Here is a 288,358-nt window from a genome sequence, read left to right as displayed (position 1 = left end):
CAACACAGAACTTGAGCAGATGAACGCCGGTCCTGACAAGATGGAGCACAGGGATATTCAAGGGCATCAAAACTAAGCAGTGCTTGAGACATGATCAAATATCATGATAAAATATAAAATGCCATTCACCTGACTGGCAAAATGCAACATTATTTCTAATGCCCAAAAATAGTGACTCCGCCAAAGATTTAGTCCCATAAATAGCACCACCTATGCTTGGGAAATTGAGTCCCAAGTCAGTTAATACATTTTATGCTTAAGCATGTTGTATCCATTTGAGTACACAAGATACACAAATAGTAAAGATGTCTCACCCCTATTAAATAGATAAGGGGTATAAGATGTCAATTTGCCAAAACCCCTCTGGGTCAATGGACAATTTATGGGAATTATCTTGGATAGGACCAGTATTTAATAGTGGGTTGAGCTTTATAGAGACCATGGAACAGCAGAATAGCAGGGGGTAGAAGAAAGGAATAAGGGGGAAGAGGTTGGAATTACTAAGGGGGAGGATCATAGGAAACCTCAAAATTGGAGTTGGTCCTAGAGACTCAGTGGATTAACAAAATACTTACTTGCGTAAGATAGCAGGAATTAATGTCTTGCATGGATTTATGTCATTTTGCATCAATTGAGAAATGTGCTCCTCAGAATTCTTGGGGGCATCACAACCCTGAAGAAGACCTTAATCAGAGGAAAATAAAACTTTCACACTCCTTATCTATAAACTGCTCCAATATTTACTGCTACAATTGCTTTCTCCCCATCAGACATTGATAGTACTGATTCACGTGCCTTGTCTCTTTAATGCACTATTCTATGTCCTGTTCTGTATAAATATGTGATTCTTCAGATTTTGTGTTATACTGAGCCTGATGACGAGATCTGAGTAGTTTTGAAAGCTGATATTTATTGCCATCTTTACAGTTAGCCATTAAAAGGTATCAACCCCTGAGGCCTGGGACTAGCATCTTACATAATCCGAAGATCCCAATCCTATTTCTAAGTCTTTTTTTGTGCTACTCCACTTCTCTTGAATGCACTAACCCAGAAAATCCAATTAATCCCCAGTTTCCTAGCTTTATGTGTGTGCACTACTAATAGGTACATCATCCCCAATGCAGTGTATCCTGAATGCAGCAGCCTCCACCCTGTGCCAGTCATTACAGTGGTTACCCATCCACCACAGAATACAATATAATTTTATCACACTCACCCACAAAGCTTTCTTAAAGGGAATGTGTTAACCCCCTGGGCAATATCAGACCTCTACTATGGGCATTCAGGTGATAGAGAAGTAAATCTATACTTACCTGTATGGCCCATAGCAGAGGTCTGATTGCAGAGAAATTTGGTTTTATAAAGTCTGTTTTCCAGAGGCTTGGCATCCAAAGGACACTAAGAAAACCCCTCTTATCTGCTTGCTGTTCCCCTAAATCGCCGCCTCTGTGCTAAATGACCATATTTCACCCCCCCTCTCCCCCGTAACTCTAACTCAGATAGTTTAGATAAATAGGATGATGTGTGGCTGGGAAATCAACTTTCCAGCAGATCAATCATTCTTGCTTTTAGTGAGATCCAGACAGAGACAGCAGGACACATTTCAGCATAGAACTCTGTTGTGTACTGCTTATATTGTGCTCCATGCATGAGTACGCCTTTGAAACCCAAATTTTTTCTGTTCCTACCATGCTACATTAAGCAAGCCACATCTGATTTTGTAATTCTTTTGCGCTGAAATTCAGCTGTATCCAGGGCTCCACAGTAAAAAAATCATTTTTTTTTCTGTTACTACCGTGATACATACAGCAGGTCACATCTTTGCTTGAATTTTTTTGGTGCATATATTCTACTGTATGCAGAGCTTGTCCACAGTAAAAAAAAATCTAATTTCTTCTGTTACTAACGTGATACAGCCGGCAACATCTCAGCTTGTAATTTTCTGGTGGTGACATTCAGCTCTATGCAGAGCTCATTCACAGTAAAAAAAATCAATTTTTTTCTGTTACGAACGTTAAACAGCATGCCACATATCAGCTTGAAATATTTTTGCACATATATTCTGCTGTATACAGGTGTCATCCACAGTAAAAAAAAAATCTAATTTCTTCTGTTACTAAAGTGATACAGCAGGCCACACCTCAGCTTGAAATTTTCTGGTGTATATATTCTACTGTATCTAGGCCTCTTCCACAGTAAAAAATCTAATTTCTTCTGTTACTAAAGTGATACAGTAGGCCACATCTCAGCTTGTAATTTTCTGGTACAATATCCTGCTGTATGCAGGCTGCGTCCACAGTAAAAAAATCTAATTTCTTCTGTTACTAAAGTGATACAGTAGGCCACATCGCAGCTTGACAATTTTTAGTGCATAAATTCTACTGTATACAGGTCTTGTCCACAGTAGAAAAAATCTAATCTCTTCTGTTGCTAACGTGATACAACAAGCCACATCTCAGCTTGTAATTTTTTGGCAGTGAATTTCAGCTGTATCCAGAGCACATCAACAGTTAAAAAAATCTAATTTCTTCTGTTACTAACGTGATACAGCAGGCCACATCTCAGCTTGTAAATTTTTGGGGGCATATATTCTACTGTATACAGGTCTCATTCACAGTAAAAAATCTAATTTCTTCTGTTACTAACGTGATACAGTTGGCAACATCTCAGCTTGTAATTTTTTGGGGCATATATTCTGCTTTGTACATGCGTCGTCCACAGTAAAAAATCTAACTTCTTCTGTTATAAAAGTGATATAACAGGCCACTTCTCAGCTTAAAATTTTCTGAGGGTGAAATTCAGCTGTATCCAGAGCTCATTCCCAGTTAAAAAAATCTAATTTCTTCTGTTACTAACTTGATACAGCAGACTACATCGCAGCTTGTAATTTTCTGGTGCAATATTCTGCTGTATACAGGCCTCATCCACAGTAAAAATAATCTAATTTCTTCTGTTACTAATGTGATACAGCAGGCCACATCTCAGCTTGTAATTTTTTGCCGCATATTTTCTACTGTATACAGGCCTCTTCCACAGTAAAAAGTCTAATTTCTTCTTTTACTAATGTGATACAGCTGGCCACATCTCAGCTTGTAATTTTTTGGTGCATATTTGCTGCTTACAGGCCTTGTCCACAGTAAAAAATCTAGTTTCTTCTGTTACTAAAGTCGTATAGCAGGCCACTTCTCAGCTTGTAATTTTCTGGGGTGAAATTCAGCTGTATCCAGAGCTCATTCACAGTTAAAAAAATCTAATTTCTTCTGTTTCTAACTTGCTACAGCAGACTACATCACAGCTTGTAATTTTCTGGTGCAATATTCTGCTGTATACAGGCCTTGTTCACAGTAAAAATAATCTAATTTATTCTGTTACTGACGTGATACAGCAGGCCATATCTCAGCTTGTAATCTTTTGCTGCATATATTCTGCTGTATACATGCCTCGTTCACAGCAAAAAATTGAATTTCTTCTTTTACTAATGTGACACAGCTGGCCACATCTTAGCTTATGATTTTTTGGCTCATACAGTATATTCTACTGTATTCAGACCTCATCCACAGTAAAAAATCTAATTTCTTCTGTTACTAATGTGATACAGCAGGCCACATCTCAGCTTGAAATGTTTTGATGTATATATTCTACTGTATACAGGCCTCTTCCACAGTAAAAAATCTAATTTCTTCTCTTACTAACGTGATACAGCAGGCCACATCTTATCACAAGTATGATAATTATAAACCAATGAGCCAATTCTTTATGAAGGTCATGAGAACACTACAAGAAAACAGAACAAACTAAAGTATTGCTAAATAAGGATTATCTGACTGAAAAACAAGTCTTCTTAAAGGCAATGATTGAAGCTGAACCATTATTTTAACAGGGTGGAAGTGTGTGAATGTAATGAGGGCCTCTTGTGGAGAAGTCCATCCATGCACCCTACTGGGTTCTGTGGCACCTGTGCGTAGCAGGGCGCCACATACACAGGTTTCTTCCACAGTAAAAAATCTAGTTTATTCTGTTACTAATGTGATACAGAAGGCCACATCTCTGCTTGTAATTTTCTGGCGGTGAGATTCAGCTGTATACAGAGCTCATCTACAGTTAAGAAATCTAATTTCTTCTCTTACTAATGTGATACAGCAGGCCACATCTTAGCAACCACGATGAGCACTGCAGCCTTAGCCACAACTATGGATGTGGCCAGCAGTGGTCGCGGGTCTGCAGCTCGCATTGGCAGCAATGATTGCCTAGCCAGGGAATTTTTTGACACTGCAAAGGATGAGCCAACTCACGTTATCTGCCTGCTTTGCAAAAAAATACTCAGTAGAGGGAAACATTGCAATAATTTTACTACAACATGCATGAACCGTCACATGCATGATCAACATGCATTACTCTGGAAATCTCACTGCGATAAAATGCGGACCAGAGGCCCTCACCAACCATTGGCTGCCCCATCAACTGCATCTGCTATTTCTTCCTCCTCCATCACTGGGCCAAGTGTTCTCACACAGGTCTCTGACCATAGAACCTTCACTTGTTTACCCGCTCCAGTCAGGCTGAGTGAGAACCCGTCAGCTGTAAAGGAAGTGGACATGCCTGCTGTTTTTGCTTCAACGAGCACACCACATCTTTCTCAATCCATCGTAACATCTCCACCTGCACCTCACTCATGATCCAGAAGTTTGTCGTGTTCACCCTAATCCGCCCTCTCTCATCACTTCAGCCAACCCTTGGTCCCGCAGTTGTGGTCACATAAAAGATTGTTTCCTCCTACGCATAACAGAGCTAAGAGGTTGAGCTCTACCATCTCTAATCTGTTGACCACGAAATGCTGTCTTTCCAGCATGATGGATACAGATGGTTTCCAAAAGCTGATGGCCATCGAGTCTCCCAGTACCAGTTGCCCAGTCCCCATTATTTCTCTAAGAAAGCTGTGCCTCCGCTACCCCAGCACGTCGCAGACAACATCACCCGTACCTTGACTAAATCTATGTATGCCAGGGTATATTTCACCACAGACACCTGGACAAGTAAGCATGGCCAGGGGCATTACATTTCACTGACTGGGCACTGGGTGACTGTGGTGGCTGAGGGGCAGGCGGTGAAGGGGCTGCTCTCCAAATCTTGGACAAACCTCTGTATCTAACAGTTGCTCCAATGCTTCTACCTCCTCCCCCTCCTCTAGGTCCTCCACCTGTGCCCTCAACCTCTGCCTTAATGAGACACGCAGTCCAACAGTGCAGAGCGAATCCCCATCACCTCCGTACTGCGCAGCTGCCTCACCGCAATCAGGCAGTATTAAAATTCATAAGCTTTGGAGATTGCAATCATACAGCTGAAGAGTTGTAGACAGCTATCCAGGTTGAGTTTAATAAATGGCTGTCTGCTGAACCTAGAGCCAGGGAAGGCCATGTGCGATAACTGTGTGAATCTGGTGGCAGCCCTACACCGGGGCAAGCTCACACATGTGCTTTGCATGGCTTAGGTTCTCAACCTGGTGGTACAGCAATTTCTCCACCACTACGCTGGCCTGGATCTGCTGCTGCAGAAAGCACGGAAGATGTGTGCTCACTCCCGCTGTTCACACCCCTGAGGTCATTGACTCGCATCGATACAGAGGTCTTTGTCCATGCCAGTTAACCGGTTGATATACGATGTGCCGACACTGTGGAATTCCACTCTGCATCTGTTGCAGCGACTGTGGCAGCAGCAATGAGCCCTGACGCAATATCTCAATTCATATAGCCTGGGCCAACGCATTTCGGACATGGTGCAAAGGACCTCTGTTCCTTTCTGCACAATTTTGCAATGGCTACTAAGATGGTTAACGCTGACGATGTCGTCATCAGCATCACTATTCCGGTCATCTACATGCTGGAGCAGACTTTGAATAGTCCGCAGGAGGAGGTTGTGATCCCAGAGGAAGAGGAGGAAGCAGAGGAGGATGAGGAAGAGATAAAAACAATGTCTCTAAGTTTCAGACTGTCATCACACAGGCGAGTGCCAAGGGAGGGTGGATTACAGCGATCGAGGGGGCTGGTGATACAAAACAAACTGTTAGTGAAGGTGCAGAAGCTGAAGAACAAATGGAGGAAGAAGAGTTGATGTGCAAGTAATAGTCAGGAGATGAAGAGAATAATTATGCCCTCTCTGTTATTCGTGGTTGGCGTGAGGGGACGGAGGAAACAAGCATCAGTGTTAACCAGCCACCAACACACCATGGGCTTGGACCTCATGGAAGAGCTCGACACATGAGTGCCTTCTTGCTGCACTATCTGCAACATTATCCCCTTATAGTTAGGATTCAAAATAGTGCTGACTACTGGATTGCCACTCTGTTAGATCCATGTTACAAGAGTACATTTTGTCAGATGCTTCCAGCCCTGGAAAGGGACCCTTGCATGCTGGAGTATCAAAATATGCGTTTACATAATCTTAACAGAGGTTTTCCCCAAGACAGCAGTGAGGCAAACAGTGTGCATCGCAGCTCTAGACTTCTAACCTCAGAAAGGTCAATTCGTCAACGCAAAAATATTATTAGCAGCGTAAGTGGCAGAAGCAGTTTCTGTGAATCCTTTCACACATTTTTTAGACCAGCTCGTGCACCAGCACACCAGAGTACAAGTCTGACATGTGGTGAATGACTGGAGAGGATGGTGTTGGAGTATCTTGAGCTTAATATCAATACTATCATGGAGGGTTTTGGTCTTCAAAAATGGAAGAGTGGCCTGAGCTCGTCTGTCACGCCTTGGACCTTTTATCATGCTTGGCCGTCAGCATTCTTTCAGAACATGTTTTAGCGTTGCTGGTGGTGTCCTGACAGATAAGCGCAGCCTGCTGTCCCCGGAAAGTGTAGACCACCTAATTTTCATCAAGATGAACAAGTCATGGATCTCCAATGACTTTTGCACCCCAATCGCAGACTGCAGACTAGGCGATGGTGTAATTGATCTCGTGTAATGACAGTCTGTGATATCTTTGTCGTGGATTATGTGCCTGCTGCTGCTGATATTCTCAATAATTTTTTGAAATGTGGAGACTCCTGGTTGGGTCTCCATCTAGTGGGTTTGCTCTAGTGGAAGTGTGTCAGTCCACATTATACTAGTTCTAATCTGGTGAAATTGATGCCACTTTAGTGATGTCTGCTCCTGATTTTTGGAAATGTGGAGACTCATGCTTGGGTCCCCAACTGCTGGGCTGGCTGTACTGGAAGGGGTGTCAGTAGCCCATTATACTAGTTATGCTCTTGTGAAATTGATGCCACTTTGGTGGTGTCTGCACCTAATTATTTTAAATGTGGAGTCTCCTGATTGGATCTCCATCTGCTGGGTTGGCACTAGTGGAGGAGGTGTTTGTCCCCATTATACTATTTCTACTTTAGGGAAATAAATGCCACTTTGGTGGTGTCAATCCCTAATTTTTGGAAATGTGGAGACTCCTGATTGAGTCTCATTCTGCTGGGTTGGAAGTAGTGGAAAAGGTGCCGGTCCCCATTATACTATTTCTACTCTAGTGAAATTGATGCCACTTTGGTGTTTTCTGCCTCTATTTTTTGGAAATGTGGAGACTTGTGGATGGATCTCCTTCATGTGTGTTGCTTGTAGCAGTAGGCTTCCCAGACCGGCAGGCCTCCACTTACTTTCAATCAACTACCTGTGTTACTATCCTTAAAGAGGTTGTCCAGTACTATTGATAATGCCCCAATGTATTTTTATGGTGAAAAGAATTTTCTTTGTAAATACCTTGCGCTGCTGTTCTTGCCTGTGAGCTGCGCTATCACTGGCGCTCACAGGCATCACGTGACCCCCGGCTGCAGCCGGCTCTGACATGCGCTGATGTCACGTCAAGTTCCGGATGCAGTCGGGGGTGACTCACTTCTGTGTTCCACGATGGATGCTGGGCCGTGGGCGGGGTTACCCCGCCTCACACCCAGCATCCCTCTCTTCATTCATCGGGTGTGACGCACCCCACCCACAACCCAGCAGCCACCGCGGGGACCGCGTCACGTGATGCCTGTGGGCAGCCAGCTATAGTGCCTCTCACAGGCAGAAACAGCAGCACAAGGTATTTACAAAGACACTTCTTTTCACCATAAAAATACATTGGGGCATTATCAATAGAACTGGAGAACCCCTTTAAATTTTTGTACCAATAGTACTTTATGAAACTTATGTGTGTGCCACCTGAGTGTGGCTGAGCAGAAAAGCAGTTTGAGCTGTTGCATGTGGTATGAGGGCTCCCAGAACAGCAGGCCTAAATCGATTCCTCTCCCACCTTGTCTTAATTTGAAATTACATTCAAAGCTGTAAATGCTGGCCCAGACCCTGATATCTCATACATGGCCCATGGCTGACTGCTGCTGTGCCATTATAAAATTTGCACTGTGGGTCAATTGATGCCACTTTTCTTGGTGTCTGCTCCTAATTTGATCTGTTATGGCATCTTTTGGGCCCCTTTGAAGGTGTTGTGTATGCGTTTGGTTTTGCTTCCCATTGAATGCAATGGGATTCGGATATGTTCGACGAACTGTTAGACGAATTGTTCGGAGAACATTAGGAAGTTTGCCGATCTGAAACAAATCGAACCTTGAGAGGTTATGCTCATCTCTATTCATTAGACCAATATCATTATTATTGCTCGATGAAAATGTAGTGCCCACTGCCGGGTACTGCAGAACCACTTCTGTTCAATAAAATAAGTGCTGGTGCGCACTACCCATCTGCGGCCACAACAGATTGTTCACCTTCATCTGCACTCACAACAGCTGATTGGTGGAGATGCCGGGTGTCGGCATGGATAGGTCATCAATATCAGATCCGACAACCGGCACCCTCAACTACTTGATATTGTTAATGTATCTACAGGATAGTCATAACAATGGAGTAACCCTTTAATCTCAAGTCAAACACCAATAAACATGCTCATACAAATATGTAAAGTGTGCTGGTGGGGTGAAGATTGACAATAGGTAGGGTAGAAGGAAGATTCACGCATATCGATGCTACCATAAGTTCATGAGGGGTTAATATAAAATATTTATGTAATAATTATTAAATATAGAATAAAAATGTAAAATGTAGAATACAAATGTTGCAGAAAAACAAATAAAACAATAAACATCTGTGTATCGGGGCGGAGCAGATACAAAACCCACAGCCAAAATATCTGTGCATAGGCAAAACAATTGTCTTCATATCTACATGATATGACTGCATGAACTGGACAACATCAGCAACTGAATAAAGCTGTCAGGTGTAGGGTTGAGCGGACCCATGAATGTTCTGGTCCGTTGGGTTCGGTTTAGGTACCAGAGTCATATCCGAACTTGATCACGATCCCGAACCCCATTCAAATTAATAGAGGGCCCGAACATCTGGCAATTCCCATGCTGTCCTCTGTGTGACAGTGTGTATAACAGAGGCTCTGACTTGCGGTAACCTTATTGATGTTATCGCCGGTCACAGTACTGCGTTCCCATGCTGTCACACAGAGGACAGTGAGTGAACTAGCAGATGTGACCGATGGTGACAAGGTTACCGCTGGTCAGGCGCAAGCAGATGACTTCTACTGTTATCAGTGTCAACTGCTCTCACTTCTAGCAGCGGGAGCAGGCGACTCTGATGAGAGTAGTGCTCAACGGACACCTGTGCATAGCGGGCAATATCCACAGGCGCCGGAGACCAAGAAGATGGATATGGATTATTTTGTGGGATCATTTTGTTAATAAATTGGTGAACGAGGGCTAGTGTGAGTGTGGGGGAGTTTTTATTCAATTAAAGTTTTTTTCTGTGTGTTTTTTTTTCAAATAAAGATTTTTTTTTGCTGTATCTCCTTCTTTTTTACTTACTGGGTTAGTAATCGGGGTGTCTGACTACACCTCTCCATTACTAACCACATAATAATTACCCCAAATGCCACCAGACCAAGGCAATTGAGGAGAGCTGAAGCTAAGAGACAGAATTGAAAAATACTAATAAATAAATAAATAAACAAATGAAAAAATGACTTGAGGTCCCCCTATTTTTAATAACCAGCCAGACGAAAGCAGATAGCTGTGAGCTGGTCTTGTTATTCTGGGAAGGGGCCAATATCCATGGAGCTCCCCAACATATTAATATCAATAAGCTGTCTGCTTTGCCTTTGCTGGTTATTAAAAATGGGAGGGACCCTAAAAAATGATGTGAGGTTCCCCTATTTTTAATAACCAGCTAAGGCAAAAAAGACAGCTTTGAGCTGATATTAATAGGCTGAGAAGAGGAAGAGCCATGGACATTGCCCCTTTCCCAGCCTAATAAGACCAGCCCTCAGCCACCCCAGAAAAACTTTATTGTAGAAAATGCTGATGGACCCGGAAGTCTTACATTTGTCCTACAGATAAATGACCATTCTTTTTGAGAAATGTCTTCTACTCAGGTGGAATCGACCTGTAAATATGCAATTGAACAATGCTGGTCATACATTTTTTTCTTCTTTTGAGCACTATATGACATCCAACTTGTAACAAAGCCATCCTTCATGTTTGTAACTTAACTCAGTTTTCTGAGGTGTAAGCATTATATATATATTAATGGCTTTTATAAAAGGATTTGCTAAGGTAGAAAACCTTGTGTAGATCGGTGACAAGGTTAATCATGCATGCTATATCAGGGGAACATAGGGAATCATGATCGTCACTGCATTGAGGAACGTTCATGACATTTGGTATGATCAGTCCCTGGAGGCTAGAAGAGCTGTTCAGCTGGAACCAAGAACGATCAACCCACGGCTGACTTTAGCTTCTTATACTTATAATTTCTTAAATTTTAGTAAAGTGCTACATCGGAAAATGGGGAATTAGGTTTGTCTAGAAGTAGAAGAAAAAGTCAAAAAAGGCAAATGGTTGGAGCACTGTACAAAAAACAACATCATGCAATGCTATACTCATCTTTAGGGTCTCTACAGCAGATGACCGGCAGGAACAACACCTTTGTTGAGTTTGACTGTCCAAGACATTGTAGTTGGGTCACAGTTACGTGTCACTCAATCACAGCAGCATATTTTGAAACCCAATGCAAACCTTAAAAAAGATACTTGTTGCACTGCAAGGCACCAGTTTTAGAGGCTGTCCTTTCACAAGAAAACCATAGAAAAGCATATCTTTGCTACCTCCATCCCCTACTACACGTTACCATTGCTCTTGGTGCACATGCCAGTCTAATATGTGCAGGATTGTTTCCCAATCTCTTGTGCTGTAACGTGTTATACACTGTTTTTCAATTGATGGTCTCGCTTCACTTTGTTGCCAGCATTATAGGTGCTAGAACTTCCTTTCACATGCTATATTGCTCTTACTATTGTGAAATCAGTGTTTAAATGGATATGCAAATGAGGCTGAAGTGCTTTCAGTGTGTTGAAGCTCTTTCCAAGCCTCTTTGTGTATGTGTATCTATACGCTGTGTGACTTCAAGTAAAGGCGCTGTCAGTCAAGCCACAAAGCTCATCAGCCTCATACGCACACCCAATGAAATGCTGATTTATTAGTAATGGAGGATTGAACTGGCCATGTAAAAGTATTGCTGGCTTTGTCTTTGAAAGTGAATGGTGTCATGCCTTATTTCTCCTGTGGTGACAATGAGAAGAAATTCCTTCATACCAGCTGCCACATCTCAGATGATTGGTGAAGGTCTCAGTTGCAGGATTCCTTTGGATCAACTGTCTAAAGTGAACAGTCCATTGATGCTTTAATGCCTCAATAAAGATTAGTCTAAAGTCGAGGCGAAAATGACAATTTCACAGACTTTCCCATCTACGTAAGGGAGATAAGGGACAGTCAATGTGAAGTCATGCACATAATCCTTTTGTTCATCAGGTAGATAAGAGGCTACCAGAGGTGTCCCTCATTCATAAGATGGAAGTCAGCCAAAGCTGCTGATCTTGGTGGGATCTTTCATCGATGTGATGTGTATGAGGTCTCAAGACTCATCGTGTCAAGGAAGAGACAGATCGGGAAAATGGAATTTCAGTGTCCGATCCTTTTGTTTTCAGGGGACGCCAGAGGTATCGAACATCAACTTTCTCACCTCACCCTGTTGAAAATGCATAAACATTTGACCAAGCTAATCACTCATGTCTATGAGGCCGTCAGGAGAGAGCTATCTGACAAATGTTCAACTCACAGCTATCTCATTGGTATGCCCAGTTTTACTCCATGTTTCCCATGGAGAACACATGTGTATGAGTTCCTTAATTTACATAAGACTACACAATGCATTGAGCAATGGATGATGATTGCTATTCATGAGTACTTCCAGTACAATCAATGTCGCTGTAGGAGTGGTGAAGGCGATGGTCTGCTCCCTCACACTCTAAAGGGTTAAATGTGTATCTCTGAAGGTAGAACCCTCAGGGGCTGCAGTTTAGTCAGGGTAGGGTTAATTGTAATGGCCAGCCAAGTTGAGGGAGGGGGGAACTGAGAGTTAGCTTCAAGTTCAGGAGTAGATACTAAGTAAGTCAAGAGTGGTGACAAGCAGCAGGCTCAGGTCAAGGGCTGCTAGGGACAACGTGGGCCTAGAATGGATTACCAGAGAACCCCTCTGCACGAGTTCCCTTTGCTTGCTTGGGAACCTCGAAATAGAGGTCAGGACCTTTGGGAACATTCTGTCTGTGAAGCTGCAGGAGAAATTGTAATCAAACTCTCAGAGGGGGAGTGAGATAGAATCTGAATATACTGGTAATGGTGGAGAAGAATCCCTAGGGCTAGAGAAGTTTGCAAGAGTAATGCTCTACCCATACCAAGAACCAGGGCTGAAGTTGTGTCTTGTACAAGTGGGAAAGATGACTACCAGTTGGGCCTTATCCTTTATATCTGCTTGTAAATACTGTAAATACTGCCAGTCACCAAGTATAAGTTTACTTGTTTTTATGAATCTCATGTCCCCTGGATTGATTGCTGCCCTGGTTCCAAAAAAGGAATTCCTGGAGTCAGTAGAGGCCTGTGGGCCAGAAGTAAGTGGAAAGCACCACATACACAGCAGCACACCGGGAAGGGGACACAATTTCTCTGTGGGGTGCCAGAGCAAGCAGAAGCGACATCACGCCCACGACTACCTTGCTCTGGCACCTTAAATGGTCACAGTATGAGGTACATGAGTTGGAGTTATTAGCATCTTTTGTGATATTATCCTTGACCAAGAGTCAATTCCTCTTTTATCAGTGATGCCAAATCAGATTTACACTGTATAAAAAGAGGAACAAAGATTAAAGGGACTAAGATAACATCAAATATCAGCCCTGTGTATATTTGGATTTTATTAAACTGATTAACTATGATCACTACTAATGTAACGATAGTACTATAATGTGGGCTCATAGTTCCAGGAACTTTGTTGTTATAGAGTGCCTATCACAAATCTGCGTTGCCCATTTTTTTTCTTAAAGAGTCTGATGAATTTTCTATTTTTCTAAATATCAAGTATTTAAAAAAGCGTTCAAAAACGTCCCCAATGCCACCCAAAAGGGTCCAACCTTCTAGCAAAAGTCTGGCTAGAATTTTCAGATTGTGGGATCCTGGCAAGCAGAGGGTTAATGAACAAACCATCATAGCTGCTCTCGTAGTAAGAGAGGGCTGCAAAAAAGATTCAACGTAACCAACTGTAGGATCTTGAGTCCAGTGGGCGGAGTGACTGGATAATTGATGGCCTTCCCTATATGACCCTGAGTAGGACTGCTATCTGGACTCCAGTGTCCAAAGGGAGTGTGGATTTATATTGATAAATTCCAAGATATATTGAATATTTTTTCAAGAAAAGCACAGATAAGTTTTCTACAAAAGGCCGCTGGTAGCCACCACTAAAGAGAACTCTCTTCATATATACAGTAAATACATGATTCCCATTCACTGTCATTAATACATTTGTGTGCAGATATGCTTCCCTATTTGATGACAGCATAAGAATGAGGGAGAGGGGTTGAGCTTGAGGATTTATGGTTTTCAAGGATTATTTAGTATTTTCATGTAAAAAGATGTTTACATACATACAGGACGCTTAGAGAAAGCATGTGAGGCCTGCTTCCCTGCCCACTCATGGAGGAAACCTGTGAGTCTTTTCTCAATGCCCACTTACGAAAAGCCTTTGAATCCTCCTTCAGCAACCATTCATGGAGAAAGCCTGTAAGTTCTATTTCCCGTCTACTCATGAAGAAAGCCAGTGAGTTCTGCTTCCCGCCCACTTGTGGATAAAACCTGTGATTTCTGCTTCCCACTCACTGGTGTAGAAAGCCAGTGAGTCCTGCTTCCCACCCACTTGTCCTGCTTCCCACCCACTTGTGGAGAAAGCCAGTGAGTCCTGCTTCCCACCCACTTGTGGAGAAAGCCAGTGAGTTCTGCTTCCCACCCACTTGTGGAGAAAGCATTTGAGTCTTGCTTCCTTCCTAATTGTGGAAAAAGCCTGTGAGTCCTGCTTCCCACCCACTTGTAGAGAAATCCTGTGAGTTCTGCTTCCCACCCACCTGTGGAAAAAGCCTGTGATTTCTGCTTCCTGCCCACTTGTGGAGAAATCCTGTGAGTTCTGCTTCCCACCCACTTGTGGAGAAAGTCTGTGAGTCCTGCTTCCTGCCCACTTGTGGAGAAAGCCTGTGAGTCCTGCTTCCCGCCCACTTGTGGAGAAAGTCTGTGAGTCCAACTTCCTGCCCACTTGTGGAGAAAGTCTGTGAGTCCTGCTATCTGCCCACTTGTGGAGAAAGCCTGTGAGTCCTGCTTCCCACCCACTTGTGGGGAAAGTCTGTGAGTCCTACTTCCTGCCCACTTGTGGAGAAAGCCTGTGACTTCTCCTTTCCGCCCACTTGTGGAGAAAACCTGTGAGTCCTGCTTCCCGCCCACTTGTGCAGAAAGCCTGTGAGTCCTGCTTTCTGCCCACTTGTGGAGAAAGTCTGTGAGTCCTGCTTCCTGCCCACTTGTGGAGAAAGCCTGGGAGTCCTGCTTCCCACCCATTTGTGGAGAAAGCCTATGAGTTCTGCTTCCCGCCCACTTGTGGAGAAAGCCTGTGAGTTCTACTTTCCACCCACTTGTGGAGAAAGCCTGTGAGTCCTGCTTCCCGCCCACTTGTGGAGTAAGCTTGTGAGTCCTGCTTCCTGCCCACTTGTGGAGAAAGCCTGTGACTTCTCCTTTCCGCCCACTTGTGGAGAAAGCTTGTGTGTCCTGCTTCCCGCCCACTTCTGGAGAAAGCCTGTGAGTCCTGCTTCCTGCCCACTTGTGGAGAAAGTCTGTGAGTTCTGCTTCCCGCCCACTTGTGGAGAAAGCCTGTGAGTTCTGCTTCCCGCCCACTTCTGGAGAAAGCCTGTAAGTCCTATTTCCCTGCCCACTCGTCGAGAAAGATTATGAGTCCTGTTTCCCCACAGAAGTTATAGCTCTTTTCTATAGGCAGTCCGGCGATGAAGAACTCATTTTTTTTGTGAGTGGGTGGGAACTTTTGACTCACAGGCTTTGTCTAAGAGTCCGGACAGCTTTATCTGTGGAAATACTGAGTAGAATCCGAAAAAACAACAGATCCCCGAAATCACCCTTTTCCTCTATCATACTGTACATGCCCTCAGATAGGGTAACGTGGAAGACCAGACAGATCCACTTTAGGATTGATTATAAAAAGTTGCCAGACATGGTGTAAATTAGTAAGTGACAGATCTTGTATCAGGCATCCCACAGTAACTCGAGACATTCTTTTAAAGTTTCAGTATTTCCTTTCCTTCCTCTGTAACTTCCTTCTTATGTTTCAATATGGTTAGTTTTATTTCTGAGAGTGTTCCGTGCCTGATATTATGATTCTTATCTTGCCTGATTTTTTGCTTTTTTTCACAATGCAAATTGATGACCACAAGTTCCTCATCTTCTCAGTTCCTTCAGATAAAGACTAGATGCTAACTTTCCATTGTGTGGACTTTCTATTACCTCAGTGGTGCAACTTGATCTTATTTTTTTGAATAAGACCTAAGACTGTCCCCTCCACACAATGGGCACCTCTACTTATATCTTCCACACGGTAGGCAATTGTACCTGTACTTTCCACATGATGGGCAGCTGTTCCAGTACCCTATACATGATAGGCAGCTGTATTGGTAACCTCCATATAATGGGCAGCGATACATGTAGCCTACACATGGTGGGCAGCTATTCCTGCAGTCTCCACATGATGGGAACCTGTACCCCTACCCTCCAAATGATGGGCACCTGTACCTGTAGTGATAGATAGCTGTACCTATACACTCCACACGATGGGCATCTGTACCTGTACCCTCTACGTCATGGTCAACTGTACCTTTACTTTCACATGATAGTGAGCTACATCTGTAGCCTGCACATGATGGGCACCTATACCTGTCGCCTCCACATGATGGGCAACTATGCCTGTACTTTCCACATGATGGCCACTTGTACCTGTAGCCTCCACATGATGGTCAGCCGTACCTGTCGCCTCCACATGATGGGCAGCTGTACCTGTAGGCTAAAGTTTCCAGATGTTGGTCAGCTGTGCCTGTAGCCTCCACATGATTGCCATCTATACCTTCATCTTTCAAATGATGGACAGCTGTAACTGTACTCTCCACGTAATAGGCATCTGTACCTGTACTCTACACATTGTATGCCGCTCTATATACAGCATGTGCGGCTAAAATGGCGCATCTTTAGCAGGTTGTGTGGGGATTTGTTTCTGGTACTGTAGAAAAAACAATGGTCCAGAATTTGGGCAACTATGGTTGACAATACAAAAGGGCATTAATGCTGCATTGCAACAAAAATACAGATATTTGGTATTGCTGCGTTCAGAATCTTCCGATCTATCAAAATATAAAAACAATTAATCTGATCGGTAAACGGCGTAAAGAGAAAAATATCAAAATGCCAGAAATAAGTTTATTTGATCACCGCAACATTGCAATAAAATACAATAACGGGCTATCAAAACATCATGTCCACAACAAAATGGTATCAATAAAAACGTCAGCTCAGGGATCAGAAAATGAGCCCTCACCCGGCCCCAGATCCAGAAAAATGAAGAGATAATGGATCTCGGAAAATGGTGTCAATTTTTTGGTTCTTTACAAACTTTGGATTTTTTTCAACACTTAAATAAAAAAGAACCTATACATGTTTGGTGTCTGCGAACTCGTAATGACCTGGAGAATCTTTTTTTTTTTAAATTTCACCGCACTTGGAATTTTTTTCCTGTTTTCCAGTACACTAAAGGGTAAAATCAATGGTGTCGTTCAAAAGTACACTCGTCCTGCAAAAACCGAGCCCTCACATGGCCATATTGACGAAAAAATAAAAAAGTTATGGCTCTGGGAAGAAGGGGAGCAAAAAATGAAAATGTAAAAAAAAAAGTAAATCGCAAGGTTGTGAAGGGGTTAAATCTCCTCTCTTAATTGTGTTCTCTGCAGGTGATAGTTTTCATGTGGATGTTCAGACTTTCAATTGTTAAAGCTAGTCAGGGAAATTCCAGATGGGGGTTTCCTCTCCACTGTTTCTGTAATTTACCCCGCACCTATATTCTGTTGTTTACTAGGTAATAGGTGGCATATTGTCTAACAGTACTTACTTTATACTTTGCTTTGTAATTCATGTTTATTTCTACTCACTTTGGGTTCTTTCCTTTTTCAGCACACTTTTCCTTTTGAAGGTAATTTACACTCTGCTCTGCCCTTTGGTTCTTTAGGAGGAACGTGAAGCAACTCAACGGTCTTTTAGGCAGTTTAGGTCTGAGTTGCCATCTTCTAGACTGTGGTTAGGGCTATCTCTGCTCACGCAGGAATGACTAGGGACTGTGTAGTTGGGATGTCTAGTCTGTACAGGAACCAGAAGGGACAGTTACCATCTTTTAGTATATTACCTATTATCCCAAGTGAGTTGCTACACAAGCAGAACAGCATCTGTAGCTGTTCTATATAGGGTGTATGAGACATACGATATGAGACATCTGTTAGAATAAGACCTGCTTAGGAGCCAGGCGTGATGAGGAATGAAAATTTCCATTGTGTTACCTGTCATCATCTGATTCTCCTAAAGTAGAAAGCGATAGGTGCTGAGAAGTGCTCATTGTTATGAAGTTTATGTTGTTACAATTACTAAGAAGTTGTGAATTGTTTGCCGAGTGTACACACCAGCATTGATGATCAGTTTTAAAGGGACTGACAACTTTTTCCAAGGGAAATGATGGAAATTGCTGTTGAAAACCCTAAGACACTAGTTCGGTCCCTGCTTGGCTGTGTTCTCTGGCATTGCCTACTGGGGTAACAGGACATCCACAGAAGAAGAGAGAGAAATTGTTGCGAAAGGTAATAGTGATACTCGATTGGGCATTGAGTCCCTGCCCCACATGATTCGCAGCTGTTAGGCAGCGAATAAGCATGCTGGGATTGCCTGTCATACACAGTAATGCTGTAGCCATGTTGGCTACTGTCATTACTGTAATTGGCCAGTAGAATCGCATCATTGGGTCTTATATAAAACTCGGTGATGTGATGCGATGTTCGGCACACTGTCCTCTGGAAGTAGTTCAGGGAGAGATTATCTAGCAGGGAGAGTTTAGAAGAGGACAGGAATATAGGCAGTGATTAATTGCTAAGGCAGAACTTGTATACCGCTGCTGCACCATTAAAACAAAAGTCCTTTTCAGGGCTACACACTGTCCTTTCTCTAGTAAAATCGCTGCTACCTGCAGTCAGTGTAGGGATTGCTGGTGGAGGAGGGAAAGTTTTGGATTAGGAGCATATAAGCAGGGTTTATTGCCTCACAGTGCTTCTTTAGGTATACTGCTGCTACAACCTAAAAACAAAAGTCCTATTAAGTGCTAAACATTTTATTTTCCCTATTAATACCGGAAAATTTGCAGACATATAGTAACATAGTATTTAAGGTTGAAGGAAGACTAAGTCCATCTAGTTCAACCCATAGCCTAACATGTTGATCCAGAGGAAGGCAAAAAAATCCATGTGGCAAACACTAAGCTCCACATTGGGGAAAAAAATTCCTTCCCGACTCCATACGACAATCAGACTAGTTCCCTGGATCAACGCCCTATCAAGGAATCTAGTATATATAACCTGTAATATTATACTTTTCAAGAAAGGCATCCAATGCCCTTCTTAAATATTAGTGGTGAATCACTCATTACAACATCATGCGGCAGAGAGTTCCATAGTCTCACTGCTTTTACAGTAAAGAATCCCCGTCTGTGATTATGATTAAACCTTCTTTCCTCCAGACGTAGAAGATGCCCCCTTGTCCCCGTCTCAGGCCTCAGAGTAAAAAGATCAGTAGAAAGGTCTTTGTACTGTCCCCTCATATACTTGTACAGAGTAATAAGATCACCCCTAAGCCTTTGTTTTTCCAAAGTAAATAACCCCAAGTATAATAACCTGTCTTGGTATTGCAGACCCCCCAGTCCTCTAATAACCTTGGTCGCTCTTCTCTGCACCCGCTCTAGTTCAGCTATGTCTTTCTTATACACTGGAGACCATAACTGTACACATTATTCTTGTCGCAGAGTGCATCTTCTTACAGTCACCACTGTACTTACAAGAGCTTCAATCAGCAAGATATCTTGAGTAAACAGTATTTACTTCATACTGGTTAAACATGAGATACAATTCAGTGTCACACAGTCCGTGTGCTGCTGACATAACACATTCAGGAAAGAAAGAAAAAAAACACAGGACGTAAGAACAACCAACAATTGAGAGCTTTCCTCCCCCACATTACAGCAAGCATATAACTATACACACTATCGCCATCTGCTGTCTGGTTAGTATAAAGTCCTCCTTTCACTTATAATAAGTCCTAATCTGTTGCATATGCCAACAATTCTAAGTGTGGTCGCACTAGTGACTTGTATAGAGGTAAAATTATGTTCTCCTCATGAGCATCTATGCCTCTTTTAATGCATCCAATTATTTTATTTGCCTTTACAGCAGCTGCCTGACACTGGCCACCAAACGTGAGCTTGTCCACCAATACACCCAGGTCTTTTTCAGTGATTGTTTTGCCCAGTGTTTTACAATTAATCATATAATTATAGATTTTATTTCCTCTGCCCAAACATATTATATGCTTAATATAAAATTTACAAGGGGTGCGGTAAGAGATGAGGAAGTGCTGATGGTGCTCCAAGAGGCCGTGGGACAGGTGTAACTCTGCCTCGCTCCAAATTTTTAGGGGGTCATCATGTGCCCCTCACTAATAATCTTTAGATGGTAATAAGGTGGACCTCAATTATAATTTTTAGATGGTCATTATATGGCTCTCATTCTTAATTTTTAGAGAATAAACAGGCAGCCCTCGCTTAAAAGTTTTAGAGGGTCATCATGTGGCTCTTGCTCATAATTTTTAGAGGGTAATCAGGTGACCCTCATTCATAATTTTTAGATGGTAAACAGGCAGCCTTTGCTCTAAATTTTTAGAGGGTCATAATATGGCCTTCGCTCTTAATATTTCCAGGGTGTGTATGTTGCCCTCCTTCATAATTTTTACAGGATGTGTATGAGGCCTACCTCTACAATTCCCTTACATTTATATATATATTTACAGTACAGACCAAAAGTTTGGACACACCTCATTTAAAGATTTTTCTGTATTTTCATGACTATGAAAATTGTACATTCACACTGAAGTCATCAAAACTATGAATTAACACATGTGGAATTATATACTTAACAAAAAAGTGTGAAACAACTGAAAATATGTCTTATATTCTAGGTTCTTCAAAGTAGCCACCTTTTGCTTTGATGACTGCTTTGCACACTCTTGGCATTCTCTTGATGAGCTTCAAGAGGTAGTCACCGGAAATGGTTTTCACTTCACAGGTGTGCCCTGTCAGGTTTAATAAGTGGGATTTCTTGCCTTATAAATGGGGTTGGGACCATCAGTTGTGTTGTGCAGAAGTCTGGTGGATACACAGCTGATAGTCCTACTAAATAGACTGTTAGCTGCTTTTTTCATGCCATAATACAAATTCTAAGTAAAGAAAAACAAGTGGCCATCATTACTTTAAGAAATGAAGGTCAGTCAGTCTGAAAAATTGGGCAAAATTTGAAAGTGTCCCCAAGTGCAGTTGCAAAAACCATCAAGCGCTTCGAAGAAACTGGCTCACATGAGGACCGCCCCAGGAAAGGAAGACCGAGAGTCACCTCTGCTTCTGAGGATAAGTTTATCCTAGTCACCAGCCTCAGAAATCGCAGGTTAACAGCAGCTCAGATTAGAGACCAGGTCAATGCCACACAGAGTTCTAGCAGCAGACACATCTCTTCAACAACTGTTAAGAGGAGACTTTGTGCAGCAGGCCTTCATTGTAAAATAGCTGGTAGGAAACCACTGCTAAGGACAGGCAACAAGCAGAAGAGACTTGTTTGGGCTAAAGAACACAAAGAATGGACATTAGACCAGTGGAAATCTGTGCTTTGGTCTGATCAGTCCAAATTTGAGATCTTTGGTTCCAACCACCGTGTCTTTGTGCGATGCAGAAAAGGTGAACGGATGGACTCTACATGCCTGGTTCCCACCTTGAAGCATGGAGGAGGAGGTGTGATGGTGTGTGGGTGCTTTGCTGGTGACACTGTTGGGGATTTATTCAAAATTGAAGGCATACTGAACCAGCATGGCTACCACAGCATCTTGCAGCAGCATGCTATTCCATCCGGTTTGCGCTTAGTTGGACCATTGTTTATTTTTCAACAGGACAATGACCCCAAACACAATACGGAAAAATCTTTAAATGAGAAGTTGTGTCCAAACTTTTGGTCTGTACTGTATATCCACTAGGGGTGAATGTAGAAGATCCTGAGTTGGACCTCCAAGAGAGCCACTCCAGACAGGTTTTCCTTCTGAGGTCACCTAAAGGGCACTCCAAGGAGCGCAATTATATACAATAAAAGTTTTTGGGCTGCACACAGTCCTCAGCCACGAAGTTCATTATGTAGGCATAAAGAATTAATAGGAAAAAGTACAAATTGAGTAGCATGCATGAAAATAAACAATTATGCAGTACATCACAATTTAATATACAATACCCCAGGGGTAACTATCTACACTCTCTGAAATTTTGCTACTTTACTCAGTGTACCTAGCAGGAGGTTTACCTCTTGTGCTGCGTACTGATCTGCGTAGTGCTGTGGTTGGTGGAGTGTCAGTGTCTGTATCCTCAGTTACTCTATCAGTTCTACGTGTAAGCATGTTGTAAAACTGCCTTAACCTCTCTCTTGGACTGGCAAGTCTACCATTGGCTGGGCCCTCTTGCTCTGCTCCTGCCTGGGATCCTTCATCCGGGGATACTTCTTGAGCTGGCTCTTCTGCAGCACTTACAGGTACAACTTGCTGTGGAGGGTTTTCTAGCTGTTCATAGAATTGGAGTACTGGAATGATTACTGCATCTCCTATCTGAGGCCAATCAGCTGGGAAGTCTCCAAGGTCAGTGTGTATCACCGCTTCTTTAGGTTCTACCGGGATTGTGAGAGGCACTTTTTCTTGGGGTTTCAGTAATTCTGGACACAACTTTAAGTGGTCCCTGGACACTGTAGCAGATGTTTTTCCTCCATCATGACTGATTATGCATGTCTTTTTGTTGTCAAATCTTGACGGTAACACAGCGTAGTGGTCTTTTTCCCACTGGTCATCAAGTTTGTGGTTACGTCTTTTCCTTTTTAGTACTGTTTCACCAGGTGTGAAAGGTTCTGCTGGTGCGTTTTTGTTGCAGTGCATTTCCTGCTTTTCTCTCACCCGAGTAAGACTGTCCTTGACACAAGCTTGTACCCTTCTGTACTGCTCTTGTCTGGTCTTGTCCCAGTCCTCAGTGGTCATATCAGCTTCAGGTTCAACAACACCAAGCTCCAGATCCATGGGCAGCTTTCCTGGTCTTGCCCGCATGAGATATGCCGGAGTGCAATTGGTGGAACTGACTGGTTTATGATTGTACAGATCCACTAGGTCTGGTAGTAGGTCTGGCGACTGGTTTCTCTCCTCAAGTGGTATGGTCTTTAGCAGGTCGATGATGATGTTGTTCATCTTTTCGCCGAGACCGCTTGTTTGTGGGTGGTAAGGTGTAGTTCTTATCTTTTTACACCCGTAGAGATGGCAGAACTCCTTGAACAACTCAGCCTCAAAGGCTGGGCCTTGGTCCGTCAGCACCTGCTCAGGGTAGCCATGGGGTCTGCAGAAATATGCTTGGAACATTTTTGCTGATGTCTCTGCCGTCAGGTCTTTGACGGGGGCGACCACCAGGAAACGTGAGTAGTGATCTACCATGGTCAGAGCATAGGAGTACCCTGACCTGCTGGGGGAGAGCTTGACATGGTCCAGGGCCACGATTTCCAGGGGCCGAGTCGTCTTGATGGGCTGCAGGGGTGCCTTCTGGCTGCTGAAGTCTTTCCTTCTTAGGCCGCAGGGTCCACAGTCCTGGCACCTCCTCTCAATGGAGCTGCGCATTCCTACCCAGTAGAATCGACACTTAAGCAGGGTCTCTAGCTTTTTCCAGCCAAAGTGCCCCGCCTGATCGTGGTAAGCTTCTAATACCATCTGGATGTCTGTCTTTGGGACTACTATCTGCCATACCATCTCATGAGTTCTTGGATTGACGTACCTCCGGCACTGCTTCTCACGGTAGATAAACAGCCGGCTTCTCTCGTTCCACAGCTGCTTCGCTTGGAGAGACGCATCTTTCTCCAGGGAGGCACCTTCTTGGGTTATCAGCTGTTTGATGCGGCTGACAACCGGGTCACTGTCCTGGGTCTCTTTCCAGCTGTGGTGAGGCAGGGGGTTTAACGTCTTTCCACGCTGCTTCCTGGAGGCTCGTTGCTCGTGGATCATCCCATTCCGGTGAAAGGCAGGTAGCGCTATCCCCTCCAGGTCATCCACTTCTTCTTCTGTGTCTGACTGGTGAGGCATCCTAGACAGGGCATCGACGTTGGCGTTCTTGCGGCCCGCCCGGTATTTAATTGTAAATTGGTAGTTTGACAGCCGAGCCATCCATCGTTGTTCCAGTGCCCCCAACTTAGCTGTTTCAAGATGGGTCAAGGGGTTGTTATCAGTAAAGGCAGTGAACTTGCTGGAGGCCCCTCCAGCCTCCAGCAGGGCCGCCATCAGGGCATGACTGCCCTGACTCCAGTATGGGGCCCGGCCGGTAGGGGCCCCCTCGGAGCCCCCCCTCTTGTGCGTCTCTCTCCTCATGGGGCCCCGGCCCCATGCTAAGCGCCGGGTCCGGGACATCTCAGCGCTGCGCTGCTCTGCTGCGGCAGGGCCTTTATGATTCCCCTGACTTCCGGTCATGTGACCGCGCCATCACATGACCGGAAGTCAGGAGAACCTGGTGTCAGCGATTTGGACGAGCGCCAGGATTCTGCAGGGATCGCATGGGGGTAAGTATAACAAGTTTTATTTATTTTTTTAAATACAATTAACTAGGAGTGGGGGTAAATGGGAGATGCACATGGGGGGAGAGGGGAATGGGAGATGCACATGGGGGGGGAATGGGAGATGCACATGGGGGGGAATGGGAGATGCACATTGGGGGGGGATGGGAGATGCACATGGGGGGGGAAATGGGGGATGCACATGGGGGGGAATGGGAGATGCACAAGGGGGGGGAATGGGGGATGCACATGGGGGGGAAATGGGAGATGCACATGGGGGGATGGGGGATGCACATGGGGGGGAATGGGGGATGCACATGGGGGGGAATGGGGGATGCACATGGGGGGGAATGGGGGATGCACATGGGGGGAATGGGAGATGCACATGGGGGGAATGGGGGATGCACATTGGGGGGAATGGGGGATGCACATGGGGGGGATGGGAGATGCACGTGGGGGGGAATGGGAGATGCACATGGGGGGGAATGGGAGATGCACATGGGGGGAGGGGGATGAGAGAGGTGCACATGGGGGGGGAATGGGAGATGCACATGGGGGGAGGGGGATGAGAGAGGTGCACATGTGGGGGAGGGGGATGAGAGAGGTGCACATGTGGGGGAGGGGGATGAGAGAGGCGCACATGTGGGGGAGGGGGATGAGAGATGCACATGGGGTGGGATGAGAGAGGGGCACATGTGGGGGAGGGGGATGAGAGATGTGCACATGGGGGGGATGAGAGCTGCACATGGGGGAATTGGGAGAAAATGAGCTGCACATGGGGGAATTGGGAGTAGGGGGATAATGAGCTGCACATAATGAATGTGGGGTGGGGGAGAGTAAATGATGATGGGGTGGGGAGAGCACGGACATGATATAATGAATTGGGGCAGGGGGTGCATGTAAATAATGAATGCGGGGAGCAGGAAGTATAGAGTAGGGGGCGTTGCGGATGCAGGAGTGTAACTGGTAACAAATTGGTGGAAAGAGTAGAGGTTCTAATTAAATTATATATTAAGTGCCTATTTACAGTTAATGGGGGCACCGTGGTGGATTACAATTTATATTTGGAATGGTGGGTTGCATAATAACTATATATTAATGGTGGGTGCACGTCTGTATTCAGCTGCGTAATGTAGAAGTTGGGGAATGTGCTCTAGATAACTGTGTTATTTTATGCAGAGACGAGTCCTGGCTGGAAGACGTGATGGCGGTCTGTGCTGGATGAAGGAGAAAAGCGTAGCTGAAGGACTTCACCTAGAGACGTCACCAGTGAGTCAGTGTATTACATGTACACTTACACTATATACTATTTACCGGGCTCCTGTGTATAATGTCACTGGTGATCACTGTATTACCTGTACACTGACACTATATACAGAGCTCCTGTGTATAATGTCACTGGTGATCACTGAATTACCTGTACACTGACACTATATACAGAGCTCCTGTGTATAATGTCACTGGTGATCACTAGATTACCTGGACACTTAAATTATACATACCATGTATAGAGCTCCCGTGTATAATGACACTTATGGTAATATTAGTAATGTGGTGGTAATATTAGTAATGTGGTGGCAATATGTGGTCTGGTCATGGTGTGGCAGTTTTTCTTCCTTCTGTGTGGTATTATTCGGTCACTATGTTGTGGTAATATGTGGTCTGGTCATGGTGTGGCGGTATTCCCTGTATGTGGTATTATTGGTCATTTAAAAAAAAAAATGTATATGATACATTCCCTTAAAGAAAACGAAATTAAAATATATCTAAAAAGAGTATTGGATATTTTAAGAAAATTTTAATAGGTTATAGTAGGGCCCGGCCAGAAGAGTCTACCTTATCGTGGTGGCGGCTTTAAAAATCTTTTGGCCAAAACAAAAGCTGCTGGCTATGTATGTGGCGCCGTCACATGGCCGAACGTCAGGAGAACCTGGTGGCAGCGACGTGGACGAGCGCTAGGATTCTGCAGGGATCGCATGGGGGTAAGTATAACAAGTTTTATTTTTTTTAAATACAATTAATTAACTAGGAGTGGGGGGAATCAGAGATGCACGGGGGGGATGAGATGCACATGGGGGGATGAGATGCACATGGGGGGATGAGAGATGCACATGGGGGGGATGAGAGATGCACATGGGGGGGATGAGAGATGCACATGGGGGGGATGAGAGATGCACATGGGGGGGTGAGAGATGCACATGGGGGGGTGAGAGATGCACATGGGGGGGTGAGAGATGCCCCTGAGGGGGTGAGAGATGCACATGGGGGGGGTGAGAGATGCACATGGGGGGGTGAGAGATGCACATGGGGGGGGGGAAACGCATGGGGGGGTGAGAGATGCACATGGGGGGGTGAGAGATGCACATGGGGGGGTGAGAGATGCACATGGGGGGGTTATGTTTACATAACTTTGTTGCCTTATGAAGGGCAGGGGGGGGCCCAAAAATTTCTTGCACAGGGGCCCACTACAGTCTGTGTCCGCCCCTGAGCGCTTGAACCGTTCAGTGATGGCCCAGACCAAGGCCAGGAATTCCAACTTGAAGCTGCTATAGTTCTCTGGGTTCCTCTCAGTCGGACGGAGCTTCCTGTTTGCGTATGCGATGACTTTCTCTTGCCCATCCTGCTTCTGACTTAAGAGAGCACCCAGGCCTTCGTTGCTGGCATCCGTATACAGCAGGAACAGTTGGCTGTAGTCAGGGTAGGCTAGGATCTCATCACCTGTCAGGATCTCCTTCATCTCCTGAAACGACTCTGCTTGCTCCTTACCCCAGTGAAATGGAGGGTTTTTGCCTTTGGGGGACTGCCCTACCAGGAGGTCTTGCAGAGGAGCTGCTTTCTTTGTGTAGTCCTTTATGAACCTCCGGTAGTATCCTACTAGTCCCAAGAACTGACGCACCTCCTTGAGGTTCTTCGGCTCCGGCCACTTCTGGATGGCTGTGACATTCTCCGGGTATGGTGCTACGCTTTCCCGACTGACAATGTGTCCCAGGTACTGTACCTTCTTCTTGAGCAGGTGGCACTTTGAGGGCTTCAACTTCATCCTGTACCGGGACAGTGACTCAAATACCTCTGCCAGGTGTTTCAAGTGGTCCTCGTACGTTCTGGAGTACACAATTACGTCATCCAGGTAAAGTAACACAGTCTCGAAGTTGCGGTGTCCCAGGCAGCACTCCATCAATCTCTGGAACATTCTGGGGGCATTGCAGAGTCCAAACGGCATGCTGTTGAACTCACAGAGTCCCATCGGGGTGGTGAAGGCCGTCTTCTCTCGATCCTCCTCAGCCACAGCTACTTGCCTGTACCCACTAGTGAGGTCAAGGGTGGAAAAGTAATTTGCAGACTTCAAGGCAGCTAGGGACTCCTTTATGCGTGGTAAAGGTATGCATCTTTATGTGTAATGCGATTTACTTGACGGTAATGTACACACATTCTCATGCTCCCGTCCTTTTTCCTAACCAGCACTAGGGGAGCCACCCAGGGACTACAACTATCCCTTATCACTCCCGCTTTCCTCATGTCATGTTGCATTTCTTTTGCCTTCTGGTAGTGAGCTGGGGGTATAGGCCTATAACGTTCTTTGATTGGGGAATGGTCGCCTGTGGGGATATGTTGTTGAACCCCCTTAACCCTCCCGAAATCTAGTGGATGTTTACTGAACACCTGCGAGTACTCTTGAACCACCCGGTGTACACCCTGTTTTTGATGGGCAGGAGTGGTGTCTGTCCCAACATGGAGCTGTTGACACCAATCCTCCACCTGGGTTGCAGGGTCATTATCCTCTACTTCATCTGGTGAGGTTAAGGACTCCGCCTCATGGATGCAGTTATTATTGACAGCATGTAATTTGGCAACAGTGGCATAACGTGGCAGTTTGACCTCATCTTCCCCTAAGTTGAGAAGATGGACGGGCACCCTCCCATTGCGTACATCTACCACACTCCAGGCGGTTAAGAGCATGGGTCTATGTTCGGAGCAAAGGGGTTCTACTACCGCCTGGTAGCTCTGTCCTCTAAGACCTATGGCAGCTCTACACCAGATGAGCATTTCACTCATTGGGGGGATGACAATGGGTATGGGGTCTGTTACCCTCACGTTACCGATTTCACCGTCTGTTAGCCTTACTTGCTGTTGATACATCAGGACTCGGATCTCCTTTTGCAGCGCCCTTCTCTGTCCTGGTTTGGCAGTGTCGGCGATCTGTTGGAGTAAGAACACAACCTCTCCCAAACAGTTACCAACAATGTTAGTGCCAAGTACCATATATGGGTTGCTGTCATCAGGGTTAGTCTCCACTACAATTAGTCCCTGGTCCTTCAGCTCCACTCTCCCCACCTTTACAGTCACATTCTTAACCCCAAGTAAGTTAAGGGGGAGTCCATTTGAAGCATAGACAGACAAATTTGGAGCTGGCGGACGTAGATCGTCCATGGACCAGAACCTCTTGTAGAGGACTTCATGCATGATGGTTACCTGAGGTCCTGTGTCCAGCAGGGCATGCGTCGGGATCCCGTCCAGTACAATGGACAGGAAAGGTCTTCCTCCGACAAACCTGTTGTACCAGTCTGATGGGCCTGGTGAGTCTACTCCTGGGTGTCGGCCCTCGGACCCAGGGTTTTGTCGTTTAAAGGACACTTCTGGGCGAGGTGTCCGGTCTTGCGGCAGCGGTAGCAGGTAGGGTCCCTCGGTGGACGACGCTGGTCACTGGTCATCGGCGAGGGCAGTGTTGGCCTCCTCCTACTGCGCATCCAGGGGACATCCTCAGGGCTATCGGCTAGCAGGATCTTCCCTCCTTCCTCGGGCTCTGTCCGCAGCTGCAGAGCACTCAGCACGGTGGTCAGAGTTTTGCTCAATTGACACACCTCAGAGCACAGACTGTCCATTTCTTTAGGGGACGTTGCTGGGACTTTAACTTCAGCAGCCACTGGGGATAAGGTGGGTGTAGCAGGCACTGGAGTAGCCCCTCCCTGGTAACGTTGGATGGCATTTGTTTCCAGGGGCTGCAGTACTTTTATAGCCATTTCCTTAAGATTGTCAAAGGTGGCATCCGGATGATCCAGGGACCACCAACGCACAGTCCTGCTCTACTCTGGAGACTTCAATCCCCGGACAAACTGTTCCTTCAGCATTTTGTTCTCATTCTCAACGCTGGTTGGACTAACCTGGTTCAGAGCCCGCAGGGCCCCTTGGAGACGCCAGGCGTAGTCCCGAACATTGTCCTCTGTAGTTTTTGGAATATTGCGGACACTGACTCCTGGTCTGCGGCTGACCATGTTTCCACTTCCCGTTCCGCAGCATCGGTCAGTTGTCCTAATACAACGGCAGCACTTTGTTTGCCGGTCATAGAGTACATGTCTAAGATACCACATATCTTCCGTTTGAATCCAGACAGGGTATCTGGTTTGCCGTTGTACTGGGGGAGCCACTTTGCTCCAGGAATGTACGGTAAAGTCAAAGGAATGACGGGTGTTGCAGGCTCTGCTGGTGGAGCGGCGGCTTCGGCCTGCTCATCATCGGGCGCGGGTTGAACTTCAGGGACATTGACCGGCAGGTCGGTGTTCTGCTGCTCGTTGGACATCTTAGCGCCCCCCTAGTTAACTGTGGCCTGCCTTCTGGTTTTTCTTCCGGTAGGCCGCAGCTCCGCAGGTGACGGTTATCTTCAGGACCTTGCGTCGCTTGCGTCCTACGTCAGAGCATTCAGCGATGCTCCGTACAGGACCTGGCGCTTCCTGATTTGGCGTCGAGGTGTGGGGCGTGTCCGGGACTTTACGCTCTTTTGCAGGTGCGCCCCTTATTTTCCCGCGGTTACGCCCTTCTTCTCGCTCAGTGGCCCAACAATGGCGGCAACCTTCACCACAACTTTACGTACACAGTTCAGAATAAAGGCGCACAGTACCCGGTGGCAACGGGCAAAACACGGCGTCGTTGCAGCGGGCACGCTATCCTGTTCGTGACGCCAAGAAGGAGATGACTAGCCCAGAGGGATGGGGATGACTCGGTACCCGGGCCTTTAGCCGGGCCTTTAGGGATGTCGTGGTGGTCGGCTTCCAGGCCCGTACCCTGGGCCGCTCCTTTAAAAGGGGTTGATAGATGTTAAGTTTTATTAAAGAGTTCGTGACGCCACCTGTGGCTTCTGGTGAGGATCACCAGCGCTGCGCAGTCCACTGAGGCCGATGATAAGGCAGCTAGATGGTATGGCTCCCCACAGGTGGAGCTAGGCCTCAGGACAGTGTATGAACGGGGAAAGCAGGACGAAGAGACCCCGCTGGGTTAGAGCAAGAACAGGGACAGACACGATAGTCACTTCAGTACCTTTTACTGATGGAAATTCAGGCACTCCCCAGAGCACTGTAGGGTGAAGGGTGTATGTCCGGATCCTCCACAATGAGCGGGTTTTGGGCATCCTGTTTTTTGACTCTGCGTAGTAAGTTTCTGACCTGCCTGGAGCTAGGCCTAACTTTTGTCTCTGTCCTGCGCTGGCTGACCTTGTGGTAGGGCCTTCTCTTGGAGTGCACGCTCCCGACTTACGGGGCCTATGTGTCTCCTGGCTCTGTTACGTATCAGCACTTTAGCGATCCTGGGACTTATAGTTCTCCAGGGATTCTGGTTTATCTTACTGGGTCATGGAGATCCCGGTAAGCTTCGGACCCGGTGTCCGGTAACTGCTTCTTCGTGGTGAGCTAGTTAAGCTCCTCTGCCCCCTATGAACTAACTCTCTCTACTCGCCTTCGGCCTACTCGGGCCCTCAATAGGCTACTCACACTAACGGCAGCTTGCCGTGCTTCACCGATCTTATGGCGCCGGCACACCTAAAGCTCACCTCACTGAGCTACAAGTGAGTCTCGATCTGGATAAACTCCACTGCAGGATAGCAATTGCAGGAGCTGGAACAGGCTTTTGTCCTCTGAGGTAACTCTTCTCAGACTGCACTGGACTCACTGCTAAACCAGACTAGACTGACTGCTGCCTGGCTCCACCTTCCCTTTTATATCCCTAATGGGCTCCCTCTGGTGGTCTGAGGTGGAAGGTGGAGATGTGTGAATGGTTATGGGGGCCTCTTGTGGAGGAATCCTTCAATACACCCTTCTAGGATTTGTGATACCAAGCACAGCTGGGCTTCACACTAAGGCTAACTAACCCCGACCCCAGATACCAGTTGCCAAGGGGAAGGACTCCCCTTGCTGGTCTGGAGCCAGTAAAGTGTTGCATGTTCAGTATACCTGACTAGGGAATCCCTGCTTGCTTCCAGGCATGGCATTACCTCTTTTCAGGGAGGCAATGCCACTGTAGCAACCGGGCCCCCTGGGGTGCCACATTTCACCGATTACTATACTGTAACTATAGTGTCTTCAGCAGCGACTCCGGCAGTGCCAGCCACAGTACTCCTTGATGCCAAACAGTGATAATTTTTCAATAAGACATATCTCAATAAATTTCTGTTATGATCTGCAACATGAACTAAGGAAAGATAGGGGAAGGCTGTCCCTACAATAAGACTAAGCTGAATCCCTACAATGTAGCGGGCTGCCTGTACCTTGCGAACAGACCCTCCTTAGTCCTCGGCTAGTCTGAACGGAGACCTATAGCATTAGGGAAGGGGTTCCTAAAAGAACTAAGGACTGGGACAAAAATGGGACACCTCCTAAACAGATAAGTAGTTGCAGAACACAAAAATACAAACTGACAAAAAGGTACTAAAGGTCCCAGAAGAACCAAGCGAGCTGCCAGATAGGCACAGAAGCACCTGGCTAGAGAAGCAGTCAAAAACTGAAGTCCAGCACAGCCAAAAGGGCGGAGCTGGAATATAAAGGCAAATGGTCACATCACCGCAAAACACAGAAAGGAAAGAAAAACAAGCAGGAGGGTTCTAACAGTACCCCCTCTTTTATGAGGATCCTCCGGATCCTCCAGACCCAGGCCTTTCCGGAAACCTCCTGTGGAAAGCTCTGACAAGTCTAGGGGCAGAGACATCATCATTACCCAGGAGTTATCTTCGGGACCGAAACCCTTCCATGCGACGAGATACTGCAATCTCCCTCTATGCCATCTAGAATTCAGGATACGAGAAATTTCATATTCGCCGTCTTCCACCACAGGAGGAACTGTGACAGTCGCATCCCTATCAGATACATCAGCCTTTTTCAACAAGGAAACAGGAAACACAGGATTAATCTTCTAGGAAGTAGGGACATCCAACCTAACAGCTGATGGGTTAACCACCTGAAGCATCTTAAATGGCCCCACAAACTTAGGACCCAATTTTTTAGAGGGAATCCTCAACCGCAGGTTCTTTGAGGACAACCAAAGCATGTCACCTACAGTAAACAAAACCTCCTTACGTTTTCTGTCAAAATACTTTTTGGACTTCTTGTTAGCCTCTTGAAGGTTGCAATGTACATTAGTCCAAACTCTCTCCAAATCACCCGAAAAATTCTCCTCCAGCACCGCCGACCCCAATTTGGAGACCGAACCAAAAGACGGATGTCTCCCAGTACAGCAAAAAAAGGAGAACACCCAGCAGAGAAGAATGTATGGTTGTTAAGAGCAAATTCTGTGAGAGGCAGAAACTCAGACAACACCTCTTGATTGTCCGCCACAAAACAACGCAAAAACTGTTCAACATCCTGGTTCTTTCTTTCAGTCTGTCCATTAGACTCAGGATGATACCCAGACGAAAATGACAAATGGACTCCCAACCTGTCACAAAAAGCACGCCAAAAGCGAGCCACAAACTGAGGTCCTCTATCAGAAACAATATCCGTGGGAATGCCATGGAGCTTGACAATCTCCTTAACAAACGCCTTAGCGAGTGTCTTGGCGCAGGGCAACTTAATGAATGGAACCAAACGACACATCTTACTAAAACGGTCCACGACCACCCAGATGACAGTGAAACCCTCGGACACAGGAAGATCAGTAATTAAATCCATTGTGAGATGCGTCCAAGGCGCACTAGGAACCTTCAGAGGGCAAAGCAACCCCGCAGCAGGGGTATGTGAAGTCTTTGACCTAGCACACACCGTACATTGATGCACCCACTTGATGCTTCCTTCTGCCATCCAGGCCACCAAAACCTGGGACTGATAAGTCTCTTAGTCTCAGAAATTCCTGGATGACCTGCCAACCGAGACTCATGACACTCCGCAAACAAATCTCTCCTAAAGGTTCTAGGTACAAACAACCTCCCATGGGGAGTGCTAGATGGGGCATCATCTTGAGCTTTCAGAATCCTATCTTCCAAAACGGAGTCCAATGCCGCCACCACAACTCCTTTCTGTAAAATGCTCTCCTTCTCCTCGGCACCAACCGTAGGAGAAAAGCTGCGAGATAAAGTATCGGCTTTAACATTCTTAGTACCAGGGATATAAGTAACAGAAAAAGGAAACCGAGAAAAAAAAAGTGCCCACCTAGCTTGACGGGCATTCAAGCGCTTGGCAGCATCCAGATAGATCAAATTCTTATGATCTGTGAAAACCTGAATAGGAAATCTAGCACCTTCCAAAAAATGACGCCAATGTTCAAACACGAGTTTAATAGCCAGCAACTCCCGATTTCCAACATCATAATTCAGTTCGGTTTCCGAAATTTTTTTCGAAGAAAAAGCACAAGGATGTACTCCATCCCTGTTCTCCTGAGACAAAACTGCACCGACCCCCACTGATGAAGCATCGACCTCGACCAAAAAAGGCTTGGTCTCATCAGGCTGCCTAAGGATAGGGGCAGAACTGAACATCTCCTTGAGATACACAAATGCTTCAATGGCCTCAGTAGTCCACTGGTCCTTATTCGCATCTTTCCTGGTGAGATCGGTCAGAGGCTTAACAATTATAGAAAAATTCTTAATGAATTTCCAGTAATAATTGGCGAAACCCAAAAATCTCTGTATAGATTTCAAACCAATAGGCCTAGGCCATTCCTGCACAGCCTGAACCTTCACAGGGTCCATCTCAAAGCCCTCGCTGTAGACAATGTAGTCCAAAAAACAAATTCTCTGCACAGCGAACTCACATTTCTCCAGCTTAGCAAAAAGTGAATTATCACTAAATAACTGCAAAACTTCACGTACACTCTGCCAATAGGACTCTAGATCTGGTGAAAAAATCAAAATGTCATCCAAATACACAACCACATTCTTACCAATCAAAGGTCTCAGGATGTCATTAATAAGGTTCTGAAAAAATGCAGGTGCATTGGTAAGACCAAAAGGCATCACCAGATTCTCAAAATGACCTATTGGAGTGTTAAAAGCAGTTTTCCATTCATCACCCTCCTTCATTCGTAACAAATTGTATGCCCCCCCGGAGATCAATTTTAGAGACCCACTTGGCCGCCACCAACTGGTTAAACAAGTCAGGAATTAACGGCAATGGGTAGGAATTGCATACGGTAATCTTATTAATTTCACGAAAATCCAGACATGGACGTAAACCCCTGTCCTTTTTTTAACAAAGAAAAATCCAAGAGCCACAGGCGACTTAGAAGGGCTAATGTGACCAGCAGCCAGGTTAGTCTGTATGTACTCCTCCAAGGCCTTTCTTTCAGGGATAGTCAGATTAAATAAGTGACTCTTGGGAAGAGTAGCTCCAGGAACAAACTCAATGGCGCAATCATAGTCCCTATGAGGAGGTAAAACTTGCGACTCCTCCTTTGAAAAAACCTTCCAAAAATCCTGAATAGGTACTGGAAATTCCCCCTTTTCCACAGCCGCAATGCGACCATTACAACATTTATCAAAGCACTTCGGACTCCAAGACTTAATCACATTAGTATATCAGTCCAGTAAAGGATTGTGCAATTTTAACCAAGGCAAACCTAAAACGACCAGAGAGGGTAAATTATCTAATACAACCAAGTCCAAAATTTCTTGGTGAATTCCATTGCTAGTGAGTGGAAATGCAGCAACCTTGTGAGTAATACATTTCAAGGGAGTGTTATCAATTGCAACCACAGAAATAGGTGATGACAAAGTTTGGATTCCAATTTAAGGTTTTCCAAAAAACCCTTATCAATCATATTAAGTGTTGAACCACAATCCACAAATACCTGAAATTCAATCAAATCTTCCTGCAGAGTAGTGCTCCCTGAAAGAAACACTCCTGCAGAGCATAAACACGCAGTACGGGTGGAACTGACCTTTTTTTTTTCTTTACTTAAACGAAGCTCACAGTTCTTAATAAAATAGTCAGCTTTACCACAATATAGACACAATCCCTCGGCAAACCTCCGGTCTCTTTCCTGAGAGCGGAGTGACATCGCCCCAACCTCCATCAGTTCTTCGCCGTCCAAGCAGATTTTCTGGGGACTAGGACCTGACGTTACAGGAGTTTTAACATCCTTCACCCTGGACCTCAGTCTCCTGTCCACACGTATAGCTAATTGCATGGCATCCTGCAAGGTCTCAGGTGCAGGGAATGCAATTAGCAGATCCTTAACCCTTTCACTTAGACCAGCAAGAAATAAACATTTAACTTCTGAGGACCACCTTCTGAAGTGTGTGCAATAATTTTCAACATCACCTGACCCCTGATTCAAACGCCTGAGCTCTGTCTCAGCAGATAAGATGCGATCAGGATCGTCATATAATAGCCCCATAGCAGAAAAATACTCTTCTACCGACCTAAAAAACGGATCATTAGGTTGTAGTGAAAAGGCCCACCCCTGTGGTTCCTTGCGCAAAAGGGACATAATAAAACCAATGCGCTGTGATTCATTCCCAGAGGACCTTGGTCTCAAACGAAAATATAACAAACAAGCATTTTTAAACAAAAAAAATCTTACTGTTTACCATAAAAAACATCAGGCAGTCCTACCTTCGGTTCCACAAAATGTGCTCCAGAACAGCTACTCACGTGTTGCTGGAGCTCGGCCACCTCCAGAGATAATCCCTGCAGGCATTGAGCCAAATCTTGGACGGAAACCATACTGATCCCTGGATTTCTTTCCTTTTAGTTTTTTTGGGCTGGACTTACTGTTATGATCTGCAACATGAACTAAGGAAAGATAGGGGAAGGCTGTCCCTACAATAAGACTAAGCTGAATCCCTATGATGTAGCGGGCTGCCTGTTCCTAGTGAACAGATCCGCCTTAGTCCTCGGCTAGTCTGAATGGAGACCTATAGCATTAGGGAAGGGGTCCCTAAAAGAACTAAGGACAAAAATGGGACACCTCCTAAACAGAGAATTAGTTGCAGAACACAAAAATACAAACTGACAAAAAGGTACTAAAGGTCCCAGAAGGACCAAGCGAGCTGCCAGATAGGCACAGAAGCACCTGGCTAGAGAAACAGCAAAAACTGAAGTCCAGCACAGCCAAAAGGGCGGAGCTGGAATATAAAGGCAAATGGTCACATGACCGCTAAACACAGGAAGGAAAGAAAAACAAACAGGAGGGTTCTAACAATTTCCAAATGAAACAAATAGCCCCTTGAGACTCATATGGCCGACACAGACATCACATTCATAGTACCAGAGAAGTGAAATGACGATATCACAGTTTATCTTCCCCCAAACAGGTGCCGTCAGCCAAATCGTAAGAAAAGCAGGTTTGCCAAAAAAAGGGAACTAGAAGATAAACCATCTAAGAATAGCGGCAACGATAAATAGAATCAAACATTGACATTGAGAGACAGGAACAGAAATCAAACTTCTGTTAGCATGGGGATTGTCAGAATTATATTAGTCATACTTGTATTCCTAAAAAGTAAATTCCAAGAAAACTCATGTTGTGACACTCGCAGACCTGCCCTAGGAAGATGGGGGTTTTACTCGGAGCCGGGTCAGATGTTTTGTGGGTTGCAGCCATGGCCTGGACCCGTTCCGTGCCCAGGGCCGTCACATTAAAAAAAGAGATGTAGAGGGCTATCAGGGTTGAGTGGTTGCTATCGACTACGCCACCTGTGGTACCTGGTGAAGACCACAAGCGCTGCTGCAGTCCTCTGAGGCAGGATGTTGTGGCAGCCGACGTTGATACTACTCCCCACAGGCGGAGCAGGGCCTCAGGGCAGAGAGAAGGATGGAGGGAGTCGTACTGAAGGAGGTCTGGTGCTGCGCGGTGCGGTGTAGTGCAGAAATAAAGAGTCCAGAGGCCAAAGGGGTAGACTTCCAGAGTATTTTTACTCACGGTAAAGACGTGCAGCTGCAAGGCTTCTCCCTGCTCCTCACAGAGTTCTGCGGTCACCAGGAACGGGGGTCCGACAACCTTCGGGTAATTCCAGTGGTTAAATCAGGGCCCCGCACCAGAGTGTTCCTAGACTTCAGACTGCTTCCACTCCTGTCTGTGTGTGTGTAGATAGGCCGGGTCTCCCTCTGGACTACGCTCAGAATAAGGGTACGGGTGGCGACTCCACTTCTTCCGTTACCCGGTGGGGTCCTCTGGGCCTGCCGGGCTTCCCTGACTAGGACGTACAGTCATGGCCAAAAGTTTTGAGAATGACACCAAAATTATATTTTCACATGATCTGCTGGCCTCTGGTTTTTATTAGTGTTTGTCTGATGTTTATATCACATACAGAAATATAATTGCAATCATATTAAGAGTACCAATAGGTTATATTGACAGTTAGAATGAGTTAATGCAGCTAGTCAATATTTGCAGTGTTGCCCTTTCTTCTTCAAGACCTCTGTAATTCTCCCTGGCATGCTCTCAATCAACTTTTGGACCAAATCCTGACTGATAGCAGTCCATTCTTGCATAATCAATGCTTGCATTTTGCCAGAATTTGTTGGTTTTTGTTTGTCCACCCGTCTCTTGATGATTGACCACAAGTTCTCAATGGGAGTAAGATCTGAGGAATTTCCAGGCCATGGACCCAAAATCTCTATGTTTTGTTCCATGAGCCATTTAGTTATCACCTTTGCTTTATGGCAAGGTGCTCCATCATGCTGGAAAAGGCATTGTTGGGCGCCAAACTGGTCTTGGACGGTTGGGAGAAGTTGCTCTTGGAGGACATTCTGGTACCATTCTTTATTCATGGCTGAGTTTTTAGGCAAGACTGTGAGTGAGCCGATTCCCTTGGCTGAGAAGCAATCCCACACATGAATGGTTTCAGGATGCTTTACAGTTGGCATGAGACAAGACTGGTGGTAGCGCTCACCTCTTCTTCTCCGAATAAGCTGTTTTCCACATGTCCCAAACAATCGAAAAGGGGATTCATCAGAGAAAATGATTTTGCCCCAGTCCTCAGCAGTCCACTCCCTGTACCTTTTGCAGAATATCAGTCGGTCCCTGATGTTTTTTCTGGAGAGAAGTGGCTTCTTTGCTGCCCTCCTTGAAACCAGCCCTTGCTCAAAGAGTCTCTGCCTCACAGTGCGTGCAGAAGCACTCACACCAGCCTGCTGCCATTCCTGAGCAAGCTCGGCACTGCTGGTAGTCCGATCCCGCAGCTGAAACAGTTTTAAGATACGGTCCTGGCGCTTGCTGGTCTTTCTTGGGCACCCTGGAGCCTTTTTGACAACAATGGAAGCTCTCTCCTTGAAGTTCTTGATGATGCGATAGATTGTTGACTGAGGTGCAATCTTTGTAGCTGCGATACTCTTCCCTGTTAGGCCATTTTTGTGCAGTGCAATGATGGCTGCACGTGTTTCTTTAGAGATAACCATGATTAACTGAAGAGAAACAATGATACCAAGAACCAGCCTCCTTTTAAAGTGTCCAGTGATGTCATTCTTACTTAATCATGACTGATTGCTTGCCAGCCCTGTCCTCATCAACACCCACACCTGTGTTAATGGATCAATCACTAAAACGATGTTAGCTGCTCCTTTTAAGGCAGGACTGCAATGATGTTGAAATGTGTTTTGGGGGTTAAAGTTCATTTTCTGGGCAAATATTGACTTTGCAAGTACAGTAATTGCTGTTAAGCTGATCACTCTTTGACATTCAGGAGTATATGCAAATTGCCATTACAAAAAATGAAGCAGTAAACTTTGGAAAAATTACTATTTGTCTCATTCTCAATACTTTTGGCCATGACTGTAGAGTAGCAAAGTCAGGTGACAGGGGCCGGTACCCCTCTTGCAGCCCATCAGGTCCCCCCTGGTTGTCCCAGGCCCACTCTCCAGCCGCCGGCCAGGTGACTGTAGGTGCCGTCAGCGGTGACAGCAGGGTCTGCTGCAGGTCCTCAAGAAGGGCAGACCAATCCGGGTTGGGGTCGGTGGATACCCCAGCAGACTCAGGTCCTTCCGAGTCGGGAGTCGGGAGGCAGTGGAGGTCCCCGCCGATAGCGGAGGCTTCAAGCTCCGGGGCAAAGACCTGCTCCCAGGTGACCGCGCCGGACAGCAGGTACTCAGTCATAAGATCCAGGAGGGGCTCAGCAGCCGGGACAGGGGTATCACACTCACCCGCTCCTGGGCTGCATGCGACCTCTGTTGCTGTCTCCTCCAGAGCTGCTGCTCCTTGGCGGCGGGTCCGGATGCGCAGCAGCATTTCCTCCCGGCACGCAGAAGATGCCGCTTGCTGGGCCTCAGCCACTCTCCGAGAAAGGTCCGGGGTTTCCTGGCGGAGAAACTCTATATCTCCCGATGTCAGAGACACACCACCATCCTCACCGATGGGAGAAGAACCTGGGCCGGGTTCGGAAGGCTTCGACTGACTCGCTTCAGCAGCGTCCATGTCCGCTCCTGAGGGTAGCAAGTCTCCAACTGTAATGGCCGCACCTTGTTGTTTTTCCATTCCCTCCTCTTTTTGGGGCGGTTCCAGGGCGGTGGGCTGACAGGCACGCCTTCGTACATCCCATCCGTTTTGACGGGCATTACCCCGCGGATAGTCTCTGATGGAAGGGGCGGTCTGCTCTTTTGGCGCCATGGGGGAGCCTGGCCCACGATAGGAGGTGTTAGGAGACTGTCCTTTCAGTGCATTATGGCGTCCGTTCTTCTTGGGCGGGCGCCATCTTGAGAGGAAACAGCAGTCTAATGTGTAAGGCGCACAGTAAATGGTAGCAATGGGCAATTTCCTTCCGTTGCTGCGGGCACACAATCCTGCCGACAACGCCAAGTATGTGACGCTCGCAGCCCTGCCCTGGGAAGATGGGGGTTTTACTCGGAGCCGGGTCAGATGTTTGGTAGGTTGCAGCCGTGGCCTGGACCCGTTCCATGCCCAGGGCCATCACATTAAAAAAGAGATGTAAAGGGCTATCAGGGTTGGGGGTTGCTATCAACTACGCCACCTGTGGTACCTGATGAAGACCACCAGCGCTGCTGCAGTCCTCTGAGGCGGGATGTTGTGGTAACCGACGTTGATACTACTCCCCACAGGCGGAGCAGGGCCTCAGGGCAGAGAGAAGGATGGAGGGAGTCGTAGTGAAGGAGGTCTGGTGCTGCGCGGTGCGGTGTAGTGCAGAAATAAAGAGTCCAGAGGCCAAAGGGGTAGACTTCCAGAGTTTTTTTACTCACGGTAAAGACGTGCAGCTGCAAGGCTTCTCCCTGCTCCTCACAGAGTTCTGCGGTCACCAGGAACGGGGGTCCGACAACCTTCGGGTAATTCCAGTGCTTAAATCAGGGCCCCGCACCAGAGTGTTCCTAGACTTCAGACTGCTTCCACTCCTGTCTGTGTGTGTGTAGATAGGCCGGGTCTCCCTCTGGACTACGCTCAGAATAAGGGTACGGGTGGCGACTTCGCTTCTTCCGTTACCCGGTGGGGTCCTCTGGGCCTGCCGGGCTTCCCTGACTAGGACGTAGAGTAGCAAAGTCAGGTGACAGGGGCCGGTACCCTTCTTGCAGCCGGAATCCCTCTGACTAAGCCAGAAAGTGAGGACAGGTGGCGTATACCGCTCCGTCTGCATCCCCCTGGGATCCTTTTGCGATGGAGCTACACTCCTAAGCTCCAGGCCTTCTTGGGTATGGACGTTGACCGGGTTGAGACATCAGTTAACTCCAACCCGCCCCTCGACTCAAGGCCAGAGTACGAGGACCGTGTCTCCATCCACTGCAGGTTCACCCAGAAGCCACGGTCAGGGATGAAGATCACAATCAAAAGACCATGAGCCCAAGATGGCTGTTTATTAAATATGAAATATTAAGTGTAAACTAAATGTGCGTCCTCCACCCTCACCCTCTACATGGTTCCCCCTATCTTTTGCTTCCCCAGTCTCCCATTTTCCTGGGAGGGGCAGCACACTAGTGCCTATTAGCCACCTCTGGTGGGAGAAGTGTGGTGTTGGATGTGGAGGTGGGGTCCTGACTATTGCACTGTTCTTACCTCGAAGGAGGGATACCACACCCCATTGAAGAGGTGCAGCATCCATGTGGCGACCGAAACCTCAGGGGCGCCACATTATTACTAGGATTTGATGTTGCTTGCTGATCAATGGATGTAACCTCTGGAGCTCCAAGCGATAAAATAATCTCAGTTACCTGTTGCTGTCACTAAAGGAGTATTTCTGTATTCAGATCAGTGAGAGCCGCATATAGACATTGATTATTAAATGTTCTCATCCACAAATTATGGAAAGTGACCTAAAAAAGTGGCCTCGAGGGTTCTACTGCTTAAGTAAGTCACAGCTTTATTACACCCCAGCCTCCTCTAACTTTGTGCCAAAAAACATCAGCCATGGGTTCTTCTAAGCAGCTGCCTAACACTCTGAAAATGGTGAAGGCCCACAAAGCAGGAGAAGGTTATAAGAAGATAGCAATGAGTTTTCAATTTGCGCTTTCCTCAGTTCGAAATGTAATTAAGAAATGGCAGTTACCAGAAACAGTGGAGGTCAAGATAAGTTCTGGAAGATCAAGCAAAATTTCAGTGAGAGCTGCTTGTAGGATTGCTAGAGAGGCAAATCAGAAACCCCCACTTGACTGCAAAAGACCTTTCAGAAAGATTTAGCAGACTCTGCAGTTTTGTTACATTGTTCTACTATTCAGAGACACGTGCACATATAGCCTTCATGGAAGATTAATCAGAAGAAAACCTCTCCGCGTACTCACCATAAAATTTTGTATCAGAAGTATGCAAAAGAGCATCTAAACAAGCCTGATGAATTTTGGAAACAAGTCCTGTGGACCGGTGAGGTTACAATAGAACTCTTTGGCCACAATGATCAAAGGTATTTGTGGAGAAAAAAGGGCTCAGAATTTCAGGAACAGAACATTTCGCCAACCATTAAGCATGGGGTTGGATCAATCATGCTTTAGGGTTGTGTTGCAGCCATTGGCACAGCGAACATTTCACGGGTAAAGGGAAGAATGGAGTCAATGAAATTTCAAGAAATTCTTGATACAAACATAACACCATCTGTAAAAAAGCTGAAGTTGAATAGAGGATGGCTTCTATAAATGGATAATGATCATAAACCCACATCAAAATACACAATAGGCACAAAAGGCACAAGCTGAATATTTTACAGCGGCCCTCACAGTCCCCTGATCTGAACATCATTGAAAATCTGTGGATAAATCTCAGGAAGAATGGATGAAAATCATTCAAAAAAGAATTGGAAGACTCTTGGCTGGCTACTGAAAGTGTAAGCAAACTGTGATGCTTTCAAAAGGGGGTGATACTAGGTACTAACCATACAGGATGCCCAAACTTTTGCATCAGCCCATTTTCCTTTTTGTAATTTGTAAAATGCAAAAAATGGCAATATATATTTTATTACTATAATACAGCCCCCTATATGCAAGATTATAACTACTATAATACTGTCCCTTATGTACAAGAATATAACTACTATAATACTGCCCCTTATGTACAAGAATATAACTACTATAATACTGCCCCTTATATGCAAGAATATAACTACTATAATACTGCCCCTTATGTACAAAAATATAATTACTATAATACTGCTCCTATGTATAAGAATAACTACTATAATACTGCCCCCTATATGCAAGAATATAACTAATATAATACTACTACTATGTAGAAGAATATAAGTACTATAATACTGACCCTATGTACAAGAATATAACAATTAAAATACTGCTCCTATGTACAAGAATATAACTACTATAATACTGACCCTATGTACAAGAATATAACAATTAAAATACTGCTCCTATGTACAAGAATATAACTATTATAATACTGCCCTTATGTGCAAGAATATAAAAACTATAATACTGTCCCCTTTGTACAAGAATATAACTACTATAATACTTCTCCTATGTACAAGAATATAGCTACTATAATACTGCCCCCTAGGTACAATAATATAACTACTATAATACTGCACCCTATGTACAAGAATATAACTACTATAATACTACCCCCTGTACAAGATTATAACTACTATAATACTGCTCCTATGTACAAGAATATAACTACTATAATACTGCCTCTATGTACAAGTATATAACTACTATAATAATGCCCCTATGTACAAGAATAAACTACTATAATACTGTCCTCTACGTACAAGAATATAACTACTATAATAATACCCCTATGTGCAAGAACATAACTTCTATAATACTGCCCCCTATGTACAAGAATATAACTACTATAATACTGCCCCCTATGTACAAGAAAATAACTACTATAATAATGCCCCTATGTACAAGAATATAACTACTATAATACTGTCCTTTATGTACAAGAATATAACTACTATAATAATGCCCCTATGTACAAGAATATAACTACTATAAAACTGCTCCATATGTACAAGAATATAACTACTATAATACTGCTCCTATGTACAAGAATATAACTACTATATTACTGCCCCTATGTACAAGAATATAACTACTATAATACTGCCCCCTATGTACAAGCATATAACTACTATAATACTGCTCCTATGTTCAAGAATATTACTACTATAATACTGCTCCTATGTACAAGAATATAACTACTATAATAATACCCCTATGTACAAGAATATAACTACTTTAATACTACTCCCTATGTACAAGAATATAACTACTATAATACTGCCCCCTATTTACAAGAATATAACTACTATAATAATGCTCCTATGTACAAGAATATAACTGCTATAATACTGCCCCTATGTACAAGAATATAGCTACTATAATACTGCCTATATGTGCGAGAATAAGTGCTATAATACTGCTCCTATGTACAAGAATATAACTTCTATAATACTGCCTTTATCTACAAGAATATAACAACTATAATACTGCCCCTATGTACAAGAATATAACTACTATAATACTGCCCCCTATGTACAAGAATATAACTACTATAATACTGCCCCTATATACAAGAATATAATTACTATAATACTGCTCATATGTACAAGAATATAACTACTATAATACTGCTCCTATATACCAGAATATAACTACTATAATACTGCTCCTATGTACAAGAATATAATTACTATAATACTACCCCTATGTACAAGAATATAACTGCTATAATACTGCTTCTATGTACAAGAATATAGCTACTATAATACTGCTCCTATGTACAAGCATATAACTAATATAATACTGCCCCTCTGTACAAGAATATAATTACTATAATACTGCTTCTATGTACAAAAATATAGCTACTATAAAACTGCCCCTATATAGAAGAATATAACTACTATTATACTGCTCCTATGTACAAGAATATAACTGCTATAATACTGCTCATATGTACAAGAATATAACTACTTTAATACTGCCCCTATATACAAGAATATAACTACTATAATACTGCTCATATGTACAAGAATATAACTACTATAATACTCCCCTTATAAACAAGAATATAGCTACTATAATACTGCTCCTATGTACAAGAAAATAATTACTATAATACTGCCCCTATGTACAAGAATATAACTACTATAATACTGCTTCCATTGTGACAGTGTCACTGGTTTTATATGTGAGGGGAGGTATGTGTCACTCAGGATGCTCTCCTGTGTGAACTAAGACCTACTTTTTTTTTCTGCCAGTGTGTTATATGCTGGTAGATTAACTCTGTTAAAGGGTGTGCAGTTTTATGGGAATGGCAAAGAGGGCGGGACGCCATTCCCCCTACCTCCCCTCAAGGTGTGGCTGAGCAATGTGTAAAAGCTCAGTCCTGTTTTTTTTTCTCTGGAGTGTGGTCTGGAGAGGGAAGTCTCCAGACAGTATTGTGGAAGCTGCAGAGCTTGTTACTTGGACTGTGCAGTTTATGCTACCGAGAGCGGGCGGAACCCGCTCATCTATGGACTGAGCTAGACTTTGTTTATTGTTTTTTTTCTCCTGCGAAACCCTGCTGGTTTTATGCCAGATAATAAACCAGCAGGAACGTAACCTGAGAACGTGTGTCCTGAGTCTGCCTCCGGGAGAGCCGAGCGAGTCGTCTTGCCACAGTTGGTGTGAGAGTGCGTGCAGGATTCCAGGAACACGTGTACCTGCCACAAAGACCGGTGGATGTCCTGGGTGAAGGCTGCCAGCCTGCCAGAGAAGTCCAGCAGCATGGAGGAGCTCGTTAAACACCTGGTCCAGGCCCAGCAGAGCATGCAGCAGCAACACCTACAGGCTCAGCAGAGTATGCAGCAGGCCCAGCAGAGCATGCAGCAGGCCCAGCAGAGCATACAGCAGCAGCACCAGGAGACGACCAAATTGTTGCTTCAGCAAATCCAGTTGCAGCAAAAGTCGCAGCAGCAGCACCAGCAGGAGGCGCAACAGCAGATACAGCTTTTGGCGGACGCCATCCAGAGCAGGGCGGCCGCCCCACCCTCAGGACCGACTGAGGATTCTCACGTCAGGAAGGCGGTAAGGCGGGCCATGCAGAAGATGACCCCTGGGGATGATGTAGAAGCATTTCTGACTGTTTTTGAGAGGGTGGCTGATCGGGAGAGACTTCCACCAGCACAGTGGGCAGAGGTTCTGGCGCCATATTTATCGGGTGAACCACAGAAGGCGTATTTTGACTTGGCGCTGCAAGATGCTAAGGAGTATCCCAAACTAAAGACAGAGATCTTAGCACGTCTGGGAGTAAATATGGCGGTGAGAGCCCAACGAGTTCATCACTGGGCGTATGCTAGCGACAAACCTCCTCGCTCGTAGATGTTTGACCTACTGCATCTGGTTCAGAAGTGGCTACAACCGGAGTCCTCCACTCCGGCCCAGATGGTTGAGCGGGTGGTGATTGACAGATTCATGCATTCCCTTCCCAAGCCAGTACAGACCTGGGCTGCCCAGCGTGATCCCCAGAACGCAGATGACTTCATCGGCCTGGTAGAGAGGTACCAGGTAGTCGAGAGATCTCTTGGGAAACCGGATGCAGTCACTTCTCCCTACTGGGATACCCAAAGGGTGGCGGGTTCACCATGGAAGGGGTCTAGAGCCACCACTGGGGGGCTTCCCACTCCCACTGAAGGTGCCGTTAGAACAGTTGGTAAAGTTATAGTTTGCTGGCGGTGTCACAACCCTGGACATGTAGCCGCCAGGAGTCAAATATCCCCTGAGCCCATGGACTGCAGCCTAGGCAGACGGGTCTCCTATTATGCCTATCCAGCCTGTAGCGTGGACTGTCGACCCGGTGAGGGGCCGCAGGCGTGTGCAGTGTCCATTAATGGAGTAAAAGTGCTTGGGCTGTTGGATTCCGGGAGTCTGGTGACCTTGATCAGAGCATCCCTTCCCCACCAGTTGATTCCTTCCAAAACCCTGGGCATTCGGTGCATCCATGGTGACGCCAAGGACTATCCCGAGGCCACAGTAACAGTGGGGACAGATTGTGGTGCTCAGTCCCATGAAGTCTGGGTAGTAAAGGACCTGATACATCCCGTCATATTGGGCCGTGATTTTTCCTTATTCTGGGACTTGTGGGGGAAGGGAACTGGACTAAGTAGCATGGGGAAAAGCCAGGTCCTTGAAGAAGAACCCCCGACGAAGTCGCAGATGGAGGAGTTCCCACTGTGCGTCCTTGTCGGTGACGAGGGTGAGATAGTGACCGAGGAGGCCGACCTCCCTGCGTTAGATATGTCCAGAGAGAACTTTGGGACTGCTCAAGTTCGAGACCTGACCTTAAAAGGGGCGTTCTACCAGGTTACTGTATGTAATGGGGTTGCCCAAGAGCCGGGGGCCGACACCAGATTCCCCCACTTTGCAGTGCAGGGGGAGTTGCTATATCGGGTGGCCAAACTGAGAGGCGGTGAGATAGTGGAACGGCTGTTAGTGCCGAGGCCATACAGACGGCGGGTGCTAGATATGGCCCATTCACATGTTCTGGGGGGACACCTAGGGGTCGAGAAAACTCAGGAGAGGATATTGAGAAGGTTTTATTGGCCAGGGTGTTATCGAGAAATTCAAAACTATTGTAGGTCCTGCCCCACCTGCCAAATAACCGCTCCCTCCTCCCACTTCCGTAGCACCTTAGTCCCACTACCTGTGATAGAGGTTCCCTTTGAGAGGATTGCCATGGACCTCGTGGGCCCCTTAGTTAAATCAGCTCGGGGCCACCAATATATCCTGGTCGTCATGGACTACGCGACTCGGTATCCGGAAGCGGTTCCCCTAAGGAACATGTGTAGTAAAAGTATAGCCCGAGAGCTGGTCCATATTTTCGCTCGCACAGGTCTACCAAAAGAGATTCTGACAGACCAAGGAACCCCCTTCATGAGCAAGGTGATGAAGGAGCTTTGCAGAGTCCTTCAGATAATTCAGCTTCGGACCTCGGTTTATCATCCACAGACGGACGGCCTAGTAGAACGCTTCAACAAGACCTTAAAGGTGATGCTCAAGAAGGTCGTTGAAAAGGATGGGCGAGACTGGGACTACCTGCTCCCATTTCTGCTTTTCTCGGTCAGAGAGGTTCCTCAAGCCTCCACTGGCTTCTCTCCATTTGAGCTCCTATATGGGCGGCATCCAAGAGGTCTCCTAGACATCGCCAAGGAAACTTAGGAGGCTGAAGTCACGCCACACTGGAGTATCATCGAACATGTCGCCCAGTTACAGGAGAGAATGTCAAAGGTGATGCCCATCGTGAAGGAACATCTCCTCCAGGCGCAGGAAGCCCAGGCGAGGGTCTATAACCGGTCGGCGAGACTAAGACAGTTCCAGCCCGGGGACCGTGTTTTGGTGCTGATCCCTACCGTCGAGAGCAAGTTCCTCGCCAAATGGCAAGGTACATACGAGGTGGTGAAGAAAGTCAGCGAGGTTAATTTTAAAGTCCACCAGCCTGGCCGAAGAAAGCCGCATCAAATATATCATATAAATTTGCTCAAGCCGTGGCGGGACCGTGAACCTGTGGAAACTCCTTGCATGGGAGCCGCATCAGAAGGCAAGGTAGAGGAGGTCACTATTGCAGAGACTCTATCACCGGCCCAGAAGCAACAGTGTCGAGAATTACTACAGCGGAATCGGGAGCTGTTCTCAGAGTTGCCGGGGCATACCCAGGTGGTAGAGCATGATGTGCTGACAGAGCCACACGTACGAGTGAATCTGAAGCCGTATCGGATTCCGTAAGCACGCCGGGAGGTGATCTCGGCCGAGGTGAAGAGGATGTTAGACCTCGGAGTAATAGAGGAGTCAAAGAGTGGGTGGTCGAGCCCAATCGTCCTCGTGCCAAAACCCAATGGAGAATGGAGATTTTGTAATGACTACCGCCGGCTGAATGAGGTATCCAAGTGTGACGCGTACCCGATGCCCCGCGTCGACGAACTCATCGAGAGGCTTGGACCGGCGCGGTACATCACCACTCTCGACCTGACAAAAGGCTACTGGCAGATCCCCATGTCCCAGATGGCTAAGGAGAAGACGGCTTTCTCAACACCTGATGGGTGTTTTCAATACACGCGGATGCCGTTCGGACTACAGGGGGCCCCAGCCACTTTCCAGAGGGCTATGGATCGGATCCTAGCCCCACATAAGAAGTATGCCACAGCCTACCTCGACGACATTGTGGTATTTAGCCCAGACTGGGCTAGTCACTTACCTAAACTACAAGCCGTTCTGGCTATGTTGTTGGGAGAGGCGAAATAAAGCCGCAAATCAAGAAAGTGGAGGCAATTCAAACCTGGCCGCAACCACTCTCGAAGAAGCAGGTGAGAGCATTCCTAGGAATGGTGGGATACTACCGGCGGTTTATCCCGAATTTTGCCATGATTGCCGCACCACTAACGGATCTTCTAAAAGGCACCAAATCAACCATGGTGAAATGGACCGAAGAAACAGAGACCTCGTTTCAACAGTTGAAGCTAACACTGTGCAAGCAGCCGGTCCTGGTCGCGCCTGACTTCAAGAAAGAATTTGTGGTCCAGACGGATGCTTCAGAGGTTGGTCTAGGGGCTGTACTCTCCCAAGAGATAAATGGGGAAGAACATCCCATTCTCTATCTAAGCCGAAAGCTGTCCTCCTGCGAGAAGAACTACGCCTTAGTAGAGAAAGAGTGTTTAGCCATAAAATGGGCCGTGGATACACTGAAATATTACCTACTAGGCCGGAAGTTTAGATTAGTATCAGACCATGCCCCGTTGAGATGGTTGAGGGAGAAGAGGGGTAAAAATGCCAGGGTAACTAGATGGTTCCTAGGGCTTCAAGAGTTTAACTTTCACGTGGAGCATAGGCCCGGGAAGTTACATGGGAATGCAGATGCCCTCTCTAGGATTCCCTGCCTGGTGTCAGAAGGTGCCCAAACCCCCGGCTTTGGGCAGAGGGGGGGAATATGTGACAGTGTCACTGGTTTTATATGTGAGGGGAGGTATGTGTCACTCAGGATGCTCTCCTGTGTGAACTAAGACCTACTTTATTTTTCTGCTGGCGTGTTATATGCTGGTAGATTTACTCTGTTAAAGGGTGTGCGGTTTTATGGGAATGGCAAAGAGGGCGGGACGCCATTCCCCCTACCTCCCCTCAGGGTGTGGCTGAGCAATGTGTAAAAGCTCAGTCCTGTTTTTTTTTCTATGGAGTGTGGTCTGGAGAGGGAAGTCTCCAGACAGTATTGTGGAAGCTGCAGAGCTTGTTACTTGGACTGTGCAGTTTATGCTACCGAGAGCGGGCGGAACCCGCTCATCTAAGGACTGAGCTAGACTTTGTTTATTGTTTTTTTTCTCCTGCGAAACCCTGCTGGTTTTATGCCAGATAATAAACCAGCAGGAACGTAACCTAAGAACGTGTGTCCTGAGTCTGCCTCCGGGAGAGCCGAGCGAGTCGTCTTGCCACACTATGAACAAGAATATAGCTATTATAATACTGCTCCTATGTACAAGCATATAACTGCTATAATACTGCCCCAATGTACAAGAATATAACTGCTATAATACTGCTTCTATGTACAAGAATATAGCTACTATAATACTGCTTCTATGTACAAGAATTTAGCTACTATAATACTGCCCCTATATAGAAGAATATAACTACTATTATGCTGCTCCTATGTACAAGAATATAACTACTATAATACTGCCCCCTATGTACAAGAATATAACTACTATAATACTGCCCCCTATGTACAAGAATATAACTACTCTAATAATGCCCCTATGTACAGGAATATAACTACTATAATACTGCCCCTATATAGAAGAATATAACTACTATTATACTGCCCTGTAAGTGCGAGAATATAACTACTATAATACTGCCCCTATATAGAAGAATATGACTACTATTATACTGCCCTGTATGTGCGAGAATATAACTGATTCTTTTGAAAACTGTTTGTTATGTAATTCACTGTATAGGGCTTATATTGATTTGCTGTGTAAGCAGAAGGAATGGCCAGAAGTGACAACACTGAAATGTAAACTTAGACGTTGAGCAACAGATTAAGACTTGGAACTTCTGCTTTTGTATCTGGTTACATACTGTGCGCATATAATGTAATCAGAGCAAACATTTTTAGCAGTGTTACCAAGAGCAGGAGGAGGAAGCACAAAACATAAGGACCTCAATGCCTCAATGGACATTGCAATTCAGAAGATGTACAGGTAACGAGGATATGTAATGTGCTGAATTATCTGTGGACTTATTGTACCGAATACTGATTTATGTTGAGCTCTACATGGAATAACTAAGTATTTCTTGTCTTTTTTTAACATTTTTTGGAACATTTTTTGAGCATTTTTTTACATTTTTGGAATATTTCTAGCACTTTCTGAGAACGTACCGCTTGTGGATTTTTATATTTTTTCTATTTTTTTAGTTATTTTTTCAGATTTTTCCTTTTTTTAAAAAAAAAAAAATAAATAAAAGGATATCTCGTGAAGATTACACCATTTTAAAACACATGAGTCTTAAAATCACTAATATTTTGGGTGGATATTTTGTTTTACCAGATTTTAGATGACATCAGGCATCCTTTATGGTACCTTAAGCGCCTACTCAGAAGTACTTTAAATAGCTCCTTTTAATATTTAGAGCTGTGCTGATTATTCAAGCTGTTTAGAGGGGTCGAGTCTAAGATCACCTTTGATCAGCTGTCACAGCATTTTCCCTGCAGTGGCCACTACAGGACAAATTTGGTATTGCAAGTTGTTAAAGCATATAATTGACTTTGTAACCGGGCAGAAGACCATTTTTAGAGTGGTTCCCTACTTATAGAAACCACCCTGAGTTGGACCTTTTCTTGTGGTGTCCAATTAAAAACAGAACTAAAATAGAAACAATCTTCAAATATGATGTGATGAGCGAGTATGTTTTGTTAACCCTTTCGCCGAGTAGTATGTTTTGTTAACCCTTTCGCCGAGTATGCTCGGGCGAGCACCGAGTATTTACAGCTGCTCGGTGTTATGTTTGAATCTCTCTTGTGTGCATGATTTGCGATGGTTTGGCAGTTTTAATACATGTGAGGAATGTGTAAGAAGCAGACATTCATCACATGTATTAAAGCTGTCAAACAGTCGCAAATCATGCACACAGGAGAGATTCAAACATATCACCGAGCAGCTGTAAACACTCGGTGCTCGCCCGAGCATACTCGGCGAAATGGTTAACAAAACATACTCGCTCATCACTAGATGCAATATTTTTGGTTGGGTTTGGGAATTCTTTTTATTCAGTTTCCTGGTGTACAGCATTAGTGTTAGTTTATTTTAGGTGAGGCTTGATTTTATTATTTCTGAGCTTCCTGCTTGGCTGCATGTGAATCAGAAGTTTCAACATATCATGGTATCAAGTAAGTTTACAAAGCAGTTTTCTTTGCCAAGTTACCAGTCTCCACACAACCCAGCCACAACATTCTTTAAAGGATTAAATTGATTATTATTAGTGCAAAGTGATTGTTCCTCATCATGATGCCTTAAAGTACAACTGTATCTTTATATGGAGACATGTGAGAAGTTTTAATCATTGAGGTCTGGGTGCTGGGAACCCGATTGATTGCTATCGAAAGGAGCAAAAGTGCTCAGTTAGGCACTACTCTCCTTTGAGATTGAAGACATCTATATAAATTTTCTTCTGGGCTCACCTCCAGTATTGGAGAAAAGCATCACTCTACTGGCGCAGTCAGACAGTCATATAAATCTGACCGGGATCGGAATGCAGTGCACGGACTGGCCGGCAGCTCTCCCGACCCAAGCTTGTCAGCTTCATGTATTTCTATGAGGCTGTTACGCTTGGGTGAGGTGAGCCGCTGGCCAGTCCAAAAATAGCAGTCCGATCTCGGTCCTATTTATAGGGCCGTCTGACTACTCCCTACTGAGAATTGTCTCAGCACCCCATTGACCCATCAATCAAACACATTTTTTTAAACCTGTTGAAGACCAGATCCCTTTTCATTGTTCATGACCATGCAATTTTTTTTTCCCATACACGCAGTTTTCAGAACTTTTCTTGTTCGATTATTCAAATGTTATTTGCTTTTACCATCATGATGCATGATTTCAGTAGTAAATTAAAAAAATATATATATATTAGAGGAGAATGTAAACAAAGAAATATGTGCTTGTTATTAATTTTTGTTCTTTTTGTCTATTCCTTCATTGTCGAAAATATTTTTATACATTATATGAGATGTATGTATTTTGACCCTCAACGAGGCTGGGGCTGGAAAACAGCAATATGTACTATTGGAAGATTTCTTTTTTTTATTTTATTATTATTATTAATAATAATAATACTTTTTATTTTGCACATGATATACCCCATGTCATAAATCAACTTTGGAAGACATTTCACTATATATATATATATAAATATATATATATATATATATATATATATATATATATATATATACTGTACAGACCAAAAGTTTGGACACACCTTCTCATTTATAGATTTTTCTGTATTTTCATGACTATGAAAATTGTACATTCACACTGAAGGCATCAAAACTATGAATTAACACATGTGGAATTATATACTTAACAAAAAAGTGTGAAACAATAGAAAATATGTTATGTTCTAGGTTCTTCAAAGTAGCCACCTTTTGCTTTGATGACTGCTTTGCACACTCTTGGCATTCTCTTGATGAGCTTCAAGAGGTAGTCACCGGAAATGGTTTTCACTTCACAGGTGTGCCCTGTCAGGTTTAATAAGTGGGGTTTCTTGCCTTATAAATGGGGTTGGGACCATCAGTTGTGTTGTGCAAAAGTCTGGTGGATACACAGCTGATAGTCCTACTGAATAGACTGTTAGAATATGTATTATGGCAAGAAAAAAGCAGTTAAGTAAAGAAAAATGAGTGGCCATCATTACTTTAAGAAATGAAGGTCAGTCAGTGCGAAAAATTGGGCAAACTTTGAATTTGTCCCCAAGTGCTGTTGCTAAAACCATCAAGCGCTACAAAGAAACTGGCTCACATGAGGACTGCCCCAGGAAAGGAAGACCAAGAGTCACCTCTGCTTTTGAGGATAAGTTTATCCAAGTTACCAGCCTCAGAAGTCGCAGGTTAACAGCAGCTCAGATTAGAGACCAGGTCAATGCCACACAAAGTTCTAGCAGCAGACACATCTCTACAACAACTGTTAAGAGGAGATTTTGTGCAGCAGGCCTTCATGGTAAAATAGCTGCTAGGAAACCACTGCTAAGGACAGGCAACAAGCAGAAGAGACTTGTTTGGGCTAAAGAACACAAGGAATTCACATTAGACCAGTGGAAATCTGTGCTTTGGTCTGATGAGTCCAAATTTGAGATCTTTGGTTCCAACCACCGTGTCTTTGTGCGATGCAGAAAAGGTGAACGGATGGACTCTACATGCCTGGTTCCCACCGAGAAGCATGGAGGAGGAGGTGTGATGGTCTGGGGTGGGGGTGCTTTGCTTGTGACACTGTTGGGGATTTATTCAAAATTGAAGGCATACTGAACCAGTATGGCTACCACAGCATCTTGCAGCGGCATGCTATTCCATCCGGTTTGCGTTTAGTTGGACCATCATTTATTTTTCAACTGGACAATGACCCCAAACACACCTCCAGGCTGTGTAACGACTATTTGACCAAGTAGGAGAGTGATGGGGTGCTACGCCAGATGACCTGGCCTCCACAGTCACCAGACCTGAACCCAATCGAGATGGTTTGGGGTGAGCTGGACCGCAGAGTGAAGCCAAAAGGGCCATCAAGTGCTTAGCATCACTAGGAACTCCTTCAAGATTGTTGGAAGACCATTTCTGGTGACTACCTCTTGAAGCTCATCATGAGAATGCCAAGAGTGTGCAAAGCAGTCATCAAAGCAAAAGGTGGCTACTTTGAAGAACCTAGAATATAGGACATATTTTCAGTTGTTTCACACTTTTTTGTTAAGTATATACTTCCACATGTGTTAATTCATAGTTTTGATGCCTTCAGTGTGAATTTACAATTTTCATAGTCATGAAAATACAGAAAAATGTAAAATGAGAAGGTGTGTCCAAACTTTTGGTCTGTACTGTTTATATATATGTATATGTATATATATATATATATATATATATATATATATATATATATATATATATATATATTTGTTGGTTTCCCCTGTAACTTACACTGACATATTATCCCTAGTTACAGGGTTAATAGTCCGCCTCCTGCCTATATTGCATAGCTAATCTATTTCTGCCAAGACATAGCGACTACTGGACCCACACAGCTCCTGCCAATCATGTGATAGAGAGGGGTATGTATATACAATGTCTTTTTAAGGCTGAATCTACCTGGAACCCACCTGAAAAAAGCTAAAAAGAAACACTGCAAGGAAGGAACATAATGCACACTTTTAATCACTGTGAAACAGCTAAAAGAATTGACCTGACCATTCTTCTGGTGGCTTTCGCTTGGTCGCCACTGTGTCATATATGGAATTTAAGAAAAAAAAAAGCTGTTGCAAAAGACGTCAGTAAAGATGTTATAGAAAATAAACCACCGGCGTTTTCCTGAAATGTCTTCTGCATCTAAAAGATGTCGTATGCACAAACCCGTAGACGAGAGAAAGAAGAGATATTTCTGCTTCACAAACTGTAATCACAGTTCTTGATCAGAACATTAGAAAAAGTAATGTTTTGATACTTTTTTTAAACACATTGTATTGTTAGTGAGTTGGCATTTTTCCCGGTGCTTTTTCTAATAGGCTTCTCTATAAGACTTTAAAAGTAGCAGGAAGAAAGAAAGTGTAAAATGTACTAAATAAAAACAAAATCCTACCAAAAACACCATAAAAAATAAAATCTGTTCGTCTTGTATAATATATTTTTTTCATACATTTTAAAATATCAGAAAGTAAGACTGTGTAAAATCTGAATGAAGCACTTGGCTGCGTGAAATGGCCATTGCTCTTTTTTTCTGTCTGTATCTTCCACCCAGTATGTAATAAAGGAATATCTTTTTAGTTGAACACCCTGCATGGTTAGTTATATAGTAGCACCCCCTTTTAAAAGTATCAGAGCTTGTAAACACTTTTTGTAGCCAGCCAAGAGTCTTTCAATTATTGTTTGAGGGATTTTCATCATTCTTCCTTGGAGAATTATTCCAGTTCTGTGAGATTCCTAGGTTGTCTTGCTTGCACTGTTATTTTGAGGTCTTGCCACAGATTTTCAATGATATTCAGATCAGGGGACTGTGAGGGCTATTGTAAAACCTTCAATTTGCGCTTTTTGAAGTAGTCTATTGTGGATTTTGACGTGTGTTTAGGATCATTTGTAGAAGCCATCCTCTTTTCAACTTCAGCTTTTATTACAGATGGTGTTATGTTTGCATCAAGAATTTGTTGAAATTTCATTGAATTCATTCTTCCATCTACCCGTGAAATGTTCCTCGTGCAACACAACCCCAAAGAATGATTGGTCCACCCCCATGCTTAATGGTTGGCGAGATGTTCTTTTTCACAAATTCTGTGCCCTTTTTTCTCCACATATACCTTTGATCGTTGTGGCCAAAGAGCTCTATTATAACCTCATTGGTCCACAGGTCTCGTTTCCATTATACATCAGGCTTGTTTAGATCTTCTTTGGCATACTTCTGATGCTTATTTTTATGGTGATGACCCATGAGAGGTTTTCTTCTAATAACTCATCCATGAAGGCCATATTTGTGCAGGTGTCTAAATAGTAGAACAATGTACCACATGTTATGAATTGTGGTTCTGTGCTCCCACCTGGAAATGGAGCAGGTTCGGTACTATGCTACTACGGTCCAAGCGCCGCCATTGTCTTAACAATGGAGGAAGAGTTACCATGTGTGCAGGGAAACTGTTCCAATCTTGTGGAATGTCAAGTTCTGGTGATGTGGGATGTGTGAGGATGTGGGACACCGTGTCCCTCACTGATTTCTCTACCCAGGGGAAGATGGGATGCTGTTTTCCCCGGTTGCCAAGCATCGCAAGACACTGCTTTGTTTGGTAATATGTAATGTTGGGATTTTGTCCAGTCTGCTGTTGAAGCTAGTAGGGAGTGGCTGTCTGGGGATGATTGGGAGGTAATCAACACCTGATCATTAGGCGGACTATATAATCCCGCTTCCTGCTCAATCCTTTGCTGTTTATTGCAGCTCCCTATGTGCTTGTTGATGAGTGGTGCTAGCATTAGGTTTTGCTATCTTAGTAGTGTTTTTCTCATTTTTTCTTCTTGGTTTCCTGGGGTTCTTGCAGAGGTACTCACCTGGTCCTCGACTAGGGACCAGCCGCATTACCAGACGCCAGCTTTTCGGCAACAGTGGGCCTGGGAAGGGCTCTGCCGAAGTCCCCCTTCCATTTACTGGGAGCTGAGTGAGGAGAAATTTCCCAGCCCTCAAGGGCTCACATAGCTGGGCAGCTTGTGCCAAGTGCCTCTGTTACTGCGCCTTTGCTGGTTTAGTGCCAGTCTTGCTGGATAGCTAAGTGAAGCGCATGACACCATAACTCCAGAGTCTGCTAAATCTTTCTGAAGGTCTTTTGCAGTCAAGCGGGGGTTCTGATTTGCCTCTCATGCAAACCTACGAGCAACTCTTACTGAAATTTTGCTTAGTCTTTCAGACCTTATCTTGACCTCCACTGTTCCTGTTAACTGCCATTTCTTAATTACATTTCAAACTGAGGAAATGGCAACTTGAAAATGCTTTGCTATCTTCTTATAGCTTCTCCTGCTTTGTGGGCCTCCACCATTTTCAGAGTGCTAGGCAGATGCTTAAAAGAACCCATGGCTGCTGTGTTTTGGCACAAGTTTAGAGGAGTCTGGGTTTTTATGAAGCTGGGAAATTTGCACCACCAGGCCTTTCCTAACAATGATAGTGAACAAGCCATAACCCTAACAGGTGTAATGCAGCGACTTGCTGGCATTACGGTAATGGTCCAGGATGTGTTTTACCTGACCATGTACCTTCCCCCTCACGTGACTGGTCACATGACTGTGACATAGCACAGGTCCTGCGCGCACAGAATGTCTGTCTGATCACATGACTGTGACATCAGCAAGGTCCTGTCTGTGTGTGTGCACGGGATGGATATATAAACCCTGCTTGATGGGAGACAGGTGTTCGGTGTGTTGGGCGTGAGGCCTGTTCCCCAAGTGTGTGGGACACTGTGATACAGTGAAGCCTGGCAGCCTGAAAGGTCGAGGCTGGATCTTGTGTAGATGCCAGTGGCCTTGGAAGGCAACGGCTTGGTGAAGAGTCCGGAAAGGCGCAGACTGGATGTGTGTGAGTGAAACATTCCAGTAGCCTTAGACGGGACGACGGCTAGAGACCCCCACCTGGGAAAGCCTTAAAGCCACAGTGGTGGCGGATTAAATGGACTACAGCAGCTAAAACCCGGCAAAGGTAATACACTTTGTTATATGGACACTTGTATGGACATTGCTAAAGTATTAACTTGCTGAAGGCTGTAACCTGGGCCAAGTGGGCCTGTCTGCCACTTGGGCTTGTGGACATTATATGTGTGAACTGTGGTTTAAGAAGTGCAATAAACTGCAGCATTGTGAAATACCGGAAAGACATTGCTGGTGTGCATTAATTGACCCGGTGCAGCGAGTATCCCCCATTATGATGACTAGTGCTGCCTTACACAGGCTAATTAAGGTCTGAAACCTTTCCCAAAGTTATCTGAGCACACAAATCTCCAAGATTGCCCAAACTTTTGCATTGGCTCATTTTCCTTTTTGTAACTTTTAAAATAAAAAAAAAATACATATATATTTTTTTTAAATATTTTTTTTAATTGTTTATTTTATTTTTCCTAAAATACAAAGGAAATGTGTCATCTTTAACTATAGGCCTTTTAGAGATCATTTCATCCTCAACTTGCTTAACTGTTCACACAATAACAGTAATTTTGACCAGGGGTGCCCAAACTTTTACATGCCACAGTACATGGGATTTCATCTGTAGGATTTAGACCACTTACCACTGAGTGCAATCCATTTGATCTTTCAATCTTTGAAGTATTCAACAATTAAACAGGTTCCTTTGTATAACATCTGCGCCGGTTCCTGTCCATTTTGCTCCTGATTCAGTCACTAGGCGGCACTTTTATTGATATGTGATAGCATTGGTCCTGTTTAATTCCTGGGATTTTTGGTTCAGGAGCTGTGGGGTAAATGTCAGTTTTTTTGATTACTCCTTCTTGATAGCCTTGGGCAGGGCTACCTGCTATTTAAACCCCTGGTTCTCTGACTTTCACTGCCAGTCAGTTAGCTTTGCTACCTGGTTTGTGCTCCAGTCTGTTCTTCTGCTGGTTTTCTGATTCCTCCTCTTTTCTGACTTCAGCGTGAATTTGACCATCCTCTTGTCTTACGATTCTGTGTCTGATGTGACCTCTTGGTCCTGATTCTTCTTAGCAACCCTTCCTGCTTTTGGTTTGCTCCTTCGGACTGCAACTTTTCCATGGAAGCAATCAACTGGATCCCATTTTAAGACCCGATCCATGTACAGGTGTTAAAGCGTGAAGGTTGTGGTTCCTCTAGAATGTGCCAGATGGAGTGGCTTGTACCAAGCCTTCTGGCAGCCTTTTTGAGCCTGTGGCCTCTTACAGTTGTGACACTATGAAGGGACTGATCTGTTGCTTTTTTGTAAAGAAATTCATACTTTTATCCATATGTAAAAGGCATTGAAGGTGCACTTGCAGTCCACAGCTCCTCTTCATTATTTCCCATCCCTGTACTGTCCTAAGCTGTTTCATTGGCAACAGAGACAGAGGCTGTGGTCTGTGACATTATCCGTACCTGTCTCCACTGCCAATTGAGCAGCCGGGGGCATAGAAGGGACGGGAGACCTGATGAGGAGAGGTGAACTGCAAGTGCACTTTCAATGCTGTGCTGCTATCTGAGATAGCTCTATCTCTGCAGCATCAGAGGAGAGCAATCCTGCCAATTTCAGGGCAGCACTTTCAGGCTGTGTAACAAAGAGTCGGCAAGCACACACTTCTTGCCCAGGTACCGGCCACCCCTCAGACTGCAGAGGTGGCTGGTAACCTTGGAAACAAGCAGTAAAGCATAAAATTGATCAAATTGTGGTTTTGAGAACTGAGAGGATATTTAAATAAACACTTTGGAAGTTTATCCATTTAATGGAGACAATCCCTTTAATAAAGAAATGCCTAGACGTTTTGCCATCCTTGGTCATTTTTGGGGACTTTCTATGGGTGCATTACAACACAAGGTGGATGGTAGTAGGTAATGTCTATTTTAACATTTTTTTTATATATTGCACTTATTGTATTATGAGTTGCATTTCTATATTTCGTTTCAGTGACGTTGTGCTCGATGGAGCATCAGTGAATCACAACTAAACAAGACTGGATGTCAGAATGATGTTGTTCAGCCTTGAGTATTGTTGGGTTCTTACCTTCCTGGTATTACAGAAGTGGGGTAAGTATTGCATTAGCCAAGATATTATATATTACTCCATTTATAAATCCTCTCTAATGCCTTGTGACATGCGTCTCTGTGCTTTCTGTTGCAATCTTTTACAATGTCTATACATGTGAAAAATACTATATATGGGTATTTGTTCACTTGTCTGTGGTGCAGGTGTAGCACCCTGAGGATTCGGCTGCTACAGGGGTATTGCACCTAAACCCAGAGGTGTGATATTCCACTCCCGGGTAAGGATGGAGTGTGGAACTGAGCTCAGAAAGCTGCATGCACTACACACATCCCATTTCCGAGGAGCAGACCAACGGTACTCCCACTTAGAAATGTGCAGGTACGACCGAGTCTGTTCCTGGCTGGAGTGGGAGGGGGGTGGTACATCCCAGTAGTGTAGGGGCAGATAGGGGGGAGCAGCCTGGGTAAAGTTAGGAGCTCATTGGGTGCTGGTCACCTGAGCTCACACATAGAGGGAGTATATAAGGTGGGCACCATCTTAGGACAGGGTCTTTGCAGAGGAGTCTTTTGTAGAAGGCTGGTCAGTCTGTCAGTCTTTTGCAGAGAGGAGTCAGCCAGTCAGCCAGAGTGAGAGAGGAGAAGAGAGAGAGACCCAGAGGCGCAGAGGGGACCCCAAGAGCCCATAAGAGAGCTAATAGGGTGAAGGGTCGGCAACAGGGTACCGGATCCCAAGCTGGCAGAGGCTACAGCACACCTTAGCCAGGAACCGGAGGCCGTGGGCAGGATCTGCCATGGCCACCCACCACATCCACCCTGAAGGCAAACCACGTGTAGGGTCAGGGAACCCAAGGCCAAGGGTCTCCCAACAGAAGGCCCGAGGGAGCTGGACCTAGGTGGATCCCTGGTGGGGACGGCCAGAAGAAAGGACAAGAAGGAGGGCTCAGGGACACGCTCCGGACTTGCTTGGGGGTTGGCTGAATCCAGGACCTGGTGGACGCAGCACGGCACGGGTGGTCACTTAAGGCCGGAGTGACCGGAATATCTGCAGTAAGTAAACACCCTGAACTGCACAACCCGACTCTGTCTTTAATTATCATCTACGCTGCACCACCACAACCCCCATCCTCTGCACCTGACCCCCTGAGGCCATACCCCTCCCGTTGGGGGTTATACTATCTAAAGCTGCACCAACACCATCAGCCTCAGCGGACCCTGCTGCAGCGGCGGCCGTAGTGACCGCAATCCAACGGGTGGCGTAGTCGACATAACGAACTTTGTAACATCTGTAGGACTGCCACATACTCTGAGCTTGACACCCTGGGCACGGACCGGGTCACAGCCACTCGGAGACTACAACCCCCATCTGATCCGGCTCCGGGTATTCCCCTAAAGAATATGGCCCAGGGGGCGCGTCAACTTTGGCGTAGTCGGCAGGATCACGTGCCCGCAACACCCGGGTACTGCGTGCCTGAAGAAAAGAACAAGTTTACCTCAAAAAGAAGTCTCCTGCCGGTTCCGGAGGGTCCCCGCCATCGGAATCCATCACAGATCGATTCCCGCCGGTTGTCCGCCATTAACAGCTTTTTCCCGCCATCTGCAGAGTTTCCCGCCACTGGGAGACGATTCCCGCCATTTCCAAAGGTTTCCCACCTTGGAAGAGCGGACGCCATTATGGGCGTGCCAGAGGGTGGCAAGAGGCCACCTCCCATCGTGGGCCAGGACCGAAAATGGCGCCAAAAGTGGAAACCGCCCCCACCAACAGAGACTGTGATGCTAGAGGTGTCTGTCAGCGTGAAAGAACTGCCCCTGGAGCTGACAATCACCAAGTGGCCCCGGGACCGCCCTCGAAGTGGGAGGACTGAGAAGGAGAGAGCAAAGATGGGTGTCGCCTGGAGCAGTCTGGAGAGAGCGCACCTGGAGACAAGAAGCGTAGAGCTGAGTCCAGAAGAAGCTTACCCGGAGATGGAAGAAGAGCAGAGCAGCACCGGCCCGCTGGCCAGGAGCCTGCTGGAGACAACGGAAGGAGAGCAGAGCAGCACCGACCCGTTGGTCAGGAGCCTGCTAGAAGCAATGACCCCACTAGGCTTAGTGGAGGTCTTGGCACAGCTCCCCCGAGATCGGGAGTGTGCACAGACTGCGCTGGAGGGCCACGCACGGAGGATGGCCCGGGTGCAACGAGAGACGTTGGCGGAGTGGAGCCGAGAGATGGCCCAGCAGACCGAAACCCGTCAGCGGAGCACGCCACCCGAGACGAGGAGACAGACCGCCTCTGAGGATGGCGCAGGAGGACTGAAGGCCGGAGACGGCGCCGAGAAGGGAGCCGAACGAAAGGAGGCAGGTAAAGGGGACGTTTCTACCCCAAACCGGGAAACCGCGAACCTGCCCCAGCTCCCCGTCGCAGAGCCCGAAGTACCCCCTGCCGTGCCCGTAACCGCAATGTCACCGCCACAGACTAGGCCTCAACCGGAAGCCGCAGCCGCGACCCCTGTGACGTCACACGCCTCGACCCCAAGCGTGACCAAGCAGGAAGTACCACCAGCCTGGTCGCAGGGCCTAGTACCCCCGGGCGCCGCAATACCAACAGCGCCCCCTACCTCCGCGGAGCCACCGGCCTGGTCGCAGGGCCAAGTAGCCCAGGGCGCCGCCGTCCTTACGGTGCCCTTCACTTTCCAGGTGCCCCAGGCCTGGCCGCAAGGCCTGGGCAACCCGGGCGCCACCACCACTGCGCCCATAAAACCAAGAGTGCCGCATCTGGGAGAAGATCTGTTCGCCCAACATACGTGCCCGGATGGGCAGCCCTTTATATGGCCACCGGAGTTTCACCATCCCCGACTCCGGAAAGAGAGACCCCTAGACGAGCCCCTGATTCCGGTTCCAAAGCCCGTAAAAAGGATCTCGCCCCCGCTAGAGGAGGCACAGTTTGAGTGGGACCCCACCGGAGAAGACCTCATGGGGTTCACTCAGGAGACCCGGGCAGCTGCAGCGGAGCGTGCAGAGTGCTGCCGGCAGCAGCTCGAGGTCTTTGAGAGGGAGCGGAGAGAGAGGCGGGTCCGGGAACAACAAGCCCAAATAAAGAGCGCGGAGCAGAAGAGCCGGGCCAGGAGGAGTCCCCGTGCAGCTCATGGTCCCCCTTCCACCGGGACTGTGATCAAGTTTAATATGCAGCACGGGTGGGGCTTCATCCGAGATCACCGCACCCCAGGCGACGTCTTCGTGACCAGGAGAGACGTTGAGTCCCACCTACCGGAGGGACACAGAGGTCGTGACCTGTATATAGGGGACGAGGTCACCTTCACCCGGCACAAGTGTGCCAAAGGACCCTACGCCCTCCATGTGCATCGCCTGACGGAGGAGGAGCTGCGGTGTGAGGAGGAGCAAGAGGACCCGGACGGGTCTGAAGCTAAAGTTAATCACAAAGAAAGAGCAGGAGGACGTCGTCGTTGAGTACAGCGGAGTAGAAGCTGTATATAGTTGCCCGTCGGGGCACAGTGAACCGTTGCTGCTATGATAGTCCCCGTTGGGACCAGAGAATTGAACTGTTACCCGTATTTCCCTTAATCCCTCTGACCGAGGACTGAGAGCGGTCATCCCTATTCCCATTACCTGGCCGAGGACTGAGAGCGGCCATATCACCTTGTATATAGTTGCGCTTCCTAAAGCGCCCCCTACCGGTTTTATAGGAAAACCATTTTTCTAGAGAAACTGTCGCACTTTACCCGGTCACAAGTTGCACCGTGACCGGAGGAACCAGAAACAAGAGTGTTATTTATGAAAAGTTTTATAATGAAAAGTTTATTATGATGTTTTATTATGTTGTTTATGCAAAAATTGTATGTTTTGGTGTTGTTTTTATATCTTACAGCCCGAGGACGTGCTGTGATTTACCAGGGGGGAATGTAGCACCCTGAGGATTCGGCTGCTACAGGGGTATTGCACCTAAACCCAGAGGTGTGATATTCCACTCCCGGGTAAGGATGGAGTGTGGAACTGAGCTCAGAAAGCTGCATGCACTACACACATCCCATTTCCGAGGAGCAGACCAACGGTACTCCCACTTAGAAATGTGCAGGTACGACCGAGTCTGTTCCTGGCTGGAGTGGGAGGGGGGTGGTACATCCCAGTAGTGTAGGGGCAGATAGGGGGGAGCAGCCTGGGTAAAGTTAGGAGCTCATTGGGTGCTGGTCACCTGAGCTCACACATAGAGGGAGTATATAAGGTGGGCACCATCTTAGGACAGGGTCTTTGCAGAGGAGTCTTTTGTAGAAGGCTGGTCAGTCTGTCAGTCTTTTGCAGAGAGGAGTCAGCCAGTCAGCCAGAGTGAGAGAGGAGAAGAGAGAGAGACCCAGAGGCGCAGAGGGGACCCCAAGAGCCCATAAGAGAGCTAATAGGGTGAAGGGTCGGCAACAGGGTACCGGATCCCAAGCTGGCAGAGGCTACAGCACACCTTAGCCAGGAACCGGAGGCCGTGGGCAGGATCTGCCACGGCCACCCACCACATCCACCCTGAAGGCAAACCACGTGTAGGGTCAGGGAACCCAAGGCCAAGGGTCTCCCAACAGAAGGCCCGAGGGAGCTGGACCTAGGTGGATCCCTGGTGGGGACGGCCAGAAGAAAGGACAAGAAGGAGGGCTCAGGGACACGCTCCGGACTTGCTTGGGGGTTGGCTGAATCCAGGACCTGGTGGACGCAGCACGGCTCGGGTGGTCACTTAAGGCCGGAGTGACCGGAATATCTGCAGTAAGTAAACACCCTGAACTGCACAACCCGACTCTGTCTTTAATTATCATCTACGCTGCACCACCACAACCCCCATCCTCTGCACCTGACCCCCTGAGGCCATACCCCTCCCGTTGGGGGTTATACTATCTAAAGCTGCACCAACACCATCAGCCTCAGCGGACCCTGCTGCAGCGGCGGCCGTAGTGACCGCAATCCAACGGGTGGCGTAGTCGACATAACGAACTTTGTAACATCTGTAGGACTGCCACATACTCTGAGCTTGACACCCTGGACACGGACCGGGTCACAGCCACTCGGAGACTACAACCCCCATCTGATCCGGCTCCGGGTATTCCCCTAAAGAATATGGCCCAGGGGGCGCGTCACAGGACATGCATAAATACATGAAAATGCCATACACCTTATCATGGGAAAGTGTAATTTTCCTGATCTTGCATTTCCCCTTTCTCTGCCCCGGGTTGGAGTAAATGTTTGGAAAGGTTCTACAACAGTAGAGAGCATATAAGGAGGAGAGGTAGGAGAGGTAGGAGGGGTAGGAAGGAGATGGAGCTGAAGCTTCTCCATCAAAGAATGGAGGCAGTCAGCAGGGAAAGATATCTAACCACAGCACACATGAAAGAGCCTGCCCATTTAGCAAATGTGGAGAGAGAACATTTGCATTTACATAACGTAGCAAAAGGAAGAAAAAAAACAAACACATCTGCAGGTTACTAAAATGTATTTTAAGTTTTATTATTCCTGCCAAGAATCCTTGCTACTTTTCTACCATAACCTCCAATTATCAATAGAACAAAGGGCAATTATTACTGGACTCAAGAGGACCCTGCACATTTACACAGTGCCACCTATACAGATGTGGTTGTGTCTAGTACTGCAGCTAAGCTGACATACTTGACATGTCCTTGTGGATAGATTTATACGCTTTACATTTACATTTACAAGTATTTACACCCCGTAATCCCTGAACCATTAGAGTCCCTTCTACCGCTCTAGTGTTGAACCCCTTATTCCCCTAACACTTGTATTGTAATTTAAGGAAAATACGGATAGAATTCTTGTTTGTACTTTGACTATATAGTTTTTTTTTATGCTTTTTGCAAATATCAGATATGAAATGTATAATAACTTTTAAAAAATAAGATCATAACACATCAAATACATGATTGGATAGTAAAATATCAAAATTTATAAAATTAAAACCAGGATAAGGGGAAAAGGGGAAAAGGGGAGTCCGAAAAGGGGGCATACACAGGCGGTATATGAGTGGATAGCAATAGTAAATGGTAAAAGAGCTCAAATGTCCACTTAACAATTATAGCCACAACAGGGAAGAAAATCACTGGTATATATATGTGCTAATTACAGATCACCACAATTATAAGTAGGAGCCAAAAATAAAGTGCACAGTGCCATGGGAATAATAATAACAGCCCTAATTGAATATTCAGGGGATCTGTATACAACAAGATGTACTTCTGGTCAAGAATTGACAAAACATTGGCGAAACGCGCGTCGGATGCGAGGTGTGGTGCTCAGGGGGTTAGTATTGAATCTACTGAACCTACAAAGAATACTTCCATGCAAACACTTATTTAAATAGTTAATCTTTATTTGTATACAAATTAATTATAAAAACAGGTAAAAAAGATATACTGCAGAATGAAAACAGCTAGTATACAAAACCTATGTGTGTCACATGCGTAGAATAAATTCAGATTAAATACCATATAAATATGTTCACTTATATGCAGAGAGACATAAATGCACACACACATGCCCCCTTAATATATATAGGTAAATATAAATAAACCAATATAAATATGACATCAGTAGAGAAAAAGCACGTATATTACTGGAGATTGTAACTCCGCTATGCAGAAGAAGACCACTTGAACATTTTGCCGAGGTATTTTAATTTGGTAAACAAAAATGCAAATGTAAGTATAAATATATTCTAAGGCAACCGCAAGTGCTTCTTGGTAAAGCAGATAAATATATATGCACACATGTGAGAAAGTCCACACTATAGTCACCAGACATAGCCCTCTAACGTACGTTTCGCGTGTCTTGCTTCCTCAGAAAGGGCGTACGCATATATATTCAACTGATTCAATAAATCTAAACGGTCATACTGTATGACCGTTTAGATTTATTGAATCTATTGAATTGTGAGCTCATGTTTGTTCCACCATTACCTACATCCTACACATCCACCAGGAGTACATCTTGTTGTATACAGATCCCCTGAGTATTCAGTTAGGGGTGTTATTATTATTCCCATGGCACTGTGCACTTTATTTTTGGCTCCTACTTATAATTGTGGTGATCTGTAATTAGCACATATATATACCAGTGATTTTTTTCCCTTTTGTAGTTATAATTGTTATGTGGACATTTGAGCTCTTTTACCATTTACAATTGCTATCCACTCATATACCCCCTGTGTATGCCCCCTCTTCCCCCTATTCAGACTCCCCTTTTCCCCTTATCCTGGTTTTAATTTTATGACTCAATAAATTTTGATATTTTACTATCCAATCATGTATTTGATGTGTCCTTTTCTAGGTTTTTGAATTTTCGGAGACACACTAATGTTATCTATTTGCTATTCTAGCTAATTTTGTGGTTGGTAAAAATAAGATCCTGTATTATTGTATTTTTTTTCCTTTTTTATGTAACAATGTTATTATTCTAACCCTATCCTTAGCTATAATACTATCACTTTTGACATCCCTATTTTTTAGCCTATCCATTAATCAATTCATAGCCCCAGCATATTTGGTGCTCGGGGCAAAAGCCCCTGTGGATCCCACCTTCTCATACTACGCCACTGCTTCACAGGCTATGGTTAGAGAAGAGGAACCGGGCTTTACTCTTGGCTTTGTTAGGAAGAAAGCAGGAACCTTTTTGTGGGTGATCGATGGCAAGATAGGTAAACTTTAGCTTAGTACCCCATATAGTAGCGGCTCTGGCAATTCGAACATGAACATAAGCAATAACTCATATGTTTACACCCTATAAGAGGGTCCAGTTTATTATAGGAGGTACAAGGGCTTGCAGATAACTGATATGGTTGACATCTGTGAACCATGCTTACCAACATCTCTGTTGACACAATAGAGACATACAAGTCCGTCCTTTGACCACTTCTGACCACTTTAGGCCAAGAATTTATTAAATTTTGCCTGTTTTTGGAAACAGAGCATGGCAGATTTTCTCCCAAAAAAATTCAGGACGATTCACCAAAGTGCAACGAGTGTAATAGTTGTGCGTACAGATTTTGCAAAGGGAACAATTGCTCCACCTTCTCTAGTATTGTAGATAATTGATCACATATCACTTTTGTCTCTGCAGATATTGGCTGTAAAGCTCAAGGATATACCATAAGTACACCACCTGAAGTGACGGCACAAGTTGGACTCTGTGCTTTTATTCCATGTAAATTTACCAAACCCAGAGATGTATCTATAGCCGAATGTATTTGGAACAGGGGAAGCCCAAGTAGACAAGTGGCTTCCACTAAAAACCCATCAAGTCTAATTTTTTTCACTGGAGATGTCAACACAGGAGACTGTTCCTTTATTATTAATGATATTATGAAAAATTACAGTTCATCTTATCAATTCAGACTGGAAGCTGTTGTTACCACAAATAGCTACAATTATAATCCTAAATCCAATGTGAGAGTGACAGGTAAGTGCAAGAAATGGATTACTGAATATCTATTCATAAATGTATGGCTGATCCAGGGGCTGGCTGGCAAATTGTAGCCTTGGGGGGCAAGCACACAACGGTGGCCCATGAGTCACGGCTCATCAGTATCATATTTAACTATGGCTGCTTCATAAATAACGAAAACTGGTGTGTTATTGGGATTGGGATGGCACACACATTGGTTTTTGTTTCACCAGTATTTTGTGCTTTGAATGTTTTTTTTTGCACAATAGAGCATGTCACTTCTTTCAGCATTTTTTCAGCATTTTGCGTTTTTTTCTCCCATTGGAAGTAATGGGTAATTAAAAAAATACTGAAAAAATGCACCAAAAAATGCAGGCATCAGGTTTTGCAGCTTTTTTTTTGTGCCAAAACCTGATGAAATAGAATGAGATTTTTTTTTTTCACTGAACTTTATGTATATGCATAAGGAGACAAAAGAACAGTGAAAAAACGCAGCAAATTTGCAGCAAAAAAAAAAACAAGCAAAATCCTGCACAAACCTTCCTGTCAAGAGATTAAATTTGTGCTGCAGAAAAAAAACGCTGAAAAAACACCTAGTGTGAACATAGCCCAACAACGCTGGAGATGTATTAAAACACTTTTCTGTAGGTGTGCAGAGGCATCTAGGAGGGCATAAAGGGGCTGTAGGAAACCTGCTTACATGCATTTAAAGGTGATGGAAAGGGTATATAAGGTATAAAACTGGTGACAGGTTCCCTTTGTTCCTAGGAACCCTCATTCATATTTGGCCATTTTAAATGAACTATAATTAAAGAAGGTCTCTCATCCTCAAAACTCAATTTAAACTATTCAAACAGTAATAGAAGGACGTAGTCCCATATAAAGAACATCCGACCTGTGGTGTACGTAGATTTCACTTTTTTTTAAATTTCATATGCAAATGAGGCCTCCTCAGTGTACTGTGGGCCTGGCCAAGGGCTCACACACCGTTACGCCCTCTCGATCAGCATGTTGCATACCTCCTCAGTGTACTGTGGGTGTGGCCAAGGGCTCACACACCGTTCCGCCCCCTCGATTAGTATGTGTCATACCTCCTCAGTGTACTGTGGGCGTGGCCAAGGGCTCACACACCATTATGCCCTCTCGATCAGTATGTCGCATTCCTCCTCAGTGTACTGTGGGTGTGGCCAAGGGCTCACACACCGTTCCGCCCCCTCGATTAGTATGTGTCATACCTCCTCAGTGTACTGTGGGCGTGGCCAAGGGCTCACACACTGTTCCGCCCCCTCGATCAGTATGTCTCATACCTCCTCAGTGTACTGTGGGTGTGGCCAAGGGCTCACACACTGTTCCGCCTCCTCGATCAGTATGTCTCATACCTCCTCAGTGTACTGTCAGCGTGGCCAAGGGCTCACATACCATTCCGCCCCCCTCAATCAGCATGTGTCAAAGCTCCTCAGTGTACTGTCGGCATGGCCAAGGGCTCACACACCATTCCGCCTTCTCGATCAGTATGTCTCATACCTCCTTAGTGTACTGTCGTCATGGCCAAGGGCTCACACACCGTTCTGCCCCCTCGATCATTATGTGTCATACCTCCTCAGTGTACTGTCAGCGAGGCCAAGGGCTCACACATCGTTCCGCCCTCTAGATATTTATGTCTCATACCTCCTCAGTGTACTGTCAGCATGGCCAAGTGCTCACACACCGTTCCGCCCCCTCGATCAGTATGTCTCATACCTCCTCAGTGTACTGTAGGCATGGCCAAGGGCTCATATACCGTTCCGCCCCATCGATCAGTATGTCTCATACCTCCTCAGTGTACTGTAGGCGTGGCCAAGGGCTCACACACCGTTCCGCCCCCTCGATCAGTATGTCTCATACCTCCTCAGTGTACTGTCGCTGTGGCCAAGGGCTCACACACCGTTCCGCCCCCTCGAACAGTATGTCTCATACCTCCTCAGTGCACTGTGGGCGTGGCAAAGGGTTCACACACCGTTTCGCCCTCTAGATCAGTATGTCTCATAACTCCTCAGTGTACTGTCAGTGTGGCCAAGGGTTCACAGACCGTTCCGCCCCCTTGATCAGTATGTCTCATACCTTCTTAGTGTATTGTGGGCGTGGCCAAGGGCTCACACACCGTTCCGCCCCCTCGATCAGTATGTCTCATACCTCCTCAGTGTACTGTCGGCGTGGCCAAGGGCTCACACTCCGTTCCGCCACCCTCGATCAGTATGTCTCATACCTCCTCAGTGTACTGTAGGCGTGGCCAAGGGCTCACACACTGTTCAGCCTCCTCGATCAGTATGTCTCATATCTCCTCAGTGTGTTGTCAGCATGGCCAAGGGCTCACACACCGTTCTGCCCCCTCAATCAATATGTCTCATACCTTCTAAGTGTACTGTAGGCGTGGCCAAGGGCTCACACACCATTCCGCCCCCTCGATCAGTATGTCTCATACAACCTCAGTGTACTGTGGGACTGTGGGTGTGGCCAAGGGCTCACACACCGTGTCGCCCTCTAGATCAGTATGTCTCATGCCTCCTCAGTGTACTGTCGGTGTGGCCAAGGGCTCACACTCCATTCCGCCCCCTTGATCAGTATGTCTCATACCTCCTCAGTGTACTGTCAGCGTGGCCAAGGGCTCACACACTGTTCATCCTCCTCGATCAGTATGTCTCATACCTCCTCAATGTACTGTCAGCATGGCCAAGGGCTCAACACCGTTCCGCCTCCTCGATCAGTATGTCTCATACCTCCTTAGTGTACTGTAGGCATGGCCAAGTGCTCACACACCATTATGCCCCCTCGATCAGTATGTCTCATACCTCCTTAGTGTACTGTAGGCGTGGCCAAGTGCTCACACACCATTATGCCCCCTCGATCAGTATGTCGCATACCTCCTCAGTGTACTGTGGGTGTGGCCAAGGGCTCACACACCGTTCCGCCCCCTCGATTAGTATGTGTCATACCTCCTCAGTGTACTTTGGGCGTGGCCAAGGGCTCACACACCGTTATGCCCTCTCGATCAGTATGTCGCATACCTCCTCAGTGTACTGTGGGTGTGGCCAAGGGCTCACACACCGTTCCGCCCCCTCGATTAGTATGTGTCATACCTCCTCAGTGTACTGTGGGCGTGGCCAAGGGCTCACACACTGTTCCGCCCCCTCGATCAGTATGTCTCATACCTCCTCAGTGTACTGTGGGTGTGGCCAAGGGCTCACACACTGTTCCGCCCCCTCGATCAGTATGTCTCATACCTCCTCAGTGCACTGTGGGCGTGGCAAAGGGTTCACACACCGTTTCGCCCTTTAGATCAGTATGTCTCATAACTCCTCAGTGTACTGTCAGTGTGGCCAAGGGCTCACACACCGTTCCGCCCCCTTGATCAGTATGTCTCATACCTCCTTAGTGTATTGTGGGCGTGGCCAAGGGCTCACACACCGTTCCGCCCCCTCGATCAGTATGTCTCATACCTCCTCAGTGTACTGTCGGCGTGGCCAAGGGCTCACACTCCGTTCCGCCACCCTCGATCAGTATGTCTCATACCTCCTCAGTGTACTGTAGGCGTGGCCAAGGGCTCACACACTGTTCAGCCTCCTCGATCAGTATGTCTCATATCTCCTCAGTGTGTTGTCAGCATGGCCAAGGGCTCACACACCGTTCTGCCCCCTCAATCAATATGTCTCATACCTTCTAAGTGTACTGTAGGCGTGGCCAAGGGCTCACACACCATTCCGCCCCCTCGATCAGTATGTCTCATACAACCTCAGTGTGCTGTGGGACTGTGGGTGTGGCCAAGGGCTCACACACCGTGTCGCCCTCTAGATCAGTATGTCTCATGCCTCCTCAGTGTACTGTCGGTGTGGCCAAGGGCTCACACTCCATTCCGCCCCCTTGATCAGTATGTCTCATACCTCCTCAGTGTACTGTCAGCGTGGCCAAGGGCTCACACACTGTTCATCCTCCTCGATCAGTATGTCTCATACCTCCTCAATGTACTGTCAGCATGGCCAAGGGCTCAACACCGTTCCGCCTCCTCGATCAGTATGTCTCATACCTCCTTAGTGTACTGTAGGCATGGCCAAGTGCTCACACAACATTATGCCCCCTCGATCAGTATGTCTCATACCTCCTTAGTGTACTGTAGGCGTGGCCAAGTGCTCACACACCATTATGCCCCCTCGATCAGTATGTCTCATACCTCCTCAGTGTACTGTCGGCGTGGCAAAGGGCTCACAGTCCGTTCCGCCACCCTCGATCAGTATGTCTCATACCTCCTCAGTCTACTGTAGGCGTGGCCAAGGGCTCACACACTGTTCAGCCTCCTCGATCAGTATGTCTCATATCTCCTCAGTGTATTGTCAGCATGGCCAAGGGCTCACACACTGTTCTGCCCCCTCAATCAATATGTCTCATACCTTCTAAGTGTACTGTAGGCGTGGACAAGGGCTCACACACCATTCCGCCCCCTCGATCAGTATGTCTCATACAACCTCAGTGTACTGTGGGACTGTGGGTGTGGCCAAGGGCTCACACACCGTGTCGCCCTCTAGATCAGTATGTCTCATGCCTCCTCAGTGTACTGTCGGTGTGGCCAAGGGCTCACACTCCATTCCGCCCCCTTGATCAGTATGTCTCATACCTTCTCAGTGTACAGTCAGCGTGGCCAAGGGCTCACACACTGTTCATCCTCCTCGATCAGTATGTCTCATACCTCCTCAATGTACTGTCAGCATGGCCAAGGGCTCAACACCATTATGCCCCCTTGATCAGTATGTTTCATACCTCCTCAATGTACTGTGGGCATGGCCAAGGGCTCACACACAGTTCTGCCTCCTCGATCAGTATGTCTCATACCTCCTCAGTCTACTGTAGGCGTGGCCAAGGGCTCACACACTGTTCAGCCTCCTCGATCAGTATGTCTCATATCTTCTCAGTGTATTGTCAGCATGGCCAAGGGCTCACACACTGTTCTGCCCCCTCAATCAATATGTCTCATACCTTCTAAGTGTACTGTAGGCGTGGCCACGGGCTCACACACCATTCTGCCCCCTCGATCAGTATGTCTCATACAACCTCAGTGTACTGTGGGACTGTGGGTGTGGCCAAGGGCTCACACACCGTGTCGCCCTCTAGATCAGTATGTCTCACGCCTCCTCAGTGTACTGTCGGTGTGGCCAAGGGCTCACACTCCATTCCGCCCCCTTGATCAGTATGTCTCATACCTTCTCAGGGTACTGTCAGCGTGGCCAAGGGCTCACACACTGTTCATCCTCCTCGATCAGTATGTCTCATACCTCCTCAATGTACTGTCAGCATGGCCAAGGGCTCAACACCGTTCCGCCCCCTCGATCAGTATGTCTCATACCTCCTTAGTGTACTGTAGGCGTGGCCAAGTGCTCACACACCATTATGCCCCCTCGATCAGTATGTCTCATACCTCATCAGTGTCCTGTAGGCATGGCCAAGGGCTCACACATCGTTCTGCCCCCTCGATCAGTATGTCTCATACCTCCTCAGTGTACTGTAGGCGTGGCCAAGGTCTCACACACCGTTCCGCCCCCTCGGTCAGTATGTCTCATACCTCCTCAGTGTACTGTGGTCATGGCCAATGGCTCACACACCATTCTGCCTCCTTGATCAGTATGTCTCATACCTCCTCAGTGTACTGTGGGCATGGCCAAGGGCTCACACACCGTTCTGCCTCCTCGATCAGTATGTCTCATACCTCCTCAGTGTACTGAAGGAGTGGCCAAGGGCTCACACACCGTTCCGCCTCCTCGATCAGTATGTGTCATACCTCCTCAGTGTACTGTAGGCGTGGCCAAGGGCTCACACACCGTTCCGCCTCCTCGGTCAGTAAGTCTCATACCTCCCCAGTGTACTATCAGCGTGGCCAAGGGCTCACACACCGTTCCGCCTCCTCGATCAGTATGTCTCATACCTCCTCAGTGTACTGTAGTCGTGGCCAAGGGCTCACACACCGTTCCGCCTCCTCGATCAGTATGTCTCATACCTCCCCAGTGTACTGTCAGCGTGGCCAAGGGCTCACACACCGTTTTGCCCTCTAGATCAGTATGTCTCATACCTCCTCAGTGTACTCTCAGCGTGGCCAAGGGCTCACACACCGTTCCACCCCCTCGATTAGTATGTTTCATACCTCCTCAGTGTACTGTCAGCGTGGACAAGGGCTCTCACACCGTTTTGACCTCTAGATCAGTATGTCTCATACCTCCTCAGTGTACTGTAGGCGTGGCCAAGGGCTCACACACCGTTCTGCCCCCTCGATCAGTATGTCTCATACCTCCTCAGTGTTCTGTGGGTGTGGCCAAGGGCTCACATACTGTTCTGCTCTCTCGATCAGTATGTCTCATACTTCCTCAGTGTACTGTGGGCGTGGCCAAGGGCTCACACACCATTCTGCCTCCTCGATCAGTATGTCTCATACCTCCTCAGTGTACTGTGGGCGTGGCCAAGGGCTCACATACCGTTCCACCTCCTCGATCAGTATGTGTCTTACCTCCTCAGTGTACTGTGGGCGTGGCCAAGGGCTCACACACCGTTCCGGCTCCTCGATCAGTATGTCTCATACCTCCTCACTGTACTGTATTCGTGGCCAAGGGTTCACACACCGTTCCGTCCCCTCGATTAGTATGTTTCATACCTCCTCAGTGTAATGTCAGCGTGGACAAGGGCTCACACACCGTTTCGCCCTCTAGATCAGTATGTCTCATACCTTCTCAGTGTACTGTCAGCGTGGCCAAGGGCTCACACACCGTTTCGCCCTCTCGATCAGTATGTCTCATACCGCCTGAGTTGAATCCTTTTCCCTCCATGTCTGCATTGACGTGGGGCTTCGCACTATATTTGTGTCCAGCCAGGTACAGCAGGCAGGGATGGGCTGCCCCCAACCACCAGCTGCCTATTTGTACCTGGTTGGACACAACAATATAGGGAAGCCCTTTTTTTCTTAATTATTCCATGAATTTCATGAAATAATTTAAAAAAAAAATGCGTGGAGCTTCGCCCTATTTTTGTGCCCAGCCAGGTACAACTAGGCAGCTGGGAGCTGGAATCCGCAGCGCGGGGAGGCCCAAGCTTTCTGGGCCCCACCCGCTGCAAATTGCAGTCCGCAGCCGCCCCAGAAAATGGCGCGTTCATAGAAGCGCCATCTTCTGGCGCTGTACCCAACTCATCCAGGGCCCTGGTGCGGTGGCTCACTGGGTAATAAAGGGGTTAAGGCCAGCTTGGCATTATCAGCTGGCCCTAAGCCCGAAATTCATGGGGTCACGCCAATATTAGACATGACCACCATGAATTTCTAGTAAAGTATTTAAAAAAACACAACACCCAGAATAAAGTCCTTTAATTGAAATAAACACACAATTCTTTATTGTTCTAAATTAAACCATTCTTACCGTCACGCCCATTCCAGCTGAAGCCAATGTCTTCTGCAATAAAAGTAAAATAATTAAGCAACCTCATCCTTACCTTTCCATGGTTCCCACGACAGCTTCAGCTCTGCTACATCGAGATGACAGGCTGGACCGCAGCAGAACGCTGCCATCCAGCCTGTCATCCCGCGGACACTCAGAAGCGCAGGCATGCTTGCGCTCCTCAGTGTCTCGCTGTGACGGCATAAAGATGAGACAAGCTCATATCCAATGAACTCGGCGCACCTCATGCACGTCACTGACAGCGTGGGAGAATTCTCCTGCACTCAGCACTTCAGCGTGAAAATTCTCCCACGCTGTCAGTGACGTACATGAGGTCAGCTGAGTTCATTGGACATGAATGAGCTCACCTCATGCACGTCACTGACAGCGTGGGAAAATTCTCACGCTGAAGCGCTGAGTGCAGGAGAATTTTCCCACGCTGTCAGTGACGTGCATGAGGTGAGCTCATTCATGTCCAATGATCTCAGCTCACCTCATGCACGTCACTGACAGCGTGGGAAAATTCTCCTGCACTCAGCGCTACAGCGTGAGAATTCTCCCACGCTGTCAGTGACGTGCATGAGGTGAGCTCATTCATGTCCAATGAACTCAGCTGACCTCATGCACGTCACTGACAGCATGGGAGAATTCTCACGCTGTAGCGCTGAGTGCAGGAGAATTCTCCCACGCTGTCAGTGACGTGCATGAGGTGCGCCGAGTTCATTGGACATGACCTCGGCTCATCTGGATGCCGTCACAGCCAGACACTGCAGAGCGCAAGCATGCCTGCGCTTCTCAGTGTCTGCGGGATGACAGGCTGGATGGCAGCGTTCTGCTGCGGTACAGCCTGTTATCTCGATGTAGCAGAGCTGAAGCTGTCGTGGGAACCATGGAAAGGTAAGGATGAGGTTGCTTTATTATTTTTCTTTTATTGCAGGAGATCGTTGGCTTCAGCTGGAATGGGCGTGACGGTAAGTATGGTTTAATTTAGAACAATAAAGGAATGTGTCTTTATTTCAATTAAAGGACTTTATTCTGGGTGTTTGTGTTTTCTTTTATCTTTGACTATGGGGTTAGTAATGGGGGTGTCTTATAGACGCCTCTCCATTACTAACCTGGGCTTGATGTCAGCTGGCATTATAAGCTGACATCAACCCCAACCCTATTACCCCCTGCCACCGCACCAGGGCAGCGTGGAAGAGCGAGGCTAAGTGCCAGAATTGGCGCATCCTATGGATGCGCCATTTCTGGGGCGGCTGACGGCTGGTGTTTCTAGCCTGGGAGGGGGCCAATATTCATGGCTCCCTTCTTGGGCTATTAATATCAGCCCCCAGCTGTCTGCCTAGCCTTTGCTAGCTATTAAATTAGGGGGGACCCCACGTCATTTTTTTTGGGGGGGTCCTCCATTTTAATAGCTAGTAAAGGCTAGGTATTCAGCTGGGGGCTGATATTAGTAGCCTGGGAAGCTCCGTGGGTATTACCCCCTTCCCAGGCTTCAAACATCTGCCCCAGCTGTCTGCTTAACCTCCGCTAGAGACTAAAATTACGGGGAACCCCACGCCAATTTTTTTTAATAATAAATCCTTTATTTTAATACTAAATGACAAGTACAGTAACCAACACTGTCACTGTACTTATTATATATGTGACTGACATGTTTCTATCTATCTAATCTATGTGTGAAGCTCTATTCTGTCTGTTATAAATTGTCGGGTACAGATGCTGAATTGCCGGCCGGCTTTTTTAAAGAGACGGTGCATGAAAACACTATTATTTTTTTTAATAAATCCTTTGCAGTAAATGACAAGTACAGTAAGCAACACTGTCACAGTACTTCATATATATGTGACTGACATGTTTCTATCTATCTAATCTATGTGTGAAGCTCTATTCTGTCTGTTATAAATTGTCGGGTACCTCTGCTGAATTGCCGGCCGGCTTTTTTAAAGAGACGGTGCACGAAAACACTATTATATTTTTTAATAAATCCTTTACACTAAATGACAAGTACAGTAAGCAACACTGTCACTGTACTTCATATATATGTAACTGACATGTTTCTATCTATCTAATCTATGTGTGATTCTCTATTCCTTCTATTCTAAATTGTCGGGTACAGATGCTGAATTGCCGGCCGGCTTTTTTAAAGAGACGGTGCATGAAAACACTATTATTTTTTTTGATAAATCCTTTACACTAAATGACAAGTACAGTAAGCAACACTGTCACTGTGCTTCTTATATGTGTGACTGACATGTTTCTATCTATCTAATCTATGTGTGAAGCTCTATTCTTTCGGTTCTAAATTGTCGGGTACCGGTGTATGCCGCTGCTGAATTGCCGGCTTTTCATGTTTCACTGTGAGCACTGTTCCCATCGATTTGGGCAATCACTGTAATGCCACAACCACCATGGCTGTGGCATTACAGTGAGTGGCAGACAATCCCTGCATGATTGGTGCTCTAAATAGCGCCAGACATGCAGGACACGCTTTTGGTGCACGAACAGTTATCGAACATAACCTCGAACAGCCGAATTTTTTGCAAATCGTTCGGGTTCGTCGAACAACTCGAACACCACCCAAAACAGCTCGAATTTGAGATTGGCGAACAGTTCTAGTCGAACACCGCTCATCTCTAATTGACAGTTTAAGTAGAGATCTATGATAATGTAAAACTTTTCATTAACTGACTTAATAGTCTCAGATTTTTTTCTTTCCTATGCAGTAAAGGGGTTGTCAACTACTTTCACAATAATGCCCTATCCATAGGATAGGGCATCAATGTATGATCGGCCGGGGTCCTGCACGCAGCACTCCCGCCATTCAGCTGTTATTGATGATGGCGGTGGTCGCCGGACAGAAGTCCTTATCTGTGAAGCTTGGCCTTCCCTTGTAACTCCACATCCGCCTTCCATTCAATTGAATAGGAGGCGGATGTGCAGTACCCCGCAGCGGCCACTACAACTTGACGGCCGAGCCCCGCAGGTAAGGACTTCCGACCGCCGGCACTGATAACAGCTGATCGGCGGGGGTGCCGCGTGCGGGACCCTGCCGATCATACTTTGATGCCCTATCCTATGGAGTGGACAACCCCTTTAATGAAATGAGATGTTTAAATATGGGGACATATAGTTATAAAAATGTAAGTATAGATCTACTGCATCTGACCATTGTAGAATGACTCTGCAAAGCGCTAGCACTGAATAACCTGACTTATATGACATATGATGTCTGTATATACAGTATAGGATATACAGTATAAGTCATATTATCCTGTATATGCACCTGATGTCTGTGCACAGAGTGTACCACATACAGGATAATATATGATTAGATTATGATAAAGTGTGAGACAGACATCAGATTTTACACCAGCTGCATATTATCCTGTATATAACATCTGATGTCTGTGTATATCGTATATTACATACAGTATATAGGACATATGTCAGTATATATTACTAGCTATATTACTAGCTATTGAACCTGTTCTATGCCCGGGTGGCGAGCATTTTTATTGGTATATGGTCTCCTATGCATGTATGTGCTGCCCCCCTCCTATTATGTGCTGCCCCTCTCCTTTTATGTGCTGCACCCCTCCTGCTATGTGCTGCTCCCATCCTGTTATGTGCTGCCCCCATCCTGTGCCCCCATCCTGGTATTTGTGCTGCCCCCATCCTGGTATTTGTGCTGCCCCCATTCTGGTATTTGTGCTGCCCCCATTCTGGTATTTGTGCTGCCCCCACGTTGGTATTTGTGCTGCCCCCATCCTGGTATTTGTGCTCCCCAATCCTGTTCCCCCATCCTGTTATGTGCTGCCCCCATCCTATCCTGGTATGCATGGCACTCCTCATCCCTATCCTGGTTTTCACGGCACCCCTCATCCCTATCCTGGTATGCATGGTATCCCTCATCCCTATCCTGGTATGCATGGCACCCCTCATCCCTATCCTGGTATGCATGGCATCCCTCATCCACATTACTGGTATGCATGGCACCTCTTATCCCCAATCCTGGTATGCATGGCATCCCTCGCCCCTGATCCTGGTATGCTTGGCACTCCTCACCCCCAATCCTGGTATGCATGGCTCCCTCATCCCAATCCTGGTATGCATGGCACCCCTCATCGCCAATACTGGTATGCATGGTGCCCCTCATCCCTCATCCCGGTATGCATGGCTCCCTCATTACCAATCCTGGTATGCATGGCCCCTCAGCCTTATCCCTGGTATGCATGGCACTCCTCATCCCTATCCTGGCATGCTTGGTAGCCCTCATTCCTATCCTGGTATGCATGGCACCCCTCATCCCTATCCTGGTATGCATGGCACCCCTCATCCCTATCCTGGTATACATGGTACCCCTCATCCCTATCCTGGTATGCATGGCACCCCTCATCCCTATCCTTGTATGCATGGCACCCCTCATCCCTATCCTGGTATACATGGTACCACTCATCCCCAAACCGGGTATGCATGGCGCCCCTCATCCCTCATCCCGGTATACATGGTATCCTCATCCCTATCCTGGTATGCATGGCACCGCTCATCCCTATCCTGGTATGCATGGCACCCCTCATCCCTATCCTGGTATGCATGTCATCCCTCATCCCTCTCCTGGTATACATGGTATCCTCATCCCTATCCTGGTATGTATGGTACCCCTTATCCTAATATGCAAGGTACCCCTCATCCCTATCCTGGTATGCATGACACCACATCCCTCATCCTGGTATGTATGGTACGTATGGTACCCCTCTCCCCCCAATCCTGGTATGCATGGCACAACTCACCCCCCAATCCTAGTATGTGTGGTACCCCCTCACCTCCCAAAACCTGGTATGCATGGTACCCCTCACCCCCAATCCTGGTATGCATGGCACCCCTCACCCCCCAGTCCTGGTATGCATGATCCCCTCACCCCCCAATCCTGGTATGCATGGTCCCCTCACCCTCTAATCCTGGTATGCATGGTACCCCCTCATCCCTATCCTAGTATGTATGGTATCCCTCACTCACCAATCCTGGCATGCATGGGCCCACTCCCCCCAATCCTGGTATGTATGGCACCCCTCACCCCCCAATCCTGGTATGCATGGTCCCCTCACCTCCCAATCCTGGTATGCATGGTACCCTCACCCCCCAATCCAGGTATGTATGGCACCCCTCATCTCTATCACGATGCAGACATACAAAAAATAAACACATATACTCCCCTTTCTTCCTTGTGCTCCAGCGCTGTGTCCTGTCCTGCCGGAGGCCAGGGGAAGAGTGCGGCGCCGGAGTACGCGCGTGCCCATACCGTGCTGTCCAGCGCCATTTTGCTGAAGACACACGGCAAATGTGTCTTCAGTAAAATGGCACCGGATAGCGCTATGCGCTTGCGCCGATTCTGACGCCTACACTCCTGCCCCAGTCTCCGGCAAGAAGAGAAGCGCCGCAGCAACGCTCCTCTCGGTCAGTTAAGTATGTAAGTATGGCGCCGGAGATCGTGGTATGCGTTCAATGTCTACGCATACCGCGATCTCTGGCGCCATACACTCCTCTTACCTGTAAGGCTCCATGCGTTCTGTCTGGAGCCAGACTGCGCAGGCGTGTCGTGCTTGCACAGACAATAAAGGTTTTAGACAGAGGGACGCATCTCCAGTTATATTATAGACTAGATGGTGGCCCGATTCTAATGCATCGGGTATTCTAGAATATGTATGTAGTTTATTCTGTCATCCTCATTGGCGTATTTTTGCTTACGACCCATTGGAAGACAGGAAGCGTAAATCGTGATAGCGTACAGTAAAGAAGTATCTGTTCAGCGCGCTGTGACTGACAGAACGTGTTCAGTAAACGTGACTGTACTACATCACACTGTGACTGACAGAACATATTCAGTAAACGTGAGTGAACTACGTCGCGCTGTGACTGGGGGTTAAACTCCGCGCCAATATCTCTGATTGGTCGCGGCCGACCTGGCGCGACCAATCTGCGAAGCGTGGTTTAAATTGCGCACCAATATCGCTGATTGATCGCGGCCGGCAGGGCGCGACCAATCACCAAAGCGGGGTTTAAAGGGGTTGTCCACTACTTTAAATTAACCCTCCAATGCATCCCCCCGGGGCCCCTAATGAATTTCGTAAATACCTCATGTTTCCAATACTGCCTGTGCGCGGCGCTATCGCTGACCGCGCACAGGCAGCACGTGACCCCCAGCTGCAGCCGGCTCTTGCTTCCGCTTACGTCACAACTATTTGCGGCTGCAGCCAGAGGTCTCCTTTTCCGCGTTCCATGGTGAGTGACAGGTTGTGTGCAGGGTTATCCCCCATCGCGTCACACCCAGCATCCACCGCGCGCCAATTCATTGAGAGAGTGCGTGGTGGATGCCGGGTGTGACGCGATGGGGAATAACCATAAAAACGTAAAGTACATGCAGTAGTAATGGTAGAAGTTGTTGAAGTATTAGTAAAATACAGTCAGTAGTAGTGGTAGTCAAAGTAGTAGCTGTAATAGTAAAGTACATGCAGTAGTAATGGTAGAAGTTGTTGTAGTAGTAATAGTAGTAGCTGTAATAGTAAAGCACAATCAGTAGTAATTGTAGAAGTAGTAGTAGAAGTAGCAGCTGTAATAGTAAAGTGCATGCAGTGATAACAGTAGAAGTTGGATTAATATTAGTAAAGTACATGCATTAGTAGTAGTAGTAATAGTAGTAGGGTATAGTACAAGTAGTAATAGTAGTAGTAATAGTAGCAGGGTATAGTACATGCAGTAGTAGTACAGTACATGTAGTAGTAGATGTAATAGTATAGTACATGCAATAGTAGTAGTAGCATTGTACATGTATTAGTAGTAGTAGTTATAGTAGTAGTGGTACAGTACATGCAGTAGTAGTACAGTAGTAATAGTAGTAGTGGTATTGTACATGCAGTAGTAGTGATATAGTACATGTAGGAGTAGTAGTAGCTATGATAGCAGGGCTGCTATGAGGGCATTACTGCCCTTACTGTTGTATGGGGCCCAGTGAGCAGAAGAAAAGAGGGGGTCCCAGTCCCAGGGGGGGCCCCAGGGTACACTAAAACAGCGTTCTGGTGCGTCGCCATCAGCTGTGCACACCTCAGTGCAGGGAGCCTTCCTGGAGCTCACCGGAACAGCCGTGCAGCTCCAAGGCAGTCCCTCCACTTCTTTTGTGATGTGCTGGTAATGGAGCATACGTGACAACGTTATCCGGTAAACGCTGGCATGTACGCGCGCCTCTCTTCAGAAATGGAGCTGCGCCTGCAGGGAATTGTATGAGAGGATAGTATGAAAAGCTTTTTTTTTAAAATAAGATTAATTAAATGGGCTTCGGGTGGAGCAAATGATGAAGAATTGAGGGTGTGGGACGGGGGACAGTGAATGATAATGTATTGAGGTGGGGGACCACAAATAATCATGAATTGGGGACCAGGACAGCAAATGATGAAATAAGGGTGGGGGACAGCAAATGATGAATTAACAGTGGAGGACAGCAAATGATGACTTGGGTGGGGGACAGCAAAAGATGAAATGGGGGTGGGGACAGCAAAAGATGAAATGAGGGCGGGGACAGCAAATGATGAATTGAAGGTGTGGGACAGGGGACAGCAAATTATGAATTGAGGGTAGGGGACAGGGGACAGCAAATATTGGCTTGAGGGTGAGGGGTGGAGAAAGCAAATAGTGATTCATTGAGTGTGGGGTACAGCAAAGTGGCTACTTATAGTTAGTGGGGGCGCAGTGGTGGGTTACAATTTACATTTGTTATAGTGGGTTGCATAATAACTAATTATATATTAATGGTGGGTGCACATCTGTATTTAACTGCATAGTGTAGAAGTTGGGTTAAAAGTGGGGAATGTGCTCTGAAAGCAGTGCGCTACTTAACACTTTAACACGTTATGACGAGACGAGTTCTGATCTGGAAGAAGTGATGGTGGTCTGGGCTGGATGAAGAAGAAAAGGAAAGATGAAGGACTTCAACTAGAGACATCACTGGTGAGTTAGTGTATTACCTGCACACTGACACTATACACTGTATACTATATACAGAGCTCCTGTGTATAATGTCACTGGTGATCCCTGTATTATTTGTACACTGACACTATACATTATATACAGAGCTCCTGTTTATAATGTCACTGGTGTTCCGTGTATTACCTATACACTGACACTATATACAGAGCTCCTGTGTATATCACTGGTGATCCCTGTATTACCTGTAAACTATATACTATATACAGAGCTTCTGTGTATAATGTCACTGGTAATGACGGAATTACCTGTACACTATATACCGAGCTCCTATGTATAATGTCACTGGTGACCCCTGTATTACCTGTACACTGACACTATATACAGACCTCCTGTGTATAATCCCACCGGTGATCCCTGTATTACCTCTACACTATACATTATATACAGAGCTTTTGTGTATAATGTCACCAGTGATCACTGTATGACCTGTACACTTACAATATACCCTGTATACTATGTATAAAATTTCTGTGTATAATGGTACTTATGGTAATATTACTTGGAACCAAAACAAATAAAGTCCATCAGAGGATCCCTTATTTTGGCATTTTTCTTAAAATCTTTTTATTCTTCAACAATCCTTAAAAGAACATCATTCCTTTTCAAACCAGGTATGTACATACAGTGGGCACTTTATGGCAGTATAGGGGACACAGCTGTCTAGGAGCAGACTATGTGTTTCAACCGTATAGGTCTTCTGCTAGGTCTACTTTGACTTTGACTTTTTGTATGGTAATATTAGTATTGTGTTTATTTGTTAATGATCAGTATTGTGGAATTTGATAAACATGTGGAGGTAATATGTGATCTGGTCATGACTTGGCGTTATTTGTTCCTTTTATGTGGTGTTATTCTATTACTAGTTGGTGGTAATATGTGGGCTGGTCATGGTGTGGTGGTATTTTTTCTTTGTATGTGATGTTATTTGGTCACTATGTTTTGGTAATATGTGGTTTGGTCATGGTGTGGTGGTATTTGTTCCTTGTATGTCATATTATTCAGTCACTATGTGGTGGTAATATGTGGTCTGGTCATGGTGTGGCAGTATATTTCCCTTGTACATGGTATTATTCGGTCACTATGTGGTGGTAATATGTAGGTTGGTCATGGTGTGGTGGTATTTGTGCATTGTATGTGGTATTATTGTTCATTTTAAAAAATGTATGTGACACATTCCTTTAAAGAAAAATAAATAAAAATATATATAAAAAGAGCATTGGGTATTTTAAGAAATCTTTAAAAGGTTAGATAAGAGTAGGGCCCGGCCAAAGAGTCTACCTTGTTGTGGTGGCGGGTGAAAAAATTGTTTGGCCAAAACAAAAGCTGATGTCTATGTATGTGAGCTGGTGTTCAATGGGAATTGTTAATGTATGATTGCTGACGATGTAGAACAGAAGTAAAGTTTTTTCAAGTGTGGGCGGTGGGACTGTGGAAAGTTCGAGAGGTGGAGGAGGAACTGGGGTGGAGCCTGAGCGAAGTCGCAAGGGGGCCCAAAAATGTGGCTAGTAGGAGGACTTGAAATTCCTGGTGGCAGCCCTTTGTAATAGTAAAGCACATGCTGTAGTTGAAGCAGTACAGATAGACTAGAGTCATAGTAGTATTACTAATAACACTAATGTTTTTTCGTGTTGCATCACTAGAAATTTCATAGATCTTTTTTTTTTTAATCCTACTCCCCTTTTATTGTTAATACAGAGCAGGCAGGGGGAAGTCCTTTGTCTTCTGCCTATGTGTATAGTGATGCACTCATCCACATGGTTGCAGTAGTTGTCTTCATGAGGTTATTAGTAGTGATGAGCGAACGTGCTCGCCACTACTCGGTACTCGCTCGAGCATCAAGGTGCTCGACAAGCTCTGCGAGAATTTCCGGGTTGCTCGGGCGGAACTCGGGTCCCCTCCCTGCATGTTTGGTGCTATTTAGAGAGACAATGAACATGCAGGGATTGCCTGCCATGCACTGTAATTCCGTAGCCATGTTGGTTGTGGGCATTACAGTGATTGGCTGGCCGCACAGCGTCATCAGGTGTATATCAGACCTGGCGCCGCCATGCTCGTCACAGTCACTCCGGATCAGATAGTGTAGGTAGAGGTGCTGCTGCTGTGTCAGGGAGAGATTTGCTTGTGTATTAGGTAGTGTAGGGAGAAAAACCATACATTTCACATATCCATCTTAACAAACAGTCCTTCTGAGGACTAATCCATATGCAGAGTTATCAGGCAGGCAGGGTATATAGGCAGGCAGTGTATATATCAGACTGCAGTGCACATAGCACAAGAGGCTCCATTCCAGTTCTGTCAGCTGCTGCTGTTAGATATTTCTGGAAATAGGTCCAGATCTCAGGGTCCAGAAATTTTTTTTTTGCATCTTAATCCTCATTATTTGCTTAAAAAGCAATCCAGAGAACATCGTTTTTCTGCTAAAAATCCATCTATGTAAAACTGTGTTTTCTCAGTCACATGGATCACATATACGTTTTCAGAAAATACTGCCATTTCTGGCCTCCATTAAAACATCTTTTTCAGTGTGTCAGCAAAGTTTTTGACACTGGTTTGCTTTTCAAAACAGTTACCTACAGACCAGGTATTTAAAACTGTTTTCTCTGTCACAAGTATCACATATACGTTTTCAGAAAATACTGCCATTTCTAGCCTCCATTAAAAAATATTTTCAGTGTGTCAGTGAAGCAATTGACACCAGATTGCTGTTCAAAATAGTTACCTACAGGCCAGGTATTTAAAACTGTGTTTTCTTCGTCACACGGCTCACATATAAGTTGTCTGAAAGTACTGCCATTTCTGGCCTCCATTAAAAAAAATTTTCAGTGTGTCAGCAAAGTTTTTGACACTGGTTTGCTGTTCAAAACAGTTACCTACGAGCCAGGTATTTAAAACTGTGTTTTCTCTGTCACACAGCTCACATATACGTTGTCAGAAAATACTGCCATTTCTGGCCTCCATTAAAAAAAAATTTCAGTGTGTCAATGAAGCAATTGACACCAGATTGCGGTGCAAAATAGCTACCTACAGACCAGGTATATAAAACTGTGTTTTCTCTATCACACAGCTCACATATACGTTGTCAGAAAATACTGCCATTTCTGGCCTCCATTAAAAAAAAATTTCAGTGTGTCAGTGAAGCAATTGACACCAGCTTGCTGTTCAAAATAGTTACCTACAGGCCAGGTATTTAAAACTCTGTTTTCTCCATCACGCGGCTCACATATACGTTGTCAGAAAATACTGCCATTTCTGGCCTCCATTAAAAATTTCTTTCAGTGTGTCAGTGAAGCAATTCACCGCAGTTTGCTGGTCAAACTACTTACCTACAGGCCAGGTATTTAAAACTCTGTTTTCTCCATCACACAGATCACATATAAATTCACTCCAATCTCAGTCATTTGTAGCGAGCTTGGAAGATACTGTCCTCCATTTAAAATGGGCAAGGCACGTGGCAAGGGACGGGGAACTGGACGTGATGGTAATGGTGCATGCAGAGGCTGAGGACAAGGCCGTGGGTGATCCGAAATTTTGCCACAACAAGCACCAAAATCTTCTCGCCTGACCTTCCTGTCCAAATTTCTAGGTAACCGCAGCACACCACTATTGAACCCAGAGCAGTGTCAAAAGGTTGTTGGTTGGATAGCGGATAATGCTTCCAGTCACTTAGCCACCACCACCACCACCCTGTCTTCCACACGGTCAAGTCTCAGTAGCCGTGAGTCTGGACCGCATATTTCTCAACCTGATCCTCCTTCCTCCCACCATGCCGAGTACCCAGAGACAACTGTTCCCACACTTGAACACTATGAAGAGCTGTTGACTTTTCCATTTATAGATTCGGGCCTCTCGCCCGGTCCACTTGAAGCGGGGTAAGAGGAGATCGCGTGTAGCGATGCCCAAATATTTGAGCAGCCACAGTCACACGAAGGCGATGGTGGGAAAGTGTCACAAGAGGTGGACGATGATGAGACACAATTGCCAGAAAGTCAGGAGAAGGACCAGGGTGCGGAAGTGGAAGATGAGGTCGTGGACGATATAGTAACTGACCCAACCTGGCAGGAGGACATGCAGAGCGAGAACAGCAGCACACAGGGGGAGGGAGGCAGAGCACCCCAACAGGCAGGAAGAAGCAGTGTGGTGGCCGCAGACAGAAGGCAGGCAACCATTTCCCGTAACACCAACAAGAAGGAAGTTGCCAGTACAACTGTTAGGTCTTCCTGAGTCTTGTTGTTCTTTAAAAACTCTGCCGATAACCCGAAAAAGGCCATTTATACCACCTGCCTGGCCAGCATCAGCAGGGGTGGAAAAACAACCAGCCTGACCACCACCAGCATGATCAGGCACATGGCAGCAAAGCACCCAACTTTGTGGGCCGAACCCCAGGTTCCAGAAACAGTGTCTGCGGGTGGCACCATTGCTTCTTCTGCTGTTGTGCATGGAAGCCAATCCCCTGTCCATGGTGCATGCGAAGATGCCTCCTGCCCTGCACCTGTCGTTGCACACTCTCAAGTAGCTGCATCAGGAAGCACGTCTATGTCCTTGTCCCAGTGCAGCATTCAGTTGTCCATACCCCAGTCCTTGGAATGCAAGCGCAAATAAGCAGCCAACGCCCCACAGGCCACACTACTAAATTCTCACACTTCACGACTGCTTGCGCTCAAAATGTTGCCTTTTAGGCTCGTGGAGATGGAAGCATTCCGCAACCTGATGACGGCGGCCGTCCCTCGGTAATCGGTCCCCAGCTGAACTGTTTCTCCCGGTGTGCCGTCCCCTCATTACACAAGCACGTGTCCCAAAACATTAGCCGCGCTCTCATCAAAGCAGTTACCGGTAAAGTCCACCTAACCACGGACACCAGGACAAGTGCTTGTGCGCAGGGACGGTACATCTCGCTGACGGCACACTGGGTTAACATAGTGGAAGCCAGGACCCAGTCGGACCTTGGGACGGAACACGTCCTCCCGATGCCAAGGATTGCAGGCCCTAGGTCAATCAGGGTTGCCCCCACGGTCTACAGCTCCTGCACCTCATCCTCCTCAGCCTCCTTCTCCTCTTCAGCCTCCGTCTCCAGAATGACTACATCAGTCACAAGCTGGAAGCACCGCTGCACTGCCTCGGCCAAGCGGCAACAGGCTGTGCTGAAGCTAATATGCTTAGGTGAAAAACCACACAATGCTGAAGAGTTGTGGACAGCTCTGAAAGAGCAGGCAGATCTGAGGCTCACACAGCTGAACCTACAGCCAGGCATGGTCGTGTGTGACAATGGCCGGAACCTGGTGGCGGCTCTGAGGCGAGGCGAGCTCACACACATACCATGCCTGGCCCATGTGCTTAACCTTGTGGTTCGGCGGTTTCTCAAATCCTACCCGGAGCTGCCGGATCTGCTTGTTAATGTATGCTGCATGTGTGCCCATTGTAGAAAGTCAGCTACAGCTTCCGCCGCCATTGAAGTGTTTCAGCAGCGTTTGCAGCTTCCGGCTCAGAGACTGGTGTGTGATATCCCCATGCGTTGGAACTCTGCACTGCAGATGTTGGGAAGGATTTGTGAGCAGAAGAGGGCAGTTGTTGAGTACCAGCATCAACAAGGCAGTCGGTATTCAGTTCAGACTCCACACATAAGACCTCAGGAGTGGACATGGATGTCAGACATATCTACCATCCTCCAAAACTTTAAAGTCTCCACCAAGATGGTGAGCGGCGATGACGCCATAATAAGCGTCACCATCCTGCTTCTCTGTCTTCTGAAATGCTCTCTGCTCACAATGTAAAAGGATGCATTGCAGGCAGAGCACGATGAGATGGATCAAGGAACCATACAGGGTGATTACACACAGCCAAGCCTCATCTCATCCCAATGTGGATTGGGTGACAATGAGTGGGAGGAGGAGGAGGAGGAAGGAGAGGAGCTAGTTTCATGCACTATAGACGGTACTACCTGCGCAGCTGTCATACCATCTGTTCAGTGTGGATGGCCAGAGGACAGAGAGGAGGAGGAGGAGGAGAGCATGGTCAGTCATCCTCTTGGTGAGGACACGGAAGTCTTGCCTGTTAATAGTCTGGCATGCAAGGCCGAGTATATGTTACGCTGCCTTTCCCATGACCCTCGCGTTCTCAAAATTTTGGGTGACAGTCATTACTGGTTGGTGACACCTCTAGACCCACGCTACAAGGAGTACTTTATATCTCTTATTCCTGAGGTGGACAGGTCTACAAAAATGGGGCTGTACCAGAAGGCCCTTGCTGCGGAACTATTAAAAAAATTCCCATCTGAAAACGCTGGCGGCAGAGGGCACACTTCGTTGGACCACCAAGGAGTACAGGCCAGAGAGACACAATTTCAATCCAGCAGAGGCAGGGGAACACTGTCAAAGTTCTGGGAGAGTTTTCTCAGTCACTCCCATCGCACAGGCCCTGATGTGTGGGGTACTCTCACAAGGAGTACAAAGTTTTGCAAGATGCTGAGGGAGTACCTAGCCGACCGCACCAATATCCCCTGAGATTCTGCTGTGCCTTATAATTATTGGGTATCCAAGCTTGATACGTGGAATGAACTGGCTCTCTATGCCTTGGAGGTCCTGGCCTGCCCTGCCGCCAGCGTTTTAAGGCTGACTCTTATAAAAATGAACAAGGGCTGGATTGGGACCGACTTCTCAACACCAACGAATGATAGCAGCGTAACATAAACTCCAATCCAGTGTCTTTTCTTGGGAGGTGTATTCCCATGCACCTTTTCATACCCACACATGGGTATACTCTTCCTGATTTTGGCTGTTTTCTCTTGTCCTCCTTCTTCTCCTCATTCTCCACCACCATATCACCAGGGTGACCGTGGTCCATGATGCAACACCCACCTAATTTTTATAATGGGTGTTTATGATGCCCGTAAAAAATTTTTTTTATACAGTATGTTCATGTATACCCCCCAGGGGTAAATGTTTGTCAGCCCATACACTTAGTGCATGGGCATTACAAGTATAGGAGGCCCGCTCCTTTCTAATGAGAACATTTTTTTATGAGGCCCTCCTCCACGTCTCTTCCAAGGGGCATTGAAGTGCCTCCAAATTTTTGGCAGCCCTTGCATTCATTGCATAGGCCAACACTATGGGAGACTCCCTCCTTTCTAATGGGTATTTGTCGTTACTGTGGCCCTGCTCTGTGTGTCTTTAAATTCTTAGTGGTGTTTTTACTAAAATTGGTCAGCTGTTGGACTCACTGCATACCATATAACTGTATAGCATAAACTCTCCTTTCTAATGGGAACATGTCATAACTTGTTACTGTGGCCCTGATCCATGTGTCTTTAAATTCTTAGTGGTGTTTTTACTAAAATTGGTCAGCCATTGGACTCACTGCATACCCTATAACTGTATAACAGACCCTCTCCTGTCTAATGGGAGCATGTCGTACCTTGTTACTGTGGCCCTGCTCCATGTGTCTTTAAATTCTTAGTGGTGTTTTTACTAAAATTGATCAGCTGTTGGACTCACTGCATACCTTATAACTGTATAGCAGACCCTCTCCTTTCTAATGGGAACATGCCGTACCTTGCTACTGTGGCCCTGCTCCATGTGTCTTTAAATTCTTAGTGGGGTTTTTCCTAAAATTGTCAGCCGTTGGACTCACTGCATACCGTATAACTTTATAGCAGACTCTTTCCTTTCTAATGGGAACATGTCGTACTATTTACTGTGGCCCTGCTCCATGTGTCTTTAAATTCTTTGTGGGGTTTTTCACAAATTTTGGCAGCCCTTCTTTCACAGCATGTGCATTACCACTATAGGAGACCCGCTCCTTTATAATGGGAACATTTTTTTTACTGAGACGCTCCACTATGTCTCTTCAAAGGGGTATTGGGTTGCGTCCAAATTTTTGGCAGCCCTTGCAATCACTGGATACGCAATAACAGTATAGGAGACCCACTTGTTAATAATAGTAACAACAAAGCATAGCCGACTGATGGCTCTCTAACAATAGCTAGGGTCGACTGCTGGCCTTTTAAGAATAGTAAGGGCTGTCTGATGTCCCTATAAAAATAGGCTTTATGACTTTCAGAGTCCCTCCATCATAAATAAAACAGGATGAGTCTAATGATTTGTCACACACCACATTGCCAGATAAGGTTGTAAAATGTTAAAATGACACTTCCCGGTGAATGCATTTGTCTTAAAAAAAAATGTAAAAAAACCCAAAACAATAGGATCTTTTTTTAGCATAAAAAACAGTGTCACAAATATAACAACAATGTAATCACATTGTTCAGCTCATGCACCTCCTCCTCCATCTCCGAAATGACCACAAAACTTTTCCAAGCTGACAGCATTGCAGCACTGCCTTGGCCAAGCGGCAACAGGCTGTGCTGAAGATAACATGCTTAATTGACAAACTGCCCAGCGCTGCAGAGTTGATGAAATCTGTAACACAGCAGCCTGATCTGTGGCTCTCACCGCTGAACATACAGCCAGGCATGGTCATGTGTGACAATGGGCGCAACCCGGTGACGGAGAAATGACAGCCGGGGTAGATACGGTTTCCCTCTATGCCAGTCCTTTCACTGAGCTAAAGAATATGGCTGTGGTGAAATACAACTCCCACTGAGAAGCTGTTTCTGATTGAAAAACATTGTGCCCACCAGAGGATTTGATTCTGAGGGCTAACCTTTCTCTCCCGCTCAAGAGCCCAATAGCAGCTGCAAAGTTAGCGCTATCATGAACTCTCCTGAGGTAGAAGACAAGGAACACCAGAGGATTCTCTTGTGGGACCGTCCAATCCTGCCAAGAAGCAGTCCTGGCTAAGAAAAGTGTGTGGAAAGGTTCCCGGACACTCTATGGCTGCTTTTTTACTGAGGAGGAAACACACGCAAACACGGGGGAACATGCAAAGTCCTTGCAGATGTTGTCCTTGCTGGGATTTGAACCCAGGATCCCAGCGCTGCAAGTCTTCAATCCTAACCCCTAGTGCTGAGCGAGCACTAAAATGCTCGGGTGCTCGAAGCTTGGGCCGAGCTCACCGTGATACTCGGGTGCTCGACCCGAGCAACGAGCCCAATGTTAGTCTATGGGAGACCCGAGCATTTTTGCGGCGGCACCCCCGGCAGTCAGTAGAAAGCCTAAAAAGTGCCCAAAACGATAGTGACACTGCTCAAAAGACATGGGGCAGCATGGGGATCGCCCCTGGAAGCATTTCTGACCCCCAGGTCACTGCTGTCAACAACGTGGTCAGAGATATTAAGCCACTTTTACGGGCTCACAATAAAACGTTCAAAAACGAAACAGAAACGGTTTTCCTGTGAAATATGTTAAGGAATTTCCTTTCCAGGGTAAAGACTTGTGTATAAGGTAAAATAAATAAACAAAAACAAAAATACCCCTCCACACCTTGGGCTATGTTCACAAGTAGGATTTTTCATGCATTTTTGCACTTTTGTATTGCTTTCAACCGTGACAAATGCATTCACCGGTAAATGTCATTTTAATATTTTACAACCTTATCTGGCCATGTGCTGTGTGACACATGCATACAGTGCTGAAAAGACATGGGAACAGCATGGGGAAGACCCCTGGAAGCATCTCTGACTCCCAGGTCACTGCCTAAAAGTGTGCCCAGCAGAAGTGATCCTTGCCACATCAGAAGATGCAGACTTGCAACTATTCGCGTGCAAGTCCTTGTCCCAGGGCAGTGTTCAATTGTACCTCCCCCATTCCTTGCAATTCAAGCGCAAATATGCAGCCAACCACCCACCCGCAGGCTGCAATACCATACTGCTAGATTTCGCTTGAAATTGGGCCTTTTAGTTTGGAGGAGGCCGAAGCTGGCCACTACCTCATAGCTGCTTCGGCAGCGAGGTATCCATACTCAGTCCCCAGCCGCCCGGCCGCTGGGTGTCGATGCTCGATCCCCAGCCGCCAGGGAGTGGCCGGGTGTCCACACTCGGTCCCCAGCCACCTCGCGGCCAGGTGTCCACACATGGTCCCCAGCAACCTGGGGGCAGCCGGGTGCCCATAAACGGTCCCCAGCCGCCCCTATTTCTCCTGTCACCTTCCCACACACTTTTCTTAGCCTGGTCTTCTTTAGGGCAGCATTGGACGAGCCCACCAGAGAACCAGACTCCTCCGGTGGGCCCTGGCTTCTCCATCAGGGGAGTTGAGAGTGCCCAGGTGAGGAACATGATGATGATGATAGAAGTTAGCATCTGCTTTGTTTTCTTGGAATGCAAGCGCATGTATGTAGTAGCTAGGCCTGAGGCGGTCAGCGTTTTGGCGCATATCCTACCTCCTCCGAGGATTGCTGGATGTTTTCCTGCTACTATCCCAGTTCTATGACTCCCATTAAAACAAAGCTTTAGGTGATAAATGATGGATGAGGTGGTGGCAAAGGAGAAAGAGCAGGAGGAACAGGGACCATTCACATCAATATCAGGCCAGTCAACCACACATGTCTTGTAGGATATGTTTCTGTACCTGCTTTGTTTTCTTTTAATGCAAGTGTAAGGGTGCAGCCTGCCACCCACCCACCCCCAGGCTGCAATGCTATACTTCTAGCTTGCACTTGAAATGGGGCCTTTTAGTTTGGAGTAGGCCGAAGCTGGCCACTACCTGATGGCTGCTTTGGCGGCCTGGTATCCATACTCAGTCCCCAGCCGCCCGGCTGGCCGGCGGCTGGGTGTCCACACTCGGTCCCCAGCCGCCAGGAGGTGGCCGGGTGTCCATACTCGGTCCCCAGCTGCCCAGCGGCCGGGTGTCCACACATGTTCCCCAGCCACCTGGGGGCGGCCGGGTGTCCATAAACGGTCCCCAGCCGCCCCTATTTCTCCTGTCACCTTCCCACACATTTTCTTAGCCTGGCCTGCATTAGTGCAGCTTTGGACGAGCCCACCAGAGAACCAGACTCCTCCGGTGGGCCCTGACTTCTCGAACAGGGGAGTTGAGAGTGCCAAGGTGAGGAGCATGATGATGATGATAGAAGTTAGCATCTGCTTTGTTTTCTTTTAATGCAAGCGTAAGTGTGCAGCCAGCCACCCACCCCCAGGCAGCAATGCCATACTGCTAGCTTGCACTTGAATTGGGGCCTATTAGTTTGGAGGAGGCCGAAGCCGGCCACTACCTCATGGCTGCTTCACGGCCTGGTATCCATACTCAGTCCCCAGCCGCCTGGCGGCCGGGTGTTCATAAACGGTCCCCAGCCACCCCTATTTCTCCTGTCACCTTCCCACACACTTTTCTTAGCCTGGCCTGCTTTAGGGCAGCATTGGACAAGCCTACCAGAGAACAAGACTCCTCCGGTGGGCCCTGGCTTCTCCATCAGCGGAGTTGAGGGTGCCAAGGTGAGGAGCATGATGATGATGATAGAAATTAGCATCTGCTTTGTTTTCTTTTAATGCAAGCGTAAGTGTAAAGGCTGCCACCCACCCAACCCCAGGCTGCAATGCCATACTGCTAGCTTGCACTTGAAATGGGGCCTTTTAGTTTGGAGGAGGCCAAAGCTGGCCACTACCTCATGGCTGCTTTGGCGGCCTGGTATCCATACTCAGTCCCCAGCCGCCCGGCGGCCGGGTGTCCACACACGGTCCCCAGCCGCCTGGGGGCGGCCGGGTGTCCATAGATGGTCCACAGCCGCCCCTATTTCTCCTGTCACCTTCCCACACACTTTTCTTAGACTGGCCTGCTTTAGGGTAGCATTGGACGAGCCCACCAGAGAACCAGACTCCTCCGGTGGGCCCTGGCTTCTCCATCAGCGGAGTTGAGAGTGCCAAGGTGAGGAGCATGATGATGATGATAGAAATTAGCATCTGCTTTGTTTGCTTTTAATGCAAGCGTAAGTGTAAAGCCTGCCACCCACCCAACCCCAGGCTGCAATGCCATACTGCTAGCTTGCACTTGAAATGGGGCCTTTTAGTTTGGAGGAGGCCGAAGCTGGCCACTACCTCATGGCTGCTTTGGCGGCCTGGTATCCATACTCAGTCCCCAGCCGCCCGGCGGCCGGGTGTCCACACACGGTCCCCAGCCGCCTGGGGGCGGCCGGGTGTCCATAGATGGTCCACAGCCGCCCCTATTTCTCTTGTCACCTTCCCACACACTTTTCTTAGACTGGCCTGCTTTAGGGCAGCATTGGACGAGCCCACCAGAGAACCAGACTCCTCCGGTGGGCCCTGGCTTCTCCATCAGGAGAGTTGAGAGTGCCAAGGTGAGGAGCATGATGATGATAGAAGTTAGCATCTGCTTTGTTTTCTTGGAATGCAAGCGCATGTATGTAGTAGCGGCTAGGCCTGAGGTGGTCAGCGTTTTGGCGCATATCCTACCTCCTCCGAGGATTGCTGGATGTTTTCCTGCTACTATTCCAGTTCTATGACTCCCGTTAAAACAAAGCTTCAGGTGATAAATGATGGATGAGGTGGTGGCAAAGGAGAAAGAGGAGGAGGAACAGGGACCATTCACATCAATATCAGGCCAGTCAACCACACATGTCTTGTAGGATATGTTTCTGTACCCAAAGGAGCTGTTCGGCTACACAGTTATAGGGCATACAGTGAGTGCAATGCCTACCAAAACTTTAGAGGCACTCCAATGCCTATTGTAAGTGACATGGAACTCAGAGGGCTTTAACTAAACCATTTTTTCCATTTATAGAAACTGGGTCTCCTGTGCCCTGTTGGCCTAAGCAGTGAATGGAAGGCTTTCCAAAAATTCTGAGGAACTGCAATACCCCTTGAAACAGACATGGATTACAGTGTACTACAAACCTTCTACCCATTATTGGGGAGTGGGTCTCCCTTAGTGTTCACCTGTGCATTGAAAAGCAAAAGCTGACTAAAATTAGGAGGAAATGCAATGCCCGTTGGAAGAGTCGTGGAGATCGCAGTAGCTTAACAAGACGGTTTTAATGCCCCTTGGAAAACTGGTGGAGGTGACAGTAGCTTAACAAGATGGTTTGAATGCCCCTTGGAAAAGTGGTGGAGGTCACAGTAGCTTAACAAGATGGTTTTAATGACGCTCGGAAGAGATGTGGAGGCCGCAGTAGCTTAACAAGACGGTTTTAATGCCACTTGGAAGAGACGTGGAGGTCACAGTAGCTTAACAAGACGGTTTTAATGCCCCTTACAAGAGCCATACAGTACAGCATCTTAAAAGCATTATTCCCATTATTGGGGAGTGGGTCTCCCATAGTCTTTGCTTATGCCTTCCAAGCAAAAGCTGCCAAAAATTAGGATGGAGAAACTTGCAATGCCCCTTACAAGAGCCATGCAGTACAGTATATTACAAACATTATTCCCATTATTGGGGAGTGGGTCTCCCATAGTCTTTGCTTATGCCTTCCAAGCAAAAGCTGCCAAAAATTAGGACGGAGAAACTTGCAATGCCCCTTACAAGAGCCATGCAGTACAGCATATTACAAACATTATTCCCATTATTGGGGAGTGGGTCTCCCATAGTCTTTGCTTATGCCTTCCAAGCAAAAGCTGCCAAAAATTAGTAGGAAATGCAATGCCCGTTCAAAGAGTCGTGGAGTTTAGAGTTAATTAAAAACAACATTTCAATGCCCCTTGGAAGAGCTGTGGAGTTCAGAGTGGTTTAACAAGACACTTCTAATGCCCCTCGGAAGAGATGTGGAGGTTCCAGTAGCTTAGCAAGACGATTTTAATGCCCGTCAGAAGGGAAGTGGAGGTCACAGTAGCTTAACAAGATGGTTTTAATGCCCCTTGGAAAAGTGGTGGAGGTCTCAGTAGCTTAACAAGATGGTTTTAATGCCCCTTGGAAGAGACGTGGAGGTCCTAGTAGCTTAACAAGACGCTTTTAATGCCCCTTGGAAAAGTGGTGGAGGTCTCAGTAGCTTAACAAGATGGTTTTAATGCCCCTTGGAAGAGACGGTGAGGTCCCAGTAGCTTAACAAGACGATTTTAATGCCCCTTACAAGAGCCATACGGTACAGCATCTTAAAAATATTATTCCCATTATTGGGGAGTGGGTCTCCCACAGTCTTTGCTTATGCCTTCCAAGCAAAAGCTGACAAAAATAAGGACGGAGGAACTTTCAATAATGGCAACATGAACCACGGTCACCCTGGTGGTATAGTGGTGGTGGAGGCTGAGGATAAGGAGAAGAACATAAAACAGCCGAAATGGGGAAGAGTATACCCATGTGTGGGTGTGAAGCGGTGCATGGGAATACACCTACCGAAATAATACAGTGGATTTGACTTTATGTTACTCTGCTGTCATTAGTAGAGATGAGCGTTGTTCTACTCGAACTGTTCGCCAATCTCAAATTCGAGCTGTTTTGGGTGGTGTTCGAGCCGTTCGGCGAACACGAACAATTTGAGAAAAATTCGGCTGTTCGAGGTTATGTTCGATAACTGTTCGTGCACCAAAATCATAACTGGATTTTTTCTCAGTAATGATGAAAATTAATGTTAATACGCAGTTTGAGTGTACAGCGGGGTGGGGGGAGGGGCAGGGGATGGATCTCTGCAGGAACAATGAAGATCTCCATTTTTTTTTCTCTTTCCTGCATTTGCAGTGGGGAGGTGCAATCTGTCAGCCTATCAGCAGCGCACACACGGAGCGAAGTGCTTTTTTTCACACAAGCAAGGGCATGTGTCATTGGCAGTGTATGTCACATGTCCTTGCCCTATAAGACCAAGCCATTTTCCCCATCGCCACCATTTTCTCACTGCTGCAGCTGCGTGTTAGATGGCACCGCTGTTGCTGTGTGCGCTATACCTTGTTAATTTCAAGCCAATTTTCGCACAAATATACAGATAGCTTGGGAGTAGGGAATAGTTGTGATTGCAGTCCTTTTAAGGACTAGGTTACAGCATTTCCTACGACTTTTATCAGGGAGGTCTGTGCTCTTAAATAGATAGGTTGTGGGAGTAAAGACTAATTGTAATTGGAGTCCTTTTCAGGACTAGGTTACATGAGTTCCTATCAGTTTTTGCCAGGCAGGTCTGTGCCAGTGCTGTGCAAGTTTTTTTCACAGCATTTGGCTGAATCTAGCAAAGCTAATCCTTTTTGGCCTATTGCAGAGTGTGTTAGTCAGTGGAGTAGCCTATCTGTGTTGCAAGATATAACACCTGTGTATAGAATACCAATTTTTTTACTGCACCTAGTGAAGTAAAATCTTTTGGGCATAGCATCATTCTATTAGTCCATCTATACTGACCTCCATCAGGTTGCAAACTGAATATAATTTTTTTCTGCATCTAGCTCTGAAAAAATATTTGGGCTTCTAGCAGTGTGTGGGACTTGGTCTATTAGTCCATCTATACTGACCTCCATCAGGTTGCAAATTAAAAATAATTTTTTTCTTCATTTAGCTCTGAAAAAATATTTGGGCTTCTAGCAGTGTGTGGGACTTGTTCTATTAGTCCTTCTATACTGACCTCCAGCAGGTTGCAAATTGAATATAATTTTTTTCTGCATCTAGCTCTGAAAAAATAGTTGGGCTTCTAGCGGTGTGTGGGACTTGGTCTATTAGTCCATCTATACTGACCTCCATCAGGTTGCAAATTAAAAATAATTTTTTTCTGCATCTAGCTCTGAAAAAATATTTGGGCTTCTAGCAGTGTGTGGGACTTGGTCTATTAGTCCATCTATACTGACCTCCATCAGGTTGCAAATTAAAAATAATTTTTTTCTGCATCTAGCTCTGAAAAAATATTTGGGCTTCTAGCAGTGTGTGGGACTTGGTCTATTAGTCCATCTATACTGACCTCCATCAGGTTGCAAATTAAAAATAATTTTTTTCTGCATCTAGCTCGGAAAAAATATTTGGGCTTCTAGCAGTGTGTGGGACTTGGTCTATTAGTCCATCTATACTGACCTCCATCAGGTTGCAAATTAAAAATAATTTTTTTCTTCATTTAGCTCTGAAAAAATATTTGGGCTTCTAGCAGTGTGTGGGACTTGTTCTATTAGTCCTTCTATACTGACCTCCAGCAGGTTGCAAATTGAATATAATTTTTTTCTGCATCTAGCTCTGAAAAAATAGTTGGGCTTCTAGCGGTGTGTGGGACTTGGTCTATTAGTCCATCTATACTGACCTCCATCAGGTTGCAAATTAAAAATAATTTTTTTCTGCATCTAGCTCTGAAAAAATATTTGGGCTTCTAGCAGTGTGTGGGACTTGGTCTATTAGTCCATCTATACTGACCTCCATCAGGTTGCAAATTAAAAATAATTTTTTTCTGCATCTAGCTCTGAAAAAATATTTGGGCTTCTAGCGGTGTGTGGGACTTGGTCTATTAGTCCATCTATACTGACCTCCATCAGGTTGCAAATTAAAAATAATTTTTTTCTGCATCTAGCTCTGAAAAAATATTTGGGCTTCTAGCAGTGTGTGGGACTTGGTCTATTAGTCCATCTATACTGACCTCCATCAGGTTGCAAATTAAAAATAATTTTTTTCTGCATATAGCTCTGAAAAAATATTTGGGCTTCTAGCGGTGTGTGGGACTTGGTCTATTAGTCCATCTATACTGACCTCCATCAGGTTGCAAATTAAAAATAATTTTTTTTCTGCATCTAACTCTGAAAAAATATTTGGGCTTCTAGCAGTGTGTGGGACTTGGTCTATTAGTCCATCTATACTGAGCTCCATCAGGTTGCAAATTAAAAATAATTTTTTTCTTCATTTAGCTCTGAAAAAATATTTGGGCTTCTAGCAGTGTGTGGGACTTGTTCTATTAGTCCTTCTATACTGACCTCCAGCAGGTTGCAAATTGAATATAATTTTTTTCTGCATCTAGCTCTGAAAAAATAGTTGGGCTTCTAGCGGTGTGTGGGACTTGGTCTATTAGTCCATCTATACTGACCTCCATCAGGTTGCAAATTAAAAATAATTTTTATCTGCATCTACAGTACCTCTGAAAAAATATTTGGGCTTCTAGCAGTGTGTGGGACTTGGTCTATTAGTCCATCTATACTGACCTCCATCAGGTTGCAAATTAAAAATAATTTTTATCTGCATCTACAGTACCTCTGAAAAAATATTTGGGCTTCTAGCAGTGTGTGGGACTATTTGTATTAGTCCATCTATACTGACCTCCATCAGGTTGCAAATTCAAAATAATTTTTTTCTGCATCTAACCCAGCCAATAGTTTTGGCCTAATACCACAGTTTGGCCACTCAGCTCTGCTCGGTTACCATCCATTGTTTTTTTGTGCAAACAACTCCAGAGTTGTGAATTAGTTAACCACCAAAATGAGTGGAAAAAGGCCTGCTGCTGGTGGAAAGGGGAATAGGCGTGTTGGGAAGGGGAAAAAAGGTTGTGTCCGTGGGGTAGGTGTTAAAGCAACAGTAACATCTGCAGAAGAAAGACCATCTTCCAGCCAAACTAAAATGTCTACTTGTTTTAGCGGACAATGTGATAAGATCCCTTTCTTACGGCCACGCCAATCGCTACAAATTCCAGATGAGGCACAAAAACAGCAGGTGCTTCAACGGATATCAAGTGCTCCTTTAAGTGGGCTCTCCTCCACATCAACTTCAACATCACAAATACTCCAGTCCTCAAAGGTGTCACCCAAATCGCACTTGCTTCCTCACAGCTCCCAAATCTCCAGCTGCCCGTCTGAGTATGAGGTAGAACAGATGGTTGAGTCTGCAGAGCTGTTTACTCATACTATAGCCTGGGAATCAGAGGTCGACTCCAGCGCTTCTGTGAATCCAGACGAGGAAATGATCTGCACTGATGCCCAGAATCTTTATGAGTCGGATCCAGGACCAGACGCAGAAGGTTCTGACCATAATGTAGACCCTCATTCCCAAACTGTAACTCCTGTTGGTGGAGACAAAGAGGAAGACGATGATGAGACTCAAATACCTGACTGGAGCGACAACTTTAGTTTTTTGTCTGGGCAGGAACAGGTTGGCTCTGAGGACGACGGGTGTGATAACGCACAGGGTGATGATGATGAGGTCGGAGATCCCACTTACTGTCAACCCACAGTCAGCCAAGAGATGAGGTCAGCAGAGGAGGTGGAGGAAGATGCTAGTGACGACGAGGTCAGGTTGCGCCTTCCTGGACAGAGACGTAGTACTGGAAGCACGTCAACAACTGCATCCTCAAACACAACTCTGCCTCTCACCACAAGTCGTGGTGGCTCTTCAGGTCGCATGGGTGCTAAGCCTTGCATAGCCTGGGCATTTTTTCAGATCGATAAAGATGACCCAACTCGTGTTATCTGTAACATTTGTCAGCAAAAGCTAAGTAGAGGCCAAAAAATACATAGTTTGAGTACTTCATGCATGAACCGGCACATGGACATGAAGCATAAGTTGCAGTGGGAAGCTCAGTGTGCTACAATGCGGCCTAGCCGGCCGGGCCAATCACCGTCTGCCATATCTTGTGCATCCGCGGCCTCTTCATCCTCTGTGACTGGGGGGACAGCAGTCACACCTGTTTTGGGGCGCAGACCTGCCACCTCTTTACCCGCAACAGCCAGCGTGATTGGCAGGTCATCATTTTCTTTGGAGGTGGTAACACCAGCTGGTGTTGAGCGCTGTCCGACATCGATAGCACCACCTTTGGATCAAGGCAACCTAACATGTCCGCCTGCATCTTCCTCACAGACCGGCAGTTTGCCGGGGACACCCTTATCAACCCCGTCTAAGCACAATAGCCAGCCCTCGGTCCCTCAGATGTGGACAAGTAAAAGACCATTTCCTCCTAGCCATGAGAAAGCTAAGAGGTTGAATTTCACCATCTGCAAGCTCTTGGCTACAGAAATGCTGCCTTTCCACCTGGTGGACACAGAGGATTTTCGAGACCTTATGTCCGTCGCAGTGCCCCAGTACCAGATGCCCAGTCAGCACTACTTCTCAAAGAAAGGTGTGCCTGCGCTCCACCAGCATGTCGCACACAACATCACCGCTTCTTTGAGAAACTCTGTGTGTGACAGGGTGCATTTCACCGCAGACACTTGGACGAGTAGGCATGGACAGGGGCGTTACATGTCGCTGACTGGGCACTGGGTAACTATGGTGACAGCAGGACAAGGGGCTGCTGTCCAAGTCTTGCCATCCCCACGAGTTGTGCGTTAATCCTCTTTATGTCAAAGTTCCTCCACTGCTTCTGCCTCCTCAACCTCCTCTCGGTCTTCCACCTGCACCCAAAGCCTGTCTGGTCATGCCACAAGCTTTCTAACTGCGCAGAAGGGATCCTGCACACCTCCTTACTATGCTGGCAGTAGGGCTCAACGTCATCAGGCGGTTTTTACATTGAAATGTCTGGGAAATGTGAGTCACACAGCTGAGGAGTTGTGGTCAGCTCTGGAGAACCAATTTCATGAATGGTTGTCTCCACTGGACCTGAAACCAGGGAAGGCCGTGTGCGACAATGCTGCAAACCTGGGTGCGGCCCTTCGCCGGGGCAATGTCACACACGTGCCTTGTATGGCTCACGTGTTGAACCTGGTTGTCCAGCAATTTTTAGCCCACTATCCCAGACTAGATGGCCTTCTGCAGAGGGCACGGTCGCTGTGTGCTCACTTCCGCCGTTCGCATCCCGCAGCTCAGCGACTTACATCTCTACAGAAGTCGTTGGGCCTGCCACTTCACCGGCTAAAATGCGATGTGCCTACCCGGTGGAATTCAACTCTGCACATGTTGCAGCGACTGTGGCAGCACCGACAAGCCCTGGTGCAATACGTTCTGACGTATAGCCTGGGCCAACGAGATTCAGAGGTGGGGCAAATCACGCTGGAGGAGTGGTCTCAGATCAGGGACCTATGCACCCTTCTGCACAGTTTTGAAATGGCGACGAAGATGTTTAGTGCTGACGATGCCATTATCAGCATGACTATTCCGGTGACTTACATGCTGGAGCACATGTTAAACAGAATTCGGAGTCAGGTGGTGGCACAAGAGGAGGTGGAGGAAGTAGAGGAGGAGGAGTTGTATGCGGAAGGGCTAACATCTGCAAGGTCCAGACGGTCGGCAGCACCAAGGCGGCAGGCATGTGAGGGTGGGGGAGATGGTTTTACCAGGGCGCATGGTAGCAGCCAAACTAGTGAGGAAGGTGCAGGAGCCCAGGAAGAAGTGGAGGACGAACTGATGGAAGACTCATCAGATGAAGGAGACCTTGATCACATTTCTGTTGTGCGAGGTTGGGGGGAGAGGACAGAGGAAGGAAGCATGATTGTTACCTCGCCACCAACACAACAGGGACTTGGTGCTCCTGGATGCGCAACACACATGAGTGCCTTCTTGCTGCACTACCTGCAACATGACCCTCGAATTGTGAGAATTAGAAATAATCCTGACTACTGGGTTGCCACACTGTTAGATCCCCGGTACAAAAGTAAATTTGCAGAAATTATTCCTGCCATAGAAAGGGATGCACGCATGCAGGAGTATCAGCAGAGACTGTTGCAGAATCTTACATGTGCTTTTCCACAAAATACCAGTGGTGCACGTAGTGAATCTCACAGTTCCAACTTGCCAACCGTGGGACCGTCAAGTGTTCAGCACTCAAACCGTAACAGAACCACAGTATCTGCTGGTAACATCAATTTTGCGGAATCATTTCACCACTTTTTTAGCCCATCCTTTGCAAGGCCACAGGAGACAAGAAGTCTGACACATAGTCAACGCCTAGAGACGATGGTACAGGAGTATCTCCAAGTAAACATTGAAGCCACGACTGTGTCACTGGACCCTTGCTCTTTTTGGGCTTCCAATCTGGATAAATGGCCGGAGCTAGCCACTTACGCCTTGGAGATCTTGTCATGCCCCGCAGCCAGCGTTCTGTCTGAACGTGTGTTCAGCGCTGCTGGTGGTGTGCTGACAGATAAGCGCACGCGGCTCTCCACTGATAATGTAGACAGACTCACGTTCATAAAGATGAACAAATCATGGATCCGAAACGACTTTTCTACCCCTGTGTCATCCTGGGGAGAGTAAAAGCTTGATGATTGGTTAAAATCACCCTACCAACCGTTTTAAGCTTTCAAATTACTAATCATGTTTATCTGTATCTTGACTGGAAAATAATTTGGGCTTTGTAGCAGTGTGCAGCACTGATCCTATTAGGCCATCTATACTAAAGCTTCACCAGATTTAAAATTAAAAATAATTTTTAGCTGCATCTAGCCCGGAAAATAATTTTGGGGCTCCGAGATGCGCAAGGCACATAAGTGCCTTCTTGCTGCACTACCTGCAGCATGACCCTCATATTGTCAGAATTCGAAGTAATCATGACTACTGGGTTGCCACACTCTTAGATCCCCCAAACTTTTCGATCAACCTTTTCATTATAATAAAGACCAAAAAAATGGTCATTTTTGAAATTATAAGCATTAGCAGGTTGTTAGAAACTGAAATCAAACAGTTTTCAACTCAAAACTTTATTCTAGGTGATGTTACATTTTCACATAGGACCCCTTGTTCGAAAGGAGCTTCTGAACTCTCTCGTCCATTGAATTTGTCAGGTTTTGGATGGTTTCTGCTTCAATTGTTTTGCATGAGGACAGAATACCCTCCCAGAGCTGTTGCTTAGATGTGAACTGCCTCCCGCCATCATAGACACTCCTTTTAATGATGCTCCAAAGGTTCTGAATGGGGTAGAGGTCAGGGGAGCATGGGGGTCACACCATAAGTTTGTCCCCTTTTATGCCCATATCAGCCAGAGATGCAGATGTTTTATGTGCAGCATGAGATGGTGCATTATCATGCAGAAAAATGATCTTGCTGTGAAATACACGGTTCTTCTTCTTGAACCATCGCAGGAAGTGCTGTTTGAGAAAATCCACATACATTATGGAGTTCATCTTTAGCGCCTTCAGGGATCCTAAAGGGGCCGACAATCTCTCTCCCCATGATTCCAGCCCAAAACATTACTCCACCTCCTCCTTGTTGGCGCTGTAGCCGTGTTTGCGTGGGGTGTCCATCAACCAGCCATCCTCCACTCCATCCATCTGGACCATCGAGCGCTGCACGGCACTCATCCGTGAACAAAACAGTTTTGAAATCAGTCTTCATGTAATGTTTGGCCCACTGGAGCCGTTTCTGCTTGTGTGAAGTGGATAGAGGAGGTCGACAGGATGGCGCATGCACAGCTGCAAACCTCTGAAGGACCCTGCATCTTATTGTTCGGGGGACGTTGGAGGCACAAGCAGCTTCAAAAACTTGTCTGCTGCTATGACAAGGCTTTTTTGCCGCTGCTCTTTCAACCTGACGTAATTGCCTGTAGGAAAGAGTCCTCAATTTGCCCTTATCAGCACGCACACGTGTGTACTGTGAATCAGCTACATACTTCTTGATTGCCAAGACACTTCATCCTGATCATCGCACAATGTTGATTGTAGTCATGCCTTGACCTAAACACTCCACAATTTGTTGCTTCTCAGCAGCCGACACATCCTTTTTCTTTCCCATTTTGGCAGAAAATGTAGGCTGCTTAATAATGTGAGAGAGCCTTCTTAAGTAGTCTTGCCTTTCATTGGACACACCTGCCAAACTAATTAGCACAGGTGTCTGCAATTGCTTACAGTGATATAAAGAGCCCTGACACACATCACCATCAATGAGTTTAACTGACAAACAAACAAATTCTTCCCTTATCACTCCTAAACACTTTTTGTATAATAATTTGGAACGCAGTGTACATGTGCTTTTCCACAAAACACCAGTGGTTCACGTAGTGAATCTTACAGTTCCAACTTGCCAACCGTGGTCTGTATGGAGTTGTTCAATAAAGGGCCCAAAATTAAGATAACATAGATGGGAGAGGTCTCTATGAATAGGAATTCCTAAGTATTTGATACCCTGTGAGGGCCAGGCAAAGGGAAAGTTGGACTGGATGGAATCCTATATGGATTTGGGGAGGGAGACATCGAGGGCCTCAGACTTCGCTGCATTGATTTTAAAATTTTACCATGTAACAAAGTGATCTATTTCAGCCATAACAGCATGGATGGATGTATGTGATTGAGTGATATATACTAGGACATCATCAGCAAATAGAGAGCACTTGTACTCGGTGCCTCCCACCTCAATCCACCTAATATTGGGGTTATGGCGAATTGATGAGAGCAGGTGCTCCGTCACTAGGATGTATAAGAGAGGGGACAGAGGACATCACTGCCTTGTCCCATTGGTGATTGTGAAAGGTGATGAAAATGTTCTGACGCACCCCCTGGGCCTTGGGACACCCGGAGCCGGACCCTTTTTGGTGGATGCTGGTGGTTGTAGTCTTCGTGGCGGCGACACAGTTCCGTGGCTCAGGGCGGTCAAACCAGTGGCGGAACTATTTATGTGGTTTTCATGTTTAAATGTCCGACTACGCCACCCGTGGATTGCGGTCAGAGTGAACTGCCGCTACAGGGCAGACCACTGAGGCTGGTGTTGTGGGTGCAGCAGAGCGTAGCATAACTCCCCACGGGAGGAGTATAGCCTCAGGGCAGTGTATGCGGAGGATGGGGGTGATGGTGCAGGGCAGCAGCAGTAACGACACGGAGTCAGTGATGCAGTTCAGGGCCTTTACTCACAGTTCTTATTATCCAGACCACGTCTGCAGGTAACGGCTGCCCACGTCGTACTGTGCTCACCAGGTGAGGGGCTCAGACAACTCCCAGATAACTTTGGAGCACTTCACAGGACCCCCTTTGTGTGTCCTTTGTCTGGCCTTTCTTACCAACACTTCTGTCCGGCTGCCTCCGGCCTCCTCTTGGTAAACTTGGCGCCAGTTTCCCTGACCCTATGTGGTGCCTTCCTAGTGGGTGTAGCGAGGGGCTGCGCCACATAAAATGTCAGAGCCTCCGGTTTCTAGCTGAGGGTCGTTTCCTGCCTCCACTAGTTCGGGGACCGGTCTCCCCCTTTGGCCTGACCCCTCCACGCAGGTGGATTCGGGCGTGCGGTGTCGACTCGCCCGTCCGCACCCCTGGGATCCCTTCATTCCTCGTTCCTGGAGCCTTCTCCGCTCCTCTTCCTTCCTTCTCCCTCTTCCAGGCCTGGGCCTCTGTTACTAGGCCCGCCTCCGGAGCAGAGCTCATGCAGAGCCCCTGCTCCCTGCCACTTCTGCTCAGACTTCTCTGCACTGAACTAAGATGGTGCCCACCTTTTATACTCCCTTCTCAATGCACCCAGGAACTGCTTCCTCCCTGCTCCTGCACTACAGGGTTCCCCTTCCTCAGTGTTCCCTCCCCCCACTCCAGCCAGGGACAGGGACTGTCGTGCCCATCTCAGGGGCATATTGGTCGCCCTGCCCCACGGCAATGTGGTGTAATGCATGCAGGTGTCGGGTCCTGATCCACACTCCATCCTTACCTGAGAGTGAGATATCACACCTCTGGGTGAGGTGCAATACGTCTGTAGCAACCGAGCCCTCAGGGTGCTACAGTTCCATTTATCTTCAGCCTAGGTGACGTATTGCGATACAGGGCCGTGATTTTGGCTATAAAAGGGTCCCCTAGACCCCTACCCCAAGCTTTTTAAGAGAATCATATATGGCGTGCCAGGAGTCTCTATGGAATGCTTTCTCAGCATCCAACGAGAGTATCTAATTACAAATTTTTAACTGCATCTAGCCCAGGAAATACTTTGTGCCTAGTAGCAGTGTCTGCTAGTGAGCGGATTATCCCGGCTGTTAAGCAAGCTGCACCACCTGTAGTTTAGACACTTAATTTTTTCAAAGGAAATGCTTCGGGACCATGGGATACTTAGTGAAGAGCATCAGGAGGCACCCCAAGGCATAGGGGCTGGGACTGGCAGTAGGATGCCTTGCGGTGGACAGCCGAGCTCGATCCTTATAAAAGCTTTTTAACTGCAGCAGCTTTAGTGGACGCTACTGGAGCTGGAATTACCGCGGCTGCTGGCATGAGACTTGCCCTCCAATAGATCCTTGTAACTGGATTTAAAGTGTATTCATTCAAATTAGAGAGACAATTTAAATTAAAAAGCTTAGAGCTGCCTCCACCACAGGGGGGCTCGTTCGACCCACCAGCGGACAGGCACCAGTATTGGGAGAGGGGGGCTGGCCGTCAGGGTTCACCGCGGCTCTGGCACAAACCCGGCGACACGGAGGTGGCACGGGCAGGAGCGGACTGGCCGTGTCGGCTTCTCACTTTTTGGATTTTAGAAGGGCATGACATGCCTATATCTGTGTCTCCCCCTCCTTTTACTCCTCCACCTCTTTTATTTTCGCATGACTATATGTACTTGTCACTTTTCCATGTGTTAGTTATGTCTTCTGAGCAGTTTGTCAGCTTTTGGACACCTTTGAAGGTGTTTTCTATGTGTTTCTATGTGTTTTTGTTTGCCTGCCATTGGTTTTAACGGTGTTCGAAGGTGTTCGACGAACAGTTCGACGAACAGTTCGACGAACAGTTTGGCGAACACACGGGTGTTCGACGAACCGAACCGAACTCGAACACTACGGGGGTGGCTCAACACTAGTCATTAGGTGGTGATGAGAAGTCTGGCCAACTCCAGCCCTTGTTCATTTTGATAAGGGTCAGCTTGTCAGCATTGTCAGTTGACAGGCGAGTGCGCATATCAGTTATAATTCCCCCAGCGGCACTAAAAACATGCTAGCGGCAGTGCAGGCCAGGACCTTCAAGGCGTACAGAGCGAGTTTATTCCAAGAGTCCAGCTTGGATACCCAATAATTAAAAGGCACAGAGGAATCACGGAGGATGCTGGTACGGTCGGCAAGGTACTCCCTCACCATCTTTTGAAACTTTCCACTCCTTGTGAGAGTACACCGCGCCTTAGGGTCTGACCGAAGGGAGGGTCTGAGAAAACTGTCCCAGAATGTTGACAGTGTTCCCCTGCCTCTGCTGGATTGGAGTTGCATCTCTCTTGCATGTACGCCTTGGTTGGGCAACGAACTGTGACCTCTGCCGCTAGCGTGTTGAGATGGGAATTTTTTTAACATTTCTGCAGCAAGGGCCTTCTGGTACTGCCCCATTTTTGTAGACCTCTCCACCCCAGGAATAAGAGAGTGAAAGTTCTCCTTGTAGAGGGGGGCTAAAAGTGTCACCAACCAGTAATGACTATCACCCAACATTTTGACAACGCGAGGGTCACAGATAAGGCAGCGTAACATAAAGTCAGCCATGCGTGCCAGACTGGTAACAGGCAAGACTAACGTGTCCTCACCAAGATGACGACTGACCATGCTCTCCTCCTTCTCCTCCTCCTCTCCCCTGTCCTCAGGCCACCCACGCTGAACCGATGTTATGACAGTTGTACAGGTACTACCGTCTACAGCGCATGATACAAGCTCCTGTTCTTCCTCCTCCTCCTCCTCCTAGTGGGAGCGAGAATATGTGGCTGTTGGATGTGGCACATTTTCACCTTGACCACGGCCCCGTCCTCTGCACGCACCATCATCAGAACGTCCAGTTCCACGTCCCTTGCCACGTGCCTTGCCAATTGTAAAGGAAGTAAAATAGCTTATACTCGCACTATCAATGGAAAAAGGGTAACAAAAAGTAGATTAGAACCGTGGAAGAGGAAAACCACAGTTCTATTTCTCTGGCCTACACCTGACTCTTTTAAACAATCTGAACAATTAAGAAGAAACTATTACTGTTTTTCTTTACGGAAAAAATGCCAAAAGCTGAATAATAGATATTTTTTACCGTGGAATGGCAAAACCACAGTTATTGCTTACTTGCGTATACCAGACAATTTTAAATAGATATATTTGTGTCTGAACAATCAGGAGACACTATTACTGTTTTTCTTTATGGCAAAAAAAGGCCAAAAGCAGGAAAATAGAGATTTTTCACCGTGGAACTGCAAAACCACAGTTGTAATTTACTGGTGTATACCAGACTATTTTAAACAGATATATTTGTGTCTGAACAATCAGGAGACACTATTATTGTTTTCTTTACGGCAAAAAATGCCAAAAGCAGGATAATAGAGATTTTTCACCGTGGAACGGCAAAACCACAGTTATAATTTACTAGTGTATTCCAGACTCTTTTAAACAGATATATTGGTGTCTGAACAATCAGGAGACACTATTACTGTTTTTCTTTACGGAAAAAATATCAAAAGCTGGATAATTGAGTTTTTTTACCGCGGAACGGCAAAACCACAGTTATAATTTACTGGTGTATACCAGACTTTTTTAAATAGATATATTTGCCGCTGAACAGTGAGCGACACACTCAAACTGTTTTTTTAGGTAAAAATGGCCCAAAAGTGGATAATACAGAGGTTTGAACCATGGAGCTGCAAAATCACACTTCTATTTCTCTGGTCTACACCAGACTTTTTAAAAAAAATATATTTGTGTCTGAACTGTCACAGACACCCTTTTTGGGGGGTAGGGGGGGCGGGACACCAAAAGGTTAATAAGATGGGTATTTGTACAGTGTGAAGGAGGAAAAAAAAAAAAAAAAGGTTTGCTGGTATTACCACTGCGTCTCCTATACAGCCTGCCTGCCTGATATCTGGGATGGATATTAGTCCTGAGAAGGACTGTTTGTTTGATTTGTCAGCCTTTACCAACCCTACACTTACTATTTTGCAGAATATATCTCTCCCTAAATCAGCAGCGCTGTCCCTACACTGTCTGATCCCACCTGTTTGTGTCCATGATGGCGGTGCCCGGTTTTAAATACTCGAGGTGACGCTGTGGGGCCAGTCAATCAATGTAATGCCCACAACCAACATGGCTGCGGCATTACAGTGACTGGCTGGCAATCCTTGCATGTTCATTGGCTCTGTAAAGAGCGCCAAACATGCAGGGCGGAGACGCGAGCTCTCACCCGAGTAAACCGGAAATGCTCGGTGCTTGCCGAACATCCCGAGTAGCGTGATGATCGGGCGAGTACCGAGCAGTGTTGAGCATGTTCGCTCAAAGCTTCTAACCACTGATCCAATGTGCTGCCGTTCACACTCTAATATCTAACAGGCTGGAGAAACTTGCACCTACTGCCACTCTATCTTCAGCTCCTTTGTGGGAAAATGTATTTGGGCAACCACTCAGTCTACCAAATAAAATTCCTGAGAAGGAAGTTGGGGATGGCTTCGCTACTGGTACTGGGGGCAGTGCTAATGCCATGGCATCGTACCATAGTTTGCTGGAAATATTCCATTCTGGTAGAAGGCAAGCAAATTCCCACAGAAAAGTACCAGCAGTAATGTTCGGGGACCCGCGCTTGTAGAAGTTGGAGACAACACCAGGAGAAATAGTAACGGCTGGGGACCAAGTATGGACACGAGGCATGAGGCATATGGTTGTGAAAAGCATCCACCTCCATGAGCCTAAAAGGACACATTTCAAGTGAAATCAGCTTTACAGGACTTCCTGGGAGAAATGACACGCAGGATAGATAGGGTTTCCCTCTATGCCAGTCCTTTCAACGAGCTAAATACAACTGTCAGCAAAAAAAGTTGTGGACTGCCTCCGTACTGTCCCAGGCCATATTCACCTGTCCACGTGTTTGTGGTTAGGCGGTCGTTCATAGTAAGTGCACTGGGGAGGGCACGGATAATGTTGTGGGACCCGTGCTTGTGGAAGGCGGAGGCTATACCGGGAAATATAGTGGCGGCTGCGGACCGAGTATGGACACCCGGCCGCCGCCAGCATGAGGTTGTGAAAAGCTTCCACCTCCACAAGCTTAAAAGGCCATATTTCAAAAAGCTGCCCAGAAATTTGGCAGTTTAGTGTTGCGGCCTGTGGGTGGGTGGCTGGCTGCATACTTGCACTTGCATTCCAAGTAACAGAAAACTAAGCAGATGGTGGCCTCTATCATCATCATGGCCTCACCTCGGCACTATGAACTCTCCTGAAGGAGTAGCCAGGGCCTGCCGGAGGAGTCTCCGGTTCTCTGGTGGGCCCGTCCAACCCTGCCGAAAAGCAGTCCTGTCTAGGAAAAGTGTGGGGGAAGGTTCCCGGACACTCTATGGCTGCTTTTTTATTATGGATCGGCCATGCTTATGCATGTTATTTCTCAAAACGCATTACAGATCACGCCATTGTCCAACTCTGTTTTCAAGAAATTAAATGCGCAAAGAAAGATGTGTGTGTGTCAAAGCACCACCGACAAGTGCAAGTGTTGGACGGGCTGCCATTGCTTCTGCAACAAGCTGCATTACAGGACTTCCTGTGAGAAATGACATGCAGGGTAGATTGGGTTTCCCTCTATGCCAGTCCTTTCACCGAACTAAATACAACTGTCAGCAAAAAAAATTGTGGACTGGCTCCTTACCTTCCCTGGCCACATTCACCTGTCCACATGTTTGTGGTTAGGCGGTCCTTCCCAGTAAGTGCACTGGGGAGGGCACGGGTAATGTTGTGGGACCCGTGCTTGCATAAGGCGGAGGCAATACCGGGAAATATAGTGGTGGCTGGGGACCGAATATGGACACTCGGCTGCCACGGGCATGAGGTTATGAAAAGCTTCCACCTCCATGAGCCTAAAAGGCATTTCAAGAGCAAGCAGCTGTCAAAAATTTGGCAGTATAGTATTGCAGCCTGTGGGAGGGTGGGTGGCTGGCTGCATACTTGTGCTTGCATTCCATGGAATGGGGTAGGGACAACTGAATGCTGCACTGGGACAAGGATTGTTGCAAGTCTGCAATGACAGGTGCATGGTGGGAGGCATCTTCGCATGCGCCAAGGATCACTTATGATGGGCACACTTTTAGGCAGTGACCTGGGTATCAGAGATGCTTCCAGAGGTCTTCCCCATGCTGTTCCCATGACTTTTCAGCACTGTATGCATGTGTCTGATGATGTGTCACACACCACATGGCCAGATAAGGTTGTAAAATGTTTAAATGACATTTCCTGGTGAATGCATTTGTCTTGGTTGAAAGCAATGCAAAAGTGCAAAAACGCATCAAAAATGCTACGTGTGAACATAGCCTAAGGTGTGGAGGAGTATTTTTGTTTTTGGTTATTTATTTTGCTTTATATACATTGTACATGTCATGGAAAGGATGTTTCTTAACATATTTCCCTGGAAAATCCATTTTGGTTTCGTTTTTGTATGTTTTATTGTGAGTCCGTGAAAGTGGCGTAATACCTCTGACCACGTTGTTGGTAGCAGTGACCTGGGAGTCAGAAATGCTTCCAGGGGTCTTCCCCATGTTGTTCCCATGTCATTTTAGCCCTGTTCCCATCGATTTGGGCAATTTTTAGTCCCTCTGCAGACCGCCTGGGGGAGCCGCCTGAAAAATGCTCGAGTTTCCCATAGACTTACATTGGACTCGTTGCTCGGGTTGAGCACCCGAGTATTCCAATGTGCTCGACCCGAGCAACAAGTACCCGAGCATTTTAGTGATCGCTCATCACTAGTTATTAGCAGTAGAGCTGTTGCAGTAGTAATGATAGCCCAATCTTACTAGGAATGTAGTAGTCCAGGACAGACATAGCACAAAGATCCGTGGCCTCGCTGAGATCACGACTGTGATCTACTTTCCCGCCTGTGTAGATTCTCCTTCTCAGTACGGGAATAAAGCCCCCTGAGATTCGCTCCACTCAGTAGAAGTTTTTATTTGTAGTTAATTATTATCTCCGCACCCAAATCCAATGAGTTAACATTTGTTCTCCAATTCTTTTTAGATTTAACAGACAAACCTGAGATATCTGTGGGGACGTTGGTGGCCGGTAAAGAGGCCACAGCCACCTGCAGAAGTCCTGGTGTGTGCGCTGGGACTGCTCCTGACTTCACATGGCCTGGACAAGATGGAGTATCAACAAGTTATAACAATTCTTTCCCAAATCGAACCAGAATTTACTTCTCTAACTTCAAGTTCAAACCTTCAAGGAACGACAATGGGAAAACACTGGTCTGTAAAGTCGCCTTCCTCTCAAACACAGCAGTCACAGAACAGACCATCAAACTAAATGTCGAGTGTAAGTCTCTACACAATTTTACTCCAGTGTCTTCGTTGGTGTCAAAAACTTTATTGGAACTGTCTAATAAAGAGTATCACATTTATAGTGAATTATTTTGCTAAAAGTCTCTTGCAAGTCTCAGCTGAAGTCTGTGCTAGGCAAAACTACCAGATTACATAGGAAATAGCTCCCTCTACTGGTTAACATCAAGAATTGCACCAAAGGTGTCAACAATTATCCTTTAACTACTCATGGACTACCCAACTTCTTAAAAGATTAGTGGATTCCACATATTTCTCTGAAAGGTTTTTTTAGAATGTCCTTGCTTAATCAGCAGGAGTAGAGAGATGGGAGAAATAATTGTAACAGGAAGGGCCACACATTTCAAAATGTATTTTAGTGGCACTTTGTGTTCTTAAAGGCAATGTGTCAGAAAATGATCAAATAGTTGAAAAAGGTTTTATTTTAATTGCCTTCTTTAAAAAATGTTGGCAATTTTTTATTATATTACAATATGTATCAAAAATTAGATATCTCACAGGTTTCACATTGGGCACTAGGGATAGGTTAGGCTCATCCTTTCTGTGGTTTCAGGAAAATCACATGTACATTAGCAGCAATAGGCTGACTCTATCTTTTCTATTGAAGCAACTAATGAGTGTGTGCAAAGGTCATTGTGAAAGGGGGGAGGTGAGCTATGACATCACCTATTGTGAATGGTGTATTCTGTGTTATCTACTGTATATAGAGGTGTTATCATTCATTGCACAGGAGGAGGTGAGCTGTGACATCACTTTTTGTGAATGGTGGATCTTGTGTTCTCTGCTGTATATAGAGGTGTCAGTCATTGTACAGGAGGAGGAGGTGGTGAGCTGTGACATCACCTATTGTGAATGGTGGATCCTGTGTTATCTGCTGTATATAGAGGTGTTATCAGTCATTGTACAGAAGGAGGAGGTGGTGAGCTGTGACATCACCTATTGTGAATGGTGGATCCTGTGTTATCTACTGTATATAGAGGTGTTATCAGTCATTGTACAGGAGGAGGAGTAGGTGAGCTGTGACATCACCTATTGTGAATGTTGGATCCTGTGCTATCTACTGTACATAGAGATGTTATTAGTTATTGTACAGGAGGAGGAGGAAGTGAGCTGTGACATCACCTATTGTGAATGGTGGATCCTGTGTTATCTACTGTGTATAGAGGTGTTATCAGTCATTGCACAGGAGGAGGAGGAGGAGGTGAGCTGTGATATCATCTATTGTAAATGGTAGATCCTGTGTTATCTATTGTATATAGAGGTGTTATCAGTCATTGTACAGGAGGAGGAGGAGGTGAGCTGTGACATCACCTATTGTGAATGGTGAATCCTGTGTTATCTACTGTGTATAGAGGTGTTATCAGTCATTGTACAGGAGGAGTAGCAGGTGAGCTGTGACATCACCTATTGTGAATGGTGGATCCTGTGTCATCTACTGTATATAGAGGTGTTATCAGTTGTTGTACAGGAGGAAGAGGTGAGCTGTGACATCACCTATTGTGAATGGTGGATCCTGTGTCATCTAATGTATATAGAGGTGTTTTCAGTCATTGTACAGGAGGAGGAGGTGAGCTGTGACATCACCTATTGTGAATGGTGGATCCTCTGTCATCTAATGTATATAGAGGTGTTATCAGTTGTTGTACAGGAGGAAGAGGTGAGCTGTGACATCACCTATTGTGAATGGTGGATCCTGTGTCATCTAATGTATATAGAGGTGTTATCAGTCATTGTACAGGAGGAGGAGGTGAGCTGTGACATCACCTATTGTGAATGGTGGATCCTGTGTCATCTAATGTATATAGAGGTGTTATCAGTCATTGTGATCCTGCCTCTGTTGATAAAAAACCTTGTAGTCCCAGTGGCCAGACTGTGAAAAAATATATAAAAGTATAGTTTTAGAAAAAGACACACATAAAACCTGATATAATTAAATTTGATTTTATGAATTTCATTTTAAAAAATCAGATTTTTTTTTTTTTTAAAAAATGCATATTTACTTTTACTGTTTTTTTTTTACATTTTTTATGTTTTCTCCCACTAATGATAGCGATATAGTCCCATGTATAAATAAAGGTTACAAGCAGCATATGACTAAGACTATTCATTATTACAAAAGTGAACAACTTTATTGAAAAATAGATAAAAATAGATAAAAAGCTATTGTTCAAGGAATCCATGCAAAGTTACGAACCAGACAAAAAGAAAATGGTCAGGGCAGTTAAAGGTCTCAAGGCATGGCACAATACAGATGAGCATGCATGAAGAAAAGATGAAAGAAGTTTTTAAATAAAAAGAAGGTGCAATAATCAAAGGTGAATGATACTACTACTACTACCACTACTACTAATAATAATAATAAAGTACAAGTATATACCGTATATAGTGGTGCCAGTTATAATCAATAAGTATAAATGAATATAATAATGTTAGACGTCCACCATGTAACAAAATAAAGGGTGACTCCAAAGTACACAGCCAACCTGACATGGGTTTCGCACAGCGTGCTTCATCAGGGGTCACTCCAATTAAAGCAAAAAATAAATTACAAATATAAAAATGACATAAAAATGAATTGTAGGCTTTTAGCCCAGGAGAGACACATTAGAGTAGGGTCCCAACAAAGAGGTACGCCTTGTCACTGGCTATTGGGCTGTCATGAATGAGGACTTGGGCAAGTAAATACTGCTGCGCTATTTGCTGTGCTGATTTTTGAATTTTTGGGGGAATTCTAATTCCTCCTTTTGAGTCTTTGCTCACATGAATTGGCCAATTTGTGCGCTAAGTACCTTCATTTTAACATATTTTCTATAGCAGTAACTCAACCCCAATGCCACATATTCAAAGTTTGCATATTACAATGTCTTTTCTATAGCAGTAATGCAGTTCCAATTCCATATATTCAATGCTTGTATATTATAGCATTTCAGAGTGCAGCTGAATTTCTTCTTAATTTTATCAGCTTGGTCGTGTCAGCTTGCACCTGTTCACACTTGTTTGTTGTTGACGTGCCGGTCAGTCTTTTTTGATATTTGTAGTTATCATCAATAAGCAGAAAAGAATATAGTAATTCTAGATGTTAAACATGTAACAAAGTAAAGGGGGACTCCCAAGTGCCAAACCAACCTGCCACATGTTTCACACAGCATGCTTCATCAGGGGTTACTCCAACTATAAACAAAAAATAACTTACAAATATAAAAACGAAAAAAAGAGCCAAACAATTATTTGAGTACGCAGATGAGAAATAAAAAGTTGATGTCTTAAATCATATTGTTTAAAAAAAAAAAAAAAGAAGAAAACTAAAATGTGTCTGACCATGAAGGGTGGAAAATAGTTTGATCTTCAACTGGTTAAACAATATGTAATCTTCTTATAAAACATCCCCTTTACCAATGTATAACAATGTAATGAAAGGTTGAACTTGATGGACCTGAGTCTTTTTTAAAATATAATATTAACTGATATGTAAAAGAAAGTTATTTTAGCGAATCTAACAATGAATTTTATTTTCATTATTTTTCTTGCAGACCCTCCTGATGTGATCATCACCATGAAAGGTAACAATATTCTACACTAATATGCATGGTGATATCAAGAAATATAATAATATTTTTGGGGGTATCTTATCCTAAAGATGACATCCTGGTATGGTCCTCCTCTTGAACCACCATATAACTTAAGCCACTATGTAATACTATAATTAACCCTGTAGTGGTCACTTCCGGAAAATCATGATTTAACGTTTAGACACCAATGCTGACATTGATGGGGTGCCAAAAACCATGGTGGCTCCAACCTGCAGCTCAGAAATTTTCTATACTAGCTTCTTTCCCTGTTAGATGTTAGAAGAACAATCTCTCAGAATCCTTTAGGTCTATAGGGCTCTATGAACTCCATCAGAATATGCATCGGGAGGACCATGCTGATCTTCTCCACCCTTAGGCTTTCTTAAAGAAAATATTTTATAACTTTTGCTACATATAGTAGGAATTCACACTCTCAGGTAGGCATTAGGTAGGTAGCGTTCACACAGGCAATGCCGTTTAGTTCAAACATGTGCAAATTTATTGCTTTCATAAAAATTGCAAGGGATTTTAAACCAAAAACAGCCTCTTCTGGGCATTCACAGTGGTGGCCAAAAGTATTGGCAGCCCTGCAATTCTGTCAGAAAATACTCCGTTTCTTCCTGAAAATGATTGCAATCACAAATTCTTTGGTCTTATTATCTTCATTTAATTTGCTTGCAATGAAAAAACACAAAAGAGAATGAAGCAAAAAGCAAATCATTGATCATTTCACACAAAACTCCAAAAATGGGCCAGACAAAAGTATCGGCACCCTCAGCCTAATACTTGGTTGCACAACCTTTAGCCAAAATAACTGCAAACAACCGCTTCCGGTAACCATCAATGAGTTTCTTACAATGCTCTGCTGGATTTGTAGACCATTCTTCTTTGGCAAACTGCTCCAGGTCCCTGATATTTGAAGGGTGCCTTCTCCAAACTGCCATGTTGAGATCTCTCCACAGGTGTTCTATGGGATTCAGGGGGATTCAGGGGTAAGAAGTGGGGTCTTCCTGGGTATCCTACCATAAAGTCCCTTTTCATTCAGACGCCGATGGATAGTACAGGTTGACACTGTTGTACCCTCAGACTGCAGGGCAGCTTGAACTTGTTTGGATGTTAGTCGAGGTTCTTTATCCACCATCCGCACAATCTTGCGTTGAAATCTCTCGTCAATTTTTCTTTTCCGTCCACATCTAGGGAGGTTAGCCACAGTGCCATGGGCTTTAAACTTCTTGATGACACTGCGCACGGAAGACACAGGAACATTCAGGTCTTTGGAGATGGACTTGTAGCCTTGAGATCGCTCATGCTTCCTCACAATTTGGTTTCTCAAGTCCTCAGACAGTTCTTTGGTCTTCTTTCTTTTCTCCATGCTCAATGTGGTACACACAAGGACACAGGACAGAGGTTGAGTCAACTTTAATCCATGTTAACTGGCTGCAAGTGTGATTTAGTTATTGCCAACACCTGTTAGGTGACACAGGTAAGTTACAGGTGCTGTTAACTACACGAATTAGAGAAGCATCACATGATTTTTCAAACAGTGCCAATACTTTTGTCCACCCCCTTTTTTAGGTTTGGTGTGGAATTATATCCAATTTGGCTTTAGAACAATTCTTTTTGTGTTTTTTCATCGAAGAGAAATTAAATGAAGATGATAATACCAAAGAATTTGTGATTGCAATCATTTTCAGGGAGAAACTGAGTATTATCTGACAGAATTGCAGGGGTGCCAATACTTTTGGCCACCACTGTAGGTACATCAGCAAAGAAACAGCTCATTCAGTAGGCACATATATTTCAGTGTGGGCTCACCCGAACAGATTACAGTCCTTCCTCCTCGAGCAGACTTTGTTCAAATAAGAGGTGCGATCCTACCATTCTTGGAATCCCCATCAGCTTGAGATCCAGCCGCATCCAGCGCCAAAATAAATTGTTCAACTCCATGCAAAGTTCAGACTGAACAGGCTGCAACTACTACACACTTCCCTGTAGCTCCAACACACAGACTGCTCAGCTTTCCTAGCTGACCCATGTAGTTTTAAGTCAGAGAGAGACTTTGGAATGTCTCTTTCCAAGCTATAGCTCATATTTTGGCTGGTCACTCACCAGCTTCAGCAGACTCGACTCTGCTCAACATCTAGCAGACTGACACTCCCATAGTGAATACAGTCCCTGGTTCTTAGTCAACGCTAGCCAGGTGCATCTAATTAAGAAAGTCAGTGCTAAGAATTAACCCAGTCCTATAAATGTTTTACTCTCATACCTCATCTTTTCCATACTAATAGATTGACCCATGTTCTTTTCTCGAAAAATGTATCCTCATATCTTCCCAAACACTATCAGACTGAAGTTCCCTAGACCCGCGAGAAGAAATAATTATGAGGGACCACGCTTCTCTTTAAATTGTAGTCCTCATGCACTATACACAGGACATCTGTACAAAAAGTTCTAATAGGTTACTACTGAATATATATATCTTGAAAAATCAGCTCTGGTGTTCTGCTTGACTCTTGGAAACCCACTTTTATTTCAGAATCAGGGAGAGTTCTCCTGTATTCTGATGGGCCAATTTTACCGAATCCAGACATATTAAAAGATAGTGTGAAAGTTCTTCATTTGGGTTTCTCTAGCTCCTTGCCTCTAGATTGTCTAGGACTTATGTTCTAAACTTGTGTATTCAAATATGTTCTCTAAATATCTATAGGGTTACTCTTACTGTCATCATGCTGTGCTTTTATTAAAGTTGAGTTCTTTCTCACCTCTTCTCATAGCTAGGGACATCCATAAATAAGTGGCACAAAGTGTTCAACTTAAAAAAATGAAAACAAGTTATGCAAAATATAAACTGATTTTGTGATACTCTGGTGGGAGAAGTTTATGTATCTAGGTGTGGACAATCAGCGGTTGTGGTGTGAATTGCAACTTGTTGAGTCCTTGCCCTTAGAATTTGTGAGAAATTGGCATATTTAACTAAATTCATGGAAAAAAGGCATTGCTTATTGTTAGAAGTTTGTAAATGACCATCGTATTAATCAGTGTTGGACTGGTCTACTAAACGATCAATTTCTGAAGATAAATTCCTCTCTTTATGGGAAAAATGTGTTGATAATGGACCAGATTACTTATTTGAGTGGTTTCCTTCCTTTTCTTTCTGAGACTTATTAGTCGTTGTTTATCGAATGCCAAAGTGTTACCGGTAACTCAGTCCAACAGTGATACAGGCAACATTGTCTAAGACAAATATGGAATTCCAAAGTGTTACCGGTAACTCAGTCCAACAGTGATACAGGCAGCATTCTCCAAGACAAATATTTCAGAATGTGAATAGAAGGATATTGAATCTGAAACAGCCACTAAAAATTGCAGAAAAATGTTTTTCTTTTCATGGGGAGTTACTCACAGAAAACAGTCCAATAGACAGTGATCAAAAGAAATTGATACTAGTAGTGAGTCTACTTCTTTGCATCAAAATGGCTTGTTTGGCATGTTTCATCACATATTACTCCTATTTGTGACATCCATTGTTTCATTTTCTTAGGTGGTGTTAGAGATAATGCTTTTATAGTTAAAGAAGGAGAGAGTGCACAGATAAACTGCACAGTGGACAGCAACCCTATATCCAATATTACTTGGTTTGTGGAAAATGAGAAAAAAGAACCAATTCATGGACAATGGCTTATCTACAATCTTACCAATATTAGTCTTAGTGATGCCGGGAAATACTCTTGTACAGGAAAGAATAACCTTGGAAGCTCCAAAAAAAACATCGATATAACTGTTTATTGTGAGTAGACTGCAACGACCACAAGGAATAAGTCACTGTTTGGATTAATTTAATTTAAGCTTAACGGGGTTTATTATTAACCAATCCTTTGAATTAGCCATCAACATAAGATCAATGGGAGACCAACTTTCGCCACCCCCACTGATCAGCTGTGTGTAACACCATTCTTTGCTTAGATCATTCTGCTGATCCCAATCCTCGAGTAAATCACATGAACCCTCTAAACACATTTAATATTGAATATGAGAGTCTTTTTTTTACCCCTTCCATTATTAATTTAACTGTATGAATCTATAATTATGAAAAATTTATAAAATGTATTATTTTTTTCAGATGCTCCAAGAACTCCAAATATAAACTGTGCAACGACTGAAGGTATAACTATGTCTTTCCTTGTTTTATGTTGTAGTTCTACCTATGCACAGATAGAAAATGCAAATTATTGCTCTAGTTATTTTTACGTCTAGATAGTGCTGTGCATTAGTTTTATGTTGAAGATAAATTTTGTGATTGACTAATTTTGTGTTGTAGATTGCATTTGTGGTGTATGTGCGTGCTGCAGTTTTTGCATTGGAGATTATTTTTGTATTCTAAAATATGTTTGTTCAGCAGATGTTTTATTTTTGGTAATTACTGTAGTTTTATCATGCATTAAAGGAAACATTTCACAATATGATATTAAAATTTAAAAATGATCAAATGTAAACTACTTCATCAATTACTTGGTTACTTTTGAACTCCAGATTTATTTTTTTTTCGTTTTAAATTAAATTTGTATTTTAGATTGTGTATGTGTTATAGATTATTTCTGTGCTACAGATTAATTTTGTAGTTTAGATTATTTTTGTATTGTGGATTATTATTTTCACAATCAATTCTATTTGTGTTTTAGATTGCTTTACATTTTGAAGTATGTTTGTATTTTAGATCGTGCTGTAATTTTTTTTTATTATAGATTACTTTCGTGTTGTAGGTTGTTTTTATGTTATAGAAAATTGCTATATATTGAAATTGCTTTTGTCTATTTTTATGTTCTAGATTAGGTTTAGAACATTTTGTGCTGTAGTTTAATTTTTTGTATTGTAGATAATTTGTTTGCAGTAGATGATTTATTTTAGTTTCATTTATTCTATATAATTTTTTTGTATTTTAGATTATTTTTGTGCTCAAGATTAGTTTTGTATTTTAGACTATTTTTTGGCAGGGGATTAGTTTAGTGTTTTAAATGTTTTTTCGTCTTTATAATTATTTTTTTATGCAGATTAGTTGGGTGTTTTAGATTTTGTTTGTTCTGTAGATTAGTTTTGTGTTATTGGATATTTTTCTGTTGCAGGTTAGTTTAGAATTTTAGATTATGTTTGAGTTGTAGATTAATATTTTATATATCTTCATTTTGTGCTATAGATTCCCTTTTTGTTGTAGATTATTTTGTGCTTTTAGATTTTTTTTTCAGATTCAAATGAGTTTTTTTGTTTTATTTATTTTTTGGTTTTAGACATTTTTATGCTGTAAATTATTTTTGTGTTGTTATTTTTGATTGTTAGTTTTATATAATACTTAATTGTTCTGCTTTAGATTTGTTTTGTATTCATATTAATTTTGTGCTATGGGCTAGTTTTGTTATTTAGATTATTTTTGTGTTGTAAATTAGTTTTTGACAATTTTTGTGCTATAGATATATTTTGTGTTTTAGAATTGTTTTATGTTGTAGATTAGCTTTATAGTTAGATTGTTTTGTTTTGTAGATTACTTTTGTGATTTAGATTATTTTTGTGTTGTAGGTTAGTTTTTGCGTTTTAGACTATTTTTATGTCACAGATTAAATTTGTTGTAAATCAAATTTGTTCTGTAGTTTTAGGATTTGCTGTAAACTAGATTTGTAGTTTAGACAATTTTTGTGTTGTAGATTTTTGTATTCAATTAGTTTTGTGTTTAAAGATTAGTTTTGTGACTTACTTTGTTTTATGTTATAGATTATTTTTTGTGTTAAATTATTTTTGTGCTATAGATTTGTATAATATATTAGGTTTTGGTTTTGTGCTATAAATTATTTTGTGATATATATTAATTTTTGTATTTTAAATAATTTTTATGCCGAAGATTCATTTAGTGCTGTGGTTTAGTTTTAGGATTGAATTATTTTGTGTTGTAGATTATTTTGTGTTTTAGATTCTTTTTATGCTACAGATTAATTATGTGGTATATATTTTTTGTGCTGTAGAACAGTTTTGTATTTTAAAATTATATTTGATCTGTAGTTTTGTGTTTTTCAATGAATTTGTTGTTTTGGATTATTTTTGGGATGTAGTTTAGTTTTGTGTTATAGATTTTATTTAGCTATGGATTCACTATATATTCTACATTTTTGTGCTGTAGATGAGTTTTGTATTTCGATTATTTTTATGCTATAGATTAGTTTTGTGATATAGATAATTTTGTGTTGTAGATAAATTTTATGAAATTATTTTTTATGCTGCAAATTCTTTTTTGTGATATGAACTACTTTTGCATTTTATATTTTTTTGTGCTGTAGATTAGTTTTGTGTCTCAGATAATTTTTATGATCGAAATTATTTTTGTGCTTTAGGTTTTTATTTTTGCTTTGTCTGGTATATTTAGCATAATAAATATCATTTTAACAGTGGTTGTTTAGGTGTTTTATAAAAACATGTTTAGCATTGACAGCTTTAAAGACCATAAACTTTATTTACTAATATTTGGTAAATACTGAGTTATTGAAAATTGAGTTTTGGGCTTTGGTCCATGTATAGTTATTTTTTCAATGGTTAAAATGTGTTTTGCGTCTCTCAAAGTCTTGGATCTATGACACATCTTCTTGGTAGAGGTTATTTCTACTCATGTTATTTATACCCCTATGTAGCAGTATGTTGCTCATGTGAAAGCTGGTCTACTCAAAGGAGAAAATGACTAGGTAGGGATATGGTTATAGGGATTGCAGGGTTAACAGTCACCTCTAGGTCAAATGGTAAAGAGGCATAAGAAAACACCCCATAAGAAAACACGAGTATTAAAAATGGTGGTGGTGGTGGGGGAATGTTACAGTTTTTGCACTGCTTTAAGGTTACACCTCTTTTTACAGGATAAAGAAACCTATATGTACAATCAAGTGATCATAAGGTTCCTGACCTGTTGTTGTATTTCACACTTTCTCTCTATTAATCTACTATTTCCAACAGCAAAACTTATTTTAATTAGATAAAGATCAGACAAAAAGAGTAAGAAATAGCAAAAAATGTCAAAAATAACTGATTGTACATTCACTTTTCTTTATTTAATTACAGATTGCAGTATAGATGAGGAACATATGGTATACATCACGGAAGATACCACTTCAACTTTAGTCTGCACCGCAAAAAGCCTCCCGGAAGCTTCATTGTCCTGGAAGTCGCCTGGTCCAAATACTAAATATTCTGTTGCTGAAGGTCATCTCACCTTCAACAAAGCAGCTCTCAGTGATGAAGGACAGTTCACTTGTGTAGCCAGTAATAGTTATGGGATGTCTAATTCCTCCATTATCATCAAAGTGATCCGTAAGTAAAGAGAAAGAAATTCTATAATGTCATCATACCATTGACCCATTTAGACATAAATGATTCTATAAATCAGCTATTTTGTTATATTAAATGGGTCACCAATAGGGATGAACGGACCAATAGAAGTTTGGGTTCTGGTATCTGACCTGAACTTTTGAGAAAGTTTGGTTCAGATACCAGAACAGTACCCAAACTTCCACCAGCACTCGAACCCCGTTGAAAATAATGGTTTCTCTCTCTTTTCTATTGTCTCTCTGTTCTCTTTCTCTCTCTCTCTTTTCTTTCTCTCTTTGCTCTCTCTCTCTTTTCTATTGTCTCTGGCTCCACTTGAAACCTAAAAAAGTAAAACTCATTGTATTAAACACAATTATACTATAATATCAGTCAACAGGAGATTTGGACCCACTGTCTCAGCCGATGGATAAGGCATAGGTTAAAACAACAGTGAATCTTCTAATCATTACCCAAGAGGTAGTGCCAATTGACAACATCTGACACGTAGACGAGTTGAACTTTCTGATTCAACACAGAGGAGAAGAGTTATAGTCAGACATATCATGTAGAGGCACTGGTGGACACAGACAGTTGAGGGCCCCTGTTGAAGAAAAGTGTACAGGCCCTTGGCAGTCTAATAGCTCATCACAATGCATAATTCCACCTGCTTTAGAGGTATAAGTGTCCTCCTTACCTCTTGGACCCCTGTCTGGCTGCACAGGTTGCACCAAAGGTATGTCCACCCTTGTGTAGAGGCATGTGGACCAGGCAGACGGAAGACAGCACATACAATATACAAGTGGACAAAGTGAAAAACACAACCTAGGAGGTAACTGTATCCAGCTGGAAAACATATGGAGTAGGAAAGAGAGCAGCTGATTGAAGGAGAAGACAGAAGCTTTTTATAACCACTTCTGTCTTCTTTTCCATCCTATGTAGCAATCAAAGAGCTCTATGTAGTGAACAGGGTAAAGCCACTGACTCTTTTGTACTTGTTGATTATTATGATTGTGATTATATATAGATTTAAATGGCCATTTTAAGAGATGATTGAATTGATTTGATTTGAATCAAATTTATGTTTCATCTTAAGAGATTTGCTGGACCCAGCAAATTCAAACCATGTAGAATTTAGATGTAAACACTAATCAAATGAAAAAGCCCTCTGCTATTTTTCAAAAAGAAAAAGATTACATGAGCTAGTGAAGGCTCATGTGACCTCAAGTAAGGCACCATAATGACCTGAAGCTGTCACATCACATGGTATAGTACAGTCAATCAGTTGGGACTATCATATCTGACACAAAAGCCAAGGCAGGGAATGCAGCAGATATTTTTGCAGTGAATATGAAATAAGGAAATTATGTTGCAGCTCACTGATCAGTAAAAGAGATAAGGAGAGAAAGTCATATAAGACTGAATAAACATTACAGACAGTGTGTGACAGCACAGTGGTAATAAGCATCTAGAGTGATAAATAGAGATGAGCGTTGTTCTACTCGAACTGTTCGCCAATCTCAAATTCGAGCTGTTTTGGGCGGTGTTCGAGCCGTTCGGCGAACACGAACAATTTGATAAAAATTCGGCTGTTCGAGGTTATGTTCGATAACTGTTCGTGCACCAAAATCATAACTGGATTTTTTCTCAGTAATGATGAAAATTAATGTTAATACGCAGTTTGAGTGTACAGCGGGGTGGGGGGAGGGGCAGGGGATGGATCTCTGCAGGAACAATGAAGATCTCCATTTTTTTTTCTCTTTCCCACATTTGCAGTGGGGAGGTGCAATCTGTCAGCCTATCAGCAGCGCACACACGGAGCGAAGTGCTTTTTTTCACACAAGCAAGGGCATGTGTCATTGGCAGTGTATGTCACATGTCCTTGCCCTATAAGACCAAGCCATTTTCCCCGTCGCCACCATTTTCTCACTGCTGCAGCTGCGTGTTAGACGGCACCGCTGTTGCTGTGTGCGCTATACCTTGTTAATTTCAAGCCAATTTTCGCACAAATATACAGATAGCTTGGGAGTAGGGAATAGTTGTGATTGCAGTCCTTTCAAGGACTAGGTTACAGCATTTCTAACGACTTTTATCAGGGAGATCTGTGCTCTTAAATAGATAGGTTGTGGGAGTAAGGACTAATTGTAATTGGAGTCCTTTTCAGGACTAGGTTACATGAGTTCCTATCAGTTTTTGCCAGGCAGGTCTGTGCCAGTGCTGTGCAAGTTTTTTTCACAGCATTTGGCTGAATCTAGCAAAGCTAATCCTTTTTGGCCTATTGCAGAGTGTGTTAGTCAGTGGAGTAGCCTATCTGTGCTGCAAGATATACCACCTGTGTATAGAATACCAATTTTTTTACTGCACCTAGTGAAGTAAAATCTTTTGGGCATAGCATCATTCTATTAGTCCATCTATACTGACCTCCATCAGGTTGCAAATTAAAACTAATTTTTATCTGCATCTACAGTACCTCTGAAAAAATATTTGGGCTTCTAGCTGTGTGTGGGACTTGTTGTATTAGTCCATCTATACTGACCTCCATCAGGTTGCAAACTGAATATATTTTTTTCTGCATCTACCTCTGAAAAAATATTTGGGCTTCTAGCTGTGTGTGGGTCTTGTTCTATTAATCCATCTATACTGACCTCCATCAGGTTGCAAACTGAATATAATTTTTTTCTGCATCTAGCTCTGAAAAAATATTTGGCCTTCTAGCAGTGTGTCGGACTTTCTCTATTAGTCCATCTATACTGACCTCCATCAGGTTGCAAATTAAAAATAATTTTTATCTGCATGTACAGTACCTCTGAAAAAATATTTGGGCTTCTAGCTGTGTGTGGGACTTGTTGTATTAGTCCATCCAGGGGCGGACACAGACTGTAGTGGGCCCCTGTGCAAGAAATTTTTGGGGGCCCCCCCCCTGCGCTTCATAAGGCAACAAAGTTATGTAAACATAACCCCCCCATGTGCAGCTCTCATCCCCCCCATGTGCAGCTCACCCCCCCGATGCATCTCTCATCCCCCCCCCCCCCCGTGCATCTCTCATCCCCCCATGTGCATCTCCCATTCCCCCCACTCCTAGTTAATTAATTGTATTTAAGAAAAATAAAACTTGTTATACTTACCCCCATGCGATCCCTGCAGAATCCTGGCGCTCGTCCACGTCGCTGCCACCAGGCTCTCCTGACGTTCGGCCATGTGACGGTGCCACATACATAGCCAACAGCTTTTGTTTTGGCCAAAAGATTTTTAAAGCCGCCACCACGATAAGGTAGACTCTTCTGGCCGGGCCCTACTCTAACCTATTAAAATTTTCTTAAAATATCCAATACTCTTTTTAGATATATTTTTATTTAGTTTTCTTTAAGGGAATGTGTCATATACATTTTTTTTTAAATGACCAATAATACCACATACAGGGAATACCGCCACACCATCACCAGACCACATATTACCACAACATAGTGACCGAATAATACCACACAGAAGGGAGAAAAACTGCCACACCATGACCAGACCACATATTACCACCACATTACTAATATTACCACCAAATTACTAATATTACCATAAGTGTCATAATACACGGGAGCTCTATACATGGTATGTATAATGTAAGTGTCCAGGTAATCTAGTGATCACCAGTGACATTATACACAGGAGCTCTGTATATAGTGTCAGTGTACAGGTAATACAGTGATCACCAGTGACATTATACACAGGAGCTCTGTATATAGTGTACAGGTAATACAGGGATCACCAGTGACATTATACACAGGAGCTCTGTATATATTGTCAGTGTACAGGTAATACAGTGATCACCAGTGACATTATACACAGGAGCTCTGTATATAGTGTCAGTGTACAGGTAATACAGTGATCACCAGTGACATTATACACAGGAGCTCTGTATATAGTGTACAGGTAATACTGTGATCACCAGTGACATTATACACAGGAGCCCGGTACATAGTATATAGTGTAAGTGTACATGTAATGCACTGACTCACTGGTGACGTCTCTAGGTGAAGTCCTTCAGCTACGCTTTTCTCCTTCATCCAGCACAGACCGCCATCACGTCTTCCAGCCAGGACTCGTCTCTGCATAAAATAACACAGTTATCTAGAGCACATTCCCCAACTTTTACATTACGCAGCTGAATACAGACGTGCATCCACCATCAATATATGGTTAGTTATTATGCAACCTACCATTCCAAATATAAATTGTAATCCACCACGGTGCCCCCATTAACTGTAAATAGGCACTTAATATATAATTTAATTAGAACCTCTACTCTATACTTCCTGCTCCCCGCATTCATTATTTACATGCACCCCCTGCCCCAATTCATTATATCATGTCCGTGCTCTCCCCACCCCATCGTCATTTATCATTTACTCTCCCCCACCCCACATTCATTATGTGCAGCTCATTATCCCCCTACTCCTAATTCCCCCATGTGCAGCTCATTTTCTCCCAATTCCCCCATGTGCAGCTCTCACCCCCCCATGAGCAGCTCTCACCACCCCCCCATGAGTCCCTCTCTCATCCCCCTCCCCCACATGTGCCCCTCTCTCATCCCCCCCATGTGCAGCTCTCACCACCCCCCCATGTGCACATCTCTCATCCCCCTCCCCCACATGTGCCCCTCTCTCATCCCCCTCCCCCACATGTGCCCCTCTCTCATCCCCCTCCCCCACATGTGCCCCTCTCTCATCCCCCTCCCCCACATGTGCCCCTCTCTCATCCCCCCCATGTGCAGCTCTCACCACCCCCCCATGTGCACATCCCTCATCCCCCTCCCCCACATGTGCCCCTCTCTCATCCCCCTCCCCCACATGTGCCCCTCTCTCATCCCCCTCCCCCACATGTGCCACTCTCTCACCCCCCTCCCCCACATGTGCCCCTCTCTCATCCCCCCCATGTGCAGCTCTCACCACCCCCCCATGTGCCCCTCTCTCATCCCCCTCCCCCACATGTGCCCCTCTCTCATCCCCCTCCCCCACATGTGCCCCTCTCTCATCCCCCCCATGTGCATCTCTCATCCCCCTCCCCCACATGTGCACCTCTCTCATCCCCCCCATGTGCATCTCTTATCTCCCCCCATGTGCATCTCTTATCCCCCTCCCCCATGTGCATCTCTTATCCCCCTCCCCCATGTGCATCTCTTATCTCCCCCCCATGTGCATCTTTTATCTCCCCCCCCATGTGCATCTCTTATCTCCCCCATGTGCACCTCTCTCATCCCCCCCACCCCATGTGCACCTCTCTCATCCCCCCCACCCCATGTGCATCTTTTATCATCCCCCCCCCACGTGCACCTCTCTCATCCCCCTCCCCCCACGTGCACCTCTCTCATCCCCCTCCCCCCACGTGCACCTCTCTCATCCCCCTCCCCCCACATGTGCACCTCTCTCATCCCCCCCACCCCATGTGCATCTTTTATCATCTCCCCCCACCCCATGTGCATCTTTTATCATCTCCCCCCCATGTGCATCTTTTATCATCTCCCCCCACCCCATGTGCATCTTTTATCATCTCCCCCCCATGTGCATCTCTTATCTCACACACACACACACACACACACACACACACACACACACACACACACACACACACACCTCCCATTCCCCCCACTCCTAGTAAATTGTATTTTGAAAAAAACAAAACTTGTTATACTTACCCCCATGCGATCCCTGCAGAATCCTGGCGCTCGTCCAAATCGCTGACACCAGGTTCTCCTGCCTTCCGGCCATGTGACGGCGCCGTCACATGACCGGAAATCAGGGGAATCATGAAGGCGCTGCCGCAGGAGCGCAGCGCAGCGCTGAGATGTCCCGGACCCGGCGCTTAGCATGGGGCCGGGGGCCCCATGAGGAGAGAGACTCACAAGAGGGGGCCCCCAACAGGGCTCCAAGGGGGCCCCTACCGGCTGGGCCCCACACTGGAGTCAGGGCAGACATGCCCTGATGGCGGCCCTGCTGGAGGCTGGAGGGGCCCCCTCTCCCTCGGGGCCCCCGTTCAATGAACCGGCTGCACGGGCGGTAGTTCCGCCCCTGAGTCCATCTATACTGACCTCCATCAGGTTGCAAACTGAATATATTTTTTTCTGCATCTACCTCTGAAAAAATATTTAGGCTTCTAGCTGTGTGTGGGACTTGTTGTATTAGTCCATCTATACTGACCTCCATCAGGTTGCAAATTAAAAATAATTTGTATCTGCATCTACAGTACCTCTGAAAAAATATTTGGGCTTCTAGCTGTGTGTGGGACTTGTTGTATTAGTCCATCTATACTGACCTCCATCAGGTTGCAAATTAAAAATAATTTTTATCTGCATCTACAGTACCTCTGAAAAAATATTTGGGCTTCTAGCTGTGTGTGGGACTTGTTGTATTAGTCCATCTATACTGACCTCCATCAGGTTGCAAACTGAATATATTTTTTTCTGCATCTACCTCTGAAAAAATATTTGGGCTTCTAGCTGTGTGTGGGACTTGTTGTATTAGTCCATCTATACTGACCTCCATCAGGTTGCAAACTGAATATATTTTTTTCTGCATCTACCTCTGAAAAAATATTTGGGCTTCTAGCTGTGTGTGGGACTTGTTGTATTAGTCCATCTATACTGACCTCCATCAGGTTGCAAATTAAAAATAATTTGTATCTGCATCTACAGTACCTCTGAAAAAATATTTGGGCTTCTAGCTGTGTGTGGGACTTGTTGTATTAGTCCATCTATACTGACCTCCATCAGGTTGCAAATTAAAAATAATTTGTATCTGCATCTACAGTACCTCTGAAAAAATATTTGGGCTTCTAGCTGTGTGTGGGACTTGTTGTATTAGTCCATCTATACTGACCTCCATCAGGTTGCAAACTGAATATATTTTTTTCTGCATCTACCTCTGAAAAAATATGTGGGCTTCTAGCTGTGTGTGGGTCTTGTTCTATTAATCCATCTATACTGACCTCCATCACTTTGCAAACTGAATATATTTTTTTCTGCATCTACCTCTGAAAAAATATTTGGGCTTCTAGCTGTGTGTGGGACTTGTTGTATTAGTCCATCTATACTGACCTCCATCAGGTTTTAAATTAAAAATAATTTGTATCTGCATCTACAGTACCTCTGAAAAAATATTTGGGCTTCTAGCTGTGTGTGGGACTTGTTGTATTAGTCCATCTATACTGACCTCCATCAGGTTGCAAATTAAAAATAATTTGTATCTGCATCTACAGTACCTCTGAAAAAATATTTGGGCTTCTAGCTGTGTGTGGGACTTGTTGTATTAGTCCATCTATACTGACCTCCATCAGGTTGCAAACTGAATATATTTTTTTCTGCATCTACCTCTGAAAAAATATTTGGGCTTCTAGCTGTGTGTGGGACTTGTTGTATTAGTCCATCTATACTGACCTCCATCAGGTTGCAAACTGAATATATTTTTTTCTGCATCTAACTCTGAAAAAATATTTGGGCTTCTAGCTGTGTGTGGGTCTGGTTCTATTAATCCATCTATACAGACCTCCATCAGGTTGCAAACTGAATATAATTTTTTTCTGCATCTACCTCTGAAAAAATATTTGGCCTTGTAGCAGTGTGTCGGACTTTCTCTATTAGTCCATCTATACTGACCTCCATCAGGTTGCAAACTGAATATATTTTTTTCTGCATCTAACCCAGCCAATAGTTTTGGCCTAATACCACAGTTTGGCCACTCAGCTCTGCTCGGTTACCATCCATTGTTTTTTTGTGCAAACAACTCCAGAGTTGTGAATTAGTTAACCACCAAAATGAGTGGAAAAAGGCCTGCTGCTGGTGGAAAGGGGAATAGGCGTGTTGGGAAGGGGAAAAAAGGTTGTGTCCGTGGGGTAGGTGTTAAAGCAACAGTAACATCTGCAGAAGAAAGACCATCTTCCAGCCAAACTAAAATGTCTACTTCTTTTAGCGGACAATGTGATAAGATCCCTTTCTTACCTCCACGCCAATCGCTACAAATTCCAGATGAGGCACAAAAACAGCAGGTGCTTCAACGGATATCAAGTGCTCCTTTAAGTGGGCTCTCCTCCACATCAACTTCAACATCACAAATACTCCAGTCCTCAAAGGTGTCACCCAAATCGCACTTGCTTCCTCACAGCTCCCAAATCTCCAGCTGCCCGTCTGAGTATGAGGTAGAACAGATGGTTGAGTCTGCAGAGCTGTTTACTCATACTATAGCCTGGGAATCAGAGGTCGACTCCAGCGCTTCTGTGAATCCAGACGAGGAAATGATCTGCACTGATGCCCAGAATCTTTATGAGTCGGATCCAGGACCAGACGCAGAAGGTTCTGACCATAATGTAGACCCTCATTCCCAAACTGTAACTCCTGTTGGTGGAGACAATGAGGAAGACGATGATAAGACTCAAATACCTGATTGGAGCGACAACTTTAGTTTTTTGTTAGGGCAGGAACAGGTTGGCTCTGAGGACGACGGGTGTGATAACGCACAGGGTGATGATGATGAGGTTGGAGATCCCACTTACTGTCAACCCACAGTCAGCCAAGAGATGAGGTCAGCAGAGGAGGTGGAGGAAGATGCTAGTGACGACGAGGTCAGGTTGCGCCTTCCTGGACAGAGACGTAGCACTGGAAGCACGTCAACAACTGCATCCTCAAACACAACTCTGCCTCTCACCACAAGTCGTGGTGGCTCTTCAGGTCGCATGGGTGCTAAGCCTTGCATAGCCTGGGCATTTTTTCAGATCGATAAAGATGACCCAACTCGTGTTATCTGTAACATTTGTCAGCAAAAGCTAAGTAGAGGCCAAAAAATACATAGTTTGAGTACTTCATGCATGAACCGGCACATGGACATGAAGCATAAGTTGCAGTGGGAAGCTCAGTGTGCTACAATGCGGCCTAGCCGGCCGGGCCAACCACCGTCTGCCATATCTTGTGCATCCGCGGCCTCTTCATTCTCTGTGACTGGGGGGACAGCAGTCATACCTGTTTTGGGGCGCAGACCTGCCACCTCTTTACCCGCAACAGCCAGCGTGATTGGCAGGTCATCATTTTCTTTGGAGGTGGTAACAGCAGCTGGTGTTGAGCGCTGTCCGACATCGATAGCACCACCTTTGGATCAAGGCAACCTAACATGTCCGCCTGCATCTTCCTCACAGACCGGCAGTTTGCCGGGGACACCCTTATCAACCCCGTCTAAGCACAATAGCCAGCCCTCGGTCCCTCAGATGTGGACAAGTAAAAGACCATTTCCTCCTAGCCATGAGAAAGCTAAGAGGTTGAATTTCACCATCTGTAAGCTCTTGGCTACAGAAATGTTGCCTTTCCGCCTGGTGGACACAGAGGATTTTCAAGACCTTATGTCCGTCGCAGTGCCCCAGTACCAGATGCCCAGTTGGCACTACTTCTCAAAGAAAGGTGTGCCTGCGCTCCACCAGCATGTCGCACACAACATCACCGCTTCTTTGAGAAACTCTGTGTGTGACAGGATGCATTTCACCACAGACACTTGGATGAGTAGGCATGGACAGGGGTGTTACATGTCGCTGACTGGGCACTGGGTAACTATGGTGACAGCAGGACAAGGGGCTGCTGTCCAAGTCTTGCCGTCCCCACGAGTTGTGCGTCAATCCTCTTTATGTCAAAGTTCCTCCACTGCTTCTGCCTCCTCAACCTCCTCTCGGTCTTCCACCTGCACCCAAAGCCTGTCTGGTCATGCCACAAGCTTTCTAACTGCGCAGAAGGGATCCTGCACACCTCCTTACTATGCTGGCAGTAGGGCTCAACGTCATCAGGCGGTTTTTACATTGAAATGTCTGGGAAATGTGAGTCACACAGCTGAGGAGTTGTGGTCAGCTCTGAAGAACCAATTTCATGAATGGTTGTCTCCACTGGACCTGAAACCAGGGAAGGCCGTGTGCGACAATGCTGCAAACCTGGGTGCGGCCCTTCGCCGGGGCAATGTCACACACGTGCCTTGTATGGCTCACGTGTTGAACCTGGTTGTCGAGCAATTTTTAGCCCACTATCCCAGACTAGATGGTCTTCTGCAGAGGGCACGGTCGCTGTGTGCTCACTTCCGCCGTTCGCATCCCGCAGCTCAGCGACTTACATCTCTACAGAAGTCGTTGGGCCTGCCACTTCACCGGCTAAAATGCGATGTTCCTACCCGGTGGAATTCAACTCTGCACATGTTGCAGCAACCGTGGCAGCACCGACAAGCCCTGGTGCAATACGTTCTGACGTATAGCCTGGGCCAACGAGATTCAGAGGTGGGGCAAATCACGCTGGAGGAGTGGTCTCAGATCAGGGACCTATGCACCCTTCTGCACAGTTTTGAAATGGCGACGAAGATGTTTAGTGCTGACAATGCCATTATCAGCATGACTATTCCGGTGATTTACATGCTGGAGCACATGTTAAACAGAATTCGGAGTCAGGTGGTGGCACAAGAGGAGGTGGAGGAAGTAGAGGAGGAGGAGTTGTATGCGGAAGGGCTAACATCTGCAAGGTCCAGACGGTCGGCAGCACCAAGGCGGCAGGCATGTGAGGGTGGGGGAGATGGTTTTACCAGGGCGCATGGTAGCAGCCAAACTAGTGAGGAAGGTGCAGGAGCCCAGGAAGAAGTGGAGGACGAACTGATGGAAGACTCATCAGATGAGGGAGACCTTGATCACATTTCTGTTGTGCGAGGTTGGGGGGAGAGGACAGAGGAAGGAAGCATGATTGTTACCTCGCCACCAACACAACAGGGACTTGGTGCTACTGGATGCGCAACACACATGAGTGCCTTCTTGCTGCACTACCTGCAACATGACCCTCGAATTGTGAGAATTAGAAATAATCCTGACTACTGGGTTGCCACACTGTTAGATCCCCGGTACAAAAGTAAATTTGCAGAAATTATTCCTGCCATAGAAAGGGATGCACGCATGCAGGAGTATCAGCAGAGACTGTTGCAGAATCTTACATGTGCTTTTCCACAAAATACCAGTGGTGCACGTAGTGAATCTCACAGTTCCAACTTGCCAACCGTGGGACCGTCAAGTGTTCAGCACTCAAACCGTAACAGAACCACAGTATCTGCTGGTAACATCAATTTTGCGGAATCATTTCACCACTTTTTTAGCCCATCCTTTGCAAGGCCACAGGAGACAAGAAGTCTGACACATAGTCAACGCCTAGAGACAATGGTACAGGAGTATCTCCAAGTAAACATTGAAGCCACGACTGTGTCACTGGACCCTTGCTCTTTTTGGGCTTCCAATCTGGATAAATGGCCGGAGCTAGCCACTTACGCCTTGGAGATCTTGTCATGCCCCGCAGCCAGCGTTCTGTCTAAACGTGTGTTCAGCGCTGCTGGTGGTGTGCTGACAGATAAGCGCACGCGGCTCTCCACTGATAATGTAGACAGACTCACGTTCATAAAGATGAACAAATCATGGATCCGAAACGATTTTTCTACCCCTGTGTCATCCTGGGGAGAGTAAAAGCTTGATGATTGTTTAAAATCACCCTACCAACCGTTTTAAGCTTTCAAATTACTAATCATGTTTATCTGTATCTTGACTGGAAAATAATTTGGGCTTTGTAGCAGTGTGCAGCACTGATCCTATTAGGCCATCTATAATAAGCTCCACCAGATTTAAAATTAAAAATAATTTTTAGCTGCATCTAGCCCAGAAAATAATTTTGGGGCTCCGAGATGCGCAAGACACATAAGTGCCTTCTTGCTGCACTACCTGCAGCATGACCCTCATATTGTCAGAATTCGAAGTAATCATGACTACTGGGTTGCCACACTCTTAGATCCCCCAAACTTTTCGATCAACCTTTTCATTTTAATAAAGACCAAAAAAATGGTCATTTTTGAAATTATAAGCATTAGCAGGTTGTTAGAAACTGAAATCAAACAGTTTTCAACTCAAAACTTTATTCTAGGTGATGTTACATTTTCACATAGGACCCCTTGTTCGAAAGGAGCTTCTGAACTCTCTCGTCCATTGAATTTGTCAGGTTTTGGATTGTTTCTGCTTCAATTGTTTTGCATGAGGACAGAATACCCTCCCAGAGCTGTTGCTTAGATGTGAACTGCCTCCCGCCATCATAGACACTCCTTTTAATGATGCTCCAAAGGTTCTGAATGGGGTAGAGGTCAGGGGAGCATGGGGGTCACACCATAAGTTTGTCCCCTTTTATGCCCATATCAGCCAGAGATGCAGATGTTTTATGTGCAGCATGAGATGGTGCATTATCATGCAGAAAAATGATCTTGCTGTGAAATACACGGTTCTTCTTCTTGAACCATGGCAGGAAGTGCTGTTTGAGAAAATTCACATACATTATGGAGTTCATCTTTAGCGCCTTCAGGGATCCTAAAGGGGCCGACAATCTCTCTCCCCATGATTCCAGCCCAAAACATTACTCCACCTCCTCCTTGTTGGCGCTGTAGCCGTGTTTGCGTGGGGTGTCCATCAACCAGCCATCCTCCACTCCATCCATCTGGACCATCGAGCGCTGCACGGCACTCATCCGTGAACAAAACAGTTTTGAAATCAGTCTTCATGTAATGTTTGGCCCACTGGAGCCGTTTCTGCTTGTGTGAAGTGGATAGAGGAGGTCGACAGGATGGCGTATGCACAGCTGCAAACCTCTGAAGGACCCTGCATCTTGTTGTTCGGGGGACGTTGGAGGCACAAGCAGCTTCAAAAACTTGTCTGCTGCTATGACAAGGCTTTTTTGCCGCTGCTCTTTCAACCTGACGTAATTGCCTGTAGGAAAGAGTCCTCAATTTGCCCTTATCAGCACGCACACGTGTGTACTGTGAATCAGCTACATACTTCTTGATTGCCAAGACACTTCATCCTGATCATCGCACAATGTTGATTGTAGTCATGCCTTGACCTAAACACTCCACAATTTGTTGCTTCTCAGCAGCCGACACATCCTTTTTCTTTCCCATTTTGGCAGAAAATGTAGGCTGCTGAATAATGTGAGAGAGCCTTCTTAAGTAGTCTTGCCTTTCATTGGACACACCTGACAAACTAATTAGCACTGGTGTCTGCAATTGCTTACAGTGATATAAAGAGCCCTGACACACATCACCATCAATGAGTTTAACTGACAAACAAACAAATTCTTCCCTTATCACTCCTAAACACTTTTTGCATAATAATTTGGAACACAGTGTACATGTGCTTTTCCACAAAACACCAGTGGTTCACATAGTGAATCTTACAGTTCTAACTTGCCAACCGTGGTCTGTATGGAGTTGTTCAATAAAGGGCCCAAAATTAAGATAACATAGATGGGAGAGGTCTCTATGAATAGGAATTCCTAAGTATTTGATACCCTGTGAGGGCCAGGCAAAGGGAAAGTTGGACTGGATGGAATCCTATATGGATTAGGGGAGGGAGACATCGAGGGCCTCAGACTTCGCTGCATTGATTTTAAAATTTGACCATGTAACAAAGTGATCTATTTCAGCCATAACAGCATGGATGGATATATGTGATTGAGTGATATATACTAGGACATCATCAGCAAATAGAGAGCACTTGTACTCGGTGCCTCCCACCTCAATCCACCTAATATTGGGGTTATGGCGAATTGATGAGAGCAGGTGCTCCGTCACTAGGATGTATAAGAGAGGGGACAGAGAACATCCCTGCCTTGTCCCATTGGTGATTGTGAAAGGTGATGAAAATGTTCTGACGCGCCCCCTGGGCCTTGGGACACCCGGAGCCGGACCCTTTTTGGTGGATGCTGGTGGTTGTAGTCTCCGTGGCGGCAACCCGGTTCCGTGGCTCAGGGCGGTCAAACCAGTGGTGGAACTATTTATGTGGTTTTGATGTTTAAATGTCCGACTACGCCACCCGTGGATTGCGGTCAGAGTGAACCGCCGCTCCAGGGCAGACCGCTGAGGCTGGTGTTGTGGGTGCAGCAGAGCGTAGCATAACTCCCCACGGGAGGAGTATAGCCTCAGGGCAGTGTATGCGGAGGATGGGGGTGATGGTGCAGGGCAGCAGCAGTAATGACACGGAGTCAGTGATGCAGTCCAGGGCCTTTACTCACAGTTCTTATTATCCAGACCACGTCTGCAGGTAACGGCTGCCCACGTCGTACTGTGCTCACCAGGTGAGGGGCTCAGACAACTCCCAGATAACTTTGGAGCGCTTCACAGGACCCCCTTTGTGTGTCCTTTGTCTGGCCTTTCTTACCAACCCTTCTGTCCGGCTGCCTCGGGCCTCCTCTTGGTAAACTTGGCGCCAGTTTCCCTGACCCTATGTGGTGCCTTCCTAGCGGGTGTAGCGAGGGGATGCGCCACATAAAATGTCACAGCCTCCTGTTTCTAGCTGAGGGTCGTTTCCTGCCTCCACTAGTTTCGGGGACCGGTCTCCCCCTTTGGCCTGACCCCTCCACGCAGGTGGATTCTGGCGTGCGGTGGCGACTCGCCCGTCCGCACCCCTGAGATCCCTTCGTTCCTCGTTCCTGGAGCCTTCTCCGCTCCTCTTCCTTCCTTCTCCCTCTTCCAGGCCTGGGCCTCTGTTACTAGGCCCGCCTCCGGAGCAGAGCTCATGCAGAGCCCCTGCTCCCTGACACTTCTGCTCAGACTTCTCTGCACTGAACTAAGATGGTGCCCACCTTTTATACTCCCTTCTCAATGCACCCAGGAACTGCTTCCTCCCTGCTCCTGCACTACAGGGTTCCCCTTCCTCAGTGTTCCCTCCCCCCACTCCAGCCAGGAACAGGGACTGTCGTGCCCATCTCAGGGGCATATTGGTCGCCCTGCCCCACGGCAATGTGGTGTAATGCATGCAGGTGTCGGGTCCTGATCCACACTACATCCTTACCTGAGAGTGAGATATCACACCTCTGGGTGAGGTGCAATACCTCTGTAGCAACCGAGCCCTCAGGGTGCTACAGTTCCATTTATCTTCAGCCTAGGTGACGTATTGCGATACAGGACCGTGATTTTGGCTATAAAAGGGTCCCCTAGACCCCTACCCCAAGCTTTTTAAGAGAATCATATATGGCGTGCCAGGAGACTCTATGGAATGCTTTCTCAGCATCCAACGAGAGTATCTAATTACAAATTTTTAACTGCATCTAGCCCAGGAAATACTTTGTGCCTAGTAGCAGGGTCTGCTAGTCAGCGGATTATCCCGGCTGTTAAGCAAGCTACACCACCTGTAGTTTGGACACTTCATTTTTTCAAAGGAAATGCTTCGGGACCACGGGATACTCAGTGAAGAGCATCAGGAGGCACCCCAAGGCATAGGGGCTGGGACTGGCAGTAGGATGCCTTGCGGTGTACAGCCGAGCTCGATCCTTATAAAAGCTTTTTAACTGCAGCAGCTTTAGTGGACGCTACTGGAGCTGGAATTACGCGGCTGCTGGCATGAGACTTGCCCTCCAATAGATCCTTGTAAATGGATTTAAAGTGTATTCATTCAAATTAGAGAGACAATTTAAATTAAAAAGCTTAGAGCTGCCTCCACCACCGGGGGGCTCGCTCGACCCACCAGCGGACAGGCACCAGTATTGGGAGAGGGGGGCTGGCCATCAGGGTTCACCGCGGCTCTGGCACAAACCCGGCGACACGGAGGTGGCACGGGCAGGAGCGGACTGGCCGTGTCGGCTTCACACTTTTTGGATTTTAGAAGGGCATGACATGCCTATATCTGTGTCTCCCCCTCCTTTTACTCCTCCACCTCTTTTATTTTCACATGACTATATGTACTTGTCACTTTTCCATGTGTTAGTTATGTCTTCTGAGCAGTTTGTCAGCTTTTGGACACCTTTGAAGGTGTTTTCTATGTGTTTCTATGTGTTTTTGTTTGCCTGCCATTGGTTTTAACGGTGTTCGAAGGTGTTCGACGAACAGTTCGACGAACAGTTCGGCGAACACACGGGTGTTCGACGAACCGAACCGAACTCGAACACTACGGGGGTGGCTCAACACTAGTGATAAACAGCTAAAATCCATTAATCGATAGCAATATACACTGCTCAAAAAAATAAAGGGAACACTCAAATAACACATCCTAGATCTGAATGGATGAAATATTCTCATTGAATACTTTGTTCTGTACAAAGTTGAAAATGCTGACAACAAAATCACACAAAAATCATCAATGGAAATCAAATTTATTAACCACTGGAGGCCTGGATTTGGAGTCACCCCCAAAATTAAAGTGAAAAAACACACTACAGGCTGATCCAACTTTGATGTAATGTCCTTAAAACAAGTCAAAATGAGGCTCAGTATTGTGCGTGGCCTCCACGTGCCTGTATGACCTCCCTACAATGCCTGGGCATGCTCCTGATGAGGTTGCGGATGGTCTCCTGTGGGATCTCCTCCCAGACCTGGACTAAAGCATCCGCCAACTCCTGGACAATCTGTGGTGCAACGTGACGTTGGTGGATGGAGCGAGACATGATGTCCCAGATGTGCTCAATCGGATTCAGGTCTGGGGAATGGGTGGGCCAGTCCATAGCTTCAATGCCTTCATCTTGCAGGAACTGCTGACACACTCCAGCCACATGAGGTCTGGCATAGTCCTGCATTAGGAGGAACCAGGGCCAACCGCACCAGCATATGGTCTCACAAGGGGTCTCAGGATCTCATCTTGGTACCTAATGGCAGTCAGGCTACCTCTGGCGAGCACATGGAGGGCTGTGCGGCCCTCCAAAGAAATGCTACCCCACATCATTACTGACCCACTGCCAAACCGGTCATGCTGAATGTTGTTGCAGACAGCAGATCACTCTCCACGGCATCTCCAGACTCTGTCACGTCTGTCACTTGTGCTCAGTGTGAACCTGCTTTGATCTGTGAAGAGCACAGGGCGCCAGTGACGACTTTGGCAATCCTGGTGTTTTGTGGCAAATGCCAAGCATCCTGCACAGTGTTGGGCTGTGAGTACAACCCTCATCTGTGGACATCGGGTCCTCCTACCACCCTCATGGAGTAGGTTTCTAACCGTTTGTGCAGACACATGCACATTTGTGGTCTGCTGGAGGTCATTTTGCAGTGCTCTGGCAGTGCCCCTCCTGCTCCTCCTTGCACAAAGGCGGAGATAGCGGTCCTGCTGCTGGGTTGTTGCCCTCCTACGGCCCCCTCCACGTCTCCTGGTGTACTGGCCTGTCTCCTTGTAGCGCCTCCAGCCTCTGGACACTACGCTGACAGACACAGTAAACCTTCTTGCCACAGCTCGCATTGATGTGCCATCCTGGAGGAGATCCCACAGGAGACCATCCGCAACCTCATCAGGAGCATGCCCAGGCAATGTAGGGAGGTCATACAGGCATGTGGAGGCCACACATAATACTTAGCCTCATTTTGACTTGTTTTAAGGACATTACATCAAAGTTGGATCAGCCTGTAGTGTGTTTTTCCACTTTAATTTTGGGAGTGACTCCAAATCCAGGCCTCTATTGGTTAATAAATTTGGTTTCCTTTGATGATTTTTGTGTGATTTTGTTGTCAGCACATTCAGCTTTGTACAGAACAAAGTATTCAATGAGAATATTTCATTCATTCATTCAGATCTAGGATGTGTTATTTGAGTGTTCGCTTTATTTTTTTGAGTAGTGTATTATACTTTGATTATAGTTGTAACATTTTGATCATTGGATGTTTAACCCCTGCGATTATTACTGATCCCCAGAACAAACTGATCAAGATCTTTCATTCTAAGGAGCCAAACATTCAGCGATCAGATATGGACACGCTGATAACTTAGAAAAAAAAATTAATAAATAAAAAAATCCCCCCAAAATTTTTTTTTGCTAATATTAGATAATTGTAAATATAATCTTCAAAAATCTGCAGAATATTTGAATGAGAAAGGAATAATTATCTTTTTCTTAAATTTGTACACTGTGGTAAAGCGACAAGCTTGGCTGTAGGCGGAGATAGAGAGAGGACACCTTCTCTTTAAATTGAGGGTTAGTTTATTTGCGTCATAAACTACCCAGTAGTCCATAGAGAAAAAATACATCCCATTCAGCTAAAGTGGCAAAACAAAATATAAAACTTGCAGCACAGTCAGTATATCGGCCAAGGTCTGGCCACTCATGATTAAGCTCCCACGGTTCAGCACAGCATGTGTGAGCTCCTCTCTGGAACAAGTTTTCCCCAGGTGCTAAACATACCTGAGTATCCAGGCTGGCTATTTAAAGCCCAGAACACTCCCTGGATTTGGAGATAGGGTGGATGACGTCCCGCCCTGCACTTCATCATCCACTAAAAAGATTCCCTTGTAAACCTGAGCCATCAACCCTCTCTGCACTTAATGTGCAGGAGAAACTTCCATGTTTTCACATCACTGAGACTAACAGCCTTAGTGACACATATCTCCCTTCCAACACCCTGCCAGTGACTTTGTCACAAATCCAACGAAAAATGATTTCCAATACATTTATAGATGTGATTTTCAAATGGTAGGTTCTAATGTTCTTCTCTTTGTTGCTTAGTATTTTGTCCACTCCTTTTTATGGATAATGAGATAGTGATGAGATTTTAGGAAAAAAAATCAAGAGTCTTATGAGTTGCAATATGAAAACAGACTTAACAAATGAGTGGCACTGTTTCTGGAAACACTACTGTACCTAATGATTTATATTTTTTTCCCAGCTCAACGAAGAAACAACACTGAGATAATCACTGCCGTCAGCTGCGTAGTTGTCTTTGTGTTGTTGCTCATTGGAGGCGTCTTAGTTGTGTATTATTTTAGAAAGTAAGTATCTCAGAATTTATCATACTGGAGTTTTGTTTGTGTATATTTGATGACCCTCAAAGCCTGTATTTATTAAAAGAGTTCTCCATGGCTAGAAATAGAAATATCACCGCTAAAATCTATGGCCATTATGTGGTATTTTTGCGCAACTCCATGTACTGTATGTAAATTGTGATGCTGAGTCACTTCTCACTGACAATCCGTGAGTCAGAATAGTCAAGGAGTCCAAGATCAAAAGCCAGGAAGGTACGTCATAAACAGAGGGAAGATACAAAGGATAAGTCAAGCTACGGTCCGAGGTCAAAATACCAGAAAGATAGCAGATCAGAACAAAGGGGTTAAACAGATTGATGGTCAGAGCGAGTTCCAAGGTCAGGCAACGAAAGATCATCAAGCAAAACACTAGGCACATAGAAAACCAACCACACTTTGCTGAAGCAATGTCTGGCAGAGGTCTGAGGCTAGCTGCCCAGCTAAGCAGCCAAGCAATCACTTGGGACAATGAACACCTGAAGTCAGCTAGCACATCCCAGTCTTAGATTGAAAGGCTGAGCTGTCAATCAAAACACTGACAGATCAGCACGCCCCTGCACCAGATTGGACACTGAGCTGTCAATCAAAGTACTGATAGCTTCAGCACAGCCCTGTACCAGATTGGACGGCTGAGCCATCAATAACTGCATCCCAGACACACAGAGGGGTGAAATCATGACATAAATGGAGTTAAATTAATATTCCAGACTCAGGTTTTGGACAGGAGTGGGGCTGTTTTTGAAAAATGTTTTGTCATCAAAACTAGTCAGCCAACAAGTAGGGAATCAAAGCAAAATTCAGAATGGGTCCACTATGACTGAAAGCTCAAGCAAATGTCTTTTGTAAAGTTTACTTCTGCCATTCTGTTTTATTTGTTGCTAAATTTGAGTATATCTCAAAGAGGTAACTCAACCATCAGGGATCCCAACGGCACCATCATCAATTATCTTCTGTGAGTGGGAATCACTACGTATATGGTAGATGTTGATGATCGATGCAAAAGGAATAGATTATGATCCGAATATCAGTTTTTCTATTCAATGCAAGAAGACAGAAGAGAATTGTTGTCATCTACCAGCTGTCCCATTCCTTCTAATTTGTAGATCCATGCTAGAAAACGGGAAAAAAAAAATGTTGACCCCAAAAAATTGGTTCACCTGATATTATGTTCATCAGATTAATGGGCTTATATTCTCTTTAGGAAAAGGCTGCCCAAGAAATCAGAAGACAAGAAAGAGATGAATGCTGATGACTCCAGCGTAATCTATGCCAACTCTGAAGTGCACATTTATGTAAGTACACCTGATGGCTGATATTATGGAACCATATAATTAAAGAAGTTCTCAAAAGATATTAATGGAATGGCCATCAAATATTATGACAAGCACTTTAAAATGTTTAAAATTTAGATGTTGCCACTCTAAAGAGGAATGGGACACCTTTGTTCTCATGATCAGTAGAGATTGCAAAATCTTTGACAGGGTTTCTCTAAAAGCTAATAAATTCATGTTGTTTGCTGAAATATCTTTATGGTTCTTAAGAGCTAGGCAATGAATCATCTTTGTCTTGATGTTGTGCTTAACTATTTATTGATCTATCTGTTATTCCTCAAAACATCAAGTCTACATAAGATTTCTAGTATAGGACCTCTTTTACTGAACTGTCCGAATCTGCCTATTTGTAATCTGTCATATTGACAACCGCAACCTTGTCCTACAAGCTCTCCAACAAACTAGACTATGATTAATTACAGTATAAACTAAACTCATCCAATGCTCTTCATCTCATGTTTCATTTCTTTGTCTTCACCTTGGCTTCTGATTAACTTAAGCCAACTCTGAAGTGTACATTTCTGTAAGGAGAGCTGATGGCTGATAATATATTATGGAACCATTTTATTGAAGAAGTTCTCAAAAATATTTTTATGGAATGACCATCAGATATTAGGACAATCACCTTTTAATATTCTGTCAAGATATGGCCATTCTGAAGAGGAATGGGGCACCTTCATTCTGAAGATCAATAGGCAGCATCGGACTGGAGTACCCTGGGCCCACCAGAGAAAAATCATTCTTGGGTCCCACCATGCAGTTATGTAAAAATACCACACAGGAAAGATCGTATATAGTGATGAGCGAACGTGCTCGCCACTGCTCGGTACTCGCCCGAGCATCATGGTGCTCGACAAGCTCGGCGAGTATTTCCGGGTTACTCAGGCGGGATTGCGGGTCCCCTCCCTGCATGTTTGGCGCTCTTTAGAGAGCCAATGAACATGCAGGGATTGCCTGCCATGCACTGTAATGCCGTAGTCATGTTGGTTGTGAGCATTACAGTAATTGGCTGGCCGCACAGCGTCATCAGGTGTATATCAGACCTGGCGCCGCCATGCTCGTCACAGTCACTCCGGATCAGATAGTGTAGGGAGAGGTGCTGCTGCTGTGTTAGGGAGAGATTTGATCGTGTATTAGGTAGTGTAGGATTAAAAACCGTACATTACACATATCCATCTTAACAAACTGTCCTTCTGAGGACTAACTAATCCATCTGCAGAGATATCAGGCTGGCAGTGTATATAGGCAGGCAGGCAGTGTATATAGCCGACTGCAGTGCAAATAGCACAAGAGGCTCCATTCCAGTTCTGTCGGCTGCTGCTGTTATATTTCTATACAGCGGCCCAGGTCTCAGGGGCCAGGAATAATTTTATTTGCATCTTAATCCTCATTATTTGCTTAAAAAGCAATCCAGAGAACAGGGTTTTTCTGCGCCATTTGCTTGTTGGCACTGCAGAATACAGCCAGGTCCTTTCCATATTACAGCGCTAAAAAACTATCTATTTAAAACTGTGTTTTCTCCGTTACAAGGATCACATATACGTTTTCAGAAAATACTGCCATTTGTGGCCTCCATTAAATTTTTTTTTCAGTGTGTCAGCAAAGTTTTTGACACTGGTTTGCTGTTCAAAACAATTACCTACAGGCCAGGTATTTAAAACTGTGTTTTCTCTGTCACATTGATCACATATACGTTTTCAGAAAATACTGCCATTTCTGGCCTCCATTAAAAATTTTTTTTAGCGTGTCAGCAAAGCTTTTGACACTGGTTTCCTGTTCAAAATAGTTACCTACAGGCTAGGTATTTAAAACCGTGTTTTTTCTGTCACACGGATTACATATACGTTTTCAGAAAATACTGCCATTTCTGGCCTCCATTAAATTTTTTTTCAGTGTGTCAGCAAAGTTTTTGACACTGGTTTGCTGTTCAAAACAATTACCTACAGGCCAGGTATTTAAAATTGTGTTTTCTCCGTCACACGGATCACATATACGTTTTCAGAAAATACTGCCATTTCTGGCCTCCATTAAAACATTTTTTTCAGTGTGTCAGTGAAGCAATTCACACCAGTTTGCTGGTCAAACTACTTACCTACAGGCCAGCTATTTAAAACTCTGTTTTTTCCGTCACACGGATCACATATAAATTCACTCCAAACTCAGTCATTTGTAGTGAGCGTGGAAGATACTGTCCTCCATTTAAAATGGGCAAGACACGTGGCAAGGGACGGGGAACGGGACGTGATGCTAATGGTGCATGCAGAGGCCGAGGACAAGGCCGTGGGCAAGCTGAAATTGTGCCGCAACAAACACCCACATCTTCTCGCCTGACCTTCCTGTCCCAATTTCTAGGGGACCGCAGCACACCACTATTGAACCCAGAGCAGTGTCAAAAGGTTGTTGGTTGGATAGTGGATAATGCATCCAGTCACTTAACCACCACCACCACCACCACCTGGTCTTCCACACGGTCAAGTATCAGTAGCCGTGAGTCTGGGCCGCATATTCCTCACCCTGATCCTCCTTCCTCGCACCAGGCCGAGTACCCAGAGACAACTGATCCCATACTTTGACACTCTGAAGAGTTGTTCAGTTTTCCATTTATAGATTCGGGCCTCTCGCCGGGCCACTTGAAGCGGGGCAAGAGGATATCGCATGTAGGGATGCAGAAATAATTGAGCAGCCACGGTCACACGAAGGCGACGGTGGGAAAGTGTCACAAGAGGTGGACGATGATGAGACACAATTGCCAGAATGTCAGGAGGAGGACCAGGGTGCGGAAGTGGAAGACAAGGTGGTGGATGATATAGTAACTGACCAAACCTGGCAGAAGGACATGCAGAGCGAGTACAGCAGCACAAAGGGGGAGGGAGGCAGAGCACCCCAACATGCAAGAAGAAGCAGTGTGGTGGCCGCAGACAGTAGGCAAGCAACCAGCCCCATAACACCAACATGAAGGAAGTTGCCAGTACAACTGTTAGGTCTTCCCGAGTTTGGCTGTTTTTTAAAGACTCTGCCGATAACCTCAAAAAGGCCATTTGCACCACCTGCCTGGCCAGCATCGGCAGGGGTGGCAAAACGATCAGCTTTACCACCACCAGCATGATCAGGCACATGGCAGCAAAGCACCCGACTTTGTGGGCCGAACCCCAGGGTTCAGGAACAGTGTCTGGCACCATTGCTTCTTCCGCTGTTGTGCATGCAAGCCAATCCCCTGTCCATGGTGCATGCGAAGATGCCTCCTGCCCTGCACCTGTCGTTGCACACTCTCAAGTAACAGCATCAGAAAGCACGTCCATGTCCCTGTCCCAGTGCAGCGTTCAGTTGTCCATACTCCAGTCCTTGGAACACAAGCGCAAATATGCAGCCAACGCCCCACAGGCCACACTACTAAATTCTCAGATTTCACAACTGCTTGCGCTCGAAATGTTGCCTTTTAGGCTCGTGGAGTCAGAAGCATTCCGCAACCTGATGCCGGTGGCCGTCCCTTGGTACTCGGTCCCCAGCCGCCACTATTTCTCCCGGTGTGCCGTCCCCGCATTACACAAGCACGTGTCCCAAAACATTAGCCGTGATCTCAACAATGCAGTTACCGGTAAAGTCCACCTAACCATGGACACGTGGACAAGTGCTTGTGGACAGGGACTGTACATCTTGCTGGCGGCACACTGGTTTAACATAGTGGAAGCAGGGACCCTGTCGGACCTTGGGATGGAACACGTCCTCCCGACGCGAAGGATTGCAGGCCCTAGGACAATCAGGGTTGCCCCAACGGTCTACAGCTCCTGCACCTCATCCTCCTCAGCCTCCTCCTCCTCTTCAACCTCCATCTCCGAAATGACCACATCAGTCACAAGCTAGAAGCACTGCAGCACTACCTCGGCCAAGCGGCAACAGGCTGTGCTGAAGCTAATATGCTTAGGTGAAAAACCACACAATGCTGAAGAGTTGTGGACAGCTCTGAAAGAGCAGGCAGATCTGTGGCTCAAACCACTGAACCTACAGCCAGGCATGGTCGTGTGTGACAATAGCCGGAACCTGGTGGCGGCTCTGAGGCAAGGCGAGCTCACACACGTACCATGCCTGGCCCATGTGCTTAACCTCGTGGTTCAGCGCTTTCTCAAATCCTACCCGGAGCTACCGGATCTGCTTGTTTAAGTACGCCGCCTGTGTGCCCATTTTAGAAAGTCAGCTACAGCTTCCGACGCCCTTGCATTGTTTCAGCAGTGTTTGCAGCTTCCAGATCACAGACTGGTGCGTGATGTTCCCATGCATTGGAACTGTACACTGCAGATATTAGGAAGGATTTGTGAGCAGAAGAGGGTATTTGTTGAGTTTCAGCATCAACAAGGCCATCGGTATTCAGTTCAGACTCCACACATAAGACTTCAGGAGTGGACATGGATGTCAGACATATGTACCATCCTCTAAAACTTTGAGGACTCCACCAAGATGGTGAGCGGCGATGAGGCCATAATTAACATCACCATCCCGCCTCTCTGTCTTCTGAAACGCTCTCTGCTCACAATGAAAGAGGATGCATTGCAGGCGGAGCACGATGGGATGGAGCAAGGAACCATACAGGGTGATTACACACAGCCAAGCCTAATCTCATCCCAACATGGATTGGGTGATGATGAGGAGGAGGAGGAAGAACAGGATCTAGTTTCATGCACTGCAGACGGTACTACCTGCACAGTTGTCATACCGTCTGTTCAGCGTGGATGGCCAGAGGACAGAGAGGAGGAGGAGGAAAGCATGGTCAGTCATCCTGTTGGTGAGTAGAGATGAGCGGTGTTCGACTCAAACTGTTCGCCAATCTCAAATTCGAGCTGTTTTGGGCGGTGTTCGAGCCGTTCTACGAACCCGAATGATTTGCAAAAAATTTGGCTGTTCGAGGTTATGTTCGATAACAGTTCGTGCACCAAAAGCGTAACTGGATTTTTTCACAGTAATACTGTTAATCAATGTTAATAGACAGTTTCAGTGTAGAGTGGATGGGGGGAGGGGTAGGGGATGGATCTCTGCAGAAATAATGCCGATCTCCATTTTTTTTTTCTTTCCCGCATTTACAGTGGGGCGGTGCAGTCTGTCAGCCTATCAGCAGCGCACACAAGCAGCGAAGTGCTTTTTTTTTCACACAAGCAAGGGCATGTGTCATTGGCTGTGTATGTTACATTTCCTTGCCCTTTAAGACCCTGTCATTTTCCCCGTCGCCAACATTTTGTCACTGCTGCAGCTGAGTGTTAGACGGCACCTCTGCTGCTGTGGGCGTTATACAGTATAACTGTGTGAATTGCGAGCGAATTTGCCTTTACATAGAGAGATAGGTTTAGGGAGTAGGGACTAGTTGTAATTGCAGGCCTTTTGAGGGCTAGGTTACAGCAGTTCATAGCACTTTTTGCCAGGCAGGTCTGTGCCAGTGCTGTGCAAGTTTTTTCATAGAATTTGGCTAAATGTAGCTCAGCCAATCCTTTTGGGACTGTAGAAGTGTCTGTTAGTCATTGGAGTAGCCTATCTGGGTTGCAAGCTACGCCACCTGTGTATCTAATACCAATTTTTTACTGCATCTAAGCCAGCCAATCCTTTTCAGCATAGTAGCAGTGTCTGGTAGTCAGTGGAGTAGCCCGTCTGAAGCAAGCTACACCACCTGAGTATCTAATAACAATTTTTTTACTGCATCTAGCCCAGTAAATCCTTTTGGGCATAGTAGCAGTATCTGGTAGTCAGTGGAGTAGCCCATCTGAAGCAAGCTACAACAGCTGTGTATCTAACAACAATTTTTTACTGCATCTAACCCAGTAAATCCTTTTGGGCATAGTAGCAGTGTCTGGTAGTCTGTGGAGTAGCCCGTCTGAAGCAAGCTACACCACCTGTGTATCTAATAACAATTTTTTTGCTGCATCTAGCCCAGTAAATAGTTTTGGGCATAGTAGCAGTGTCTGGTAGTCAGTGGAGTAGCCCATCTGAAGCAAGCTATACCACCTGTGTATCTAATAATAATTTTTTACTGCCTCTAACCCAGTAAATCCTTTTGGGACTGTAGAAGTGTCTGTTAGTCATTGGAGTAGCCTATCTGGGTTGCAAGCTACGCTACCTGTGTATCTAATACCAATATTTTACTGCATCTAAGCCAGCCAATCCTTTGGGGCCTGTAGCAGTGTCTGGTAGTCATTGGAGTAGCCCATCTGAAGCAAACTACACCACCTGTGTATCTAATAAATTTTTTTTACTGCATCTAGCCCAGTAAATCCTTTTGGGCATAGTAGCAGTGTCTGGTAGTCAGTGGAGTAGCCCATCTGAACCAAGCTACACCACCTGTGTTTCTAATAACAATTTTTTACTGCATCTAGCCCAGTAAATACTTTTGGACATAGTAGCAGTGTCTGGTACTCAGTGGAGTAGCCCATCTGAAGCAAGCTACACCACCAGTGTATCTAATAACAATTTTTTACTGCATCTAACCCAGTAAATCCTTTTGGGCATAGTAGCAGTATCTGGTAGTCAGTGGAGTAGCCCATCTGAAGCAAGCTACAACAACTGTGTATCTAATAACAATTTTTTACTGCATCTAACCCAGTAAATCCTTTTGGGCATAGTAGCAGTGTCTGGTAGTCAGTGGAGTAGCCTGTCTGAAGCAAGCTACACCACCTGTGTATCTAATAACAATTTTTTTACTGCATCTAGCCCAGTAAATACTTTTGAGCATAGTAGCAGTGTCTGGTAGCCAGTGGAGTAGCCCATCTGAAGCAAGCTATACCACCTGTGTATCTAATAATAATTTTTTACTGCCTCTAACCCAGTAAATCCTTTTGGGCATAGTAGCAGTGTCTGGTAGTCAGTGGAGTAGCCTGTCTGAAGCAAGCTACACCACCTGTGTATCTAATAACAATTTTTTTACTGCCTCTAACCCAGTAAATCCTTTTGGGCATAGTAGCAGTGTCTGGTAGTCAATGGAGTAGCCCATGTGAAGCAAGCTACACCACCTGTGTATCTAATAACAATTTTTTACTGCATCTAACCCAGTAAATCCTTTTGGGCATAGTAGCAGTGTCTGGTAGTCAGTGGAGTAGCCCGTCTGAAGCAAGCTACACAGTCTGTGTATCTAATAAAATTGTTTTACTGCATCTAACCCAGTAAATCCTTTTGGGTTAGTACCACAGTTTGGCCACTCAGAGTTGCCAATTAGTTAACCACCAAAATGAGTGGCAAAAGGCCTGCTGCTGGTGGAAAGGGGAAGAGGCATGTTGGAAAGGGAAAAAAAAGGTTGTGTCCGTGGGGTAGGTGGTAAAGCAACAGTAACATCTGCAGAAGAAAGACCATCTTCCAGCCAAACTTAGATGTCTACTTCATTTCGTGGACAATGTGATATTATCCCTTTCTTACGGTCACGCCCATCGCTACAAATTCCAGATGAGGCACAAAAACAGCAGGTGCTTCAACGGATATCAAGTGCTCCTTCAAGTGGGCTCTCCTCCACCTCAACTTCAACATCACAAATACTCCAGTCCTCAGAGGAGTCACCCCAATAGCACTTGCTTCCTCACAGCTCCCAAGTCTCCAGGTGCCCGTCTGAGTATGGGGTAACACAGATGGTTGAGTTTGCAGAGCTGTTTACTCATACTATAGCCTGGGAATCAGAGGTCTGCTCCAGAGCTTCTGTGAATCCAGACGAGGAAATGATGTGCACTGATGACCAGAATGTTTATGAGTCAGATCCAGGCCCAGATGAAGAAGGTTCTGAGCATAATGTAGACCCTCATTCCCAAACTGTAACTCCTTTTCGTGGAGACAATGAGGAAGACGATGATGAGACTCAGATACCTGATTGGAGCGACAACTTGACTTTTTGATCAGTGCAGGAAGAGGTTGGCTCTGAGGACGGCGGGTGTGAGAACTAGAGATGAGCGGTGTTCGACTAGAACTGTTCGCCAATCTCAAATTCGAGCTGTTTTGGGCGGTGTTCGAGTTGTTCGACGAACCCGAACGATTTGCAAAAAATTCGGCTGTTCGAGGTTATGTTCGATAACTGTTCGTGCACCAAAAGCGTGTCCTGCATGTCTGGCGCTATTTAGAGCACCAATCATGCAGGGATTGTCTGCCACTCACTGTAATGCCACAGCCATGGTGGTTGTGGCATTACAGTGATTGTCCAAATCGATGGGAACAGTGCCAACAGTGAAACATGAAAAGCCGGCAATTCAGCAGCGGCATACACCGGTACCCGACAATTTAGAACCGAAAGAATAGAGCTTCACACATAGATTAGATAGATATAAACATGTCAGCCACATATATACGAAGTACAGTGAAAGTGCTGCTTACTGTACTTGTCATTTAGCGTAAAGGATTTATCAAAAAAAATAATAGTGTTTTCGTGCACCGTCTCTTTAAAAAAGCCGGCCGGCAATTCAGCAGCGGTACCCGACAATTTATAACAGACAGAATAGAGCTTCACACATAGATTAGATAGATAGAAACATGTCAGTCACATATATATGAAGTACAGTGATAGTGTTGGTTACTGTACTTGTCATTTAGTATTAAAATAAAGGATTTATTATTAAAAAAATTGGCGTGGGGTTCCCCTTAATTTTAGGCTCTAGCGGAGGTTAAGCAGACGGCTGGGGCAGATGTTTGAAGCCTGGGAAGGGGGTAATACCCACGGAGCTTCCCAGGCTACTAATATCAGCCCCCAGCTGAATACATAGCCTTTACTAGCTATTAAAATGGGGGACCCCCCCAAAAAAATGACGTGGGGTCCCCCCTAATTTAATAGCTAGCAAAGGCTAGGCAGACAGCTGGGGGCTGATATTAATAGCCCAGGAAGGGAGCCATGAATATTGGCCTCCTCCCAGGCTAGAAACACCAGCCGTCAGCCGCCCCAGAAATGGCGCATTCATAGGATGCGCCAATTCTGGCACTTAGCCTCGCTCTTCCACGCTGCCCTGGTGCGGTGGCAGGGGGTAATAGGGTTGGGGTTGATGTCAGCTTATAATGCCAGCTGACATCAAGCCCAGGTTAGTAATGGAGAGGCGTCTATAAGACACCCCCATTACTAACCCCATAGTCAAAGTTAAAAAAAAACACAAACACCCAGAATAAAGTCCTTTAATTGAAATAAAGACACAATCCTTTATTGTTCTAAATTAAACCATACTTACCGTCACGCCCATTCCAGCTGAAGCCAACGATCTCCTGCAATAAAAGAAAAATAATAAACCAACCTCATCCTTAGCTTTCCATGGTTCCCACGACAGCTTCAGCTCTGCTACATCGAGATGACAGGCTGGACCGCAGCAGAACGCTGCCATCCAGCCTCTCATCCCGCAGACACTGAGAAGCGCAGGCTTGCTTGCGCTGCTCAGCGTCTCTCTGTGACGACATCCAGATGAGCCGAGTTCATGTCCAATGAACTCGGCTCACCTCATGCACGTCACTGACAGCGTGGGAAAATTCTCACGCTGAAGCGGTGAGTGCAGGAGAATTCTCCCACGCTGTCAGTGACGTGCATAAGGTGAGCTCATGTCCAATGAACTCAGCTCACCTCCTGCACGTCACTGACAGCGTGGGAGAATTCTCCTGCACTCAGCGCTTCAGCGTGAGAATTCTCCCACGCAGAAGCGCTGAGTGCAGGAGAATTTTCCCACGCTGTCAGTGACGTGCATAAGGTGAGCTCATGTCCAATGAACTCAGCTCACCTCCTGCACGTCACTGACAGCGTGGGAGAATTCTCCTGCACTCAGCGCTTCAGTGTGAGAATTCTCCCACGCTGAAGCGCTGAGTGCAGGAGAATTTTCCCACGCTGTCAGTGACGTGCATGAGGTGAGCCGAGTTCATTGGACATTAACTCGGCTCATCTGGATGCCCTCACAGAGAGACACTGTGGAGCGCAAGCAAGCCTGCGCTTCTCAGTGTCTGCGGGATGACAGGCTGGATGGCAGCGTTCTGCTGCGGTCCAGCCTGTCATCTCGATGTAGCAGAGCTGAAGCTGTCATGGGAACCATGGAAAGGTAAGGATGATGTTGCTTTATTATTTTTCTTTTATTTCAGGAGATCGTTGGCTTCAGCTGGAATGGGCGTGATGGTAAGTATGGTTTAATTTAGAACAATAAAGAATTGTGTGTTTATTTCAATTAAAGGACTTTTTTCTGGGTGTTGTGTTTTTTTTAAATACTTTACTAGAAATTCATGGTGGTCATGTCTAATATTGGCGTGACCCCATGAATTTCGGGCTTAGGGCCAGCTGATAATGCCAAGCTGGCCCTAACCCCTTTATTACCCAGTGAGCCACCGCATCAGGGCCCTGGATGAGTTGGGTACAGCGCCAGAAGATGGCGCTTCTATGAACGCGCCATTTTCCGGGGTGGCTGCGGACTGCAATTTGCAGCGGGGGTGGCCCAGAAAGCTTGGGCCTCCCTGCGCTGCGGATTCCAGCCCCCAGCTGCCTAGTTGTACCTGGCTGGACACAAAAACAGGGCGAAGCCCCACGTCAATTTTCTTTAAATTATTTCATGAAATAATTAAGAAAAAAAGGGCTTCCCTATATTGTTGTGTCCGGCCAGGTACAAATAGGCAGCTGGTGGTTGGGGGCAGCCCGTTCCTGCCTGCTGTACCTGGCTGGACACAAATATAGTGCGAAGCCCCACGTCAATTTTTTTTAAATTATTTCATGAATTTCCTGAAATAATTTTAAAAAATTGAAGTGGGGCTTCGCACTATATTTGTGTCCAGCCAGGTACAGCAGGCAGGAACGGGCTGCCCCCATCCACCAGCTGCCTATTTGTACCTGGCCGGACACAACAATATAGGGAAGCCCTTTTTTTCTTAATTATTTCATGAATTTCATGAAATAATTAAAAAAAATTGAAGTGGGGCTTCGCACTATATTTGTGTCCAGCCAGGTACAGCAGGCAGGAACGGGCTGCCCCCAACCACCAGCTGCCTATTTGTACCTGGCCGGACACAACAATATAGGGAAGGCCTTTTTTTCTTAATTATTTCATGAATTTCATGAAATAATTAAAAAAAAAGTACGTGGGGCTTCGCCCTATTCTTGTGTCCAGCCAGGTACAACTAGGCAGCTGGGGGCTGGAATCTGCAGCACAGGGAGGCCCAAGCTTTCTGGGCCCCCCCCCGATACAAATTGCAGTCCGCAGCCACCCCGGAAAATGGCGCGTTCATAGAAGCACCATCTTCTGGCGCTGTACCCAACTCATCCAGGGCCCTGGTGAGGTGGCTCACTGGGTAATAAAGGGGTTAGGGCCAGCTTGGTATTATCAGCTGGCCCCAAGCCCAAAATTCATGGGGTCACGCCAGTATTAGACATGACCGCCATGAATTTCTAGTAAAGTATTTAAAAAAAACACAACACCCAGAATAAAGTCCTTTAATTGAAATAAAGACACAATCCTTTATTGTTCTAAATTAAACCATACTTACCATCACACCCATTCCAGCTGAAGCCAACGATCTCCTGCAATAAAAGAAAAATAATAAACCAACCTCATCCTTACCTTTCCATGGTTCCCACGACAGCTTCAGCTCTGCTACATCGAGATGACTGGCTGGACCGCAGCAGAACGCTGCCATCCAGTCTGTCATCCCGCAGACACTGAGAAGCGCAGGCATGCTTGCGCTCCTCACTGTCTCGCTGTGACGGCATCCAGATGAGCCGAGGTCATGTCCAATGAACTCGGCTCACCTCATGCACGTCACTGACAGCGTGGGAAAATTCTCACGCTGAAGTGCTGAGTGCAGGAGAATTCTCCCACGCTGTCAGTGATGTGCATGAGGTGAGCTCATGTCCAATGAACTCAGCTCACCTCCTGCACGTCACTGACAGCGTGGGAAAATTCTCCTGCAATCAGCGCTTCAGCGTGAGAATTTTCCCACGCTGTCAGTGACGTGCATGAGGTGAGCCGAGTTCATTGGACATGAACTCGGCTCATCTGGATGTCGTCACAGAGAGACGCTGAGCAGCGCAAGCAAGCCTGCGCTTCTCAGTGTCTGCGGGATGACAGGCTGGATGGCAGCGTTCTGCTGCGGTCCAGCCTGTCATCTCGATGTAGCAGAGCTGAAGCTGTCGTGGGAACCATGGAAAGGTAAGGATGAGGTTGCTTTATTATTTTTCTTTTATTGCAGGAGATCGTTGGCTTCAGCTGGAATGGGCGTGACGGTAAGTATGGTTTAATTTAGAACAATAAAGGATTGTGTCTTTATTTCAATTAAAGGACTTTATTCTGGGTGTTTGTGTTTTTTTTAACTTTGACTATGGGGTTAGTAATGGGGGTGTCTTATAGACGCCTCTCCATTACTAACCTGGGCTTGATGTCAGCTGGCATTATAAGCTGACATCAACCCCAACCCTATTACCCCCTGCCACCGCACCAGGGCAGCGTGGAAGAGCGAGGCTAAGTGCCAGAATTGGCGCATCCTATGAATGCGCCATTTCTGGGGCGGCTGACGGCTGGTGTTTCTAGCCTGGGAGGGGGCCAATATTCATGGCTCCCTTCCTGGGCTATTAATATCAGCCCCCAGCTGTCTGCCTAGCCTTTGCTAGCTATTAAATTAGGGGGGACCCCACGTCATTTTTTTGGGGGGGTCCCCCATTTTAATAGCTAGTAAAGGCTATGTATTCAGCTGGGGGCTGATATTAGTAGCCTGGGAAGCTCCGTGGGTATTACCCCCTTCCCAGGCTTCAAACATCTGCCCCAGCCGTCTGCTTAACCTCCGCTAGAGCCTAAAATTAAGGGGAACCCCACGCCAATTTTTTTAATAATAAATCCTTTATTTTAATACTAAATGACAAGTACAGTAACCAACACTGTCACTGTACTTATTATATATGTGACTGACATGTTTCTATCTATCTAATCTATGTGTGATGCTCTATCTTTCTGTTCTAAATTGTCGGGTACCGCTGCTGAATTGCCGGCCGGCTTTTTTAAAGAGACAGTGCATGAAAACACTATTATTTTTTTAAATAAATCCTTTACACTAAATGACAAGTACAGTAAGCAACACTATCACTGTACTTATTATATATGTGACTGAAATGTTTCTATCTATCTAATCTATGTGTGAAGCTCTATTCTTTCTGTTCTAAATTGTCGGGTACAGATGCTGAATTGCCGGCCGGCTTTTTTAAAGAGACGGTGCATGAAAACACTAATATTTTTTTTAATAAATCCTTTACACTAAATGACAAGTGCAGTAACCAACACTGTCACTGTGCTTCTTATATGTGTGACTGACATGTTTCTATCTATCTAATCTATGTGTGATGCTCTATTCCTTCTTGTCTAAATTGTCGGGTACCGGTGTATGCCGCTGCTGAATTTGCTGGCCGGCTTTTTTAAAGAGAGTGTCTTCTGAGCAGTTTGTCAGCTTTTGGACACCTTTGCAGGTGTTTTCTATGTGTTTCTATGTGTTTTTGTTTGCCTGCCATTGGTTTTAACGGTGTTCGACGGTGTTCTAAGGTGTTCGACGAACAGTTCGACGAACAGTTCCTCGAACATCCCGGTGTTCGACGAACCGAACCGAACCCGAACACTACGGGGGTGGCTCAACACTAGTGAGAACACACAGGGTGATGATGACGAGGTTGGAGATCCCACTTACTGTCAACCCACAGTCAGCCAGTTGATGAGGTCAGCAGAGGAGGTGGAGGAGGATGCTAGTGACAACGAGGTTAGGTTGCGCCTTCCTGGACAGAGACGGAGTACTGGAAGCACGTCAACAACTGCATACTCAACCACAACTCTGCCTCTGACCACAAGTCATGGTGGCTCTTCAGGTCGCATGGGCTCTAAGCCTTGCATAGCCTGGGCATTTTTTGAGATCACTAAGGATGACCCAACTCATGTTATCTGTAACATTTGCCACCGAAAGCTAAGTAGAGGCCAAAAAATCCATAGTTTGAGTACTTCATGCATGAACCGTCACATGGATATGAAGCATAAGTTGCAGCGGGTAGCTCACTGTGCTACAATGCGGCCTAGCGAGCCGGGCCAACCACCGTCTGCCACATCTTGTGCATCCGCGGCCTCTTCATCCTCTGTGACTGGGGGGACAGCAGTCACACATGTTTTTGGATGCAGACCTGCCACCTCTTTACCCGTAACAGCCAGTGTGACTGGCAGGTCGTCAGTTCATTTGGAAGTGGAAACACCTGCTGGTGTTGAGCGCTCTCTGACATCGATAGCACCACCTTTGGATCAAGGCAACATAACATGTCCCCCTGCATCTTCCTCACAGACCGGCAGTTTGGTGGGGACACCCTACTCAACCCTGTCTAAGCACAACAGCCAGCCCTCGGTCCCTCAGATGTGGACAAGTAAAAGACCATTTCCTCCTAGCCATGACAAAGCTAAGAGGTTCAATTTCACCATCTGCAAGCTGTTGGCTACAGGAATGCTGCCTTTCCGCCTGGTGAACACAGAGGATTTTCGAGACCTTATGTCCATCGAAGTGCCCCAGTACCAGATGACCTGTCGCCTCAACTTCTCAAAGAAAGGTGTGCCTGTGCTACACCAGCATGTCGCACACAACATCACCGCTTCCTTGAGAAACTCTGTGTGTGACAGGGTGCATTTCACCACAGACACTTGGACGAGTAGGCATGGACAGGGGCGTTACATGTCGCTGACTGGGCACTGGGTAACTATGGTGACAGCAGGACAAGGGGCTGCTGTCCAAGTCTTGCCGTCCCCATGAGTTGTGCGTCAATCCTCTTTATCTAGAAGTTCCTCCACTGCTTCTGCCTCCTCAACCTCCTCTCAGTCCTCCACCTGCCCCAAAGCCTGTCTGGTAATGCCACCCGCGTTCTAACTGCGCAGAAGGAATCCTGCACACCTCCTTACTATGCTGGCAGCAGGGCTCAACGGCATCAGGCGGTGTTTACTTTGAAATGTCTGGGAAATGTGAGTCACACAGCTGAGGAGTTGTGGTCAGCTCTGGAGACCGAGTTTTATGAATGGTTGTCTCCACTGAACCTACAGCCAGGGAAAGCTGTGTGCGACAATGCTGCAAACCTGGGTGCGGCCTTTTGCCGGGGCAATGTCACACACGTGCCTCGCATGGCTCATGTGTTGAACCTGGTTGTCCAGCAATTTTTAGCCCACTATCCTGGACTAGATGGCCTTCTGCAGAGGGCATGGTCGCTGTGTGCTCACTTCCACCATTCGCATCCCGCAGCTCAATGACTTACATCTCTACAGAAGTCGTTGGGCCTGCCAGTTCACTGGCTGAAATGCGATGTGCCGACATGGTGGAGTTCAACTCTGCACATGTTGCAGCGACTGTGGCAGCACCGATAAGCCCTGGTGCAATACGCTCTGACATATAGCCTGGGCCAACGAGATGCAGAGGTGGGGCAAATCACGCTGCAGGAGTGGTCTCAGATAAGGGACCGATGCACCCTTCTGCACAGTTTTGAAATGGCGACGAAGATGTTTGGTGCTGACGATGCCATTATCAGCATGACTATTCCAATCATTTACATGCTGGAGCACACTTTAAACAGAATTCGGAGTCAGGTGGTGGGACAAGAGGAGGGGGAGGAAGTACAGGAGGAGTCGTATGTGGAAGGGATAACATCTCCAAGGTCCAGACGGTCGGCAGCGCCAAGGCGGCAAGCATGGGAGAGTGGGGGAGAGGGATTAACCAGGGCGCATGGTAGCAGCCAAACTGTTGAGGAAGGTGCAGGAGCCGAGGAAGAAGTGGAGGACGAACTGGCGATGTTTGTTTGGGACTAGTGGTAGCACACCTTGCGGCGGACCGCCAAGCTCGATCCTTATAAAAGATTTTTAACTGCAGCAGCTTTAGTGGACGCTACTGGAGCTGGAATTACCATGGCTGCTGGCACCTGACTTGCCCTCCAATAGATCCTTGTTAAAGGATTTAAAGTGTACTCATTCAAATTACAGAGGCAATTTAAATTACAGAACTTAGACCTGCCTCCACCGCTGGGGGTCTCGACCCACCAGCGGACAAGCACCAGTATTGGGAGAGGGGGGCTGGCCGTCAAGGTCCACCGTGGCTCTGGCACAAATCCGGCGACATGGAGGTCGCACGGGCAGGAACGGCCAGGCCGTGTCGGCATTGCACTCCAGCGTAGTCCCTCTGCTCTCTCGCGCCCGTAACCTCAAAGGGATGCGCAAGTGGCTTTTCTTCCCAGGGCTGTTCCTTGCCCAGCAGGAACGTGGGGGAGCTCAGAACGACCTTCCATTGTACTCCCTCGCCCTCTTTCCTTCCTCTCCATCTAACCCCTCGGCTCTGTGGTGTCCGCTCTCCCTCCAGCTCTCTCCTTCTCACAGGTGGACTACCGCGTGTATTCACACTGTGGCGAATCTTTTGGGCCCAGGCATAAGAAGTTGTCGAGGTAATGGATAATATGTGCCGCCTTAGAAACGTCTATGACGACCCATTCGAGGAAGCAACTAAACTCTCAAATAGTGAGCAGGATATGAAGCACCCCATGGGCAAACAGCGATCTATGTAGTATGCTCCTTCCCAGAAGCAGCCCAATAGGCGGATACTATTCGGAGGCACAGGTAGTAAGTAACCGGAACGCCCCCTCATTGTCTGTATTGGCTATTAGGGTGCCCCTTCCCAACTTCTTGACCCGCCTGATTGCCTTGTCAAAGGATGTACAGTATATACTACTGTACTTGGATCCGCGTCGATGTTGTCGTTTACTGACCTGCCCCTTGGATATGATAAATGGTGGATTAGTCAGAATGTATTGGGTTCTGCTTTTGGCGCAGCTCCCAACGGGGATACCACTATGTCTTGTAAGTAAAGTGTTCTGAATGGAACCGCCATTCTACCTAAACATATTTCTTTTTTAATTTTCTTGTCACGACGTCTGGGTGTTGATAGGCTGATTTTAGATTTTTACTCCAGACTTTCTTGATTTTAGAAGAGCATGACATGCCAATATCTGTGTCTCCTCATCCTTTTCCTCCTCCACCTCTTTTCTTTTCGCATGACTATATGTACTTGTCACTTTTCCATGTGTTAGTTGTGTCTTCTGAGCAGTTTGTCAGCTTTTGGACACCTTTGAAGGTGTTTTCTATGTGTTTTCTATGTGTTTCTATGTGTTTTTGTTTGCCTACCATTGGTTTTAAGGGTGTTAGACGGTGTTCAATGAACCGTTCGATGAACCGTTCGGCGAACAAACCGGTGATCGAAGAACTGAACCCAACCCGAACACTACGGGGGTGGCTTAACACTATTGGTGAGGACACGGAAGTCTTGGCTGTTAGTAGTCTGGCACGCATGGCCAAGTTTATGTTACGCTGCCTTTCCCATGACCCTCGCATTCTCAAAATTTTGGGTGACAGTCATTACTGGTTGGTGACACTTCTAGACCCACGCTACAAGGAGAACTTTGTATCTCTTATTCCTGAGGCGGACAGGTCAACAAAAATGGGGCTGTACCAGAAGGCCCTTGTTGCGGAACTATTAAAAAAATTCCCATCTGAAAACCCTGGCGGCAGAGGGCACACTTCGTTGGACAACCAAGGACTACAGGCGAGAGAGACACAACTTCAATCCAGCAGAGGCAGGGGAACACTGTCAAAGTTCTCGGAGAATTTTCTCAGACCCTCCTATCGGACAGGCCCTGAGGCACGGGGTACTCTCACAAGGAGTGCAAAGTTTGGGAAGATGTTGAGGGAATACCTTGACTACCATACCAACGTCCTCCGTGATTCCGCTGTGCCTTAAAATTATTGGGTATCCAAGCTGGATATGTGAAATGAACTGTCTCTCTATGCCTTGGAGGTCCTGGCCTGCCATGCTGCCAGCGTTTTATCAGAGCGGGTTTTTAATGCCGCTGGTGGAATTATAACTGATAAGCGCATCCGCCTGTCAACTGAAAATGCTGACAGGCTGACTCTTATAAAAATGAACAAGGGCTGGATTTGTCCAGACTTCTCAACGCCACCGAATGATAGCAGAGTAACATAAACTCAAATCCAGTGTCTTTTCTTGGAAGGTGTATTCCCATGTACCTTTTCACACCCAGACATGGGTATACGCTTCCTGATGATTTGGGCTATTTGCTCTTGTCCTCCTCCTTCTCCTCATCTTCATCCTCCACCACCATATCACCAGGGTGACCGTGGTCCGTAATGCAACACCCACCTAATTTTTTTAAAGGGTGTTTATTAGAGATGAGCGTTGTTCTACTCGAACTGTTCGCCAATCTCAAATTCGAGCTGTTTTGGGCGGTGTTCGAGCCGTTCGGCGAACACGAACAATTTGAGAAAAATTCGGCTGTTCGAGGTTATGTTCGATAACTGTTCGTGCACCAAAATCATAACTGGATTTTTTCTCAGTAATGATGAAAATTAATGTTAATACGCAGTTTGAGTGTACAGCGGGGTGGGGGGAGGGGCAGGGGATGGATCTCTGCAGGAACAATGAAGATCTCCATTTTTTTTTTCTCTTTCCCGCATTTACAGTGGGGAGGTGCAATCTGTCAGCCTATCAGCAGCGCACACACGGAGCGAAGTGCTTTTTTTCACACAAGCAAGGGCATGTGTCATTGGCAGTGTATGTCACATGTCCTTGCCCTATAAGACCAAGCCATTTTCCCCGTCGCCACCGTTTTCTCACTGCTGCAGCTGCGTGTTAGACGGCACCGCTGTTGCTGTGTGCGCTATACCTTGTTAATTTCAAGCCAATTTTCGCACAAATCTACAGATAGCTTGGGAGTAGGGAATAGTTGTGATTGCAGTCCTTTTAAGGACTAGGTTACAGCATTTCCTACGACTTTTATCAGGCAGGTCTGTGCTCTTAAATAGATAGATTGTGGGAGTAAAGACTAATTGTAATTGGAGTCCTTTTCAGGACTAGGTTACATCAGTTCCTATCAGTTTTTGCCAGGCAGGTCTGTGCCAGTGCTGTGCAAGTTTTTTTCACAGCATTTGGCTGAATCTAGCAAAGCTAATCCTTTTTGGCCTATTGCAGAGTGTGTTAGTCAGTGGAGTAGCCTATCTGTGTTGCAAGATATACCACCTGTGTATAGAATACCAATTTTTTTACTGCACCTAGTGAAGTAAAATCTTTTGGGCATAGCATCATTCTATTAGTCCATCTATACTGACCTCCATCAGGTTGCAAATTGAATATAATTTTTTTCTGCATCTAGCTCTGAAAAAATATTGGGCTTCTAGCTGTGTGTGGGACTTGTTGTATTAGTCCATCTATACTGACCTCCATCAGGTTGCAAACTGCATATATTTTTTTCTTCATCTACCTCTGAAAAAATATTGGGCTTCTAGCTGTGTGTGGGACTTGTTCTATTAATCCATCTATACAGACCTCCATCAGGTTGCAAACTGAATATATTTTTTTCTGCATCTACCTCTGAAAAAATATTGGGCTTCTAGCTGTGTGTGGGACTTGTTGTATTAGTCCATCTATACTGACCTCCATCAGGTTGCAAACTGAATATATTTTTTTCTGCATCTACCTCTGAAAAAATATTGGGCTTCTAGCTGTGTGTGGGACTTGTTGTATTAGTCCATCTATACAGACCTCCATCAGGTTGCAAACTGAATATATTTTTTTCTGCATCTACCTCTGAAAAAATATTGGGCTTCTAGCTGTGTGTGGGACTTGTTGTATTAGTCCATCTATACTGACCTCCATCAGGTTGCAAACTGAATATATTTTTTTCTGCATCTACCTCTGAAAAAATATTGGGCTTCTAGCTATGTGTGGGACTTGTTCTATTAATCCATCTATACAGACCTCCATCAGGTTGCAAACTGAATATATTTTTTTCTGCATCTACCTCTGAAAAAATATTTGGCCTTCTAGCAGTGTGTGGGACTTTCTCTATTAGTCCATCTATGCTGACCTCCATCAGGTTGCAAATTAAAAATAATTTTTATCTGCATCTAGCTCTGAAAAAATATTTGGCCTTCTAGCAGTGTGTGGGACTTTCTCTATTAGTCCATCTATACTGACCTCCATCAGGTTGCAAATTGAATATAATTTTTTTCTGCATCTAACCCAGCCAATAGTTTTGGCCTAATACCACAGTTTGGCCACTCAGCTCTGCTCGGTTCCCATCCATTGTTTTTTTGTGCAAACAACTCCAGAGTTGTTAATTAGTTAACCACCAAAATGAGTGGAAAAAGGCCTGCTGCTGGTGGAAAGGGGAATAGGCGTTTTGGGAAGGGGAAAAAAGGTTGTGTCCGTGGGGTAGGTGTTAAAGCAACAGTAACATCTGCAGAAGAAAGACCATCTTCCAGCCAAACTAAAATGTCTACTTCTTTTAGCGGACAATGTGATAAGATACCTTTCTTACGGCCACGCCAATCGCTACAAATTCCAGATGAGGCACAAAAACAGCAGGTGCTTCAACGGATATCAAGTGCTCCTTTAAGTGGGCTCTCCTCCACATCAACTTCAACATCACAAATACTCCAGTCCTCAAAGGTGTCACCCCAATCGCACTTGCTTCCTCACAGCTCCCAAATCTCCAGCTGCCCGTCTGAGTATGAGGTAGAACAGATGGTTGAGTCTGCAGAGCTGTTTACTCATACTATAGCCTGGGAAACAGAGGTCGACTCCAGCGCTTCTGTGAATCCAGACGAGGAAATGATCTGCACTGATGCCCAGAATCTTTATGAGTCGAATCCAGGACCAGACGCAGAAGGTTCTGACCATAATGTAGACCCTCATTCCCAAACTGTAACTCCTGTTGGTGGAGACAATGAGGAAGATGATGATAAGACTCAAATACCTGATTGGAGCGACAACTTTAGTTTTTTGTCAGGGCAGGAACAGGTTGGCTCTGAGGACGACGGGTGTGATAACGCACAGGGTGATGATGATGAGGTTGGAGATCCCACTTACTGTCAACCCACAGTCAGCCAAGAGATGAGGTCAGCAGAGGAGGTGGAGGAAGATGCTAGTGACGACGAGGTCAGGTTGCGCCTTCCTGGACAGAGACGTAGTACTGGAAGCACGTCAACAACTGCATCCTCAAACACAACTCTGCCTCTCACCACAAGTCGTGGTGGCTCTTCAGGTCGCATGGGTGCTAAGCCTTGCATAGCCTGGGCATTTTTTCAGATCGATAAAGATGACCCAACTCGTGTTATCTGTAACATTTGTCAGCAAAAGCTAAGTAGAGGCCAAAAAATACATAGTTTGAGTACTTCATGCATGAACCGGCACATGGACATGAAGCATAAGTTGCAGTGGGAAGCTCAGTGTGCTACAATGCGGCCTAGCCGGCCGGGCCAACCACCGTCTGCCATATCTTGTGCATCCGCGGCCTCTTCATCCTCTGTGACTGGGGGACAGCAGTCACACCTGTTTTGGGGCGCAGACCTGCCACCTCTTTACCTGCAACAGCCAGCGTGATTGGCAGGTCATCATTTTCTTTGGAGGTGGTAACACCAGCTGGTGTTGAGCGCTGTCCGACATCGATAGCACCACCTTTGGATTAAGGCAACTTAACATGTCCGCCTGCATCTTCCTCACAGACCGGCAGTTTGCCGGGGATACCCTTTTCAACCCCGTCTAAGCACAATAGCCAGCCCTCGGTCTCTCAGATGTGGACAAGTAAAAGACCATTTCCTCCTAGCCATGAGAAAGCTAAGAGGTTGAATTTCACCATCTGCAAGTTCTTGGCTACAGAAATGTTGCCTTTCCGCCTGGTGGACACAGAGGATTTTCGAGACCTTATGTCCGTCGCAGTGCCCCAGTACCAGATGCCCAGTCGGCACTACTTCTCAAAGAAAGGTGTGCCTGCGCTCCACCAGCATGTCGCACACAACATCACCGCTTCTTTGAGAAACTCTATGTGTGACAGGGTGCATTTCACCACAGACACTTGGACGAGTAGGCATGGACAGGGGCGTTACATGTCGCTGACTGGGCACTGGGTAACTATGGTGACAGCAGGACAAGGGTCTGCTGTCCAAGTCTTGCCATCCCCACGAGTTGTGCGTCAATCCTCTTTATGTCAAAGTTCCTCCACTGCTTCTGCCTCCTCAACCTCCTCTCGGTCTTCCACCTGCACCCAAAGCCTGTCTGGTCATGCCACAAGCTTTCTAACTGCGCAGAAGGGATCCTGCACACCTCCTTACTATGCTGGCAGTAGGGCTCAACGTCATCAGGCGGTTTTTACATTGAAATGTCTGGGAAATGTGAGTCACACAGCTGAGGAGTTGTGGTCAGCTCTGGAGAACCAATTTCATGAATGGTTGTCTCCACTGGACCTGAAACCAGGGAAGGCCGTTTGCGACAATGCTGCAAACCTGGGTGCGGCCCTTCGCCGGGGCAATGTCACACACGTGCCTTGTATGGCTCACGTGTTGAACCTGGTTGTCCAGCAATTTTTAGCCCACTATCCCAGACTAGATGGCCTTCTGCAGAGGGCACGGTCGCTGTGTGCTCACTTTCGCCGTTCGCATCCCGCAGCTCAGCTACTTACATCTCTACAGAAGTCGTTGGGCCTGCCACTTCACCGGCTAAAATGCGATGTGCCTACCCGGTGGAATTCAACTCTGCACATGTTGCAGCGACTGTGGCAGCACCGACAAGCCCTGGTGCAATACGTTCTGACGTATAGCCTGGGCCAACGAGATCCAGAGGTGGGGCAAATCACGCTGGAGGAGTGTTCTCAGATCAGGGACCTATGCACCCTTCTGCACAGTTTTGAAATGGCGACGAAGATGTTTAGTGCTGACGATGCCATTATCAGCATGACTATTCCGGAGATTTACATGCTGGAGCACATGTTAAACAGAATTCGGAGTCAGGTGGTGGCACAAGAGGAGGTGGAGGAAGTAGAGGAGGAGGAGTTGTATGCGGAAGGGCTAACATCTGCAAGGTCCAGACGGTCGGCAGCACCAAGGCGGCAGGCATGTGAGGGTGGGGGAGATGGTTTTACCAGGGCGCATGGTAGCAGCCAAACTAGTGAGGAAGGTGCAGGAGCCCAGGAAGAAGTGGAGGACGAACTGATGGAAGACTCATCAGATGAGGGAGACCTTGATCACATTTCTGTTGTGCGAGGTTGGGGGGAGAGGACAGAGGAAGGAAGCATGATTGTTAACTCGCCACCAACACAACAGGGACTTGGTGCTCCTGGATGCAAAACACACATGAGTGCCTTCTTGCTGCACTACCTGCAACATGACCCTCGAATTATGAGAATTAGAAATAATCCTGACTACTGGGTTGCCACACTGTTAGATCCCCGGTACAAAAGTAAATTTGCAGAAATTATTCCTGCCATAGAAAGGGATGCATGCATGCAGGAGTATCAGCAGAGACTGTTGCAGAATCTTACATGTGCTTTTCCACAAAATACCAGTGGTGCACGTAGTGAATCTCACAGTTCCAACTTGCCAACCGTGGGACCGTCAAGTGTTCAGCACTCAAACCGTAACAGAACCACAGTATCTGCTGGTAACATCAATTTTGCGGAATCATTTCACCACTTTTTTAGCCCATCCTTTGCAAGGCCACAGGAGACAAGAAGTCTGACACATAGTCAACGCCTAGAGACGATGGTACAGGAGTATCTCCAAGTAAACATTGAAGCCACGACTGTGTCACTGGACCCTTGCTCTTTTTGGGCTTCCAATCTGGATAAATGGCCGGAGCTAGCCACTTACGCCTTGGAGATCTTGTCATGCCCCGCAGCCAGCGTTCTGTCTGAACGTGTGTTCAGCGCTGCTGGTGGTGTGCTGACAGATAAGCGCACGCGGCTCTCCACTGATAATGTAGACAGACTCACGTTCATAAAGATGAACAAATCATGGATCCGAAACTACTTTTCTATCCCTGTGTCATCCTGGGGAGAGTAAAAGCTTGATGATTGGTTAAAATCACCCTACCAACCGTTTTAAGCTTTCAAATTACTAATCATGTTTATCTGTATCTTGGCTGGAAAATAATTTGGGCTTTGTAGCAGTGTGCAGCACTGATTCTATTAGGCCATCTATAATAAGCTCCACCAGATTTAAAATTACTAATCATGTTTATCTGTATCTTGACTGGAAAATAATTTGGGCTTTGTAGCAGTGTGCAGCACTGATCCTATTAGGCCATCTATACTAAAGCTTCACCAGATTTAAAATTAATAATAATTTTTAGCTGCATCTAGCCCGGAAAATAATTTTGGGGCTCCGAGATGCGCAAGACACATAAGTGCCTTCTTGCTGCACTACCTGCAGCATGACCCTCATATTGTCAGAATTCGAAGTAATCATGACTACTGGGTTGCCACACTCTTAGATCCCCCAAACTTTTCGATCAACCTTTTCATTTTAATAAAGACCAAAAAAATGGTCATTTTTGAAATTATAAGCATTAGCAGGTTGTTAGAAACTGAAATCAAACAGTTTTCAACTCAAAACTTTATTCTAGGTGATGTTACATTTTCACATAGGACCCCTTGTTCGAAAGGAGCTTCTGAACTCTCTCGTCCATTGAATTTGTCAGGTTTTGGATGGTTTCTGCTTCAATTGTTTTGCATGAGGACAGAATACCCTCCCAGAGCTGTTGCTTAGATGTGAACTGCCTCCCGCCATCATAGACACTCCTTTTAATGATGCTCCAAAGGTTCTGAATGGGGTAGAGGTCAGGGGAGCATGGGGGTCACACCATAAGTTTGTCCCCTTTTATGCCCATATCAGCCAGAGATGCAGATGTTTTATGTGCAGCATGAGATGGTGCATTATCATGCAGAAAAATGATCTTGCTGTGAAATACACGGTTCTTCTTCTTGAACCATGGCAGGAAGTGCTGTTTGAGAAAATCCACATACATTATGGAGTTCATCTTTAGCGCTTTCAAGGATCCTAAAGGGGCCGACAATCTCTCTCCCCATGATTCCAGCCCAAAACATTACTCCACCTCCTCCTTGTTGGCGCTGTAGCCGTGTTTGTTCGGGGGACGTTGAACGCACCAGCAGCTTCAAAAACTTGTCTGCTGCTATCACAAGGCTTTTTTGCTGCTGCTCTTTCAACCTGACGTAATTGCCTGTAGGAAAGAGTCCTCAATTTGCCCTTATCAGCACGCACACGTGTGTACTGTGAATCAGCTACATACTTCTTGATTGCCAAGACACTTCATCCTGATCATCGCACAATGTTGATTGTAGTCATGCCTTGACCTAAACACTCCACAATTTGTTGCTTCTCAGCAGCCGACACATCCTTTTTCTTTCCCATTTTGGCAGAAAATGTAGGCTGCTTAATAATGTGAGACAGCCTTCTTAAGTAGTCTTGCCTTTCATTGGACACACCTGCCAAACTAATTAGCACAGGTGTCTGCAATTGCTTACAGTGATATAAAGAGCCCTGACACACATCACCATCAATGAGTTTAACTGACAAACAAACAAATTCTTCCCTTATCACTCCTAAACACTTTTTGCATAATAATTTGGAACACAGTGTACATGTGCTTTTCCACAAAACACCAGTGGTTCACGTAGTGAATCTTACAGTTCTAACTTGCCAACCGTGGTCTGTATGGAGTTGTTCAATAAAGGGCCCAAAATTAAGATAACATAGATGGGAGAGGTCTCTATGAATAGGAATTCCTAAGTATTTGATACCCTGTGAGGGCCAGGCAAAGGGAAAGTTGGACTGGATGGAATCCTATATGGATTTGGGGAGGGAGACATCGAGGGCCTCAGACTTCGCTGCATTGATTTTAAAATTTGACCATGTAACAAAGTGATCTATTTCAGCCATAACAGCATGGATGGATATATGTGATTGAGTGATATATACTAGGACATCATCAGCAAATAGAGAGCACTTGTACTCGGTGCCTCCCACCTCAATCCACCTAATATTGGGGTTATGGCGAATTGATGAGAGCAGGTGCTCCGTCACTAGGATGTATAAGAGAGGGGACAGAGAACATCCCTGCCTTGTCCCATTGGTGATTGTGAAAGGTGATGAAAATGTTCTGACGCGCCCCCCTGGGCCTTGGGACACCCGGAGCCAGACCCTTTTTGGTGGATGCTGGTGGTTGTAGTCTCCGTGGCGGCAACCCGGTTCCGTGGCTCAGGGCGGTCAAACCAGTGGCGGAACTATTTATGTGGTTTTGATGTTTAAATGTCCGACTACGCCACCCGTGGATTGCGGTCAGAGTGAACCGCCGCTCCAGGGCAGACCACTGAGGCTGGTGTTGTGGGTGCAGCAGAGCGTAGCATAACTCCCCACGGGAGGAGTATAACCTCAGGGCAGTGTATGCGGAGGATGGGGGTGATGGTGCAGGGCAGCAGCAGTAATGACACGGAGTCAGTGATGCAGTCCAGGGCCTTTACTCACAGTTCTTATTATCCAGACCACGTCTGCACGTAACGGCTGCCCACGTCGTACTGTGCTCACCAGGTGAGGGGCTCAGACAACTCCCAGATAACTTTGGAGTGCTTCACAGGACCCTCTTTGTGTGTCCTTTGTCTGGCCTTTCTTACCAACCCTTCTGTCCGGCTGCCTTGGGCCTCCTCTTGGTAAACTTGGCGCCAGTTTCCCTGACCCTATGTGGTGCCTTCCTAGCGGGTGTAGCAAGGGGCTGCTCCACATAAAATGTCACAGCCTCCTGTTTCTAGCTGAGGGTCGTTTCCTGCCTCCACTAGTTTCGGGGACCGGTCTCCCCCTTTGGCCTGACCCCTCCACGCAGGTGGATTCGGGCGTGCGGTGGCGACTCGCCCGTCCGCACCCCTGAGATCCCTTCGTTCCTCGTTCCTGGAGCCTTCTCCGCTCCTCTTCCTTCCTTCTCCCTCTTCCAGGCCTGGGCCTCTGTTACTAGGCCCGCCTCCAGAGCAGAGCTCATGCAGAGCCCCTGCTCCCTGCCACTTCTGCTCAGACTTCTCTGCACTGAGCTAAGATGGTGCCCACCTTTTATACTCCCTTCTCAATGCACCCAGGAACTGCTTCCTCCCTGCTCCTGCACTACAGGGTTCCCCTTCCTCAGTGTTCCCTCCCCCCACTCCAGCCAGGGACAGGGACTGTCGTGCCCATCTCAGGGGCATATTGGTCGCCCTGCCCCACGGCAATGTGGTGTAATGCATGCAGGTGTCGGGTCCTGATCCACACTACATCCTTACCTGAGAGTGAGATATCACACCTCTGGGTGAGGTGCAATACCTCTGTAGCAACCGAGCCCTCAGGGTGCTACAGTTCCATTTATCTTCAGCCTAGGTGACGTATTGCGATACAGGGCCGTGATTTTGGCTATAAAAGGGTCCCCTAGACCCCTACCCCAAGCTTTTTAAGAGAATCATATATGGCGTGCCAAGAGACTCTATGGAATGCTTTCTCAGCATCCAACGAGAGTATCTAATTACAAATTTTTAACTGCATCTAGCCCAGGAAATACTTTGTGCCTAGTAGCAGGGTCTGCTAGTCAGCGGATTATCCCGGCTGTTAAGCAAGCTACACCACCTGTAGTTTGGACACTTCATTTTTTCAAAGGAAATGCTTCGGGACCACGGGATACTCAGTGAAGAGCATCAGGAGGCACCCCAAGGCATAGGGGCTCGGACTGGCAGTAGGATGCCTTGCTGTGGACAGCCGAGCTCGATCCTTATAAAAGCTTTTTAACTGCAGCAGCTTTAGTGGACGCTACTGGAGCTGGAATTACGCGGCTGCTGGCATGAGACTTGCCCTCCAATAGATCCTTGTAAATGGATTTAAAGTGTATTTATTCAAATTAGAGAGACAATTTAAATTAAAAAGCTTAGAGCTGCCTCCACCACAGGGGGGCTCGCGCGACCCACCAGCGGACAGGCACCAGTATTGGGAGAGGGTTCACCGCGGCTCTGGCACAAACCCGCCGACACGGAGATGGCACGGGCAGCAGCGGACTGAACGTGTCGGCTTCTCACTTTTTGGATTTTAGAAGGGCATGACATGCCTATATCTGTGTCTCCCCCTCCTTTTACTCCTCCACCTCTTTTCTTTTCGCATGACTATATGTACTTGTCACTTTTCCATGTGTTAGTTGTGTCTTCTGAGCAGTTTGTCAGCTTTTGGACACCTTTGAAGGTGTTTTCTATGTGTTTCTATGTGTTTTTGTTTGCCTGCCATTGGTTTTAACGGTGTTCGAAGGTGTTCGACGAACAGTTCGACGAACAGTTTGGCGAACACACGGGTGTTCGACGAACCGAACCGAACTCGAACACTACGGGGGTGGCTCAACACTAGTGTTTATGATGCACGTAAAAAATAAATTTTGCACAGTATGTTCATGTATACCCGCCAGGGGTAAATGTTTGTCAGCCCATACACTTAGTGCATGGGCATTACAAGTATAGGAGGCCCGCTCCTTTCTAATGGGAACATTTTTTTATGAGGCCCTCCTCCACGTCTCTTCCAAGGGGCATTGAAGTGCCTCCAAATTTTGGGCAGCCCTTGCATTCACTGCATAGGCCAACACTATGGGAGACTCTCTTCTTTCTAATGGGAATTTGTCGTTACTGTGGCCCTGCTCTGTGTGTCGTTAAATTCTTAGTAGTATTTTTACTAAAATTGGTCATCCGTTGGACTCACTGCATACCCTATAACTGTATAGCAGACTCTCTCCTTTTTAATGGGAACATGTCGTACTTGTTACTGTGGCCGTGCTCCATGTGTCTTTAAATTCTTAGCGGGGTTTTTCACAAATTTTGGCAGCCCTTGCAGTCACAGCATGGGCATTACCACTATAGGAGACCCGCTCCTTTATAATGGGAACATTTTTTTACTGAGACCCTCCTCTATGTTTCTTCAAAGAAGTGTTGGGTTGCGTCCAAATTTTTGGCAGCCCTTGCAGTCACTGGATACGCAGTAACAGTATAGGAGACCCACTTGTTAATAATGGGATCAACAAAGCATAGCCGGCTGATGGCTCTCTAGCAATAGCTAGTGCTGACTGCTGGCCTTTTAAGAATAGTAAGGGCCATCTGATGTCCCTATAAAAATAGGCTTCATGACTTTCAGAGTCCCACCATCATAAATAAAACAGGATGTGTCTGATGATGTGTCACACACCACATTGCCAGATAAGGTTGTAAAATGTTAAAATGATGTTTCCCGGTGAATGCATTTGTCTTACAAAATAACGTAAAAAAAACAAAATTTCTTTAGTATAAAAAACATTGTCACCAATTTAACAACAATGTAATCACATAGTTTCACTCATGCACCTCCTCCTCCATCTCCGAAATGACCACATCAGTCACAAGCTGACAGCACTGCAGCACTGCCTTGGCCAAGCGGCAACAGGCTGTGCTGAAGATAACATGCTTAATGCTTAATCGACAAACCGCCCAGCGCTGCAGAGTTGTTGAAAGCTGTAGCACAGCAGCCTGATCTGTGGCTCTCACCGCTGAACATACAGCCTGGCATGGTCGTGTGTGAGAATGGACGGAACCTGGTGATGGAGAAATGACAGCCGGGGTAGATACAGTTTCCCTCTATGCCAGTCCTTTCACCGAGCTAAAGAATATGGCTGTGGTGAAATACAACTTCCACTGAGAAGCTGTTTCAGATTGAAAAATATTATGCCCACCAGAGGATATGATTCTGAGGGCTAACCTTTCTCCCCCACTCAAGAGCCCCATAGCAGCTGCAAAGTTAGCGCTATCATGAACTCTCCTGAGGTAGAAGACAAGGCACACACTTTTCTTAGTCCTGGCTAAGAAAAGTGTGTGGAAAGGTTCCCGGACACTCTATGGCTGCTTTTTTACTCAGGAGGAAACACACGCAAACACGAGGAGAACATACAAAGTCCTTGCAGATGTTGTCCTTGCTGGAATTTGAATCCAGGATCCCAACGCTGCAAGTTTTCAGTGCTAACCACTGATCCAATGTGCTGCCATTCACCCTCTAATATCTAACAGGCTGGAGAAACTTTCACCTATTGCCACTCTATCTTCACCTCCTTTGTGAGAAAATGTATTTGGGTAGCCACTCAGTCTACCAAATAAAATTCCTGAGAAGGAAATTGGGGATGGCTTCGCTACTGGTACTTGGGGTAGTGCTAATATCATGGCGTCGTACCATAGTTTTCTGGAAATATTCCAGGCTGGTAGGAGGCAAGCAAATTCCCACAGAAAAGTACCAGCAGTAATGTTCAGGCTACATTTCAAGAGCAAGCAGCTTTAGAGGACTTCCTGGGAGAAATGACACACAGGGTAGATACAGTTTCCCTCTATGCCAGTCCTTTCACAGAGCCAAATATAACTGTCAGCAAAAAAAGTTGTGGACCGGCTCCGTACTGTCCCTGGCCACATTCACCGGTCCACGTGTTTGTGGTTAGGCGGTCCTTCCTCGTAAGTGCACTGGGGAAGGCACGGGTAATGTTTTGGGACCCATGCTTGTGGAAGGCGGAGGCGATACCAGAAAATATAGTAGCAGCTGGGGACCGAGTATGGACACCCGGTCGCTGCCGGCATGAGGTTGGGAAAAGCTTCCGCATTCACGAGCTTAAAAAGCCATATTTCAAGTGCAAAGAGCTGCCCAGAAATCTGGCAGTTTAGTGTTGCGTCCTGTGGGCGGGTGGGTGGCTGGTTGCATACTTGCACTTGCATTCCAAGTAACAGAAAACTAAGCAGATGGTGGCCTCTCTCATCATCATGGCCTCACCTCGGCACTATTAACTCTCCTGAAGGAGATGCCAGGGCCCGCCGGAGGAGTCTCCGGTTCTCTGGTGGGCCCGTCCAGCCCTTCAGAAAAGCAGCCCTGGCTAAGAAAAGTGTGTGGAAGGTTCCCGGACACTCTATGGCTGCTTTTTTAATGTGGATCGGCCATGCTTATGCATGTTATTTCTCAAAACGCATTACAGATCAGGCCATTGTCCAACTGTGTATTCAAGAAATTAAAAGCGCAAAGAAAGATGTGTGTGTGTCAAAGCACCACCGACAAGTGCGAGTTGATGTTGGATGGGCTGCCATTGCTTCTGCAACAAGCTCAATTACAGGACTTCCTGTGAGAAATGAAACGCAGGGTAGATACAGTTTCCCTCTATGCCTGTCCTTTAACCATGCTAAATAAAACTCTTAGCAATAAAAAGTTGTGGACTGGCTCCGTACTGTCCCTGGCCACATTCACCTGTCCACGTGTTTGTTGTTAGGCGGTCCTTCCCAGTAAGTGCACTGGGGAGGGCATGGGTAATGTTGTGGGACCCGAGCTTGTGGAAGGCGGAGGCAATACCAGGAAATATAGTGGTGGCTGGGGTCCGAGTATGGACACCCGGCCGCTGCCAGCTTGAGGTTGTGAAAAGCTTCCGCCTCCACGAGCCTAAAAGGCCACATTTCAAGTGCAAACAGCTGTCAAAAATTTAGCAGTATAGTATTGCAGCCTGTGGGTGGGTGGCTGCCTGCATACTTGCGCTTGCATTCCAAGGAATGGGGTAGGGACAACTGAATGCTGCACTGAGAATAGGAGGTGGACGGTGATTGTTGCAAGTCTGCAATGACAGGTGCATGGCGGGAGGCATCTTCGCATGCGCCAAGGATCACTTATGATGGGCACACTTTTAGACAGTGACCTGTGAGTCAGAGATGCTTCCAGAGGTCTTCCCCATGCTGTTCCCATGTCTTTTCAGCACTGTATGCATGTGTCTGATGAATCTGATGTGTCACACACCACATGGCCAGATAAGTTTGTAAAATGTTAATATGACATTTCCTGGTGAATGCATTTGTCTTGGTTGAAAGCAATGCAAAAGTGCAAAAACGCATCAAAAACGCTACATGTGAACATAGCCCAAGGTGTGGAGGAGTATTTTTGTTATTTATTTTTCCTTATATACAAGTCATTACCCTGGAAAGGATGTTCCTTAACATATTCCCCAGGAAAATCCATTTTGGTTTTATTTTTGCATGTTTTATTGTGAGTCCGTAAAAGTGGCGTAATACTCTGACAACGTTGTTGACAGCAGTGATCTGGGAGTCAGATATGTCTCAGGGGTCTTCCTCATGCTGTTCTCATGTCATTTGAGCACTGTTCCCATCGATTTGGGCAATTTTTAGGCCCTATGCAGACCGCCGGGGGGAGCTGCCTGAAAAATGCTCGAGTTTCCCATAGACTTACATTGGGCTCGTTGCTCGGGTCGAGCACACGAGTATTCCAATTTGCTCGACCTGAGCAACGAGTACCCGAGCATTTTAGTGCTCGCTTATCACTAATCCTATATACTACACCACAAAGGTGAGCAGATAGATCCTCTATATACTACACCACACAGGAGAGCTGACAGATCCTGACAGGTGATGAAATATAGCAGAAATCACAGTCACCTTTGAAGCCTGGCCACAGGCAGGGTTTTAAAGGACTCCATAATGACAGGCACAGGCGTCATCAGCTGACACCCGGCTGTCATTACAACTAGAGATGAGCGGTGTTCTACTCGAACTGTTCGCCAATCTCAAATTCGAGCTGTTTTGGGCGGTGTTCGAGCCGTTCGGCGAACACGAACAATTTGAGAAAAATTCGGCTGTTCGAGGTTATGTTCGATAACTGTTCGTGCACCAAAATCATAACTGTATTTTTTCTCAGTAATGATGAAAATTAATGTTAATACGCAGTTTGAGTGTACAGCGGGGTGGGGGGAGGGGCAAGGGATGGATCTCTGCAGGAACAATGAAGATCTCCATTTTTTTTTTCTCTTTCCCGCATTTACAGTGGGGAGGTGCAATCTGTCAGCCTATCAGCAGCGCACACACGGAGCGAAGTGCTTTTTTTCACACAAGCAAGGGCATGTGTCATTGGCAGTGTATGTCACATGTCCTTGCCCTATAAGACCAAGCCATTTTCCCCGTCGCCACCATTTTCTCACTGCTGCAGCTGCGTGTTAGACGGCACCGCTGTTGCTGTGTGCGCTATACCTTGTTAATTTCAAGCCAATTTTCGCACAAATCTACAGATAGCTTGGGAGTAGGGAATAGTTGTGATTGCAGTCCTTTTAAGGACTAGGTTACAGCATTTCCTATGACTTTTATCAGCCAGGTCTGTGCTCTTAAATAGATAGGTTGTGGGAGTAAAGACTAATTGTAATTGGAGTCTTTTTCAGGACTAGGTTACATCAGTTCCTAGTAGTTTTTGCCAGGCAGGTCTGTGCCAGTGCTGTGCAAGTTTTTTTCACAGCACTTGGCTGAATCTAGCAAAGCTAATCCTTTTTGGCCTATTGCAGAGTGTGTTAGTCAGTGGAGTAGCCTATCTGTGTTGCAAGATATACCACCTGTGTATAGAATACCAATTGTTTTACTGCACCTAGTGAAGTAAAATCTTTTGGGCATAGCATCATTCTATTAGTCCATCTATACTGACCTCCATCAGGTTGCAAATTGAATATAATTTTTTTCTGCATCTAGCTCTGAAAAAATATTGGGCTTCTAGCTGTGTGTGGGACTTGTTGTATTAGTCCATCTATACTGACCTCCATCAGGTTGCAAACTGAATATATTTTTTTCTGCATCTACCTCTGAAAAAATATTGGGCTTCTAGCTGTGTGTGGGACTTGTTCTATTAATCCATCTATACAGACCTCCATCAGGTTGCAAACTGAATATATTTTTTTTCTGCATCTACCTCTGAAAAAATATTGGGCTTCTAGCTGTGTGTGGGACTTGTTGTATTAGTCCATCTATACTGACCTCCATCAGGTTGCAAATTAAAAATAATTTTTATCTGCATCTACAGTACCTCTGAAAAAATATTTGGGCTTCTAGCTGTGTGTGGGACTTGTTCTATTAGTCCATCTATACTGACCTCCATCAGGTTGCAAATTGAATATAATTTTTATCTGCATCTAGCTCTGAAAAAATATTTGGCCTTCTAGCAGTGTGTGGGACTTTCTCTATTAGTCCATCTATACTGACCTCCATCAGGTTGCAAATTAAAAATAATTTTTATCTGCATCTACCTCTGAAAAAATATTTGGGCTTCTAGCTGTGTGTGGGACTTGTTCTATTAATCCATCTAAACAGACCTCCATCAGGTTGCAAACTGAATATATTTTTTTCTGCATCTACCTCTGAAAAAATATTGGGCTTCTAGCTGTGTGTGGGACTTGTTGTATTAGTCCATCTATACTGACCTCCATCAGGTTGCAAACTGAATATATTTTTTTCTGCATCTACCTCTGAAAAAATATTGGGCTTCTAGCTGTGTGTGGGACTTGTTCTATTAATCCATCTATACAGACCTCCATCAGGTTGCAAACTGAATATATTTTTTTCTGCATCTACCTCTGAAAAAATATGTGGCCTTCTAGCAGTGTGTGTGACTTTCTCTATTAGTCCATCTATACTGACCTCCATCAGGTTGCAAACTGAATATAATTTTTTTCTGCATCTAGCTCTGAAAAAATATTTGTCCTTCTAGCAGTGTGTGGGACTTTCTCTATTAGTCCATCTATACTGACCTCCATCAGGTTGCAAATTCAAAATAATTTTTTGTCTGCATCTAGCTCTGAAAAAATATTGGGCTTCTAGCTGTGTGTGGGACTTGTTGTATTAGTCCATCTATACTGACCTCCATCAGGTTGCAAATTAAAAATAATTTTTATCTGCATCTACAGTGCCTCTGAAAAAATATTTGGGCTTCTAGCTGTGTGTGGGACTTGTTCTATTAGTCCATCTATACTGACCTCCATCAGGTTGCAAATTGAATATAATTTTTATCTGCATCTAGCTCTGAAAAAATATTTGGCCTTCTAGCAGTGTGTGGGACTTTCTCTATTAGTCCATCTATACTGACCTCCATCAGGTTGCAAATTAAAAATAATTTTTATCTGCATCTACCTCTGAAAAAATATTTGGGCTTCTAGCTGTGTGTGGGACTTGTTCTATTAATCCATCTATACAGACCTCCATCAGGTTGCAAACTGAATATATTTTTTTCTGCATCTACCTCTGAAAAAATATTGGGCTTCTAGCTGTGTGTGGGACTTTCTCTATTAGTCCATCTATACTGACCTCCATCAGGTTGCAAATTCAAAATAATTTTTATCTGCATCTATCTCTGAAAAAATATTTGGGCTTCTAGCTGTGTGTGGGACTTGTTCTATTAGTCCATCTATACTGACCTCCATCAGGTTGCAAACTGAATATAATTTTTATCTGCATCTAGCTCTGAAAAAATATTTGGCCTTCTAGCAGTGTGTGGGACTTTCTCTATTAGTCCATCTATACTGACCTCCATCAGGTTGCAAATTAAAAATAATTTTTATCTGCATCTACCTCTGAAAAAATATTTGGGCCTCTAGCTGTGTGTGGGACTTGTTCTATTAATCCATCTATACAGACCTCCATCAGGTTGCAAACTGAATATATTTTTTTCTGCATCTACCTCTGAAAAAATATTGGGCTTCTAGCTGTGTGTGGGACTTTCTCTATTAGTCCATCTATACTGACCTCCATCAGGTTGCAAATTCAAAATAATTTTTTGTCTGCATCTAGCTCTGAAAAAATATTGGGCTTCTAGCTGTGTGTGGGACTTGTTGTATTAGTCCATCTATACTGACCTCCATCAGGTTGCAAATTAAAAATAATTTTTATCTGCATCTACAGTACCTCTGAAAAAATATTTGGGCTTCTAGCTGTGTGTGGGACTTGTTCTATTAGTCCATCTATACTGACCTCCATCAGGTTGCAAATTGAATATAATTTTTATCTGCATCTAGCTCTGAAAAAATATTTGGGCTTCTAGCTGTGTGTGGGAATTGTTCTATTAGTCCATCTATACTGACCTCCATCAGGTTGCAAATTGAATATAATTTTTATCTGCATCTAGCTCTGAAAAAATATTTGGCCTTCTAGCAGTGTGTGGGACTTTCTCTATTAGTCCATCTATACTGACCTCCATCAGGTTGCAAATTAAAAATAATTTTTATCTGCATCTACCTCTGAAAAAATATTTGGGCTTCTAGCTGTGTGTGGGACTTGTTCTATTAATCCATCTATACAGACCTCCATCAGGTTGCAAACTGAATATATTTTTTTCTGCATCTACCTCTGAAAAAATATTGGGCTTCTAGCTGTGTGTGGGACTTGTTGTATTAGTCCATCTATACTGACCTCCATCAGGTTGCAAACTGAATATATTTTTTTCTGCATCTACCTCTGAAAAAATATTGGGCTTCTAGCTGTGTGTGGGACTTGTTCTATTAATCCATCTATACCAGGGGTCTCAAACTCGGCTGGGTATATGGGCCTCACATGGAAAAAATTTGAATTTGGGGGGCCGCATTCTTTGTTCAATGTGACATTTTTAGTGATACCATTTTTTTTGTATACACCTTTTGAACATTTTTGCCGTGTTTATTTTTTTATGGCTTGGGTCGTTATGGATGTGGCGATAATAAACGTGCACTTTTTTGTGTTTACTTTAGTTTACATATAAAACAGCATTTTTAGTGCCCAATATTTTTTCATGCTTTATTTTATTTTTTATTTTTTTTACAATTTTATTTCCCCCAATTGGCCACATACAGTAATATTGTCTTACAATTAGCATCATATAGTAATAATGGAAAACATCTTGTAGTAATGTTCCCCATCCAAGTCCCCATCTTGTACTAATGTGCCCCATCCAGGTCCCCATCCTGTGGCTATGTGCCCCATCCAGGTCCCCATCCTGTGGCAACGTTCCCCATCCTGGCGCCCATCTTGTACTAATGTGCATCATCCAGGTCCCCATCTTGGGGCTATGTGCCCCATCCAGGTCCCCATCCTGTGGCAATGTTCCCCATCCAGGTCCCCATCTTGGGGCTATGTGCCCCATCCAGGTCCCCATCCTGTGGCAATGTTCCCCATCCAGGTCCCCATCTTGTGGCTCTGGTCCCCATCTTGTGGCTCTGTGCCCCATCCAGGTCCCCATCTTGTATCTCTGTGCCCCATCCAGGTCCCCATCTTGTGGCTATGTGCCCCATCCAGGTCCCCATCCTGTGGCAACGTTCCCCATCCTGGCGCCCATCTTTTACTAATGTGCCTCATCCAGGTCCCCATCCTGTGGCAATGTTCCCCATCCAGGTCCCCATCTTGTGGCTATGTGCCCCATCCAGGTCCCCATCTTGTGGCTATGTGCCCCATCCAGGTCCCCATCTTGTGGCTATGTGCCCCATCCAGGTCCCCATCTTGTGGCTCTGTGCCCCATCTAGGTCCCCATCTTGTGGCTCTGTGCCCCATCCAGGTCCCCATCTTGTGGCTATGTGCCCCATCCAGGTCCACATCTTGAGGCTCTGTGCCCCATCCAGGTCCCCATCCTGTGGCTATGTGCCCCATCCAGGTCCCCTCTTGTGGCTCTGTGCCCCATCCAGGTCCCCATCCTGTGGCTATGTGCCCCATCCAGGTCCCCTCTTGTGGCTATGTGCCCCATCCAGGTCACCTCTTGTGGCTATGTGCCCCCTGTGCTGTTCTTCACACACATAAAATAGAAAAAAAAAAAAGATGATTCTCACCTGTCCTCCGTTCCCTCGGCGTCCTTCCTGCAGATGTGGCCCGCAGGCACCACAGAGTCCGACCCCTTGACGATCCCGACCTGGTCCAGGAGGAGCCGCCGACAGCAGCGCTGCATTGCCGCACAGAGACCGTCTCCCAGCACAGCATTTTCAATGTCAGCCGCCGGCCAATCAGAGGCCAGCAGCTGACATCTGCATATGGCAATGACGTCATACTCGCTGCGCCGACACGCAGATATCAGCTGCTGGCCTCTGATTGCCGAGCGGCTGGCATTGGAAATGCAGTGCTGGGAAAGAGTCTCTGTGTGGCAATTCAGCGCTGCTGTCGGCGGCTCCTCCTGGACCAGGTCGGGATCGTCAAGGGGTCTGTGCCTGCGGGCCGCATAAAGCAGCCTCAGGGGCCGCATGCGGCCCGCGGGCCGCGTGTTTGAGACCCCTGATCTATACAGACCTCCATCAGGTTGCAAACTGAATATATTTTTTTCTGCATCTACCTCTGAAAAAATATGTGGCCTTCTAGCAGTGTGTGGGACTTTCTCTATTAGTCCATCTATACTGACCTCCATCAGGTTGCAAATTCAAAATAATTTTTTGTCTGCATCTAGCTCTGAAAAAATATTGGGCTTCTAGCTGTGTGTGCGACTTGTTGTATTAGTCCATCTATACTGACCTCCATCAGGTTGCAAACTGAATATATTTTTTTCTGCATCTACCTCTGAAAAAATATTGGGCTTCTAGCTGTGTGTGGGACTTGTTCCATTAATCCAACTATACAGACCTCCATCAGGTTGCAAACTGAATATATTTTTTCCTGCATCTACCTCTGAAAAAATATGTGGCCTTCTAGCAGTGTGTGGGACTTTCTCTATTAGTCCATCTATACTGACCTCCATCAGGTTGCAAATTAAAAATAATTTTTATCTGCATCTACCTCTGAAAAAATATTTGGGCTTCTAGCAGTGTGTGGGACTCATTGTATTAGGCCATCTATACCAAGCTCCACCAGCTTTGAAATTAATAATAATTTTTAGCTGCATCTAGCCCTGAAAATAATTTTTCCCAATAGTGGTAGCAATAGAAATATGGGGCGCGCGCCTGGCTAACAAAAATATACGCTTCATAACACAAAACACCAGCCTAGCGCACTGCATTAATAAGATGGCATCATCGTCTTTCCCAGTGCTAGGCCTACTACGCAGGCTAGTATTCCTGTGCCTAAAACACAATGTATGGGTCCGCGCTAGCCACTATGCTGAGGGGTATAAAGCTGCTGCTAACGCTTTATAACAATTCAATTGGCAGATTTTCACAGAGCTCTTCCACAACGCCCACCCATCGGGCAACAGTTGCCCACCCTCCCTATGGGATCTAGTGGCGAATAGTTGATGCCATTAATCAGAGCGTCAGTTGCCCCGTCAACGAGGCAAGCATACGGTAAGGCATGGGAAGAGTGGACACGACTAGTAGCAGGCAGACGGGTTGGCCAATGTGAACAAGCCAGATCACAAGTCACCATAGAATTTCTCCACCAGCTAATGATGAGGGGCATATCAGGGGCGTCAGCGCAGCGGTGTCTGACCGGAGTAGCATTTCACTTCCAACTACTGAATTGGGGAGATTTGACAAAGATTCATCATCAGACAATCCATAAAAGGGTGGAAAAGGGGTCAGCCAAGTCAGGAATGTAGACGTCCCGTCCCGTGTCACTAAAACTGATTTCTCAAATCTTATCCCTAACACCATTAACATGACACTCACAATTTGAAGCAACACTAATGTCTACCGCATTTGTGATCGCCTTCTTCGGGGCGCTATGTATAAGTGAATTAGTCCCTCAATCCAAAATTACCACCAGTGGACGCTTATTACACCAGGAAGTAGTCATAGCCAATAATGCAATACGTGTACGCATACACCAATCGAAAACGGTTCCAGCGGGCAGGGGTACTTGGGTACTTCTACAACCCACAAACGGTACACTGAGTCGGGTAACAATAGTAAAAACATATCTAACCATCAGATCACAAAGTAATTTCTTCGTATCACACATTGATGGAACGCCATTATCAAGATACCTGTTCCAAGCTATATTTAATAAATGCATAACATCGGCAGGGAACCACCCCAAAGATTACGGGACACACTCATTCCGCATAGGTGTGGCCACGGAAGCAGCAAGAGCAGGACTGTCAGAAACGGAAGTTCAGAGGATAGGGAGATGGCGATCCACGTGTTTGTCGAGATACATAAGACCGGACTTGTTATCCTAACGTGGTTTGTTTCTTTTACAGGTGACGCTAAGCCAACAGTGTGAGTGATAGGCCACTCGTATATATATTGGGCACAAAAAAGGGCGAAAGTCCACCCAGGCGGGAGGAAATTAGAGTTTCATAACACATATTTCAACTGGAGAGGTATTAGAGGCCTGCTATGGCCACAGGTACTAATGGAGGTAATCAAGGTAGGGAGAGAGGCAAGAGGTCCGGTCATCTTAGTTATACAGGCCGGGGGAAACAACCTAGGTCATCACAAGAGCGCATAACTAATGGCAATAATGAAACTAGACACTGAGCGCTTCAGAGAATTTTTCACAAAATTAGCTATAGTATGGTCAGAGATTGTGCAGATAGCGGTATGGCAAGGTGCGCGAGACATCACGGCCATCGAATGAACAAGGCGGGTAATAAATATTCGGATGGCAAAATTTAGAAGAGACAGAGGCGGTGTAGTGATACGACACCGACAACTGGAAGGAGATAAAGCAGGCCTCATACGGCCCGACGGTGTTCACTTAATAGATATTGGACTGGACATATTCCTGTCAGGACTCCAGGACGGAGTGGAACAAGCGTTAAGAGTGATGGGTGGGGGTCAGAGTCCTGCATACGAGTACGCTGGATCCTCCGTGGCCTGGAAATAGAAAGGACATGTTGGAGAGTTACACTTGTTGGCCAACTTGCCGGAGTGGGGACCCAGGGCATGCTGCAACAAGCTGAATTATTTTAGAAATAAAATGCCTTTCTAATGGAATGAGTATAAAGAGTTAATAAAGCTGTGACCGATCCTCACCCATCCAGTTGTAAGAGTTACATTATTGGGTTGTCCATGAAAGGGGGGTGGTAGGGGGGCTGAGCATCTGGGTTTGGTTGGGGGTCCCCACAGTCTGCCTAGGCTAGATTAATTTAAAAATTCTTATTAGATACACAGGCGGTGCAGCTTGCTTCGCAGCTGGGCTACTACGCCCAAAGTATTGCCTAGGCTAGATGCAGTTAAAAATTCTACGCTGACTAGCAGACACTGAAGATTTGGAGCAGACCTCTGAGTAAACAGCTCTTCAGACTCAACCATCTGTGTTACCCCAAGCCATAGTGTATGTAGTTTCTTACAGTTAAAAGGGGGGGGTGCGACCCAACCCACCTGGAATTGACGATGCCAACGTCACGTAAGACACAGCAAGGGGACTCCCAAAATTGTGGCACAGACACCACTTAACCCTAGAACACATACCTGTGGCCTTGCAGGCCCGCCCAGTTAATTGTTTTCTATTTTCTGCAAGATTGCTTTAGTTAGAATTTTGAAACTCTAGGTATTCTTCATGTATATAGTTGTTTGTCATTTGAGTTTGAGTTATTCCATGTTATTTGCACACGGGCCTAAAGGGCCCCAGGTATGTGAAAGTGTAGATTTTTATGGTTATGCGTTCTAGGGTTAAGTGGCATCAATTGCCCCACTGTTGCTTAAAACAGTTGGTGAGGTGATTTTACCAAATCCCCAAGCTTTTAGTCTCCCAAGGATGACACAGGGGTAGAAATGTCCTTGCGAATCCATGATTTGATCATCTTTATGAACGTGAGTCTGTCTACATTCTCAGTGGACAGCCGCGTGCGCTTATCTGTCAGCACACCACCAGCAGCGCTGAACACACGTTCAGAGAGAACGCTGGCTGCATGGCAAGATCTCCAAGGCGTGAGTGGCGAGCTCCGGCGATTTTTCAAGATTGGAATACCAAAATGAGCAAGGGTCCAGTGACACAGTCATGGCTTCGATGTTCACTTGGAGATTCTCCTGTACCATCCTCTCTAGGCATTGACTATGTGTCAGACTTCTTGTCTCCTGTGGCCTTGCAAAGGATGGTCTAAAAAAGTGGTGAAACGATTCCACAAAATTGCTGTTACCAGCAGATACTGTGTTACTGTTACTGTTTGAGTGATTAAGACTCGACAGTCCCACCGTTGGCAAGCTAGAACTGTGAGATTCACTACGTGCACCACTACTGTTTTGTGGAAAAGCACATGTAAGATTCTGCAACAGATACTCCTGCATTCGTCAATACCTTTTATGGCAGGAATTATTTTCGGCAAATATACTTTTGTACCGGGGATCTAAGAGTGTGGCAACCCAGTAGTCGGGATTACTTCGAATTCTGACAATCCGGGGGTCATGTTGCAGGTAGTGCAGCAAGAAGGCACTCATGTGTCTTGCGCATCCAGAAGGACCAAGTCCTTGTTGTGTTGGTAGCGAGGTAAGAATCATGCTTCCTTCCTCTGCCCTCTCCCTCCAACCTCGCACAACAGAAATGTGATCAAGGTCTCCCTCATCTGATGAGTCTTCCATGCCCACTGCCAGTTCGTCCTCCACTTCTTCCTCGGCTCCTGCACCTTCCTCAACAGTTTGGCTGCTACCATGCGCCCTGGTTAATCCCTCTCCCCCACCCTCCCATGCCTGCCGCCTTGGTGCTGCCAACCGTCTGGACCTTGGAGATGTTATCCCTTCCGCATACGACTCCTCCTCTACTTCCTCCACCTCCTCTTGTCCCACCACCTGACTCCGAATTCTGTTTAACATGTGCTCCAGCATGTAAATCACCGTAATAGTCATGCTGATAATAGCATCGTCAGCACTAAACATCTTCGTCGCCATTTCAAGACTGTGCAGAAGGGTGCATAGGTCCCTGATCTGAGACCACTCCTCCAGCGTGATTTGCCCCACCTCTGGATCTCATTGGCCCAGGCTATACGTCAGAACGTATTGCACCAGGGCTTGTCGGTGCTGCCACAGTCGCTGCAACATGTGCAGAGTTGAATTCCACCGTGTCGGCATTTCAGCCGGTGAACTGGCAGGCCCAACGACTTCTGTAGAGATGTAAGTCGTTGAACTGCGGGATGCAAACGGCGGAAGTGAGCACACAGCGACCGTGCACTCTGCAGAAGGCCATCTGGTCCGGGATAGTGGGCTAAAAATTGCTGGACAACCAGGTTCAACACGTGAGCCATACAAGGCACATGTGTGACATTGCCCCGGCGAAGTGCCGCACCCAGGTTTGCAGCATTGTCGCACATGGCCTTCCCTGGTTGCAGGTCCAGTGGAGACAAATTTTCATGAAACTGGGTCTCCAGAGCTGACCAAAACTCCTCAGCTGTGTGACTCACATTTCCCAGACATTTCAAAGTAAACACTGATGCGTTGAGCCCTGCTGCCAGCATAGTAAGGAGGTGTGCAGGATTCCTTCTGCGCAGTTAGAAAGCAGGTGGCATTACCAGACAGGCTTTGGGTGCAGGTGGAGGACCAAGAGGAGATTGAGGAGGCAGAAGCAGTGGAGGAAGTTCGAGATAAAGAGGATTAATACACAACTCGTGGGGACGGTAAGACTTGGACAGCAGCCCCTTGTCCTGCTGTCACCATAGTTACCCAGTGCCCAGTCAGCGACATGTAACGCCCCTGTCCATGCCTTCTCGTCCAAGTGTCTGTGGTGAAGTGCACCCTGTCACACACAGAGTTTCTCAAAGAAGCGGTGATGTTGTGTGCGACATGCTAGTGGAACGCAGGCACACCTTTCTTTGAGAAGTAGTGCCGACTGGGCATCTGGTACTGGGGCACTGTGACGGACATAAGGTCTTGAAAATCCTCTGTGTCCTCCAGGTGGAAAGGCAGCATTTCTGTAGCCAACAGCTTGCAGATGGTGAAATTCAACCTCTTAGCTTTCTCATGGCTAAGAGGAAATGGTCTTTTACTTTTCCACATCTGAGGGACCGAGGGCTGGCTGTTGTGCTTAGACGGTGTTGAGTAGGGTGTCCCCGGCAACTGCCGGTCTGTGAGGAAGATGCAGGCGGACATGTTAGGTTGCCTTGATCCAAAGGTGGTGCTCTCGATGTCGGAGAGCGCTCAACACTAGCAGGTGTTTCCACTTCCCAATGAACTGACGACCTGCCAATCACACTGGCTGTTGCGGGTAAAGAGGTGGCAGGTCTGCGTCCAAAAACATGTGTGACTGCTGTCCCCCCAGTCACAGAGGATGAAGAGGCTGCGGATGCACAAGATGGGGCAGACGGTGGTTGGCCCAGCCGGCTAGGCCGCATTGTAGCACAGTGAGCTTCCCACTGCAACTTATGCTTCATATCCATGTGACGGTACATGCATGAAGTACTCAAACTATGTATTTTTTGGCCTCTACTTAGCTTTTGCTGACAAATATTACAGATAACACGAGTTGGGTCATCCTTTTCGATCTGAATAAATGCCCAGGCTATGCAAGGCTTAGAGCCCATGTGACCTGAAGAGCCACTACGACTTGTGGTCAGAGGCAGAGTTGTGGTTGAGGATGCAGTTGTTGACGTGCTTCCAGTACTCCGTCTCTGTTCAGGAAGGCGCAACCTAACCTCGTCGTCAATAGCATCTGTGATGCCCCGCTGCGCTTGGTATCACAGATCCTACAAGAGTGCATTGATGGAATCCTCCACAAGAGGCCCCCATAAACATTCACACATCTCCACCTTCCACCTCAGACCAGCAGAGGGAGCCCGTTAGGGATATAAATAGGGAAGATGGAGCTAGGCAGTTCAGTTCCTCTGAAGAGTTCCTGCAGTAGAGAAGCCTAAGAGAGGTCAGTCTGCAGTGGAGCTCAGTCTAGTCTAGAGAACGCAGTTAATAGTTCAGCAGTGGAGCACGAGGCTCCTGCTTGCTAGGTTCAGGGAGCCCAGATAGAGCTTAAGGTGTGCCGGTGCCGTAAGATCAGTGAAGCGCGGCAAGCTGCCGTTAGTGTGTATAGCCTAGTGAGGGCCCGAGTAGGCCGAAGGCGAGTGGCGAGTTAGTACATAAGGGGCAGAGGAGCTTAACCAGCTCACCCCGAAGCATTTACCGGACACAGGATCCGAGCTTACCGGTATCTCTATGACCCAGTAAGGCATAACCGGAATCCCTGGAGAACTACAAGTCCCAGGATCGCTAAGGTGCTGATATGTAACAGAGCCAGGAGACGCTTAGGCCCCGCATACTGGGAGCGTGAACTGCAAGAGAAGGCCCTACCACAAGGTCAGCCAGCGCAGAACAGAGACAAAGTTAGGCCTAGCTCCAGGCAGGTCAGAAACTTACTACGCAGAGGCAAGAAACAGGAGGCCCTACACCCGCTCATTGGGGAGGATCCTGATATGCACCCTTCACCCTACAGTGCTCCGGGATGTGCCTGAATTTCCACCAGTAAAAGGTACTGAAGTGACTACCGTGTCCGTTCCCGTTCTTGCTCTGACCCAGCTGGGTCTCGCCTGTCCTGCATTCCCCCTGCATACGCTGCCCTGAGACCTAGCTCCACCTGTGGGGAGCTATACCATCGAGCTGCCTTATCACCGGCCTCAGTGGACTGCTGCAGCGCTGGTGCTTGTCACCAGATACCACAGGTGGCGTCATGAACTCTTATAAAATTAACAATTATCCACCCTTTTAAAGAGAGACCCCAGGGTACGGGCCAGGGAGCCGACCACCGCGACATCCCCAAGGCCAGGCAAATGCCCGGGTACCGATTCATCCCCATCCCCAGGGCTAGTCACATCCTCCTCCACCTCCTCTGCTGACCTCATCGACTGTCTGACTGTGGGTTGACAGTAAGTGGGATCTCCAACCTCGTCATCATCACCCTGTGTGTTATCACACCCGTCGCCCTCAGTGCCAACCTCTTCCTGCCCTGACCGAAAAGTCAAGTTGTCGCTCCAATCAGGTATTTGAGTCTCATCATCGTCTTCATCATTGTCTCCACCAACAGGAGTTACAGTTTGGGAACAAGGGTCTACATTATGCTCAGAACCTTCTTCATCTGGTCCTGGATCCAACTTATAAAGATTCTGGGCATCGGATCAGATCATTTCCTCATCTGGATTAACAGAAGCTCTGGAGCAGACCTCCGTTTCCCAGGCTATAGTATGAGTAAACAGCTGGGCAGACTCAGCCATCTGTGTTACCCCATACTCAGATGGGCAGCTGGAGACTTGGGAGCTGTGAGGAAGCAAGTGCGATTGGGGTGACACCTCTGAGGACTGGAGTATTTGTGATGTTGAAATTGAGGTGATGGAGAGCCCACTTGAAGGAGCACTTGATATCCGTTGAAGCACCTGCTGTTTTTGTGCCTCATCTAGAATTTGTAGCGATGGGCGTGTCCGTAAGAATGGGATCGTATCACATTGTCCACGAAAAGAAGTCGACATCTTAGTTTGGCTGGAAGATGGTCTTTCTTCTGCAGATGTTACTCCCCCCCCCCACCGTGGGGGGCCTCGACCCACCGGCGGACAGGCACCAGTATTGGGATAGGGGGGCTGGCCGTCAGGGTCCACCGCGGCTCTGGCACAAACCCGGCGACACAGAGGTGGCACAGGCAGGAACGGACTGGCCGTGTCGGCTTTTCACTTTTTGGATTTTAGAAGGGCATGACATGCCTATATCTGTGTCTCCCCCTCCTTTTACTCCTCCACCTCTTTTCTTTTCGCATGACTATATGTACTTGTCACTTTTCCATGTGTTAGTTGTGTCTTCTGAGCAGTTTGTCAGCTTTTGGACACCTTTGAAGGTGTTTTCTATGTGTTTCTATTTTTTTTTGTTTGCCTGTCATTGGTTTTAACGGTGTTCGAAGGTGTTCGACGAACAGTTCGACGAACAGTTCGGCGAACACACGGGTGTTCGACGAACCGAACCGAACTCGAACACTACGGGGGTGGCTCAACACTAATTACAACCCATTTTTCAACCGGCAATCACGTCATGGGCGCGCCGATGTGCAAGAGAATGATACGCACGCATGTTGGCACATGTTAAATGCCACTGTCAGATTAAAGTGGCATTTATCACGCGCCATACATGTAAGGCGGATGTTGTGAAGAGGTTAAATACCTGTGGGCCCCCTCCCCCACTGTGTCACCTGTAATTTCCTGTGGGCCTGCTCAGCGGGGCAGGGGACCCACAAGAAATTAGAGGTGATTGACACAGTGGGGGAAGGGGGGCCCACAGGAAATTACAGGTAATACAGTAGGGGAGGGGCCCATAGAAAATTACAGGTGACACAGTGGGGGAACGAGGGCCCACAGGAAATTAAAGGTGACCCAGTGTGGGAAGGGGGGCCCACTGGAAATTACAGGTGACACAGTGAGGGAAGGGGGGCCCACAGAAAATTCCAGGTGACACAGTGGGGTAAGAATGGCCCTCAGAAAATTACAGGTGTCACAGTGGGGGAAGGGCGGCCCACAGGAAATTAGATGTGACACAGTGGGGGAGTATGCCCACAGGAAATTACAAATTTCCTGTGGGCCCCATCTAGATTGCATGAGGGGCCTTCTCCCTTAACTGTCTCAGCGCATTTAATGGTAGTGGCTGGAGGTATCATATATTTTATTTACTTGCTCATACTGCAGTCTTCAATGTCCCTCTGTTCCTGCTCCAATACGGCTGTGCTGCTTTACTTGGGCAGGGCATCTGACCAATCACAGCACAGTTCCTTGACTGAGCTGTGTTGTGAGGTCGCACAAAGAAAACTAACGCTGATTGGCTACATTGCAGCCAATCAGCATTAGACTACAGTTGCCCAGCCGTCTGCTTAATCTCCACTAGAGACTAAAATTACGGGGGATCCAACGCCAATTTTTTTTTTAATAAATCCTTTATTTTAACACTAAATGACAAGTACAGTAACCAAAACTGTTACTGTACTTATTATATATGTGACTGACATGTTTCTATCTATCTAATCTATGTGTGATGCTCTATTCTTTCTGTTCTAAATTGTAGGGTACAGATGTATGCTGCTGATGAATTGCCGGCCGGCTTTTTTAAAGAGACGGGTGCATGAAAACACTATTATTTTTTTTAAATAAATCCTTTATTTTAACACTAAATAACAAGTACAGTAACCAACACTGTCACTGTACTTATTATATATGTGACTGACATGTTTCTATCTATCTAATCTGTTTGTGATGCTCTATTCTTTCTGTTCTAAATTGTCGGGTACCGGTGTATACTGCTGAGGAATTGCCGGCTTTTCATGTTTCACTGTGAGCATTGTTCCCATCGATTTGGGCAATCACTGTAATACCACAACCACCATGGCTGTGACATTACAGTGAGTGGCAGACAATCCCTGCATGATTGGTGCTCTCAATAGTGCCAAACATGAAGGATGGGTAGGGACCTGAGCTCCCGCCCGAGCATCTCGAAAGTACTCGGCGAGCTCCGAGCATCTCGAGTACTGAGATGCTCGGGCGAGTGCCGAGCAGTGGCGAGCATGCTCGCTCATCACTAGTAGGGATTACAAATTCTTTAACAGGGTTTTCTCTATAAATACTCCAGCTTGTCTCATCCTCACTATATTCTTTGCATACCTTCCTAGTGCAGGATTGGAAGGGCTGATGTCTTAGTACGTTTATATTTGCTGCAGTATATTTATGGTTCTGGTGTGTGAGGGAATAAATCATCTTTGTCTTGATGGTTTGCTTGCCTATTTATTGAACTGTTTGTTTTTACTTAAAACGTCAAGTCTACATATGCAAATTGCCTCTTCAGAGAAAAAGAGGACTTGTACTCTATAGCTCCACCTATTGGAAGCAGCAATCCTACAAGTCACAATCAACCCTTTAACTAGTCGCGCAATATGACTTAGGATAAAAGTCAAATCAGAATCTCAATTTGCATAACATTTCCAGAATACGACCTCTTCTACCGAACTGTCCTAATCTACCCAACTGTAATTTGTCACATTGATTACTCCGACCTTTTCCTACAAGATCTCCAACAAACAATAAAGATAAACCAAAAAGCTCTTCATCTCATTCATTAACTTAAAGAAACCCTCCCATTTTATTCTTCGAAAGGGGTTGTCTGGTTCTTATACTGGAACCATGTCAATGATAGATGTTGAATGGACATGCTTACAACTGAATTTTAATTATATCTTGTCTTTATTGTAGGGAAACCAAACTAAAGAGCCTGGGACTAATTCAGTCTACTCTGAACCGGGAGACAACGACTCCTCCGTATACATGAACTTTGATGACATACATTATACATCCATTGATTTTTCAAAGCTGAAACCTACAAATGCGCCAAAACACATTGAAACCGTATATGCACAAATAAAAAAGTAGCTTTTAAACAAGAGAGGATACCAAAAACTGGGGGGGCCATCTGCAAGAACAGTAAATTGGCCCCAACTAATTTGGTGGTACATTTAAGCTGACCTGTCCGAAACTAATTGTGATGTCACAGCAGCTTAACTAAGTGATCTACAGTTGTGATGTCACAAAATGTCACTGGACCAAAACTTGTGATGTCTCAGAAGCCTTCCTAAGTGGTCTACAGTCGGGATGTCACAGAATGTCACTGGACGGAAACTGACTTGTGATGTCACAGCAGGTTAACTAAGAGATCTACAGCTATGATGTCACAGAATGTCACCGGACTAAAAATTGTGATGTCACAACAGCCTACCCAAGTAATCTACAATCGTGATGTCACAGAATGTCACTGGACTTAAACTCATTTGTGATGTCTCAGCAAGTTATCTAAGAGATCTAAAATAGTGATGTCACATAATGTCACCGGACTAAAATTTATGATGTCACTGACTCCTACATTTTGGGAACTTACTTGTGATGTCACAGCAACTTATTGTACCTGATGGAAATACATTAGTGGTGTAAACAGCATATTACTTGTCTGAAATCTACTTGTGATGTCACAGCTGTTTATCTAACTTTAACTCGCTTGTGATGTCATAGAAGATGACACTTGTTTAGCTAAAACACATTAGTAGTTTACTTTAAGGAAACACAATTTTGATTTCACAATCATGGACCATCTTAATTAAGGCTCTCCAGAAAATAGAAACTTAGATGTGATCTAATAGACGGAAGGAAACACTTTTATTTTAGTAGGTCACATACTGTAAATCTTCATCTGCTTCTACATATAAACTAGCTATCTGTGGCTGTTAAAGAAGCACTCCTCTTCCTCCTTCCATCAACATTTTTAATCTCTTAAAATATTGCAGTCAACATATTATACAGCACTGTGCACTTACAATTGCTCATTTTGCCTTTCTACCCAGCTAATTCTTCTCTTTTCTCTGCTCTATGTAGAAACAGGAAGTCTCTTCTCCCTGCAAAAATCATCCCCTTCTTCAACTCTTAACCCAGCTGGTTCACTCCTCCCCCTGCCATTAACGTTTGCAGTGACTGGTGACTCATACAGGGAAAATTGACCTCCTGTTTCTACATAGAGCTTAGAAGAATTCAGCTACTCAGTTTTTAATCATGTGATGTCATAGACCTAATGGAAAAGAGAATAACTAGCTGGGTAGAAAGAGAAAATGAGCAATTGTAAGCACACAGTGCTATATAATATGATGATTACAATATTTAACCCCTTCACGACATGCTCCTTTTATGTATATGCATGTTGTGTCTACCCCTTTGATGTGGGCTCCGGCGCTGAGCTCGCACCTTTCTGGGAACATGACAAGTGATCTGATTAGCTGACATGTGAACCTAGCAGCTGCAGATTGAATTGCGATCCACCCAGTGCTGTTAACATGTTAAATGCCACTGGCAGTGGCATGTAACATCGCCGCACCGGGAGCGTGTCACTGACTCCGCCCATCGGCGCCCGTGTCACATGACTGCAGGTGGCCGATGGATTGGCTTGACAAACTGGGGTCTGCAGGACACCCCTGCGGTTGTCATTGCCGATCTGCTGTGAGCACCGCCCAGCAGTTGGAGTTCAAAGCAGATGAGCACTTCTGTTACACATAGCAGGGCTGTAACACAGGCGATCAGAAGATCAGAAGATCGCAGCTTCAAGTCTCCCATGGAGACTATTGACGCATATGAAAAATAGAAAAAAAAAGGTTTTAAAAATATAAAAAAAAATATAAAGGTTCAAATCACCCCCCTTTTGCCCCATTCAAAATCAAACCATAAAAAAAGAAATCAAATACTGTATACACATATTTGGTATCGCCGGATTCAGAATCGCCCAATCTATCAATATATAAAAAGAATTAATCCAATCGGTAAATGGCGCAACGAGAAAAAAAATCAAAACACCATAATTATTTTATTTTGGTCGCTGCAACATTGTAATAAAATGCAATAACAGGCAATCAAAACATCATATCTACCCCAAAATAGTATTAGTAAAAATGTCAGCTCAGCCGGCAAAAAATAAGCCCTCACCTGGCCCCAGATCCTGAAAAATGGAGACGCTACAGGTCTTGGAAAATTGCGCCTTTTTTTTATCAAACTTTGGATTTTTTTTAACATTTAAATAAAAAAGAACCTATACATGTTTGGTGTCTACGAACTCATAATGACCTGGGGAATCATAATGGCAGGTCAGTTTTAGCATTTAATGATCATGGAAAAAAAAAATAAAAACAATTATGAAATTGCAATTTTTTTGCAATTTCACCTCACTTTGAAATTTTTCCCCGTTTTCCATGATATGGTAAAACCAAAGTACAACTTTTCCCACAAAAAACAAGCCCTCAGACTGCTATATTGACCGAAAAATAAAAAAATTATAGCTCTGGGAAAAATTGGAGCAAAAAACTAAAGTGCAAAAACGGAAAAGGGCCGCGGAGTGAAGGGGTTAACAGAATAAAAATTGTAAAAGGGGTGCTTCTTTAATAATGAATCTATTTCTTATTTATTTTTTATTTATATTTTTGTTAATCCACTACCTATAGAAACAGTGTAAATAATAATCGAATACACAAAGAATGATTCCAATCTACACAATCCACAATAAAAAGGGAATATTTTGTATACATTTATTTACGTTCTCTGTAAATAAAAGTGAATGTTATCTCTAGAACATTGTTATTCACTATAAAAAAACAATCTATAAAAAATGTTGAGTCACAGTTTGTTATTCTCAAGTGATAAGTAATTTAATGTATGTACACAGTGACTGCACCAGCAGAATAGTGAGTGCAGCTCTGGAGTATAATACAGGATGTAACTCAAGATCAGTAATATAATGTATGTACACAGTGACTGCACCAGCAGAATAGTGAGTGCAGCTCTGGAGTATAATACAGGATGTAACTCAGGATCAGAACAGGATCAGTAATGTAATGTATGTACACAGTGACTGTACCAGCAGAATAATGAGTGCAGCTCTGGAGTATAATACAGGATGTAACTCAGGATCAGTACAGGATCAGTAATGTAATGTATGTACACAGTGACTGCACCAGCAGAATAATGAGTGCAGCTCTGCGGTATAATACCGGAGGTAACTCAGTATTAGTACAGGATCAGTAATGTTATATATGTACACAGTGACTGTGTGGAGGTTTCACCAATTTAAGATACACTAGGAAACAGCTTTCCTCCCAATTAAAGATGTCCGAGTGCATGTAAAGAAGCTAATTAACCAAATGTGCTAATCTGGTTGAAAAACTTCACTCAGAGACTGAACCACGCAAAATGGCATACTTTATTACGTAGACATGGGGTTATACTGTACAGTATTCTATTTCTAGGTGGGATTAGTAAAATTCATTGCTCCTTCTGATAACTCAGCACACTGCAATTTGCTCATCCATGTATCTCTTGGCCTCAGTATCGCCTTAGGAATTCCGATGGTGAGGGTCAGTTCGCCTCTCAGCGCCATCTTTGCCAACTCGACATGAATCTCTCTGTTATCAGCCATGCACATGCATGCATCATTCCCAGGAAATCATTTAGTTGTTTGTTCATGTCTACAATAAGAACAGAAACTGTTAGTTATATATTCATTAACTATTAACATAATCCATGTGCATATACACATTTGCATACATACATACACATAGATTATTCCATCATCTCTATATTAATTCACACTGATTAGGTAATCTATTAAAAGAAACTAATTGATTTTCTATAGTATATATTTTACCTTGACAGACCCCCTAAAATCAATTATTTGTTTTTAATATCCATATGCTAAAAATCAAAGGGGGAGAAGGAATTGACCCTATGTTAGGACTATTCTGGAACCCTACGATGTGGCGGGCGCCCCGTCCCTTTTAGACGGACCCACCAACGTTTCCTAAATCTAACTAAAACGAAGACCTACAGGAAAGGGAAGGAGACCCTAAAAGATCTAGTGACTGGGTAATCGAGGGCCACCCCTAACACAGAAATATGGATATTAACTTTACAAACCAATTTACTTCTGGTAATCTCTCTGGTACAACACCTTTGTTCTAAGGGGAACTGTTTGTTCATAGGCCTCTTCATTAGATTCTTCGTACAAGATGCTGACAGGTACTGCTGCATTTACTGTTTTGGCAATTAACCTCTTGACACAGGGAATCACACAGATCAGCAATACACTAATTAGAATTATCACACTTAGTAAAATAATTCCCCCTTGGATTAACCAACTCTTCCAATCTCTCATCCAAGAAAAATATTTATCCCAGGAATCAGTTACACCTGAATTCCTTTCCAGTTCTTCACTTAAATCTGTCAATTTTTTGAGAGCCTTAGTAACTTTCCCTGTGGGGCCGGTATTGTCTGGGATATACGTACAACAATACTCACCTATCATTTTGCATACCCCTACATTTTCTGCAAGTAACACATCCAGAGCTATTCTGTTTTGGAAGGCCATGGTAGATGTGGGTGCTAGTTGGTCAGCTATCCCTTGTAAGGCATCTTTGGTGTAATTGACAAATCTTTGTTATAATACATGTCATTTATCCAATCTACTGTACGTTCTTGTTAATGGTTATTACGGGTATTATGGGCTCAAATACTGCCTTCACTTGGTCTCGGGCCTTGAATTCGTCTGGCACCCCCCTAGGCACTCCGAGAACATCAATATATATATGTGGGTCAAAACTGCCTTTGGGGTTAACTTCTCTCTTGGCCCTATATGTACCTGCAAACTCAGCCTTAATTTTCTCTTTGGATTCCTGGGACTCAGATATAAGGTAAACAGACATTATTGCTTTAGTTAAGGCACATTCCCCAGTCCATTTGCCCTCCAGTCTAGTCCTAATCTTCATGTCACCACAAATTCAGCACACGTCACTCAGAGATTGTTTCTGGTCATGGGCCTCTGTACCCTCTATAGTACTGTAATTCCCACAGTAAACTTGTGTAAAATTCCCTAAGAAATTCCCACTTCCCCGGGTATTTTGGAAACAAGTGTAATTTCCTGGGTAGATGACTATTTCCTTTCCGGGGCTTGATATTCCGGTGGTAATGAAATATTTCGTTCTCCAGGGGATGCAGACACTAGAATTTGAAGTCCTGTTAGTATACATGTCCAAGAGACATCTTTGCACCTCCTCTGGGAAAATTAGAGGGACTGTACAAATGTGGCCTGGCCTTTGAACATAAATAACAATCACTAAAGTTACGTTGGGTTGCTGTATACTTCATCCATTCTAACCGCCAGTTATGATCTGAAAATCCCGTTTCTATGGTTAGGGTATCCTCATAAGTGGGATTGGCTATGGCTACCATACCTTCCATCCTGTGGTGCCGAGGGGCTACTGGGTTTATCTTTGGACACACTTTGTTAGAAATACTGGCCAATTTGAACTTTCCCATACCTCCCATCCTTCCTTCACTCCAGGATTCTAATATATATATTCCTCCATCTTGCTCTGTAGGGTTCTTTATGGTGATAATCAACCCATTACATGTACCTATAGCCCTACACCCAGGTTTAAATGGTCTTTTTAGTAGTTTGAAACGGTCAAGCAAAGATTTCCTGTTATTTTTCTTTTTGTCCTTAGCAGATTGTGGTTTGTATCCCCAGTCGTTGTCACCTGTGTTCCACACAACAGCACCCCAGTAATCACATTTTTGTCCCCAGTAATTGCCAATGACACAGATATATTGGTCAGAGTACACCCACAAAGCTCTTAACCAGTCACTACTCAATCTCTCATGCCCACTACAAGTTACTATCCCACAGTAATCAAATTGGAAAGTCACCACATTCAAGGAAGTGTTGTGCCAGAAAACTGGAATATCATTCTCTTTAGTAATAATTGCTTGGAATGCACGTGTTACCTTAACAGAGGCTTCCCCCCCAGCTACCGTCATCAGGAAAAGGAACATCAGGGTTGTGGGTCTGATACCGCCTTCTTGCAATGGGATGCGTGAACCCATGATGTTTGGCCTTCGACCTTCTAAGCCATAGATGATATAAGCAACACTTGGTAGGGCCCTTCAAATCTGGCATCCAGTGTGCCTCGCACGTGATTCTTTATCCAGACTAAATCTCCAGCCTGGATGCTGTGAGTATCTGGTTCAAGATCTTATTCTGGAATAGTAGAGTACACTGCAGCATGTGTTAGTTTTAACTCTTTAGCAAGTCCGACAACAAAATTCACTAGCTTATCATTCCCTGAACTAAGCTGCTGTGGGTAATATCGACCAATTCTAGGTGGCCCCCCAAACAAGATCTCATATGGTGTGAGCCCTGTGTGTTGTCTCGGGGTATTTCAGACTGAGTATAGGGCAATAGGCAGCACCTCCGGCCATGGAAGCGACAATTCTTTACTGGCTTTAAGAATTTTGTTTTTCAAAGTGCCATTCATCCTTTCAACTTTGCCACTATTTTGAGGATGATAAGGAATATGCAGGCCCAAATCCACCCCAATCATCTCCCAGATTGATTTGGTAACGTCTGCAGTGAAGACGGGTCCTTGATCACTTTCAATCACTTCTGGAATCCCAAATCTGCAGATAAGTTCTGCCAGAAGTCATTTCACTGTAGTTTTAGCGGTCATGTTGGCTACTGGGTATGCTTCTGTCCAGCCGGAAAACATATCCACCACCACCAGAACATATTCATATCTTTCACTCTTGGGTAATTGCATATGATCAATTTGGATTCTCTGGAAAGGATACTGTGACTTTGCCAGTTTCTTCTTTGATACATGTTCTGTTCTTCCGGGATTACAAGTGTTACAAATCTCACAGCTCCTAGTATAGTTTGTAGCAAGAACTGAGATCTCGGGTGTAATATAGAGTTTATTGATAGCTGAGATCATCTGATTCTTCCCTCTATGTACCTTTCCATGAGCCCACTGAACCACTGCGGGATACAGTTCTCTTGGCAGACATATTCTTTTTCCCACTCTCCAGATTCCATCATTACAAAACGTTCCTCCCCGTCTGATCCATCCTTGTTTTTCTTATTCTGTTAAAGCATTCTGCAGGTCCACTAAAGTCCTGTGTGCCGGATTCTCTTCCAGTCTTTGTTCCTCTTCATCTTCCTCCTCTTCTTCTTCCAACCCCAAATTTCTCATTCCCGTTTCTTCCTCATCCCCTCGTTGTCTCTGACTTCTGGTGAGCACAAACACTTCTGTACCCCCCGACACCTCTGCTTCCTCTGGAAATATTGGTTCCATAGCTGCTGCTTTTGCTGTAATGTCAGCCAGATGATTCCCCTTGGCTTCCTCTGAATTCAGTTTCCCATGAGCCTTAATTTTGATCACAGCCACTTGCCTATGTAACTTTAGAGCTTCTAGAAGACTTCTCACTGCCGCTGCATTCTGGATTGGAGCTCTACTGGCTGTCTTGTAGCCCCTCAGGGCCCATATCAGCCAAAGTTGTGGGCAATCCTGAATCCGTACCTCGAATCTGTGTAGATATTGGCCACTCGACTCTCTGCGCACTTGCAGGCTTCGGTCAGAGCATACAGTTCGGCCTCTTGAGCTGACATATAAAATTGCAGTGGTCCAGCAGAAACAACCGTTGGTGGGGACACCACCGCATATCCGGTATGGTAAGTTCCATATTCATCTGCGTATCTGGATCCGTCAGTATACATTATCAGATCCGCTTCAGGCAGTGGCTGTTCAGAGACAGTAGGTAGGTGAGAGTTTTCTGCCTTCATGACCTCAAGGCAATCATGGTCACTCGAATCAGGGTATTCATGGTCTTCTGAGGTCCCCCTATGTCTTCAGTGCAGTCCCCCCTTGACAGAGGAAGCAGAGTGGAGGGGTTCAAGACAGTACATCACCAAAGAGCTATATTTACCGGTAAAAGGAGCTCACATTGGATTCTGACACGACGTTGCATAGATAGATGGTTGTGCTGGGTTTGTGCACGGATGGCTTTCAAATCAAGAGAGGCCAGTATAGATGTAGAATGGCCAAGTACAACATCTGCTGTTCTGTGGAGGAGTTCTGTAGCTGCCAACACTGCTTTGAGGCATGTTGGAGCTGTTTGCTCCACTGGATCCAATTTACTGGAATAATATCCGATGGGTCTCATGTGGCCTCCATGTTTTTGTGCCAGAGCTCCTGAGGCATGGCCACATGCTTCAGAGACAAATAGAAAGAATGGCAATTCATAGTTGGGAATCCCCAGTGCAGGGGCTGAAATGATGAGTTCTTTCAACTGGTCCATGACATCCTCAGCTTCTTTGTCAAAATGCAGGTCAAGCTCAGAAGAGTGGACCCGAACACATAGAGGTTGCATGAGAACTGATGCATTAGGGATCCACTGCCTGCAGTATGAGACCATTCCCAGGAAAGCTTGGAGTTGTTTGACAGTTCTTGGGTATGGGATGTCATGGATGGCAGATTTCAACTCTTCAGTGAGATGCTTGGTACCTAGGGATATGCAATGACTCAAAAACACATCTTTGGTACAACACCATTGTAGCTTTCACAGAGTAACTTTGCATCCGATGGTGGCCAGAAATTGGAACAAAGAATAGCTGAACCTGTGGCAAGTTTGGTCATTGGGACAACAGAGGAGTAGATCATCGACATATTGCATCAATGTGACTTCAGGGTTCTCACTCTTCCAGGGTTGGAGACAGGTAGTTTAGGCCAGTGTGAAGTGATAGTTACATAGTTACATAGTTTATAAGGCCGAAAAAAGACAAGCGTCCATCCAGTTCAGCCTATTTCTTGTGCACTGCAGCTATTCCGCAGCGTTGATCCAGGGGAAAGCAAAAAAAACCCATGCGGTATAGGCCAATTTACATCATTGAGGAAAAATTCACTTCCCGACTCCAATCTGGCAGTCAGATTAAATCCCTGGATTAATTAACTATCACTAAGCATAAAATGTAATTTTATTGTTCTCAAGAAAGGCGTCCAGGCCTCTCTTGAACTCATTAAGTGAGTTGGACATCACCACTTCCTCTCCCAGAGAGTTCCAGAGTCTCACGGCTCTGACCATAAAGAATCCCCTTCTATGCTGGTGCAAGAACCTCCTTTCCTCCAGACGCATAGTGTGCCTCCTCGTCTTTGTCCCCATCCTTGGTATAACCAGGTCTCTGTACTGCCCCCTGATGTATTTATACATGTTTATGAGGTCTCCCCTAAGCCTTCTATTTTCCAACGTAAATAGGCCTAATTTTGACAACCTCTCTGGGTATTCTAGTCCCTCCATTCCCTTTATTACCTTAGTCGCCCTCCTTTGTACCCTCTCTAGCTCCAATATGTCTTTCCTGAGCACCGGAGGACAGAACTGTGCACAATATTCTAAGTGCGGCCTTACCAGCGCTTTATACAGAGGAAGAACAATGTTCTCATCATATGCCCCTATTCCTCTTCTGATGCATGCCATGACTCTATTTGCCTTCGCAGCTGCTGCCTGACACTGGGCACTCCAATTTAATTTGCTGTTAACCAAGACACCCAGGTCCTTCTCCATGTCAGATTTCCCCAACGGTTTCCCATTTAATATGTATGGGTGACTGCTGTTTTCTTTCCCATGTGCATGACCTTACATTTATCGGCATTGAACCCCATTTGCCATTTTTTGGCCCAACTCCCCAATTTATCTAAATCCTCCTGTAGCTGTGCCCTATCCTCATCTGTATTAACTACTTTACAAAGTTTAGTATCATCTGCAAATATTGCTATTTTACTATGCAACCCTTCAACTGGATCATTAATAAATATATTAAATAATATAGGGCCCAAGACAGACCCTTGAGGCACCCCGCTTGTAACCCTGACACACCCTGAGCTTACTCCATTGATAACCACCCTCTGCTTTCTATCACTCAGCCAGCTATTTACCCACTTGCACACATTATCCCCAGACCAAGCATTCTCATTTCATATACCAACCTTTTGTGTGGCACGGTATCAAACGCTTTGGAGAAGTCAAGGTATACAACATCCACTGACTCTCCCCGGTCCAGCTGTGAGCTCACCTCCTCGTAGAAGGCGATCAGGTTTGTTTGGCAGGAGCGATCCCTCATGAATCCATGTTGATATGGAGTTAGACAGTTATTATCATTAAGATATTCTACAATAGCATCTCTAAGAAATCCTTCAAACAATTTACCCACAACAGACGTTAAGCTTACTGGTCTATAGTTCCCAGGGTCACTTTTAGACCCCTTTTTGAATATTGGTACCACATTTGCTTGGCGCCAGTCTAGTGGGACAGTCCCTGTCCATAAAGAGTGCTTGAATATAAGATACAGAGGTCTGTCTATCACATTACTTAATTCTTTTAGTACCCGGGGGTGTATGCCATCTGGGCCTGGTGACTTGTCTATTTTGATATTATTTAGGCGTTTCTGAACTTCCTCCTGGGTTAGGTGGGAGATATTTAGCGGAGGGTTTACTTTATCACTCTGCATTTTCTCCGATAAATTGTTTTCTTTTGTGAAAACAGTGGAGAAGAAGATATTGAGTAGGTTTGCTTTTCCCTCATCGCCCTTTATGATTTTACCCAGGTTATTTTTCAATGGGCCAACTCCATCAGTTTTAATCTTTTTACTGTTTATATAGTTAAAGAACAGTTTGGGATTCGTTTTACTTTCCTTGGCAATTAGTCTCTCTGTCTCCTTTTTTGCTATTCTTATTTGTTTCTTACAGATTTTGTTTTTTTCGCTGTAAGATATTAGCGCTTCCTCGCTGCCTTCTTGTTTAAGTTTACCGAAAGCCCTTTTTTTGTTTTTCATTGCCCTCTTGACTTCCTTATTTAGCCACATTGGCTTCCTCCTATTCCTAGCCCTTTTATTCCCATAAGGTATGTACCTTCTACAGTGACTATGTAGGACTGTTTTGAAAATTTCCCATTTTCTATCCAATGAGGAGAGTTCTGAGCTCCTTGAGGCATAATGGTCCACGTGTACTGTACTCCTCTGTGTGTAAAAGCAAAAAGATACTGGCAGTCTGGATGCAGAGGCACACTGAAGAAGGCGTTTGCCAAGTCGATTACTGTAAAATGCGTCGCCTCAGGGGGAATTTCACTGAGTAATGTATGTACATTTGGCACCACTGGGGTCTCCAGGATTGTAACTGCATTTACAGCTCTCAGATCTTGCACCATCCTAAATTTATCCAGTTCTCCTCTTGCAGTTTTCTTCTTCACTGGAAACAATGGAGTATTAGCCGGAGAAACACAGGGAATTAATGCTCCATTCTTGAGTAATTCTTGGATCTGGGAATCTAATGACGGGCTGCTTTCAGTTGGTACTGTGGAAGTCTGGGAAACTGTGCACCTTCTTTCAGGAAAACTTGGACTGGCGGGACAGGCAGCCGGCCTATATCATCAGGACCTTGAGACCAGAGTTCAGGTGGTATGCAGTCAAGATAATGCTGTGGTATGGCGGTTGTTGCAAATTGCAAATTGGATGACACACAATGGGAGGGCATGTACCTTTGTTTGTTCCTCTAATGATAATGGAGTAGAGACATCTAGATGCATTCCATTCTCATCATATGATATCTGAGCATTTAACTTCTGGAGTAGATCTGCTCCCAACAAATTAAGCGGGCAGGTGCCTGAAACGAGCAATCTGGCCAGCAACTTCTGTTCTTTCCCAATAGGCAATGGAAATGTAAGTCGGGATGAGTGTGGTTTTCCATCCACTCCCACACATGAAAGGAAATCATCAGATATAAGCAATTCATAGGGTAAATCTCTTGACTGTATTACTGTTCTGGCTGCACCCTTGTCTACTAGAAAAGGTAAAGTTCTGTCCCCTACATCTATTTGACAGTAGAAATCAGTCCAGATTTAGTGGGGACGTTTTCAACTGAGGTCAAGGTGAGCACGGATTTGCCACTGTCCTATGAAGGGTAATTCAGGTCTTCCCCCACAAACCGACGTGCTGGGTCCCTGTTGTTGTTCTGAGGATATGGGCCATCATGATATTGTGGATCCCTGTTATTTTGGTACATCTGTTGTGGTGGCTGGTCTCTGTAATTCTGCACAGGTTCTTTTGGCATTGTCTCATACTCTCTATGTGGTGGCTGCCGTGATGGCTGTCTATACTCTTGGCGGGAGTACCGTGGATTCCCTTGGTAGCATGGAGAATCTCGTGGGGAATATTTAGCTAACATAAATGAGTTCAAGTCTCCAGGTCCAGATGAATTACACCCCAGAGTACTGAAGGAGATCGTAGAAGAAATTTTAGAACCACTCTCCATAATCTTTGAAAATTCTTGGAGAACAGGAGAAGTCCCAGAAGACTGGAGAAGAGCAAATGTTGTTCCTATCTTCAAAAAGGGGAAGAAGGTGGACCCAGGGAACTATAGGCCAGTGAGTCTGACTTCTATACCAGGAAAGATCTTTGAACAAATTATTAAACATCATGTATATAAGTACCTGGATAAGAATGAAGTGATTAACCAGAGTCAGCATGGGTTTGTAACTAACAAGTCATGTCAGACTAACTTAATTTCCTTCTATGACAGAATCACTGACTGGGTGGATCAGGGAAATGCTGTAGATATAGTATATCTTGACTTCAGCAAAGCATTTGACAAAGTATCTCACACCATCCTTATTGAAAAAATGACCAAGTATGCAATGGACCAGGCAACTGTTAGGTGGATTCATAACTGGCTTAGTGATCGGACTCAAAGGGTGGTTGTAAATGGCTTCACATCCAGCTGGATGAATGTCTCAAGTGGGATACCACAGGGCTCTGTCCTGGGACCTGTATTGTTCAACATCTTCATCAATGATTTAGATGAAGGAATTGAGGGTAAACTGATTAAATTTGCTGATGACACAAAGCTAGGAGGGATAGCTAATACTAGAGAAGAGAGAGAGAGGATTCAAAAAGACCTAAATAAACTGGAGCAGTGGGCAGCAACCAACAGAATGGTTTTTAACAGGGAAAAATGCAAAGTACTACATCTGGGCAATAAAAATGAAAAAAGCATATACAGAATGGGAGGAATAGAGCTAAGCAACAGTACATGTGAAAAAGACTTAGGTATACTAATAGATCATAGACTGAACATGAGTCAACAGTGTGATGCAGCAGCAAAAAAGGCAAATACAATTCTGGGATGTATTAACAGAAGCATACAGTCTAGATCACGTGAAGTCATTATCGGTCTTTACTCCTCTTTGGTCAGACCTCATCTGGAATACTGTGTACAGTTTTGGGCACCACATTTTAAAAAAGACATCGACAAACTGGAACAAGTTCAGAGAAGAGCGACCAGAATGGTGACTGGTCTGCAAACCATGTCCTATGAGGAACGGTTGCAGGATTTGGGAATGTTTAGCTTGCAAAAAAGAAGACTGAGAGGAGACTTAATAGTTGTCTACAAATATGTCAAGGGCTGTCACATTGTAGAAGGATCATCTTTATTCTCATTTGCACAGGGAAAGACTAGAAGCAACGGGATGAAACTAAATGGGAGGAGACACAGATTAGATATTAGAAAAAACTTTTTGACAGTTAGGGTGATTAATGAGTGGAACAGGCTGCCACGAGAGGTGGTGAGTTCCCCTTCAATGGACGTCTTCAAACAGAGGCTGGACAGACATCTGTCTGAGATGATTTAGTGAATCCTGCTTTGAGCAGGGAGTTGGACCAGATGACCCAGGAGGTCCCTTCCAACTCTACCATTCTATGATTCTATGATTCTATGATTCTATGATTCTTTCAAATTGCGGGTTGTAGGAGAGTGGCATTGAGCCATAGAAAGGATCCCCTCTATTCTCTGGACATCGTCTTCTGAAATGACCTGGTTGGTTACAATGGTGACAGATTGGTTCCCTTAGTCTTAGACTCGGTCCTCTGTACATTTGTGCAGGACCCATCCATTGTGGGGTTGTGCAGTATAGTTGTTGTGGGTATCCTGGGGAAAATGTCAACTGTTCTTGTTGATTATCTGCAGGTTGATAGACTGCTAGAGCAGCTGGAGCAGGAGCAGGAACAGGAGTCAGTCTAGGTGCTGGAGTAGGCTCTGGAGCAGGCCTTGGAGCAGGCATTGGTACAGCATTCAATTGTTTCTCTATAGCTTTAGCAATGAGGAGTACCTTTCGCGAGGACATGTCCACATATTCTGGTCTGGAGTCTGTAAGCTTCGCTAAGATTTCCTCTCTGAGTCCCCTAACAAATGAAGTGACCAGCAGATTCTGTTGGATCCTCTGACCTTCATCGACCCCTTGATCCTTGAACAGAGTATGGATTCTGGTGTAAAATTTTTCGACATTCTCCCCTCATTCTTGAGTACAGTACGATACACTGGAAGATGAGTCTGTGAACCACTCCTTGGCTCATTGCTGAAGTTGTTGACAAAAAGTTCCTCCTGATTAATAAGTCTCCTTGTCTGTCACTTGGCTGTCATTCAGAGCTACTTGAATTATTGGCCAGAAGGCATCTCCCACTTTAATGCTAGTGATTTCATGAAGATCTTTCCAAGTGGCTGAATAAGTTTGTTGAATTTGTCTGATTCTTCAGTAGAATGCCATAGGGTGTCTGTCCGGGTCAGGTAGTTGACTAATAACTTGATTAACTTGTGAGGGTGTGAATGCCACATATCTATTATGGTGATCTGGTACTGGAGATTCTGACTGAGAAGATGTTGAGGGAGATAACGGCAACACAGCAACAGGAGGTGGACTTGTTTGTCCAGGAAATAGTTCATTTGGGTTATCTTCTGAGATCATCTGGCGGCTGAGTGGGTCTGATCTAGCTGTGGCACTTTCCACAGCTCAGGTAAGAATTTGAGATTTATGATAGTCATTGCTGATTAGTCTTATCTCCTCCAACATAGTTAGTCCTCTATACTCCAGTATAGCTTGGACTATTGTTTGGGCACAAGCTTGCATAGGAAATTCATACATTCCAGAACTTATAGCAGGAAGAGCAATAGAAGTAAGGTTCCTTGTTCCAGCATAGTTCAGAATATTGTTGATTGTAGCTCTGAGTTGTGACACACACTGATCATGATGATCTTCATCATACACTGGACCTACTGCATGAATGATAAGCCTGCATGGTAATCTCCCTGGTCTGGTGGCTGCCAGGTCTGTTGCCTGGACCAGTCCTGAAGAATGTACAATGCTGTTACTATTTGCACAATAGTCTTAAGGCCCCGTCACACTAAGTGATGCAGCTGTGATCCCGACAGCGATACGACCTGTCAGGGATCGTTGCTGCATCGCTAATACATCGCTGGTGAGCTGTCAAACAGGCAGGCTCGCCAGCGATGAGGGGAGCAGCGATATCGTGGAAAGAATCGTTCCACGATGTCCTGCTCCCGTTACCAGCCTGCTGCTTAAGCAGGAGCAGGCTGGTAACTATGGTAAATATCGGGTTACTAAGTGCGCGTGTGCCCCTAGAAACCCGCTGTTTACCATGGATACCACTCTGCTACGGTGCGCTGGAGCCTCCGCTCACCGTAGCAGAGTGGTATCTATGGTAAACAGCGGGTTACTAAGTGTGCGCGTGCCCCTAGTAACCCGATATTTACCATGGTTACCAGCCAGATCGTTGGTCCCGCTGGTCACACACAGCGATGTGTGCTGGCCAGTGGGAGGCCAACGACCAAAAAATGGTCCAGGACACTTTGCAACGATCAGCGACCTCACAGCAGGGGCCTGATCGTTGCAAAGTGTCACACATAGCGACATCGCTGGTGAGGTCGCTGGTGAGTCACCAAAACCGTGACACAGCAGCGATCTCGCTAGCGATATCGCTTAGTGTGACGGGGCCTTTAGCCACTCCACCCCTATGTTGTAATCTAGGGTTTGCTGCATTAACTATAGCATCCACCGGCTGTGTTACCAGATCCCCCAGACCTGCTGTTAGTACCGTTGATGATTTCCAAATCATTCTTTCTGTCAATGGTTTCCACACCTGTGGGTATTATTCATCTGAAAGGGTGACAGGGGAATCCCCCTGATCTGGAGAGAATTCTTATATTGGTGTACGAAATGTCACACGAGCCGGTTTACCTTCTGGATCGCTTATTGGTGTGGACGCTGATGGTGGTGTTGGTGCTGCTGCCTCTTCATCCCACGGCTTGTCCAGTTCAATAGTATTTCTCCTTCGGTTAAGTGCCTGCCCGAACTCCGGACTATTAAATAGAGCTTCGGCACTAGGCAAATGAGGATAGAAAGGGACATAGTCTTTTGGGACATAGTACGCACCATCCGGAGTGACAACCGGACACACTGGTATAAGAGTAAATGTTGCGGTTGATGTTCCGGGTGTAGTGTGTATTGTGGCCTGTATTCTGGGTGTGCCAAGATGGCCACCAGCGGAAGGAAGCACACTACAGGAAGGGTGTGTGCCACTGGGAAGGAGCACATCCACTTACATCTGGTCAGAGACCATTGTGATGCAATGGGTGTAGTAACATGACCGCTGCAGGAAGGGTTGGAACTTTGGGCGGACATAGGTATAACGGATAAGGATGGGGCACTAGGAGTGGCTTGGGTAGTAGCAAGGGGTGGGCCTCCTGGGCGGGGCGCGTGACATGCAACACAATAATCTGCTGACAGTGAATTCTGCTGGCCTCAAATAGAACACACCCAACAATTCATTGCGCCACCATTATAGGGTGGTGGCGGAGGCATCTCTCTAACATAGAAATAACCAGTTATGTTCCCTTTGTTATCCCTATCCTCAATTTCCACAAACCCTTCTTTCGATAAACTCAGCGCAACCTTTTTCCACATGTATGCACTTTGCAACAACCCATTATCTTCCAGTTTTCCCCTGTTTTCACAAATTGCTGCATTCAACATCTCGTACTGTAATCTACTCCATGGATACAACCCACACAATGACATTACATTTTTGGTTTTCTCTTCATATTTTCTTCCTTCTCTTCTAGCAACTATATCTTTGGGGTCCTGTCACTCCTGATCGAGCGACCCCTGCGACACAATGTCTTTAGTTTTTCCATGATTTTGGTTCAAGTCATCCCGTCCCCTTAGACTTATGATCAGACCAGGCAGCTGATACACAAGTAGAATTGTAACAGGTCCCTTCACTCCCTACCATGCACTGAATTGATTCTTTTACGACTTAATGAAGCACTGAACACCCCGCGCACCCGCGTCCTAGTGACGTCTTAATATACGGCTTAACGATGCAGTCCCCTCGAGTGTGATCCGAGTCACGGCACCATTTGTGGAGGTTTCATCAATTTAAGATACACTAGGTAACTGCTCTCCTCCAAATTAAAGATGTCCGAGTGCATGCAAAGAAGCTAATTAACCAAATTTGCTAATCTGGTTGAAAAACTTCACTCAGAGACTGAACCACGCAAAATGGCATACTTTATTACGTAGACATGGGGTTATATAGTATTATACAATGTATGTGTCACTGTCACAGAATACTGGAGGTAGGGGGCCTAAGCTGACCCTAAGCTGGGGCCCTGACTAATCCCTCAACCTGGAGGTACTGTTAAAGGTACAGAGGTCCAGGCCGCCAGCGTAACCCCTACCTCCTGAGGATCCCTGCACCTCAGTAATCTAGTCCTGAGAAGGACCCCGATCACAACAATTGGGAACCAGAAATAATATGCCCACACACAGTATTTAGACGAACGAGACAGTACAAGGGAAAAACCAAAACCACCTTGCATACAACTTCTACACAACTACAACAGAGGGAACACCAACGGGAAAGGAGATAAATGATAAAGCGAGGAAAGGGAAAAAACACTTCCAAATACACTTATCTCAGCAACTCCAAACACCACGATCCGCTCTGTAAGTCTGAATGAAAAGCTTTCACCGACACCTCCCAAACAGACCTGCAGGAATATGAAGGAGTCTCACTAAAGAAGCATTGATTGCAGCTGGGCGAGGCTGGACCTCAGCTAGCCCAGAGAGAGAGAGAATTAACTCCTTCACTGCCGAAAAAACACAAAGCACCAACAAGTCAGCTGCGAGAAGTCAGGCTGTGTACTCGTGACGATCTTCGTGGCAACACACCCGTGACAGTACCCCCCCTTCTACGAGGGGCCTCCGGGCCAGGTTTATTCGGGTGAGTCGTGTGGAAGGCCCGAACTAATCGGTCTGCGTTAATATCCGACGCAGGAACCCACATCCTCTCCTCAGGACCATACCCCTTCCAATGAACCAAGTACTGAAGGGACCGGCGATTAAAGCGTGAATCAATGACCCTCGATACCTGGAACTCCAAGTTACCATTGACAACCACAGGAGGGGGAGGTAAAAGTGACGGTACCACCGGCGCCACATACCTCTTAAGCAATGATCTGTGAAACACGTTGTGAATTTTAAACGTAGGGGGGAGGTCAAGACGGAATGCCACCGGATTAATAATAGAACTGATTCTGTACGGCCCGATGAACCTGGGACCCAGTTTCCAGGAGGGAACCTTAAGTTTAATATTCCTGGTAGACAACCATACCTGATCGTTCACACTTAGGTCCGGACCAGACACTCTCCTCCTATCAGCCATACGTTTGTATCGGTTCCCCATAGTATTCAGATTCTTCAGCACCCCTCTCCATACTGAAGCGAGAGATGAGGAAAATCGTTCCTCCTCCGGAACCCCCGAAGAGCCCCCCCTACTGAAAGTACAAAACTGGGGGTGAAAACCATATGCCCCAAAAAACGGGGACTTACCAGTGGACTCGCTCCGCCTATTATTGAGAGCAAACTCTGCCAGAGGTAGGAAAGAAGCCCAGTCCTCCTGGTTCTCTGACACAAAACACCGAAGATATGTCTCCAAGCTCTGGTTCATACGTTCCGTCTGACCATTGGTCTGAGGATGAAAAGCCGACGAGAATGACAAATGCATCCCCCGCCGTGCACAAAACGCCTTCCAGAACTTGGACACAAACTGAGACCCCCGATCAGACACCACCTCGGAGGGTACCCCGTGAAGCCTCACAATCTCCCCAATGAACACCTGCGCAAGAGTTTTAGCATTAGGGAGAGCCGGAAGAGCGATAAAATGTGCCATCTTGCTGAACCTGTCCACTACAACGAGTATGACCGTTTTACCCGAAGACGGAGGGAGGTCCGTAATAAAGTCCATAGACAGATGAGTCCAAGGACGCTCCGGGATCTTCAAAGGTAAAAGGGCCCCAGACGGACGGGTATGTGAGGTCTTAGAGCGCGCACAAACCCCACAGGACGCGACAAAAGTTACCACCTCTTTATGTAAGTTAGGCCACCAAAACCGACGCGAGAGGAGATCCACAGTTGCTTTACTCCCCGGGTGTCCTGCAAAAACTGAGTTATGGTGTGCCTCGATCACCTTTTGTCGCAACTGATCTGGAACGAACAGTCTCCCCGGAGGTCCAACAGGGGCGTCCCCCTGAGCCTCCAATATCTCCTCCTCCAGCTCAGAGCATACTGCCGAAACCACCACCCCCTCCTGAAGAATAGGAATCGGGTCGTCCGTATTCCCGGCCCCAGGGAAACTACGAGATAAGGCATCCGCCTTTACATTTTTAGACCCAGGACGATATGTAACGACGAAATTAAACCTGGTAAAAAACAATGACCACCTAGCTTGTCTGGGATTCAGACGTTTAGCGGACTCCAGATATAGCAGGTTCTTGTGATCGGTGATGACGGTGACCGGATGAACTGCCCCCTCCAAAAAATGGCGCCACTCCTCAAAAGCTAACTTAATGGCCAAGAGTTCCCTATTGCCGACATCGTAATTCCTCTCAGCGGACGACAATTTTTTAGAGAAAAAGGCGCACGGATGCCACTTACCAGGGGACGAACCCTGTGACAATACTGCTCCCACCCCTACCTCGGAAGCGTCTACCTCTACAAAGAATGGCTGAGACGCATCAGGTTGAATGAGTATGGGTGCCGAGGCAAAACATTTTTTCAAGGAGGAGAATGCTTGACAAGCCTTGTCAGACCACCTAGAAAAATCCGTCCCCTTTTTAGTCATGTCTGTGAGAGGCTTAACCATGGACGAGAAATTACGAATGAACTTCCGGTAATAGTTAGCAAACCCCAGGAAACGTTGTAGTGCCTTAAGATTCTCCGGCCGATCCCACTCAAGAACTGCCCGCACTTTCCCAGGGTCCATACGAAAACCGGACGCTGAAACCAGGAAGCCTAAAAACTGGAGTTCCTGTACGGCGAACACACACTTTTCCCACTTGGCATACAGTTTATTATCCCGCAAGATCTGTAACACCTGTCTAACGTGCTCCTGATGAGACACCAGATCCGGCGAGTAAATTAAGATATCATCCAGATATATGACAACAAACTGTCCCACCAGGTGGCGAAAAATATCATTAACAAAGTGTTGAAACACCGCCGGGGCATTAGTCAGACCGAATGGCATGACAAGGTTCTCATAATGCCCCTCCGGAGTGTTAAAAGCCGTCTTCCACTCAACCCCCTCCTTCATCCTAATCAGATTGTACGCCCCCCTGAGATCCAACTTAGAGAACCATTTGGCGCCCACGATCTGATTAAAGAGATCGGGAATAAGTGGGAGCGGATACGGATCTCGGACCGTAATCCGATTAAGTTCACGGAAATCCAGGCAAGGGCGTAGGCCTCCATCTTTCTTCTTAACAAAGAAGAACCCCGCGGCCACCGGTGAAGATGAAGGTCTAATATGCCCCTTAGCCAGACTTTCAGAAATATAATCCTTCATGGCCTGCCTCTCAGGACCAGAAAGGTTATACAACCTAGCTTTAGGTAACTTGGCCTCAGGGAGCAGTTTTACAGAACAGTCATACTCGCGATGAGGAGGTAGTTCCTGACACCCATTCTCCGAGAATACATCCTCAAAGTCCGCCAGAAATGGAGGTAAGACCCAAGGAGTAACCGCACCGATGACCGTGTTCATGCAGTTTTTATTACAGAATTTACTCCATTGGCTTATCTCTCTGGTTTGCCAATTAATAACCGGGTTATGCTTAGCTAACCAAGGAAGGCCCAACACTATAGGAGTGGGAAGACCCTCCAACACGTAGCAAGACAACAGTTCTTTATGTATTGCCCCCACTTGAAGTTTTACGCCATGCACAGCTTGCAAAAAACTTCCCTGACCGAGAGGCCTGGCATCGATCGAGAATATGGGGATGGGTTTAGCCAACTCACTCAATCGCATACCTTGAACCCGGGCAAACCGAGCATCAACCAGATTAGCCCCGGCCCCACTATCCAGAAGAACAGATATCCTCTCAGTTCTCGCACCCACCACCACCTCCGCCGGTACGAGAAACTGAGACGAACCTAGGGACGAAATACCTACTCCCAGATTGCCGTCCACCACACAACCTGGGATCAACAGTTTTTTCGACGACTCTTTACTCTGCAAGGGACGGGATGGACACCCCCCAATAAAATGTCCCTTTTTCCCGCAGAGGAAACACCTTCCTGTCTTATGGCGCTCCACCGGTCCCCTTCCCCGAAATGATGTCCCTCCTAATTGCATAGGCTCCTCCGGACTGACCAGGGGAACCACCATATGAGGGGACCTTGAAGGAGGTGGAGACATTACAGGGGGTAGAGTTATCCCGCACCTCTCCCGAAGCCGTCTGTCAACGCGAATGGCAAGGGCCATAGCGGCTTCCAGTGACGCGGGAGAGTCATACTGTGCCAACACATCCTGTAATTTGTCGGATAAACCATGACAAAACTGGCTCCTAAGAGCCGGGTCATTCCACTGGGTGTCCGTGGCCCACCTACGGAACTCTGAACAGAATTCCTCCGCCGGACGATCTCCCTGCTGAATCCTACGTAACTTAGACTCAGCAAGGGAGATCCGATCTGGGTCATCATATACGAGTCCCAGAGCAGCAAAAAACCTATCCACTGACTGGAGAACCGGGGAGCTTGGGGTAAGAGAGAACGCCCAAGATTGTGGGTCCCCTTGTAGGAGCGAGATGACAATTCCCACCCTTTGTTCTTCGCTGCCCGATAACCGAGGCCGCAGCCGAAAGTACAATTTGCATGCCTCCCGGAAAACAAAAAAACTTGTCCCGCCCCCCAGTGAACCTGTCAGGGAGAGCTACTTTAGGTTCTGGTCCGGCTTGCTCCAGAGGATGCAAAACCTTGGACCTAACGTCCGCCAGCCCCATGGACAAACTCTGCAACTGCCGAGCTAGACCGGCTACTGGATCCATGGTAGCTGGAGAAAAACTAAGTTGGTCGGTGAAAATGTCACTGTCACAGAATACTGGAGGTAGGGGGCCTAAGCTGACCCTAAGCTGGGGCCCTGACTAATCCCTCAACCTGGAGGTACTGTTAAAGGTACAGAGGTCCAGGCCGCCAGCGTAACCCCTACCTCCTGAGGATCCCTGCACCTCAGTAATCTAGTCCTGAGAAGGACCCCGATCACAACAATTGGGAACCAGAAATAATATGCCCACACACAGTATTTAGACGAACGAGACAGTACAAGGGAAAAACCAAAACCACCTTGCATACAACTTCTACACAACTACAACAGAGGGAACACCAACGGGAAAGGAGATAAATGATAAAGCGAGGAAAGGGAAAAAACACTTCCAAATACACTTATCTCAGCAACTCCAAACACCACGATCCGCTCTGTAAGTCTGAATGAAAAGCTTTCACCGACACCTCCCAAACAGACCTGCAGGAATATGAAGGAGTCTCACTAAAGAAGCATTGATTGCAGCTGGGCGAGGCTAGACCTCAGCTAGCCCAGAGAGAGAGAGAATTAACTCCTTCACTGCCGAAAAAACACAAAGCACCAACAAGTCAGCTGCGAGAAGTCAGGCTGTGTACTCGTGACGATCTTCGTGGCAACACACCCGTGACAGTATGTACACAGTGACTCCACCAGCAGAATAGTGAGTGCAGCTCTGAAGTATAATACAGGATGTAACTCAGGATCAGTACAGGATCAGTAATGTAATGTATGTACACAGTGACTTCACCAGCAGAATAGTGATTGCAGCTCTGGAATATAATACAGGATGTAACTCAGGATCAGTACAGGATCAGTAATGTAATGTATGTACACAGTGACTGCACCAGCAGAATAGTGAGTGCAGCTCTGGAGTATAATACAGGAGGTAACTCAGGATCAATACAGGATCAGTAATGTAATGTATGTACACAGTGACTGCACCAGCAGAATAGTGAGTGCAGCTCTGGAGTATAATACAGGATGTAACTCCGGATCAGTACAGGATCAGTAATGTAATGTATGTACACAGTGACTGCACCAGCAGAATAGTGAGTGCAGCTCTGGAGTATAAAACAGGATGTAACTCAGGATCAGTACAGGATCAGTAATGTAATGTATGTACACAGTGACTGCACCAGCAGAATAGTGAGTGCAGCTCTGGAGTATAATACAGGATGTAACTCAGGATCAGTAATGTAATGTATGTACACAGTGACTGCACCAGCAGAATAGTGAGTGCAGCTCTGGAGTATAATACAGGATGTAACTCAGGATCAGTACAGGATCAGTAATGTAATATATCTACACAGTGACTGCACCAGCAGAATGAGTACAGCACTAAATTATATTTTAAGCTGTAACCTAGAATAGTTACAAGAATTGTAAGTAATTTATTCCTCTGCTCAGTGCGCAGGAAGTTATGTAACATCAGGTCAGTTATACTTTGTACCCGTTTGTATAAGGACATTTAGTATCACCTAGTCACATACAATATGTCTGTTCAAAATGTCTTAGAAAACCAATCACCATTTTACAGGCCGCTGAGTATCCACTTCAGTAAGTGGTAAAAATTAGCAATTTTTTAAACTATTTCTTTATCCAAATTGCAGAAATCATCTGTAAAACTTGATTCAAACCAAATTAATGGAGTGGAAGAAAGATGTTATAAAACAATAAGATTCCTGCTGCATCGGCTCTTCGCCCATTCCTCCAGTCTTCATTTTGGATGTTCTGACCTCCGGTTTTGGATCTTCCTGTGTATCTAGGCCTTATGTTTTAGTGCCTTCCCTCATGTAGCAAATGAACACCCATTCAATAGGCCATAAATGTAAAAGTAGTGGACAACCTCTTTAAGGCTGGATTCGTCCTGCAGTTTGATCCACAGTTATTTTATAACTAGAGCATGGCGTTATACTCGACACAGATCTTTCCATTCACTCTATATTCCCAATCACTTACATGTCAAGTTGATCTCAAAAACATTACCAGAATCTGACCTTTTATTACTTTGAAAATTCAAAATCTCCTACTGTTATTCCAATTCATTCTCTTCTTGACTCCTGCAACTCACTAGTAATCAGTACATCCTTCACTGTACAATTTATCCTGAATGCATCAGCCAAATCTCTTTCTGTCCAGCCATTACACAGATGTCTCCACCCTGTGCCAGTCATTACACTAGTTACCCATCCAATACAGAATACAATAGAATCTTATCACCCTGCATCTCCTCCCTTAGTTTTGTCTATCACACTATTCATCCTCTCTGCAGTGATACATCTCCCTACATCTCCTCCTCATCTGTATCTACCACCCTATCTGTATTCTCCATTCTGTTAACGGTCTAAGGCCGCACTATCGGTATTTTAGTCAGTATTCGGTCAGTATTTTTCCTCGGGAGTGGGAGTCAAAACCAGGAGTAGATGATAAACGCAGAATTAGTGCACTTGTTTGTATTATACCTTTGTTCTGATTGTTACTCACCTGGTTTTGGTTCCCACTCCAGAGAGAAAATACTGACCGAATACTGACAAAATATTGATAGTGGGTCTGTGGCCTCAGATTAACATTTTACTTAATCCGAACATCACATTCCCATTTCTAAGACTTTTCTCGTGCTGCTCCACTTTTCTGGAATGCACTACCCCAGCCAATTTGATTAATTCCTAGTGTCCTATTTTTAAGCATGCCCTAAAAACACATCTTTTAGTTAGTCCTATCATATTGCCTCACCTATATTACAATTCTCAGTTCTCTCGTCCAACATTTTTTTTCCCAGCCAGGTCCTTTCTATCAACTATTTTTACAAACTCCATGCACTCAGTAGCACTCTGTATCTGGACATATACAGATACTGGCTGTTGACCGGTTAACACAACTTTACATGAATACCGTAATTTATTTTATTGTACGGCTGAACCATAAACTAAAAGCACTTTTTACCTTTTGAGTCTTTTCTATAGATGGTAAGCTCATGAAATCAAGGCCCTTGCTTAATTTATTTGTATTGTGTTACTTTGTGATGTCTGAAGGTATCTGTACTGTACATGTACCCTCTGAATTGTAAAGTGCTGTAGAATATATTGGTATTATATAAATAAAGATATTATTATTATTATAAGCCAATGCCTTCATCAAATCAATATCATTATTATTGCCTGATTAAGACGTTGCCCCAGTGCCAAAACATGGAGGAACTTTCATTGTGCTGAATTTCATGACTTGTTCTGTCACCAGAGCCAATGTGGTGCTTTTCATTTTTTAAAAGTATTGCACCATTCATCTTTATCACCTAGCCACAAGATAAGTAATGCATTCTAAATAGGTGAAGGGTCTAACCATTGGGATCCCACCAACATGTATAAAGGACTGCCTGTCCCCTCTTCCTCCTCCTATGCTGATGACTGATATTACGTCTTCAAAACATCTCTTTGATGGAGCAATAATTACAAAATTCTTTGTGGTTATGATCATTAACGTAACAGCTGGTCACAAGGGAAATATCGTAATTCGTCCTTTGTACTTCTGCATTTATTTCACTTAGAACTATCCAGTCCCTGCTGAGATTCAGTAGAGATCAGACATGATTAATGTCCTAAAGATCCAAAAACTGTAGACAAAGCATGACATATTGTCACATTGGAAGTTGGGAAGTAGAAGAAGAGAATCGTAAGAGGATGTACCACCTAAGATAACCCAAGGTAAGAAAGAAATAATCTGAGATAATGAGATGAGCAGGATGGAGTGGTGGGACATTTCCTGGATGCTTAATCTTTTCCCGAGATGATGGAAATCCAATATACGACTATTCAATGGCTGAAATCCCACTGATGCCAATAATGGATGTCCCTTATTCTGGGAGAGGTGTAGTTGTACATACAAATTGTTTCCCCTCCCCTCGTAGTAGAGAGGAGACATGGAGACAACTAAGTAAATACTTTGCTACACATCTTTTCCCTCATCTACAGAATTATTTGATTAAAGGGAACCTATTAGTGAATTCATGCTGCCCAAACCAAAGGCATCATGAATCACAGCCTGGCTGCCTGATTGCAGCCAGGTATATTTTTTTATACAACTCTCCAGTATTTCAGAGAAACTATAGTTTGAAGGGCCAGCCAGGAACTATAGAGAGACAAGACACAGCCAAACCTGTGTCACAGTTTCATCGCTCACTGTGGCCTAGGGACGCTGTGATTGACAGCTCAGCCACCCTATAGGATCTAGAGTGTGCTGGACTGTCAGTAATGTGAGTGACAGCCCAGTCATCCAATCTGATCCTGGGGCGTGCTGGACTGTCAGCATTTTGATTGACCGCCCTGTTGCTCAAACTGACCTAGTCTGTGGGTTTTCCTCCTGGTGTTTCCCATTCATGTTAATTTGCTAGCTATTTAGCTGGGTAGCTATAAGCAGACCACTGTCAGCTGTAGCTTTGCTCAGTGATGTGTGTGTGTCACCCTGGCCTGAATGCCACAAAATGTATTAAAGCTGTGTCTGAGAGCAAGGGGGAGGTTCTCTAGTCAGGGGAACATTAGCATGCAATGCCTCCTGTCTCAGGCCAGTAGGGGGAGCTGGCTGCCCCTATAAAAGCTGGTGCTGGGGGCAGGGTTCGGGAGAACTTGATGGCCTGTCTCAGCACTGAGACTTGTCCCAGAGCAGAGCAGGGACAGACAGTTGCACTGCACCTAAGAGGAAGTGTGGCAGGAGGAGAGCCACAAGCCAGAGACAAGAGGCGAAGAGAGCCTGTCTTGGCAGAAAGAGGACTTAATTTACTAGACTTTGGTGTCTGAGGCTGGGAGGATTCCACATCCTCCAGCAGATAACCAGTCCGCAAGGGACTGTATATTCCTTGGCCTAAGAAGCCTGGAGGCCCTGCCACAACAGAAGGGACCAGCAGAGCCGTACAAAGCTGGGTGCAGAAAGGAACCCACATCGCAGGCCATACAGGCGAGAATATACGGAAAGCTCGTAAACGTGGGCTCTTACCCTATAACGAGGAGATAGCCAGAAGGAGCACAGAAAGCACGGTAGGCCTACACCCTCACCCTGACCAGGGCCAATTTCCCCGTTGCTCTCAGACATCCAGGTCCCCTCCTAGCTGGGACTGTTTGTGGGTCAATTTACCTGTTCTAGTAAAGACCCTGGACTGCAACCTGTTGTCTGCGTGCTCCTTGCTCCTCCAGCACTATCAGCACTGGGACTCTCACTACCATCACTCCCACCATCCACTACACTGCCCTGGGGCCGCACTCTTCCCGTGGGGAGTCACACCATCCCAGCTGCATACATCATCAGCCCCAGCGGTCTGCCTTGCAGCGGCGGTTCCTAATGACCGCAAATCCACGGGTGGCGTAGTCGGACATAATCATCAGCACATAACGGACTACCACTGGCCTGACCACCCTGAGCCACGGAACCGGGTTGCCACTACTACTCCCACCGTTCCCCTATTGCCCGGATCCGAGTGCCCCACGGCCCAGGGGGCGAGTCATGTGTGCTTTGCTCTGTGTCTGATTTCCTGATTTTGTCGCCGGACCTAGAATTTGTTTTGTCTATTCGTGTGTATTATCCCTTTAGCTCTTGATGCTCTCTAACCTCAGGTACCTAACCCCCGACTTGGCCTCTGAATATCTGTTTTTATTATCCTCTTATTTTGGTGTACCCTCCTGGCACTTGATCCCAGACTGTTACTTGACAACACCTTTGTCTTTCCCATCTGTACTATGAGCCCTCTTGGCATCTGACCTCGGACCTTCTGACTACCCTGTTTCATGGCTTGTCCGTGAATAGTGATTCAGCGTCACACCCTGGCCAGCTTTTCCCAGTGTTACACCAGGTGACTGTTAGGTCTTTGCTATGGAAGAGACTTGTCAATCATCTGGAGTGGTGGAGCAAGAAGTCAGCCAGGGTTGGCACAATATTAGTCTTGTCTCTGGTTACGGTCCCCAGCAGGATCTTCAAACTTTATCTTCTCTGAAACATCATATCATTTAATCGTGCAACCAGGCTCTTATTCATGCTGCCTGTGGTTTGGGCTGCATGAACTGAATGATATTTTCCCATGAAGGCATATTTATATGCTAATTGGTGCGCAAACCATTTATGCAGTGTGTGGTACAGAAAGTGAAGTCAGAAACTGCAAGCCTGCACGAACTAGAGGGAGCACTGAATTTTTTGTTCTCGTTATCTGTCTGCTTTAGTAAACACTTGTATTATCCTCCAAAAGTTCAAAGACATACTGAAAGGGAATTTAGATTGTGAGCCCCTGTGGGGACAGTGACGATGTCTGTGAAGCGCTGTGGAATTAATGGTGCTGTGTAAGCAAATACAATAATAAAGAAAAAAATCTGCAGTCAATTTTTAACTTAACGCTGTCCTGTTCCTCTGCTGTTTTTCCCCAAAATGTATAAATAAATTGACAACTAGGCATCAACTGAATTGTTTTTATTGGAATAATTTTATGAAAATAGACATCTAAGGAGTTTTTTATAGTGTGAAACAGCATATCAGTGTTTTACTTTGTTTTGCTTACATGTCCTATACATTTTACCATAGATCTTAAACAATGCAATTACAGAACAGAAGAATTTGCGTTTTCCTTGACTATTTGGCTGTAATCGTACTTACATCTCAGCTATGGAAAAGTAAGTATGATCTTTCATCTTTTGTTAGTGGATTAACCCCTTTTCAACATCCTGTTTGTGTATGTGTGTATTTATTCAAGCGGGCTCAGGAGCTGAGCTGTATAAGAATACGTTTTGGTTTGGATCACGCCATTTGCTTAAATGGGAAATAATCCTAGTGGTTTGAAATGGTAAAAAAAAAATCTGCTATTGTGTTTATTGCTCTCCCACAGGGTTGCCTCACATTAGTCCTCCTGCAATCCGTTTCCTGATGAAGGTCAATATTAGTGTTGAGCCACCCCCGTAGAGTTCGGGTTCGGTTCGGTTCGTCGAACACCGGGATGTTCGAGGAACTGTTCGTCGAACTGTTCCTCGAACACCTTAGAACACCGTCGAACACCGTTAAAACCAATGGCAGGCAAACAAAAACACATAGAAACACATAGAAAACACCTGCAAAGGTGTCCAAAAGCTGACAAACTGCTCAGAAGACACTCTCTTTAAAAAAGCCGGCCGGCAAATTCAGCAGCGGCATACACAGGTACCCGACAATTTAGACAAGAAGGAATAGAGCATCACACATAGATTAGGTAGATAGAAACATGTCAGTCACACATATAAGAAGCACAGTGACAGTGTTGGTTACTGCACTTGTCATTTAGTGTAAAGGATTTATTAAAAAAAATATTAGTGTTTTCATGCACCGTCTCTTTAAAAAAGCCGGCCGGCAATTCAGCATCTGTACCCGACAATTTAGATCAGAAAGAATAGAGCTTCACACATAGATTAGATAGATAGAAACATGTCAGTCACATATATAATAAGTACAGTGAGAGTGTTGCTTACTGTACTTGTCATTTAGTGTAAAGGATTTATTTAAAAAAATAATAGTGTTTTCATGCACTGTCTCTTTAAAAAAGCCGGCCGGCAATTCAGCAGCGGTACCCGACAATTTAGAACAGAAAGATAGAGCATCACACATAGATTAGATAGATAGAAACATGTCAGTCACATATATATGAAGTACAGTGATAGTGTTGGTTACTGTACTTGTCATTTAGTATTAAAATAAAGGATTTATTATTAAAAAAAATTGGCGTGGGGTTCCCCTTAATTTTAGGCTCTAGCGGAGGTTAAGCAGACGGCTGGGGCAGATGTTTGAAGCCTGGGAAGGGGGTAATACCCACGGAGCTTCCCAGGCTACTAATATCAGCCACCAGCTGAATACATAGCCTTTACTAGCTATTAAAATGGGGGACCCCCCCAAAAAAATGACGTGGGGTCCCCCCTAATTTAATAGCTAGCAAAGGCTAGGCAGACAGCTGGGGGCTGATATTAATAGCCCAGGAAGGGAGCCATGAATATTGGCCCCCTCCCAGGCTAGAAACACCAGCCGTCAGCCGCCCCAGAAATGGCGCATTCATAGGATGCGCCAATTCTGGCACTTAGCCTCGCTCTTCCACGCTGCCCTGGTGCGGTGGCAGGGGGTAATAGGGTTGGGGTTGATGTCAGCTTATAATGCCAGCTGACATCAAGCCCAGGTTAGTAATGGAGAGGCGTCTATAAGACACCCCCATTACTAACCCCATAGTCAAAGTTAAAAAAAACACAAACACCCAGAATAAAGTCCTTTAATTGAAATAAAGACACAATCCTTTATTGTTCTAAATTAAACCATACTTACCGTCACGCCCATTCCAGCTGAAGCCAACGATCTCCTGCAATAAAAGAAAAATAACAAAGCAACCTCATCCTTACCTTTCCATGGTTCCCACGACAGCTTCAGCTCTGCTACATCGAGATGACAGGCTGGACCGCAGCAGAACGCTGCCATCCAGCCTGTCATCCCGCAGACACTGAGAAGCGCAGGCATGCTTGCGCTGCTCAGCGTCTCTCTGTGACGACATCCAGATGAGCCGAGTTCATGTCCAATGAACTCGGCTCACCTCATGCACGTCACTGACAGCATGGGAAAATTCTCACGCTGAAGCGCTGATTGCAGGAGAATTTTCCCACGCTGTCAGTGACGTGCAGGAGGTGAGCTGAGTTCATTGGACATGAGCTCACCTCATGCACATCACTGACAGCGTGGGAGAATTCTCATTTTCCCACGCTGTCAGTGACGTGCATGAGGTGAGCCGAGTTCATTGGACATGACCTCGGCTCATCTGGATGCCGTCACAGCGAGACAGTGAGGAGCGCAAGCATGCCTGCGCTTCTCAGTGTCTGCGGGATGACAGACTGGATAGCAGCGTTCTGCTGCGGTCCAGCCAGTCATCTCGATGTAGCAGAGCTGAAGCTGTCGTGGGAACCATGGAAAGGTAAGGATGAGGTTGGTTTATTATTTTTCTTTTATTGCAGGAGATCGTTGGCTTCAGCTGGAATGGGTGTGATGGTAAGTATGGTTTAATTTAGAACAATAAAGAATTGTGTCTTTATTTCAATTAAAGGACTTTATTCTGGGTGTTGTGTTTTTTTTAAATACTTTACTAGAAATTCATGGCGGTCATGTCTAATACTGGCGTGACCCCATGAATTTTGGGCTTGGGGCCAGCTGATAATACCAAGCTGGCCCTAACCCCTTTATTACCTAGTGAGCCACCGCACCAGGGCCCTGGATGAGTTGGATACAGCGCCAGAAGATGGCGCTTCTATGAACGCGCCATTTTCCGGGGTGGCTGCGGACTGCAATTTGTAGCGGGGGGGGGGGCCCAGAAAGCTTGGGCCTCCCTGCGCTGCAGATTCCAGCCCCCAGCTGCCTAGTTGTACCTGGCTGGACACAAAAATAGAGCGAAGCCCCACGTACTTTTTTTTTAATTATTTCATGAAATTCATGAAATAATTAAGAAAAAAAGGCCTTCCCTATATTGTTGTGTCCGGCCAGGTACAAATAGGCAGCTGGTGGTTGGGGGCAGCCCGTTCCTGCCTGCTGTACCTGGCTGGACACAAATATAGTGCGAAGCCCCACTTCAATTTTTTTTAATTATTTCATGAAATTCATGAAATAATTAAGAAAAAAAGGCCTTCCCTATATTGTTGTGTCCGGCCAGGTACAAATAGGCAGCTGGTGGATGGGGGCAGCCCGTTCCTGCCTGCTGTACCTGGCTGGACACAAATATAGTGCGAAGCCCCACTTCAATTTTTTTAAATTATTTCAGGAAATTCATGAAATAATTTTAAAAAAATTGACGTGGGGCTTCGCACTATATTTGTGTCCAGCCAGGTACAGCAGGCAGGAACGGGCTGCCCCCAACCACCAGCTGCCTATTTGTACCTGGCCGGACACAACAATATAGGGAAGCCCTTTTTTTCTTAATTATTTCATGAAATAATTTAAAGAAAATTGACGTGGGGCTTCGCCCTGTTTTTGTGTCCAGCCAGGTACAACTAGGCAGCTGGGGGCTGGAATCCGCAGCGCAGGGAGGCCCAAGCTTTCTGGGCCACCCCCGCTGCAAATTGCAGTCCGCAGCCACCCCGGAAAATGGCGCGTTCATAGAAGCGCCATCTTCTGGCGCTGTACCCAACTCATCCAGGGCCCTGATGCGGTGGCTCACTGGGTAATAAAGGGGTTAGGGCCAGCTTGGCATTATCAGCTGGCCCTAAGCCCGAAATTCATGGGGTCACGCCAATATTAGACATGACCACCATGAATTTCTAGTAAAGTATTTAAAAAAAACACAACACCCAGAAAAAAGTCCTTTAATTGAAATAAACACACAATTCTTTATTGTTCTAAATTAAACCATACTTACCATCACGCCCATTCCAGCTGAAGCCAACGATCTCCTGAAATAAAAGAAAAATAATAAAGCAACATCATCCTTACCTTTCCATGGTTCCCATGACAGCTTCAGCTCTGCTACATCGAGATGACAGTCTGGACCGCAGCAGAACGCTGCCATCCAGCCTGTCATCCCGCAGACACTGAGAAGCGCAGGCTTGCTTGCGCTCCACAGTGTCTCTCTGTGAGGGCATCCAGATGAGCCGAGTTAATGTCCAATGAACTCGGCTCACCTCATGCACGTCACTGACAGCGTGGGAAAATTCTCCTGCACTCAGCGCTTCAGCGTGGGAGAATTCTCACGCTGAAGCGCTGAGTGCAGGAGAATTCTCCCACGCTGTCAGTGACGTGCAGGAGGTGAGGTGAGTTCATTGGACATGAGCTCACCTTATGCACGTCACTGACAGCGTGGAAGAATTCTCCTGCACTCACCGCTTCAGCGTGAGAATTTTCCCACGCTGTCAGTGACGTGCATGAGGTGAGCCGAGTTCATTGGACATGAACTCGGCTCATCTGGATGTCGTCACAGAGAGACGCTGAGCAGCGCAAGCAAGCCTGCGCTTCTCAGTGTCTGCGGGATGAGAGGCTGGATGGCAGCGTTCTGCTGCGGTCCAGCCTGTCATCTCGATGTAGCAGAGCTGAAGCTGTCGTGGGAACCACGGAAAGGTAAGGATGAGGTTGCTTTGTTATTTTTCTTTTATTCCAGGAGATCGTTGGCTTCAGCTGGAATGGGCGTGGCGGTAAGTATGGTTTAATTTAGAACAATAAAGGATTGTGTCTTTATTTCAATTAAAGGACTTTATTCTGGGTGTTTGTGTTTTTTTTAACTTTGACTATGGGGTTAGTAATGGGGGTGTCTTATAGACGCCTCTCCATTACTAACCTGGGCTTGATGTCAGCTGGCATTATAAGCTGACATCAACCCCAACCCTATTACCCCCTGCCACCGCACCAGGGCAGCGTGGAAGAGCGAGGCTAAGTGCCAGAATTGGCGCATCCTATGGATGCGCCATTTCTGGGGCGGCTGACGGCTGGTGTTTCTAGCCTGGGAGGGGGCCAATATTCATGGCTCCCTTCCTGGGCTATTAATATCAGCCCCCAGCTGTCTGCCTAGCCTTTGCTAGCTATTAAATTAGGGGGGACCCCACGTCATTTTTTTGGGGGGGTCCCCCATTTTAATAGCTAGTAAAGGCTATGTTTTCAGCTGGGGGCTGATATTAGTAGCCTGGGAAGCTCCGTGGGTATTACCCCCTTCCCAGGCTTCAAACATCTGCCCCAGCCGTCTGCTTAACCTCCGCTAGAGCCTAAAATTAAGGGGAACCCCACGCCAATTTTTTTAATAATAAATCCTTTATTTTAATACTAAATGACAAGTACAGTAACCAACACTATCACTGTACTTCATATATATGTGACTGACATGTTTCTATCTATCTAATCTATGTGTGAAGCTCTATTCTTTCTATTATAAATTGTCGGGTACCGCTGCTGAATTGCCGGCCGGCTTTTTTAAAGAGACGGTGCATGAAAACACTATTATTTTTTTTGATAAATCCTTTACGCTAAATGACAAGTACAGTAAGCAGCACTTTCACTGTACTTCGTATATATGTGGCTGACATGTTTATATCTATCTAATCTATGTGTGAAGCTCTATTCTTTCGGTTCTAAATTGTCGGGTACAGGTGTATGCCGCTGCTGAATTGCCGGCTTTTCATGTTTCACTGTTGGCACTGTTCCCATCGATTTGGGCAATCACTGTAATGCCACAACCACCATGGCTGTGGCATTACAGTGAGTGGCAGACAATCCCTGCATGATTGGTGCTCTAAATAGCGCCAGACATGCAGGACACGCTTTTGGTGCACGAACAGTTATCGAACATAACCTCGAACAGCCGAATTTTTTGCAAATCGTTCGGGTTCGTCGAACAACTCGAACACCGCCCAAAACAGCTCGAATTTGAGATTGGCGAACAGTTCTAGTCGAACACCGCTCATCTCTAGTCAATATCAGCAAAATGTTTATCTTTTTGGATTGCTTGCACTAAGTAAAAAACATTCCCTTTGCATATTTTCTGGAGTGCCAAGTTATCTATATTACACTATATGGGATAAGATCCTTCTTAGGCACCAATGATAGGAGTGCCGTATTCACTACCAGAATGACTACAGCAACACCAAATCTATACTTTTTTTTTCATTTTATGGCTTTTAAGCCCTTTACGACCTTGGATGTATAGGTACGTCCAAAGTAGTCTACCTCCCTTTGATGTAGGTTCCGGCGCTGAGCCCACATTTTTCCAGTACATGTCATGTGCCTCTAACAGCCGCTGGTGAAACCGTGATCCACCCTCATCTGTTAACATGTTAAATGCCGCTGTTAATCTCTGAAATCGGCATTTAACTCAAGCGTGCCAGAAGTGCGTCATAAGACCCGCCCATCGCCGGCCCTGTCACGTGATTGTGGGGTGCTGATGGGTTGACATAACAGCCAAAGATTTGTAGAAGACCCCCATGCTTGTCAATGTACATCTCCTATAAATACACGCGTGGCTAGTGTTCATAGGAGATGGCAATTTTTGCTGCACATAGCTGTGCTGATGTCTTGCTATGCATAGCACAGGCGATCTGAAGATCTCAGCTTAAAGTCTCCTAAAGGGACTATTGAACCAAGTAAAAAGAAAAAAAAATGTTTTAAAAAATATTTTAAAAATTTAAAAATATAAAAGTTCAAATCAACCTCATTTTTCCCTATTCAAAATAAAATAATAATAATAAAAAAATACACGTTTGGTATCTCTGCATTCATAAACCCCCAATCTATCAAAATATGAAGTAAAGTAATCTGATCAATAAATCGATCAATAAATGGTGCAACAAGGAAAAAATCAAAACGCCAGTGTGACGACACAGCATTTATTCTTAAGCCTGATTGTTATTATTATTTATTATTAAAGCACCAGTAATTCCATGGCGCTTTACGTGTGAAAAGGGGGTATACATAACAAACAAGTACAATAGTTTGAACAAAAACAAGTCGGTGACTGGTACAGGAGAAGAGAGGACCCTACCCGTGAGAGTTCACAATCTAGAAGGGGGGTGAGGACACAGTAGGTGAGGGTAGAGCTGGCGGTATGGTGGAGCGAGGGTTACAGCAGGTTGTAGGCTTGCTGGAAGAGGTGGGTCTTCAGGTTTTTTTGAAGGTTTCCACGGTAGGCGAGAGTCTGACGTGTTGAGGTAGAGAGGTCGAGAGTAGGGGGGATGCATGGGAGAAATCTTTTATGCAATTGTGGGAAGAGGAGATAAGAGGGAAGAAGAGAAGGAGATCTTGTGAGGATCGTAGGTTGCGTGCAGATAGGTACCGGGAGACTTGAACACAGATATATGGAGGAGACAGGTTGTGGGTGGCTTTGTATGCCATAGTTAGGGTTTTGAACTGGAGTCTCTGGGCAATGGGGAACCCATGAAGGGATTGACAGAGGCCGGGAAATTGCGGGGGGACAGGTGGATTAGTCGGGCTGTAGAGTTTAGGATAGATTGCAGGGGTGCGAGAGTGGTAGAAGAGAGGTCACAGAGCAGGAAGTTGCAGGAGTCGAGGGATGATGAGGGCATGCACTAGTGTTTTTGCAGATTCATGGTTGAGGAATGTGCGGTTCCCGGAAATATTTTTGAGTTAGAGTTGGCATAAAGTGCAAACGGCTTAGATATGAGGTTTGAAGGAGAGATCAGAGTAAACGGTTACCCAAAAGCAGGGAGCTTGCGGGACTGGGGAGAGTGGACAGCCATTGACTTTGATAGATAGGTCAGGTAGGGGGGTTGAGTGAGATGGTGGAAAGTTGATGAATTCAGTTTTATCCATATTAAGTTTTAGGAATCTAGCAGAGAAGAAAGATGAAATAGCGGACAGACATTGTGGGATTCTGGTTAGAAAGGAGGTGGTATCAGGTCCAGAGAGGTAGATCTGTGTGTCATCAGCATAGAGGTGATACTGAAAGCCATGAGACTCTATTAGCTGTGCCAGGCTGAAAGTGTAGATGGAGAAGAGCAGGGGTCCTAGAACTTAGCCTTGGGGGACACCGACAGATAGGGGGCGAGATGAGGAGGTGGTGTGTGAGTGGGATACGCTGAATGTCCGGTCTGTTAGGTATGACGAGATCCAAGATAGGGCCAAGTCTGTGATGCCGAGAGATGAGAGAGTCTTCAGTAAGAGGGAATGGTCCACTGTGTCAAAAGCAGAGGACAGGTCCAGGAGGAGGAGGACAGAGTAGTGCCGCTTGGATTTGGCGGTTAGTAGGTCGTTGGTGACTTTCGTCAAGACAGTTTCAGTGGAGTGATGCGGTTAGAAGCCAGATTGTAAGCGGTCAAAGAGGGAACAGGAGGACAAGTGGGAGGACAGTTCAAAATGGACGTGTTGTTCCAGTAATTTTGAGGCATAGGGTAGAAGTGAGATTGGGCAATAGCTAGAAAGAGAGGATGGGTCAAGGGAGGGCTTTTTGAGGATGGGTGTGAGCAAGGCATATTGGAAGCATGAGGGGAAGATACCAGTTGTTAGTGACAGGCTGATGAGGTGGGTTAAGGTTGGGATGAAGACTGCGGTGAGGTTTGGGATGAGGTGGGACGGGATTGGGTCAAGTTCACAGTTGGCAAGATGCATGTTTAGTAGGCCCAGAGACATAGGCAATTGTTATATGAGACTGAATGTTGACTCTTGAGTTGATGTTTGCTGCAGCATATTGTGTTGCTACCTTTGGATGACAGGGATGCAGGGTCATTAAATAATAGATATTTGACAATATGTTGATAACCCATTGTATAAGTCCATGCCACTTGACCTGCAAGTAGAGAAGAACAAACTATGCAGATTGATAATCAAACAATGAGAGCTGAACTCAACCCACCTTCCCCCTGACTTATACTGTGTTGTCACAGCCAGAATTAAGTTTTTTTAGTCACCGCAGAATTACAAAAAATGCAATAATGAGCGATCGAAACATAGTTTCTATCCCAAAATGATATGGATAAAAACATCAGCTTGGTGCGCAAAAAAATAAGCTTTCACTGAGCCCCAAATCAAAACGATATAGACGCTACGGGCCTCGGAAAATGGCGCTATTTTTTTCCTTACAAATTTCAGAATTTTTTTTCACCATTTAAATAAAAAAGAACCTATACATGTTTGGTATCTGTGTACTTGTGAACATGGTAAATGAAAACCAAAAAAACAATTATGGAATTGCCCTTTTATTTACAATTTCACCCCAATTGGATTTTTTTTAATCAATTTACAGTACACTATATGGTAAAATCAATGGTGTTGTTCAAAAGTATAACTCGTCCTACAACAAAACAAACCCTGATATGGCTATATTGATGGAAAAATAAAAAAAGTTAAGGCTTTGGAAAGAAGGGGAGCAATAAACGAAACGCAAAAACATAAAATTGCAAGGTGGTGAAGGGCTTACAAAATTCAGAATTTTCAAAAAACTGCTTTGGTTTGTTGTGTCTCCAATTTTCGAGACCTGTAACTCATTAATTTTCTATCAAAGAACTTGTTTTTTAAAGGGAAAATTAAGATTTGTGTCATCATCAATTTGGATATATATAACTTCATGTTAGTTTTTTAATACAATATTTGAGGGAGTTGAAGTGACCAAAAAAGAAGCAATTTTGTAATTTTGATTTCTTTTTTCTTAGTGTGCTTACTGTATGGGTTCAATCATTTTACACTGTGGTTAGAGAGAGTGCGAGTCGATGTACAGGTCCCACTTCAGCGGTGACGTCAGTGATCTATTGCGGATGGGAGCTGTGAGAACGACCTCCTAACTCTCAGCATCCGTGGCTCTTCTTTTGATTAGCTGGCCTGGCATAAAGTCACAATGATATTGCACCAGACTGGCTAATCAAAAGAGGAGCTGAGGATGACGACAGGTAAGAGGCGATTTGCAAAGTTATCTTCATGCAGCCACAGATTACTGAAATGGCCGTTGGACTGGGTCTTGCAAATTGTTTTGCACCATCTCTAATTGTGACAGATCGGACCATTACTAACTCAACAATATGAAACGCACTTATTTATTCCTTTATTTTCTTCAGTAAGGCCCTTTCTGTCAAGGTTATTTTATTTACACTTCATGACTGCATTGAGGGGAGGGTGGGTTTAGGTGGTGGGCAACATAGCAGGTCCCTGGATCCAAACATTATAATGCTGCAGTCTACTGGCACCTAGTGCCTATGGAATGGTCTCAGCTCCTGAGCTCATGCCGTATACCCTCCTCTGGCCTGTGATGAATATACATGTCTCAGGTCATTAACAGGTTAATATAAGAAGCACCTTCTTAGGGTGTTTCTTTCATCTTTACTTAGGTGAAGTAACCAGTTGTCCAGACTGGACATCTTAACGTACTATCAATGTTGCAAGTGCTGCAAAGTGTAATGGTTACAGTTTCTGAAGAGGCAACAAACGTAATAGTTGGTCACCCTCTTCAAGCTTCACGTTATCAGTCCATAGTCAGATAAGATACAGGGCAGCAGTAGTGGTCACCTCTGATTGACTCCGTTCTCCTGCAAAATAGCCTCCAGGGACACCTTTAGTGGTGTCATCTAATACAGTAAAGGCAACACCATTGAGACAATGGTCTACCAAGTTGAACTATATGCGCTAAGAGATGCCGGTGTGCTATGAGTCCAATACTATAAGTGATACAGAACATAACAAAAAGCACATATACACATAGACCTATTTTGTCATTAGGTCATTATCACACAACACAACATTATAACCTTTTATTAGATTGTCATTATAAGTACAAACCTTGAGATTGTCCAAACTTTTGAATAAAAGCTCATGTCTTCTTTTCTTTTTGATTTAATAATCCAGGTACTGACAGTCAAAGTCTCCCTGAGTTTAAAATACTCATAGATCCAGTTGTGCGTGTACAAAGAGGACTATGTGCTCATATTCCTTGTGCATTTACTGTACCTACAAATATAAGACTTAATAGAAACACCAATGGATTTTGGTATAGATTGGGCGTAGATGCTGGCCTACATGTAACTTCTCGAGAAAATTCGAACTATTACTCAAATGGACGCATCTATCTGATTGGAAACGTGACCAGAGGAGACTGCTCATTGTACATAGAAGAACCGTTGAGTGTAGACGAAGCTGCATATGTTTTTAGAATTGAAGATGTTCAGATGAAATTCACCTACACAAACATACAGCCTTACGTGCGCGTAATGGGTAAGTGTAACCTTAATACCCAGTTGTGAAATAAAGGCTATGCCAACATCGAAATGTGGTCAGTAACTTGGGGGATATGGTGGAGTCAACTCATCATCTTAGATGCAAACTTCATAGATTGAAGGCCGTAGAACCTCATAAGCTAATTCGGAAGGGATTCATAGACATGACAAAAGTCAGCAAGTCAATCACCCAAAATTTAAATTTTTTCAAATCTGAATTTTTTTTGCAAAAAGTTTAATTAGAGTTGTACTGAATCTTTATATTGTTTAAGACAATAATTATTATGGCATGGCACAAAGGGGACCTGTTACCAAATTTCACAATACAAAGTATTATTTCTAGATCTCATAGCCCTGATAAGACTGGTGAACTTACTTTTAAAATTTAGCTAAGAATGGCTGTATAATCCCTAATTTCCCACCTGAAAATGAGCATCTAGATTAACATCTTAACTTCCCCGACATATGACGTATAGTTACATCATATGTTTGGTCCCTGAATTTGATGGGGGCTCGCAAGTCAAGCCCACATCTTTCCTGGCAGATGATTGCTGAATTATTCAGCTATCATCTGCCTCTAACAGAAGTGGGTGGAGCAGAGTTCCGCCCACGGCTGTTAACATGTTAAATGCCACTCTCAATCTCTGACAGAGGCATTTAACATGCACAGGCAGGAGGAGGCACATCTTTCTATGCACCCATCAGCGCAACCATGACATGATTGCAGGGCGCCAATGACTTGACATGACAGCCGAGGGTCTTCTGAAGACCCCCATGTCTGTCATTACGGTACTCTTGTGAAAGCCAACCTGTGGCCGGCATTCCTAGGAGACCGTCATTTTTTTATACACATAGCAGTGCTGTTACACTGCTATGTATTTTACAAGCAATCATATGATCGCAGCTTCAAGTTCCCTTATGGGACTAACAAATACAATACAAAGTGAAAAATGTTTTAAAAATATGACAAAAATAAAATAAAATATAAAAGTTCAAATCAACCCTATTTCGCCCCATTAAAAATAAAGCAATAAAATCCCCCACAAACTACATATATTTGGTGTGGCTGCATTTATAAAAGTCTGATCTATCAAAATATAAAATAAATTGTTCCAATAACAACGAAATGAGAAAAAATTGAAACGCTAGAATTACATTTTTTTTGACCGCCGCTACATTGCAAAAAATGCAATAAAAGGCGATCAAAACATAGTATCCACCCTATAAATGGTATAAGTAGAAACGTCAGCTCAGGGTGCAAAAAATAAGCCCTCACACAGCCCAATATCCTGACAAACTGAAAACGTTACTGGTCTCTGAAAATGGCGACACAAGCACATTTTTTTTTACAAATTTCCAAAAATTTTACCAAAAATTTTCACCACTTAAAAGAAAACTATGCATGTTTGGTATCTGTATAATCGTACTGACCTGACGAATCATATTGCCAAGTCTGTTTTCCCGTATAGTGAACATAGTAAATAATAAAAAACTATTTGTAGAATTGCACTTTCTGTGCAACTTCGCCGCATGTGGAATTATTAAATTATTTTCCAGAACATCACATGATAAAATAAGTGCTGTCGTTCAAAACTAAAATTTGTTTTGCAAAAAAACAAGCCTTCATATCGATTTATGGACAGAAAAATAAAAAAGTTATGGCTCTTGAAAATGGGGAGGAAAAGTTTAAATCGGCCATGGCATGTAAAGGTTGAATGGGAAGTCTTTTAACGAAAAAGACTTGAGAGTCATTGCTCTTGCAAAACAGTAGCAAATAATTTAAAGTGGGGTAAAGAAAAATGGTTGCACGCTAGTGGTGAGTGCTAAAATGGTACAGTAGAGATTTGGAGGATATTAGTTAAGACTGGGTCTAAATGATTATGATGGTGGAACTAGGTGATTGGACCCAGTGATGGAGTAAATTTGACGATTTGCTATCCTTACTGTAGACTCGTGTTGACCTTCATTTTTAAAGAACAGAGAACATTCCCAAAAAATATGGATGGAGATTAACACCTTTGAACCTGTTTATTATTTTACTATTATTTTGTATTTTTGTAGAGCTTACAGAAAAACCTACAATCACTTCTACAAGGCTGGTGGATGGCAAGGAGGTGACGATGACTTGTACAAGTCCTGGTAGATGCCGGAATATAGCCCAGCCACGTGTATCATGGGAAGGAGCCATGACTGGTACAAGACAAATGGACTATATTATTACCTATGAAAATGGCAGCAGAACCTTCCACTCCAACATCACATTCACACCCAGGAAATCACACAACAATTCCTCATTATTCTGTAGCGTGACTTTCCAAAAAGACTTGTCCACGGTAGAAAAGCAAACTCTGAATGTCGAATGTAAGTCATACTCATCACATATCTTCTTCATATCATCTGTAATGCCAGGGCTGAGGGGATCGTTGTGTGTTTCAAGATGAAGTTTCAATAAAGTTTCCAGACATCTTTGTTAAGATTTTTTTTGTTTATTTTTCCCTAGATTCTCCATCTGTTGATATAACCATTGAAGGTAAATTATTGCTGTCACATCTTAATAAAAAGTTGAATATAGAGTCGTGTCAATCTAGTAAAGCCCCAATAAAATAACTAGGATGTATAACTGACAAAATACAGTCGTAGAAGCTTAGTGACAACCCCAGGAGGAAAAGTAATAGAGAACATTTTGGTAGTCAGATTTCCCTTACAATCTAAGGAATAGTTGAAAAATTCAATAGTTTTCTAAAGACACAATGAATAAATGTATAAGATGTACAGGAAATTCCATCAATGTCAGCTATATACGGATCCCCGCTGGACTCTAGAACGGGTCCTGTGCATCAGGGCTGAGGAGTCGGTAAGCCAAACCTTCAACTCCGACACTGACTCCAACTCCATGACTCTCAACTAGTGTTGAGCGAATTTGTTCGGCATTTCAAATTCGGGTTCGTGTTCGAGGTTCCGGCTTGTTCGAGCCCAAAAATCGGCTCCGCCCATGAACATCCCTGATTTGCCACGCTGTCATGCAGATGTTATCTGCGTGACAGCGTGGAAAATCAGGGCGCGAACAAGCCGGAACCCCGAATACGAACCCGAATTTGAAATGGCAAACAAATTCACTCAACACTCCACAGCCCTGCCTCACTACTGAGCATGTACATAAAGTGCAGTAACTAAAAGCCTAGATCCTCAATCAGGAATAGAACATGCATTTATAGGACATTTCATAACTTTCCCAAATGATTCTGAAAAAATTTACAGAACATCCTGCATTTAACTACTGTATATTTGTAGTTGGAGTTGGTCCATTTTATACTGACTCCGACTCCACAAGAGTTCTGTGCACAATGCCGGGAATGGAAAGGTGGGCGCTCATGGCTGTGACTCCCTCCATTCATGCGTATGGAAGTTATGAGCATTGTAGATCATGGATAATAGATAAGGAGGTAGGGGAGAGGGGGAGGGTTAGAGCTGTTCGAACAGGTAACATAGATGAATCTATTGCTGTAATTAAAAACCAATGGGTGCCGTAGCTTCTGGTTATTGCAGCTGACAGAGAAAAAACAAAGATAGTTTCCGGCACAACTGACTGATCAAGTTAAAAGTCCATTAAAAGTTAAAAACTTTAACAACTAGATATTGAGTTTTTTTAACTTTTACTGGACTTTTAGCTTGATTAAATAAACTTACATATTTTTATCCAGCTGGTTGTGCCGGAAACTATCCTCATTTTTATTCATGGCTAATTAGATGTGGATAACGTACTGAGCACTATGCAATATCAAGTTTTCCCATACAAATGAGTAGAGTGATCTGAACATATGTGGCCATCTTTGCATTCCCAGCAGCATGCTCTGGGGTCCTATTCTCGAAATAGATGTGAGTCCTAGTAAACATTTATCACAAATCTTTTGGATATGAACTAGATGTACAAGATGAGAAAAAAAGATTTTAAATATTCACAGTCAAGCAAATATAAGAAGCTTTGTAATATATCTCATCAAAGAAATCATATTTTTCACCACTCATGGTAGAGATAGATAGATAGATAGATAGATAGATATAGATAGATAGATGATAGATAATAGATAGATAGATAAATAGATAGATAGATAGATAGATAGATAGATAGATAGATAGATAGATAGAGGGATAAATAAATAGATGATAGATAGAGGGATAGATACACAGAAAATAGATAGATAGACTTTATGCAATTCAGCTTTTCATATATATCTATCTCTCTTAGGTGTTGATACCAATGATGCCACCGCTGTGATTGTGGAGGATGGAGATTCTGTAACTCTCCGGTGCATTGTAGACAGTAACCCGAAAGCCTCCATCACTTGGTATAAAGAAGACATGGTGGTTCACCAGAAGATGAATGACCAGGTTGTCACCATTCGACTCATCAACATTACCGAAAGGGATGCCGGGAGATATCATTGTTCTGCAATGAATGAACATGGGGTAATACACAAGAACATTGAAATCATACATCGAAGTAAGTATAAAATATTCACGTTATATATGATGAGCTTGTAGAAGAGTTAGGTTTGGATGTGTGGCCTTCAATCAATTAAAGGGAATCTGTCTGGTCATTTTGGCGTTCCATACTAATAATATGCTGAAATAGAACTAGGGCAGCTCTTTCGCGTTATGTAAATTTTATTACTGTACGTCGCCCTATTGCATTGCTGTAAGTGTAGCACCCTGAGGACTCGGCTGCTACAGGGGTATTACACCTCAAGCCAGAGGTGTGGTATTCCACTCCCGGGTAAGGATGGAGTGTGGAACTGAGCTAGTAGGCTGCATGCACTACATACATCCCATTTCCAGGGGACAGAAGGACGGTACTCCCACCAGTATATGTGCAGGTACGACAGCGTCTGTCCCTGGCTGGAGTGGGAGGGGGGTGGAACATCCCAGTAGTGTAGGGGCAGATAGGGGGAGTAGTCTGGGTAAAGCTAGGAGCCCATTGGGTGCTGGTCACCTGGGCTCACACATAGAGGGAGTATATAAGGTGGGCACCATCTTAGATCAGGATTCAGTTCAGAGAGTTCAGCCAGGCAAGAGGAGCAGAGCAGAAGAGCTCAGCCAGAAGGGCTGACAGGGAGCTGTGGCTCCGGCTGGGCCCAGCTCCAGAGCAGAGCCTGCAGAGAGAGAGAGAGAGGAGTGAGAAGGACCCAGAGAGGAAACAAGAAGGAACCCCAAGATCCCAGAATAAGGATAGAAGGGTGAAGGGTTGGCGGACAAGGGTACCGGATCCCAAGCTGGCAGAGGCCAAAACCAACCTTAGCCAGGAACCAGAGGTCGTGGTCAGGATCTGCCACGACCCTCACCAAATCCACTAGAAAGGCACACCGAGTATAGGGTCAGGGAGCCCAGAGGAGGCTTGACCACCAAGAGACCCGAGGGAGCCGGCCAAAAGTGGATCCCTGGTGGGAACGGCCAGAGGAAGGGAGAGTCAGAAAGGAGCTCAGGACCACGCTCTGGAATTGCCTGGGGGTTGGCCGAGTCCAGGACCTGGTGGACGCAGCACGGCTCGGGTGGTCACTCAAGGCCAGAGTGACCAAAAGAACACCAGTAAGTAAAAACCCTGAACTGCATCTCCTGACTCTGAATCTTCTTTCTGCATCATCACAACCCCCATCATCTACACCTGCTGCCCTGAGGCCATACCCCTCCCGTTGGGGGTTATACCATCACTGCTGCACATATACCACCGGCCTCAGTGGACTGCTCTGCAGCGGCGGCTTCAAAGCCGCACTCAACGGGTGGCGTAGTCGACAATCAAGTTAACATCTACTGCCATAGACTGCCACTTAGTTTGACACCCTGGGCACGGACCGGGTCACCGCCACAAGGACTACTACCCCCATCGAGATCCGGCTCCGGGTATCCCCTACAGCACTGGCCCAGGGGGCGCGTCAACTTTTGGCGTAGTCGGCAGGATTTCGTGCCCGCAACCACCGGGTACTGCGTGCCTGAAAAAGAGACTTTTAAACTTACCTGTGGTGAAGATTCCCGCCATCCGGCGCCATCTTCAGCCTTCTTCCCGCCATCGGTGAAGATTCCCGCCATCCACGGAGTTTCCCGCCACTGGGAGACGATTCCCGCCATTTCAGAAGATTTCCCGCCCTGGCAGAGCGGACGCCATTATGGGCGTGCCGGAGGGTGGCAAGAGGCCACCTCCCATCGTGGGCCAGGTCAAGGAATGGCGCCAAAAGCGGAAACTGCCCCCACCAGCAGAGACTGTGATGTTAGAGATGTCCATCAGCGTGAGGGGACTGCCCCTGGAACTGACAATCACCAAGTTACCCCAGGACCGCCCTCAGTATGGGCGTATACAGAACAAAAGAGAGAAGATGGGAGCAGCCTGGAGGAGTCTGGAGGAGTCGTACCCGGAGATGGAGGGAGAGGCAGGCAGCACCGACCCAGTGGTCAGGAGCCTGTTGCAAGCGACAACCCCAGAAGGCCTGGTGGAGATCCTGGCACAGCTCCCCCGAGACCGGGAGCGTGCACAGACCGCACTGGAGGGCTTGGCTCAGAGGATGGCCCGAGTGCAGCGGGACGTACTGGCCGCATGGAGCAGAGAGATGGCCCAGCAGGCTGGAACCCGCCAGCGAAGCACGCCACCCACAACAAGGAGCATGTCCGCCTCTGAGGACGGTGCAGGAGGGACGACGGCCGGAGACGACGCCGCGGAGGGAGTTGAAGAAAAGGGAGCAGGTAATGGGGACGACAACATCCCGTGCCCGATGGTCGCAAGCCTGCCCCAACTCCCCGTCGCAGAGCCCGAGACCCCACTCACCACTCACGTTGCTGCATCGTCACCGCTCCAAGCTAGGCCTCAAGCGTCAGGAGCCGCGGCCACGCCCCCTGTGACGTCACGCGCCGCAACCCTGAGCGCGGCCAAGCAGGAGACGCCACTGGCCTGGTCGCAAGGCCGAGTACCCCCGGGCGCCGCAGTGCCAACAGCGCCCTCTACCTCCACTGAGCCACCGGCCTGGTCGCTGGGCCAAGTAACCCCGGGCGCCGCCGTCTTCACGGTGCCCTTTACATTCAGGGTGCCCCAAGCCTGGTCGCAAGGCCTGGTGAACCCGGGCGCCGCCACCACCACAGCGCCCTCAACGTCCACAGCGCCACACCTGGGTGAAGACCTATTTGCCCAGCACACATGCCCGGATGGGCAGCCCTTTGTGTGGCCACCTGAGTTCCACCATCCCCGACTCCGGAAAGAAAGACCCCTGGATGAGCCCCTGATCCCGGCTCCGGCGCCCGTCAAGATGACCCCGCTCTCGTTAGAGGAGGCGCAGTTCGAGTGGGACCCCGCAGGAGGAGACCTCATCGGGTTCACTCAAGAGGACCCGGACGGGTCTAAGGAGTACAGGGAGGAGGCATCAGGAGGACGCCGTTACTAGAGTACGGTAAAAAAAAAAAGAACTGTGCATAGTTACCCGTATGTTCCTTCTTCCCACTGACCGAGGACTGAGAGCGGTCATTCTTTCCTTAATCCCCACTGGTCGAGGACTGAGAGCGGCCATACCTCCCCTTGTATATAGTTGCGCTTTCTAAGGCGCCCCCTACTGGTTTTATGGGAAAACTGTTTTTCTTGAAGAGACTGTTGCACTTTACCCGGTCACAAGTTGCACCGTGGCCGGAGGAACAAGAATGTTTATATGAAAAAGTTTTATGCTGATAATATATATATTGTTTTATATGTTTATGATGTTTTTGAAAAAAAAATTGTATGTTGTGTTGGGGATGTTTTTATTCTTTTACAGCCCGAGGACGTGCTGTGATTAACCAGGGGGGAATGTAGCACCCTGAGGGCTCGGCTGCTACAGGGGTATTACACCTCAAGCCAGAGGTGTGGTATTCCACTCCCGGGTAAGGATGGAGTGTGGAACTGAGCTAGTAGGCTGCATGCACTACATACATCCCATTTCCAGGGGACAGAAGGACGGTACTCCCACCAGTATATGTGCAGGTACGACAGCGTCTGTCCCTGGCTGGAGTGGGAGGGGGGTGGAACATCCCAGTAGTGTAGGGGCAGATAGGGGGAGTAGTCTGGGTAAAGCTAGGAGCCCATTGGGTGCTGGTCACCTGGGCTCACACATAGAGGGAGTATATAAGGTGGGCACCATCTTAGATCAGGATTCAGTTCAGAGAGTTCAGCCAGGCAAGAGGAGCAGAGCAGAAGAGCTCAGCCAGAAGGGCTGACAGGGAGCTGTGGCTCCGGCTGGGCCCAGCTCCAGAGCAGAGCCTGCAGAGAGAGAGAGAGAGGAGTGAGAAGGACCCAGAGAGGAAACAAGAAGGAACCCCAAGATCCCAGAATAAGGACAGAAGGGTGAATGGTTGGCGGACAAGGGTACCGGATCCCAAGCTGGCAGAGGCCAAAACCAACCTTAGCCAGGAACCAGAGGTCGTGGTCAGGATCTGCCACGACCCTCACCAAATCCACTAGAAAGGCACACCGAGTATAGGGTCAGGGAGCCCAGAGGAGGCTTGACCACCAAGAGACCCGAGGGAGCCGGCCAAAAGTGGATCCCTGGTGGGAACGGCCAGAGGAAGGGAGAGTCAGAAAGGAGCTCAGGACCACGCTCTGGAATTGCCTGGGGGTTGGCCGAGTCCAGGACCTGGTGGACGCAGCACGGCTCGGGTGGTCACTCAAGGCCAGAGTGACCAAAAGAACACCAGTAAGTAAAAACCCTGAACTGCATCTCCTGACTCTGAATCTTCTTTCTGCATCATCACAACCCCCATCATCTACACCTGCTGCCCTGAGGCCATACCCCTCCCGTTGGGGGTTATACCATCACTGCTGCACATATACCACCGGCCTCAGTGGACTGCTCTGCAGCGGCGGCTTCAAAGCCGCACTCAACGGGTGGCGTAGTCGACAATCAAGTTAACATCTACTGCCATAGACTGCCACTTAGTTTGACACCCTGGGCACGGACCGGGTCACCGCCACAAGGACTACTACCCCCATCGAGATCCGGCTCCGGGTATCCCCTACAGCACTGGCCCAGGGGGCGCGTCATAAGCAACAGACAAGTTTATTGTCACGCTCCTGGAAGTCAAGTATATGTAAATGCTTAATAAATATTCACCCCTTCCCTCGCCCATATTCCGGTCTACCCCTCCTGGCTGATTTCACTGATGTGCTACTTGGGCGAGGATCGCTTCGCAATGCTTGGACTGGCATCTGCTCTCCTAAACTGAGTGTGGCAGCATATATTTCAAGGCAGCTGTCACTGGATTTGTGGGAATCCAGATGTTTTGTTAAATTTGACATTTTTTTATTTTGCCTCAAAATGAAAACCCATTGTGAGGAGCTGCCCACTTACTAAAGACTATGATACTTTTCCAGCAATAGACCACCATTTTTGTCAATATTATTATTGTGTTTTATTAGTGATTTACTTGTTATGTTTTATATAGTTCTGCTAACTTGTCAGTATGTGCACTAGATTCACTTGTAAAATGTCCAGCATTCCACTAATCTGTATCTCAGAATATCTGTATCTCAGGAGCATCTAACCATTGTTCCAAAAGCCAATAATCTCATTATGTGTGTGTAGATTGTAGAAACAGTGGAGCCGTCACCTCAGGGGGTCTTACATGCAGTCTCAAATGAAGGCTTCTAGAATATTCTTCATTGTTTTAGCTAACAGTAAATGCTTAAGGGGTAGGGTGAGCACTTCTGAGCTGGGAGGGGGCTGACTCCAAGGAAGTAAAGAAGAGACATGTTTTAGTCTAAGAGTTGTGTGGAAGGATTGAAGGAAGAGGATGGAGACCGTGGACTTGGAAGGATGGATGGATAAACATGTTACCATTATGGATTATGTCATTTGGATTTAAACTTTCTTAAAAGGACTGCTGCTACTGGATACCTGTGCTTTCATTGTTTTATCTGCCATCTAGAGGATCATGGACTGTGGCTACAGACTATACTAGCTGGAGATACGAAATCTGTTTGCCAACCAAAAGTTGGGAGACCGTGAGTATGGCCTTATACAAAGCCAGTGGAACTACTGAATCCAGATTGGGAACTTGAGGACTGAGAGAACTGTATTTTGGCCATTTACCTGGAATTGCTTTATTACCATGGCTGTGATCAATAAAATATTGTTGCATCCTTAACCTGCCTAGGTGATTACTTACAACCCACAACCTCAGATCTTTGCAAGTGGTGGCAAGCAGGTGGGATCACCTATCTCTGGACAGCATACCAGGTGACTTGGCAGAAGAGATGGCAGACTCCATCTACAAGAGGCTCAAGAAGGAGGAGCTGAGAGCCCTTTGCTCTGAGAGAGAACTAGAGTGATTGCCGGAGGACAATCGGGCGACCCTAATGCAATGCTTGGACGATTGGGACCAGGAACAACCACATGAGGAGGTCAGTTCAGATGTGAATGAGGGACAACAGCCCAGGGTTGTCATCCAGATGGTGTAGGATCGACCAACTGAGTTGAGGCGGATGCTGGACATGCTAGGAGATCGGGCTATGGAGATAGAGCGGGTGGCAGTGTTAAGCAAATATCTGGGTGTGCATGTAACAGTACCCCAACCCGCCCCATTGCAGAGGACAGTGGATAACAGGAGAGAGGGGCTCACATCTTTAAGGTACCAGGATATACCACAGTTCAATGAGGACACTACGGATATTGATGAATCTCTCCGGTTATTTGAGAACCTCTGTCTGCTGCATGAGGTTTCAGTCAGTGACTGGCCAAGATTTTTGAGCATTGACCTGACTGGAAAAGCAAGAGAAGCTTTCAATAACTTGTCTTCGGGGAATTAGAGATGCTACTCTATTATTCGTAGCACATTACTAGAGAGGTATGCTGTCACGACGTAAACCTACCAGGGGAAGTTTCCGGAGACTGACAAGCCCGCTGCACACACACATGGGGAGTTTGCTAACACAAAACGTATGGAATGCACTTGGTGGATAGAAGGACTGAGGGCTCAAAAAGCAGAACATGTAATGGATATAATTGTGATAGAACAATTTATGTCCAAACCCCCTGGTGATTTAAAAGAATGGGTGGCGAATAGTGTTGAGCCACCCCCGTAGTGTTCGAGTACGGTTCGGTTCGTCGAACACCCGTATGTTCACCGAACTGTTCGTCGAACTGTTCGTCGAACACCGTTAAAACCAATGGCAGGCAAACAAAAACTCATAGAAACACATAGAAAACACATAGAAAACACTTCAAAGGTGTCCAAAAGCTGACAAACTTCTCAGAAGACACAACTAACACATGGAAAAGAGACAAGTACATATAGTCATGCGAAAAGAAAATAGGTGGAGGAGTAAAAGGAGGGGGAGTCACAGATATAGACATGTCATGCCCTTCTAAAACCAAAAAAGTGCGAAGCCGACACGGCCAGTCCATTCCGGCCTGTGTGACCTTCGTGTTGCCGGGTTTGTGCCAGAGCCGCGGTGGACCCTGACCGCCAGCCCCCTTCTCCCAATACTGGTGCCTGTCCGCTGGTGGGTCGAGCGAGCCCCCCTGCGGTGGAGGCAGGTCTTATCTTTTTAATTTAAATTGTCTCTCTAATTTGAATGAGTACACTTTAAATCCTGTTACAAGGATCTATTGAAGGGCAAGTCTCATGCCAGCAGCTGCGGTAATTCCAGCTCCAGTAGCGTCTACTGAAGCTGCTGCAGTTAAAAAGCTTTTATAAGGATCAAGCTTGGCGGTCCACCGCAAGGCGTCCTACCGCCAGTCCCATCCCCTGTGCCTTGGGGTGCCTCCCCGATGCTCTTCACTGAGTGTCCCGGGGACCCGAACCATTTCCTTTGAAAAAATTAAGTGTCCAAACTACAGGTGGTGTAGCTAGCTTAACAGCTGGGATAATCCACTGACTAGCAGACATTGCGACTAGGCACAAAGTATTTGCTGGGCTAGATACAGTTAAAAATTTGTAATTAGATACTCTCATTGGATGCTGAGAAAGCATTCCATAGAGTCTCCTGGCACGCCATATATTATTCTCTTTTATAGGGGTCTAGGGGACCCTTTTATAGTCAAAATCACGGCCCTGTATCGTAATACTTCACCTAGGCTGAAGATAAATGGAACATTTTCATCACCTTTCATAATCACCAATGGGACAAGGCAGGGATGTCCTCTGTCCCTTCTCTTGGGTGGATTGAGGAGGAAGGCACAGAGTACAAGTGCTCTGCATTTGCTGATGATGTCCTAGTATATATCACTCAATCACATATATCCATCCCTGCTGTTAAGGCTAAAATAGATCACTTTGTTACATGGTCAAATTTTAAAATCAATGCAGCGAAGTCTGAGGCCCTCGATGTCTCCCTCCCCAAATCCATACAGGATTCCATCCAGTCCAACTTTCCCTTTGCCTGGCCCTCACAAGGTATCAAATACTTAGGATTTCCTATTCATAGAGACCTCTCCCGTCTATGTTATCTTAATTTTGGGCCCTTTATTGAACAACTCCATACAGACCACGGTTGGCAAGTTAGAACTGTAAGATTCACTACGTGAACCACTGGTGTTTTGTGGGAAAGCACATGTACACTGTGTTCCAAATTATTATGCAAAAAGTGTTTTGGAGTGATAAGGGAAGAATTTGTTTGTTTGTCAGTTAAACACATTGATGGTGATGTGTGTCAGGGCTCTTTATATCACTGTAAGCAATTGCAGACACCTGTGCTGATTAGTTTGGCAGGTGTGTCCAATGAAAGGCAAGACTACTTAAGAAGGCTGTCCCACATTATTAAGCAGCCTACATTTTCTGCCAAAATGGGAAAGAAAAAGGATGTGTTGGCTGTTGAGAAGCAACAAATTGTGGAGTGTTTAGGTCAAGGCATGACTACAATCAACATTGCCAAGACACTTCATCCTGATCATCGCACAATCAAGAAGTATGTAGCTGACTCACAGTACACACCTGTGCGTGCTGATAAGGGAAAATTGAGGACTCTTTCCTACAGACAATTACGTCAGATTAAAAGAACAGCGGCAAAAAAGCTTTGTCAAAGCAGCTGACAAGTTTTTGAAGCGTCTGGTGACTCCAATGTCCCCCGAACAACAAGATGCAGGGTCCTTCAGAGGTTTGCAGCTGTGCGTAAGCCATCCTGTCGACCTCTATCCACTGTACACAAGCAGAAACATCTCCAGTGGGCCAAAAAATACATGAAGACTGACTTCAAAACTGGTTTGTTGACCGATGAGTGCCGTGCAACGCTCGATAGTCCAGATGGATGGAGTGGAGGATGGCTGGTTGAGGGACACCCCATGCAAACACAGCTACGGTGCCAACAAGGAGGAGGTGGAGTAATGTTTTGGGCTGGAATCATGGGGAGAGAGATTGTCGGCCCCTTTAGGATCCCTGAAGGGGTAAAGATGAACTCCATAATGTATGTGGAGTTTCTCAAACAGCACTTTCTGCCATGGTTCAAGAAGAAGAACCGTGTATTCCACAGCAAGATCATTTTCATGCATGATAATGCACCGTCTCATGCTGCACATAACACATCTGCATCTCTGGCTGATATGGGCATAAAAGGGGACAAACTTATGATGTTACCCCCATGCTCCCTTGACCTCAACCCCATTGAGAACCTCTGGAGCATCATCAAAAGGAGTGTCTATGATGGCGGGAGGCAGTTCACATCTAAGCAACGGCTCTGGGAGGGTATTCTGTCCTCATGCAATACAATTGAAGCAGAAACCATCCAAAACCTGACAAATTCAATGGACGAGAGAGTTCAGAAGCTTCTTTCGAACAAGGGGTCCTATGTGCAAATGTAACATCACCTAGAATAAAGTTTTGAGTTGAAAACTGTTTGATTTCTGATTCTAATAACTTGCTAATGCTTATAATTTCAAAAATGACCATTTTTTTGTTCTTTATTAAAATGAAAAGATTGATCGAAGAGTGTGGGGGATCTAAGAGTGTGGCAACCCAGTAGTCAGGATTATTTCGAATTCTGACAATCTGAGGGTCATGTTGCAGGTAGTGCAGCAAGAAGGCACACATGTGTCTTGCGCATCTAGGAGCCCCAAAATTATTTTCCGGGCTAGATGCAGCTAAAAATTATTATTATTTTGAAAGCTGATGGAGATTAGTATAGATGGCCTAATAGAATCAGTACTGCAAACTGCTACAACGCCCAAATTATTTTCCAACCAAAATAAAGATAAACTTGATTAGTAATTTTAAATATGGTGGAGTTTAGTATAGATGGCCTAATAGAATCAGTACTGCGAACTGCTACAAGGCCCAAATTATTTTCCAGCCAAGATACAGATAAACATGATTAGTAATTTTAAATCTGGTGGAGTTTATTATAGATGGCCTAATAGAATCAGTACTGCACGCTGCTACAAGGCCCAAATTATTTTCCAGCCAAGATACAGATAAACATGATTAGTAATTTTAAATCTGGTGGAGTTTAGTATAGATGGCCTAATAGAATCAGTACTGCACACTGCTACAAGGCCCAAATTATTTTCCAGCTAAGATACAGATAAACATGATTAGTAATTTGAAAGTTTAAAACAGTTGGTGAGGTGATTTAACAAATCATCAAGCTTTTACTCTCCCCAGGATGACACAGGGGTAGAAAAGTCCTTTCGGATCCATGATTTGTTCATCTTTATGAATGTGAGTCTGTCTACATTATCAGTGGAGAGCCGCGTGTGCTTATCTGTCAGCACACCACCAGCAGCGCTGAACACACGTTCAGAATGAATGCTGGCTGCGGGGCATGACAAGATCTCGAAGGCGTAAGTGTCGAGCTCCGGCCATTTATCCAGATTGGAAGCCCAAAAAGAGCAAGGGTCCAGTGACACAGTCATGGCTTCAATGTTTACTTGGAGATACTCCTGTACCATGGTCTCTAGGTGTTGACTATGTGTCAGACTTCTTGTCTCCTGTGGCCTTGCAAAGGATGGGCTAAAAAAGTGGTGAAATGATTCCGCAAAATTGATGTTACCAGCAGATACTGTGTTTCTGTTACGTTTTGAGTGATGAACACTCGACGGTCCCACGGTTGGCAAGTTGGAACTGTGAGATTCACTACGTGCACCACTGATGTTTTGTGGAAAAGCACATGTAAGATTCTGCAACAGTCTCTGCTGATAATCCTTCATGCGTGCATACCTTCTATGGCAGGAATAATTTCTGCAAATTTACTTTTGTACCGGGGATCTAACAGTGTGGCAACCCAGTAGTCAGGATTATTTCTAATTCTCACAATTCGAGGGTCATGTTGCAAGTAGTGCAGCAAGAAGGCACTCATGTGTCTTGCGCATCCAGGAGCACCAAGTCCCTGTTGTGTTGGTGGCGAGGTAACAATCATGCTTCCTTCCTCTGCCCTCTCCCCCCAACCTCGCACAATGGAAATGTAATCAAGGTCTCCCTCATCTGATGAGTCTTCCATCAGTTCGTCCTCCACTTCTTCCTGGGCTCCTGCACCTTCCTCACTAGATTGGCTGCTACCATGCGCCCTGGTAAAACCATCTCCCCCACCCTCACATGCCTGCCGCCTTGGTGCTGCCGACCGTCTGGTCCTTGCAGATGTTAGCCCTTCCGCATACAACTCCTCCTCCTCTAATTCCTCCACCTCCTCTTGTGCCACCACCTGACTCCGAATTCTGTTTAACACGTGCTCCAGCATGTAAATCACTGGAACATTAATGCTGATAATGGCATCGTCAGCAGTAAACATCTTCATCGCCATTTCAAAACTGTTCAGAAGGGTGCATAGGTCCCTGATCTGAGACCACTCCTACAACGTGATTTGCCCCACCTCTGGATCTCGTTGGCCCAGTATATACATCAGAACGTATTGCACCAGGGCTTGTCGGTGCTGCCACAGTCGCTGCAACATGTGCAGAGTTGAATTCCGCCGGGTAGGCACATCGCATTTTAGCCGGTGAAGTGGCAGGCCCAATGACTTCTGTAAAAATGTAAGTCGCTGAGCTGCGGGATGCGAATGGCGGAAGTGAGCACACAGCGACCATGCCCTCTGCAGAAGGCCATCTAGTTCGGGATAGTGGACTAAAAATTGCTGGACAACCAGGTTCAACACGTGAGCCATACAAGGCACGTGTGTGACATTACCCCGGCGATGGGCCGCACCCAGGATTGCAGCATTGTCGCACACGGCCTTCCCTGGTTTCAGGTCCAGTGGAGACAACCATTCATGAAACTGGTTGTCCAGAGCTGACCACAACTCCTCAGCTGTGTGACTCACATTTCCCAGACATTTCAAAGTAAAAACCGCCTGATGACATTGAGCCCTGCTGCCAGCATAGTAAGGAGGTGTGCAGGATCCATTCTGCGCAGTTAGAAAGCTTGTGGCATGACCAGACAGGCTTTGGGTGCAGGTGGAGGACCGAGAAGAGGTTGAGGAGGCAGAAGCAGTGGAGGAACTTCGAGATAAAGAGGATTGACGCACAACTCATGGGGACGGCAAGACTTGGACAGCAGCCCCTTGTCCTGCTGTCACCATAGTTACCCAGTGCCCAGTCAGCGACATGTAACGCCCCTGTCCATGCCTACTCGTCCAAGTGTCTGTGGTGAAATGCACCCTGTCACACACAGAGTTTCTCAAAGAAGTGGTGATGTAGTGTGCAACATGCTGGTGGAGCGCAGGCACACCTTTCTTTGAGAAGTAGTGCCGACTGGGCATCTGGTACTGGGGCACGGCGACGAGCATAAGGTCTCGAAAATCCTCTGTGTCCACCAGGCAGAAAGGCAGCATTTCTGTAGCCAAGAGCTTGCAGATGGTGAAATTCAACCTCTTAGCTTTCTCATGGCTAGGAGGAAATGGTCTTTTACTTGTCCACAACTGAGGGACCGAGGGATGGCTGCTGTGCTTAGAAAGGTTGAGAAGGGTGTCCCCGGCAAACTGCTGGTCTGTGAGGAAGATGCTGGCAGACATGTTAGGTTGCCTTGATCCAAAGGTGGTGCTATCGTTGTCGGACAGCGCTCAACACCAGCTGGTGTTTCCACCTCCAAAGAAAATGATGACCTGCCAATCACGCTGGCTGTTGCAGGTAAAGAGGTGGCAGGTCTGCGTCCCAAAACAGGTGTGACTGCTGTCCCCCCAGTCACAGAGGATGAAGAGGCCGCGGATGCACAAGATGTGGCAGATGGTGGTTGGCCCGGCCGGCTAGGCCGCATTGTAGCACAGTCAGCTTCCCACTGCAACTTATGCTTCATATCCATGTGCCCATTCATGCATGAAGTACTCAAACTATGTATTTTTTGGCCTCTACTTAGCTTTTGCTGACAAATGTTACAGATAACACAAGTTGGGTCATCCATATCGATCTGAAAAAATGCCCAGGCTATGCAAGGCTTAGCACCCATGCGATCTGAAGAGCCACCACGACTTGTGGTCAGAGGCAGAGTTGTGTTTGAGGATGCAGTTGTTGACGTGCTTCCAATACTACGTCTCTCTCCAGGAAGGCGCAACCTGACCTCGTCATCACTAGCATCCTCCTCCCCCTCCTCTGCTGACCTCATCAACTGGCTGACTGTGGGTTGACAGTAAGTGGGATCTCCAACCTCGTCATCATCACCCTGTGTGTTCTCACACCAGTCGTCCTCAGAGCCAACCTCTTCCTGCCCTGACAAAAAACTCAAGTTGTCGCTGCAATCAGGTATTTGAGTCTCATCATCGTCTTCCTCATTGTCTCCACCAACAGGAGTTACAGTTTGGGAACGAGGGTCTACATTATGGTCAGAACCTTCTGCGTCTGGTCCTGGATCCGACTCATAAAGATTCTGGGCATCAGTGCAGATCATTTCTTCGTCTGGATTCACAGAAGCTCTGGAGCCGACCTCTGATTCCCAGGCTATAGTATGAGTAAACAGCTCTCCAGACTCAACCATCTGTTCTACTCCATACTCAGACGGGCAGCTGGAGACTTGGGAGCTGTGAGGAAGCAAGTGCGATTGGGGTGACACCTCTGAGGACTGGAGTATTTGTGATGTTGAAGTTGAGGTGGAGGAGAGCCCACTTAAAGGAGCACTTGATATCCGTTGAAGCACCAACTGTGTTTGTGCCTCATCTGGAATTTGTAGTCATTGGCGTGGCCGTAATAAAGGGATCTTATCACATTGTCCGCTAAAAGAAGTAGACATCTTAGTTTGGCTGGAAGACGGTCTTTCTTCTTCAGATGTTACTGTTGCTTTAACACCTACCCCACGGACACAACCTTTTTTTCCCTTCCCAACACGCCTATTCCCCTTTCCACCAGCAGCAGGCCTTTTTCCACTCATTTTGGTGGTTAACTAATTGACAACTCTGGAGTTGTTTGCACAAAAAACAATGGATGGGAACCGAGCAGAGCTGAGTGGCCAAACTGTGGTATTAGCCCAAAACTATTGGCTGGGTTAGATGCAGTAAAACAATTTTATTACATACACAGGTGGTGGAGGTTAGTATAGATGGACTAATAGAACAAGTCCCACACACTGCTACAAGCCCAAATATTTTTTCAGAGCTAGATGCAGATAAAAATTATTTTGAATTTGCAACCTGGTGGAGGTTAGTATAGATGGACTAATAGAACAAGTCTCACACACTGCTACAAGCCCAAATATTTTTTCAGAGCTAGATGCAGATACAAATTATTTTGAATTTGAAACCTGATAGAATCATAGAATCATAGAATGGTAGAGTTGGAGGGGACCTCCTGGGTCATCTGGTCCAACCCCCTGCTCAAAGCAGGATTCACTAAATCATCTCAGACAGATGTCTGTCCAGCCTCTGTTTGAAGACGTCCATTGAAGGGGAACTCACCACCTCTCGTGGCAGCCTGTTCCACTCATTAATCACCCTAACTGTCAAAAAGTTTTTTCTAATATCTAATCTGTGTCTCCTCCCATTTAGTTTCATCCCATTGCTTCTAGTCTTTCCTTGTGCAAATGAGAATAAAGATGATCCTTCTACAATGTGACAGCCCTTGACATATTTGTAGACAGCTATTAAGCCTCCTCTCAGTCTTCTTTTTTGCAAGATAAACATTCCCAAATCCTGCAACCGTTCCTCATAGGACATGGTTTGCAGACCAGTCACCATTCTGGTCGCTCTTCTCTGAACTTGCTCCAGTTTGTCTATGTCTTTTTTAAAATGTGGTGCCCAAAACTGTACACAGTATTCCAGATGAGGTCTGACCAAAGAGGAGTAAAGACCGATAATGACTTCACGTAATCTAGACTGTATGCTTCTGTTAATACATCCCAGAATTGTATTTGCCTTTTTTGCTGCTGCATCACACTGTTGACTCATGTTCAGTCTATGATCTATTAGTATACCTAAGTCTTTTTCACATGTACTGTTGCTTAGCTCTATTTCTCCCATTCTGTATATGCTTTTTTCATTTTTATTGCCCAGATGTAGTACTTTGCATTTTTCCCTGTTAAAAACCATTCTGTTGGTTGCTGCCCACTGCTCCAGTTTATTTACGTCTTTTTGAATCCTCTCTCTCTCTTCTCTAGTATTAGCTATCCCTCCTAGCTTTGTGTCATCAGCAAATTTAATCAGTTTACCCTCAATTCCTTCATCTAAATCACTGATAAAGATGTTGAACAATACAGGTCCCAGGACGGAGCCTGTGGTACCCCACTTGAGACATTCATCCAGCTGGATGTGAAGCCATTTACAACCACCCTTTGAGTCCGATCACTAAGCCAGTTATGAATCCACCTAACAGTTGTCTGGTCCATTGCATACTTGGTCATTTTTTCAATAAGGATGGTGTGAGTTACTTTGTCAAATGGTTTGCTGAAGTCAAGATATACTATATCTACAGCATTTCCCTGATCCACCCAGTCAGTGATTCTGTCATAGAAGGAAATTAAGTTAGTCTGACATGACTTGTTAGTTACAAACCCATGCTGACTCTGGTTAATCACTTCATTCTTATCCATGTACTTACATACATGTTGTTTAATAATTTGTTCAAAGATCTTTCCTGGTATAGAAGTCAGACTCACTGGCCTATAGTTCCCTGGGTCCACCTTCTTCCCCTTTTTGAAGATAGGAACAACATTTGCTCTTCTCCAGTCTTCTGGGACTTCTCCTGTTCTCCAAGAATTTTCAAAGATTATGGAGAGTGGTTCTAAAATTTCTTCTACGATCTCCTTCAGTACTCTGGGGTGTAATTCATCTGGACCTGGAGACTTGAACTCATTTATGTTAGATAAATATTCCCTCACAATCTTTCTGTTTACAGATAAATTGGATTCCTCTATTCCTTTAAAAGGACAGTGAAGATCAGTTGATGTTACATTTTCTTTCTGAGAGAAAACAGATGCAAAATAGGAATTAAAAAGTTCGGCCTTCTCAACATCCTCTCTTACCATTTCTCCATTTTCATCCTGAAAAAATCCTATAGCATCTTTGACTTTTCTTTTACTTTTGACATACCCCCAAAATCCTTTTTTATTGCTTTTGACATCTCTTGCAAGCCTTAATTCATTGTCAGCTTTAGCTAACCTGATACGTGCCCTACAGGATCTGCAGACTGCATTATAATCTTCTTTAGATATGCCTCCCTCTTTCCATTTAATAAACATTTCTTTCTTTCTTTTTAGAATGTGTTTAAGTTCTGTGTTCATCCATCCTGGTTTCCTTAAATGCTTCCCATTCTTCCTACTTTTCGGGATTGTTAACGATTGTGCTTTGAGAATCTCATTTTTAAAAATTTCCCATCCTTCCTGGACATTTTTGTCCTTAAGGACATCCAGCCATTGGATCCCTCCTATTCTCTTTCTGAGTCTCTTAAAATCTGCCTTTCTAAAATCTAACCTTGAAGTTTGAGTCTTCACATGTCTTACTCCTCTAGTTATCCAAAATTCTATAATAGCATGATCGCTGCCTCCTAGGGTCCCAGCCACCTTTACCTCCTCAACCATTTCCTCCCTGTTTATAAGGATTAGATCCAAAGTAGCAGATCCCCTTGTTTTCTCCCCTACCTTTTGGAAGATAAAGTTGTCAGCAAGAGAGGATAAGAATTTGCTTGACCTGTTAGTTTTACTTGAGAGAGATTCCCAACAAATGTCTGGATAGTTGAAATCTCCCATGACCACTACGTCATATTTTTTGGAGAACTTGGTCATTTGATACATAAAGAGTTCATCCATATCTTCAGCTTGCCCAGGTGGCCTGTAGTAAATGCCTACAATGGTGTCCTTTCCGTTGTTCTCTCCTTGTATTCTTACTCAAACTGTTTCCACAGAACTCCCAGTCTCTGAAGCTTCAATCTCTGTGCAGATATACGCTTTTCTAACATACAATGCAACACCTCCTCCTCGTTTATCAAGTCTGTTTCTTGCAAATAAGTTGTATCCTTTTAGCCTTTTATTCCAATCATGTGTATCGTCCCACCAAGTTTCAGTGATTCCAATGACATCATATTTCTTTTTCTGCATTAGTAGTTCCAATTCTCCTTGTTTGTTGCCCATGCTTTGTGCATTTATATAAAAACATTTTAGTTTGTGATTGGTTTCTCTTCCTCCCATATTTTTATTATTTAAATTGTTTTGTCTTTGTTCTTCCTTTCCACTTCCAGTAGCAGAGATCTCAATAGTATTTGTCAGTTTTATGGCTTTTTCTGGCCTTTTGCTTCCCTTCCCACATTGTTCTAGTTTAAAGCTCTCCTGATGAGTGTAGCAAGGCGACTTCCAAATACATGTTTTCCAGTCTTCGTAAGGTGCACCCCATCTCTAGAAAGCAGTCCATCGTATAGGTAATTCATTCCGTGATCCAGAAATCCAAATCCTTGTTGACAGCACCATCGACGTAGCCAGTTGTTCACCTGTAGAATCTTATTCCACCTCATTGTTCCATGGTCATCCACTGGGAGGATGAATGAGATGATCACCTGCGCTCCCAATTCTTTCACTTTCTTGCCTAAGTCTTCAAAGTCACTGCAGATGGTTACCAGGTCCTTTCTTGCGGTGTCATTTGTCCCCACATGTATTAGCAGGAATGGGTAGTGATCTGTAGGTCTGAAGAGTCTTGATATCCTGTCAGACACATCTTTAATTTTTGCTCCTGGAAGACAGCACATTTCTCTTGAGATTATGTCTGGTCTGCAGATAGCGGCCTCTGTTCCTCTTAACAGGGAATCCCCCATGACCACCACTCTCCGTTTTTTCTTCACAACATTCTTCTTTCTCCATCCAGGAGGATTCTGAGGGCTTACAAGGTTATTCATTTCTGGCAAAGTCTTATTTTGATGTATTTCTTCATGGTTCTCCTGCGTGAGAGCCTGGTACTGGTTCCTGAGCATTATGGGTGCTGACTGCCTCTCGATCCTCCTGCTTCTGTGGGTCACATGCTTCCATTCCTCTGTTTCGTCAGGTGCAGTTCGAATTTCTTCTCTTTCTGAATCATGAAGAGATAATTCTGCTCTGTCTAAGAACTCTTCACCTTCCTTAATGATTTTCAAGGTAGTTAACCTCTCTTCTAGATTTCACAACTTTTCCTCCAACAGGGACACAAGCTTGCATTTCTGGCATGTGAAGTTTGGCTTTTCCACTGGCAAGTCTGTGAACATGTAGCAGGATATGCAGCTCACCAAATGGCTCCTGGACTCTTCCATGTTCTTACTGTTAATGTTCTGAAAACAGTGAAAAATGCTTAAAAAAAAAGCTTCAAAATGCGCGCAAAATGCAGTGGGAATATGCAAATTATCTCCTCAGGACTCCTCCCCTGGTTTACCGATGTCCTCTTTTCAGCTCCAACAGCCAAAATCCAGTGTTCTTTGAGCTCGCGGAGACTCTTCACTTACCCCAAAATGCAGTGGGAATATGCAAATTATCTCCTCAGGACTCCTCCCCTGGTTTACCGATGTCCTTTTTTCAGCTCCAACAGCCAAAATCCAGTGTTCTTTGAGCTCGCGGAGACTCTTTACTTACCCCAAAATGCAGTGGGAATATGCAAATTATCTCCTCAGGACTCCTCCCCTGGTTTACCGATGTCCTCTTTTCTGCTCCAACAGCCAAAATCCAGTGTTCTTTGAGCTCGCGGAGACTCTTCACTTACCCCAAAATGCAGTGGGAATATGCAAATTATCTCCTCAGGACTCCTCCCCTGGTTTTTGATGGAGGTTAGCATAGATGATAGAATGATGCTATGCCCAAAAGGTTTTACTTGGCTATGTGCAGTAAAAAAAATTGTATTCTATACACAGGTGGTGTAGCTTGCAACACAGATAGGCTACTCCACTGACTAACACACACTGCAAGAGGCCAAATAGGATTTGCTTTGCTAGATTTAGCCAAATGCTGTGAAAAAAACTTGCACAGCACTGGCACAGACCTGCCTGGCAAAAAGTGATAGGAACTGATGTAACCTATCCCTCAAAAGGATTGCAATTACAATTAGTCTTTACTCCCAACCTATCTATTTAAGAGCACAGACCTGCCTGGCAAAAAGTGATAGGAACTGATGTAACCTAGCCCTCAAAAGGACTGCAATTAAAATTAGTCTTTACTCCCAACCTATCTAGTTAAGAGCACAGACCTGCCTGATAAAAGTCATAGGAACTGATGTAACCTAGCCCTCAAAAGGACTGCAATTACAATTAGCCTTTACTCCCAACCTATCTATTTAATAGCACAGACCTGCCTGATAAAAGTCGCAGGAAATGAAGCAAACTAGTCCTCAAAAGGACTGCAATCACAACTATTCCCTACTCCCAAGCTTTCTGTAGATTTGTGCGAAAATTGGCTTGAAATTAACACTGAAAGTATAGCGCACACAGCAACAGTGGTGCCGTCTAACACGCAGCTGCAGCAGTGAGAAAATGGTGGCTACGTGGAAAATGGCTGGGTCTTATAGGGCAAGGACATGTGACATACACTGCCAATGACACATGCCCTTGCTTGAGTGAAAAAAAGCACTTTGCTCCGTGTGTGCACTGCTGATAGGCTGACAGATTGCACCTCCCCACTGTAAATGTGGGAAAGAGAAAAAAAAAGGAGATATTCATTATTTATGCAGAGATCCAACCCCTGCCCCTCCCTCCGCCCCGCTGTACACTCAAACTGTGTATTAACATTAATTTTCATCATTACTGAGAAAAAATCCAGTTATGAATTTGGTGCACGAACAGTTATCGAACATAACCTCGAACAGCCAAATTTTTTTCAAATTGTTTGTGTTCGCCGAACGGCTCGAACACCGCCCAAAACAGCTCGAATTTGAGATTGGCGAACAGTTCGAGTCGAACACCGCTCATCTCTAGTGGCGAATAGAAAACCACTCAGCCTGGATGAGGCTGCAAGATTGGCTGATGATTGGCTGATGATTGGTCTGCTAATCGACCAGGGAAAAGTGGAAGTACAGCCCCAGTGATTCGGAAACAGGAGCTTACAGGGAGGCCATTGAAACCTGTGGACTGGACAGAGGAGTAATGGCAGGGAGTTCAGACTTCACAAAGAGGGGGAGGTTGCCCAAACCCCCAAGTATGGCCCATGTTGGGGCGAGAAGGGATTAACTGCCATAACTATGGAATGCATGGGACACTTTGCCAGGGAATGTCAGGCACGTTCTAGTCCACATCATCCGCGTCCCCAACCTGTAAACACTGTGCTGCAATAGGGCTGGTATGCTGAGGAAGAAAGGATCCGAATACCCCAACCGGAAGAAAAAAAGGCATATGTGGTACAAGGAGAAGTGTCCCGGACTAGATGGGGCACCTCAGAATCTATAACCAGCATCTGCAGCAGGTATGTGTAGAGGGCGTGGAGGCTGTGGGGCTCCGTGATTCTGGAGCCTCAGTCACATTGATAAAAGAACATTTAGTACTGGACCAATGTATTGTCCCCAGCAGCCATATGTTAGTCAATATTGCCAGAGGAGAAACTTTGAACATTCGGAGGGCCGACTACATTTAGACTGGGGTCACAGTCATAGAATGGTGGATGTAGGAGTAGTGAGGCACCTACCAGTAGATGTGTTGCTGGGAAACAATCTGGGAGAAGGATTGGTGAGCCATTGGGCCAGTGTTGTAACCGAAAGCCAAGGACCAGTTCACACTGCATCAGCCGATAGGGAAAGGAGCAATATCAACATGTCAGCGGTGAGTGATACACAAAATGCTATGACTGTAACAATGAAGGAATGTAATCTGGGGGTGGTAAATTAAAACAGGGAGGAGACTAGAGATGAGCGGTGTTCGACTCGAACTGTTCGCCAATCTCAAATTCAAGCCATTTTGGGCGGTGTTCGAGCCGTTCGGCGAACACGAACGATTTGAAAAAAATTCGGCTGTTCGAGGTTATGTTCGATAACTGTTCGTGCACCAAAATCATAACTGGATTTTTTCTCAGTAATGATGAAAATAAATGTTAATACGCAGTTTGAGTGTACAGCGGGACGGGGGGAGGGGCAGGGGATGGATCTCTGCAGGAATAATGAAGAGCTCCATTTTTTTTTCTCTTTCCCGCATTTACAGTGGGGAGGTGCCATCTGTCAGCCTATCAGCAGTGCACACACGGAGCAAAGTGCTTTTTTTCACACAAGCAAGGGCATGTGTCATTGGAAGTGTATGTCACATGTCCTTGCCCTATAAGACCCTGCCATTTTCCCGTCGCCACCATTTTCTCACTGCTGCAGCTGCGTGTTAGACGGCACAGCTGTTGCTGTGTGCGCTATACCTTGTTAATTTCAAGCCAATTTTCGCACAAATCTACAGATAGCTTGGGAGTAGGGAAGAGTTGTGATTGCAGTCCTTTTCAGGACTAGGTTACATCATTTCCTACGACTTTTATCAGGCAGGTCTGTGCTCTTAAATAGATAGGTTGGGAGTAAAGACTAATTGTAATTGCAGTCCTTTTCTGGACTAAGTTACATCAGTTCCTATCAGTTTTTGCCAGGCAGGTCTGTGCCAGTGCTGTGCAAGTTTTTTTCACAGCATTTGGCTAAATCTAGCAAGTCAAATCCTTTTTGGCCTATTGAAGAGTGTGTTAGTCAGTGGAGTAGCCTATCTGTGTTGCAAGCTACACCACCTGTGTATAGAATACCAATTTTTTTACTGCACCTAGTGAAGTAAAACCTTTTGGGCATAGCATCATTCTATTAGTCCATCTATACTAACCTCCACCAGGTTGCAAATTCAATATAATATTTTTCTGCATCTAGCTCTGAAAAAATATTTGGGCTTCTAGCAGTGTGTGGGACTTGTTCTATTAGTCCATCTATACTGACCACCATCAGGTTGCAAATTCAATATAATTTTTTTCTGCATCTAGCTCTGAAAAAATATTTGGGCTTCTAGCAGTGTGTGGGACTTGTTCTATTAGTCTATCTATACTGACCTCCATCAGGTTGCAAATTAAAAATAATTTTTATCTGCATCTAGCTCTGAAAAAATATTTCGGCTTCTTGCAGTGTGTGGGACTTGGTCTATTAGTCCATCTATACTAACCTCCACCAGGTTGCAAATTAAAAATAATTTTTATCTGCATCTATCTCTGAAAAAATATTTGTGCTTCTAGCAGTGTGTGGGACTTGGTCTATTAGTCCATCTATACTGACCTCCATCAGGTTGCAAATTCAATATAATTTTTTTCTGCATCTAGCTCTGAAAAAATATTTCGGCTTCTTGCAGTGTGTGGGACTTGGTCTATTAGTCCATCTATACTAACCTCCACCAGGTTGCAAATTAAAAATAATTTTTATCTGCATCTAGCTCTGAAAAAATATTTGGGCTTCTAGCAGTGTGTGGGACTTGTTCTATTAGTCCATCTATACTAACCTCCACCAGGTTGCAAATTCAATCTAATTTTTTTCTGCATCTAGCTCTGAAAAAATATTTCAGCTTGTAGCAGTGTGTGGGACTTGTTCTATTAGTCCATCTATACTGACCTCCATCAGGTTGCAAATTCAATATCATTTTTATCTGCATCTAACCCAGTCAATAATTTTGGCCTAATACCACAGTTTGGCCACTCAGCTCTGCTCGGTTCCCATCCATTGTTTTTTTGTGCAAACAACTCCAGAGTTGTGAATTAGTTAACCACCAAAATGAGTGTAAAAAGGCCTGCTGCTGGTGGAAAGGGGAATAGGCGTGTTGGGAAGGGGAAAAAAGGTTGTGTCCGTGGGGTAGGTGTTAAAGCAACAGTAACATCTGCATAAGAAAGACAATCTTCCAGCCAAACTAAAATGTCTACTTCTTTTAGCGGACAATGTGATAAGATCCCTTTCTTACGGCTCCGCCAATCGCTACAAATTCCAGATGAGGCGCAAAAACAGCAGGTGCTTCAACGGATATCAAGTGCTCCTTTAAGTGGGCTCTCCTCCACCTCAACTTCAACATCACAAATACTCCAGTCCTCAGAGGTGTCACCCCAATCGCACTTGCTTCCTCACAGCTCCCAAATCTCCAGCTGCCCGTCTCAGTTTGGGGTAGAACAGATGGTTGAGTCTGCAGAGCTGTTTACTCATACTATAGCCTGGGAATCAGAGGTCGGCTCCAGAGCTTCTGTGAATCCAGACGAGGAAATGATCTGCACTTATGCCCAGAATCTTTATGAGTCGGATCCAGGACCAGACGCAGAAGGTTCTGACCATAATGTAGACCCTCATTCCAAAACTGTAACTCCTGTTGGTGGAGACAATGAGGAAGACGATGATGAGACTCAAATACCTGATTGGAGCGACAACTTTAGTTTTTTGTCAGGGCAGGAACAGGTTGGCTCTGAGGACGACGGGTGTGATAACACACAGGGTGATGATGATGAGGTTGGAGATCCCACTTATTGTCAACCCACAGTCAGCCAAGAGATGAGGTCAGCAGAGGAGGTGGAGGAGGATGCTAGTGACGATGTGGTCAGGTTGCGCCTTCCTGGACAGAGACGTAGTACTGGAAGCATGTCAACAACTGCATCCTCAAACACAACTCTGCCTTGGACCACAAGTTGTGGTGGCTCTTCGGGTCGCATGGGTGCTAAGCCTTGCATAGCCTGGACATTTTTTCAGATCGATAAAGATGACCCAACTCGTGTTATCTGTAACATTTGTCAGCAAAAGCTAAGTAGAGGCCAAAAAATACATAGTTTGAGTAGTTCATGCATGAACCGGCACATGGACATGAAGCATAAGTTGCAGTGGGAAGCTGACTGTGCTACAATGCGGCCTAGCCGGCCGGGCCAACCACCATCTGCCACATCTTGTGCATCCGCGGCCTCTTCATCCTCTGTGACTGGGGGGACAGCAGTCACACCTGTTTTGGGACGCAGACCTGCCACCTCTTTACCCGCAACAGCCAGCGTGACTGGCAGGTCATCATTTTCTTTGGAGGTAGTAACACCAGCTGGTGTTGAGCGCTGTCCGACATTGGTAGCACCACCTTTGGATCAAGGCAACCTAACATGTCCGCCTGCATCTTCCTCACAGACCCGCAGTTTGCCGGGGACACCCATCTCAACCCCGTCTAAGCACAACAGCCAGCCCTCGGTCCCTCAGATGTGGACAAGTAAAAGACCATTTCCCCCTAGCCATGAGAAAGCTAAGAGGTGGAATTTCACCATCTGCAAGCTCTTGGCTACAGAAATGCTGCCTTTCCACCTGGTGGACACAGAGGATTTTCGAGACCTTATGTCCGTCGCAGTGCCCCAGTACCAGATGTCCAGTTGACACTACTTCTCAAAGAAAAGTGTGCCTGCGCTCCACCAGCATATTGCGCACAACATCACCGCATCTTTGAGAAACTCTGTGTGTGACAGGGTGCATTTCACCACAGACACTTGGACAAGTAGGCATGGACAGGGGCGTTACATGTCGCTGACTGGACACTGGGTAGGTATGGTGACAGCAGGACAAGGGGCTGCTGTCCAAGTCTTGCCGTCCCCACGAGTTGTGCGTCAATCTTCTTTATCTCAAAGTTCCTCCACTGCTTCTGCCTCCTCAACCTCCTCTCAGTCCTCCACCTGCACCCAAAGCCTGTCTGGTCAAGCCACAAGCTTTCTAACTGCGCAGAAGGGATCCTGCACACCTCCTTACTATGCTGGCAGTAGGGCTCAACGTCATCAGGTGGTTTTTACTTTGAAATGTCTGGGAAATGTGAGTCACACAGCTGAGGAGTTTTGGTCAGCTCTGGAGAACCAATTTCATGAATGTTTGTCTCCACTGGACCTGAAACCAGGGAAGGCCGTGTGCGACAATGCTGCAATCCTGGGTGCGGCCCTTCGCCGGGGCAATGTCACACACGTGCCTTGTATGGCTCACGTGTTGAACCTGGTTATCCAGCAATTTTTAGCCCACTATCCCGAACTAGATGGCCTTCTGCAGAGGGCACGGTCGCTGTGTGCTCACTTCCGCCGTTCGCATCCCGCAGCTCAGCGACTTACATCTCTACAGAAGTCGTTGGGCCTGCCACTTCACCGGCTAAAATGCGGTATGCCTACCCAGTTGAATTCAAGTTTGCACATGTTGCAGCGACTGTGGCAGCACCGACAAGCCCTGTTGCAAAACGTTCTGACGTATAGCCTGGGCCAACGAGATCCAGAGGTGGGGCAAATCACGCTGGAGGAGTGGTCTCAGATCAGGGACCTATGCACCCTTCTGCACAGTTTTGAAATGGCGACGAAGATGTTTAGTGCTGAAGATGCCATTATCAGCATGACTATTCCGGTGATTTACATGCTGGAGCACATGTTAAACAGAATTTGGAGTCAACTGGTGGCACAAGAGGAGGTGGAGGAAGTAGAGGAGGAGGAGTTGTATGCGGAAGGGCTAACATCTGCAAGGTCCAGACGGTCGGCAGCACCAAGGCGGCAGGCATGTGAGGGTGGGGGAGATGGTTTTACCAGGGTGCATGGTAGCAACCAAACTAGTGAGGAAGGTGCAGGAGCCCAGGAAGAAGTGGAGGACGAACTGATGGAAGACTCATCAGATGAGGGAGACCTTGATCACATTTCTGTTGTGCGAGGTTGGGGGGAGAGGACAGAGGAAGGAAGCATGATTGTTACCTCGCCACCAACACAACAGGGACTTGGTGCTCCTGGATGCGCAACACACATGAGTGCCTTCTTGCTGCACTACCTGCAACATGACCCTCGAATTGTGAGAATTAAAAATAATCCTGACTACTGGGTTGCCACACTGTTAGATCCCCGGTACAAAAGTAAATTTGCAGAAATTATTCCTGCCATAGAAAGGGATGCACGCATGCAGGAGTATCAGCAGACACTGTTGCAGGATCTTACATGTGCTTTTCCACAAAACACCAGTGGTACACGTAGTGAATCTCACAGTTCCAACTTGCCAACCATGGGACCGTCGAGTATTCAGCACTCAAACCGTAACAGAAACGCAGTATCTGCTGGTAACATCAATTTTGCGGAATCTTTTCACCACTTTTTTAGCCCATCCTTTGCAAGGCCACAGGAGACAAGAAGTCTGACACATAGTCAACGCCTAGAGACGATGGTACAGAAGTATCTCCAAGTAAACATTGAAGCCATGACTGTGTCACTGGACCCTTGCTCTTCTTGGGCTTCCAATCTGGATAAATGGTCGGAGCTCGCCACTTCCGCCTTGGAGATCTTGTCATGCCCCGCAGCCAGCGTTCTGTCTGAACGTGTGTTCAGCGCTGCTGGTGGTGTGCTGACAGATAAGCGCACGCGGCTCTCCACTGATAATGTAGACAGACTCACGTTCATAAAGATGAACAAATCATGGATCCGAAACGAGTTTTCTACCCCTGTGTCATCCTGGGGAGAGTAAAAGCTTGATGATTGGTTAAAATCACCTCACCAACCGTTTTAAAATTTCAAATTACTAATCATGTTTATCTGTATCTTGGCTGGAAAATAATTAGGGCTTTGTAGCAGTGTGCAGTACTGATTCTATTAGGCCATCTATTAATCAATAATAATTTTTAGCTGCATCTAGCCCAGAAAATAATTTTGGGGCTCCTAGATGCGCAAGACACATGAGTGCCTTCTTGCTGCACTACCTGCAACATGACCCTCAGATTGTCAGAATTAAAAGGAATCATGACTGCTGGGTTGCCACACTCTTAGATCCCCCACACTCTTCGATCAACCTTTTCATTTTAAGAAAGAACAAAAAAATGGTCATTTTTGAAATTATAAGCATCAGCAGGTTATTAGAAACTGAAATCAAACAGTTTTCAACTCAAAACTTTATTCTAGGTGATGTTACATTTGCACATAGGACTCCTTGTTCGAAAGGAGCTTCTGAACTCTCTCGTCCATTGAATTTGTCAGGTTTTGGATGGTTTCTGCTTCAATTGTTTTGCATGAGGACAGAATACCCTCCCAGAGCTGTTGCTTAGATGTGAAATGCCTCCCACCATCATAGACACTCCTTTTGATGATGCTCCAGAGGTTCTGAATGGGGTAGAGGTCAGGGGAGCATGGGGGTCACACCATAAGTTTGTACCCTTTTAAGCCCATATCAGCCAGAGATGCAGATGTGTTATGTGCAGCATGAGACGGTGCATTATCATGCATGAAAATGATCTTGCTGTGGTCTACACGGTTCTTCTTCTTGAACCATGGCAGGAAGTGCTGTTTGAGAAACTCCACATACATTATGGAGTTCATCTTTACCCCTTCAGGGATCCTAAAGGGGCCGACAATCTCTCTCCCCATGATTCCAGCCCAAAACATTACTCCACCTCCTCCTTGTTGGCGCTGTAGCCGTGTTTGCGTGGGGTGTCCATCAACCAGCCATCCTCCACTCCATCCATCTGGACCATCGAGCGTTGCACGGCACTCATCCGTGAACAAAACAGTTTTAAAGTCAGTATTCATGTATTGTTTGGCCCACTGGAGCCGTTTCTGCTTGTGTGCAGTGGATAGAGGAGGTCGACAGGATGGCTTACGCACAGCTGCAAACCTCTGAAGGACCCTGCATCTTGTTGTTCGGGGTACGTTGGAGGCACCAGCAGCTTCAAAAACTCGTCTGCTGCTATGACAAGGCTTTTTTGCCGCTGCTCTTTTAACCTGACGTAATTGCCTGTAGGAAAGAGCCCTCAATTTGCCCTTATCAGCACGCACACGTGTGTACTGTGAATCAGCTACATACTTCTTGATTGCCAAGACACTTCATCCTGATCATCGCACAATGTTGATTGTAGTCATGCCTTGACCTAAACACTCCACAATTTGTTGCTTCTCACCAGCCGACACATCCTTTTTCTTTCCCATTTTGGCAGAAAATGTAGGCTGCTTAATAATGTGGGACAGCCTTCTTAAGTAGTCTTGCCTTTCATTGGACACACCTGCCAAACTAATTAGCACAGGTGTCTGCAATTGCTTACAGTGATATAAAGAGCCCTGCACATATCACCATCAATGAGTTTAACTGACAAACAAATAAATTCTTCCCTTATCACTCCTAAACACTTTTTGCATAATAATTTGGAACACAGTGTACATGTGCTTTTCCACAAAACACCAGTGGTTCAGGACATCATCAGCAAATAGAGAGCACTTGTACTCGGTGCCTCCCACCTCAATCCACCTAATATTGGGGTTATGGCGAATTGATGAGAGCAGGTGCTCCGTCACTAGGATGTATAAGAGAGGGGACAGAGGACATCCCTGCCTTGCCCCATTGGTGATTATGAAAGGTGATGAAAATGTTCTGACGCGCCCCCTGGGCCTTGGGACGCCCGGAGCCGGACCCTTTTTGGTGGATGCTGGTGCTTGTAGTCTCCGTGGCGGCGACCCGGTTACGTGGCTCAAGGCGGTCAAAGCAGTGGTGGAACTATTTATGTGGTTTTGATGTTTAAATGTCCGACTACGCCACCCGTGGATTGCGGTCAGAGTGAACCGCCGCTGCAGGGCAGACCGCTGAGGCTGGTGTTGTGGGTGCAGCAGAGCATAGGATAACTCCCCACATGAGGAGTATAACCTCAGGGCAGTGTATGCGGAGGATGGGGGTGATGGTGCAGGGCAGCAGCAGTGACGACACGGAGTCAGTGATGCAGTCCAGGGCCTTTACTCACAGTTCTTATTATCCAGACCACTTCTGCAGGTAACGGCTGCCCACGTCGTACTGTGCTCACCAGGTGAGGGTCTCAGACAACTCCCAGATAACTTTGTAGCGCTTCACAGGACCCCCTTTGTGTGTCCTTTGTCTGGCCTTTCTTACCAACGCTTCTGTCCGGCTGCCTCGGGCCTCCTCTTGGTAAACTTGGCGCCAGTTTCCCTGACCCTATGTGGTGCCTTCCTAGCGGGTGTAGCGAGGGGCTGCGCCACATAAAATGTCACAGCCTCCGGTTTCTAGCTGAGGGTCGTAGCCCGCCTCCACTAGTTTCGGGGACCGATCTCCCGCTTTGACCTGACCCCTCAACGCAGGTGGATTAGGGCGTGCGGTGGTGACTCGCCCGTCCGCACCCCTGGAATCCCTTCGCTCCTCGTTCCTGGAGCATTCTCTGCTCCTCTTCCTTCCTTCTCCCTCTTCCAGGCCTGGGCCTCTGTTACTAGGCCCGCCTCCGGAGCAGAGCTCATGCAGAGCCCCTGCTCCCTGTCACTTCTGCTCAGACTTCTCTGCACTGAACTAAGATGGTGCCCACCTTTTATACTCCCTTCTCCATGCACCCATGAACTGCTTCCTCCCTGCTCCTGCACTACAGGGTTCCCCTTCCTCAGTGTTCCCTCCCCCCACTCCAGCCAGGGACAGGGACTGTCGTGCCCATCTCAGGGGCATATTGGTCGGCCTGCCCCACGGCAATGTGGTGTAATGCATGCAGGTGTCGGGCTCCTGATCCACACTCCATCCTTACCTGAGAGTGAGATATCACACCTCTGGGTGAGGTGCAATACCTCTATAGCAACCGAGCCCTTGGGGTGCTACAGTTCCATTTATCTTCAGCCTAGGTGACCAATTACGATACAGGGCCGTGATTTTGGCTATAAAAGGGTCTCCTAGACCCCTACCCCAAGCTTTTTAAGAGAATAATATATGGCGTGCCAGGAGACTCTATGGAATGCTTTCTCAGCATCCAACGAGAGTTTCTAATTACAAATTTTTAACTGCATCTAGCCCAGGAAATACTTTGTGCCTAGTAGCAGTGTCTGCTAGTCAGCGGATTATCCCAGCTGTTAAGCAAGCTACACCACCTGTAGTTTGGACACTTAATTTTTTCAAAGGAAATGCTTCGGGACCTCGGGATACTCAGTGAAGAGCATCAGGAGGCACCCCAAGGCATAGGGGCTGGGACTGGCGGTAGGACGCCTTGCGGTGAACCGCCAAGCTCGATCCTTATAAAAGCTTTTTAACTGTAGCAGCTTTAGTGGACGCTTTAGTGGACGCTACTGGAGCTGGAATTACACGGCTGCTGGCATGAGACTTGCCCTCCAATAGATCCTTGTAAAAGGATTTAAAGTGTATTCATTCAAATTAGAGAGACAATTTAAATTAAAAAGCTTAGACCTGCCTCCAACACAGGGGGGCTCGCTCGACCCACCAGCGGACAGGCACCAGTATTGGGAGAGGGGGGCTGGCCGTCAGGGTCCACCGCGGCTCTGGCACAAACCCAGCGACACGGAGGTGGCACAGGCAGGAACGGACTGGTTATGTCGGCTTCTCACTTTTTGGATTTTAGAAGGGCATGACATGCCTATATCTGTGTCTCCCCCTCCTTTTACTCCTCCACCTCTTTTCTTTTCTCATGACTATATGTACTTGTCACTTTTCCATGTGTTAGTTTTGTCTTCTGAGCAGTTTGTCAGCTTTTGGACACCTTTGAAGATGTTTTCTATGTGTTTCTATGTGTTTTTGTTTGCCTGCCATTGGTTTTAACGGTGTTTGAAGGTGTTCGACGAACAGTTCAGCGAACAGTTCGGCGAACACAAGGGTGTTCGACGAACCGAACTCGAACACTATGGGGTGGCTCAACACTAGAGGAGACCCAGGGACTTCGGGACTCTGGATCTAAAATCACCCTGGTCAGCCCAGATAATCAAAAAAGAAGCAAGACAAAAATATATCTCATACCCTACCATAATTATATATAAATGTAAAGCAAAATTGACTTGTTTGCATTCTGTGCAATTTAAGGGTGTGGCATGCCCTTTGTTGAGCTGATTGGTATATATGTAGCTTACCACGGGCCTAGGTGGTCTGGAGTTGGGACCCGGTCCTATTTGTCTACCCTTTTATATGCATTACTTCAACTTTGATATACAGTAAGGTTTTTAATATAGGCAGTATAGGTACCGTCCCAATTTAGGGTCACCTTGCCGCTGGTGGGACGGCTTGTATACTTTTTTTGATCAAAAATAGTTCACTAAGTACCCTATATTTATTATGCAATTTTGCTTTACATTTATATATAATTATGGTAGGGTATGAGATATATTTTTGTCTTGCTTCTTTTTTGCTAGTGTGAACATGCCTCTGTTTCTTGTATGTCTGCCATCTTAGACCTCAGTTCACATTGTCTGGTTTTTTGACTTGTTTGCATTCTGTGCAATTTAAGGGTGTGGCATGCCCTTTGTTGAGCTGATTGGTATATATGTAGCTTACCACGGGCCTAGGTGGTCTGGAGTTGGGACCCGGTCCTATTTGTCTACCCTTTTATATGCATTACTTCAACTTTGATATACAGTAAGGTTTTTAATATAGGCAGTATAGGTACCGTCCCAATTTAGGGTCACCTTGCCGCTGGTGGGACGGCTTGTATACTTTTTTTGATCAAAAATAGTTCACTAAGTACCCTATATTTATTATGCAATTTTGCTTTACATTTATATATAATTATGGTAGGGTATGAGATATATTTTTGTCTTGCTTCTTTCTTGCTAGTGTGAACATGCCTCTGTTTCTTGTATGTCTGCCATCTTAGACCTCAGTTCACATTGTCTGTTTTTTTGACTTGTTTGCATTCTGTGCAATTTAAGGGTGTGGCATGCCCTTTGTTGAGCTGATTGGTATATATGTAGCTTACCACGGGCCTAGGTGGTCTGGAGTTGGGACCCGGTCCTATTTGTCTACCCTTTTATATGCATTACTTCAACTTTGATATACAGTAAGGTTTTTAATATAGGCAGTATAGGTACCGTCCCAATTTAGGGTCACCTTGCCGCTGGTGGGACGGCTTGTATACTTTTTTTGATCAAAAATAGTTCACTAAGTACCCTATATTTATTATGCAATTTTGCTTTACATTTATATATAATTATGGTAGGGTATGAGATATATTTTTGTCTTGCTTCTTTTTTGCTAGTGTGAACATGCCTCTGTTTCTTGTATGTCTGCCATCTTAGACCTCAGTTCACATTGTCTGGTTTTTTGACTTGTTTGCATTCTGTGCAATTTAAGGGTGTGGCATGCCCTTTGTTGAGCTGATTGGTATATATGTAGCTTACCACGGGCCTAGGTGGTCTGGAGTTGGGACCCGGTCCTATTTGTCTACCCTTTTATATGCATTACTTCAACTTTGATATACAGTAAGGTTTTTAATATAGGCAGTATAGGTACCGTCCCAATTTAGGGTCACCTTGCCGCTGGTGGGACGGCTTGTATACTTTTTTTGATCAAAAATAGTTCACTAAGTACCCTATATTTATTATGCAATTTTGCTTTACATTTATATATAATTATGGTAGGGTATGAGATATATTTTTGTCTTGCTTCTTTTTTGCTAGTGTGAACATGCCTCTGTTTCTTGTATGTCTGCCATCTTAGACCTCAGTTCACATTGTCTGGTTTTTTGACTTGTTTGCATTCTGTGCAATTTAAGGGTGTGGCATGCCCTTTGTTGAGCTGATTGGTATATATGTAGCTTACCACGGGCCTAGGTGGTCTGGAGTTGGGACCCGGTCCTATTTGTCTACCCTTTTATATGCATTACTTCAACTTTGATATACAGTAAGGTTTTTAATATAGGCAGTATAGGTACCGTCCCAATTTAGGGTCACCTTGCCGCTGGTGGGACGGCTTGTATACTTTTTTTGATCAAAAATAGTTCACTAAGTACCCTATATTTATTATGCAATTTTGCTTTACATTTATATATAATTATGGTAGGGTATGAGATATATTTTTGTCTTGCTTCTTTTTTGCTAGTGTGAACATGCCTCTGTTTCTTGTATGTCTGCCATCTTAGACCTCAGTTCACATTGTCTGGTTTTTTGACTTGTTTGCATTCTGTGCAATTTAAGGGTGTGGCATGCCCTTTGTTGAGCTGATTGGTATATATGTAGCTTACCACGGGCCTAGGTGGTCTGGAGTTGGGACCCGGTCCTATTTGTCTACCCTTTTATATGCATTACTTCAACTTTGATATACAGTAAGGTTTTTAATATAGGCAGTATAGGTACCGTCCCAATTTAGGGTCACCTTGCCGCTGGTGGGATGGCTTGTATACTTTTTTTGATCAAAAATAGTTCACTAAGTACCCTATATTTATTATGCAATTTTGCTTTACATTTATATATAATTATGGTAGGGTATGAGATATATTTTTGTCTTGCTTCTTTTTTGCTAGTGTGAACATGCCTCTGTTTCTTGTATGTCTGCCATCTTAGACCTCAGTTCACATTGTCTGTTTTTCTGACTTGTTTGCATTCTGTGCAATTTAAGGGTGTGGCATGCCCTTTGTTGAGCTGATTGGTATATATGTAGCTTACCACGGGCCTAGGTGGTCTGGAGTTGGGACCCGGTCCTATTTGTCTACCCTTTTATATGCATTACTTCAACTTTGATATACAGTAAGGTTTTTAATATAGGCAGTATAGGTACCGTCCCAATTTAGGGTCACCTTGCCGCTGGTGGGACGGCTTGTATACTTTTTTTGATCAAAAATAGTTCACTAAGTACCCTATATTTATTATGCAATTTTGCTTTACATTTATATATAATTATGGTAGGGTATGAGATATATTTTTGTCTTGCTTCTTTTTTGCTAGTGTGAACATGCCTCTGTTTCTTGTATGTCTGCCATCTTAGACCTCAGTTCACATTGTCTGTTTTTTTGACTTGTTTGCATTCTGTGCAATTTAAGGGTGTGGCATGCCCTTTGTTGAGCTGATTGGTATATATGTAGCTTACCACGGGCCTAGGTGGTCTGGAGTTGGGACCCGGTCCTATTTGTCTACCCTTTTATATGCATTACTTCAACTTTGATATACAGTACGGTTTTTAATATAGGCAGTATAGGTACCGTCCCAATTTAGGGTCACCTTGCCGCTGGTGGGGCGGCTTGTATACTTTTTTTGATCAAAAATAGTTCACTAAGTACCCTATATTTATTATGCAATTTTGCTTTACATTTATATATAATTATGGTAGGGTATGAGATATATTTTTGTCTTGCTTCTTTTTTGCTAGTGTGAACATGCCTCTGTTTCTTGTATGTCTGCCATCTTAGACCTCAGTTCACATTGTCTGGTTTTCAGCCCAGATAATGTATACCCAGAGCTCCCTTTACCAGGCCGCCAAGTGACCATCCCCCTAACTGGGTGTCAGCACTCTGGATACAAGTTTGGTTCTCATTTGGCACGTGAGTAGTTTCCCAGGACAAACTGGGGATCATGGGGGGGGATTTGGAGGACCCCGTGGAAAGGACAGACCCCTGATCCAGTGAACTAAATACAGAGTCCTCATCTCAGGGCTTCCCCCATTGGGGAGTTGGCAGGATCTGAAAGACCATATGAGAGAAGCTGGAGATGTCTATTACACTGAAGTATACCAGGGTGGAATGAGGACTGTGGAGTATATTCACAAGGACGACATGGAATATGCTTTGAGGAAACTGGATGATACAAAGTTTCATTCTCATGAAGGCAAGACCACTTACATTCGTGTCCCTGCTGAAAAAGTGGGGAGGTATGTGAGGAGTTGCCCACTTACTAAAGATTTTGATACTTTTCCAGCAACGGACCACCATTTTTGTCAATATTATTATTGTGTTTGATTAGTGATTTACTTGTTATGTTTTATATAGTTCTGCTAACTTGTCAGTATGTGCACTAGATTCACTTGTAAAATGTCCAGCATTCCACTAATCTGTATCTCAGGATATCTGTATCTCAGGAGCATCTAACCATTGTTCCAAAAGCCAATAATCTCGTTATGTGTGTGTAGATGGTAGACACAGTGAAGTCGTCACTACAGGGGGTCTTACATGCAGTTTCAGATGAAGGCTTCTAGAATATTCTTCATTGTTTTTAGCTAACAGTAAATGCTTAAGGGGGAGGGTGTTCACTTCTGAGCTGGGAGGGGGCTGACCCCAGGGAAGTAAAGAAGAGACATGTTTTAGTCTAAGAGTTGTGTGGAAGGTTTGAAGAAAGAGGATGGAGACCGTGGACTTGGAAGGATGGATGGATAAACATGTTACCATTGTGGATTATGTCGTTTGGATTTAAACTTTCTTAAAAGGACTGCTGCTACTGGATACCTGTGCTTTCATTGTTTTATCTGCCATCTAGAGGATCATGGACTGTGGCTACGGACTATACTGTATGGAGATACGAAATCTGTTTGCCAACCAAAAGTTGGGAGACAGTGAGTATGGCCTTATACAAAGTCAATGGAACTACTGAACCCAGATTGGGAACTTGAGGACTGAGAGAACTGTATTTTGGCCATTTACCTGGAATTGCTTTCTTACCATGGCTGTGATAAATAAAATATTGTTGCATCGTTAACCTGCCTAGGTGATTACTTACAACCCACAACCTCAGATCTTTACACCCATGTATACAACTCCTTGGCTATGATTTGGGTTGAATAGTTCCATTTTAATCTGTTGTATCAATATTTATTTCCATGCAGTTGAAGGATCCAGAGATTCATTTATAATCCATTATGGACACATTATCCTTCCAGCAACAATTGGCACGTTTTGCCTTCTACTTCTTGTACTGCTTGTGTACGCTTGTTGGAGGTAATGTACATTAATACTCAATAACCATTAATGACTGTGAATTCCTACATATTTTATATGTCAATTGTCTGGTTTATAAAACCGTTTTTAAACACCCAATTGATGCATTATGGGTTAGCATGATGGGGTGTTTTTTTTTGTAACCTCCATCAACTAAAGCAGAGACCATCTGCAAAGAGCATCTTTCACAACACCATCCTGACCTGCTCCAGCAATGCCTGATTTTTTCAACAGGCTCTCTGATTCTGGCTCTGGAGAAGATGTCTGGGATCTGTGATTCCACCCAGGAAGACTAAGGGTTGGGGCTGCAGTCCAGAAGCCGAGCAGAAGTAATTAGCTCCTTGCTGTGGCCTTTCGGGTAGCATCACACCTGTATTAAACTCCTAGTATTCTGCTGCAAACTGACAGATATTGTGCTCAGTCAGGGAGAGTGCAGGAAATCGTATTTTTGATCATAGTGTGATCCGACAAAACATCAGATCACACCTGGACCAATCATATTTTATGGCGCCGTACACGCATCCGATTTATTTTTCCTCAGAGTGAGTCTGTTTGAGGAAAAAATTGCAGCATGCATGATTTGCGTCCGATATTCAAATCATACTTGGTCATGAAAGTCAATGAGTCGGTTAAAAAAATCGAACCGCACTCAGACGGCATCAAAATATGGTCTGATTTTCACGGACTGACAGTATGAAGAAGATGGAGAATTTTTTTCCACCTTCTCCACATCTGAGAAAATCATATCACACTCTGATGATACTCCGATCAAACTATGAGTTTGATCAGCATGTTATTAGCATAATTGGATTGATTCATTAGGAAGAGAGAATACGGATTTGTGACTCTGGCTTTAAACTGAGACATCTCTAGTGCAATTCCTATTGATATCCTGCTTCTGATCCAGCTTTATCTTGACCTTGTCTTGTCCAATATCCTTCCTGATTGTGATCTTCTTCTTTTCTGACTCCTCTCTTGATTGACCTTCTGGTATGTGAGCTTGGCTTCCTTTCAAACTTTAGTTTTGTCTACTGTTTCTGTACCCTGTTTTATTTCTCCTGATGTTGCACTGGATTTGTTTGACCATCCTTGCTGCAAGCGCGCTCCTCCTGCCAGCAGCCACTCTGTGGACACAACCCAGGTGACCCCTTAGTATGTCCAGATCTATTAGTAGAGGTTAAATAGGGAATGCTAGTGTTCCTCTGGGATCTATTTGACAGAGTGGCTTAGCCAAGCCTTTCTGAAGTAACCTTTTGGGTTTCTGGATTCTAACTGACATAACTGTGTCAGTTTTATACGGAGGACCCAGTTTCTTCAATACCAACATAAACAGCCCAATAAATGTATCTCGCCCTGGGATGACACTGCAGGCAAAGTGAACATTTGCTGCCAGAATCCTCTGCAGGTTTAATGTGATTACTGAAATGTAACTATATTTACACTTTTTGTCAATACTTCCTTTTTCCTTCTAACTTGTTAACCCCAGAAATAATTGTGACATATTTACTGTTTCCATAGAAAAAGACAGGGGAAGCCAACGAGCATTGAGGTATGTGTCACACTAAGATAATTAAAAGATGAATAGGTAGCAGGAACTAAATGGGGACGATGTCTCTGAGCACTTCTGACAAAATAGATGAAGCCGTTGAAGTACAGAAAGGATTTATTGATTAAAACAACGCGTTTCATGGGGGGGTCCACCCCCTTCATCAGGCATGAAGATAATGAAGACCACTTTTTTCAGTGACCTTCTTAAGGCCAAAGAGGATATCAAAGAGAGAAGAGAGGGATCCTTTGTATTCTTCTCTAAAACAATATTGTTTTTTTTTACCTAAATGTGTCTATTTGGGGTTAAAAATACTTTTTGCAATTACGTTTTATTAAAAATGTTGCACTATTTGGCTTTTATAGGCTTTTGGTTTGCTTGCACATTACTGGTTGCAAATAAGTTAATTTAGAATCTCCAATGCTCTCGTTCTGATGGGCGTTTAGAATCCCGTATCTGTCTTTTTGTGAACTCATTCATGACTCCAAACCACATCATAGTTAAGCTAAACTTTGCTGTTGTCTTAAATCAGCTGAAAAAAGTAATAAAAAAAAGACTGATAATTGAGTTACACATGCTCTATCGGAAGTTAATTGATGGGTTCTTGATTAACTCATTCTCCAGTCAAAAACTTTCAAAGCCAAATGGGGCAACATTTTTATACAGGTCCGATTGCAATCATTTTTAGGTTAAAGCATAAGCATTCCATTAAAAAATACTCTTGAAAGTTTTTTCTTTGTTCTCTAAGATGTCATTGAGATTGAATTCAATCACAACTTTTTATTCCTGCAGACTGAAGCCACATATACAGATGTGAGGAGGTCAGAAATTACAAGTACATATGATCAATTGAAGGTAATTATGATCCTGTTGTTGTAACACTATTGTTCACTGGTTTGTACAATTCTATTGTTAGTTTGAATTTTTTGCTTATTTATATGAATTTTTGTATTTTGTTTTATAGCCTATGGCCCGTGCAGACACTGCCATCAGATCAGATGTTGGTGCAGCTAATGATTATGAAAATGTCCAGAAAAAACATAGATGATAATAAAACCGTCTGATGCAACCATGGGGTCTATTATTTTACTTTTGTAAGAGAAAAAATATATTTCGATTGACTGGTTGAATGTTTTTAGTATAACGGAATGATCTCCGTTGAATGTCTCATTGTCTTAAGAGCTGATCGAAAAAGAAAAAAGTGTTAGAATCATAAAATCAGAGAATGTTAGAGTTGGAAGAGACCTCCAGGGTCATCGTGTCCAACGTTGAAAACCTCTAAATTATTATAGAGGACAGGTCGATCCCTATTGCATAAAAGCCCCTCTGACATAGGAGAGGTAGTTAAATGAAAACTGAAGGCAATGGGCTGAAAGGATCATGGGGTCAATCTCAAAAAGTAGTAATGTAGTCTTGTGACCCTGGCTGCCCCTTTATGCGTCATTTGTAATATGAACCGCTGCTCAGACATTAATATATTGGAGCCAATATAAATGTGGATGTCTAGTTTGGAAAACTTATTTCAAAATAGTTAATAATGATTCCAAACGATCTCTCTATGCAGGACCTCTTTTTATTAGCACTAAGATTGGTGTCAGAAAACAGATACAATATTTAGACTCCCCCCCCCACACTTGTTGAATATTTGTGGCAATGTCCAATTGATATCGAAAAACAACTGTGCTGATTCATTCTGAATGGCGTTGCAGATGCTCGCATTATGCAAGTCTTGTTGGGGTCCAAGGGAACTAATTCATTAGGAAGTACACGTCACTTAATAATTTCGATGCATCTTCTGAGTGGCGCATGACTCTGTGTGCCGATCCTGAAATTCTACCCTATATAGTAGAAGAAGGTACTCCCGGTATGCTGATGCACAAATAGGAGCCCAACCCTTTATGAAGACAATCTTGAACAACTTAGCGCTCAAAAAGAATTGCAATTCAAGGTTATAGCTGAAATCCACAGCGAAAACGTAAAGTTTCGATCAAATCATTGACCTTCATCAGATGCAATGCGTATAGAACAAAATAATAAATAGTGAAAAAATATACAAATTCACCTAACAAAGCATAGCAAATAAGGTAATACTAGCATTCACTGATAGGGGCTATGTCCAGAATAAATAACAACCACGATGATTGAGTGAAAAATATCTTTAGATATTTTTAAAACTGGACTAAATTAATATCAGCTTAAATAAATGCAATAATTATGGAATCATGGATAATACAAACACACCATATAATTTGGGTTGTGTAAAGGAGAAGACCAACAATATGACAAGATCAATATGGCAAAAAGAATAGTCCCATATAATGAGAGAAAAAATATAAGACATAGAGAACCCAAGACTTCTTATCAGATTGCAGTAGTAGAAAAGCTTTTATACAAGATTAGGTAAGAAAAACGCCCTTGTATTGAGGAATGTTACTGTAGGTATGGCGGCTGAAGAAAGCCAAAAAGTCAAATGAGGGACATCGTGTTTAAATAATGGTCAGAAATGGCATGTCCATCTGCATGTGACATGAACTGGAAGTGTTATGTTACTGCATAGGAGGAGAGGCAATGACAGAGCCTTCATCACAAGTACTACGTAGGGAAAGTCATACGCTTGCACCGCTAGTCCTCGGAGAGGCCAGTGTTGTTAACCTGTCACTGATGGGGCAGGTTCAAGATGTCACTCATGCTGTGGTTGGGTGATGACTAGTGTTGAGCGATACCTTCCGATATCAGGAAATATCGTATCGGATTGGATCGGACCGATACTCAAAAAGTATCGGATATCGCCGATTCCGATACCGGAAACCAATGCAAGTCAATGGGACACTAATATCGGAATGAAAATAAACCCTTTCTTTCCTTGTAGGTTAATTCTACATGAAGTAAAACAACTAAGAATAATGTAGAATGTATTATGCGAAAAGCCAGCAATTCATCAGCACATACACCGGTACCCGACAATTTACAACAGAAAGAATAGAGCTTCACACATAGATTAGATAGATAGAAACATGTCAGTCACATATATATGAAGTACAGTGACAGTGTTGCTTACTGTACTTGTTATTTAGTGTAAAGGATTTATTAAAAAAAATAATAGTGTTTTCATGCACCGTCTCTTTAAAAAAGCCGGCCAGCAATTCAGCAGCGGTACCCGACAATTTAGAATAGAAGGAATAGAGAATCATACATAGATTTGATAGATAGAAACATGTCAGTCACATATATATGAAGTACAGTGACAGTGTTGATTACTGTACTTGTCATTTAGTGTTAAAATAAAGGATTTATTTAAAAAAAAATTGGCGTGAGGTTCCCCTTAATTTTAATCTCTAGCGGAGGTTAAGCAGACGGCTGGGGCAGATGTTTGAAGCCTGGGAAGGGGGTAATACCCACGAAGCTTCCCAGGCTACTAATATCAGCCCCCAGCTGAATACATAGCCTTTACTAGCTGTTAAAATGGGGGACCCCCCCAAAAAATGACGTGGGGTCCCCCCTAATTTAATAGCTAGCAAAGGCTAGGCAGACAGCTGGGGGCTGATTTTAATAGCCCAGGAAGGGTTCCATGAATATTGGCCCCCTCCCAGGCTAGAAACACCAGCCGTCAGCCGCCCCAGAAATGGCGCATCCATATGATGCGCCAATTCTGGCACTTAGCCTCGCTCTTCCCACTGCCCTGTAGCGGTGGCAGTGGGGTAATAGGGCTGGGGTTGATGTCAGCTTATAATGCCAGCTGACATCAAGCCCAGGTTGGTAATGGAGAGGCGTCTATAAGACACCCCCATTACTATCCCCATAGTCAAAGGTAAAAAAAAAAACACAAACACCCAGAATAAAGTCCTTTAATTGAAATAAACACACAATTCTTTATTGTTCTAAATTAAACCATACTTACCGTCACGCCCATTCCAGCTGAAGCCAACGATCTCCTGCAATAAAAGAAAAATAATAAACCAACATCATCCTTACCTTTCCATGGTTCCCACGATGGCTCCAGCTCTGCTACATTGAGATGACAGGCTGGACTGCAGCAGAACGCTGCCATCCAGCCTGTCATCCCGCGGACACTGAGAAGCGCAGAAATTCTTGCGCTCCTCAGTGTCTCTCTGTGACGGCATCCAGATGAGCCGACAATGAACTCAGCTCACCTCATGCACGTCACTGACAGCGTGGGATAATTCTCCTGCACTCAGCGCTTCAGCGTGAGAATTTTCCCACGCTGTCAGTGACGTGCATGAGGTGAGGTCATGTCCAATGAACTCAGCTCACCTCATGCACGTCACTGACAGCGTGGGAGAATTCTCACGCTGAAGCGCTGAGTGCTGGAGAATTTTCCCACGCTGTCAGTGACGTGCATGAGGTGAGCCGAGTTCATTGGACATGACCTCACCTCATGCACGTCACTGACAGCGTGAGAAAATTCTCCTGCACTCAGCGCTTCAGCATGAGAATTTTCCCACGCTGTCAGTGACGTGCATGAGGTGAGCTGAGTTCATTGGACATGAACTCGGCTCATCTGGATGCCGTCACAGAGAGACACTGAGGAGCGCAAGCATGCCTGCGCTTCTCAGTGTCCGCGGGATGACAGGCTGGATGGCAGCGTTCTGCTGCGGTCCAACCTGTCATCTCGATGTAGCAGAGCTGAAGCTGTCGTGGGATCCATGGGAAGGTAAGGATGATGTTGGTTTATTATATTTCTTTAATTGCAGGAGATCGTTGGCTTCAGCTGGAATGGGCGTGATGGTAAGTATAGTTTAATTTAGAACAATAAAGAATTGTGTCTTTATTTCAATTAAAGGACTTTATTCTGGGTGTTGTGTTTTTTTTAAATACTTTACTAGAAATTCATGGTGGTCATGTCTAATATTGGCATGACCCCATGAATTTCGGGCTTAGGGCCAGCTGATAATGCCAAGCTGGCCTTAACCCCTTTATTACCCAGTGAGCCACCGCACCAGGGCCCTGGATGAGTTGGGTACAGCGCCAGAAGATGGCGCTTCTATGAACGCGCCATTTTCCGGGGTGGCTGCGGACTGTAATTTGCAGCGGATGGGGCCCAGAAAGCTTGGGTCTCCCTGCGCTGCGGATTCCAGCCCCCAGCTGCCTAGTTGTACCTGGCTGGACACAAAAATAGGGCGAAGCTCCACGTATTTTTTTTTAAATTATTTCATGAAATTCATGAAATAATTAAGAAAAAAAGGGCTTCCCTATATTGTTGTGTCCGGCCAGGTACAAATAGGCAGCTGGTGGTTGAGGGCAGCCCGTTCCTGCCTGCTGTACCTGGCTGGACCCAAATATAGTGCGAAGCTCCACGTCAATTGTTTTTAAATTATTTCATGAAATAATTTTTTAAAAAAAGGGCTTCCCTATATTGTTGTGTCCGGCCAGGTACTAATAGGCAGCTGGTGGTTGGGGGCAGCCCGTTCCTGCCTGCTGTACCTGGCAGGACACAAATATAGGGCGAAGCCCCACATCAATTTTTTTGATTTCCTGAAATAATTAAAAAAAAAATTGACGTGGGGCTTCGCACTATATTTGGGTCCAGCCAGGTACAGCAGGCAGGAACGGGCTGCCCCCAACCACCAGCTGCCTATTTGTACCTGGCCGGACACAACAATATAGGGAAGCCCTTTTTTTCTTTATTATTTCATGAATTTCATGAAATAATTTAAAAAAAAAATACGTGGGGCTTCTCCCTATTTTTGTGTCCAGCCAGGTACAACTAGGCAGCTGGGGGATGGAATCTGCAGCGCAGGGAGACCCAAGCTTTCTGGGCCCCCCCCCGCTGCAAATTGCAGTCCGCAGCCACCCCGGAAAATGGCGCGTTCATAGAAGCTGGATGCTGTACCTGGCTGGCATACAAAAATATAGCAAAGCCCACGTCAAAATTTTTGGGAAAAATTAATTAAAAAATAAATAATAATTTAGGGACTGCGTCTTTATTAACTCCTCAAATGTCATTTAGTGTTAAAATAAAGGATTTATTTAAAAAAAAAATTGGCGTGGGATCCCCCATAATTTTAGTCTCTAGCGGAGGTTAAGCAGACGGCTGGGGCAGATGTTTGAAGCCTGGGAAGGGGGTAATACCCACGGAGCTTCCCAGACTACTAATATCAGCCCCCAGCTGAATACCTAGCCTTTACTAGCTATTAAAATTGGGGACCCCCCCAAAAAATGACGTGGGGTCCCCCTATTTTAATAGCTAGCAAAGGCTAGGCAGACAGCTGGGGACTGATATTAATAGCCCAGGAAGGGTGCCATGAATATTGGCCCCCTCCCAGGCTAGAAACACCAGCCGTCAGCCGCCCCAGAAATGGCGCATCCATAGGATGCGCCAACTCTGGCACTTAGCCTCGCTCTTCCACGCTGCCCTGGTGCGGTGGCAGTGGGGTAATAGGGCTGGGGTTCATGTCAGCGACAGCTGCCATGAAGCCCAGGTTAGTAATGATGGGCGTCTATAAGACACCCTCATTACTACCCTACAAAGTGTTAAAAAGAAAAAACACACTACACCCAGAAAATTTTTTTTTATTTGAAATAAAACACACCATTTTATTTAATTCTTAGTTTACTAAAAAAAAAAAATAGTTACCTGTCCACGTTCCTGCGCTGATCTCCCATGCACAGCTGTCACATCTGGAGATGGTGACAGCTGTTCATGGCTGCTGTAAGCTCACGCTGCCGGGAACACGTCCGCTCCCGGCAGCGGGAGCCACTGACTGAGGTCACCGGAGTGCATTCAGTCAGCGCTGCTCCGGAGACCTCCTTTACGGCACTGCTGTACCGTGGGAATTTCTCACGATACAGCAGGGCCGTAAAGGAGCTGACCGGCGCAGCGCTGCCTGAACTCCGGCGAACCCGCTTATGCAATGACGGGGCTGGTTTACGGCCCCGTCATTCTAGCGGCGGCAGCGGTTCAGAGCGGTCACATTCTATGTGGCTGCTCTGAACTGGAGATCTTCGTGGGACACTCCTGGACTACTACGGAGGGGTAAGGATAAGGTTGTGGTTTATTATTTTATATTTTATTACAGGAGATCGATGGCTTCGGGGAATTAGGTGTCTAGGTGAGTATAGGTGTAGTTTTTTATTTTTTACTTTATTTTAGGTGGCGATCGGCGGGGACAGGTAATGTATGAACTAATTTATTGTAGGCAACCACTGGCCACCAATGACATGTATTTAAAATTTATTGGGGACACAGTAGGGCAATTTAAATAGCAGGATCAGGCTGATGGGAACTACTGCTCCCATCGAGCTGATCCTGCTGGCACGAGTGGACGGGGGACAGACATAGGCCGATGGGAGTAGTAGTGTCACATCGGCCTATGTCTGCCTGCACGCACACACCCGCACACATCGCACAGACACCGCGCACACCCACACACACTCGCACACACTCGCAGACATCGCACAGACACCGCGCACAACCCCGCAGACATCGCACAGACACCCACACACACCAATCATGACGGGCTGATGGTCTGGGAGGTGAGGCTGACCTGTGCGGCCGTGGGAAAGTTCATGTGAGATCATGCAATGCAGTCAAGCATGAACTCACATGAAACCTCCGAAGGCACCGCGGCGACTTCAAATGAACAGCTGATCGGCATCACCTGATACCTCAGCTGTTCATTTGAAATAACGGGCGGGAAAGCGCAGCACAGAACGGGAAAGCCGGCGGTGAAGTCTTTTCACTGCCGGCTTCCCCGCCCGGGTCCTTCGCTCCCTGCTCCTTGGTGCTGCGCTCCCCGCCCGGTCCTAACTTACGATTGGGATTGGAGGTGGCGAGAGGAGCGGAGGATCAGGGTGAGAGGCTGCGGGGAAGCAGTATGGGGCCGTGTGATTGTTTAAAAGCCGGCGGCTTTTTACCGCGCGCCGGCTTTTAAACAATCAGGAGAATTCTCCCACGCTGGGATGGCATTCTGATGACTGGCTGGATCGCAGCTGAGCACTGCCACCCAGCTTGTGATCCTTCAGAGACACTGCAGAGTGCAGGCATTATGGGAACTTCCGATTCCGGTATTCGATATTGTAAAAGTATCGGAATTAAGTATCGGAATTCCGATACCGCGAATATCGGCCGATACCCGATATTTCAGTATCGGAATGCTCAACACTATTCCCGAGGCATTAGCAAAGTGTTTTATAATAGTGGCAAGAACAGAAAAGCGTTTCCCATAAAGGGAATTGAACCATGTTGCCTGTTTTCTGATGTGAAAAGTTTTAAAAAGTTTTGCATGTCCTGTAATTAACTGTTTTTGCTCTTTTCCAGCCCGAGGACGTGCTGTGCTTTACCAGGGGGGAATGTAGCGCCCCGAGGGTTCGGCCGCTACAGGGGTATTGCACCTCAGACCAGAGGGGTGATATTCCACTCCCAGGTAAGGATGGAGTATGGACCAGGGCTCAGTTAGCTGCATACAGCACACACACCCCATTTCCGAGGGACAGCTCAACGGTGCTCCCACTAGACAGAAGCACAGGCACGACCGACTATGTCCGTGCCTGGAGTGGTGAGGGGGGGTGGAACACCCAGTGCTGTAGGGGCAGATAGGGGTTGGTTCCTGAGTGTAGATAGGAGCTCATTGGTTGCTAGTCACCTGGGATCATGGCTAGAGGGAGGTATATAAGGTGGGCACCATCTTAGAACAGTGTTCAGTCTGTGAGGAGAGGAGAGCGGACAGGGAGCAGCAGCTCAGGCTGAGTGCTGCTCCAGAGGCCGGCCTAGAGAAGAGGCCGGAGCCTGAGAGGAGAGGAGAAGTGGGCCTGGAGAAGAGGCCAAGGGAAGGAGGAGAAGACAGAACAGGAAAGAAGGAGAAGAGAGAGAGAAACAGAAGGGCTCAGGAACAAGAAGGTGGAAGGGACCCTAAGAACCCACGAGAATCCAGGGTGAAGGGTCAGGCAGATTAAGGGTACCGGATCCCAAGTTGGTGGAGGAGAAACTACCCTCAGCCAAAGACCGGTCGTCGTGATCATATATTGGTGCGACACCTCATCAAACCTGCTAGGAAGGCACCATATAGGACAGCGGAGGATGGGGCCCACGTTTAACCGCACAGGTCCGCGGCAGCTGGACAAAAGTGGGTCACTGGTGAGGCAGTCCAGAGGAAGGAAAAAAAGGGGGTCCTGTGCCATGCTCCAGAACTGCCTGGGAGTTGACCGAGCCCCGCACCTGGTGGACGCAGCACGGCTCAGGAGGTCACTGCCGACGGAAGTGACCCGGAACAAATGAACTGTGAGTAAAGACCCTGGACTGTAACTTGTTGTCCGTGTGCTCCTTTGCACCTCCAGCACTACCAGTACCGAGACTCTCACTACCATCACTCCCACCATCCACTACACTGCCCTGGGGCCGCACTCTTCCCGTGGGGAGTCACACCATCCCAGCTGCACACGTCATCAGCCCCAGCGGACTGCCTTGCAGCGGCGGTTCCTAATAACTGCAATCCACGGGTGGCGTAGTCAGACATAATCATCAGCACATAACGGACTACCATTGGTCTGACCACCCTGAGCCGCGGGACCGGGCCGCCACTACTACCCCCATCGTCTACATATCGCCCGGTTCCGCGTGCCCCACGGCCCAGGGGGCGAGTCACTTATGTGTCATAAAGAAGCGAATTTACTGATGTTTCTTTACTAAATACGTCGGTTTCAATGAATCCTCCGGGGCGTCTCATTGTCTATGGAATAGGTGGGCTATTGGATCCAATATGCAAATTTATTGAGTACTATCTCCATCCATTAGTGGAGACGCTACCCTCCTATGTCAGAGACACTGGTGATGTCCCGAGGAAGGTCGATGGTCTCTGTTTTGACCCTGACATGCTCCTAGTAGCAGTAGACGTTGAGTCACTGTATACTAGCATTGAACACAAAGATGGACAGGAGGCAGTTGAATTTTTTCTTGGCACAAGTAACCTGGACGTCACATTGCGGTTTCTCATTATGGAGTTATTACAATTTATAGTTACCCACAACTTTTTCATGTTTAAGGACAGATTCTTTTTTTAGAAGCAGGGCACTGCGATGGACGTGTCATGCACGACGTCATACGCTAATCTCTTTCTTGGATTTTGGGAGAAGGAAATGTTTGGGCGGGCGGCGCTCTCGCCGCATCTCATGCATGTCATTCTCATCTGTTTGGAGATTGTTATGGTTGCCTCCATATCTGTCTTATTTGTTCTCACCTTTTGACCCTTCATTTTAAATGTTTGTGTCAATTCTAGGAGTGTGTTATTTGACCTCTCCTTTTTTTATATTTTTCATATTTAATAAAATTGATTTTTATACTTTAATCAGTTTTGCATGTTGTCTTTATGTTTCTTGGGCATAGTTACTCCATTTATTTTGTAGGTTTGATTTCATTGAGAGTGCCCCTGTACTATTACTAATATGGTGTTTGTATTATGACATTATGTTCGGTGTTTTCCAATTACAAACACTATGGTAGACCCACTTCCTAATAATGGGAACATTGTTTTTAGCAGGCTCTCTGACCTCTACGTGTCTTGCAAGGGGCATTGGAGATCCTTCAAATTTTTGGCAGCCGTTGCTTCACTGCATAGGAAAACACTATGGAAGACCCACTTCCTAATAATGGGAACATTGTTTTCAGGAGGCTCTCCTCTACGTCTCTTCAAAGAGGTATTGGGTTGCGTTCAAATTTTGGGCAGCCCTGCCACTCACTGCATACGAAATAACAGTATAGGAGACCCACTGTTTAATAATGGGAACAACAAATCGTAGCCGGCTGATGGCACTCCAAGAATAGTGATGGCTGACTGCTGGCCCTTTAAGAATAGTAAAGGCCGCCTGATGGCCCTATAAAAAAAGGCTTTGTGACTTTCAGAGTCCCTCCTTCATAAATGAAGCAGGATGTGTCTGATCATGTCTCACAAACCACATGGCCAGATAAGGTTGTAAAATGTTATAATGAATGACATTTAATGATGAAAGTATGTTTCACTGTTGAAGGCAATACAAAAGTGCAAAAACGCATCAAAAATGCTACATGTGAACATAGCCCTAGGTGTGGAGGAGTATTTTTGTTTTTGGTTATTAATTTTGCCTTATATACAAGTCATTACCCTGGAAAGGATGTTCCTTAACATATTTCCCAGGAAAATCCATTTTGGTTTCGTTTAGGTATGTTTTATTGTGAGTCCGTAAAAGTGGCGTAATACCTCTGACAACATTGTTGACAGATGTGTCCTGGGAGCCAGAAATACTACCATGGATCTTCCCCATGCTGTCCCCATGTCATTTGAGCACTGTTCCCATCAATTTGGGTAATTTTTAGGCCCTCTGCAGACTGTCGGGGGAGCCGCCAGAAAAATATCCCAAAATTTGGAGGACGTGAGGGTCATGGGAAAGGCATCGTAACAAAAACTCAGCCATGCGTGCCAGACTGCTAACAGTCAAGACTTCCGTGTCCTCACCAACGGGATGTTTGACCATGCTCTCCTCCTCCTCTCTGTCCTCTGGCAATCCACGCTGAACAGACGGTATGACAGCTGTGCAGGTAGTACCGTCTATAGCACATGAAACTAGCTCCTGTTCTTCCTTCTTCTCCTCCTCTTCCTCATTCTCACCCAATCCACATTGGAATGATATGAGGCTGGGGTATGTGTAATCACCCTGTATGGCTCCTTGCTCATCGTGCTCCACCTGCAATGCATCCTTTTTGATTGTGAGCAGAGAGCATTTCAGAAGATATAGAAGCCGGATGGTGATGCTAATTATGGCTTCATAGCCGCTCACCATCTTGGTGGAGCCCTCAGAGTTTTGGAGGATGGTACATATGTCTGACATCCATGTCCACTCCTGAGGTGTGTGTGGAGTCTGAACTGAATACCGACGGCCTTGTTTATGCTGGTACTCAGCAACTGCCCTCTTCTGCTCACAAATCCTTCCCAACATCTGCAGTGTACAGTTCCAATGCGTGGGGACATCACACACCAGTCTGTGAGCCGAAATCTGCAAACGCTGCTGAAACACGGCAAGGGCAGTGGAAGCTGTAGGCGACTTTATAAA

General features: G+C 45.5%; 2 protein-coding genes across 6 annotated transcripts; both read left to right on the top strand.

Annotated features, from left to right (window-relative positions):
• Positions 1 to 51,021: 51,021 nt before the first annotated feature.
• LOC141172004 (sialic acid-binding Ig-like lectin 13) lies at positions 51,022 to 197,743 on the top strand. Of its 2 annotated transcripts, XM_073655766.1 has the most exons (11): positions 51,022 to 51,178; positions 60,323 to 60,441; positions 68,494 to 68,832; positions 114,819 to 115,112; positions 118,666 to 118,695; positions 122,246 to 122,491; positions 122,825 to 122,866; positions 125,794 to 126,042; positions 144,690 to 144,792; positions 146,027 to 146,117; positions 194,819 to 197,738. In XM_073655766.1, exons 2-11 carry the CDS (start codon positions 60,381 to 60,383, stop codon positions 194,993 to 194,995), a joined length of 1,632 nt encoding a protein of 543 aa, XP_073511867.1. In that variant the 5' UTR covers positions 51,022 to 51,178; positions 60,323 to 60,380; the 3' UTR covers positions 194,996 to 197,738. The 2 variants fall into 2 exon arrangements, with proteins under 2 accessions (XP_073511867.1, XP_073511868.1); XM_073655767.1 differs by lacking the exons at positions 51,022 to 51,178; positions 60,323 to 60,441 and adding an exon at positions 64,261 to 64,367 and having other exon boundaries at positions 194,819 to 197,743.
• A 22,967-nt stretch (positions 197,744 to 220,710) lies between these two features.
• LOC141173013 (sialic acid-binding Ig-like lectin 8) lies at positions 220,711 to 277,387 on the top strand. 4 transcript variants are annotated; one of them, XM_073657636.1, is made up of 10 exons: positions 220,711 to 220,933; positions 223,788 to 223,876; positions 234,516 to 234,881; positions 236,945 to 237,244; positions 237,384 to 237,413; positions 239,130 to 239,384; positions 274,662 to 274,773; positions 276,292 to 276,322; positions 277,112 to 277,174; positions 277,284 to 277,386. In XM_073657636.1, exons 2-10 carry the CDS (start codon positions 223,798 to 223,800, stop codon positions 277,365 to 277,367), a joined length of 1,320 nt encoding a protein of 439 aa, XP_073513737.1. In that variant the 5' UTR covers positions 220,711 to 220,933; positions 223,788 to 223,797; the 3' UTR covers positions 277,368 to 277,386. The 4 variants fall into 4 exon arrangements, with proteins under 4 accessions (XP_073513737.1, XP_073513740.1, XP_073513739.1 ...); XM_073657639.1 differs by lacking the exon at positions 234,516 to 234,881 and having other exon boundaries at positions 277,284 to 277,387; XM_073657638.1 differs by lacking the exon at positions 274,662 to 274,773.
• Positions 277,388 to 288,358: the final 10,971 nt, after the last annotated feature.

This window comes from Phyllobates terribilis, unplaced genomic scaffold, assembly GCF_046119375.1.
Source record: "Phyllobates terribilis strain yellow unplaced genomic scaffold, ASM4611937v1 Scaffold_12__6_contigs__length_324123572, whole genome shotgun sequence".
NCBI classification, from domain to species: domain Eukaryota; kingdom Metazoa; phylum Chordata; class Amphibia; order Anura; family Dendrobatidae; genus Phyllobates; species Phyllobates terribilis.
This window is presented reverse-complemented; position numbering and strand designations above follow the sequence as displayed.

Coding starts and splice junctions, on each gene's coding strand:
- LOC141172004 (XM_073655766.1), top strand. CDS start 60,381: ATGATGTTGTTCAGCCTTGAGTATTGTTGGGTTCTTACCTTCCTGGTA. Junction 60,442..68,493: donor CCTGGTATTACAGAAGTGGG/GTAAGTATTGCA, acceptor TTGTCTCTGCAG/ATATTGGCTGTAAAGCTCAA. Junction 68,833..114,818: donor ATCCAATGTGAGAGTGACAG/GTAAGTGCAAGA, acceptor AATTCTTTTTAG/ATTTAACAGACAAACCTGAG.
- LOC141173013 (XM_073657636.1), top strand. CDS start 223,798: ATGCAATTACAGAACAGAAGAATTTGCGTTTTCCTTGACTATTTGGCT. Junction 239,385..274,661: donor CATTGAAATCATACATCGAA/GTAAGTATAAAA, acceptor ATTTCCATGCAG/TTGAAGGATCCAGAGATTCA. Junction 276,323..277,111: donor GGAAGCCAACGAGCATTGAG/GTATGTGTCACA, acceptor TTATTCCTGCAG/ACTGAAGCCACATATACAGA.